Source organism: Rana temporaria, chromosome 4, assembly GCF_905171775.1.
Source record: "Rana temporaria chromosome 4, aRanTem1.1, whole genome shotgun sequence".
In the NCBI taxonomy this organism is placed as follows: Eukaryota; Metazoa; Chordata; class Amphibia; order Anura; family Ranidae; genus Rana; species Rana temporaria.
Window position 1 is genome coordinate 378,887,816 of NC_053492.1, and position 245,715 is coordinate 379,133,530.

A 245,715-nucleotide genomic window follows, 5' to 3' on the forward strand; every position below is an offset into this window, starting at 1 on the left:
AATATTGCTGGCGGCTATGGCAGCATGCAAAACACCTAACATGCTGGTTAAAAGGGCATAGATAAAGGGGGAGGGAGGTCAGTGGTGCAGCATCTAGGCTAGCCATTCAACTGCCGAACCGGGGGGAGCCGCACTGTAACGCATTCCACGGTGTTTTACACAAGTTCCGGCCTGTTAGTTTACTATGCAGGCAGAGGTGTCCCTAGGCAATTTTTGTATTTTGCTCCCCGAGAGGGAGAGCGTCCCCAGTCAGCTCTGCGGGGGATTCCTCCCCCTCCCTCTGCTCGCCGACACTGCATAATGCGAGCGCTCACACAACCAGATATTCTAGCCTGGACCGTGTTTAAGTGTGTGCACTGCAGACTGCAGTACACTGTAATCACTGAACTACATTATCTCCATCTCTTCTCTCCCCCCCCCATCTGTCTCCCTCCCCCTCTCCTGTTCTTTCAAAACATTCACAATTTACTTTCACTTTCAGTTAGGCAGATAATATACGGTGCAAATTTCTTTCCTGCATCCACAGATTGCAGGAAAGAAACTTGCATGATTCCCCCATCAACAGACAGTGGTGACAGGGGAATATCCCTCCTGCCCAGCAATTGTATTCTCCCGACAAACAGTGATTATCACTAGTGGCTATACAGCAACCACTAGTGATAATCATAAGAGAATCTGCTCATTAATGGTTCAAATCTCATGGCTGGTCTTAGCTCTTAGGCAGCCCATACATTGATTAGCACTGTGGAGTGTCGGCTTCCTGGCGTGATCGGGATTTCAAACACACCCGAGCCCATCTCTATTGGTTGTAGACAGTTGAGCTCCCTGCAGGTTGATTAGCAGCAGTGGACCCTTCTCTGACATGCTGATCGGGATGCAATCCAGGTGATGCTCTTAGTCAAATCCTAGTCATAAATATCAGTGATTTTATTGATCAAAGCCCACACTTTACAGGCATAGAGTCCACATGGCTGCTGATCATACGGTTGATTATATTTATGTGGTTGTACTCTTGATGCTAATAAATACTGTGTTTATTAGATCTGACTGGAAGCATCACCTGGGTCACATGCCGATCAGCATGTCAACAGAGTAGGTTATACAGCATTATTGCTGCTAGGTGACCAGCTGGGGGCTTGGCTCTCTATAACCAATAGTGCCAGCCTTCCCCTGCATGCACCCATAATGTCACCAGCACTAGGTCCTAATAGACTGCCGCCGCTGCCAAGGAGACAGATGCCAGACCAGTGCTGTAAATAGCAGGGACAGGACAGCTGGGGATACCCACTGTGGCAGAACACCAGGGCCCGGTGGCAAGACAACCTTTGCAACAATGATAGTTCTCCCACTGCTTTGGACCCTTATATTTTCTTGGTGTGCTGTTGACATATATCTCTTGTTTTCTGCCACCCTGGGGGGCCCCAGTATAGTAGGAAGGGAGCTCACTGCTGAACATGTGAAAGGGCCCATTGTGGGATCGTAGTAAAGGGCCCCATGATATATATATATATATATATATATATATATATATATATAATTGCATTTTATAGTTGGCCCCCCTACTTTTGTCCCTGTCCCCCCATGTGCCCCCCCTAAATATGAAAGCTGAAGACGCCACTGTATGCAGGCAGGCTGGGACTCGAAAGAGAGCAGGGTGATGTCAGAAGAGAGGGACTTCTGGGGCAGCTTCAGCTACTCATTAGCTGAGAAGGGCAGCAGGGGGTGGTGCAGTCGGTAGCCTAGAGGCTGAGGCCCCGCCCACTGCCTCGTCAGCTAATTGGCAAAGTGTCCTGTCCATCCCCTACAAATAAATGTTCGTCTCGCTGGCTTCCTGTCAGTGCCAGAGCTGCAGGAAGTAACAACTCTGATGAGGGGAGAAGCCTGCCTGCCTGCTGACAAGCTACTGAACTAAGAGCAGAAAGGCTCCCACAATGATCAATATGGTGAGGGGGAGAGAACACATTTTTTTCCCCAGGAAAAATGAGTAGCTGCTAGAAGTTCCTCCTGTGCAGTACATAGCCTGTGCCCCTCTTTAAAACAGAGCGCCACCCAAAAGGGGAAGCTCCACTGACACATTTGGCACCTTTTGGGGGGGGGGGGGGTTACTTAATTTTGACAGGTACCTGCTCCCACTTCGGCTGAGTTAGCTGCTGCAAAATGACAGGAATAGTACCACTGAATTGGCGTAAGGCCAATGTGGTGCTTATATTTAAAAAGGGATTAACGTGTTTTCCATATAACTATTAGTGTTGCTCACGAATATTCGCATTGCGAATATTCGACTCGAATATAGCATATTCGAGAAATCGCGCTATATTTCGAAATTCGCGGTGAATATTCGCAATTCCGAATATTCGATTTTTTACAATTTTTTTTTTAAAACAGATCACATCCTAGATATCTCCATCGACGTCTAAAAGCATTGCTGGTATCATTAGAGACCCTGGGCCGAGTAGCTGAAGCGCTCATTGAATTTTCCAGAAAGATCGCAATGCGATTATTCGGCAAACGCAATATCGCGCGATTACTTTCCTCGCCCCGATCTTCCGCATCAGAGCGATTTTTACAGTTTCATTTTTAAAACAGATCACATCCTAGTGATCTCCATAGACGTCTAAAAGCATTGCTGGTATGATTAGAGACCTTGGGCCGAGTAGCTGAAGCGATCATTTTATATTGCCGAATATTCGCAATGCAAATATTCGGCAATAGGAATATTGCGCGATTATTTGCTCCGCCCTTTTGCATCAGAGCCAATCAGAGTTCTCCTTCCACACTCGTCAGAGGTTAGCAACCAATAGGAACCTGCCTGCATGGACATTATATAAGCTCACTCCCAGCACCATTTCATTGCAGATTCAGAAGCTGGCTAGAGAGTGTGGAGGCTGTTTCTGTGTTCCTGTGTCTTTGTTCCTGATTGATTTATATCATCACCAGCATTGCTATTTAGTGATTCCAGTGGATCTTTTCCAGTATATCAACTGCTTTTTTCAAAGCAATAGACCCAAGAGCTTTTTTCAAAGCTACGTTTTGTGCTGTTTTGTTCATTTGTGTTACTGTTTGATCCTGCATCCTCGCTGTTCAGTGATATTTGCTAGAGATTTCAGTGCACATTTTGCTGAGCTTTATAAAAGAGCTTTTCTAAAAGCTAAGTTTTGTTCATCTTGTGTTACTGTTAGATCTTGCAGGTTCGCTGTTCAGTGATATTTGCTAGGCATTTCAGTTCACATTTTGTTTAGTTTTTCCTAAAGAGCTTTTCTAAAAGCTAAGTTTTGTGTTCAGTTTAGTTAAATTTTGTGTAGTAAGTGTACACACTGTTAGTGTACATTTATTTCATCTAGCTTAGCTTAGTGTGTGTTTAGTGTCTGTGTTTTGTGTTTAAAAAAAAAAAAAAAAAAAGTTAGTGTTTGTTTAGTGCTTTTTTTTTTTCTTTAATTTTGTAGTCCTTGTCTTTGGTGTACTACTTTTCTTATAATTTAGTAGCTGTCTGTGTACGTCTTTGTCTGCGTGCCTGTCTTGTAAAAAAAACACAAAAACACATTTTGTTCACATTTCCCCCCCCCCAATAAAGTTTACCCCCCCCCCCCACACACACATATCAGCAATAATGAGCGGCATCCGTGGCCGTGGCAGCAGGGGTAGGGGAGTTACTCCCAGTGCTGGATCGCTGCCAGCACGGGGTACCTCTCGTGCCCCTACTAGTGTTAGAGGATCGGGTGCAAGGGGAGTACGCCTGATCCGGGAGTTCTTCCCATCGGGCAGCCGCCCGATATTGCCATCTCAGGCTGAAGTAGTGGTGGACTACATGGGGCACAGCAGTGCCACTGAGTCGTCGGTCCCGACTCACAGTAGTACCACCATTACACCGGTGCCTGTAGTACCCCCCCAGCCCCCAAGAGTCCAGCATCTTACTGTTCGACAGCGACAGTGAGAGGGATATCTTGGGGGAGGCCATGCATCAGGCAGACCTTCAGCTCTGTCCTGATGGTCAGGACCTTTTTGAAGGGATGGATGAGGAGGATGGGATACCTGCTGGCAGTATCCCAGAGACATCCCTTCAAACTGGTGCTGCTGTTTTGGTGCAGGAAACAGCAGCACCTAGTCAGACCCAGGCGTGGGTGAGGGGACAGCGGAGCCAGGCTAGAGGCTCCATGTCAGTTGGTTCCCTCAGACCAACACATTTCAGCCCTTGGTCTGACATCTCTGGGGGCGAAGAGGGTGACCCATCATGGTTGCCATCTGACGCGTCGGCTCACTACGTCAGTGACGACGGGGAAGGTAGGCACCCTGGTGAAACGGTGCGCCAGGTCACCACCAGGGAGACCATCGTCAGGGTCTCCACTGGTGATGGCAGCAGGAGGTGTCAGGAGGAGGAGCAGCAGCAGCAGCAGGCAGCTCCACCTGTGCGCACCGAGTCCCAGCAGGTGCAAGTAAGCGTCACCCCATCTGACAGGAGGGCGGTGCTGAAGTCACCTGTCTGGAATTACTTTACCCTGGTGGCAGACAACCCTACCGTGGCCATCTGCCGGATTTGTAAAGTGAGGGTGAAGAGAGGGAAGTGTTTGGCTCGGGTGGGTACCACAGCCCTGAACCAGCACCTGAGGATAAACCACTGGGCGGTGTTTGACGAGATGAAGCGTGGTGGTGGTAGCAGCGCCACCACCACAAGTGAGCAGGGTACAGCAGCCCCTGCCACATCTTCATCTCTTTCCAGCAGGTCATGCCCCCCCCCCCGCTCCCTCTAGTAGAGGTACTGGTACCGGCAGCCAGACCTCTACTTCCACAGCACCCTCCACGTCTGTGTCCCGCACTGCCGTCCGGCGCCAGGCGTCGATTTCAGACGCCTTTGACCGCACCACTCCCTTCCCCCCTGGAGACCGACGTGTGCGTTCCCTCAATGGGCTCCTGGCAAGGGTTATTGCCCAACATCTGCTGCCCTTCAACATAGTTGACAGCAACCCCTTCAGGCAGATGTTGGAGCAGGCCCAACCCCAATGGCGTGTCCCCAGCCGCCATTTCTTTGCCAGGACTGGTGTCCCTGCCCTACACCAGCACATTGTGCAGAATGTAACCCTGTCGCTGGATCACGCTGTCAGCGACAGGGTTCATCTGACAATGGATGGCTGGACCAGCAGGCATGGGCAGGGGCGCTACATCAGCTTCACGGCCCATTGGGTTTCCCTCCGAGGCGTCGGTGAGGGATCGGCGGCAACCGATCTTGTGGTGCCGCCCCGGGGTGTCCAGGGGAGAACTGCTGGTCTCCCTCAAGCCACTGTCTCCGCAGCTGCTGAGCCTCCCAGCAAGCGCCCCCGTAGCTACTCAAGTGTGGGGCACGTGCGCTGTCAGGCCGTGCTCCAGCTTGTTAGTTTAGGGGACCGGAGACACACTGGAGAAGAAGTGCTGAAAGCACTTCAGGCTCAGGTCCAGAAGTGGCTGACACCCCGAAGGCTCCAGGCAGGTATGGTTGTCTGCGATAACGGCAGCAACCTACTCGCCGCCCTTAGTGCTGGCAGTCTGACCCACGTGCCCTGTCTGGCACATGTCCTCAACCTGGTGGTGCAGAAGTTCCTGCGCACTTATCCAGGGTTGAGTGACATTGTGGCAAAGGCGCGTAGGATTGCCAGCCACTTCAGGCGCTCCCCAACCGCTACCGCGTCCCTGTCCAAGTTGCAGCGGAAGTACAATCTGCCCCTTCACAGGCTGATTGTGGACAGTGTGACGCGGTGGAACTCCACCCTCCACATGCTGAAGAGGTTGTGGGAGCAGCAAAGGGCGGTGAGGGAGTACCTGATGGAACTAGGCACTGAGAGGGCTTCACCACAACTCCCTTTCATCGCCTGTGCGGAGTGGGGGCAGATAAACCAGGTCTGCCAAGTGTTGTCCTCCTTCGAGCAGGCGACCAAGATGGTCAGCAGTGAGCACATCGGCCTCAATAGCGTGCTGCCAATAGTGTTCATGCTGGAGAGGACACTAGATCGCCTGCTCGAAGCTGGGGAGAGTGCCTTGGTGGAGCAGGAGGAGTCAGCAATGCTCCACCGAGACCAGGGCCAGGACGAGGAGGAGGAGGAGGAGGATGATGATGAGGAGGAGGTGGTTGCTGGTGTCGTCCCGGAGTCAGGGCCTGGTCAGGAGGGAGAGCCGGTGTTGGGGGCACCGATAGTCCGGGGGTTGGGCATCTCTGAGTTTGACCAGCAGCGCCTCAGGGATGAAGAGTCGCACCTCATTCACCTGGCCAGCATTGAGGAGTCACAGCGGGCTGTGCTCTTCCCCATGGCTGCCCACATGCTGAGATGCCTCAGGAGGGACCCCCGGGTTAAGACCATCAAGGCGAGGGATGATTTCTGGATGGCCACCCTTTTGGATCCCAGGTGCAAGGGGAAACTGGAGCAGTTCATCCCAGCCAGCCGGAGGCAGCACCGGATGGAGGAACTGCAGGCAGGCATTGTCAGACGGTTGGAGCAGGCAACTCCCCGGCCTCCAGTTGTCCCCCCTCATCTCACCCAGCAGGTGGCTGCACCCAGCAGCAGCCGAGCAGGGGACCTAATGGAAGAGATGAGGATGTTCTTCCAAACCGAGCGACCCAGTACCAGCACCAGCAGCAGCAGCAGTCACCACCAGCGGCTGGCCCACATGGTGGCAGACTACATGGCGTCCGTCGGTGCTTCTGACAGTATGAGCACCGACGACCCCATGGAGTACTGGGTTGCCAGATTGGACACCTGCCGTGAGCTCGCTCAGTATGCGCTGGAGTTATTGTCTTGCCCCCCCTCCAGCGTACTATCTGAGCGGACATTCAGCGCGGCAGGTGGGGTGGTCACGGACAAGAGGACCCGTCTGTCCACAGACTCCGTGGACAGACTCGCATTCATAAAGATGAATGAGTCCTGGATCGGCGGTGACTTTCTGGCACCCGTCGTCGGTTCAGGGCGCTGAAGGGTCCCTTGTCATGCATTCCCTGATGAAGCCCCGGACCTGATGTATTTACAGTGCTGAATATAACTATTTTAACATCAGAGAAAATCAATGTTAATATTTGGTACAGTAGGCTTTCTTTGCAATTACAGCGGTCAAACCTTTCTTGTAGTTTTACACCAGCTTTGCACACACTGGAGGAGGGATTTTGGCCCACTCCTCCACACAGATCTTCTCTACATCAGTCATGTTTCTGGGCTCTCGCTGAGAAACACGGAGTTTGAGCTCCCTCCAAAGATTCTCTATTGGGTTTAGGTCTGGAGACTGGCTAGGCCACGCCAGAACCTTGATATGCTCCTTACAGAGCCAATCCTTGGTTATCCTGGCTGTGTGCTTTGGGTCATTGTCATGTTGGAAGACCCAGCCTCGACCCATCTTCAAAGCTCTAACTCAGGGAAGGAGGTTGTTGCCCAAAATCTCGCAATACATGGCCACGGTCATCCTCTCCTTAATACAGTGCAGTCACCCTGTCCCATGTGCAGAAAAACACCACCAAAGCATGATGCTACCACCCCCATGCTTCACATTAGGGATGGCGTTCTTGGCATGGTACTCATCATTATTCTTCCTCCGAACACGGTTAGTGAAATTATGATCAAAAAGTTATATTATGGTCTCATCTGACCACATGATTTTCTCCCATGACTCCTCTGGATCAGTCAAGACACCTATGTCAGCAGTTATTTCACACCCTATATACTCTTATTAATACTGCTGTTCATCATGGCACCTCCTGCCCAAGTGATATGACTCTGTATCAACTACTACTGCTAATACTACTACTGCTGCTTCTGCTGCTGCTGCCCAGTCAAGACACCTATGTCAGCAGTTATTTCACACTCTATATACTTCTATTCCTACTGCTGTTCATCATGGCACCTCCTGCCCATGTGATATGACTCTGTATCAACTACTACTGTTAATACTACTACTGCTGCTTCTGCTGCCCAGTCAAGACACCTATGTCAGCAGTTATTTCACACCCTATATACTCTTATTAATACTGCTGTTCATCATGGCACCTCCTGCCCAAGTGATATGACTCTGTGTCAACTACTACTGTTAATACTACTACTGCTGCTTCTGCTGCTGCTGCTGCCGCCCAGTCAATACACCTATGTCAGCAGTTATTTGACACTCTATATACTCCTATTCCTACTGCTGTTCATCATGGCACCTCCTGCCCAAGTGATATGACTCTGTGTCAACTACTACTGTTAATACTACTACTGCTGCTTCTGCTGCTGCTGCTGCCGCCCAGTCAATACACCTATGTCAGCAGTTATTTGACACTCTATATACTCCTATTCCTACTGCTGTTCATCATGGCACCTCCTGCCCATGTGATATGACTCTGTATCAACTACTACTGTTAATACTACTACTGCTGCTTCTGCTGCCCAGTCAAGACACCTATGTCAGCAGTTATTTCACACCCTATATACTCTTATTAATACTGCTGTTCATCATGGCACCTCCTGCCCAAGTGATATGACTCTGTGTCAACTACTACTGTTAATACTACTACTGCTGCTTCTGCTGCTGCTGCTGCCGCCCAGTCAATACACCTATGTCAGCAGTTATTTAACACTCTATATACTCCTATTCCTACTGCTGTTCATCATGGCACCTCCTGCCCATGTGATATGACTCTGTATCAACTACTACTGTTAATACTACTACTGCTGCTTCTGCTGCCCAGTCAAGACACCTATGTCAGCAGTTATTTCACACCCTATATACTCTTATTAATACTGCTGTTCATCATGGCACCTCCTGCCCAAGTGATATGACTCTGTGTCAACTACTACTGTTAATACTACTACTGCTGCTTCTGCTGCTGCTGCTGCCGCCCAGTCAATACACCTATGTCAGCAGTTATTTGACACTCTATATACTCCTATTCCTACTGCTGTTCATCATGGCACCTCCTGCCCATGTGATATGACTCTGTATCAACTACTACTGTTAATACTACTACTGCTGCTTCTGCTGCCCAGTCAAGACACCTATGTCAGCAGTTATTTCACACCCTATATACTCTTATTAATACTGCTGTTCATCATGGCACCTCCTGCCCAAGTGATATGACTCTGTGTCAACTACTACTGTTAATACTACTACTGCTGCTTCTGCTGCTGCTGCTGCCGCCCAGTCAATACACCTATGTCAGCAGTTATTTGACACTCTATATACTCCTATTCCTACTGCTGTTCATCATGGCACCTCCTGCCCATGTGATATGACTCTGTATCAACTACTACTGTTAATACTACTACTGCTGCTTCTGCTGCCCAGTCAAGACACCTATGTCAGCAGTTATTTCACACCCTATATACTCTTATTAATACTGCTGTTCATCATGGCACCTCCTGCCCAAGTGATATGACTCTGTGTCAACTACTACTGTTAATACTACTACTGCTGCTTCTGCTGCTGCTGCTGCCGCCCAGTCAATACACCTATGTCAGCAGTTATTTGACACTCTATATACTCCTATTCCTACTGCTGTTCATCATGGCACCTCCTGCCCATGTGATATGACTCTGTATCAACTACTACTGTTAATACTACTACTGCTGCTTCTGCTGCCCAGTCAAGACACCTATGTCAGCAGTTATTTCACACCCTATATACTCTTATTAATACTGCTGTTCATCATGGCACCTCCTGCCCAAGTGATATGACTCTGTGTCAACTACTACTGTTAATACTACTACTGCTGCTTCTGCTGCTGCTGCTGCCGCCCAGTCAATACACCTATGTCAGCAGTTATTTGACACTCTATATACTCCTATTCCTACTGCTGTTCATCATGGCACCTCCTGCCCATGTGATATGACTCTGTATCAACTACTACTGTTAATACTACTACTGCTGCTTCTGCTGCCCAGTCAAGACACCTATGTCAGCAGTTATTTCACACCCTATATACTCTTATTAAGACTGCTGTTCATCATGGCACCTCTTGCCCAAGTGATTTGACACTGTATTGTCAATGTCTACTACTACTATTACAGCTCAGTCAAGACACCTGTGTCCCAATTTTTTGGTACACTATTGACTACTATGACCACTACTGATGCTGTAAAGTATTCCCCAAGTGTTTTTATGCTATCTATTACTATTACCACTACTGCTTGTAAATCATGCCTGTGTGATACTTAGTGGGAATGCTTTAATAAGCATTCCCAGTATGGATACCCGTAAATGTATTAATCTTAATTAGTGTGAATGCTTTAATAAACATTTCCAGTATTGATATACGTAAATTTAGTAATCTTATTATTCCTTACGTTTTTTGGTTCAGCGTAACTTCGGCATACTTTCAGCTATTGAGACCATTCAACTGTAAAAATGTTCGTCTCGTTCAGCTAATGATGGGACTTCTTCAAGTTTTTTTCTACTTTTTACACTTTTATAAATTTTAAGCTTTTAGACCCTTTTTTTAACATTGAAGTCAATGAGAACATCCTTTTCCCCTTTGAATTCACATGCCCTGCCAAAAGTTTCAGCTACTTCATACTTTCACTTACAGACACTGAAAAAACTTTAAAGCGGTCACAAAATATTTAGCTATCCGGCTATGACTTTTCAGATCGTTATCGTTTACAATTTTTTGGTGAAAACGCAATTTAAGTTTTGCGAATTTTTCACAAAAATGCAATAGGTTATAATGTAATCCTATGGAGGGGATTTAGAGTCTGTCATGTGACCTTAACATTGGAGATCTTTGTAATTAAAAATATCTTTACAAAAAGGGGAAACAAATTGGTCTCACGCCCACAAGATCTACTTTTCATACACAATTTTTATATCAAAACGTAGCTATGCTTGTCTGGTTTATGGCAATGTGATCAATTCTGCGATACGTATTTTAGTTTTAGTTATTGGAGCAACAGCCAGAAATTATGTCTCATAGACTCTCATGTGAAATTATCTAAAAAATGTTGCTGCAGAACTCACAAAGACGCTCTTTTCTAAATCGCAGACATGGCCACATTTTTAAGTTTATCTACATAAATTTCATATCGATGCGTTTACAAGGGCCGTGTATTTCAAACGGTGTAGTCGTTGTATCAATTGCATGTACGTTTGAGGATTTATTAAGCTTTGTTTGGAGGCTTAAATCATGTATTAGATCTGTGAATTAAAAGCGTTTGTAATGTTATTTCTTTCCATAAATAACTTTCCTGACCTCAGTGCAATATTCCTCCTCACTGACCTGGGGGGGAGGGGAAACCTATTGAGGGGGGAGGGGCGACCAGGAAGTCAGCATACTCTATACTTTGCAGATAGAGAAAGAAGCTGTGTGTCCTAAAGATAGTGTAGTGGTTATGGTGAATGTCTTTGGCAAGGGGCTCACCAATTAAGCTATTCAGCATTCCCACTCGCATTTTCCTCAGGAAATGCATTGTCTAGTTATATTATATTTTAATACTCCTGCTGCTGCCTCCATGCTGAGTAAAGCTTCATGACCTCTCTGGCACAGCGGATCCACCAACAGCCTCCGCTACAAGCTACCAGACCGGATCTAAACAGCAAGTGTAACTATAACAATGAACCTTATGTTAAACCCTGTTTTGCGGCATTTATACTGCAACCATTGGGCTGTCTGCAAGAGCTCATCTGCATTCTCTCTCTTTCTTGCTCTCCCTCTCTCTCTCTTTGTATATATATATATATATTGTTGCTTTTGTTATGTTCATTTTTCAACAGTTTATTTTGTGTTCGTCGTGTCTGTGTCGTGTGCTTTAGTTTGTCCTAGGTTACTGTTAAATAAAATAATAGTATAAAATGTTTTTGCTTATTATGAAGTTAAATGTGTTGATGTTGATTTGTTTGATGTGAAGTTAGATGTGTTGAAAAACCTACAACTCTATCTCAAAAGAAATTAAACATTTCCAAAAAATAAGATTTTTTAATACAAAAATAAATTCAAATATAACTATCAATGCGTTTCTGAATGCGGTGCAGTTCTGCAATATGACCCGATAGCTGCTGCTCTAGCAGAGCATTTTGTTGGGTGAGGTAGCTCATCTTCCGCTGGTTTTGCAGGATCCTCTGGTGGGTCTTTTCGATGAGTCTGTTCTGCCTTCTCAGATCTCTTGATGCTTTTAGGATATAATAAAAAAACATTTGGATTTCAAATAACGTTACCAAATAAATAAAATTTTTTTTTTGCTTATTAATCAATCATTATCATGTGTATACACTTGTTATGTGTCTAACACATCCCGGGAGTGCAGAATTATTAGGCAAATGAGTATTTGGACCACATCATCCTCTTTATGCATGTTGTCTTACTCCAAGCTGTATAGGCTCGAAAGCCTACTACAGATTAGGCATATTAGGTAATGTACATCTCTGTAATGAGAAGGTGTGTGGTCTAATGACATCAACACTCTATATCAGGTGTGCATAATTATTAGTCAATTTCCTTTTCTTTGGCAAAATGGGCCAAAAGAAGGATTTGACAGACTCTGAAAAGTCCAAAATAGAGAGATATCTAGCAGAGGGATGCAGCACTCTTAAAATTGCAAAGCTTCTGAAGCGTGATCATCAAACAAAAGAAGCGTGTGGAAAAACAAAGGTGCAAAATAACTGCCCATGAACTGAGAAAAGTTAAGCGTGCAGCTGCCAAGATGCCACTTGCCACCAGATTGGCCATATTTCAGAGCTGCAACATCACTGGGGTGCCCAAAAGCACAAGGTGTGCAATACCCAGAGACATGGCCAAGGTAAGAAAGGCTGAAAGACGACGACCACTGAACAAGACACACAAGCTGCAACGTCAAGACTGTGCCAATAAATATCTCAAGAAAGATTTTTCTAAGGTTTTATGGACTGCTGAAATGAGAGTGAGTCTTGATGGGCCAGATGGAAGAGCCCGTGGCTGGATTGGTAAAGGGCAGGGAGCTCCAGTCCGACTCAGACGCCAGCAAGGTGGTGGTGGAGTACTGGTTTGGGCTGGTATCATCAAAGATGAGCTTGTGGGGCCTTTTCGGATTGAGGATGGAGTCAAGCTCAACTCCCAGTCCTACTGCCAGATTATGGAAGAGACCTTCTTCAAGCAGTGGTACAGGAAAAAGTCACCATCCTTCAAGAAAAACATGATTTTCATGCAGGACAATGCTCCATCACACGTGTCAAAGTACTCCACAGCGTGGCTGGCAAGAAAGGGTATTAAATAAAAAAAAGTAATGACATGGCCTCCTTGTTCACCTGATCTGAACCCCATTGAGAACCTGTGGTCCATCATCAAATGTGGGATTTACAAGGAGGGAAAACAGTACACCTCTCTGAACAGTGTCTGGGAGGCTGTGGTTGCTGCTGCACGCAATGTTGATGGTGAACAGATCAAAACACTGACAGAATCCATGGATGTCAGGCTTTTGAGTGTCCTTGCAAAGAAAGGTGGCTATATTGGTCACTGATTTGTTTTTGTTTTGTTTTTAAATGTCAGAAATGTGTATTTGTGAATGTTGAGATGTTATATTGGTTTCACTGTTAAAAATAAATCATTGAAATGGGTATCTATTTATTTTTTGGTTAAGTTGCCTAATAATTCTGCACAGTAATAGTAGTCACCTGCACACACAGATATCCCCCGAAAATAACTAACACTAAAAACAAACTAAAAACTACTTCCAAAAAAATTCAGCTTTGATATTAATGAGTTTTTGGGGTTCATTGAGAACATGGTTGTTGTTCAATAATAACATGAATCCTCAAAAATACAACTTGCCTAATAATTATGCACTACCTGTATACTTCTAGCATCAATACCATATTATGGTTCTACAATCTGACAGGTGCGCTTTATATGTTGTCCATTTTTATATCTACATTTTATTGTTGAAATGTTATTAATCATTGTGCACATATTTACCTTCCTGAACGAGGCTCACAGGACCGCTCTCTTCCTCCTGCTCTTCTGCTTGAGAAGTTGGAGTGGTGGGGGGGGGGAAGCTCCTCAGCTTGCTCCTCAACAGGAGCTGGGGTTGGGGAGTGGGAGGGCCCTGGCTGCTCCTCCTCATCCATCTCCTCCTCTGCCGCATCCTCCTCTGCCGCATCCTCCTCCTCCTCCTCATCGGCCTGGCGCCTTCTGCGCTTGGCGCGCACAGCTGGTATTGGAGCACCTATAATAACACAATGTTCATATATTATAAAAATGTTTTCTAATGACGTATGCAAATTCTGTGTACTCTGCTGTATTGTATATGAATACAAATTGATTTATATAGACAGTTAACCAATGGGACAATGTTATATTAAAGGGTCTTGTGGGCACTACAGAGGACTGAGCGTGAGCTGGGATGCCACCATGTTAAAATGAGCTGTTTTTGTCTTCTTTGTTTTGTTCAGACGATCTCATGTTAAAAAAAGGGCCTGATGGAGCACACGGAATTTAGTGGTAATCTATATATATAAAACTCAACGTGTGTGTGCATAAATGTATGTATGTATGTATGTATGTTCCAGCATCACGTACAAACGGCTAAAGATATTTATATGAAACTTGGCACACAGGTTACTTATATGTCAGCCACAAACATAGGATAGGTGGTTTAAACCTTACCCACCCCCATTTGCCATGGTCGGGGTTTTTCTTTAAAGTCCCATGCAAAGCAATGGGAAAAGTATGTTCCCACATAACTTCTGTGTTCCTGTCTGCTGTCCCATGTCTTTTTTCAACAGTACTATGAATACCTTGGCTGGTGGTGATATATGTTAGCACAACATGGCATCTTGGTTAACAACATCTGACCTTACATGAATTACATATGACCTTACATAACTGTCACCAAAGGAGCTGTGGTGGCTCCACGCGATTGCCACTGCGCTGACAAGTGATTCACCTCTGCAGCTAGGGGTTCGGATCCCGCTCTCGGCTACATGTGAATTGAATTTGGTGGTCTCAGCCCCGCCCCTGGTGGGTGTGCTATGCGAGGTTGGGTTGGGAGGACCCCCTCACACCCGCCATTGCCAACCGGGGCATGGAGAAAGGTGGCAGATTGCCTCTGGGGGAGGCCTCCCAACTCCTGCAGGCCGGCTCCTCTCTCTTTCGAGTTCACGCACAAAATACACTTTTGAAAAAAAAAACATAACTGTCAACAATAACTTACCTGGATGATATTTAGCCCGAAGACGTCTGACCTGATCCATTTGGCGCCTCTTCAGGTCAGACCACTTCTTCACAATCGCATTGTGGTCGTGTTGGCCGCCAAAGTCAGCGATTAGGGCGCTGACCACAGCCCTTTTCTCTGGCTGCCTCCGCAGCTCATCGTATCCTGTTTCCAGGAACTTCTGCAAGATGAAGAACAAAGTATATTGTAATACTTCTGTTGACAGCCTTATGGATATATGACGTAAATGTATGCTATTCAACAATTGGAAGCATTCTCGCCTTATTAATCAATGACAGGGGTAACATGACAGATTTTATATCCTGCCATTTCGGTCGCCACCTTTTTTGCATAAATATAGCAGCCATTATCATTTGCATAATTATGAATATATTATTAACAACACAGGATACACGTATAGGGGAGATATGCGTTGCTAACTCTTTTCCCTGTCAGGAGCCTAACGCCCCGGGGGGTCAGAGACGGGACCTTTTCGGAGGACCACTGACGTATGTACCCGTCGCAGTTTTTTGTGATGTCACTCTTTAGGTGTGTGCACATTTTTCACTGCATCCGGGTGGAGTTTTTGGGTTGTGTTTTGCACGCTACAGGCTTTTCAACAGAAAAAAACCAGCTGGAGGCAGAATGGTTGCAAAACACTACGGGTTTGTTACCTAACTCTGGGTTTCAAGACCAGTCCACCTCCAGCTGTTGCAAAACTACTACTCCCATCAGCCACGGTCTGTCAGTGCATGTTAAGAATTTTACTTTTGCTGCATCTAGGGTGCCACAGTTTAGAGACCCGTGCATAAAGGCCTGAAAAACGGGGGCCTGCAGAACTTACAATACTAGAAGTGCCAGCATTCCCAGGCATGCTGGAAGTTGTAGTTCTGCAACATCTAAAGGGCAATATGTATTCGAACGTCCTTGGGCCTTGAGGACACTGAAGTCAGGACGTTCGCATACGTCCTATGTCCAAAAAAATGTTAAATTCATTATGCTAAATAACAAGGAAAAGTGCCTAAATACACATTTGCCAACCAGGGTGTCTGCAGCTGTCCAGGCATGCTGGGACTTGTAGTTTTGTAAAAGCAGGAGACACATTTTTTGTGAAATACTAATATCTGATCATATATACTAACTTTTAAACTAGACTAAAATGCAGTTGAAGATAATGAAATAACAGTGGTCGAAATACTTACACAAATCAGCAAATTTTCCTCAGATACAGTGAAATTACTTCCAACCATCTTGCTCTGCGATTGCGTTGCGATCATAAAGTTGGAAACTGGCAAGGGTCCAGGAAATGGTCGCGTGTTGTTCGCGTGTTGATTGCGCTGCTTGGACCGAGATGGGTCCATATGGCTTCGGCTGTATGGACCACAGTAACTCTTTTCCCTGTCAGGAGCCTAACGCCCCGGGGGGTCAGAGACGGGACCTTTTCGGAGGACCACTGACGTATGCAACCGTCGCAGTTTTTTGTGATGTCACTCTTTAGGTGTGTGCAAATTTTTCGTTCCACCGGGAGGAGTTTTTGGGTTGTGTTTTGCACGCCACAGGCTTTTCAACAGGAAAAAAACAGCTGGAGGCAGAATGGTTGCAAAACACTACGGGTTTGTTACCTAACTCTGGGTTTCAAGACCAGTCCACCTCCAGCTGTTGCAAAACTACTACTCCCATCAGCCACGGTCTGTCAGTGCATGCTAAGAATTTTACTTTTGCTGCATCTAGGGTGCCACAGTTTAGAGACCCGTGCATAAAGGCCTGAAAAATGGGGGCCTGCAGAACTTACAATACTAGAAGTGCCAGCATTCCCAGGCATGCTGGAAGTTGTAGTTCTGCAACATCTAAAGGGCAATATGTATTCGAACGTCCTTGGGCCTTGAGGACACTGAAGTCAGGACGTTCGCATACGTCCTATACGTCCTATGTCCAAAAAAATGTTAAATTCATTATGCTAAATAACAAGGAAAAGTGCCTAAATACACATTTGCCAACCAGGGTGTCTGCAGCTGTCCAGGCATGCTGGGACTTGTAGTTTTGTAAAAGCAGGAGACACATTTTTTGTGAAATACTAATATCTGATCATATATACTAACTTTTAAACTAGACTAAAATGCAGTTGAAGATGATGAAATAACAGTGGTCAAAATACTTACACAAATCAGCATCTTTTCCTCAGACTTAGTGAAATTGCTTCCAACCATGTTGCTGTGTGATTGCGCTGCGATCATAAGTTGGAAACTGGCAAGGCTCCAGGAAATGGTCGCGTGCTGTTCGCGCAATTGCGCATGCGCGATCGAAAAATCGCAATCGCAATATGTTTTTTGGGTAAAATATCATAAATATTCGATTTCAGAGTGCTGCTACAGCAGTTTTCGAAATATCTGCAATCAATTTCGCATTCGCATTTTGTGAAATTGCGTTAAAATATCTCGAATATTCGATTTCAGAGTGAGCCAATCAGAGCGCTCCTCCAGCATATCTCGAAATTGCGCAATAAATATCGCATTCGCATGTTGCGATATTTCGATAAAATATCAGGAATATTCTGAGCCAATCAGAGCGCTCCTCCAGCATATCTCGAAATTGCGCAATAAATATCGCATTCGCATGTTGCGATATTTCGATAAAATATCACGAATATTCTGAGCCAATCAGAGCGCTCCTCCAGCATATCTCGAAATTGCGCAATAAATATCGCATTCGCATGTTGCGATATTTCGATAAAATATCACGAATATTCTGAGCCAATCAGAGCGCTCCTCCAGCATATCTCGAAATTGCGCAATAAATATCGCATTCGCATGTTGCGATATTTCGATAAAATATCACGAATATTCTGAGCCAATCAGAGCGCTCCTACCGCAGTTATTATAAAAAATCGCAATTATTGTCGCATTCGCAATAGCGAAAAATCGCAATCATTTAATTTCGATAAAATATCACGAATATTCGAATTTAGCGAATATATCTCGAATATTCGAATATATATTTGAGATATATCGCGAAATCGAATATGGCATATTCTGCTCAACACTAATAACTATAGACCTGTTAGTTTAACTTCTTGAGTCGGGAAGAAACTGGAGAGTTTAATCACTTCCATACAGGGCACTTAAACTCCTTCCCGCCCAGACCAATTTTCAGCTTTCAGTGCTCTCACGCTTTGATTGACAATTACTCAGTCATACTAAATTGTATCCAAACAAAATTTTTATAATTTTTTTCTCACAAATAGAGCTTTCTTTTGGTGGTATTTAATCACCGCTGGGTTTTTTATTTTTTGCGATATTAGCGTAAAAACGCAAAAAATGTTAAAAAAAAAAACACTTTTTTTTAGTTTCTATTGTAAAATTTTGCAAAAAAGGAAATTTTCTTCATAAATTTGGGCCAAAATTTATACTACTACATATCTTTGGTAAAAATAACCCAAATTAGTGGATATTATTTAGTCTGTGTGAAAGTTATAGAGTCTACAAGTTAGGGTGAAAATCACAAAAAAATTCATCACACCTGATGTACTGAAGGCCTATCTCATTTCTTGATTCAATAACAATCCAGGAAAGTACAAATACCCCCAAAATGACCCCTTTTTGGAAAGTAGACAGTCCAAGGTATTTAGTAAGATGCATGGTGAGTTTTTCGAATTTGTAATTTTTTCACACAATTCTTGGGAAAATTAAGATTTTTTTTTCTTTTTTTTTTTTACACAAACTTATTGAATTGATAGGTTATTTCTAGAACACAGCATATGCATATTTGCAATGACACCCAAAAATACATTCTGCTACTCCTCCTGAGTATGGCAATACCACATGTGTGAGACTTTTACACAGCTTGGCCACATACAGAGGCTTAACATCCAAGTAGCTCCTCCAGGCATTTTAGGAGCAAAATTACACATATAAAGTTTATGATGACCTATCTCAATTTTGAAGGCCCTGAGCACCAGGACAATGGAAACACCCACAAAATGACCCCATTTTGGAAAGCTAACACCCCAACGTATAATCGATGAGACATAATGAGTCTTTTGAACGGTTCATTTTTTTCCAGAAGTTTTCAGAATACATGGAAAAAAAAAGGGAAATGCATTTTTTTAACACAGAGTTGCCCATATATAAGATATTTCCAACACACCACATGTACATAACAAAAATGACACCCCAAAATACATTCTGCTACTCCTCCTGAGTATGGCGATACCACATATGTGAGACGTTTACACAGCCTGGCCACATACAGAGGCCCAACATCCAAATAGCACCTCCAGGCATTCTAGCAGGATAAAATTACACATATAATTTTCTGACTACCGATCACATTTTTGAAGGCCCTTCATATATCTAACACATAGCAGGTACATACCAAATAACAAAAGATTACCTGTGGTTTTAGTAGTGCAGTGGTCCACAGAGGAGAGCATCGGTCCAGGCAGCAGGCGGGGATGTGGTCAGTGACAGCAAAAGCAATCGTCCAGGAATAGATAGGCAAAGATACTGTCAGCACAGCCAAAGCACAGGTCCAGGCAGCAGGCAGAGATGTCCATGCAGAAATACTGTTCATAGTCAGTAGAGGCAGCAGGCAGAGAAATAGTTAACACAGCTAAAGTATTGGTCCAGGCAGCAGAAAGAAACATAGTCCATAAAGTTCTGGGTCATTACAGGCAGCGATATGGTCAGCACAGCCAAAGAATTGGTCCAGGCAGCAGGAAGGACCATCAAGCTTAGGGCCAGGGGGACAGGGGTAGAGGCTTCTCCCACCCAAATCTCTTTGAAGCCTCCAGGCAACCAGACCCTGTTCTGGGAAAACAGAAAACCAAAAACTGATTTTCTGTACTCAGAACACTATTCTGGAGCCCCTCACATATGTGAGACCCCTGTGTACTAAAGTAGAAGGGCAAAAGATCAGTCCAAGTGGCAGGCAAAAACATGGTCGATTAACAGGCTGAGGTCGGTACACGTGGAAGTCAGAAACGTTGTTAAAACGTCAGGCAAAGGCATCGTCGGTAAACAGGCTGAGGTTGGTGCACGCGAGAGTCAGAAAGGTGTTAAAACGGCAGGCAAAGACATTGTCAGTTACATGGAAGGTAGAAACATGGTAGCAGGCAGGCAGAGGTATTAGAAAGGGGGAAATGGCAGTCTGTTACTAATAAGGGGAACTAGTATCTGATGGATCTGTGATAGATTCTGAAGCAATCACCGATACACAGGCCAGGTTGGGAGGGACAATTGGGACAATGATAACTTGTATCTCTTCTAACTCCTCCACTTGAGTATACACGACATCTCTTTTGGCGTCTTCTTCCGGATTCTGCGGGGGGAATGTTATAGGGAAGATGTTGTTCATGAAGTCGACTGACGCTATCAGAGCGAATGCTTCCTGGGGCGGGTCCTTGTTGGTAAATCAGGGCAGTGACAATGTCTTCATAATATTTGAGGTAGGTGGTGGGTTGGTTTTTCGGGTGATTTTTGATAGCAGACAAATGAATTGAACAGGGTCATGTGAAGCAGATAAAATGCTACTTTCTTATACCAATAATTTGTCTTTCGGGTTGATAAATAGGGTTGTAGCATCTGATCGTTTAAATCCACCCCCCCCCCATGTACATACTGTATTGTACTCATGTTACACATTCAGGGTTTACTACGGGGCCACGTCTTCTCTGAACCTCCACCAAGTTGTCATTGTGGATTGTAGTCATCATGTGAACATCCTTCTTGTCCCGCCACTTCATGGCCAACACCTCCTCATTCCAATCCTCATGAATGCGGCTTCCCACTTTTATAGTCGTTTTAAAAGCAAATTCTGTGGGAACCCCTTCCTATTTTTTCGGAAAAGGTGACGGAAAAGGGGCAGGCTGCTGTAGTAATTATCTACATATAAGTGGTAGCCTTTTTTGAACAAGGGGTATGCAAGGTCCCAGACAATTTTACCACGGTTTCCTATATATGTGGGGCAATCAGGGGGCTGGAGCTGGGAATCTTTGCCTTCGTAAATACGAAATGTGTGCACATATCCAGTGGCTCGATCGCACAATTTATTCATTTTTACCCCGTACCTGGCTCTCTTACTTGGCATATACTGCTTGAAATGCAGCCGGCCAGTAAAGTGGATAAGGGATTCGTCTACACAAATATTTTGGTCGGGGATAAACACTTCAGAAATTCGTTTGGTAAAAGAATTTATTAGGGGGCGAAGCTTATATAATTTGTCATGGTTGGGGGTGATCTCGGGGAGGGCACTGCGAATTGTCGTTGAAATGTGGAAAGCGCATTATCATGTCGAACCGTGTCCTGGACATGACAGCAGAAAATATGGGCATGTGGTGGATGGGGCGGGTGGACCAGTAGAAATGCGTTTAGTTTTTCTTTGAAAGCCCCATATTAAAAGCAAGGCCCAAAAACATTTTGAATTCTTTTAGTGTGAGACGGCGCCAAGTAAACATACAGGCGTAGGACAAATTGGGGTTGGCAGCAATAAATTGCTCTGAATTGAGATTTGTTTGGTCCACCATGTACTGCAACACATCTTCAGGGAAAAACAAATAAAAATAGTCCAATTTGGAAAAATTTTACGTGTTGAGCTGCACACCTGGCTGTGCGGTGAAAGGGAGATTGTAGCGGATCCTGAGTTGGCAGGCAGCCATAAAGGGTTTGCCAGGGCATCAGGAAGGTAGGACTGGGCCCGGATTCTTTGGGCTGGACGAGTAAGTCCAGTACTGGTACTGGGCTCCTCTTCCTGGGGTCTAGCGCTGCTGGTGGAAGGCAGGTCTTCGGATCTAGGTCCTGATCTCCTTACTCTTTTAGAAGGGGCGGTTTCCTCCGCTGACTCGGTCTCCGATCCACTACCCTCCACTGACTGTTATTACGAACCAGAATCCGCTAATGAGAGCTCCCTGCTGCTCTCACCATCCGACATGGTGAGGATGGTATATGCCTCCTCAGGTGTGTAAATTTTTTGAGACATGATGGCGGTACTGGTGGTGCTACTCACAGCTCATGGCGGGCCTGTGTGAGGGTAATGACAGGTTACTGATGGCCTGTGTGACGGTACTTATAGTGGGACTATGCGGCAGTACTGATAGCGGTACCGATAGTGGTACCGATGGCGGCCTGTGTGACAGATGGGCTGTCAGATCCAAATGGTACTGATGGCGGTACCGTTGGTGGCCTGTGTGAGAGATGGGCTGTGACAGGTGGGCTGTCAGATCCAGATGGTACCAATGGCAGTACCGATAGCGGTACTGATGGCAGTACCGTTGGTGGTCTGTGTGACAGATGGACTGTGACAGATGGGCTGTCAGATCCAGATGGTACCGATGGCGACCTACGGCTGGGCACTTAAAGAGGACGTACAGGTACGTGCTTGTGCCCAGCCGTGCCATTCTGCCGACGTATATCTGCAGGAGGCGGTCCTTAAGTGGTTAAAGTGAACAACACCACATTCACTATATGGACCCCTTATGTATTTGTACATGTTGATCATATCCCCCCTTAATCACCTCTTCTCAAAAGAGAATAAATGGAGTTCCTCCAATCTTTCCTCCATGCCTCTTATCAGTTTGGTTGCCCTTCTCTGCACTTTCTCCAGTTCCCCCGATATTGTTTTTGAAAACAGGTGGTGCACCCAAATGGGTACATTCATATTATATTCACCTACTCTTAGAATGTTAAGCCTCCATTCAGACCCACCTAAAAAAAACTGACAGGCCAAACAAATTAGATTGCCCATTGGAAGGACCCTTAGGTAAGACTAATTAAAATTTGTAAGTCAAAAATATTGGTGAAATTACCAGGATTCAAAGCTTGCAGTTTGAAAAATTCCCACTAGATGTCACTGTGCATTCATATACAATAGAGTACCGGGGATTATTTGTATGTTTCATACTAAATTCAAATTGAAAGTATATGTTTACATTTCGTAACATGTCACTCCCATAATCAGGGTGTAATATATAACATGTTATGAACAGACCAGCCCCCGCTCCCCCACCCCCCGCTCGGACAGCTAGCAGGGATCTTCCCTTTCTCGCTTGCTGTCACTTTTTTATTTTTTTTTAAACATGACCAAGCGGAGCTCGACCTGCTAGGCCGCGTCACTCATTCACAGTCCTCTGTGAATGGAAAGTCCTGACAGCCTTTGCCGCTGAACTACCCCGGCTCTGGAATGTTGTAGTAGTTCACTGTCAGATTGTATCTGCTTCACCGTACGATGTACAGGCACACCGGGCTGTAAAAAAAATTATAAATACACATTTTTATACCTGCAAAAAAAATGTGCATTTGTTATTTTTCTTGATAAGGTGATCTTATTCTTCAACCCCAGAAGGATTTACCCCCTTAATGACAATGCCATTTTTTGCAATACAGCACTGTGTCACTGTAACTGACAATTGCACAGTCGTGAGACGTTGTACCCAAACAAAATGTATGTCCTTTTTCCCCACAAATAGAGCTTTCTTTTGGTGGTATCACCTCTGCGGTTTTTATTTTTTACACTATAAACGGAAAAAAAACACAATACTTTTTGCTATAATAAATATAAAACAAATTAAAAAACTTTTGTGAAATACTGTATATTCTGGAAGGGAATACATACCAATATCACATGTATGCACTGACTCAATAGTGTCTCTTCTGTCCAGGGGTGGACTGACAACTCATGGGGCCTCTGGCAATAGGAGATTATGGGGTCCCCAGGCAATAGGAGATTATGGGGCCACACAGTACACATATACAGTATACATACACACAGAATACACATACACACACACTGAAAAGGTACTGGAGAGGCGGGGCAGCTATAATCTTGGGATTTAAAAAAAAAAAAAATGATTTTTATATACCGTCTGTCCCTGGTTTTACTGAGGCTGGCAACCCTAATGGTACCCCCTTGTGGCATGGGGCCCTCGGGTAATGCCCGAATGGTCAGTCCGCCCCTGCTTCTGTCTGTGTACTAATACATTTCTCCTCTATCACTTTACAAGTACCCATATGCCCCACTGTTGCCTTACTGGCATTTGTACAACTACAAACGCCAACTCTTGTTTGGTGTGCAGAGTTTATAATCCCAGCATGACCCCCCCAGTTACATCTTGTTCCCGCTTCCGCAAGACACAGACCACCCCCTCTTCCCTACCAGACTATTGGTCACAGGCTTAATTTTTTTGAGTGACCGTCGCACCCAATGCACACATTTCACAACATTCCCCAAGAAATATTGATTTTATAACTAATAAACAGAATACACTTATTACAAACAGTATTTTTCAAAAAGAGTTTTGTTTTCTTCTTAGGCTGCACTCACACCTAATCGCGGTGTTTTGTCCCGCGAATTGCGGCAACAAATTGCGGCGCTTTGTACCGCAAATTTCGGTGACAAAACTCCGCGATTTTAACCCCTATTTAACCCCCAGGTCCACATCTCCTATGCCGAACGCCGAAGCCGCCTGAAAAAAAGGGTCCGGGACTTGTTTTGAGCTTCAGGCGTATGGCGTATGGCATTCGGCGTGGAGATGTGAACCATCTCCATAGAGGGCAATGTAAAATCACCCCTCCAGCGTATTAGGGGCTGCTGCGGCATCGCGCTTCAGGCGTAAATACGCCTAGGTGTGAATGGAGCCTTAGGGTTCATTCGTCAGTGGAATGATAAAATATAATCAGCAGCATAGTTCTACAAAAAGCAAAAGTTGCTTAACCACTTCAGCCCCAGAAGGATTTGCCCCCTTCCTGACCAGGCCATTTTTTGGCGATACGGCACTGCATTGACTAAACTGACAATTGCGTGGTCGTGCGACGTTGTACCCAAACAAGATTAGCGTCCTTTTTTCCCCACAAATAGAGCTTTCTTTTGGTGGTATTTGATCACCTCTGCTGTTTTTTTTTTTTTTTTTTAATAACACAAAAACACAAAAGGCAGAAGAGCGGCAACTCTGAAAAAAAACTGAATATTTTGTACTTTTGCTACAACAAATATCCCCAAAAAAAATATTCTTCATTAGTTTAGGCCGATATGTATTCTTCTACACATTTTTTGGTAAAAAATAAAATAAAAATTGTAATTAGTGTATATTGGTTCGTGCAAAAGTTATAGGCCCAGATCCACAAAGAACTTACGAAGGTGTATCTCTTGATACGCCGCGTAAGTTCTAAGATGCCCCGTCGTATCTTTGTTTTGTATCCACAAAACAAGATACGACTGAATGTGGGCTCGATCCGACTGATGTACATCTTAGTACGCCGTTGGATCTTAAGTGCATATTTACGCTGGCCGCTAGGTGGCGCTTCCGTAGATTTACGCGAGGAATATGCAAATTAGGTAGATACGCCGATCCTCAAACGTACGTCCGCCCGGCGCTTTTTTTTACGTTGTTTACGTAAGGTTTTTTTCGGCGTAACGTTACCCCTGGGTCTATGAGGCGTACGCAATGTTAAAGCGGGGGTTCACCCTTAGAGGGCACTTTTCCCCCTTAGATTCCTGCTCGTTATTACTAGGGGAATCGGCTATTTATTTTAAAATATGTGCAGTACTTACCCGTTTACGAGACGCATCCTCTCCGTCGCTTCCGGGTATGGGCTTCGGGAATGGGCGTTCCTTCTTGATTGACAGGTTTCCGAGAGGCTTCCGACGGTCGCATCCATCGCGTCACGATTTTCCGAAAGAAGCCGAACGTCGGTGCGCAGGCGCAGTATAGAGCCGCACCGACGTTCGGCTTCTTTCGGCTACGAGTGACGCGATGGATGCGACCGTCGGAAGCCTCTCGGAAGAATGTCAATCAAGAAGGAACGCCCGCTCCCGAAGACCCATACCCGGAAGCGACGGAAGAAGATGCAGCTCGAAAACGGGTAAGTACTGCTCATATTTTAATATAAATAGCCGATTCCCCTAGACCGAACGAGCAGGAAGCTAAGGGGAGATTTTTTTTTTTTTTTTAAATGGGTGAACTCCCGCTTTAAGTATGGACGTTGGGACAGCGGCGAATTTTCCGTCGTTTGCGTAAAACGTTCGCGAATAGGGCTTTGCGAAAATGTCGAAAGCATTGACTATTTGCGACGTGATTTCAAGCATGCGCACTGGGATACCCCCACGGACGGCGCATGCGCCGTTCCAAAAAAACAACATTTACGTGGGGTCAAGATGTATTAGCATAAAACACGCCCACATCTTAGCCATTTGAATTCCGCACCCTTACGCCGACACATTTACACTACGCCACCGTAACTTACGGCGCAAATTCTTTCTGGATACGGAAAATACGCTATGTAAGTTAAGTAACATTACGGCGGCGTAGTGTTGTCTGAGATACGCTACGCCTTCCTAAGGATAGGCAGATCTTTGTGGATCTGGGCAATAGAGTCTACAAAATAGGGGGTAGTTTTATGGCATTTTTATTATTATTTATTTTACTAGTTAAGGCATTGATCAGCAATTTTTATTGTCATTGCGGCGGACAGATCGAACACTTTTTTGGGACCAGTGACATTTATAGTGATCAGAGTTTAAAAAAAACAAAACACTGAATACTGTATAAATGTCATTGGCAGGGAAGGGGTTAACACTAGGGGGGGCAATCAAGGGGTTAACTGTGTTCCCTAGGTGTGTTCTCACTGTGGGGGGATGGGACTGACTAGGGGAGGAGACCGATCGGTGTTCATACTTGGGAGCACACAATCTGTCTCCTCTCCCGAGAGAGTGGTAATTTGTGTGTTTACACACAGATCTCTGTTCTCGCTTTATCACAAGCGATCCCAGGTGCCCGGCAGTCATTGCGCCCGCCTGGCACGTGCGTCGGCTCCGGGGACATGTCGCGCGCCTGCTAGAGTGTCTTAAAGAGCCGATGTACAGCTACAGCAGCTTGCGCAGAGGAGCCAATCTGCCGCAGTATAACTGCGACGGCTGGTCAAGAAGGGGTAAACCACTTCAGCTTCGGAAGATTTTATCCCCTTCACAACCAGGCCATTTTTTGCTACTCAGCACTGCGCTACTTTAAATGGTGATTGCACAGTCATGCAACACTGTCCCAAAGTATATTTAAATAAAATGTATTCTGCTATATGTCTTTGGTTTAAAAAAAATAAATCCCAATAAGTGTATATATATATATATATTGTGACGGTATTGGTATGATATCCCCGTCAACGTTCCCTTCTTCCCATAACGAAAATCACCCCAATATTCCACGAGGAGGAATATCCCTGGGGTCGCCCAGAAAGCCACACATGAGACAAGCTTACTGCTGGAACAACACAGTTTAATGGTTTTCTTCTCAGCTTTTTATACAGTCCAAGACATTGAAGCAACAATGAAATCTCCACCCCCCCTAATCACACACTAAGGCTAATTACTAAAACATTCCAGACAGGTCGGCACCGACCGACAATTATCATGTCTAATCAAACCACCTTCACACACTAAGTTTCCTAGGCAGACATTTCGTCCCTGCATGCAGCTTGACACCTATTAACACCTCTGAGTATCAAAAGGTTTTTAGACAGCGTTATCACACAATTAAAGGCCTTTCAAAAGCTAGCCTTATTTAACATATGAACAGTGTTCACAGAGAGAGATGAATCACACATAAAACACCTGTTACCTCTAACCCACAGCATTAAGTTAGCAGGGAGCATTAAACTGAGACATATAGGCAATTGCATCACAATGGCCCCCCTTTTTCTCCCTGCTCCGGCAAACCCGGTTGGACCTTCCCTGGTCCAGTAGGGTTGACGGGTTCAGAGCTTTTAGTCCGAGGTTAACTCCGTTTGGCGTAACTGACCTACCTTGGCAACTGCTCCCGACTCAGGTATGTCACCGGGTCGTCAGATCACACGCCGGTCAGTCCCCAAGTCTGTGTGTGATCTGCAGAGTCACCAGAAGTCAGTGTGAAGACAGCGAATGGGTCTGTGCGCCGCCGTCTAGGTGTCCCGCTATGGGAGGGGCAGGTTATGGCTCTGAAGTGACAATCACAGGAGATTCATAAAAAGAAAAAGTTATATTTGTTGAAATGCTGTAGCACTGGTGCTCAGAGTCCGGGGGGGGGATCAGTGCCCCATAGGGTCAGCCACCCTCTGCTCCCTCCGCAGGCGCCGGTTCTCCTCTTTGAGCTTCTCCAGCTCCATCTCCAGTTCATGGAGCCTGGGGGGGTCAGCCTGCTGTGACCTCAGGTGGTTGTTCTCCTCCTCCATGCGGCTTATGCACTCCTCCAGCTCCATGTACTCACGGATCAGCTCCTGCTTGCTCATGTCCTGCAGGCTCTCCACGTGGTCCTTCATCATCAGGAACTGGGTGGTGGTGTAAGGGGCCACCGGTGGGCCCTTGGCGAACATCTCGGCCCGCATCTGGGACGCCCGCTGCGACTCCCTCTCCTCCAGTCGCTTCTTCTCCTCCCAGGTCAGCTTGTTATACGGCTTCCAGGACCTCTTCTTCTTGAAGGGTGGCCGGCGGTGCCTCTTTCTGCCCAGCTCCCTCCAGGGCCCCTCCGGCTCAGGGCTGGCGCCCATGACCAGCTGACAATGGTGTTCCCTGTTGTCCGTAATAACAGATTGTACCATGAGGGCTTCGTAAGGGGTGCCCAATGGTTCTTCCCGACCCAGCTCCTGGGGATCCCAAGCCGAGTCTACACAATGGGCTGCTGCTGGTGGGCGGTACCCAGGTTGAGACCAATTTGACCTGGTGTTGTCATTCATGGGGCAATTCTGCTTGAAGTGACCCAGCTGTTTGCACCGGAAGCAGCGTTGTTCGTTGCCCTCCTGGCGTGGATAGTGAGGGCTAGATGTCACCGGTCTGTTAGGAGGTTGGTATCTAGCGGTTGGTGGGTGTGAGGGCACCGTTTGTGGTGGAGGTTGTTCCTGTGGTGTGACCTGGTTCGTCTTGCGAGTATCCGCATATTCATCCGCCAACTTAGCGGCCTCTGGTAGAGTCATGGGCCTGCGATCTCTCACCCAGTCTTTGACGTCTGTCTGGATGTGATTGTAAAATTGCTCCAGGAGCATTAGTTGCAAAATGTCCTCTGCGGTGGTGGCCTGGCTGCTGTTAGCCCAGTTAGAGGCCGACCGGGACAACTGGCATGCCCATTCCGCATAAGAGTCTTTCGTGGTTTTGTGTGAGTCCCTGAACTTCTGTCGGTGGGACTCTGGGGTTACTGCATAACGAGCCAGGAGCGCTTCTTTAACCCGGGCGTAGCTATGGATATCCTGATCTGGCACGGTCCGGAAAGCATCAGAAGCTTTGCCTGACAGTTTGCCTGACAATATTGCAACCCACTCTCTTCTAGCTATTCGGTGCAGGTTACATTGTCTCTCAAAATCTGCCAGGTAGTTATCAATTTCACAGTCCTTTTCATCAAAAGCTTTAAAAGCGCTAAACGGAATCTTCCTTGCGTCTGCTGTGCTGTACTCACTGTTCGGAGAATGTGCGGCTGCTTGTTGGACTGCTGCCAGTTTTAACTGTAGCTCTGCGTCTCTTATTTGTTTAGCCTCCTTCGCTAACAGGTCCATCACTTTCAGCACCATATCCGGCGTTGGGTTCGGCCCGAACCATGCTAGCTTCTCTCTCATTAGCTTGTTGGCTGGTGATTCCTCTTCCTGAATCACTGGTGTCTCCATCTCTTGTACTGCTGGCGTTGCTGCAATCCCGTCCTCCTGGTCCATCTCCATTAATTCTGCTATGATGACCCGCTTGGTTTTGTTGCTAGCAATCCTTCCACGAACTTCCAGTAGTTCTTCCATTGTCTGCTTGGAATCCGGATGTAAAGGGGAATAGAAGGGAAAATCCCACTGCTGCCAACCAATTGTGACGGTATTGGTATGATATCCCCGTCAACGTTCCCTTCTTCCCATAACGAAAATCACCCCAATATTCCACGAGGAGGAATATCCCTGGGGTCGCCCAGAAAGCCACACACGAGACAAGCTTACTGCTGGAACAACACAGTTTAATGGTTTTCTTCTCAGCTTTTTATACAGTCCAAGACATTGAAGCAACAATGAAATCTCCACCCCCCCTAATCACACACTAAGGCTAATTACTAAAACATTCCAGACAGGTCGGCACCGACCGACAATTATCATGTCTAATCAAACCACCTTCACACACTAAGTTTCCTAGGCAGACATTTCGTCCCTGCATGCAGCTTGACACCTATTAACACCTCTGAGTATCAAAAGGTTTTTAGACAGCGTTATCACACAATTAAAGGCCTTTCAAAAGCTAGCCTTATTTAACATATGAACAGTGTTCACAGAGAGAGATGAATCACACATGAAACACCTGTTACCTCTAACCCACAGCATTAAGTTAGCAGGGAGCATTAAACTGAGACATATAGGCAATTGCATCACATATATATATATATATATATATATATATATATATATACACTTATTGGGATTTATTCTTTAGTAACCTTATTATCCTTATTTGGCTTCATGCTGTCCGCTGCCAACATTTTTAGACATAGTAAGCACACCGGTCTTTCCTCGTCTCCCACCGTAGTCACAGTGAAGCCAAGCGCTACATACGCCTTGTCCTATTTCCTCACCTTAGCCTTCGGGAGACTTTCTGTTATCTCCTTCTCTCCTTCTCTCGCCGGCTGTCTTCTGATCCCTGTTAAAAAATTTTCCATGATGTCACTTGAGGGTCTGCTACACTTTGTGTCTACAAAGAGTCACACAGGCGGGTTTGGCCAATCAGGATAGAGCATTATGTCTATCCAATCGGGTCTGTTCTCCTCGAAAGGGTCACGTGGTCCTCCGCGTCGGGCTGCGCTGGGACAATCTCAAGTGATCGCGCCCGCTGCTCCCTCTCTCTGCAGTATGCAGTATTTGCCAAGGTCAAACGAGCCCCCCTTTACGGAGCCTCACGGCCCCCCAGGGGGGCACGCCCCACTATTTGAGAAGCACTGCATTAAACTGATAAGCAACTTATAATTAGTGTTGAGCAGAATATGCCATATTCGATTTCGCGATATATCTCGAATATATATTCGAATATTCGAGATATATTCGCTAAATTCGAATATTCGTGATATTTTATCGAAATTAATTGATTGCGATTTTTCGCTATTGCGAATGCGAAAATAATTGCGATTTTTTTAATAACTGCGGTAGGAGCGCTCTGATTGGCTTAGAATATTCGTGATATTTTATCGAAATATCGCAACATGCGAATGCGATATTTATTGCGGAATTTCGAGATATGCTGGAGGAGCGCTCTGATTGGCTCAGAATATTCGTGATATTTTATCGAAATATCGCAACATGCGAATGCGATATTTATTGCGGAATTTCGAGATATGCTGGAGGAGCGCTCTGATTGGCTCAGAATATTCGTGATATTTTATCGAAATATCGCAACATGCGAATGCGATATTTATTGCGGAATTTCGAGATATGCTGGAGGAGCGCTCTGATTGGCTCAGAATATTCGTGATATTTTATCGAAATATCGCAACATGCGAATGCGATATTTATTGCGCAATTTCGAGATATGCTGGAGGAGCGCTCTGATTGGCTCATAATATTCCTGATATTTTATCGAAATATCGCAACATGCGAATGCGAAATTGATTGCAGATATTTCGAAAACTGCTGTAGCAGCACTCTGAAATCGAATATGTATGATATTTTAACCAAAATACATATTGCGATTGCGATTTTTCGATCGCGCATGCGCAATTGCGCGAACAACACGCGACCATTTCCTGGAGCCTTGCCAGTTTCCAACTTATGATCGCAGCGCAATCACACAGCAACATGGTTGGAAGCAATTTCACTAAGTCTGAGGAAAAGTTGCTGATTTGTGTAAGTATTTTGACCACTGTTATTTCATCATCTTCAACTGCATTTTAGTCTAGTTTAAAAGTTAGTATATATGATCAGATATTAGTATTTCACAAAAAATGTGTCTCCTGCTTTTACAAAACTACAAGTCCCAGCCCAGCCCAGCATTTTAGTCTAGTTTAAAAGTTAGTATATATGATCAGATATTAGTATTTCACAAAAAATGTGTCTCCTGCTTTTACAAAACTACAAGTCCCAGCATGCCTGGACAGCTGCAGACACCCTGGTTGGCAAATGTGTATTTAGGCACTTTTCCTTGTTATTTAGCATAATGAATTTAAAACATTTTTGGACATAGGACGTATGCGAACGTCCTGACTTCAGTGTCCTCAAGGCCCAAGGACGTTCGAATACATATTGCCCTTTAGATGTTGCAGAACTACAACTTCCAGCATGCCTGGGAATGCTGGCACTTCTAGTATTGTAAGTTCTGCAGGCCCCCATTTTTCAGGCCTTTATGCACGGGTCTCTAAACTGTGGCACCCTAGATGCAGCAAAAGTAAAATTCTTAGCATGCACTGACAGACCGTGGCTGATGGGAGTAGTAGTTTTGCAACAGCTGGAGGTGGACTGGTCTTGAAACCCAGAGTTAGGTAACAAACCCGTAGTGTTTTGCAACCATTCTGCCTCCAGCTGTTTTTTTCCTGTTGAAAAGCCTGTGGCGTGCAAAACACAACCCAAAAACTCCACCCGGATGCAGTGAAAAATGTGCACACACCTAAAGAGTGACATCACAAAAAACTGCGACGGGTACATACGTCAGTGGCCCTCCGAAAAGGTCCCGTCTCTGACCCCCGGGGCGTTAGGCTCCTGACAGGGAAAAGAGTTAGCAACGCATATCTCCCCTATACGTGTATCCTGTGTTGTTAATAATATATTCATAATTATGCAAATGATAATGGCTGCTATATTTATGCAAAAAAGGTGGCGACCGAAATGGCAGGATATAAAATCTTTCATGTTACCCCTGTCATTGATTAATAAGGCGAGAATGCTTCCAATTGTTGAATAGCATACATTTACGTCATATATCCATAAGGCTGTCAACAGAAGTATTACAATATACTTTGTTCTTCATCTTGCAGAAGTTCCTGGAAACAGGATACGATAAGCTGCGGAGGCAGCCAGAGAAAAGGGCTGTGGTCAGCGCCCTAATCGCTGACTTTGGCGGCCAACACGACCACAATGCAATTGTCAAGAAGTGGTCTGACCTGAAGAGGCGCCAAATGGATCAGGTCAGACGTCTTCGGGCTAAATATCATCCAGGTAAGTTATTGTTGACAGTTATGTTTTTTTTTAAAAAAGTGTATTTTGTGCGTGAACTCGAAAGAGAGAGGAGCCGGCCTGCAGGAGTTGGGAGGCCTCCCCCAGAGGCAATCTGCCACCTTTCTCCATGCCCCGGTTGGCAATGGCGGGTGTGAGGGGGTCCTCCCAACCCAACCTCGCATAGCACACCCACCAGGGGCGGGGCTGAGACCACCAAACGCAATTCACAGGTAGCCGAGAGCGGGATCCGAACCCCTAGCTGCAGAGGTGAATCACTTGTCAGTGCAGTGGCAATCGCGTGGAGCCACCGCAGCTCCTTTGGTGACAGTTATGTAAGGTCATATGTAATTCATGTAAGGTCAGATGTTGTTAACCAAGATGCCATGTTGTGCTAACATATATCAGCACCAGCCAAGGTATTCATAGTACTGTTGAAAAAAGACATGGGACAGCAGACAGGAACACAGAAGTTATGTGGGAACATAATTTTCCCATTGCTTTGCATGGGACTTTAAAGAAAAACCCCGACCATGGCAAGTGGGGGTGGGTAAGGTTTAAACCACCTATCCTATGTTTGTGGCTGACATATAAGTAACCTATGTGCCAAGTTTCATATAAATATCTTTAGCCGTTTGTACGTGATGCTGGAACATACATACATACATACATACATACATACATACATTTATGCACACACACACGTTGAGTTTTATATATATAGATTACCACTAAATTCCTGTGTTAGGAGTGGGGTTGTTATAGTAATCCCGTGTGCTCCATCAGGCCCTTTTTTTAACATGAGATGGTCTGAACAAAACAAAGGAGACAAAAACAGCTCATTTTAACATGGTTGCATCCCAGCTCACGCTCAGTCCCCTGTAGTGCCCACAAGACCCTTTAATATAACATTGTCCCATTGGTTAACTGTCTATATAAATCAATTTGTATTCATATACAATACAGCAGAGTACACAGAATTTGCATACGTCATTAGAAAACATTTTTATAATATATGAACATTGTGTTATTATAGGAGCTCCAATGCCAGTTATCCGCGCCAAGCGCAGAAGGCGCCAGGCCGATGAGGAGGAGGAGGAGGATGCGGCAGAGGAGGATGCGGCAGAGGAGGAGATGGATGAAGAGGAGCAGCCAGGGCCCTCCCACTCCCCAACCCCAGCTCCTGCTGAGGAGCAAGCTGAGGAGCTTCCCCCCCCCACCACCCCAACTTCTCAAGCAGAAGAGCAGGAGGAAGAGAGCGGTCCTGTGAGCCTCGTTCAGGAAGGTAAATATGTGCACAATGATTAATAACATTTCAACAATAAAATGTAGATATAAAAATGGACAACATATAAAGCGCACCTGTCAGATTGTAGAACCATAATATGGTATTGATGCTAGAAGTATACAGGTAGTGCATAATTATTAGGCAAGTTGTATTTTTGAGGATTCATGTTATTATTGAACAACAACCATGTTCTCAATGAACCCCAAAAACTCATTAATATCAAAGCTGAATTTTTTTGGAAGTAGTTTTTAGTTTGTTTTTAGTGTTAGTTATTTTCGGGGGATATCTGTGTGTGCAGGTGACTACTATTACTGTGCAGAATTTTTAGGCAACTTAACCAAAAAATAAATATATACCCATTTCAATGATTTATTTTTAAAAGTGAAACCAATATAACATCTCAACATTCACAAATACACATTTCTGACATTTAAAAACAAAACAAAAACAAATCAGTGACCAATATAGCCACCTTTCTTTGCAAGGACACTCAAAAGCCTGACATCCATGGATTCTGTCAGTGTTTTGATCTGTTCACCATCAACATTGCGTGCAGCAGCAACCACAGCCTCCCAGACACTGTTCAGAGAGGTGTACTGTTTTCCCTCCTTGTAAATCCCACATTTGATGATGGACCACAGGTTCTCAATGGGGTTCAGATCAGGTGAACAAGGAGGCCATGTCATTACTTTTTTTTATTTAATACCCTTTCTTGCCAGCCACGCTGTGGAGTACTTTGACACGTGTGATGGAGCATTGTCCTGCATGAAAATCATGTTTTTCTTGAAGGATGGTGACTTTTTCCTGTACCACTGCTTGAAGAAGGTCTCTTCCATAATCTGGCAGTAGGACTGGGAGTTGAGCTTGACTCCATCCTCAATCCGAAAAGGCCCCACAAGCTCATCTTTAATGATACCAGCCCAAACCAGTACTCCACCACCACCTTGCTGGCGTCTGAGTCGGACTGGAGCTCCCTGCCCTTTACCAATCCAGCCACGGGCTCTTCCATCTGGCCCATCAAGACTCACTCTCATTTCAGCAGTCCATAAAACCTTAGAAAAATCTTTCTTGAGATATTTATTGGCACAGTCTTGACGTTGCAGCTTGTGTGTCTTGTTCAGTGGTCATCGTCTTTCAGCCTTTCTTACCTTGGCCATGTCTCTGGGTATTGCACACCTTGTGCTTTTGGGCACCCCAGTGATGTTGCAGCTCTGAAATATGGCCAATCTTGTGGCAAGTGGCATCTTGGCAGCTGCACGCTTAACTTTTCTCAGTTCATGGGCAGTTATTTTGCACCTTTGTTTTTCCACACGCTTCTTTTGTTTGATGATCACGCTTCAGAAGCTTTGCAACTTTAAGAGTGCTGCATCCCTCTGCTAGATATCTCTCTATTTTGGACTTTTCAGAGTCTGTCAAATCCTTCTTTTGGCCCATTTTGACAAAGAAAAGGAAATTGACTAATAATTATGCACACCTGATATAGAGTGTTGATGTCATTAGACCACACACCTTCTCATTACAGAGATGTACATTACCTAATATGCCTAATCTGTAGTAGGCTTTCGAGCCTATACAACTTGGAGTAAGACAACATGCATAAAGAGGATGATGTGGTCCAAATACTCATTTGCCTAATAATTCTGCACTCCCGGGATGTGTTAGACACATAACAAGTGTATACACATGATAATGATTGATTAATAAGCAAAAAAATTTTTTTATTTATTTGGTAACGTTATTTTAAATCCAAATTTTTTTTTTATTATATCCTAACAGTATCAAGAAAGATGATGAGGCAGAACGCGCTCATAAAGACAACCCACCAGAGGATCCAGGCAAATCAGCGCCAGATCCGCTACCTTATTCAACAAAATGTGCTGCTAGAGCAGCAGCAATCAAAAAATATAGCGAAGAGCGCCTTCAGAAGCTCAATCAGAGTTATATCTGAAATTATGTTTTTATTAATAAATATTATTTTTTGGAAATGTTTCATTTCTTTTTGAGATAGATTTGTAGGTTTTTCAACACATCTAACTTCACATCAAACAAATCAACATCAACACATTTAACTTCATAATAAGCAAAAACATTTTATACTATTATTTTATTTAACAGTAACCTAGGACAAACTAAAGCACACGACACAGACACGACGAACACAAAATAAACTGTTGAAAAATGAACATAACAAAAGCAACAATATATATATATATATACAAAGAGAGAGAGAGAGGGAGAGCAAGAAAGAGAGAGAATGCAGATGAGCTCTTGCAGACAGCCCAATGGTTGCAGTATAAATGCCGCAAAACAGGGTTTAACATAAGGTTCATTGTTATAGTTACACTTGCTGTTTAGATCCGGTCTGGTAGCTTGTAGCGGAGGCTGTTGGTGGATCCGCTGTGCCAGAGAGGTCATGAAGCTTTACTCAGCATGGAGGCAGCAGCAGGAGTATTAAAATATAATATAACTAGACAATGCATTTCCTGAGGAAAATGCGAGTGGGAATGCTGAATAGCTTAATTGGTGAGCCCCTTGCCAAAGACATTCACCATAACCACTACACTATCTTTAGGACACACAGCTTCTTTCTCTATCTGCAAAGTATAGAGTATGCTGACTTCCTGGTCGCCCCTCCCCCCTCAATAGGTTTCCCCTCCCCCCCAGGTCAGTGAGGAGGAATATTGCACTGAGGTCAGGAAAGTGATTTATGGAAAGAAATAACATTACAAACGCTTTTAATTCACAGATCTAATACATGATTTAAGCCTCCAAACAAAGCTTAATAAATCCTCAAACGTACATGCAATTGATACAACGACTACACCGTTTGAAATACACGGCCCTTGTAAACGCATCGATATGAAATTTATGTAGATAAACTTAAAAATGTGGCCATGTCTGCGATTTAGAAAAGAGCGTCTTTGTGAGTTCTGCAGCAACATTTTTTAGATAATTTAACATGAGAGTCTATGAGACATAATTTCTGGCTGTTGCTCCAATAACTAAAACTAAAATACGTATCGCAGAATTGATCACATTGCCATAAACCAGACAAGCATAGCTACGTTTTGATATAAAAATTGTGTATGAAAAGTAGATCTTGTGGGCGTGAGACCAATTTGTTTCCCCTTTTTGTAAAGATATTTTTAATTACAAAGATCTCCAATGTTAAGGTCACATGACAGACTCTAAATCCCCTCCATAGGATTACATTATAACCTATCGCATTTTTGTGAAAAATTCGCAAAACGTAAATTGCGTTTTCACCAAAAAATTGTAAACGATAACGATCTGAAAAGTCATAGCCGGATAGCTAAATATTTTGTGACCGCTTTACAGTTTTTTCAGTGTCTGTAAGTGAAAGTATGAAGTAGCTGAAACTTTTGGCAGGGCATGTGAATTCAAAGGGGAAAAGGATGTTCTCATTGACTTCAATGTTAAAAAAAGGGTCTAAAAGCTTAAAATTTATAAAAGTGTAAAAAGTAGGAAAAAACTTGAAGAAGTCCCATCATTTGCTGAAAGAGACGAACATTTTTACAGTTGAATGGTCTCAATAGCTGAAAGTATGCCGAAGTTACGCAGAACCAAAAAACGTAAGGAATAATAAGATTACCAAATTTACGGATATCAATACTGGAAATGTTTATTAAAGCATTCACATTAATTAAGATTAATACATTTACGGGTATCCATACTAGGAATGCTTATTAAAGCATTCCCACTAAGTATCACACAGGCACGATTTACAAGCAGTAGTGGTAATAGTAATACATAGCATAAAAACACTTGGGGAATACTTTACAGCATCAGTAGTGGTCATAGTAGTCAATAGTGTACCAAAAAATTGGGACACAGGTGTCTTGACTGAGCTGTAATAGTAGTAGTAGACATTGACAATACAGTGTCAAATCACTCGGGCAAGAGGTGCCATGATGAACAGCAGTCTTAATAAGAGTATATAGGGTGTGAAATAACTGCTGACATAGGTGTCTTGACTGGGCAGCAGAAGCAGCAGTAGTAGTATTAACAGTAGTAGTTGATACAGAGTCATATCACATGGGCAGGAGGTGCCATGATGAACAGCAGTAGGAATAGGAGTATATAGAGTGTCAAATAACTGCTGACATAGGTGTCTAGACTGGGCAGCAACAGCAGCAGAAGCAGCAGTAGTAGTATTAACAGTAGTAGTTGATACAGAGTCATATCACATGGGCAGGAGGTGCCATGATGTACAGCAGTCTTAATAAGAGTATATAGGGTGTGAAATAACTGCTGACATAGGTGTCTTGACTGGGCAGCAGAAGCAGCAGTAGTAGTATTAACAGTAGTAGTTGATACAGAGTCATATCACATGGGCAGGAGGTGCCATGATGAACAGCAGTAGGAATAGGAGTATATAGAGTGTCAAATAACTGCTGACATAGGTGTCTTGACTGGGCAGCAGCAGCAGAAGCAGCAGTAGTAGTATTAACAGTAGTAGTTGATACAGAGTCATATCACATGGGCAGGAGTTGCCATGATGTACAGCAGTAGGAATAAGAGTATATAGAGTGTGAAATAACTGCTGACATAGGTGTATTGACTGGGCGGCAGCAGCAGCAGAAGCAGCAGTAGTAGTATTAACAGTAGTAGTTGATACAGAGTCATATCACATGGGCAGGAGGTGCCATGATGAACAGCAGTAGGAATAAGAGTATATAGAGTGTTAAACAACTGCTGACATAGGTGTATTGACTGGGCGGCAGCAGCAGCAGAAGCAGCAGTAGTAGTATTAACAGTAGTACATGATACAGAGTCATATCACATGGACAGGAGGTGCCATGATGTACAGCAGTCTTAATAAGAGTATATAGGGTGTGAAATAACTGCTGACATAGGTGTCTTGACTGGGCAGCAGCAGCAGCAGAAGCAGCAGTAGTAGTATTAACAGTAGTACTTGATACAGAGTCATATCACATGGACAGGAGGTGCCATGATAAACAGCAGTAGGAATAAGAGTATATAGAGTGTGAAACAACTGCTGACATAGGTGTATTGACTGGGCGGCAGCAGCAGCAGAAGCAGCAGTAGTAGTATTAACAGTAGTAGTTGATACAGAGTCATATCACATGGGCAGGAGTTGCCATGATGTACAGCAGTCTTAATAAGAGTATATAGAGTGTGAAATAACTGCTGACATAGGTGTATTGACTGGGCGGCAGCAGCAGCAGAAGCAGCAGTAGTAGTATTAACAGTAGTAGTTGATACAGAGTCATATCACATGGGCAGGAGGTGCCATGATGAACAGCAGTAGGAATAAGAGTATATAGAGTGTTAAACAACTGCTGACATAGGTGTATTGACTGGGCGGCAGCAGCAGCAGAAGCAGCAGTAGTAGTATTAACAGTAGTAGTTGATACAGAGTCATATCACATGGGCAGGAGGTGCCATGATGAACAGCAGTAGGAATAAGAGTATATAGAGTGTTAAACAACTGCTGACATAGGTGTATTGACTGGGCGGCAGCAGCAGCAGAAGCAGCAGTAGTAGTATTAACAGTAGTAGTTGATACAGAGTCATATCACATGGGCAGGAGGTGCCATGATGTACAGCAGTCTTAATAAGAGTATATAGGGTGTGAAATAACTGCTGACATAGGTGTCTTGACTGGGCAGCAGCAGCAGCAGAAGCAGCAGTAGTAGTATTAACAGTAGTACTTGATACAGAGTCATATCACATGGGCAGGAGGTGCCATGATGAACAGCAGTAGGAATAGGAGTATATAGAGTGTCAAATAACTGCTGACATAGGTGTCTTGACTGGGCAGCAGCAGCAGAAGCAGCAGTAGTAGTATTAACAGTAGTAGTTGATACAGAGTCATATCACATGGGCAGGAGGTGCCATGATGAACAGCAGTAGGAATAAGAGTATATAGAGTGTTAAACAACTGCTGACATAGGTGTATTGACTGGGCGGCAGCAGCAGCAGAAGCAGCAGTAGTAGTATTAACAGTAGTAGTTGATACAGAGTCATATCACATGGGCAGGAGGTGCCATGATGTACAGCAGTCTTAATAAGAGTATATAGGGTGTGAAATAACTGCTGACATAGGTGTCTTGACTGGGCAGCAGAAGCAGCAGTAGTAGTATTAACAGTAGTAGTTGATACAGAGTCATATCACATGGGCAGGAGGTGCCATGATGAACAGCAGTAGGAATAGGAGTATATAGAGTGTCAAATAACTGCTGACATAGGTGTCTTGACTGGGCAGCAGCAGCAGAAGCAGCAGTAGTAGTATTAACAGTAGTAGTTGATACAGAGTCATATCACATGGGCAGGAGTTGCCATGATGTACAGCAGTCTTAATAAGAGTATATAGAGTGTGAAATAACTGCTGACATAGGTGTATTGACTGGGCGGCAGCAGCAGCAGAAGCAGCAGTAGTAGTATTAACAGTAGTAGTTGATACAGAGTCATATCACATGGGCAGGAGGTGCCATGATGAACAGCAGTAGGAATAAGAGTATATAGAGTGTTAAACAACTGCTGACATAGGTGTATTGACTGGGCGGCAGCAGCAGCAGAAGCAGCAGTAGTAGTATTAACAGTAGTAGTTGATACAGAGTCATATCACATGGGCAGGAGTTGCCATGATGTACAGCAGTCTTAATAAGAGTATATAGAGTGTGAAATAACTGCTGACATAGGTGTATTGACTGGGCGGCAGCAGCAGCAGAAGCAGCAGTAGTAGTATTAACAGTAGTAGTTGATACAGAGTCATATCACATGGGCAGGAGGTGCCATGATGAACAGCAGTAGGAATAAGAGTATATAGAGTGTTAAACAACTGCTGACATAGGTGTATTGACTGGGCGGCAGCAGCAGCAGAAGCAGCAGTAGTAGTATTAACAGTAGTACTTGATACAGAGTCATATCACATGGACAGGAGGTGCCATGATGTACAGCAGTCTTAATAAGAGTATATAGGGTGTGAAATAACTGCTGACATAGGTGTCTTGACTGGGCAGCAGCAGCAGCAGAAGCAGCAGTAGTAGTATTAACAGTAGTACTTGATACAGAGTCATATCACATGGACAGGAGGTGCCATGATAAACAGCAGTAGGAATAAGAGTATATAGAGTGTGAAACAACTGCTGACATAGGTGTATTGACTGGGCGGCAGCAGCAGCAGTAGTAGTATTAACAGTAGTAGTTGATACAGAGTCATATCACATGGGCAGGAGTTGCCATGATGTACAGCAGTCTTAATAAGAGTATATAGAGTGTGAAATAACTGCTGACATAGGTGTATTGACTGGGCGGCAGCAGCAGCAGAAGCAGCAGTAGTAGTATTAACAGTAGTAGTTGATACAGAGTCATATCACATGGGCAGGAGTTGCCATGATGTACAGCAGTCTTAATAAGAGTATATAGAGTGTGAAATAACTGCTGACATAGGTGTATTGACTGGGCGGCAGCAGCAGCAGAAGCAGCAGTAGTAGTATTAACAGTAGTAGTTGATACAGAGTCATATCACATGGGCAGGAGGTGCCATGATGAACAGCAGTAGGAATAAGAGTATATAGAGTGTTAAACAACTGCTGACATAGGTGTATTGACTGGGCGGCAGCAGCAGCAGAAGCAGCAGTAGTAGTATTAACAGTAGTAGTTGATACAGAGTCATATCACATGGGCAGGAGGTGCCATGATGAACAGCAGTAGGAATAGGAGTATATAGAGTGTCAAATAACTGCTGACATAGGTGTATTGACTGGGCGGCAGCAGCAGCAGCAGAAGCAGCAGTAGTAGTATTAACAGTAGTACTTGATACAGAGTCATATCACATGGGCAGGAGGTGCCATGATGAACAGCAGTAGGAATAGGAGTATATAGAGTGTCAAATAACTGCTGACATAGGTGTATTGACTGGGCGGCAGCAGCAGCAGCAGTAGTAGTATTAACAGTAGTAGTTGATACAGAGTCATATCACATGGGCAGGAGGTGCCATGATGAACAGCATTATTAATAAGAGTATATAGGGTGTGAAATAACTGCTGACATAATTGTCTTGACTGATCCAGAGGAGTCATGGGAGAAAATCATGTGGTCAGATGAGACTATAATATAACTTTTTGATCATAATTTCACTAACCGTGTTCGGAGGAAGAATAATGATGAGTACCATGCCAAGAACGCCATCCCTAATGTGAAGCATGGGGGTGGTAGCATCATGCTTTGGTGGTGTTTTTCTGCACATGGGACAGGGTGACTGCACTGTATTAAGGAGAAGATGACCGTGGCCATGTATTGCAAGATTTTGGGCAACAACCTCCTTCCCTGAGTTAGAGCTTTGAAGATGGGTCGAGGCTGGGTCTTCCAACATGACAATGACCCAAAGCACACAGCCAGGATAACCAAGGATTGGCTCTGTAAGGAGCATATCAAGGTTCTGGCGTGGCCTAGCCAGTCTCCAGACCTAAACCCAATAGAGAATCTTTGGAGGGAGCTCAAACTCCGTGTTTCTCAGCGAGAGCCCAGAAACATGACTGATGTAGAGAAGATCTGTGTGGAGGAGTGGGCCAAAATCCCTCCTCCAGTGTGTGCAAAGCTGGTGTAAAACTACAAGAAAGGTTTGACCGCTGTAATTGCAAAGAAAGCCTACTGTACCAAATATTAACATTGATTTTCTCTGATGTTAAAATAGTTATATTCAGCACTGTAAATACATCAGGTCCGGGGCTTCATCAGGGAATGCATGGCAAGGGACCCTTCAGCGCCCTGAACCGACGACGGGTGCCAGAAAGTCACCGCCGATCCAGGACTCATTCATCTTTATGAATGTGAGTCTGTCCACGGAGTCTGTGGACAGACGGGTCCTCTTGTCCGTGACCACCCCACCTGCCGCGCTGAATGTCCGCTCAGATAGTACGCTGGAGGGGGGGCAAGACAATAACTCCAGCTCATACTGAGCGAGCTCGCGGCAGGTGTCCAATCTGGCAACCCAGTACTCCATGGGGTCATCGGTGCTCATACTGTCAGAAGCACCGACGGACGCCATGTAGTCTGCCACCATGTGGGCCAGCCGCTGGTGGTGACTGCTGCTGCTGCTGGTGCTGGTACTGGGTCGCTCGGTTTGGAAGAACATCCTCATCTCTTCCATTAGGTCCCCTGCTCGGCTGCAGCTGGGTGCAGCCACCTGCTGGGTGAGATGAGGGGGGACAACTGGAGGCCGGGGAGTTGCCTGCTCCAACCGTCTGACAATGGCTGCCTGCAGTTCCTCCATCCGGTGCTGCCTCCGGCTGGCTGGGATGAACTGCTCCAGTTTCCCCTTGCACCTGGGATCCAAAAGGGTGGCCATCCAGAAATCATCCCTCGTCTTGATGGTCTTAACCCGGGGGTCCCTCCTGAGGCATCTCAGCATGTGGGCAGCCATGGGGAAGAGCACAGCCCGCTGTGACTCCTCAATGCTGGCCAGGTGAATGAGGTGCGACTCTTCATCCCTGAGGCGCTGCTGGTCAAACTCAGACATGCCCAACCCCCGGACTATCGGTGCCCCCAACACCGGCTCTCCCTCCTGACCAGGCCCTGACTCCGGGACGACACCAGCAACCACCTCCTCCTCCTCTTCATCATCATCCTCCTCCTCCTCCTCCTCCTCGTCCTGGCCCTGGTCTCGGTGGAGCATTGCTGACTCCTCCTGCTCCACCAAGGCACTCTCCCCAGCCTCGAGCAGGCGATCTAGTGTCCTCTCCAGCATGAACAGTATTGGCAGCACGCTATTGAGGCCGATTTGCTCACTGCTGACCATCTTGGTCGCCTGCTCGAAGGAGGACAACACTTGGCAGACCTGGTTTATCTGCCCCCACTGCGCACAGGCGATGAAAGGGAGTTGTGGTGAAGCCCTCTCAGTGCCTAGTTCCATCAGGTACTCCCTCACCGCCCTTTGCTGCTCCCACAACCTCTTCAGCATGTGGAGGGTGGAGTTCCACCGCGTCACACTGTCCACAATCAGCCTGTGAAGGGGCAGATTGTACTTCCGCTGCAATTTGGACAGGGACGCGGTAGCGGTTGGGGAGCGCCTGAAGTGGCTGGCAATCCTACGCGCCTTTGCCACAATGTCACTCAACCCTGGATAAGTGCGCAGGAACTTCTGCACCACCAGGTTGAGGACATGTGCCAGACAGGGCACGTGGGTCAGACTGCCAGCACTAAGGGCGGCGAGTAGGTTGCTGCCGTTATCGCAGACAACCATACCTGCCTGGAGCCTTCGGGGTGTCAGCCACTTCTGGACCTGAGCCTGAAGTGCTTTCAGCACTTCTTCTCCAGTGTGTCTCCGGTCCCCTAAACTAACAAGCTGGAGCACGGCCTGACAGCGCACGTGCCCCACACTTGAGTAGCTACGGGGGCGCTTGCTGGGAGGCTCAGCAGCTGCGGAGACAGTGGCTTGAGGGAGACCAGCAGTTCTCCCCTGGACACCCCGGGGCGGCACCACAAGATCGGTTGCCGCCGATCCCTCACCGACGCCTCGGAGGGAAACCCAATGGGCCGTGAAGCTGATGTAGCGCCCCTGCCCATGCCTGCTGGTCCAGCCATCCATTGTCAGATGAACCCTGTCGCTGACAGCGTGATCCAGCGACAGGGTTACATTCTGCACAATGTGCTGGTGTAGGGCAGGGACACCAGTCCTGGCAAAGAAATGGCGGCTGGGGACACGCCATTGGGGTTGGGCCTGCTCCAACATCTGCCTGAAGGGGTTGCTGTCAACTATGTTGAAGGGCAGCAGATGTTGGGCAATAACCCTTGCCAGGAGCCCATTGAGGGAACGCACACGTCGGTCTCCAGGGGGGAAGGGAGTGGTGCGGTCAAAGGCGTCTGAAATCGACGCCTAGCGCCGGACGGCAGTGCGGGACACAGACGTGGAGGGTGCTGTGGAAGTAGAGGTCTGGCTGCCGGTACCAGTACCTCTACTAGAGGGAGCGGGGGGGCATGACCTGCTGGAAAGAGATGAAGATGTGGCAGGGGCTGCTGTACCCTGCTCACTTGTGGTGGTGGCGCTGCTACCACCACCACGCTTCATCTCGTCATACACCGCCCAGTGGTTTATCCTCAGGTGCTGGTTCAGGGCTGTGGTACCCACCCGAGCCAAACACTTCCCTCTCTTCACCCTCACTTTACAAATCCGGCAGATGGCCACGGTAGGGTTGTCTGCCACCAGGGTAAAGTAATTCCAGACAGGTGACTTCAGCACCGCCCTCCTGTCAGATGGGGTGACGCTTACTTGCACCTGCTGGGATTCGGTGCGCACAGGTGGAGCTGCCTGCTGCTGCTGCTCCTCCTCCTGACACCTCCTGCTGCCATCACCAGTGGAGACCCTGACGATGGTCTCCCTGGTGGTGACCTGGCGCACCGTTTCACCAGGGTGCCTACCTTCCCCGTCGTCACTGACGTAGTGAGCCGACGCGTCAGATGGCAACCATGATGGGTCACCCTCTTCGCCCCCAGAGATGTCAGACCAAGGGCTGAAATGTGTTGGTCTGAGGGAACCACCTGACATGGAGCCTCTAGCCTGGCTCCGCTGTCCCCTCACCCACGCCTGGGTCTGACTAGGTGCTGCTGTTTCCTGCACCAAAACAGCAGCACCAGTTTGAAGGGATGTCTCTGGGATACTGCCAGCAGGTATCCCATCCTCCTCATCCATCCCTTCAAAAAGGTCCTGACCATCAGGACAGAGCTGGAGGTCTGCCTGATGCATGGCCTCCCCCAAGAGATCCCTCTCACTGTCGCTGTCGAACAGTAAGATGCTGGACTCTTGGGGGCTGGGGGGGGGGTAGTACAGGCACCGGTGTAATGGTGGTACTACTGTGAGTCGGGACCGACGACTCAGTGGCACTGCTGTGCCCCATGTAGTCCACCACTACTTGAGCCTGAGATGGCAATATCGGGCGGCTGCCCGATGGGAAGAACTCCCGGATCAGGCGTACTCCCCTTGCACCCGATCCTCTACCACTAGTAGGGGCACGAGAGGTACCCCGTGCTGGCAGCGATCCAGCACTGGGAGTAACTCCCCTACCCCTGCTGCCACGGCCACGGATGCCGCTCATTATTGCTGATATGTGTGTGGGGGGGGTAAACTTTATTGGGGGGGGAAAATGTGAACAAAATGTGTTTTTGTGTATTTTTTACAAGACAGGCACCCAGACAAAGACGTACACAGACAGCTACTAAACTATAAGAAAAGTAGTACACCAGACAAGGACTACAAAATTAAAGAAAAAAAAAAAAGCACTAAACAAACACTAACTTTTTTTTTTTTTTTTTTTTTTAAACACAAAACACAGACACTAAACACACACTAAGCTAAGCTAGATGAAATAAATGTACACTTACTACACAAAATTTAACTAAACTGAACACAAAACTTAGCTTTTATAAAAGCTCTTTAGGAAAAACTAAACAAAATGTGAACTGAGATGCCTATCAAATATCACTGAACAGCGAACCTGCAAGATCTAACAGTAACACAAGATGAACAAAACTTAGCTTTTAGAAAGCTCAGCAAAATGTGTTCTGAAATCTCTAGCAAATATCACTGAACAGCGAGGATTGCAGGATCAAACAGTAACACAAATGAAAAAAACAGCACAAAACAGCACAAAACGTAGCTTTGAAAAAAGCTCTTGGGTCTATTGCTTTGAAAAAAGCAGTTGATATACTGGAAAAGATCCACTGGAATCACTAAATAGCAATGCTGGTGATGATCTAAATCAATCAAGAACAAAGACACAGGAAACCAGGAACACAGAAACAGCCTCCACACTCTATAGCCAGCTTCTGAATCTGCAATGAAATGGTGCTGGGAGTGAGCTTATATAATGTCCATGCAGGCAGGTTCCTATTGGTTGCTAACCTCTGACGAGTGTGGAAGGAGAACTCTGATTGGCTCTGATGCAAAAGGGCGGAGCAAATAATCGCACAATATTCCTATTGCCGAATATTCGCATTGCGAATATTCGGCAATATAAAATGATCGCTTCAGCTACTCGGCCCAATGGCTCTAATCATACCAGCAATGCTTTCAGACGTCTATGGAGATCACTAGGATGTGATCTGTTTTAAAAATGAAACTGTAAAAATCGCTCTGATGCGGAAGATCGGGGCGAGGAAAGTAATCGCGCGATATTGCGTTTGCCGAATAATCGCATTGCGATCTTTCTGGAAAATTCAATGAACGCTTCAGCTACTCGGCCCAGGAACTCTAATGATACCAGCAATGCTTTTAGACGTCGATGGAGATATCTAGGATGTGATCTGGTTCAAAAAAAAAATTGTAAAAAATCGAATATTCGGAATTGCGAATATTCACCGCGAATTTCGAAATATAGCGCGATTTCTCGAATATGCTATATTCGAGTCGAATATTCGCAATGCGAATATTCGTGAGCAACACTACTTATAATGGCACTGCAATAGTGCAGTGCGCAATCTGACACTAAGTGGGAACTGACAGACATCACCAGTGACACTAATACATTGATCAGTGATGATGCTATATGCAGTCACTGTACTAATGACACTGGCTAAGAAGGGGTTACCATCTTAGGTAACCAAAGGGTTTAATGTGTGCCTAACAAGTGTTTTTGTGTGAAATGGGTGCCGATTTTTACTAAAGAACTCTGTTTCTTCTCCGTGCTTTGCAGGAAAAAGTTAAATTGTTACCCTTATACAGAGCCCTGTGATGCTTGTCACCGGTTTTTGCATTGAGATGCATTGATGGATGAAAATCGGACAAACGGAACACCTGTGTAAAAGGGGCCTAAGGATTAAAAAATAAAAATCAAGATTGAGAGAGTGAAGTTCCACTTTAATCACTTAACCCCCAGACCATTTGACTGGCCAAAGACTAGGCCACTTTTTGCGATTCGGCACTGCGTCGCCTTAACTGACGCGGTCATGCAACTGGTCTCCCAAACAAAATTGACGTCCTTTTTTCCCCACAAAAAGAACTTTCTTTTGGTGGTATTTGATCACCTTTGCGGTTTTTATTTTTTGCGCTATAAACAAAAATAGAGTGATAATTAAAAATATATATATATATTTTTTACTTTTTGCTATAATAAATATCCCCATAAAATATATGTAAAAACATTTTTTTCCTCAGGTTAAAATAAAAAAATCCCAATAAACGTTTATCGATTGGTTTGCACAAAAGTTATAGCGTCTACAAAAAAGGGGATAGTTTTATGGCATTTTTATTAATAATTTTTTATTAGTAATGGCGGCGATAAGTGATCGGACACTATTTTGGGACCATTGTAATTTTTACAGCGATCAGTGCTATAAAAATACACTGATTACTGTAAAAATTACACTGGCAGTGAAGGGGTTAACTTGTAGGGGGCGCTGAAGGGGTTAAGTGTGTCCTAGGGAGTGCTTCTAACTGTTAGAGGGCGTTGCTACGAGTGACACATCACTGATCACTGCTCCCGATGACAGGGAACAGACGATCAGTGACATGTCACTAGGAAGAACAGGAAGTTGTTGTGTTGTTGTGTTGTCACATCAGTAAGCTGTCATCAGCTGTTTCTTAGTTTCGTTTTCTTTGATCTTTTAAAATGCACTTGTTAGCGTTTTTACCAATAAATTAGCCTTGGTTTACTACACTATGGGAAGGTACCTTTTTTATTTCCCCATGCTGAGCACCACCGCTGCCAAATAGAAATCTGGAGCCTACAAACATTGGATTATACAGGACGCCCTGGACATCCACAGCTAGTTGCAGATTCAACAACACCCCTTGTGGATATCCATTTAATCAAGGCTTGATTACTACCTTGGGAAGGTAAGCGCATTGTGAGCCCACATTATTTGAAGATCCACATGAGAAGATTTTAAACATTTGTTTATCACTATTGGAGAAGTTTATATTTATTTTTGTCTTTATGGAACTTCCTACACTTTTATGCACGTATAAAGGCTGTATTGTTAGCCTATTATTCCAGGACTGATTTAGGCTTCATATTTATGTTTGCCTGCTGACTTTTGCAGCTATTTTTGTGCATACTTTTTTTTTTTTTTTTTTTTTCACTGGCCACTTGCTGGCTGAACGTTTTTATTCATTATTAATGTTTTTAATGTTTTTTAGCACTTTGTTTTCAATTTTAGTTTATTATCAATGTTCACTGATTAACACTTTGATTACTTAGTCATATTCATTGCGCTCGTCACTTTACCTTTCACTATTTTATTGTATTTCTATTTGATATTTATACATTATTAGATTGAGCAGCATCATCACTTTTAGTTCATTACTATTATTTTACTTCACATCTTAAGCTTTACTAGGTAGGCGCAAGAGCACCCTCACTTTATCATATACACTGACATCTCGCCGCTCTTCAGCTCCGTGACACGATCGCGGGACACCAGCGGACAGAGTCCGTGAATCCTGCGGTCAGAGTCACAGAGCTGGCGACAGGGTCACGAGTGCGCCGCCGGCAGCACGCGTGCCACCACACGGCAGAAAATTAAAGGGGACGTACCTGTACGCCCATTTGCCTGTCCCTGCCATTCTGACGACGTATGTGTGTACCGATCCTTAAGCGGTTAAGGAAAAGGGACATTCTTTTAAGGCCAGTGGGGTGTACATTTTGGACAGAGAGGGCAGCTGGTCTACAAGAAGTATACAAGTGGCCATCTATGTCAAATACTAAATAGGGTTTGTGGGCATTTATCACCTGTCGCGTACATACAGTATATTCCTGTTTTAACATCTTAACACTGGCTATATCAATGACCGTGTACAATACAATTAAATGCCTAGACTTTATGGCTCCATGAGGATTAGATTAAAGTGGGAGTTCACCCGAAATTTTTTTTAACATTAGATGGATGCTCATTTTGTCTAGGGGAATCGGGTAGTTTTTTTTAAAAACTAAGCAGTACTTACCGTTTTAGAGAGCGATCTTCTCGGCCGCTTCCGGGTATGATCTTCGGGACTGGGCGTTCCTTCTTGATTGACAGGCTTCCGACGGTCGCATCTATCGCGTCACGAGTAGCCGAAAGAAGCCGAACGTCGCTACGGCTCTATACGGCGCCTGCGCACCGACGTTCGGCTACTTGCGGAAAATCGTGACGCGATAGATGCGACCGTCGGAAGACTGTCAATCAAATAGGAACGCCCAGTCCCGCAGCCCATACCCGGAAGCGGCGGAGAAGATCGCTCTCTAAAACGGTAAGTATTGCTTCGTTTTTTAAAAAAACTACACGATTCCCCTCCACAAAATGAGCATCAATCTAATGTTAAAAATTAACATTTCCGGGTGAACCTCCACTTTAAGCAGTTAGAACACTATAATTTTACAAACTATCACACCTTCTGTCATGTTCTTGGAAAATCCACATCTGCCTTTACACATTTCATAGTGACCGAGTTACTAATGTAGCTAAAAATGCTGTGATGTGTTCTTGACACTAATCAGAACTGAAAAAGCCCCTTGGAAAAGTAACAAAATGCCTTTAACATTACAGAAAGTTCACTTTAAAAGCAGAGTTCCACTCAAAAGTGGAACTTCCGCTTAATCCACTCCTTGCCCCCTTACATGCCACATTTGGCATGTCATTTTTTTTTTTGGGGGGGGGGGGGGGAGTGGGGGCTTCAGTAGGAGTGGGACTTCCTGTCCCACTTCCTCCTTCCGCCCAGGGACCGCCTAGGCGATACATCATATCGCCTACAGCGGGCCCTCCCTGTAGGCGATCACCTGGGACACGCGACAGGTCCCAGGAGATCGCCTGACCAATCACAGTGCGCAGCGCCGCTTGGGCATGTGCAGTGAGTGCCCGGTCGTGAAGCCGAAATCCGTCACGGCCGGGTGCCCACACTAAGGATGAAGACGCCGGCCGGAGAGGGGGGGAGCGGAGCTCCGGGCAGCGTGGCGCTGGACCAGGTAAGGGTCTGTTTATTAAAAGCCAGCAGCTACACTTTTTGTAGCTGCTGACTTTTAATAAACATATAAAGCCTGGAACTCCCCTTTAATGTGGGTAACCTACACCAGCTATACCGTGGGCCGGAAAAATTAAAACCTTTGCCGCCTAAAAGAGTTTTATGCTTTACTCCCATAAAAAAAAAAAAAATTATAATTCAGAGATAGCAGGACACCCCTTTTAATGGTCAACACAGAAAGCCATGCACAGCTTATCTCACCAGAGATATATAAAGGACTGTTGGGTGGTTCTCTAGCATATACAGAATTTTTGTGTGGATTGGCAATTTAACACACTGTACAAATACTTGGTAACTTCTTATATTAAAATGTGTTTTTGCAAATGACCAATTACACTTCTGTTAGTATGTACTCTCCATTCAAAACAAAAGTACCTTAGAATTAAAGTGATTGTAAAAGTTTCCGTTTTTTTCTTTAACTACTTAAGCCCCGGACCATATTGCTGGTCAATGACCGGGCCACTTTTTGCGATTCGGCACTGCGTCGCTTTAACTGACAATTGCGCTGTCGTGCGACGTGGCTGTCAAAACAAAATTGGCGTCCTTTTTTTCCCACAAATAGAGCTTTCTTTTGGTGGTATTTGATCACCTCTGCGGTTTTTAGTTTTTGCGCTATAAACAAAAAAAAAAGCATCAATTTTGAAAAAAAATGAATATTTTTTACTTTTTGCTATAATAAATATCCCCCAAATTATATATATATATAGATAGTTTAGGCCGATACGTATTCTTCCACATATTTTTCGTAAAAAAAAAAAAAAAAAAATCGCAATAAGCGTTTATTGATTGGTTTGCGCAAAAGTTATAGCGTTTACAAAATAGGGGATAGTTTTATGGCATTTTTATTAATTTTTTTTTTACTAGTAATGGCGGCGATCAGCGATTTTTATCGGTACAAGACATTATGGCGGACACTTCTGACACTTGACACATTTTTGGAACCATTGGCATTTTTATAGTGATCAGTGCTATAAAAATGCATTGATTACTATAAAAATGCCACTGGCAGGGAAGGGGTTAACACCAGGGGGCGAGGAAAGGGTTAAGTATGTTCCCTGGGCGTGTTCTAACTGAAGGGGGGTGGACTGACTTGGGAAAAATGACTGATCGCTGTTCATACATTGTATGAACAGACAATCAGGCATTTCTCCCCCTGACAATTTCTCCCCCTGTAACGAGCAATCGCGGGGGCCCGGTGGAGATCACGCTATTGGCTAAACGGCGAGATGATGTAGATCTACGTGATCTTGCCCAGCAGAGCCGACCTTCCGCCGTATAACAGTTATACGGCGGCTGGTCGGCAAGCAGTTAAATAACAAACAAGTTATACTTGCCTCCACTGTTCAGTTAGTTTTGCAAAGATTGGCCTCAAACATCCTCTTCTGGGGTACCAAGGCAACTCCTCCCCGCATTGGATAACCCCCTCTGGGAAGCCCTCTCCTGAGGGGGTTACCTTGCGGGTGCACTCCTGTGTCATACACTCGGCGTCCATAGACGCTTGGGGGCCGGTACTTGCCAGGTGAAAAAACACAAACCTTTACAACCCCTTTTAAGCTGTCATTCACAGGTCTTAAAGCTGGACTCCAGGCAAACAGCTAAACACAATGAAAAACATATAAAAGGGAGCCGTTTACCTGCCAAAGGATTTATATTTCTGTTAATCTAATCTAAAACACAACCAGCTGGATAACAAAACTTATGGTGAAGGTATACAGTGGTGTCCTTTCTCCACCCCTGGTTTTTGGCTTGACACTGAAAGAAGAGCAGCAGACTAAAACCCCTTTCACCTGGACAGACCAATCTGATCCACCCATCAGTTTTTCAGGGAGACCTGATCAGACCATCCATTGCACTCTATGGAGTGGCGGATGTCAGATGTGTCTGTTGACACCCGCCAACATCCAATCCTGTTCGCTAAAAACAGACGGATAGGGGATCCATTCCCCATCCATCAGACGGATTGGATCAGATGACAGTCAGAGGGAAATGGACAGTCAAAGTCCATTTCCATCCAGATAGCAGGCTGTGTCTGCTCTGCAAAAGCGGACACAGACCTCTCATCCTCCTGCTCAGCAAGTGGATCTGCTACCAGAGTCTGCCTGTCTGAAAGGGGCCTACAGAGGTCATCCCTCTGCTCTGTTCACTTCTAACATCTGCATGTTTAACCACTCTACTACCAGCCGCACGATAGCTCTGTTGTTCTGAGAGGACGTCATATGACATCCTCGTCTTGCAGTCACTAGGGGGCGCGCGCACCCTGCCGCGATGGCCGCCGGGCACCCCGCGATTGCCCAATAACTGAGCAGGACCATGGATCTCTGTGTGTAAACACAGAGATCCACGTCCTGTCAGGGAGAGGAGACCGGTGGTGTGTCCCTTATACATAGGGACACAGATCGGTCACCTCCCCCAGTCACCCCCTCCCCCTACAGTTAGAATCACTAGTAGGGAACACATTTAACCCCTTCCTCGCCCCCTAGTGTTAACCCCTTCCCTGCCAGTCACATTTATATACAGTAATCGGTGCATATTTATAGTACTGATTGCTGTATAAATGAGAATGGTCCCAAAAATGTGTCAAAAGTGTCCGCCATAATGTCGCAGTCCCAATAAAAATCGCAGATCGCCGCCATTACTATTAAAAAATTATTTAAAAAAAATCATAATTATGTCCCCTATTTTGTAGGCGCTATAACTTTTGCGCAAACCAAAAATATGTAGAAGAATACGTATCGGCCTAAACTGAGAAAAAAAAATAGGGATATTTATTATAGCAAGAAGTAGAAAAAAAAAAAAAAGTGTCTTTTTGTCTATAGCACAAAAAATAAAAACCTCAGAGGTAATCGAATACCACCAAAAGAAATCCCTATTTGTGGGGGGAAAAAACACGTCAATTTTGTTTGGGAGCCACGTCGTATGACCGTGCAATTGTCAGTTAAAGCGACGCAATGCCGGAAGCTGAAATTTTGCCTGGGCAGGAAGGGGGTATGTGTGCCCAGTAAGCAAGTAGTTAATGTCAATATATTTGCATATTTGCATATTTGCATACAGGACACCTGACTGTCTCCCAGTCCTGCCCCTCCCACTCTGAGTGCTGTGGTGGTATTGTAAGAGGCTGAAGCAAAATAAAATGTTGGTCCGTACACTTAATTACAATTAAGACAAAGCTGTATTCATTTGTGTCTTTATCTGCTTGGCATCCATCTTTAATGTTTTGGGTGTCAAATATTTTTTCTTAATTGACCTGTATTATACAGGGGAGGGCTGGCAGCCCTAGGCCTGGGGGGCAAGTCCAGTCAAGCGGCCCATAGAGCGTGGAACAGTGATGGATCGAGGAAAACGGTCTAAGATTTTTCATTAACACAAGAGTCCGCACAGAGCCTCCCCTTACATCAGAGTCCGCACAGACCCCATATACATCAGAGTCCGCACAGACCCCATATACATCAGATCTGATGTAAGGGGTGTTCTGGGAAACTTGATTTAAGGGTGCATGCTGTGGACTATTGTGTAAAGAGGGTCTCTGCTCACCAAAGCCTGCCCCCCCTTCCCTTTAACAAAGTCCACAGAGCACCCCTTTTTAAACACTGGGAGGCAGGAGAGACTAGCGAGGGTAAGTTTACCAGGATGGAGGCTGAGGCAGGCTTTCTGATGCTTTTTTGGGTTCAAACTTCCTGTCCAGTGCCCACACATGCCCAGGGAGTGTGGGCAGGGCAGACTCAGAAGGAGGAGGAGGAGCAGATTAGCTCTATCTCTCCTTGTGTCTGTGCATAGAGAGAAGAGGATGTCAGCGCTGCTGTGCGCGGAGGCTGAGCTATGTGTGAGACAAGACATAGCTCAGCTCTGCAGCCATCTACCTCGGAGCTGACACAGGCACGGCTGCACTGTGGGAGGTGAGCAGCAGCCGTGACCTGTGTTAACAGAGCTCCAGCAGGCATATTCCTGCTCTGCAAAAACAGCATTTGGTAGTGGCGACCGGTGGCTGTGCATAGTGTCACCAGCCCTGGGGGAGATTTCCACCCTGCCCCCCATGCCAGCCCTCCCTTGCCTGTATAGCATGCTCCAAATGAATGCACTTTAGCAGATTACAGTGAAATGAGCATAAAAAAAATTAAAATAAAAAAAGATGTTTTATCTATAAAGTATTTATTTTCTTTTAAGTTAAACAGGCCCTGTACAGCAGACACCATTGTAGTATTGTAACCAAATTAAAATAAAACAAACAGTTACCAAACTATACCTTTCAATAAAAAAAAATAATGTTATTACATCAGCATTATTTCCATAACAATGAAAATGCAATTCTGACCCCCTTGCGCTGCCTACTCACAGCAGAGAGGGTCTTTTAGGAAAAACTGTTCCTCTTCTCTTTCTTCATTAGGCTGGGGATAAAATGCTTAAATATAATTTACAGCAAATGACTTTGGCACACCATGTCATGTAAACATACCTAAATATCAAAAGCAAATTTCTTCCTTTTGCAAGGTACTGTATGTCACAATGAGAATGCAGCATTAAAAAAGGACTGAAAAGTTAAAAGCATGGTAACTACATTTACAACAACTTTTTTTTTTTTTTTTGTAAACCATTAATATGCAAAACAACCTGCCAGTACAGAATACAGTAAAAAATAAAAGCAATTTCTGTAAAATTACTATTTTCTTTCAATCATGAAAAAGAGGCAATAGATCTCACAAGCAGCGTATGGAGCTTTTGTATTTTTACAGCTGCCAGCTGAGTGGCTTATGAAAACACACCCTATAAATAAAACTGCTAGATTCAGCAGAATGAAAATTGTATTCATTAAAAAAAATACTGTCCTACTACTCTAGAGTCAGGTTAGTGGTTAAGTGTAGCAAGATGGAGATTTGCTTTACACACCATTAGAACACCAATCACACTGAATAGAATATAAAAAGGTGGTGCACAATCCTGCAAGCATTGTTACAGTATCCGTGTAGTATATGAGGGGAAACTGCTTGTAAATGTAAACTGCAGCTAGGCTATGGACATTCATACATTTATATATACATATATATTAGTGTTTACATAGCTGGAAGGGGGAGCTGGATTACAGAAGGACCTCAGTGCTTCTGCTGTGAACTTTTTAAGATTAATTATTCCACATTGCCTGCAGCTAGAGAGGTCAGTGAGGCTTGTTTAAAAGTTACTATACTGATCGTTAAAAATAAACTTTCCATAAAATCTTTTTCAGCTGGTTGAACGAAGAAAAATTAAACAATTTCCCCCATTTACACATTAAAGTTGGAGGGGGGAGGCTTCCTGCTGAACCAGCTTAACTTCTATCCATCTATGGCTAGCTAAGGGAGTCGTGGGAAAATCTGAAGGTGAATCAACCACAGAGAACCATCAGCAGCTATTTATGTAGATTGCTGATGGTTCTCTGTGGTTGATTCACCTTCAGATTTTCCCGTGAAACATCTCTGTGCCCCACATCCCTCATCCCATACATTAGTTTTTATTGTCTATCAGGAGGATCCCATCCCTTGCTGACGAATCAGTCCATCAGCACCTGCGCTATTACACCCTGTCTGGATTCAGGTATTTTACCCTCTTTGTTTGCATAGCTAAGCGAGTCTTTTGCAGAGACGCTTCCACTTTGCCCTGCATGGACAAGGTGTCTTTCAATGTCCATGGCCTATCCACAGTTACACTCTAATGCCGCGTACACAAGATTGGAATTTCCATCAAGAAAACCGTGGAAGTTGACGGAAAGTTGGCTCAAACTTGTGTTGCATATACAGTCACACAAAATTCCGACCATCAAGAACGCGATGACGTACAACACCACGACGAGCTGAGAAAAATGAAGTTCAATGCTTCCGAGCATGCGCCTACTTGATTCCGAACATGTGTGTTTTTTTGTGCGTCGGAATTGCATAGACGATCGGAATTTCCGACAAGAACTTTTCTTGTCGTAAAAATTAAGAACCAGCTTTCAAATTTTTGCTGTCGGAAATTCAGACAGAAAAAGTCAGATGGAGCCTACACACGGTCGTAATTTCTGACCAAACGCTCACATCGAACTTTTCTTGTCGAAAATTCCGACCGCGTGTACGTGGCATAAGGATTGTACGCCATTTTCGGCAATAGAACTGTTAAAAATCGATGCGACTCCAACTTTGCAGTGCTGCACCGATTTGAAAAAAAAGGTACCTGTACTATTTTTTGCAATTTTTAGGTGCATGAAGTCGCACAGATGTCAGTCAAGTCACCCCTGAAGTCACACTTCAAGTGTAATCACACAATTTCAAAGTTGGATTCAGTGTGAATGGGGGGGGGGGGGGTGAATTGGATTCAGTGTGAATTCTACTCAATTGGAGCACAGGCAGCATTGAAAAACTGGCAAAGTAAGTTTTATCTGGAATACCACATTACCAACAAATACTATACATTGCAATGGGCAAAAATAACCTTACAATTTTTTTCTATAAAGGCAATTAATGGGGTGCACAAACTGGACAGATTTGTAAGCTTTTGAGAATATACATTTAACCACACATAACTTGTATGTGTGCTGCCTCTTCACGGTTTTCAGCAATTCGATAACAATGACTGAAATTTGATATAATTGAAGACAAGACAGACAAAAAAATATGTATTCCACAAAGACAAAGTTATTGTCTGACCAGTTTAGTGTGCAACAGTTGTGAAGGTACCCATATGCAAGTCACTTGGCAGTAAACAAAAGTTACTTTTAGGCATATGTGGCCGATTAACGGTGTGTTTATAGGAAGCCCCTGACATTCCTGCCAAATCACTGCCATTCAGCCTGGATGGAAAACCCAATTGTATAATTGCACAGCGCTGGCTATCGCGCTACATTTTGTTAAGGAATTCCCTGGCAGTTCAGAAGGTGCGTCGAACAAGGACAATATACTGACTTGACAACGTATGCCTACTGGCAAATTGACTGCCCAAAAACAAGCCCGTCATCTTGGTTGATCTGATCTTGGCTTAATTGGCCGATGCAATTATATAGAGAATTGACTGTGCCACTGATTTTTTTTTTAGAAATCTGCCAAACATTAAAACATAATTCTATAGCTTTTCCTGTTCTACCTCTTAGGTACTGTATTTGTAAAAACAAAGTAGAGAAACTGATGCATTTATGGTACATTTTTAACAGGTGATTGATACCTTCCCCCCTGGTTGGTTTAAACGGACCTGAATAAATTATACCACAAACATTGCTCAATAAACTCTATGATAAAAAAACAGAGCATGAATAACCAAAACAATCATGGTGGTGTACAAATGGATGTGGAACTTCTTTCAGTAGTCTGGTGTGATTAGGCTTCAGCTTCCACATATCCTGCAAACACACTCCAAAAGTACAGAACAGAACAGTACAGTGCCCAAATCTATTTTTATTTTCAAAAGACTTATAAATTTAAAGTACTAAAAAAGAGCTACTATTTCTGTGCAATAACTATAGGCTCCCTTATGGGTGCAAAATGTTGATTTTGACTTGTTAAAGCCGATCTGTAGCCTTCCCAAGTTGCATTTATATTTCTTATGCTCAATGATGTTGTGAAATTGATTTACCTGTGAATTTTAAAGGCTTTTTAAATTACATGCAGGTTACCCAATTGGCCACCATGTGTAAAAGCCACTGTAAGCTTATTTTCCTAAATCTCTCCCACATACCATTGTATGTATGTATTACCATGCCTGACAGCTTGGAAAGTGTCAACACTTCATCAGAAATTGAAGCCACTAAAAAGTAAATTTTTCACATGGCTATGATATCAGTAAAAATATTTCCAAGCCAGTTGCATTACATGACATTTCTTAGGATTGCTACAGTTTAAATTTAAAGTGGTTCTAAAGGTTGAAGGTTCCCCCACCCTAATTTGTACCCGAGTCCGTTCACAATCCAGGAATATGCACAAGAGCAATTGGTCTACCTGGTCTCTGCCTCATCATTGGCTGAGAGACAGCAGCAAGATCCACTGACTCCTGCTGCTGCCAATCAGAGTAATTGAGGTGGGAGTAGCCCCACTCTGCGTGTCTTATGGACACACAGAACGGGGCTTGGGAGCAAGCACGCACGAGTACCCCCATAGCAATCGGTGAAGGAGCCAGAAACTCCACCAGGGACCTCAGAAAAGGAGGATTGGGGCAGCTCTGTGCATAACCATTGCAACAGGGCAGGTAAATATAACATGTTTGTTATTTTTTAAAACCTTTAAGATCACGAACATTTTTTGCACATGCTTTCCTGCTGATGTAAAGTATGTGCATATAAATGGCGTTAGACATCTACGTAAACCAAGCTGTAATTTAAAGTTTCTGTAAACCCAAATATGCACATGCTTTAATGTAGGAGAGGTTTATGGTAACATTAAAATAATAGTCAATATATTGCCATTTATGAATGCTAGTAAATACTTTATTTTAGATCCTTTGTTGGTTGGTTTGTAAGTTCTTCAGCAACCAATAAGAAATGTGTGTGCGGAGCACAATTTAAGCTTGTGATGTGTCATGCACACGTCACTGCATTATGCGGTGTTACTTGCCCTGCTCCACACACGACCATAATTCGTGCCTTGGTGGTCATGAGACCGATTGTAAAAAAAAAAATATAAATACATTTAAAAAAATTCCAGAGTAACCAAGTGACAAATAACCCATTAAAGGAGTGCTCACTTTAAAATTCTTGGACAATTATTATATATATATTTTTTAAATACCCTCAGACTCCCCTGACACTCCTGTCTTGCAACACAGCTCAGTGAACGTGACCGACAGCAGAGTCCTTCCTAGTTACATCCCTGCCTACACGACCTTGAGCTTCAATAAAACCAAGCATTGCTTCCATGTTTATTTTTTTTTAAGCGTTTTTATTTTATTTTTATTGAACGTTTTGCCAAATGACCACATATGAACTCTGCAGGGTACACATGCAAATAAAAATTGGAATAAATTTATTTAAAAAAATAAGAAGAACGTGGATGCAAGGCTTGATTTTATTGAAATACATTGAGTGGCGTTTTATTGAAGTGCATGGTTACGATGGTCACTTGGGCAAAAAACGACACGTGAAAAGAGGTGCTTTGCTGTCAATCACGGTCATTGAGCCACCTCGCATGACGTGTAGGAGGGTCACGTGTATAGTTGGGGAGGGAAAAGGACATTCAAGGCTTCCTCACAATGAATTTTGGAGTATGTAGGGGCAATGCAGAAATCTGTATCTACTGCAATAATGTGGCCGCTCCGAGGAAGGGACTCTAATGTACTGGCAGATAATACAACCCAAACTAGATTTTTAATAGAAAGCAACAGCACACATAGGGGCTGGTTTACTACAACTGAAGAGTGCAAAATCTTGTGCAGCTCTGCATAAAAAACAATCAGCTTCCAGGTTTTATGCTGGTCATACACGGGTCGCATTTCGAAAGAACTTTCTTTTGAAAATCTTATCCAAGGATTTTCGTTCGTATTTCGCACCATTAGTGGGCTGAAGGAACAGACGATTTTCGTGCGGCCACCGAATTTTAATAATCCAACATGTTGAATATTTTTTTAAAAAACAAACGATTTTCTAATCAATGATGGGAGAATCGTGTGAGAACTTTAAATCGAAATGCGCGTGTGCAAGAAAAGAAAAATTCCTGGAAAGAAACGAAGATTCACGGAAAGAAAAGAAGAAGATTCCCAGACACCAACATTTTCTGTAGGAATATAAGGTGAAATTGAAGGTTTGGTCCGTCAAATTTCGCAATCAATGGTGGCACCATCGGACCACAAAACGCACAAAATTTTCTGATTTTCAAAAGAAAGTTCTTTCGACATTCGACCCGTGTATGGCCAGCATTATTATCTAATTTTAATTGAACAAGGTGAATTCAGAAGCAAATTGGCTACCATCCACAGCTGCACCAAATTAGGAGTGCTCCAGTTTTAATAAATATTCCCCCTTAGTGACGAATTATGGAGTCTATGATTAAGTTTTAATGTTTTGGGTTCACTGACACTTTAAGTTTACAAGTCTTTTAAAAGAGCACAGTTTTTGAACTTTCCATTTGAGATCGTTAAACCTCTTTAAATTTATAACACTATACAGGTGTACAGTTAAAAAGTGTTAACTTTCATTTTTAAAAAGATTGCTCCTTAACAAAGAGAAATTAACAAAGAAAATAATCATTTTAGCAATGCCAAGCAATAGGAAAGTGTTTTCTTGTGATTGGAATTTCGAAATTTGTTTAGGAGTTCACTGATTCAGAAAGTTGGTTTCAAAAGAAACAATATCACTGTATTCTGATCAATAATGAAAAAAAAAAAAAAAGAAGATGATAAAATCATTTTGACACAATCGAAATGCACACATATTCACTCAAAGCTCAAGTGAGAAAATACAAAACTTCTGGCAGCGACTGGACTGAGCAAATATGATCTTCTACTGTATCAGTAATTTCATGAGGACTAGCAAATTTAAAAACTCTTTATACAACACAAAAATGGTTCTACTGTCCTGATTTCTCAGGCGTCACCTCCAACCAAGGAAGTAATGCATTTATTCAGTCTTCTGAGAAGCTGCAAACATACTTTGCAATATGTTCAGATCAAGGAATCTGGACAACTTTTCCCAATAAAGAAAATGTTTTTAGATAGATAGATATATATATAAAAAAAACTATGTCCACAGAAATGCCAGATATGATTAACCACTTCTTTTCAAGCGTGTATCTATACCTCCCCTCTTGCAGTAACATAGTTTATTTTGTTGATTTTCCTCAAGGGCCCATGTACAGTGATACAATACTGTTAACCAATCACAACAAAGAGCAGAAGAAGGCCCTGGTCTTGCAGTTCTTCTCCCAGCCTACATCCCACATTCCAATGTCAAGATGGAATACTGAGGTATATAAATTCCGCAGAACGTTCACAAATACATCTGCAATGCGTTCGGAATCAATGTCCATGAAATGATGCTTATTTTCCCCAACTTTTCCTAGCTGTTGAGACTTCCTACTGTTGCAGGTTAAGCGAAAATTTCCACTGCTGCGATAAAGAAGGACTGCATGCTTCTACTGTTAGACCACCGTTTTTGGCATTTCGACTGTCTAGACAAAAGTTGCTTCCGACATGCCTCAGCTTGGCGTTGTTTTCGATTTGTTCCCATTTCTAAATTAAAAGGAAAGTGGGTAAAAAATAATAAATTAAAGGTTAGAGAAAACAAATGTAGATGACTGATCAACCTAATTGTGCTTTTAAAGAGTCATGGTAAAGGGACAATATCTGTGTAAAGTGCACCCCCAGACCCAATGATCACCTTTTTTAGTAATTCAATGCTAAGAAACATTTGTCCGCTGGAAACCTGTCCGATCCGCCGGAAAATTGTCCGGTCGGCCGTACACACGACCGAACATGTCCCCGGAAGCAGACATGTTCGGTCGTGTGTACGAGGCCTTATCGGTTTTTTTTTCACTTACCCGGTGAGGCAAGGGGCGAGCCCCAAGGGGCTCTTGCTTCTGGCTCCAAGCGCCCGGCGCAACCCGCTCCGAGGACACTGAAGATCATGTGGTCACGTGCTCCGCCATAGCATTTAATTGCAGAAGAAACATTGCATGTCTCTTTTGCAGTAAAAACTTGCCCGCTTGCTTTTTTTTTTTTTTTTTTTTTTTTTTACAGCAAAACGTTAGTTCCTCCTTAAGGTTAAATTACAGGCACCTTTTGAATGGAATGGGACATTGCAACATGATTTCTTAAGCTGGCCATACAACATGTCTGTACAATTAACTTTAAATGTACCAAAGCGATGTAATAAGACAAACCTAAACAATCAATTCAGATTTGTATCTAGTCAGATAGGACTACATGAGTTAAGAGAATCTCCTTTAGATGTACACATCGTGGGCACAGTGTTTAGATTTTTTTTCCCATGTATTTGGGCCAGGCAAGGTCTGGGAGCTGCAATCCCTTCTGGCACAGATGAGTACATAGCTAATCTCGCTTGCGGCAGCAGGGATCTCATCACATCTTGCCAGCTTTAGACTTACTGCCGTAAAGATTTCACTGTATAATGCTGGGTTAGATCATGTGATTATGGCAAAGGGTGATTCTATTACTAAGCAATGATTTTTAGAATGAGCAATATTATATTCCCATAACAGAAGCAGGGAAGGATCTGCCAACATACAGTATCTCACAAAAGTGAGTACACCTGTCAGATTTTTGTAAATATTTTATATCTTTTCATGTGACAACACTGAAGAAATTACACTTTCCTACAATGTAAAGTAGTGAGTGTACAGCTTGTATAACAATGTTAATTTGCTGTCCCCTCAAAATAACTTGACACATGCCATTAATGTCTAAACCGCTGGCAACAAAAGTGAGTACACCTGGCATTAGTTGAAGCCACAATGTCTAACTGGTAGAACTTGAATATGCGAACAGAAGATCATGTGGTAGCCTTACAAATCTGGGAACCAGTTTGATGTAAAAAAAACTAGAAAAGCTCACATATCTAATAGAATGCACTTCAACAGGAAAAAGTAGAACCAGATCCTTGAGCCTAAGTTTGCCTTAACCACCTAGACATAGTGGAACAAGAAGCCAGTGCACCTTAAAGTAGAGCTAAAGTCTGCAAGAGTCACCAATTCTCCAAAGGCTCAATGTTCACGAGGCCCATCGCCAACATCTTGACTGGCCAAAACGCAGGAGTTCATTTATCTCGGCACACGGGCACCATGCCTGAAAGACTGCAATCAGGCAGGTATTTTTTTTTTGCCGATGAGCCATTGCTTGTCAGTTTTGAAATGAAAAGCCTGTCTGCTCATATGTTTTTATTTTAGACTGTAATTTTACTTTAAGGGGGATGGATGTATACACTAGGAACATTTCATAATGATCGTTAAATATGAATCCCAATTAGAATTTTTTTTAATAAAAATCCCTTAAAGTATGGTATTAAAGACATATAAAGATGATATATTCTGCTGAACTGATTTTATGCGTATTTATTTCATGATATCTATATAAAAAGGGACAATGAAAGGTTAATGGCTAAAAAGGGGGTTAATCTTTTAAGTAGTTAAAGGGAAGTTATATCACTCAGCCCTCCACCAATGATGAAGGCGGTAAACCATCAAAATGCTTTGGATGTGATCAAGAGCTATGTATACCAATTGAAAAGCCAGTAACCATTGGTAACTGTGATGAGAGATGCCAGGCTCTCACGGTGCACTTGGGGACAGTGGCTGTGATATGCGAAATAATTTTAGTGGCTTGTGAGTATCGTTTTAATCTTTAACAAACCCTTGGTACAACATACCATGCACAAAGATTATTCTTGTTTTCAAGTCATCTAATTGACAATCTGAGGATTGGATCAGTGTGATTTGTTGAAACCCAAGAAGAGCTGTGCAAGAGGGGTGCTGAATGGCATTCCACAGCATGAGGTATGCAGCTCAGACAAGGAGAGCTCAGACAGTGAGACTTGGATGGTGGAAGAGCCAGAGAGCGTAGAAGCTGGACACAATCACTTGTGCAGTGTGGAGTAAATCTACTCAGACTATTTGGGTTAAAAGTGGGGCAGGAGTTCCTGAGCACACAAAACTCTAGAGATTTCTTAGTGTCTGTCTATCCAGTGCATACAGGAAGATCCGCTGGGTGTATTAGTCCCTCTTCCCCTGTGAATTAGAAGAGTTTTGTAGCATAGGTATGTTTTTTTTTTTCCACAATTTTTTTTTTATTATTGATGTAGAAAGGAGCATTACAAGTGTATGTGACAGTCACAATAGACAAGTATCAATACAGAAGTATAACTGGTTTCAGTGACATACATAAATTGCAACAAATAAATGAACAGAGAATACCCATCAAACGATGCTATCAAATGGGGGATTGGGGTATTCCAGGAGAGGGAAAGAAAAAGACGATGAAAAGGATGGGGGGAGGGGATGGGGAGGGGGAGTGGAGGTCACTCCTCCTTCATATGGTAGCATAGGTATGTTTTGCGCAAATAAATGGTGGAAGATAGTACTATGGATTATATTATCAACATAGGAGACATAGATCATGAGATTCTGTTTGGACCTGAAGTGTGTATGGACTTTGAAGAGTATATGGACCTGTGGAAATGATTCTAAAACATTTCTATTTACAGTGCAAACTAATTTGCAACATTTGCTCACAAAGCATATTGAAAAATTTTGCAACATTGTTCCAGGCAGCTGCCCGAGTGGGATGTTATTCTTTGGATTTGTTATCGCTGTATACATCAGTGTTTAAGACTATAGTATAGGAGCCAGCCCCTCAGCAACAACCTGAGGTGCAGACTACAATTCCAAAAAGCAGGGCCATCTACTGATAGTGTAGGCAAAATGGGGGAACTGCAGATGAGCTGGAATAATTGGGACACGTAATTATGCATCTTTGAGGTCCACAGAAACCAGAAAGTCTCCCTGGTGAGGGAAGGTGATGACCGATTTGGCAGATTCCATGCAGACTTTTGAGATGTGAATAAAGACATGCAAAAATTTTGAGTTCCAGAATGGCTGAATAGCCTCTTTAGGCTTGGAAACAAAACAGGTTGGAGTAAAACCCCTGGAACCATTCTGCCACAGGAACTAGGAAAAAAACACATTAAACTAAAATAACTGAGAGGTTTCAATAGTGATCTGCTAGTCTGGGCAGTGACACAGAAGTCTTGGAGGACATAAAACCGAGGAGGGATCAGGGAGCAAAACTCCATTTTATAGTTTTGGGAGACTACCTCCCACACTCAAATGTCAGAGAGGCAAGCTAACTAAGTGTCTGCATAGGTTAACAAGTGTCTTCTGCAATCTGAAAAATGGAGGTGTACCAACATGTACAGGAAAGCATGTCTGAGGATTTTACAGACTGAGTTTGTCAAGGTGGGTCACGATGTGGGGGTTGAGAAGGTGGAGAAAAAAAGTTTTTTTCAAGAATAAGGGGGAAAGGACTTTTGCATTCTGTTCATTGGACTTCTTATGCTTTGGAAGAATGTTGCTCCTGCCACTAGCAGCATCTTGGAAAATGTAAAAAACTGGTCTGAAGAAATGCTGTCCCTTGTAAGCCATGTAGATCAAATGCTTTTTATACAAGGGTTCCACAGTCCAGCACATTAGCCAAGGTACACTTGGCACATGAATGGATAGATGCGACAATTGAGTCAGGAGGTTTATAGCCAACCATCACAGCTGAAATATAATGCTGCAGCCATCTGCTACTTGTGAACTGTAAGCAAAGAGTCAAGCAGCAATTGGATCATTTTAAGGGATTCTGAGCAATCAGACATGGTTTGACAATTAAGGTCACAACCAAGGAATTAAATGAACAGCGACAACAGAGCTCTAGAATGGGCTTCCAATGGCTTCTAGGCGGGGTCCCTAAAGACAGGTGTGTCCTATTCCTAAATGGTAAGCCCCCCTTCAAGGCGGGACACTGCTGGACTCACAGTGAGGATGCATCACTTTAAAAAAAAAAACTGTACTAAAAACAGATAAAAGGCTAATAAATATTTAAAGGAGAGAAGAACAACTTGTCAGGGTGACTCCAATACCCATAGATAAATAATTGGAAAAGTGAGTGCAAAGGGAAAGCCTTTAAAGAGTCTTAAATGATCCAAGACTGGAGACAGCACTGATACAAGCCACTGGCTGTATCATCTAGTTTCAGAGTGGCGCAAACTACATCAACATGAGCTGAAACAGTCTGGCCCGGATTCACAGACAGCGGCGCACATTTATGCCGCCGTAGCGCATCTCAATGTATGCTACGCCGGCACAGAGAGGCAAGCATGGAATTCAGGAAGCCAGTGCTCCCAAAGCTGCGTTGGCGTGGTGTAGATTTCGAAGGCGCAGGTCGGCGTAGGTGGAAGTGGGCTTGCCCCATGCAAATGAGGCATGACCCCATGCAAATGATGGTTTGAGAGCCAGACAAGTACGTTGAACGAACTGCGCATGTGTCGTGGGCGCATCTCCGTGCGCATGCTCATAACCACGTCGGAACTACCCAAGATACGCCGGATCACTGCCTGCGCCATGAACGTAATCTGCGCCCATCCAGACACACGTCCAACGTAAACTACGTAAAAACCGCCAGCTTCTGTTCCCGGATGCAGACATTTACATGTCTGCTGCTGAGTTACACCTCCTTTATGGGGCTTAACTTTACGCCGGACGTACAACTTGCGTGCACCTCTCGTAGACTGCGTCGGGCGGGCGCAGGTCCGTGAATCGCCGTATTTTCCTCATTTGAATTTGAATGGCTAATCAATGGCAGCGCCACCATGCGGACAGCGTAAATGTGCGCCCACCCTACGCCGACGTAGGCAAGTTACGTCGGTGGGATTAAGCCTGTTTTTAGGGGTATCTTAGTTTGTGGGTACGGCGCACAGATACGACGACGCATATTTGCACTTACGCGGCGTATCTGGAGAAATGTTGGTGCAAGTGCTTTGTGAATCTGGGCCTCTACTGCTAGACTACAACTGCTCAAGGACAAGCCGATCAGTCAGGGACTGGAGCTACACAGAAATGGAGTCTCTGCAGCTGATGGCTTGCAAACCGCTGAGCCTGTGGGGATATCAGAATCTGCAGGGTTGGGCAAGGAAGCATGCATGTGGCCTCTGTTATCAGAGTCAAAAAGAACTGGTTAATCTGGGTCCTGGGTTCATAAAATCTTGCATGACCATGCCAACAACCTCAGCAAAGAGAAGATAGGGCCCAGCCACACCTGATGGAGTCAAACAGCATAGAATCTAAGATCAGAGAATAGCATGATTTCAGGCCGCTGATGTCGGCACTGTCCGAAGGCACAGTTTAAAATTTAGGCGGGATGCGACCGTGTGGCATTAAAAATAACATATAAGTCCAGGCTAAGGCCTCAGATACTCCAGAAGAATGCACAGCTGGCAGCAAGTGATGATTGGATGGCTGGAAGTGACCAATGTAAGTGGGCCACAAAAAAACAGACTGAAGTACAAATTTCCATGTGACTCTTTGCGAGCAAAAGCTACAGTGTGAAAATAGTGGAAAATGTGTGTGCTTCAATGCTCCCAGCAGATGTCAGTATTTAGTGCCACAACCTTAACCCCCTTTCACTGCAGACACAGTACACTCCAAAAGCCAGCAGCAAAAATAAATAAAAAATACAGGGCTTTTTTGTTTGCTAGTTTCCAATCCTGTAGGGAGCAATAAAACCCAAAAGGTAAAAAGTCTTCCTGTGTCCCTCAACAGACGAGAAAGAAAAGAAAAGTTGAAATTCGTTTTACACCCCTCACATTTTTGTAAATATTTTATTATATCTTTTCATGTGACAACATTGAAGAAATTACACTTTGCTACAATGTAGCAGTGTAAATTTGCTGTCCCCTCAAAATAACTCAACACACATTGATGTTTAACCCGCTGGCAACAAGTGAGGACACCCCTAAATGAAAATGTCCAAATTGGGCCCAATTAGCTATTTTTCCTCCCCAGTGTCATGTGTTACAAGATCAGACACACAAGGAAACACCTTCGCAGTGCGGGTCGGCTTACGGAACCCGAAAGGGACCAACATCTCTGCCACTTCCACAGACTCCTCCATCTTTAGAATATCTTGCACTGCGGTGATAGGATCACCTACCAGAGCCCTCTCGTGCGCTGACCCAGAGACATCCTCACTGTCCGACCGGTCTCGGTCCGCATCCTCAGACACATCAGAACCAATTTTCATGAGCCGCATCAGAGTTGTCCCCAGAGGATGGCGGGGGTGCTTTTTACCCCCCCCCCCCGTGTTCTCATGCACCGCTTTCACCTTGGCAACAAAGGCCTCCAGGATCGCCGACATAGCGTCCACCTATACAGCGGGTGCAGGGGGACCGGTTGCCAACTCAGGTGTTTTAGGGGGAGATGCGTCCGCTTCTGACGTCATGCTGACCCACGCGCCAGACACAAGGGGACTCCTAGCTCCTGCAGAGACGAGGGGCCCCCCAGAGGACCACCCTAGAACAGTCACCACACAGCTTCCGTCCGCCTCCCATCTGAGGCTCTTTCTCTACAGCCGCCTGTGTCAGTCTGAGTGCTAGAGGCCAAAAACCCTTGCAAAATGGGCACAGAGTGGTCGTACTGTAAACAGACCACAAGAAAATGGCCACCGAGCGGCAGATAGAGGCCAGAACAGTCACCGGGCACAGCCAAAATGGCCGCCGAGCGGCAGATAGAGGCCAAACGGGCGCCAGTCACAGCCAAAATGGCCGCTGAGCGGCAAATAGAGGCCAAAACAGATGCCGGGTGCTGCCAAAACGGCCACCGACCACATGGAGGGAGAAACACACAGGTATAAAAACACAACTCCGATAAGGGCAGCACATCTAGCACCCCAGGAAGCGGACCCACAGCGCAGTTCCCCACCCCAGATGGAGCCCCCCAGGTAGACCCCCGGCCCCCCGCAGCTAGCCTAGCTCTTAGAGCCCAGGGAGGAGGGAAGGAGGAGAGGGAGGAAAGGAAGGATGGAACCCCCTACCCAACCTCCCTGGGAATGCCCAGCTATGTCCTCCTGTCGGAGCAGGGGACTGCTACTTACCCGTCCTGCGTAGATTACGCTGGAAACATCCCAGACAGACAATCTTCTGCGTGGTGACGGAGGTGACTGTCAGCCCGGCCTGCTGTGACTCGGCCATATAGACCGGTCATATGCATGCCCCGGAGCATGTAGCTCACTGGCCACCCGTAGAGTGACGGGCATTTCGTGGACGACCCAGTGCGCAGCTAAAGTCGGCACACGCTTGATGGCCCAAACTGGGGAGACTACAAGGATCTGGGATCCAGCCTGTCACCCAGTCGGCAGTTGATAGAAGATCACAGGAAAAAAAGATAGAAAAGAAAAATCTCCAGGCCATGGGCCCGAAGGGAGCCATGTCCTTCTCCTATGCTAGGCAGAAAAAAACTGACCTGCGAGATGCAGGGAGAGGGGTTGTACCCGGGGGACTGCCTCCCTGGGCAGTACTGTTTAGTGTGTGATGTGATTAACACTTTCTAACAAGCTTTCTGCCTAGTCACTCCTCGAAGGCCAATACCCACTTTATCAAGATTGCTTCTGTGTCCATCCATGAACGAAAGAAAAAGATGTACTCACTTTTGTGAGATACTGTAAACTATTCATTACTCTATCCAATACTAAAAAAGTTTTTCCTTTCCTTTCAATATATTTTCAAATAAATCTTTTGCTACGTCTTAGAGTGTTTCAAAAGGACATTAATTATTATATCACGTGTGAACCATGGGTACAGTCCTTACTTGTCTACTGTCGTTTTCTCTGCAGCCTTGAAGTTTTATAAGAGATCCTGGTGCTCGGTCCACAACAGTAAGACAAAGATCCATGTGTTTAACCGACTTGTCTTTCGTAAGAGCCCATTCCTGAAGTAAAAAGAATACAGACAACCAGGAAAATTTGTTAAAAAAAAAAAAAATAGCAAAAAAAAACTTTTCTTACATTTCTTACAACTCACTTTTTAGGTCTTTAGCTCTGCAGCCAACATATAATTATTATTCTTGTCATATTTAATAGCAGTGAAACATATTAAAGTATCTTCTCCAAACACAAGCTTGCCAAATCCAAACTTGAAGGTCAAATTAAACCCTCATACAGTATATTTCCATCTGCCATCTTATCCTCTATTTACAGTAGATTTGCATTTCCCATGGTGCTGCATATGTGATCAGCTAGGACATCAGCCATTGAGGACTTGAAATATCAAGCTAACAATTAGAAGTCATCACCAATGGCAGGACTTGTCACACACTATTCCTATTACAAGGGATGTTTATATTCCTTGTAATAGGAATAAAAGAAGTGTAAAAAATAAAAATAATGAAGTAAAAAAAATGCCCCTGTCCCCAGTAGCTCGCGCTCAGAAGCGAATGTGAGGTACCACACATGTGAGGTACCGCCGCGTGCGTTAGAGCGAGAGCAATAATTCTAGCACTAGACCTCCTCTGTAAAAAAAATCAAGCGTTGCCTATGGAGATTTTTAAGTACCGAAGTTTGGCATCATTCCATGAGTGTGTGCAACTTTAAAGCGTCACAAGCTAGGTATCTATTTACTCGGCGTAACATCTTTCACATTATACAAAAAAATTGGGCTAACTTCACAGGCGTTTGAAAAATGATTGCGTAAATACCGTGCAAGATAAAAAGTTGCAATGACCGCCACTTTATTCCCTAGGGTGTGTGCTAAAAATATATATATAACATATACACATACATTATACATATACATACACATTATATATATATATATACACACATATACACACACACACACATAAAATGTTTGGGGGTTCTGAGTAATTTTCTAGCAAAAAAAATATGCTTTTTACATGAAGGAGAGAAGTGCCAGAATAGGCGCGGTATGGAGTTAAAAAAAAAAAACAGTAAAAAGTTAGCACAATTTTTTGGAATAATGTGAAAGATGAAGTTACGCCGAGTAAATAAGATACCCAACATGTCACGCTTCAAAATTGCACATGCTCGTGGAATGGCGCCAAAGGTCGGTACTTGAAAATCCCCATATGCAACGCTTAAATTTTTTTTACTGGTTACACGTTTTGAGTTACAGAGGAGGTCTAGAATTATTGCTCGCACTCCAACGTTCGTGGCGACACCTCACATGTGTGGTTTGAACACCGTTTTCATATGTATGCGTTAATTTCTGCGTGCGAGCACACTGGGACAGTGACACTTTACTTTTTTTTTTCTTATTGTTAATTTGACTTTTTTGTTTTTTAAGTTGACACTTTTTAAAAAGAAAACAATGTTTTTGATAACTTTTATTCCTATTACAAGAATTGTAAACATCCCTTGTAATAGGAATATGGCATGATTGGTCCTCTTTACAGTGAGATATGGGGTCAATAAGACCCCACATCTCATCTCTAGGCTGGGAAGCCTGTAATAAAAAAAAAAAAAAAAAACACATCTCAGCTTTCCAGGCGAGGCGGCGCCGATTGTTTGAATGCAGAGGCCTAGCATGACATCATAACATTGCACCCGACCTCTGACGATCATAGAGAATCTATGGTAAACATCCGGGGCCGGTGGATCCGTTCTCCGCCTCACCGATCGCATCGGTGAGTCGGTAGAAACGCCGGAGGGCGGCGGGAGGGACATCCCCTCTCACCACCCATAAGAACAATCAAGCGGCTGACCAGCCGCTATGATTGTTCTTATGGTGTAGGGAATCGCTGGCTGAAAAAGACAATACCTGAATGATGTCTGTAGTTGCAGGCATCATTCAGATATACCCGCTCAAAGTCAAGGACGTCATATGACAGCCAGCGGGCGAGAAGTGGTTAAAAAGTATGTCAAACCTTGGTGCACCCCAGTCTAAATGGGGTCTTTCCTATTTTCACATCAGAGTCCTTAGACCAAAAAATATGAAAACTCTGCATTGATTTGACAGTAAAACTACATTATAAAAATTTTCAAACAGAATAACTGTCAGCACATCTGCATGTAAACATAATTTAATCAGATGGTCTGTATTGTGGATCAGGCCACGGAACCACATAGGACCTTGACAGTTTAAAGCTGGGTTCCCAGGCATCAATGTACAGGGGATGGACAAATATATGGAAACACTACATGATTTCCAGGTGTAAAAATGTACGTTTCGCGTTGAAAGCAGATGTGATGCAACATTCTTTTGCTTCAGGGAAGCCTCACTTTCGTCATTCACTGTGTGAGCTGCTAGTAATACAGAGCCATGTCAGAGCTTACAGAGTTTCAAAGAGGGCAAATTGCTGGTGCCTGCTTAGCTGGTGCCTCTGTGACTGAAGCTGCCAATTTGCAGTGTCGCGAGGTACAGTATCAAAGGTTATGACAGCATATACAGTTTCCGGGAAAACGTCACCCGATAAGCATAAGCGCAGTCGACATGGTCAACTGACCGAAAGACAAAAGGACATTGCGCGGGATTGCGACCTGTTTTTTTTTATTTTTGCATGAAGAATGGTTTCTGATTCCATTATCCACAAACCTAGACTAATGCCGCGTACACACGGTCGTTTTTCGGCACGAAAAAAAATGACATTTTTAAAATCAGCATTTAAAATGATTGTGTGTGGGCTTCACAAAAAAAAAAAATTTGAACATGCTGCATTTTTTAATATTGTTTTTTAAAATGTCATTCAGGTTGTAAAAAATGATCGTGTGTGGGCTAAAACGACGTTTTAAACCCGCGCATGCCCAGAAGCGAGTTATGAGACGGGAGCGCTCGTTCTGGTAAAACTACCGTTCATAATGGAGTAAGCACATTCATCACGCTGTAACAGACAAAAAAGCGCAAATCGTCTTTTACTAACACGGAATCAGCTAAAAGCAGCCCAAAGGCGAATAGAACTTCCCCTTCAGAGTGCCGTCGTAAGTGCTGTACGTCAACGCGCTTTCTTCATCATATTTCAAAAATGATGGTGTGTGGGCAACATCGTTTTTAAAGCGGGGGTTCACCCCAAAAAAAATTCTAAGATTACATCCAGCATACTAACATACCATGCAATTGTTCCTATTGAAAGCTTAGCTGATTGACGTCTGGTGAAAATCTTCCCATGTCGCATACACCGCGCGTCACCAGTTTTCCGTAAATAGCCGACCTGCGAGTCGGCGCTATATGGCGCCTGCGCAGTCAGCTCTACACGTATGCCGTATAGCGCCGACTCGCAGGACGGCTATTTACGGAAAACTGGTGACGCGCGGTGTATGCGACATGGGAAGATTTTCACCAGACGTCAATCAGCTAAGCTTTCAATAGGAGCGCCCAGTCCCGCAGTAATCAGAACCCGGAAGCCCGGCGAAAATAACAATTACACGGTATGTACGGAGAAAAAAAAGGGATTTTTAATACAGCTTACCTGTAAAATCCTTTTCTTGGAGTACATCACGGGACACAGAGCGGCATATTCATTACTATGTGGTTTATATGGAGTACCTTCAGGTGATGGACACTGGCAATCTCAAACAGGAAGTGCCCCTCCCTATATAACCCCCTCCCATAGGAGGAGTACCTCAGTTTTGTAGCAAGCAGTATGCCTCCCAAAATGGTCCCCATAAGAGGGGTGGGAGCTCTGTGTCCCGTGATGTACTCCAAGAAAAGGATTTTACAGGTAAGCTGTATTAAAAATCCCTTTTTCTTTCTCGTACATCACGGGACACAGAGCGGCATATTCATTACTATGTGGGATGTCCCAAAGCAATGCTTACAATGAGGGGAGGGAGAACATCTTCCCAAGACAAAAGGATTTAATTTAGAGATATACTCAAATCATAATAAATCCAACTTAGTTGAGAAAAAATGATTTTAAATTTTACTCAAAAGGGAGCCCCCCGGAATCCGAGGGTCTCAAACTGCAGCCCGCAGCACTGCCTGCCCAAAGGCTGTATCAGTATTCCTTCTTACGTCCAACTGGTAGAATTTTGTAAACGTGTGGACAGAAGACCAGGTTGCCGCCTTGCAAACTTGAGCCATAGAGATCTGGTGGTGTGCTGCCCAGGAGGCGCCCATGGCCCTAGTAGAATGAGCCTTTAATGATAACGGAGGAGGCAACCCCTTCAAGCCGTAGGCCTGAGTGATTAACTGTTTAATCCACCTCGAGATGGTGGATTTTGCAGCTGCCTGCCCCCTCTTGGGCCCATCCGGTAAAATGAACAACACATCTGTTTTCCGGATCTTCTCTGTAGCTTTAAGATAGGCCTTCATGGCCCTGACAATATCCAAGGTATGCAGCAACCCTTCCTTTCTGGAAGTAGGTTTAGGAAAGAAGGATGGCAATACCAAATCCTGGTTTAGATGAAAACTGGATATAACCTTTGGTAGGAAGGAAGGATGAGGGCGGAGAACGACCTTGTCCTTATGAAAAATAAGATATGGTTCCTTACAGGATAAGGCTGCCAGTTCCGATACTCTTCTGGCGGAAACCATGGCGACCAAAAATACTAACTTCCTTGTCAGTAAAACCAAAGGAATTTCAGCCAACGGCTCAAAAGGTTGTTTCTGTAAACTTGACAGAACAAGATTTAAATCCCACGGACAAAGCGGGGATTTAACTGGAGGATTAATACGTAAGACCCCCTGCATGAAGGTCTTAACCAGCGAGTGGGTGGCCAGCGGCCGCTGAAACCATACTGACAAAGCTGAAATCTGTCCTTTGATTGTGCTTAATGCCAGTCCTCTATCCACTCCTAGCTGGAGAAAACTTAATACTCCATCGATGGTAAACTTACGAGAAAGCCATCGCTTGGACTCACACCAGCCTACATAGGCCTTCCAGACCCTGTAATAAATCACCCTAGAGACCGGTTTCCTGGCTCTGATTAGGGTAGAGATTACTTTCTGAGACAGACCTCTACCCCTGAGAATCAGGGATTCAGCTTCCAGGCCGTCAAATTTAGATGCCGTAAGGCAGGGTGGAGGATCGGACCTTGCGATAGCAGGTCTGGCCATAGAGGAAGAGTCCAAGGGTCTCCCACTACCATCTTTAGGATTAGTGAATACCATGCCCTTCTGGGCCATGCTGGAGCTACCAAAATGACTGGTATGTGCTCCACCCTGATCCTGCGCAGCAGGCGGGGTAGTAACTGGAGCGGGGGAAATGCATAAAGAAGTTTGAACTGATGCCAAGGGCAAACTAACGCATCGGTTCCGCAGGCCCTGGGATCCCTTGTGCGGGACATGAACCTGTCTAGCTTCTTGTTCAGTCTCGATGCCATGATATCCACGTCCGGCACTCCCCATTTCTGGCAGAGTGTCTGAAAGACCTGTGGATGCAGAGACCACTCCCCCGGCAACAGAGTCTGGCGACTTAAGAAGTCCGCCTGTAGGTTGTCCACTCCGGGAATGAATATAGCCGATATGCAGGGCACATGGGCTTCTGCCCACAAGAAAATCAAGCTCACTTCTCTCTGAGCGGCTTGACTCTTGGTTCCCCCTTGGTGATTTATGTATGCCACCGCCGTGGCATTGTCCGATTGTATTCTCACTGGGAACCCCTGCAGTTTGGACGTCCAAGCCCTGAGGGCTAGTCGAGCAGCTCTGAGCTCCAAGATATTGATGGGCAACTGCTTCTCTGCCGCTGCCCAAGTGCCCTGGCGAGTGCAACCATCCAAAATTGCTCCCCAGCCAATCAGGCTGGCGTCTGTGGTTACTATCTTCCAGGTCACAGGACTGAACGTCTTTCCCTTCAGGAGATTCTGAGGGTTTAACCACCAAGATAGACTTTGCCGGACTCTTGGTGAGAGTGGCAAAGGAATCTCTAAGGCCTGAGGCCTCTTGCTCCATGCTGACAGGATGGCTGCCTGCAGGATGCGAGTGTGGCTCTGAGCGTACGGTACCGCCTCGAATGTGGCCACCATCTTGCCTAGTAGCCGCATACATAGGCGAACAGTTGGCTTTCTCTTGCTTAGAACTATTTGTATTAGCTCTTTGATGGCCTTGACCTTTAATAGAGGTAGGAACACCTTCTGTTGTTCTGTATCCAATCTCATGCCGAGATATTCCAGCTGCCTTGTGGGCAGAAATGCTGATTTGTCTCGATTTAGGACCCAGCCGAACCTCTCGAGGTACTGAACCGTGAGGGCGACTGCTCGTTCCAGGCCAGGAGATGAGTGGTCTACGACCAAGAGGTCGTCCAGGTAAGCCAGGACCGTGACCCCTTGGGTCCTTAGATTGGCTAGGACCTTCGTGAATACCCGGGGGGCCGTAGCCAACCCGAAGGGGAGCGCCACAAATTGGAAATGACGCTGAGCCACCGAGAAGCGTAGAAATACTTGATGTGGCTGAAAAATTGGCACATGAAGGTAAGCATCCTTTATGTCTATGGACGCCATGAAGTCGTCCTTCTGGAGCACGGCGACAGCTGACCGAATAGTTTCCCTCCGGAATGAGCGGACCTTTAGGTACGCATTTACTCCCTTTAAGTCCAAAATTGGCCTGACATCGCCGTTGGGCTTTGGGATGATAAACAGGTTGGAGTAGAACCCCAATCCCTGTTCCTGGACTGGTACTTCTACTATCACCTTCTGGCACAGCAGATGATTCAATGCCGCCATCAACGCGGCTCCTTTCACCGGGTCGCCTGGTACTCTTGACTCCTGGTAATGAGGAGGAGGGAATTTTAAAAATTCTAGTTTGTAGCCCGTGGCCACGGAAGACCGTACCCAGCAGTCGGGAATGCTGGCCTCCCAAACTTCTGCAAAGAGACGTAGCCTTCCCCCCACCATCGTGGGTGGGGGCGCCCCTTCATAAGGCCGACTTGGGGGCTGGCTTCGCAGGCTTGCGGTACCACTGCTTCTTGCCCCCAGTGGCTTGGCCCTGTGGCTTATTGTTAAAGCCTGATCTTGCAGGAGGCCGTCGATACTGTCTGGTATTAGAGGGCCCCTGTCCCGGGGAGGGCTGGCGCTTAAACGCGGGCCCTCTGGCTTTCTTCTTGACTGGCAAGAGAGTGCTCTTGCCGCTTGATATAGTCTGAATATATCTATCCAGATCTTCTCCGAAGAGTCGTCCTCCATGGAAGGGAAACCCTACCAGGAGTTTTTTGCATGGGGGCTCAGCCTCCCAACTCTTCAACCATAAGAGCCTTCTCATATGGATTAGAAATAAGGATAAACGTGATGCCTGCTGGATGGAGTCCTTGATAGCATCCACCGTAAAGCGTATAGCCCTCGGTATATCCGAAAATTCCTCTGCCTGCTGGGCAGGGATAAGTTTAAGCATTTGCTTAGTCTTATCTGATAATGCTTGGGTAACTCCAATAGCAGCCACACCGGGGGGCGCCCACCTTTTGGAGAATTTCTCCTCCATAGGATATAAAACAGAGAATTTTTTAGGTGGTAAAAAGACTCTATCTGGCTTAATCCAATCCTGAAACATGACCTCCTCGAGTAGAGGATGGATCGGAAAAACTGCGTTGCTTTGAGGCATTCTTAATGAGCCTAAAGTTGAAACTGCCGATACTTGAGGTTCTGGTATGGGTAACTTAAATGCCTCATGGACCATGTCCGTTAAGGCCTGAACCCACAAACTTTCCCCTTGGGAGGCTGAACCAGACCCCTCAGTATCCAGATCCTCGATCTCTGAACCACCCTGGTCCAGAGCGTCAAGTCTATCCAATTCCCCTAGGGAAAGGATCTCTGTGTCTGAGGGTTCTTGCTCGGGTGACGGAGACCTAGTCCGCTTTCTACCCGATATAGCCTTAGCTATCCTTTTTGCCATTCTTTTCTCTAGTTCACCTAAAGAAACAGCAAGAACCCTCTCAGTGACAAAGCCGGGGTTGGACTGACCTGAATCAGCCCCAGCACCAGATCCCCCAGGTCCCATCAAGGCGTGCCCTGATATGTCCTGTGGGGAGAGCAGCGGCATAGCCGTGTCTGAGCCCTCGGATTTTGCGGGGGAATCCCCACCCTTTGTACCCTCTGACCCAGAAGCCATGGTACAATACCGAGGTACACCTGCTATCACCCAGCCACAGACGTGGCTAAGGGGATCTGTCGGTTTGGGAGCGATAGAGACTAACGCCCAAACTGAGAAGGGAGATCAGCAGTTCTTTCCCTTCTTCTCTTTTTTTTTTTTTTTGAAGAGGAAAAGAAACCACTCTGTCTCCCACTAAGTATTTCCAATAGCCATCTGCTGAAAAAAAGGAAAAGAAAACCTATCTGTAGGTTTGACAGTCCTTAGAAAAACTGCAATCCTTCCTTTCGCCACCGGGTGTCCTCGGCGTGCTCCGCTCTGTGTCCTCCTCTCCTCTAGCTCAGGATGACACTGAGCTCTTGGCAGCTAATGGAAGGGCCTCCCCTTCCTTTATTTGTGATTCGCCGCCCACAGGGACGCGCCCCCACCACGGAAACGGCGCGAAAATCGTTCATATCTCGGGCCCCGCGCGCGCGCGCCCGTCGGCGGGGGCCATCACACATGGAGGAGGACGGAGCAGCGCAGGCACCCAGGCAGGTAAGCCCTTTAGGTAGGTCCCAGACCTCCTTTTTAGCATGGGAAAAAGGCTCCCCTCTCACAGAGATCCCACACCTAGCGCCAGCAGCCCAGCTAAGCAACACTTACCAGGGAGGTCACATATTACTGGGGAAAAAGATTGAATCATCCTGTCTCTGTCATAGACATAGTGATTCCTTGCCAATGCAGAGCATACCCAGGCATGTCCCCCTGTGCACCCCCTGCAGGGAACCTGCTAAGAACCAAGTTCCGCAAGCTCCCCCAATACTTACCTGCTCCATGCCGCAGGACTTTTGCACAGCAAGAGGTCCAATCTTCCCCCATCTCCGTGGGTGCGTCTAGACCTTCAGGCCCTGGGTTCCTATGAAGGAGCCACTGTCCTGGGCCCATATAGCACCCTGGCAACAGAAACATTAGGCCCCAAAAGGTTTCTAAGTTCTGGGCCCAGGGTCCAGCTCTCTGAACAGAAAGCATTATGGGCTACACCCCAATGGTTTGGGGTCCGGTTGCTGACCACTTTAGCACTGAGGCCTTTGGACAGAACCGGTTAGCCCACCTTAATCCCAAGGATGTGGAGGTAAGCTAAACCATGACCAACACCTAAGACACTGGCGAAAAAACTGAGGTACTCCTCCTATGTGAGGGGGTTATATAGGGAGGGGCACTTCCTGTTTGAGATTGCCAGTGTCCATCACCTGAAGGTACTCCATATAACCCACATAGTAATGAATATGCCGCTCTGTGTCCCGTGATGTACGAGAAAGAAAAAAAAATACCAGCATACTTTACATGTCGCTAGTATGCTGGATGTAATCTTAGAAATTTTTTTTTGGGTGAACCTCCACTTTAATGATGAAGTTGGAAAAACTTCGTTTTTTGAACATGCTGAAAAATCTCATTTTTTTTCATGACGAAAAACGACCGTGTGTACGCGGCATTATACTTGGCAATCCCAGGAGAATTCTGTCAGTCTTGGGGGCCAAAAGCAGTCCAACACCATATTACAGTAACTCACAAAAGTGAGTACACCCCTTACATTTTTGTAAAATATTTTATTATATCTTTTTATGTGACAACACTGAAGAAATGAAGCGTTGTTATAAATGTGAAGTAGTGAGTGTGCAGCTTGTATAACAGTGCAAATTTGCTGCCTCTTCAAAATAACTCACACAGCCATTAATGTCTAAACCACTGGCAACAAAAGTGAGTACACCCTTGAGTGAAAATGTCCAAATTGGGCCCAATTAGCCCTTTTATCCGTCCTGGTGTCATGTGACTTGTTAGGGTTACAAGGTCTCAGGTGTGATTGAGGAGCAGGTGTGTTAAATTTGGTGTCATCGCTCTCACACTGGAAGTTCAACATGGTATCTCATGGCAAAGAACTCTGAGGATCTGGGAAAAAAAAAGAATTGTTGCTCTACATAAAGATGGCCTAGGCTATAAGAAGATTGGCAAGACCCTGAAACTGAGTTGCAGCACGGTGGCCAAGACCATAAGGCGGTTTAACAGGACAGGTTCCACTGAGAACAGGCCTCGCCATGGTCGATCAAAGAAACTGATTGCACTTGCTCAGCATTATTGCCAAAGGTTGTCTTTGGGAAACAAACGTATGAGTGCTGTCAGCATTGCTGCAGAGGTTGAAGGGGTGGGGGGTCAGCCTGCCAGTGCTCAGACCATACGCTGTACACTGCATAGAATTGATCTGCATGGCTGTCGTCCCAGAAGGAAGCCTCTTCTAAAGATGATGCACAAGAAAGCCCACAAACAGTTCTGAAGACAAGCAGACTAAGGACATTGATTACTTGAACCATGTCCTGTGGTCTGATGAGACCAATATATACTTATTTGGTTCAGATGGTGTCAAGCGTGTGTGGTGGCAATCAGGTGAGGAGTACAAATACAAGTGTGACTTGCCTACAGTCAAGCATTGTGGTGGGAGTGTCAGTCTGGGGCTGCATGAGTTCTGCCAGCACTGGGGAAAGGGAAAAAGGAATGCCAACATGTACTGTGACATACTGAAGCCAAACATGATCCCCTGCCTTCGGAGACTGGGCCGTAGTATTCCAACATAACGAACCCAAAAAACACCTCCAAGACAACCACTGCCTTACCAAAGAAGCTAAGGGTAAATGTGATGGACTGGCCAAGCATGTCTCAAGACCTAAACCAGCATGCTCCGGGTGGTGACGACATAATTACCCCGCCCCCTTATGTTGTCACCACCCGGAGCATGCTGGGACGGTGACATCAAAGGAGGCCTATATAAAATCGCCACGCACCACACACCCGGCATTACAGTGGGAGGGAGCATCGAGTCAACATCGAAGAGGAGAAGGCGGCGACGCAGAAGACCAGGCCCCCGCTGGTGAAAGAGCTAAAAGAAGACAGCGGTGGTGCCCCGCAGAAGAGAAGAAGAACCGGAAAGCGAGAGAAGAGACCCCCCCGAAGTCGGAAGAAGGGAGAAGCCCGGGCCCCCGCTGGTAAAAAAAAGAGCTGAATGAAGACAGCAGTGGTGCCCGGCAGAAGACCCCCGAAGTCAGAAGAAGACCCCCGGAGCTGCCTAATAAACTACTTTAAAAACCTGTGTAGTGTTTTTTTATTGACATTTTTCTTCCACCAGGTGAATGGGTAGGGGTACGATGTACCCCATACTCATTCACATAGGGTGGGGGGCCGGGATCTGGGGCCCCGTTATTAAAGGGGGTTCTCCCAGATTCCGCTAAGCCCCCCGCCCCGACAACCAACGGCTAGGGTTGTTGGGAAGAGGCCTGCTGAAAGTCGTGTTGCCCCAGTGTGAACAGTCTCTTAGGGGTGTACTTACTTGTGTTGCCAGAAGTTTAGATATTAATGGCTGCGTGTTGAGTTATTTTGAGGGGACAGCACATTTACACAGTTATACAAGCTTAACACTCACTACTTTACTACACTACTGTAGCAAAGTGTAATTTCTTCAGTGTTGTCACATGAAAAGATATAATAAAATATTTACAAAAATGAGAGGGGTGTACTCACTTTTGTGAGATAGTGTAGGTAATGATTTAGTTCTTTGACAATACTTGTTTCCATAATTTTTGTCCAACTTTTGTGTATACTTTGCATTACATTACACAGTAAATATTTTATAGGATGTTTTGCAGGGCTGTGCCTTCTATAAGAGAAGGCCTGAAATGTTAAAGGAATAAAGCATACAGAGATCTCTTAACACTTAGTTGGAGTGGATGACAGTAATCACAGAAAAGTGATCTGGACTATGCAAATGTGAACAAACTTTTATAGATACAAGCCTTTTTATCTTATGGATATAAATTACACTTTAGGTCTGCATGTACTAATGACTGTACACAAAGATTTACGACTGCAATTAGTTGACCCAAAGCATATGCAAGATTTCTGGACACTGATAAATCTTTTCCAGCCAATATTCCTCCCCAAAAAATAAAATACAAGAATGCCACATTATTATAAAGGCATACATACAGCAAGTTGGGACTTATTTTAATCCTGCACATGCTCATGTTAATGTACTTTTCTCTACCAGCTCAAGATTTAAAAAAAAAAAAAAAGCTGGAAAAATCTGCATGTAAATCCCTTTCACGCATTTGTCTGTATTTGTAATAAAGTTTGTTTTCTTTAATAAACCTCTACCAGTTGATGTAACCTGGTATTTAAGGTGGTAACAATGTAGCAGAGGAATGGACACGCACAAGGCCTCCATTTATGGGGATACCATACAGAAAAATAGAACCAAAGTCGAAATTCAAAACATCTGTAGTCAATGCAAAGCATTACTACAGCAGGTCTTGATTTGCAAAAATATGGATACCGCCAGTTGATTCCTGACCCACATTTTTTAGGGTGCCAAAGTTTTTGTTACTGTATCGATGCATGAAGACGTATGCCATCAGCTTTGTTCCTGCTAAATATCTGCCTCTACCTTGCCTGTCAACAAAAAGCCACTCCTGTCTTGGTCAATGTAAATGCTTATGAACAGCGAATGCCTAAAACAAATCACATATACAGCCCACTTGCTTCTGCTCCAACTGCATAACAGAACTTCTGTAAGAGGGAAATCTTCGTAATTGTGCCCACTCACTCCAATTATCTATTCTAGCAGCAAGCTAAGAGAAAGGCCAATTTTATGTGCAAAAAAAAAAAATACCTACAACAGTTGTAACATTTAAATATTTGTTTTTTTTTACTTTAACTGCGTGTGACCGACACAATACAGGAGCCAACAGATGTAAATGTGAAAAAAAAAAAAAAAAGAAGCAGGCACTGCATATACAAAGTGATGCCCCTTTTTGTAACAACTTATTGAAAGGCACTCCGGTTATTAAAAGCTTAGCAAAAGGCACTCCATTTGACATACCGATTAATAATTTTTGCTGGGGTTTTGGACATTTCATATGAATCAGAAGTAAATGGAACAGCTTAAAAATAATGCCATCAGTCCTTTCTATAACGGTCCAATACGTACTTGGTTACCCCCTGCATTATGACATTCATAGACACCCACAACTCCATCTGCAAAATGGCCCAATGTGTCAAGACAGTTGGTTCCTTGTTGTAAGGCTCCGAATGCAATGTCCTGATGGTCAGGAACTCTAGAAATAAATTGAAACAAATCAATGAAAATATAATAATTAATCTGTGCACATTACATACTGTAGCTTCAAATACTTTAATAATCAGTATTCCCTGTAACAGTTTGTCTGTTATTTCATTTTGAACAAAGCCAGAAAACGCCATGCTGTTATTAACATGCAGCGCTGGCACACTCATGAAACGCACACCATTTTAATTAAAGGATAAGTGTTCCCTTGTGATAAAAATAAAAATTAAATGTTGTGTCTCTTTGCACACCTGTCTGATTGAATGCCTTTAATTAGCAAGAGCCATAAAATTATAGAGTTTTTACAACTGGTAAGAGGCTGCAGAAGGCAAGCATCCTTTTCCCACACAGACGCCAGTGTTTTGGAAGGCTCAATATGGGCTTCATTTTATTGATCAAGTCTCATTAAAACTTTATAAAAACAAGAACAGATGCAATAGTGATCATAGTACAACCTGGGTACAAGTTTCTCAAATTCCAACGTGTTTTGAGATGCTCTTCTTCAGGGAACTGAGAAGTACATACAAATCCAGTGGATCACACATATCATGTAACTGTTACAGAAACATCACACTGGAAGGATGTGAAATCAGACGTGCTTATTCATGGGGATGTCTGTTCATCTATCCACACTAGGTCAAGGTAGCTGCTCCCATAGTCATTTAGAAATGTATAGAAATGTTATTTTGCATCCAGAATAAAATTCACTTTCAGAAGAAATGACACAAATCTTACCTGAGCTCTGGATATACATTCTCCAAGTACCACTTGAAAGGTTTGCAGCCCAGTTTTTTCTTCAGCTCTGTGCGGCTCTGAATACTAAAATTTAATACAGTTAAACTTTAAATTTGTTAAAGCCCAAAATACAGACAAAACATATTTCATTTTGAATAGAATGAGGAAGGGTTACAGCCTCTCAAGTGTTTATTGCTGCTGTAACCCAACTGGGAAAATCCCCCTCACTTCATATTAGTATAGAAAGCGATGGAACTTTTTTCAAAAGGAGACCGAAATAGCTATATTTTTAGTTGAGTGAGGAAGGATAATGCCGCGTACACACGATCGAAAATTCAACAAGAAATACGTGGATTTCCCCCAAAAATTCAGATCGTCAAGAACACGGTGACGTACAACATGTATGATGAGCCAAGAAAAATTAAGTTCAATAGGCAGTGCGGTTCTTCTGCTCGCTTCAGTGCATGCGTGTTTTTTTGTGCGTCAGAATTGCATACAGACGATCGGAATATCCGACAAGAACTTTTCCGTCTGAAAATTTGAGAACCAGCTCTCAAATTATTTCAGAAAAAGTCAGATGGGTCCTACACACGGTCGGAATTTCTGACCAAAAGCTGACAAACTTTTCTTGTCGGAAATTCCGATCGTGTGTACGCGGCATTACTTATGACAAGGTTTATTTTTTGATATGTGAAAAATGTACTACCCATGATTATGTCACGTGCCGAGTGACGCAACGCGTGGGGGAGGAGCCTAGTGACACGATCAACGGACATCTATCCGTATGAAGAGGAGATCGCTGTACTGAGTGGCATGAGAGGCTATGCTTAAAGGCTGTATCTGAAGAGGGGATTCGTGAGTGCATCTGCATTGTTGTTGTCCATGTTTAATCTGTGACCCACAGTATTGCACCATATCTCTTTCCTCTTTCTTTTTGAGTTGTGTCGCCCTGAAGCATTAAGGCGTTTGCCTATGTTGTGCCATCCTGAAGCATTTAAGCGCCAGTCCATACTATATTGATTGTGCTGTTTTGAAGCTCAATAACACGTCAGCCTGTGGTAGCAAGTGGTTGTGGAACCTTCCGGTTATTACAGAACTACTACTGAGAACTGGTTATACGCTATACATGTAGGGGATCCTGAGGCTGTCTGCACACATTGATTTTCTTTGCTTCACATTACATTTTTATTGCATTGGTTATTTCATTGATACCTCTCTGAGTGTGTATATTTGGTATCAATTTTGCACACACTGTATTATGTACACTTATAATAGCAAAAGTTGATTTCAGCGCATCACTATTATCTTTTTTTTCTCATCACTTTAAGGTTTATTTTTTGCCTTCTGTGCCTTCTTGTCTTCGTGACAAGTGTCACAAAAACAAAAAGGTGACACAAAATCTCCTCAATGAAGTCAAAGACAGCACCTAAAATCTACTGAATTTAAAGTCTCCTCTACTATCCCAAACCGTAGCTCATGTGGAATACATTTGTCAAACATGTATAAATAAACTATGGAGGGAATTTCTCAAAACTGGAACAGACAGAATCTGATCAGCTGTGCAACGACAACCAATCGGCTTCTATCTTTAGCTTGTTCAGTTACTTTGAAAATGAAAGAAATAAACCGATTGGTTGCCAAAAACAGCTGCTTAGTGAATTCCTCTACATGTGTATTGTTACTTGAATTTAGGAGCCCCTGGATTATTCCAAGTCCGCAGTATACCAGCAAGAAAGACATGCACCTACATTTATAAGGTAATGACTGGGTTTGCAAAAACATTTAGGGCACGCCACATTTACATTTTTTTTATGGTTACTAAGGAATATATGTAAATAAAAGTTTTTGTGCCTGGAGTTCAGCTCTAACACCTATAAGCAAAAGAGTGTCGAATAGCAAATCTGTTTTTACAGGTACCTCTGCAGTTCTTGGCTGTACTCACAAAATGTATGACACAGATCACCATCTGCTGTAGCAGTGTAATTACTGGGAGAGAGAAGATTAAGGCCCAGATTCTCGTAGAATAGTGTAAAACTGGGCGGGTGTAACGTATCTGATTTACGTTACGCCGCTGCAAGTTTTACAGGCAAGTGCTTTATTCTCAAAGAACTTGCCTGTAAAGTTGCGGCGGCGTAGCGTATATCACCCGGCGCAAGCCCGCCTAATTCAAATTAGCCAGGTAGGGGGCGTGGAGCATTTAAATTAAGCGCGTTCCCGCGCCGAACGTACTGCGCATGCGCTGTCCGAAGAATATCACAGGGTGCATTGCTCCAAATGACGTCGCAAGGACGTCATTGATTTCGACGTGAACGTAAATGGCGTCCAGCCCAATTCACGGACGACTTACGCAAACAACGTAAATTTTCAAATTTCGACGCGGGAACAACGGCCATAGTTAACATTGGCTGCGCCTCATATACCAGGGGCAACTTTACACCGGGACAAGCCTAACGTAAACGTCGTAACTTCACTGTGTCGGCCGTGCGTACGTTCGGGAATTCGCGTAATTCTAGCTAATTTGCATGCTCGACGGGGAAAACTACGGAGGCGACACCTAGCGGCCAAAAAAAAAAATGCATTTAAGATCCGACGGCGCAAGAGCCTTACGCCTGTCGGATCTAATGCTTATCTATGCGTAACTGATTCTAAGAATCAGTCGCATAGATACGACGGCCCAGATTAGGACTTACGACGGCATACATGGCGTTGCGCCGTCGTAAGCCCTTTAAGAATCTGGGCCCAAGAAAATGCCTGGGATGTTCCTTAAGCCCACACCACTCTTCCAGTCTTTTCGCGGCCGCCCAGCTGGGCTGTTCCTGGAGCCCGCGGCTGCCACTCAGCCTCTTCACAGCCGCCCAATTCGTTCTCGACATGGGTGGGGGGCAGAGACTAGAGGTCAGCTGACTGGTGAGGAATGTGAAGTGGGAGGGGCTGGAGGAGACCCCACCTCCTGATTTTGGCATAGGTGTTACTGCTGCGAGACACCACAAAGCTGGAGACAAAGAGAGTAACACTACCTGTGATTAGAGTTGCCATTAAAAGTCCCAACTACAGTTCTCAGATCAGCAGATGACCTTGATCAAGAGCACCTAAGTTGGCCGATCAGAACTCTCCCCAGCATTGCCACTCATCCCAACTACTGTTGGGGGTCCCCACAACTTGGGAAATGTTATCAAGGGGTCACGGCACTAGAAGGTGGAGAACCACTGGCCTAGACATTCTCACTTGAATCAAACTCAAGAAATGCTTTTTAATTCCGAAAGGTACAGCACTTTATAATAAAAAAAAAGGTTTACTTATACTGTACATTGTGACATGTCAAGAATTTAGTCATACAGACGTGTACGGTTACCGACAGGTCCATATTGATCAAATAAGTTGAGCCAAAGCGAATACTTACTTTCCAAAAGGTACATTTCTAGCAGAGGGCACAGCTGCATAGTAAAAATTCTTGTATTCATCCATCCAAACCTCTGCTGCCCTGCGTGTATTCCTGAAATTGGAAAATGCATATATTACAATATGTAGTTGAAGGAAGAGATGTTTAACGTCAAAGTAACCCAGTCACTACAGGATCGAACCTGAAAAAAAAATTGCCTGTAAAAGACAAGGCTTACTATGAGTTGAATCGCTGCTATGATGCTGCTCCTCATCCACTGCAAGTATTTAGCCCTTCGGATGAGTAGAATATTTGCTTTCCCTGCTGCATTCCGTGGTTAATCAATCAAAGCAGGTCATATGCACTTTAGTGATCTATTAGTTGGCAGGAGGAACCACAATGTGCAGAGGGGGAGCAAGTACTATACACAACAGGAAGTGTGGAATACATGGAGCAGTGGTGGAGTAGCATCACCACATTGTTTCAAAATGATAGATCACAAAAAGGCAAGTAGAGAAACTCTTCTCCTACAAATAATTATTTTAGTCTTCACCCTGTAGAAACAGAGCCACTTGAAGGTTACAGCCATAACTAAATAAGCTTACATCAATATGAGTGAGAAAAAAAAAAAACTATTGTACTATTAAAACACATACACTTGTGAAGACAGTCTAAACCTTTAGCCCAGGTTCACACTGGGCTGTGGGAATGAAGCCGTTTTCACTCCTGCATGTCAGTCCCTATTTCGGACACAATTTCAGAGACATCTGTGCAATAAACCAACATTCCAAGTGTCAAACAGTTCAAATGGTAACCATTTACCATTTGAACTGTTTGTAACACTTGGGATGTTCGTCTATTAAATAAGAATTTTGATGGATCTTGGAGTGCGGCCATTTCTTCAGTGTTGATCGTATGCGGAGGCGAGCCGAGGCAGGCACCTGTGATATCATTAGGCTTCCTGTCTCACCTGGAACAGAGAGTTCTTTTGTTTGGATATTCTGCGCGCTCCTAGCACAGTTGTCGGCAGAAATCAGAAAGCTCTCATTGCTCCTGCTTTGCTCCCGATGCTCATGCAACTCTGCAAGGGGCGGATGTATTCAAGATGGGAGCGTGTGAGGGGCGGATGGCAACAGAAGGGGGTGTACTTTGTAATGATGGACAGTGCTGTTGTGATGGGGGCGGAATTTGTCATAAAACTCAAACACACCTATACAAATATATCTCTGCTATTCTTCCTGCATGAGTTAAGGGCAACACATGTAGGAAGAATATCAGATATATATTTGTTTAGGATATGTGTTTGAGTTTCGTGACAAATTCTACCCCATCTTAACAGTACTGCCCATCATTACAAAATATGTCCCCTTCTGTTGACATCCGCCCCTCACATGCTCCCATCATGAACCAGTCTGCCCCTTGCAGACTTGCATGAGCATCGAGAACGTATTCCAATGTTCGGCGGTTTTCGGCAGCTCTGTACTATGCGCAGTACAGGACGGGCATTATTCGACAAGGGGCATTTCTCGTCAGAACACCAGCATCTAGAAGCTCCTAAAGGTTTGGGAGGCAGTGGTGGGAAGGGGTTAAACTGCAGCTGCTTAATGTGCAGGCCATAGACATTTTTGGCTTCAGAGCCCTGTGACAGGGGAGGTGTGATGTGCATTTTATTGCATCATACAGCTCACTTTTTTTTGTTTGTTTAAACTTTATGTGAAGTGTACAAAGTGACACTTCATTCATGTCACGACACATGCAGGGCCATCCAGAGAAGTACAAGGTTATGCAAACATGTTGCATAATGTCGCACAGCTCTGGAATGCATAGAAGAACCACGTTCTGGTGTGAACATGACACACAGAAAGCTACGGCATTCTTTGTGTCATTGCAGTTACTTGCATTTATCCAATGAGGACAAACACAGGCAACGTGCACAGTGTAAATGGGCCCTTAGTATGGACAGTGGGCAGCAGAAAGTCAGTTACTGGTTGGTTCACTTGGTAAGAAACTTTGCGGATTCAGAAATGATTTGCCTGAAAAATGTCATGCAGTAAGGCATGATGCCAAAGATACTAAAAAATAGAATAGGGCTCAACATACACTTTAGGCAAACAGTTCACAGCTGCTCAAAATTCCAACTCATACAACAGTGGAGTTCAGAAGAGTACATCTTAACAAATCTTGAAGACGTTGGCTTTAGCAGCAGAAGACCATGCTGAATTTACAGCTGTCAGCCAACAAAAGGAACATGGAGTCTGTAGTAGCCATAGGATTACTAAAACTGGATAAATAGAAAAACATTGCATGGTCTGACAAATCTCATTTCTGCTGTGACATATTGATGGAAAAAAGTACACAGGATCTCACTCGGGTTGGAGCAGGAGGTTCACAGCATGAATGTGACAAATCTGCTGGAGTGATGCAATCTTGTCAGCATGTAACAAAATCCTAAAAAGTGTTTTTCGCCAAATCACAGAATACATGGCATAATAATTAAAGTGTTCGTAAAAGGATTTTTTAATTACCAAACATATTGTATTTACCAGCTCTTTGCAGTGGTTTTTCACAGAGCATCCTGGATCCTGCTCTTCTCGGGTCCCCTGCTGGCACTATGGGCCCCTCCCCCTTGCCGAGTGCCCCCATAGCAAGCTGTTTGAGATTGGGGCACCCTTACGTGCTCGCTCCTGAGCCAGGTCTGTGTCAATAAGACACACCGAGCATAGCTTAGCCGCGCCCCCTGCTCGCTGGCTGTGACTTACAGCAGCAGGAGCCAATGGCTCTGTGACGGGAGTCACTTTGGGCAGGGGGCTTGAGAGGTCAGGAAACTCCTTGTCCAGCTCCCCCGGGCACTCTTATGTGTAAGTCACCCTGTGCCTATTAGGGGCACTGGGTGACTGAGAACCCCAGCCTGGTCTGTCCTAACCAGTTTCCCAGGACAACCACACCGGACTCAGCATTTCATTTTACCCATGTTATCATGGGTTCTATAGGTGTGGTCTGTGTTGAAAGAGTGAAGGAGCTCTTTCACTTGGGACATTATTAACAATCTCCCTCAAGAAATATATGAAGATACATAACTCCACCTTTCAGACTGCTAGAATATTGTAGGAGTGTCTCATAGACCACTGCTCGATAGTTTGAGGTGGGGTGGGGGTTGCTATGTGTTTATTGTCAAGTGGCTGTATCCCATTGTTCTATTGTTTTCGGTCTGCCTTGGGAGCAAAATGATTATAAAAACCACTGTCAGCTATAAGCTGCTGGGGGGGGGGGGGTATTTCTCCTGCAGCCCTTCCTAAAGGCTGTTTGTTTGTCATGTTATTGAATGCAGTTTACCCCGCCCTGTGTCATTATGCAAGGAAGGAGACATTGTCCCCCGAGTGCATATATCTTTGTGCCTGTGTTTGAATAGACAGTCTTATGTCTTCCACCAGCCTACACTAATGTCTTGACAAGTGACTGGGTTTAGGTAAGTATTAGTGGGGGCTGAGGTGAGGAGCTGCACACTGAACGTTTTTAATCTTCATGCATAGAACCACTTTAAAGTACACGTTCACCTTTAGTGATGGACGAATCGGCATGGGGGGGGGGGGGGGCAGCATCATGGGCTCCCTGGACAGGCAAGTGTCCTTATTAAAAAGTCAGCAGCTATAGTGTTTCTAGCTGCTGACTTTGGGATTCACCAATCCTAAGAGCCGGTTCTCACCACATTTTCTGCATTCTGGATGCATTTTTGCAAATGCACTTTTTAATTAGTTCCAGTGCTTTTTTTATTTATCTCAATAGAGGACACGTGTTTTCCGGTGCGTTTTACCACGTTCTAGATGTTTTTCCATACAGAAAAAATGCAATGTTCTATTTTTATTGAATGAACTAGAACACAATGCATTGGTGTGAATCCAAGTTAAACACTGTCTATGCATTTCTGATGCAGAATAAAAAGCCACTGGACTGCATCTGGTGTGAACCAGCCCTAAGGTCAGGTTTCTTGGTTGAATACTTGCCTTCTTCCGTGTTCCAGTTACCTTCAATGTATGGGCCTACCCAGCGCCACACAGCCCTAAAAACGTCCCCTCCAGTCATCTTCAAAGTGCTAAAAAACTAAAAAAAATAAAAAAACTCCCTCACAGAAATGAAAAAAGCAACGGCGCTTATGTACACTTTGAAAATGGAGCAATGGGGAACCTTCCTTTAGAAAGGCTGAGCAGCCTTGGGCAAGGCCAAACAGTGATGAACAGGGAAGAAAGTATGTATTTGACACACAGGCTGCACTCAGGACTGGTGGGTATTTAGGTATAATACAAGTTTACCAAGCGTTCAATGCAGGCATATGTATGTGTAAAACATACATATATGCGTACGTTTCTGGATGCACATGCATAGACAGGTAGCAGTCCTTTTACACATTAAAGGGAAGAGCTTTAGAACTGGTAGAATATAATATGTAGACCAGTGGTAGTGAATTAAAATTCAAGGAGGTCCGGTCACTAAAAAAAAAATTGAGGTCTGAATCACAAGTCTGTGGCATGAAAGATTGTACGCATCTTCTTTCCTTTTTTTGTCGCAAGCCGTGCTCTCTGGCGCTTTTCTTACAGTTTCCTTCACATAATCTGGCAATACTCTGTAAATGTCCCCAATAGTGCCCGGAGCCCCGCTTTAAAATATTTAAAGTAATTTGGCTTTGCTACCTAGTAAGCGATTTATTTTAAACACATATGCAGGACATTTCAGAATTTCCAGGTCCGTTACTTTTAAGGTAGCAAAACCAGAATTAAACATTGACAATTCAATGTTTCGCTTCCTACAAGTTCCTTATAAGCAATAAATACAAAGAATGTGACAAAATGCTCCTTACCTGGCAAACACAGTTCCACTTCCTCCTGGAAATGTATACGGATGCTGTTTGCGAAATACATGTCCCACTCTGCTGCAAGGAATTATTTCCAGACTTCCACCACACTGCCATACCCGGAACGAAATCTCTAATTGATGGTCAAAGAGAAACACAGATTTGGAAAAACTCAATCAATGAGAACTAAAGTGCTGGTATTAGAAGAAACATGTCAACTGCCCTCTGCTGGGTTTACTATAGGAATATATTCTTGGCCAAAAAGCTTTAAATGTATCTATATCATTTAAAAGTATTACAGTAAATACTTATCCACCATATATACACTATGTTACCAAAAGTATAGTGCAGCAGATTTTGACACAAACCTCTGCAATCACAATTCCACTGTGGCAAGATATTTTAATACAGTTCTGTGCAAAAAAAATAAACAATGCAATGAGCCATGATTGACACATTTTCTCGATCATGATAATCAAACAGAACCATCAAGTCCAATATACAATTACATGTCTACGGGGATGCAAAACTCGCTTGAAGTCGGTCAGAAGGTGGAATCATCCCAAACTGATGCCATCAACATTCTCCAAAGCCTGTCAACACAGGACCTTACTCATTGGTTGTTTACAGTGTTCAGTACATACGTCCTGGCACATAACATACATACCTAAATTTTCACCTCCCCAAACATCCATCATCATATCATACTTTCCCAGCTCTTCAAAGTATAACTTGTCCATTACAAACAGCCCACCAGCGATCATTGGTGTTCTGGAAAGAAAAAAAGATAATGTACGATAAGAATTCACAGGACAGAAAATGGTTTAATCAGAATAAATCAAATTGTCTACATGTTTTCACTCATAACCAAGTAGGCTTAGGTGCTGGGAGATATTTAGTACTTATTAAACATCAAAGTGTGAAATTAAAAAGCCAAATACCAAATAAAAAATAAACACACATTTCTGTGATTGCAAACCTTGGCACCCCAGATGTTTCGGAACTACATTTCCCATGATGTTCATGCACTCTGCAGTGCAGTTCATCATCATAAAAAAAATTAGTTCCAAAACATCTGGGGTGCCAAGGTTTGCCATCACCAATTTAGGAAATTGCAAATATTCTTTACATACAGAGTGCATATGCAACACTTTGCAAGTTTCCCCAGGTTGAGTATATGTATATTTTTCAAAAACAAATTTAGAGATGACACACAAAAAAATGCTTACTTAATAGGGGCTACTGGATTTCCTTGTCTTGTTCGCCTTTGTTCTGGTGTCATATAGTCCCACTTGAAAACCAGGTTCCAATCAAATCCTAGCAAAAAACAAACATTAAAGTAATTATTTATTAAAGTTCTTTCAACAAATGCTAAATTCTTTGTAGAGGCGGTTTCTCCACGGGTACAGAAAGTAAGCACATTCACCCTAGGACATGAAGTAAGGACCACATCAATTTTTTTTCCTTGAGTTCATTACCACTTTTAGGAAAAGTATGGCCAAAGTTTTTTTTGGTCCTACTTCTAACGTGGGTTACAGGAATACACTTAAGATCTGCACTCCTGTGTTCCAGATTCAGCAGACAGTGGGCTGCTCTGGAAGGATCCCAACCATATATTGTCGGGGTCCACCCAGATACTTGACAGGCAGCCACTGGCTGAGAGCACTGATTAGTAGCCGATCGCCAGACCTTTTTTGGTCATGTCCCATCAACAAGCGTCAGCCGAACGGCCGGCTTCTGTCGGACCTGCTGCAGTACACATGGGCCGAATGTTGGCCGGTTTCTATTGAGCCGGCCAATGCCACCCGACTTTCGACCCATTTACGCTAGGCTTTAGAGTCGGCAGGGGACAACTGCGGCATCGAACATATTCTGTAGGGCCAAAACAACTAATCGATTAATCGATTATGAAATTAATCGATTACCATTTTCATAATCGATTAATCGGCCAGTAACATAATGGGGTTAAAAAAGTTAAAAAAAATTAGCCCTTTATAGCACAAAGAGCAAATCTCTACTGTAAATATTACTTTCACTGTCCCACAGTAAAAAATTAACCCCTTACAGTAGCGATTATTTGCTATTTTTGTACCAATTTTAGTTTTTTTTAACCCCATTATGTTACTAAACATCTCAGGCCTGGGTCACACCTCTGTGCTTTTTGAAGAAACACACTACGTTCATTTACATGGTTTCACATCCATGATTTTTTTCAGCTGCTGTGTATTTGGAAAGGGCAAGGACTTTTTTTTTTTTTTAACGCAAAACGGTGCCATTTTGTTTTTTTGGTTCAATATACTTCAATGGAGAAGCCGCAGAAAAACATTTTTGTGGCAATTTGTGTTTTCTAATCTGCCCAACAACAAATTTTGCCAAAAAAAAAAAAAAAATGCAAATCGCAGCAAAAACATTTTTTTTAAGGTTATAAACCGAATATACGATTAATCGAAACAATAATCGGCCAACTAATCGATTATGAAAATAATCATTGGTTGCAGCCACAATATTCTGCATCCACATAGATGAGTTTGTTTGTTCTTTTGCAATCCCGCACTTCTCTTTTACATTTTCAAGCAAATGTAAAAACATATTTAAAACACAAAAATGATCATGGATATACAATGGCAGCACAGCTCAAAGCAACATGATGATTCAATTAGGATTAAGAATAAAGACCTTTATCTGCTATTAATATATGTATAGAATTAAACCTGTTCAGAAATAACTATGTAGGTTGACATTTCTGGCCTACATCTGAAAATGTTAATTGCCCAGCTGCCTCTGGAGTCTCTGACCCAGAACAAGCAAGAAGTAATTTCTTGTAAGATGCATATGCTTGTTCTGAGTCTGACTTGGAAAGAACTGATATTATTTAATTACCACGATAGCCATGTAGCAGAAGTCAGCAATGACAGCCTCCTACGATACAGGCTTCCATCATCCCTGCGTATGCATTAAGAATCTGGAGGCCATTGCAACTCTGGAACCAGTTATAAAACATGTCTAGCAAATTCTGAAATAACCAATTATACATCTTAACCTAAAGTGTTTGTAAAGTGGGAAAGTATGCGAGTCTTGGCGAGATGGTCCAATTGCTGTTATATCCTTAAACTCCATTCATGACTGCTTTCTACATTCACAAAGGTTTTTTAGTGACCTCACCAACTCCCTTACTTGGTAACAGGAGAGGGTACTGTGTCTCAGCAGGCATGAAAAGTAGCAGTGTTACTTCACGTCTGTTGCCAGCTTACAATTTATTTATTTATATTGGAGATTTGATCTTGTGTGCCACCGTAAAGAGTAACGGATATAACCAAGAAGGGTAGTACAGGTAATACAATACATACAATGTTCTAAAGACTGCTAAACACAGTTTAGCAAAACACATGAATATTAAGGAGATGGGGGGGAAGAAAACAAAAAGGAAAAGCTAACCTAAATCCAAAAAAAAGCAAACATTATGGGCCAGATTCATAAAAGAGATATGACGGCGTATCTCCTGATACGACTGTCGTATCTATGCGCCCGATTCATAGAATCAGGTTACGCATAGATCTCCCTAAGATCCGACAGGTGTAATTGACTTACACCGTCGGATCTTAGGCTGCAATTCTAGGCCGGCCGCTAGGTGGCGATTCCATTGCGGTCGGCGTAGAATATGCAAATGACTAGTTACGCCGATTCACGAACGTACGCTTTGCCCGTCGCTGTAAATTTACGTAGTTTCCGTAGAGATACGCGGCGTAAAGATAAACATGCCCCCTAGGTGGTCTAGCCAATGTTAAGTATGGCCGTCGTTCCCGCGGCGAAATTTGAAATTTCACGTCGTTTGCGCAAGTCGTCCGTGAATGGCGCTGGACGCCATTTACATTAACATCGAAACTAATGACGTCCTTGCGACGTCATTTAGCGCAATGCACGTCGGGAAATTTTAGGGACGGAGCATGCGCAGTATGTTCGGTCCCCGCCCCATTTGAATTAGGCGGGCTTGCGCCGGGCGGATTTACGCTACGCCGCCGCAACTTTACAGGCAAGTGCTTTGTGAATAAAGCACTTGCCCGTAAAACTTGCGGCGGTGTAACGTAAATGTAATACGGTACGCCGCCGCAGAGTAAGCCGATTCTACCTGAATCTGGCCCTATATGTTATTGATTACCAGTCCGTAGATGTGGCTAAATTAGTTTACCATTTTCAGGCTTTTTTTTCTCTTTGAGATCCTGCCAAGAACACACTTCATGTCCTAGGGCAGGGATATGCAATTAGCGGACCTCCAGATGTTGCCAAACTACAAGTCCCATGAGGCATAGCGAGACTGACAGCATCAAGTATGACACCCAGAGGCAGAGGCATGATGGGACTTGTAGTTTGGCAACAGCTGGAGGTCCACTAATTGCTTATCACTGTCCTAGGGTGACAACACTCTTTCAAGATCTGTATCTATGAAGGAGCAGCATTGTCACCCTAGGTTGCTTTTCTGAATGGCCTATAAACATTAAATTACAGAAGATAACTGGGGGAAAGCTCAAAACATTGGAACGGGTGTATAGAGCTACCACCTCCTGTGAATCATCCTCAGCTTCCCAGCCTCAAAAGTCTCTGCAAACCTCCAAACTTCAAAATGAGCAAAAAGTAGCCTCTCCTTTGCCCATCATTGCAGCCTGATCAGTGCCCATCTGCAGCCTTGTCATTGCCCATTATTGCAGCTTGATCAGTGCCCATCTGCAGCCTCGCCTTTGCCCATCAATGCAGCCTCACCAGTGCTGGATTACACAGAGGTGGGATCTCCTGTGTACTCGGCGCTCTCAGTCATACACATTCCTGCCTCCTGACCTGGCTCCTATGATAGACAGAACACCGGTCCAATGCCGGGACATGTGACATCTATGCTAGGAGCTGGTCCAGAAGGAAGGACTGTGTGACTGCGAACGCAGAGTACACAGGAGAGCCCGGCTCTGTAATTCAGTGGTGCTCACCCCCTCCTTCCACTCGAGTCAGCCAGGTATCGGCGTATAACATGCACACATAATTTGCCCCCAATTTTCAGGGGGAAAAAAAGTGCGTGTTCTACACCAATAAATATGGTAATTCCTAGCTTTAAATCACTATAGGCAGAATTTTCAGCATGATCCAACAGCGGCTTGAAACATATAACTACTGTGTCTCAGGCCTTTACAGCTATCTCAATTTTGCAAGATCCTTTTCAGCTTTTAAGTCAGCTATTATCCCTTTTGTTACCTCCTGTTGGCTAGGTACTGCCTCACTCAATTCAAAATAATACATAGAATTTAAAACATACCAGCCAGGCTGGCTAGAATTCATCATTCTGATTCAGTGGAATGCTGGCGTTGTAGGTCCTCTCCAGCTGATTTTGAACATATTTTCTGGCACTGGCCATTAATTCAGGACTTCTGGCAAGGGGTAGTCCAGCCCCTAAAAAACCTTACTGCTCTTCAAATATCAAAAACCATCTCAGTGTATCTCCTTGGGTTGGTGGAAAGGCTGGCACCACTTAGGGCGCAAAGAACCCCACTTACTGTGATCCCATTTTATGCTCGTAAAGCGATTTTACTACATTGGAAGACAGCAGAGGTCCCCATACTAACTTTTTGGAAAGCCCTGATTAATAAGGTGTTGTCTCTACATAAAGCTACCTACTTGCACAGAGGCTGACCTAAAAAAAATGCAAAAGTATGGCATAGTTAGGCCTCTGCTACACTAAGCCCCCTTTCACACGGGTGGACCGTTCAGGTCCACATGTCAGTTTTTTAGGCAGACCTGAACGGACGCTCCATGCAGGTCTATGGAGCCACGGATGTCAGCAGTGACATGCCAGCTGACATCCGACCCGCTCCGACCTGCTAAAGTGTGATGGATGGAAACCCTATTTTCCATCCGTCTGGCGGGTCAGAGCAGATGAAGACCGACTCCATGGTCCATCTTCATCCGATCCCCCATAGGGGAGAGTGGCGCTCTGACAGGTCGGTCCCTGCACAGTGTGCAGAGACAGACCTGTCATCTGCCTGCTCAGCAGGGATCGACAGAGCAATCCCCGCTGAGCAAAGCGGAGGCCGTACACGGACACGTCCATGTGAAAGGGCCCTTACTCTGTTTCTTTCAATAGATTTTTATTGAGAAAAAAAAAAAAAAAAAAAGCATACAATAGTCCAAACTGAGGGGGGAAACTCCCTGGCTGTACATAGAAACAAATACACATAAACAGCGTCTTGGGTGACTTGTAAATACTGTAACAAAACAAGTATGGCTGTGTGCAGAATTTTAAGCGAATAGTCTGCCACGATGATACCCCTGGTTAGGGGCAATATCAAGGCAGAAAGAAGGGTGGTAGAGCAGGAGGAGAAGGGATATGGGGAAGATAAGAAAGGGGAGAAAAAAAGAGGGAGGGAGGGAAGCAATGTTAGGTGGGTGATAGACAAATACTGAATAAACTTACAAGCAGTACCGATCTGCATTTTTGATACTGAAGTGTTGCTGCAGGCTCTGTTTGGTCCAAAATCTGAGGGGATATACATCTCAGATGTGATTTTTTTTTTTACCCAAGAGGGAATGATTCTAGTCATACTAGCGAAATGCTTCAGGGATCTGATAACCAGGGGTACCAGAGCTACACCTACTCTTACACAAGGCTGCCTTATCCTGACACTTGGTTCAGGTACATAACACTCCCCGTTGTGGCCTAGGCTTATGTTTCCATTGCTGTTACTCTACATGAGGTCTTCTCCTGCCCGTAAATGGTGTATAATATTTGCCTGTTTGATAGTACTGTGAGGTTTGATATTGCCTTTTAATTGTCCTTTGCTTTTACATTTCAGGGTGGTTCTCTTTTTGTATGCATCCTGTGGGAGGGGATGCACTAGGAATGCATTAGATTTTCGTCCACTTAATGTGCACAAATCAAAAATCGGTTGCGACGTTTCTTGAGCAAAAAACAAAAAGGAAAAATTTGGAAAACTTCTGCCAAAACGGACAACAAATTGAAACTTCTATCACCCGACTGTTGGTGCTGCACATATGTGAAAAATATTATATATTTATATATTTTTTTTTTTACCTGAGCCCCATTGCAATCCAGCACTGTGCATTGGAGCCTGGGCCCTCCCGGGTCTTTTTCTCCTCACTGGCTGAAACAAAGCCATTGGCTCCCGCTGCTGTCAATCACCGCCAGTAAGGAGGGAGCAGGAGGCACAACTGAGCCATGCTCTGTGTGTGTCCCATAGACAAACAGAGGTGGCTCAAGAGGGAACACACACGAGTGCCACAGAGCATAAAAGCTTACTTTGGGGGCACTCTGCAAGGGGGAGGGGGAGGGGCAAGAAGTGCCAATGGGGGACCCGAGGAGGATGGTGACCGCTCTGTGAAAAACCACTGTACAGAGCAGGTAAATAAAACTTTTTATATATATAAAACAAATTAGAACATTTAGAATTACGTTAACTGAGTCAGTTGCATAAATTTCAAATCGCCACTTCATATGGCCAAGCAGCTTAAAACACCTTCAGCTCCCACAGCTATTAGCTTTGCTTGTCATGTATATTAAAAGGAGTTGTAAATGAAAAAAAAAAAAATTCACCTTAATGCAATCTATGCATTAAGGTGAAAAAACATCTGGTGTTGCTGCCCCCCCCCTCCCCCGAGCCCCCGTTTTACTTACCTCACCCGTCGAAAGTCCTGCGCGGTCCCGATATCCTCTTCAGCGCTCAGCCTGGCCGCTGATTGGCTAGAGCGGATGGATTGAGAGCAGCACAGCCATTGGCTGGTGCTCCTGTCAATCACCTCCAGTGACGCGGCACGCCGAGGGGCGGGGCCAAGTGATACAGTGAGCAGCTACGGCTGCTCGCTGTATCAGGGGAGCGCGCCCGCAATTACTGACAACCATGCAAGCTCTCGCATGACTGTGGTGAGTAATTGCGGTGAGGACAGAGACAGCCGTCGAGGGACCCCAGAAGACGTGGATCGGGGCCACTCTGTGCAAAACGAACTGCACAGTGGAGGTAAGTATAACATGTTTGTTATTTTAAAGGAAAAAAAATGTTCCCTTTACAACCGCTTTAAGTCCAATTTGACACTCTGTTAGAAGCTAGCTTACTCCCTGGAGGAAATCCTACTGTGACTCAATGGATGGGGCTTTCAGACCGTTATGTGCTTTTAGAAAATATATGGTTGAGGGGGTCTTTTACAAACTCTAAAACTGTAAGAAAAAAAAAAAAAACAATGGAAAAATTGCAAAAATGGTCCGGCCACCTGAATTTAAAAAAGTGGAATGCAGGGACTGGCACTGAAAGGGTTAAACCTCTAAAGGCTCAAATGTATCACAAAGAAACATTCTACGTGATGGAGGCGTTTTGATTTTCCTTTTTCTTATCTTTAACCATAATACCCTTTCAGAAATTACAATTTAATAATTGATTGACAATAGGGATTAATTTACTCAAGGATGTAAAAATTCAATACAAGCCTCATTTTCATAGCGAGGCTTGGATGTGTGCCAGGCCTTGTTTTCATAACAAGGCTTTGATATGTACATTCATACATCTATTGGTCCCATTGCCAAGCCTCGTTTTCATAACGAGGCTTGGATATGTACATCTTTGGTCATGCTATGTGTAGGCAGAAATGATTTCATTCCGATACATCCATAGCGAGGCCTGGTTGTGTCTGACACTTCCTGGTATGACAGGAATGGTTTTTGCATCAGTTTATTAGGACTGAAAGGTAGTTTGACGTGTTTTTCCCTTATTTTCTTTGTGTTTGGGAATGTGATAGGTTTATTATATGCCACACTATTCCATATATAGGTGAAACATTTGCCATTATTATCACTTCCGGGTTTCTAAACCGGAAGTGAGGTCACATCCTGTCCGGCCTCTTGGCCTTTCCAATTTGGCGGTCGTCATCTTTCTTATAAATAGCGATGCAGTGGTGGGGGTGCACACCCCAGATGACGACATTTCTAGTCGAAACGTGTCGGGCGGACCCATCCACATCGTTTTTGGTACCATAACATCTGACAAGCCTATGATGAACGTTTAACATGTGAGTTTTATCCTACTTTTAATAAACAACACTGTTCATACGGTATCACACTATGCGAGTTCTTTTCAATTTTTCTTGCATGGCATGTGGTTACCGAGCCTCTATGAAGTTATCATTAACACTGTGATTTGGGATCATCAAGTCGATAAGTTGTTTGTATCCAGGACCAGCTGTTTAGAGCAGAGTGATTGATACAAGCCTTTGGTGACTTTGGCGGTGTATACCTTCCCTAGTCATTTATATTTGGTAAGCCCGCTTTTCTACCATTGGTGGTGGCACTTCTGTCAAGCTGTTGTTCCATCTTCAAGATCAATTTATGGTGAAGCCATCTTTATCCACATTTATTTGGACTCTAGTCACTTCATGCACTTTCCTGTAGTGAAGTCACCCTTATTTCCATTCGTTTGGATTCCAGTCACTTTATGCACTTTCTCAATTTATTGTTATTATTTGCAAGCCTTTACTATATGTTGCCACACTTATATGTTTAGTAAGGTCACGTGGTGACACTTTAAGATTTAGTCATGTATTAATATATCTAGATTTGGTTTGTTATCTTAAGATGTGGGTTCTTTCCATATCTTCACACAGGTATTAGCGCTACATTGTTCCAATTTACCTTATTTACTCAAGGATGTAAAAATTAAATATAAGAAAGAAAAAAAATATAAAATTGCACCCAACCTGAAACACAAGTAAATGAACCTCTTTGCAGAGGTACAAACTGTTACCACTGGTTAGACCGTAATAATCTTCTGATTGTCTTAACTTTACATTAGCTTAATGCAGTCTACTGCATTACATCATTTTGGTCTGCTGAGGCTATGCATAAGCAGATTGCTGCATAGCTCAATTTCATGAACAGATTAGACAGAAAGTCAGCTTAGAGCAGCAAAATGCTTTTTTCCCCTCCGCAACAACCACCCTACTTAAATTACCTTTAAATTAAGATAATTAAACAGGCATTTGTAAAGGTTATTAATAGAGCTATGAAATATAAGTCTATGCATGTTATGATGGCCATACATTATACAAACATTTTATTATAAAATTATTTTCATTTAGATTTACCAAAACCATATAATAGGAGGTCATACCTAAACACTTAATATGCAATCAGCAGGCCCTTGCACTACATAGTTGAAGGGAAATCTAAAGGAAATGAAAAAAGAAAACTGTATAATGTATGGCCAGTTTTAGGCTCTGGGTTACTTGGTGGTGGGTGCATACAACTAAGGGCATCATATTTAAGGAATTCAGGCTCTCTGCAACCGACTCCCTGGCTGGCCATACACAGGTAGCATTTCATTAGAAAAAAGTTGGATTTTGGAACATTCAATTTTCAACTTTCTCTCAGTGCTCAATTCTCAGTTGTAATAATAAAGCGAATGCAAGGTGAGGAACTTTTCATGCTTGGCTTCATCATAACTGCAAATGCAAATATTTATTAAACCAAATTTGAAATCTCCAGTATTTAATAGGCTACATACCTCCTTTTAAATCTGCCGATGCCCCAACATACTGGAAGTTGTCCATATTAATCACATCAATTATTGGGGATACAACTCTAGTCTTGTCCTAAAAGATGTTAAAAAATAAATAAATAATTAGTACAGACTAAAAATGTTGCATTTAGAAACATTGTATAAATAAACAAATAAAAAATACCATTAAGGCCCCATTCAAACGAGCAGACCGATCAGGTCCAAATCAGACCATCCAATGCCATCTATGGAGCATATTTTAGCTTTGTTGTGCCCTTGTTGAGGTTGGTTTTGCGCATTAGTTCCCCCCCCCTGTTTTTTTTATCTATGGAGCATGACACCCGCTGAAATCCGATCGGCTAAAAATAGATGGATGGGGAATACATTCTCCATCTGTCTGGCGGATTGGATGGCACAAAGTTGAGCCATGATTTTACGGTCTTCCCAACCACGGGTGTACACATGCCATGGCATGAGACTGTTCTGCATCCACCCAGCAAATGCACACAATTGAGGTACCGTAGAGCAGCTTTTAGGGCAGGGTTTCTCAACCAGGGTTCCGTGGAACTCTAGAGTTCCTCCAATGGTTGCTAGGGGTTCCTTGATTAAGGAGTAATTTTTGCCTCTCAGATAAGTTTCCACTGACACTAATGATCTTTTTAGCAATCTTTAAGGGGGAAATTCTTCCCAATGACCACAAATATAAGGAGCTTTCCTCCCACGGACCATCGCACTTATGTATCATAGATCTAATCATTTTTAAACAGGGTTTCCCTGAGACCAGAAAGTTGTTTCAAGGGTTCCTCTATGCTGAAAAGGTTGAGAAAGTCTGCTTTAGGGGGGTTAAAACGGGCAATGAGGAGGTGATATATCAACTCCTCACCTCCTGTTAAACACCTCTGAAAAGTGCTCCAACGAGTTTAAATTTCAAAAGGAAATCGTGAGATTAACAGAGTGAAATAGATTTGCAAGGGGCCACATCTATTTAATTCTAGGAAAAGACTTTGCCAATTAATCCACCAATAAATTTAACAATATATTCTAGCCTAAACTAGTATTTAAGCAGGCCACAAAAAGATTTTTTTCTGCAACATCAGCAAAATAAGAAAAAAGTCACAAGACTGAGGCGCAATGTATAGAAAATATCCAGCCCACACAAGTACTTCTTTATCAATAAAGCGGTGTTCGCAGCTATGGATGTATCACAGTCAATGTTGTAAAAAAAGCAGAACTCTATGGACACAAAGCGTTCTCCAGTCTCCCATGTCCAATATAAAACTATCATTTATTACATGTTGTTATGGTAGTATTTGTAGAAAAACGTTGACACATTTAAAAGACTAAATAAGCAAGATCTAAGGATAGGATAAAATAAGCAAGATTTTATAAGCAAGAAAACAATATAAATGTTTTCTTTCATTCAAGTGTTTCCCTCCGTTTTTACCTGGTGATCTGGCCAGTAACACACCTCTTGTATTAGAGTGCCCCCACTGTGGGCAAAGGAGCAACAGAGACGCCTATGGACAGCAGCATCATCAATCTGTGTGTGGGGGGGGGGGGGGTAGTATAGATGGACTAGCAGATTTAGATATACTAAACAAATGGAAGCCAAAGTCCAGCTAACACTTTTTAAAGCAGCCATGGAAAACAGTTTAGTTCCTTTAACTGCTATATCTGCAGGGCAGCTTGTTCTGCTGAAAAACAACAGAGTTACTGGCAGGATCTCACCAGGTGAAAATAAAACAGCTAAAAAAAAAAAAAAACATATACAGCAATCACATCTAAGATTTGGTAAGCTGCAGTATAATGAAATTGTTTGCTTTTGGGTTTAAAACTGCCTTAACCACTTAACGACCGACGCAAATATACTGAGTGAATAATTTGTATAGCGCTACAAATGCGAACTGAATCGCCTTAAGGCGCTTGGTATCAATTTTCTTCCTTAGCCTTCAGAAGAGGTGGGTCTCACCCACCATATACTGCAGCAGGGCTGCTCTTTTGCGCCAATCAGTGTACCATTTCGGCGCTTTGTGTAATAGATACAGCGGGCGTGCGCACGCAGTTCTAATGCGCGTGTCCACCGGCCACCCGTGAACGCTCCACAGAGAGGCAAAACGGGGGAGAGAGAGAAAGAGAGAGAGAGAGAAAAAGAGAAAGAGAAAAAGAGAAAGAGAAAAAGAGAGAGAAATAGAGACTGTTCCTAGTGATCAGGAACAGCGATCTCTCTGTACTCCCAGTCAGTCCACTCCCCCCCAGGTAGTAAGGAATGTCGCAGCCCCGATAAAAATGACAGTTCACCGTTATTACTAGTAAAAAAAATAAAAATGCCATAAATTTGTCCCCCATTTTGTAGACGCTACAACTTTTGCACAAACCAATCAATATATGCTTATTGCGATTTTGTTTTACCAAAAATATGTAGAAGAATACATATTTGCCTAAACTGATGAAGAAATGTGTTTTTACTTTATTGGATATTATAGCAAAAAGTAAAAAAATATAGTTTTTATTTAAAAAAAATTGTCAGTTTTTTTTTTTATTGTGCAAAAAAAATACATCAAATACCACCAAAAGAAAGCTCTATTTGTGGGGGGAAAAGTTATATACATTTTGTAAGTCACACGACCGCACAATTGTCATTTAAAGCGACGCCATATCGCAAAAGATGGCCTGGTCATTAAGGGGGTAAATCCTTCAAGGGCTGAAGTTGTTAAGTCAAAATACAAAAAAAATAAAAATACATCTCTGGTCAAAAAGAATTTTTAGCAAAATAGACATTAGCCAGATTTTATGGAGGGAAAGGCATTTAAAGATTATGCACAATGCATACGTCCTGCATTACGAGACATAGCAAAATGTAGGAAAACACACCAAGGTAATTGGAAACAAGCTGTAGCCTATAAAAGGTGCATTGGGACTATTCTGACAGGTTGAATTGTTAGACTGGGAAAAAAAGAATCGTAAAACAGCTGTGAAGATCCCTTATGTACTTCACATTAGGTGTACTGATACTTTTATCTTTTAAGTGTGATGGCTTTTTTCCTGATGGGAAATCAAATCCAATAAACAGCTTCACCTCCCAGAGAACAAATTGAGATTAAAGTGAATTCTATTATCTGATGGATGACCTCTGTAACAGATATATAATGAGCAAGTGCAGATTCTTAAAATATATAGTATCTAAACCCAAGAATTTTTTATTTTATTCTTTTAATATACTGCAGCTTACCAGCCCTTAATCATGTTGGCTTCATCCTCAGATTTCCGATTTTGAAGTTTCAACACTGCTTCTTATGAGACCATGTGTAGATGCCCAATCGCCCCTCCCTCCCCTGCCCTTGTTTTTCCACTACCTGCACCGCCCCCCCCCCACAATCTTCTACTTGGTTTTCAGCTATTCTTCATTTTCCACCTGGCTTCTCTTAAATCTGGTGTTCTGGAATCAGGGGTAGACTGACCATTTGGGCACTCGGGCCCCATGCCACTAGGGGGCCCCATCAGGGTTGCCAGCCTCAAGAAAACCAGGGACAGTATGTAAAAATCTGTTTTTTTACATCTGTCCCTGAAATGTCTCTTACCGACATCCTTTTGGTCTAAAAATGCCAAGATTATAGCTGCCCCGCCTCTCCAGTACCTTTTCAGTGTGTGTATGTGTATTCTGTGTGTATGTGTATTCTGTGTGTATGTATACTGTGTATGCATACAGTATTTGTGTGTGTATACTGTGGGGCCCCCATAATCTCCTATTGCCCAGAGGCCCCATTATCTCCTATTGCCCGGGGGCCCCATAATCGCCTATTGCCCAGGGGCCCCATGAGTTGTCAGTTCCGCCCCTGTCTGGAATACACAGTTATGTTTCTCTTACTAAATGTTGACCGCTATATGTTCATGTAATTTTCATTGTGATCTCTAACATAATACTAGAGGGCTATGAAGATAATATTTTATGTACAGATTACAAGTCAATCTTGACATGTCTGGCCTTATATCACTGTGATCTTTATGTATACATATGCCTCTGCTGGAAGTAGACATGTACTCTCACGTTTATACTCTCTACAGTTTAAAAATGAATAAAACTGATTCATAATAAAACATATCCAAAAAAAAAATGTCATAAAAAGGTAGGCCAAAATGTATACTGCTTTGGTAAAAAAAAAAAAAAAAAAAAAAAAAATCCCAATAAGTGTGTATTAATTGGTTTGCATGATAAGGAGTGTATACAAAACAATGGTATATATACACATACACACTGGAATGTCTTTTTTTATTACTAGTAATGGCAGCAATCAGCGACTTATAGTAGGACTGACAGCGCGGCAGGCAATCTGACACGGACACTGAGGGAAACTGAATAACTGCCACTGACCTCATCAGGGACACAAATACAGTGATCAGTGCTAAAAATAAACACTATCGCTGTACTAATAACACTAGTTGGGAAGGGGTTAACATTTAGGGGCAAAGGTTTACCTGTGTTGTGCAATGTTTTCTATAAGCAATGTGCCGGTTTTTACTCCCTGATTTGCAGAGAGAAGAAAATTGTCACAACGCCGCTGAGAGAAGAGAGCTCTATGTTGTTTACCTACACAGAGCTTGCTTCTGTCATTTGCTCAGCCATAAATTATTGTCCGGGACCCGCTGATTGGTTTGGGTTGCAGAGAATGGCAGAAAACCTGGGGGAGACGGGAACGCGCCCCCTACCCGTAAGAAGTGGATCACGTACACATACGTGATCTGATGCTGGGGACCGCTTGGCCACAGAATATCTGTAAAAAACATAAGTTGCGCTTGTCATATACTCTATAAAAAGTGACATCAAAGTAATAAAGAAAACTTGATTGGTGGAAAAGCAAAATACATTGCGTCCATACAAAGATTGAGAAAAGGCACTGATGGGAAGAAACAAGTCCAATGAAGAGACAGGATCCAGGGTTCATCCACCTGCACCAAGGAAGAAAGGAGGGGGGAGGAGGAGATGTGATAGGCCCCCGATTGAAGATCAATCCCACTCTAAGCGAGTGCCCTTACCAGAAACGGTGGACCCCCTGAATAGCAAGGTCTTAAGCGCAAGCAGATTCAGCCCTCTGAGGGGACAGATGGATCTCCTAGGTCACCGAAATCTGTGTTGTTCAGGTCTCCGTAATACTCAGAAGTAAAGAAGCTGGAACTCCAACCTGGGGGTGTCACTCTGACCGAAAGGCCAATTGTCGGGTTGACTTGAGGCGTCACATGACCTGACCCATTCCTTGCTTCTGCGCCTTCCTCCGGGAGTTGAAGTTGGATGGGGCTAGTGTGTATCACAAGCCTTTGTAAATGGCTTGCTGGGAGGAGAAGTGCAGTGTGTAGGGTGGTGGGCACAGGTGCCCAACTTCGACTCCCTGAAGAAGGCGCAGAAGGAATGGGTTAGGTCATGCGATGCCTCAAGTCAACCTGACAGTTGGCCTTTCGGTCAGAGAGTGAAACCCCCAGGTTGGAGTTTCAGCTTCTTTACTGCTGCGTATCACAACATTTTCGAAAAACAAACATTCGGGCCATGAGCGCAAACGATAGTGCCATCATGTAATGACCGATAAATCGTTCAGTGGATATAAATGGGGATGATGTGGGCGTGTTTTATTTAAATGAATGGTGACCCCGCGTATTTTCCTTTTTTTACGAACGGCGCATGCGCCGTTCGTGAAAGAATCCCAGTGCGCATGCTCAAAATTACGCCGCAAATTGTCATTGCTTTAGACGTGAACGTAACTTACGTACAGCCCTATTCGCGAACGACTTACGCAAACGACGTAAAATTTTCAAAACTCGACGTGGGAACGTCGTCCATACTTAACATAGGATACCCCTCATATAGCAGGGGTAACTTTACGCCGGAAAAAGCCGAGCGTAAAAAAATTCGCCGGGCGGACGTACGTTTCTGAATCGGCGCATCTAATTAGCATATTCATCGCGTAAATATACGGAAGCACCACCTAGCGGCCAGCGTAAATATGCAGCCTAAGATACGACGGTGTAAGACACTTACGCCGGTCGGATCTTAGGGAAATTTATGCGCAACAACTGATTCTATGAATCAGTCGCATAGATACGACAACACAACTCAGAGGTATGCCGTCGTATCTCCTTTCTGAATCCGGGCCTATAACTACAGACAATGAAGAAGTCCAATCATGTATGAAATAAGGAAAAGTCCATAGAGTGGTGTGTCTTGATAGAAAACACCCATGCAAAATCCAAATTGCTACAATATCGTGGGTTCCATGCGTAGCCCAAAGTGAATCCGCCACGATTGATAAAGTGATCTGCTTACCAGATACTTAGGTCCTAATGGACCAGACACCGCATATAGAGCAATCCAGCAGGATGATGTACACTGTGTCCCCAGGTTGGAAAAACAGAAAGGCTCCAAGCACAAACACTCTCATAGCAATGCGGTCATGTAAAAAAGAAGAAGCTTCACATGGCATAAAATCTGGGTGTTTTATTGTAGAATAAAAAAGGTAACAAACTCACATTTCTGAAGAACAAACAAGCCCTGAGCCTGTAGCGCCGGCCGGACGCTAAACAGGCAAACCCGTCCGTATGGAGAACAAGCGTATGAGGGTCATGACGTCAGCACGCCGCTCGCTCCAACCAACGCGTTTCGTGATAGGTCACTTTGTCTCGGGGCACAGGCGGCGTACTGCGTCATCCCCTCATATAGAAAATCAAACAAATCAATCAAACCAAGCCTCTTTACGGATGGGGAGCGCATGCACACTGCCAAACGAGGCAACCAAGCCTCTTGTGCACACTAGTACATGGAAAACATCCTATCCTCGCTCCTTTGGAGCTGGGACCACCCCATGGACAGGAGAACCAGTTGGCACAGAGCGCCAGCGCCCAGCCTCCGGAAATGGACAAACAGGTATCGCGTCTCCAATGTAAAATGCACATGAATGCGTTCTGGGACACCAACAAAAATAAAATAAAAATTGAGACAGTTAACAAGTTAAAAAACCTCTTAAAAATGAAAACTCTGGTTAATCACCATACTGCCACGATAGACCACAGCACATATCAGACCATCCCAAAGGAGCCCATAGTAGCCCGCGTGATCCCAATAGCATGGGCCAACACGGGCCTCACTGAATAGGCACTGCACAATAGTGGAAATGTGTTCCCAGATGCTCTACATAGTTGGAACAGCTGCAGGGCATGGAAACCCGGGATGTATCAAATCCATACCAAATGTGTTGTGATGCTGAACAAACCGCGCGTCACCCAATGATTAATTCAAGAGAGGGGTAATACATGGGTCCTCAGCACATTCACACTACCCTATTCGTCGTTAGACTCAAGGGGCATGTGTATGTAATTGCAAACATAAAAGTATCTATTGATAATAAAGGAGCATCTAGTCATAAAATTTATAAAAAACATAATGGGTGAGAAAAAGAAAGAAAAAAAAATCTCCGCCATCATAGTCCTAAGAGTTATTTATAAAGGCGTTTACATCAGTATCCACATTGAGACTGTGGGGAAGGTAAGTCCTTAACCGATACACCCAAGACATCTCCTGTTTGGATATCTCCCTTACTAGAGAGCTGCCCCTCCAGTGTGGTTTGTACTTGTCTATGCCTATGAACAACGTCCCGGAGGGATTCCTCCCATGGACGAGGTCATAGTGTCTGGAAACTGAGTAATTGGGGAAGCCCTTCCTAATATTGGCTATGTGTTCATTTAACCTGATCCTCAGTTCCCTTTTGGTCCTCCCCACATATTGGAGTCCGCAAGGACATTGGATCAGATACACAACTCCCTTGGAAGAGCACGTAGTGAAGGGTTCAACTTCAAATGCCTTGCCAGTACTGGTGGAGGAAAAATTAACTATCTTACGATCCTGGCATCTGTTCAAGGAGAACACCTGGCATCTTTTGCACCTATGGTAGCCAGAGAGACCCTGCAGAAAAGTTCTATTTTCCCTAGGAGGGTCCTGGACACTTGGAGCGATGCAACTTGCTAATGAGGATGCCCCTCTGAACACAATTGATGGCCTGTCCGGTAGGATTGGTGCCATTAGATGGTCACTCTGTAGAATATACCAATGCTTATTTATCAAACGTTTTATGCTTTGATGTTGAGCTGAAAACGTTGTGATAAATGGAAGTGAGAAGGTACCTCGTCCCCCCTTTCTTTGGTCCTTGAGTAGGGAACCCCTGTCTACATCACGAGTGGATTGCACCAGACCGCGTAAAAAGGTCAGGTCATAACCCTTTTCCACAAATCTGTCAGACAGAACAGCTGCCTGGCTATCAAAAGCCTCAACCTCTGTACAGTTCCGTCTGATCCGGGCAAACTGTCCTTGTGGAACAGCCTTTAGCCAGGGGGCATAATGGCAACGGTCGAGAGGAATAAAAGAGTTACTGTCTGTTTGCTTAAAAAATGTGGTGGTGACAAACCTATTATTCTCGGCTTTGATGTTAAGGTCCAAAGAATTGACCATCTCTTGGCTAGCTTCAAACGTAAATTTAATACCCCTGGCATTGTCATTAAGAGATGCCATGTACTCATGTAAATCATCCTCACTGCCATCCCAGAGGAGGACGTCGTCGATGTACCTCACCCAGAGGGCCACTTCAGGCCTCTGGCAAGCATCGACGACGTCCTCCTCCCACTTGGCCATAAAGAGATTCGCCAGGCTGGGGGCATATTTGGCCCCCATGGCAACCCCCCTGTCCCAACGAAAAAAACTGTGGTCAAACCAAAAATAATTATTACTAGCTGCATATTGCAGGAAAATCATAATAAAGTCAATCTGCAGAGGGGCCAGTCCAGACTCCCTTGTCAGATACAACTTAAACGCTTCAAGACCCAGGTCATGGGGAATAATGGTATATGAAGAAGTCACATCCGCCGTGACTAGCCACATACCATTCTTGGGTGACATATTGTCCAGTAAGTTGAGGACTTGTTTGGTATCTCTAACGAAAGAGGGAATATTTTGAACTAGGGGTTGTAGGAAGAAGTCAATATACTTGCCCACCCGGGAAGTTATTGAGTCAATCCCACTCACGATGGGACGTCCCGGGGGGCAAGTAAGACTTTTGGACTTTGGGGAGAGAATATATGACAGGAGTGCGGGGGGAAACCGGCACCAGATAGCGCCTCTCCTCATCGTTGAGGATCCCCATCTGGAAACCGTGGTCCACAATGACCTCCAGTTCCCGTTTGTATTTAGATACAATCTCTAGCTAGGGGGGGTATAGGTGTCGGAGTCATCTACAATATGATTGCATTTCCTTCAAATAGTAGCATCTGTCTAGGACCACAATTCCTCACCCCTTGTCCGCTGGTCTTATAATGAGGGATTTGTTAGAACAAAGTGATTCCAATACGGCTTCAAGATCTCTATGCATTCTGGCCTTTTTAACTTTGACATTTTCTAGGTCTTTAAGTACTACATCCCGAAAGACTCCAATACTGGCTGGAAATCACCCCGGCGGGTTGAAAAGCGAGGCATTGGCCAAATTAGTGTGCTTATACTCAGGAAGGGGAGTGAGCCCCTCTTTGATGGGATCGCTTGATGCTCAACTTCCTCGTGAATTTATGGACATCCATAAAAGGTCTGAAATTTGCTCAGATTCCTCGGGGAGCAAACTTCAGACCCTAATCAAGTAGTCTCTTTTCTGAATCTCATAGTACCTGTTGGCTCAAATTAAAGATGCCCGTACCTAGACTCTCTTTTTGGATGTTTGGGCCCGCCTCCCCCCTCTGGTCCCTCTCTTGGTTCTAAAGGCCTTGTGGGGCCTCGCTGACTCATGGGAAAACCCCAATTTTGGTTAGGCCAAGAGGGAGGGGGACCTTGTGGGTAATCAGACCTGGAATAGCCATACCCACCCTCTGGTTGTCCAAATCCAGGTGGCGGGACTGACCTATCCCAACTGTTATATGTTCCCTCTCTTGGACCAAATCCATATGGGCCCACCGAGTCAGTTGAGTTTACTAGTATTTCTTGGAAAGCACAAAAAAACTTGTTCAGGACAAGAGTTTGCCGGCATTTAAAACTCTAAATGCACCTAAGGGCGTCTAGGCACGTTTAGCATATCAGCATTTATTAATTTCAAGGCGAAGAATAAATTACAATTCTGACCAATGAAATTAAACAAAATCTGCTAAACTGGTTTTTAAAAAAAAAAAAAATGCAGCTTAGGCGAGTTTTTAATGCTTATTTTCTCCTGTCAGGAGATGGTGTTTACAATAAAACCAGTGTGCATGAAGCCGATATGAAGGCACCACATAAGGACTGGTCGCCCATTTTGTGTGTGTGTGTGTGTGTGTGTGTGTGTGTGTGTGTGTGTGTGTGTGTGTGTGTGTGTGTGTGTGTGTGTGTGTGTGTGTGTGTGTGTGTGTGTGTATATATATATATATATATATATATATATATATATATATATATATATATATATATATATATATATATATATATATATATATATATATATATATATATATATATATATATATATATATATATATATATATATATATATATATATATATATATATATATATATATATATTTATTTATTTTTTTTCTTGGGTGTAGATACATTTTGAAACAAAAAGAAAAGCTGGGTCGTTGAAAGAGCCTCCTAGAAGTATATGACAGAAGAAAATAGGGGAAAATGGCCTGTTTAGGTAGGTTCTCCAGTGCAGCCAAAGTAGTATGCAGCACCCCAAAAATATGCCCTGGTTAATATATTTGCTTAATATATTTGCTGGCATTAGTATAAATAAATTAGTACTTTGTCTCAATACTGTCTGATAAATACAATCACTGACCACTAACTAGAACTAGCACAGAACACTGTTCCTTAAAATGTTACTAAACCCAGGATCCTGCATTCACTAGATCTGGTCTCCAACAGTACACAGAACATGGAAATTAAATGTTAGTAAATATAAACTGCCCCTGATCCTCTGTCTGGACAGTACCGATTGGCCCTGTGTTGATCACATGCACCCTCCTAAGAAAAAAACAAAGACAAAAAAAAAACCTCTCTAGCAATACACACCAAACTGAGCATGTGCAGCCTGACTCCATAGACTCTGTGATATAAGAAAATTATCAGGGGACAGTGGTAGAAGGGGAGGATCAGAGAAGACAGGATCACACAGTCTTTTTACACATGTGAAAGATTAACCCCTTATGTTCCACCTTTAGTATTAACAAACATGCTTTACTGCATATACAGACTGAATTTACTGTTGTGGGTTTAGTAACACTTTATTATTAATAGAAAAAAAATCTTGTATCATTGCATTCAAATAATCATAACTTTAAAGCTGCCAAGGGAAATTGGCGAGAAAAAAACAAGTTATTCTTAATAAAGCAAAATACATTTTTTTCCAAAAATCTGGCTCTATCGGCATTAAATTAGGAATCAATATTTCCATCCCTATAAAATGCAACTGATCCAGGAACTGAAAGGCAATGACACAGACGGTGCATAAAATATTGCGAGTGGTTCATACAAACTGTGGAAATTATTGATGTTCTACTGTGATGAAGACTCAGTTCATCTCAATGGAAGTGTCGGCGGTCACAAAACAAGCTACTAGTTTAGTATCACCCAAACTGGATGGCATAGGCCATTTTGAAACTGATCCACAAATGATGCTGTGGACAGGGATATTTGCTAACAGATTAATTGGGCCATCATTTTGTTCAGTAATGTAACAGGAGAAAATTTTCTCTGTAGACTGCAATCTTTTCCTATCTCTCAAAAAGATAAATCTTTGTTGCAGAAACATAAATCGTAGATTTGCAAGACCGTGACCCTTCACATTTTGCTATTGCTTTCCTAATGGGTAGATAGGAAAGCAAGGTCCAGTCAAATGGCCTCCTAAGTCTCAAGACCTAACACAACTCAACCTTTTTCTTGGGGTTGTCTAAAGTCAATATTAAAAATTGTCTTGGAACATTCATTGCACTAAAATGAGGAAAGCATCTCTGCAACATAAGTTCTTCTACATTAATAAATGTTCAACTTTTTTGAATTTGTTATATACACAGTTGTCACAAAGTACCAGAACTTGAGTGTCCCTTAGCGCTCCCACCTACACATGGCAAGGGGCATCATGAATTGTGTCTGTTATGGAGAAAACAAACTTTGATTTCTCAGATATTAAAATTGTGGTAAAGGCCGAAGTTCTGTTTTACCTTACCGCAGTTTATGCAGTAAGGTAAAAAACCTTCTGCATGCATCTCCCCCGCAGTCCTCCCTTAAATACCATTGGCTCCCGCTGCTGTCAATCACAGCCATTGACAAAGGAATGGGGACAGGGCCGTGCCCTAGTCCCACTCTATGTGTGATACGGACACACAGAGTGGGGCTTGGGAACAAGCACACGTTAGTGCCGCCCAGCAAGCAGCTTGCTATGAGTGCATTTGGCATTGGGGAAGGATCCAAGTGCATTGGAAGGGGGACAGAAGAGGAAGATCAGAGCTACTCTGTGCAAAAGCACTGCACAGAGCAGGGAAGTATGACATGCTTGTGAAAAAAAACAAAAAACCGACGACTTTACAATCACTTTAACCACTTAAGGACCCCTTCACGCCGAAATACGTCGGCAGAATGGCACGGCTGGGCACATCCACGTACGTGTCCCTTTAAGCCCAGCCGTGGGGTGGCGCGCTCCCGCGACCCGGTCCGAAGCTCCGTGACCACGGCCACGATCGCCGCTGGAGTCCCGCGATCGCTCCCTGGAGCTGAAGAACGGGGAGAGCTGTATGTAAACACAGCTTCCCTGTTCTTCACAGTGGCGCTGTCATTGATCGTGTGTTCCCTAATATAGGGACACACAATCGATGACGTCACACCTACAGCCACACACCCCTACAGTTAGAAACACAGATGAGGTCATACATAACCCATTCAGCGCCCCCTGTGGTTAACTCCCAAACGGCAACTGTCATTTTCACAGTAAACAACGCATTTTAAATGCATTTTTTTGCTGTGAAAATGACAATGGTCCCAAAAATTGCATTGTTTATTGTGAAAATGACAGTTGCAGTTTGGGAGTTAACCACAGGGGGCGCTGTAGGAGTTAGGGTTCACCTAGTGTGTGTTTACAACTGTAGGGAGGTGTGGCTGTAGAACTGACGTCATCGATCGAGTCTCCCTATAAAAAGGGATCACTCGATCGATGCAGCCGCCACAGTGAAGCACGGGGAAGCCGTGTTTACATACGGCTCTCCCCGTTCTTCAGCTCCGGGGAGCGATCGCGAGGGGGCGGCTAGAAACGAATAGCCGTGCCCTCGTCCCGGATCGCTCCCCGCGGGTTACAGACCGCCGCATGTACCGGGGGGGTCCCGATCGGACCCCCGACCCGCGGAAAGGCGGGGACGTACATGTACGCCCATATGCCTGTACGTGCCATTCTGTGGACGTATATGTACATGCGGCGGTCGGCAACCGGTTAATTGTTACAACAGCAATTAAAAAAAAAAAAAAATTGGGACACATTGTAAAACCTACATAAAAACAGAATAAAATCATTTGCAAATCTCATAAACTCATATTTCATTCACAAGAGAAAATATAAAAACATATCAACTCTTTAACCACTTCCCGACCTCCTCATGTACATTTACGTTGGCAGAATGGCACGGACAGGCACATCAACGTACCTGTACGTGCCTGCCTAGACGTGGGTGGGGGGTCCGATCGGGACCCCCCCCCCGTACATGCGGCGGTCGGGTCCGCTCGGGGAGCGATCCGGGACGACGGCGCGGCTATTTGTTTATAGCCGCTCCGTCGCGATCGCTCCCCGGAGCTGAAGAACGGGGAGAGCCGTGTGTAAACACGGCTTCCACGTGCTTCACTGTGGCGGCGCATCGATCGAGTGATCCCTTTTATAGGGAAGACTCGCTCGATGGTGTCAGTCCTACAGCCACACCCCCCTACACTAGTAAACACATACACAGTGATCCCTAAATGTTACAGCGCCCCCTGTGTTTAACTCCCAAACTGCAACTGTCATTTTCACAATAAAGAATGCAATTTAAATGCATTTTTTGCTGTGAAAATGACAATGGTCCCAAAAATTTGTCAAAATTGTCTGAAGTGTCCGCCATAATGTCGCAGTCACGAAAAAAATCGCTGATCGCCGCCATTACTAGTAAAAAAAATAAAAAAAATAAAAATGCAAAAAAAAAACTATCCCCTATTTTGTAAACGCTAGAAATTTTGCGCAAACCAACCGATAAACAATTATTGCGATTTTTTTTAACCAAAAATAGGTAGAAGAATACGTATCGGCCTAAACTGAGGAAAATTTTTAAAATTGTCGCTCTATTTTTGTTTATAGCACAAAAAATAAAAAACGCAGAGGTGATCAAATACCACCAAAAGAAAGCTCTATTTGTGGGGAAAAAAGGACGCCAATTTTGTTTGGGAGCCACGTCGCACGACCGCGCAATTGTCTGTTAAAGCGACGCAGTCCCGAACTGTAAAAACCCCTTGGGTCTTTAGCCAGCATATTGGTCCGGGGCTTAAGTGGTTAAAGTGAGAAAACTGACCATTTTAGGGAAAAAAAATTATTGTAATTTTGAAATTGATGGCAGCAACATGTCTCTAAAAAGTTGGGACAGGACAACAAAAAACTGGCAACGTAAAACCCCATTTCCCAAAATGTTGGTACAGGGCCATGTTTGCCAGTGCATACCTTTTATTTTAACAACACTCTGGGAACTGAGGAGACCAGTCACTAGAGTTTTGGGAAAACAATGTTGTCCCATTCTTGCCTGAGCATATGCTGCTCTGCAACCTGGATATATATTTCAACATTGATGGTGCCTTTCCAGATGTGCAGGCTGCCCATTTCATACGCACTAATGCGCCCCCATACCATCATAGATGCAGGCTATTGAACTGAGTGCTGATAACAAGCTGGAAGGTCCCTCCACTCTTTAGTTCAGATGATGTGTCGCCCATGGTTGCCAAAAAGAAAATTTCTATCCATCTGTCTGACCACAGACGAGTTTTCCATTTTGCAACAGACCATTTTAAATGAGCTTTGGCCCAGAGAAGGCGGCTGGCTTTCTGAATCATGTTCAGATATGGCGGCTTCTTTGCTTCTTTAACTTAGATTATTGGATGGCATGGCAAACTGTTCACAGACAGTGATTTTTGCCAGTATTTCTGAGCCTATGCAGTGATGGCCATCACAGAATATGCTTGTTTTTAATGCAGTGCTGTCTGAGGCCAGAAGATCCCAGGCATCCAATATTGAGTTTTAGCCTTGTACCTTGCATACAGAGATTTCTGATTTTCTTGCTTCCGACACACTGACTCCCCAAGATGCTCCCTTTATACCCAATCATGTCACTGATATGTTGCCAAATAATCAAAATGTTCTTCTAGCTCTTTGTCAGTACACTTACTTAGCCAGATTTTTGTTGCCCTGTCTTAACTTTTTTGAGACGTTGCTGCCTATAAATTTTAAAATTACTTTTTTTATGGTTTATGGTTAATATCTTTTTTTTGTTATGTTTTCCATTGTGAATAAAACAAAGGTTTACGAGGATTGCAAATCATTCTGTTTTCATATAGATTTTAGAAAGCGTCCCAACTTTTTTGGAATTGTTGGAACAATTAAAGGATAAAGTTCACCTTTACAAAAAAAATAAATGCACATTGTTTGCAGGTAAAAAAAAAATTATGCACTTTTTTGGCTAGGAACCTGTAGGATCAGTAGATTGTGGGTATAATGCCACGGTCCTGCAGACTGTCTGTACCTTCGATATGTGTAGGCAATTACGCTCTGACAGGAAGACTCAATTAACTACTATATAGTGCTATAGTACCAGGGCACTATATATATATAGAGCATATATATATAGAGCACTACTATATAGTGCCCTGGTAGTTCATTGAGAACTACAAGCGGACAGGCACAAAAGTTGTAGTTTTCCGATTCACAGAACACTGAATGAATGATGCGGCCGGGCAGGCGGAGCGCCACACGGCCAAGTTTTTTTTGGGGTTTGTGACAGCCAGTAAGGGAAAAAGATCCCCCCTCGCTGTCAAAACAGGGGATCAGGAGCGCAGGGGCCTGTGCATGTGTAACATGTTACACCCTGAATATGGGTGTAATATCTTACAAATGGTGAACTTATCATTTAAAAGAGGCAACATAGGCAGTGTTATGACACAAAGATGTAACAGCCAATATATTATTGTTTTAGCTTTTATGCATGAATTTTACCAAACCTAGGATAGTATCTGTGGTGCATTGACTCATCTGAAGGCCTAGCTATGAATATCCCGTGTCAACAAGCTTTTATTTGCTTCAAGCGGGTTGTGCATTCCTATACAAGTTTATGTAAATGCGAAATCCACTTCAAACAGGTCAAATGCAAGTCAGAAGGAAAACAACTGCAGGTCAAATGCATCTGTCAAGGAATTCTAAATCATCACAGAATTGTCTCAAACTAATGTCAAAGCATGTCGACAGAAGCCCCAAGTCACATTATATTAATCTACATTTTATAGACTCATAACAAATCTGAAAGCACCAAAGTGACCATTAACACTATCACTACACAGGTCATAAACAGATGCCAAGTAGTAGTTATCAGTTATCAAAGGCAATCTGAAAAATAAGCCTGGATTGGTAATGCTATTAATAAAATCATGTAACAGGATCATCTACGCAAATCTTCTAATCTTCTCTAGTACAGCTGGCTGCCAGGCACAATTAACATTAAATGAATACTATGAGCATGGCTGAAAGAAACTAGTTTATGATGTACACACATAAGATGTATAATATATATATTTTTTAAAAGACAGTCATTTTCAAGCTCCGATTACCGTATTTATCGGCGTATACCGCGCACTTTTTTGCCCTGAAAATCGGGGCAAAATCGTGGGTGCGCGGTATACGCCGATACCCGCTTTCCTGCGTCGAGTTTTGAATACTGCGCCGACATATACCGAGCGCAGTACACTCGGGTATAGTCGGGCAGTCTCGGCACCTTCCGCACTCACGTCCTGGACGTACAGGACGTCAGCGCGAGAGTTGCCGAGCATTGCCGACAATACACGAGTGTACTGCGCTCTGTATATGTCGGCGCAGTATTCAAGCTCGGCGTGGGAAAACGAGCGGGGAGGACGCCGCAGAAGGACGCCGGACCCGACGAAGGACACCTGAAGCCGCAGAAGGACGCCGGACCCGACGAAGAGGACACCCAAAGCCGCAGAAGGACGCCGGACCCGACGAAGAGGACACCCGAAGCCGCAGACGAACGCCGGACCCGACGAGGCCGCCGATGGACGCCGTGCAAGACACCAAAACTGTAAGTACAAAAAAAACTTTTTTTCCACAGGATTGGGGGCAACTTTAGGGGTGCGCGGTATACGCGGGAGCGCGTTATACCGCGATAAATACGGTACTTGTGTTCCCCATGCAGGGCCATGTTTTACCAGCACAGGGGTGCACAGGTGTTGCATGCATCCCTGTTCCAGCAGTCCCATGGATATCAATTGGGACACACAGCTGCTGTGTCCCAATGTAAAGTCCATACAATGTTATGTCCGTCCGTGTGGCCACGAACACAATAGGGGTGAGCTTGGGGACACTTACCCACACCAATGTCACATTGGGACATAATGGCTGTGTCCGTGCAGCCTCATGTCCCAATAGACCTCTATGCAGGGACGTGCGGTGAGATCAGTGGCTGGTGAGGCACTGGCTAGTGTCAGATACACACAGGTTACGACATTAGAGCGAGAGCAATAATTGTAGTACTAGACTTCCTCCAACTCTAGACACATAACCTGTAAAAAAAAATTAAAATAAGTGTCGCCTATGGAATTTTTTTGGCGCCATTCCACAAGTGTGCGAAACTTTAAAACGTGACAGGTTCGGTATCTATTTACTCAGCGTAACATCATCTTTCATACAAAAAATAAATAAAAAATAGGGCTAACTTTAGTTTTTTTTTTTTCATTAAGTTTCTTTCCAAAAAAATAAGAAAAATGGGTTTGAAAAATTGCTGCGCAAAAAAGCTGTGGAGTTGGTTCAGGGATGTGGGCGGATCTCAAACATTGTCGCAATCTATAGGAGAGCAGAGTGAACTGTACTGCCCTGACCCACACAAGCTTTGCCTGTACTTCCCTTGAAGGCCAGCAATGGTAGTCTCCTTACATCTCTCATGACATTCAATGTGCTATATACAATGGCTTTATTGTTATCTTTTGTTTGGAGATGCTGACATTTTTAATGTTTGCGATGGAATGCAACTAAAGAGATGCTATTGGATTTAGGAAAACGGAAATGCTGGTGCTGAAGGCTGCAGTAGAAACCACCAACCTCCAACAGCAAGTTAATGTTATATGCAGTGGCACAACCATATCAAACCTGGAAGCCTTTAAGCCTCATGCATACTGGACATAAAAAAAAAAAAAAAAAAACAACACCAGTAGCTTTGCAGTGAGTTTTTCAACGTTTTTGGAATAGCGTTTTTTGCGTATTTCTGCGCATTTATCAGTGTTTGACGTTAGAGCGTTTTTACAGCTGGGAAAAAAAAAAAATCCTCTCAGAACAGACTAGTTTTGTTTTGTTTTTATAAAGTCAAAAAATGTCCCAGACAAAAACTGCTGATAACATCCTATGTGTGCATGGACGCAGAGGATAACATGATAGGGAGTTTATTGACTGTAGGAAAAAACGTCTGAAGCCAAAAACAGCTGCTGCAAAAACGTCCAGTGTGCAAAGTTAAAACTGTCAGACATTTTATAACGGTTAAGTAAAACTGAATTTAAAAAAAGTCAAAATTTGCAATGTTATAGAAAACATGCAGAAATGTCAACTGTGCCTTAGCAGTACCCTGAAAATTAGCAGTCTGTTATGCAAGTGTGGCTTCAGCCTCATAGCTCAATATCTGCAGTGAGATCTAAAGCACTGATGCTTCTGACTGCTAGGAAATTTGGAATGAAATCTGGTAATGCCATTGCTGTGCTGCTTACTGTTCTCCTTGCTGGAGGCTCTGACATGAGAAAGCCAAGCCCTTCCTCTAGCAAAAAGGACTGCCTATTCAGACACAGACACAAGGCATGGTGAGTCAATGATAAGGAGGAAGTTCAGCTACATGAAGACCACAAGCAATGCTGATGGCTAATCCTTTTCAGTCTGCATGTATGTAGCAAGAACCCCCTCTTCTATGTGTCTCAGGATTCTGTACTAATGACTTTTCCTTCTGAACTTAATGCAAAGCCCTGCCAACCTGCCTGCATCCTGTCCAATAAAAGCTCCTATAAAAAGGTCACTTATCAAAATCTCAGCTGTATGGAAGAGCTTGGCACAGAATTTAGGGATATACAAGAATTAAACCTTAGAGACCCACAGAAGAGGTCTCTCTCTCTCTCTCTCTCTCTCTCTCTCTCTCTCTCTCTCGAGGTCTCTCTCTCTCTCTCTCGAGGTCTCTCTCTCTCTCTCTCGAGGTCTCTCTCTCTCTCTCTCGAGGTCTCTCTCTCTCTCGAGGTCTCTCTCTCTCTCGAGGTCTCTCTCTCTCTCTCTCTCGAGGTCTCTCTCTCTCTCTCTCTCGAGGTCTCTCTCTCTCTCTCTCTCGAGGTCTCTCTCTCTCTCTCTCTCTCTCTCTCTCTCGAGGTCTCTCTCTCTCTCTCTCTCTCTCTCTCTCTCTCTCTCTCTCTCGAGGTCTCTCTCTCTCTCTCTCTCTCGAGGTCTCTCTCTCTCTCTCTCTCTCTCTCTCTCTCTCGAGGTCTCTCTCTCTCTCTCTCTCTCTCTCGGTCTCTCTCTCTCGAGGTCTCTCTCTCTCTCTCGAGGTCTCTCTCTCTCTCGAGGTCTCTCTCTCTCTCGAGGTCTCTCTCTCTCTCGAGGTCTCTCTCTCTCTCGAGGTCTCTCTCTCTCTCGAGGTCTCTCTCTCTCTCTCTCTCGAGGTCTCTCTCTCTCTCTCTCTCGAGGTCTCTCTCTCTCTCTCTCTCTCTCGAGGTGTCTCTCTCTCTCTCTCTCTCGAGGTGTCTCTCTCTCTCTCTCTCTCTCTCTCTCTCTCTCTCTCTCTCTCTCTCTCTCTCTCTCTCTCTCTCTCTCTCTCGAGGTCTCTCTCTCTCTCTCTCTCTCTCTCGGTCTCTCTCTCTCGAGGTCTCTCTCTCTCTCTCGAGGTCTCTCTCTCTCTCGAGGTCTCTCTCTCTCTCGAGGTCTCTCTCTCTCTCGAGGTCTCTCTCTCTCTCGAGGTCTCTCTCTCTCGAGGTCTCTCTCTCTCGAGGTCGAGGTCTCCCGGTCGAGGTCTCTCGGTCGAGGTCGAGGTCTCTCGGTCGATGTCTCTCTCTCTCTCGAGGTCTCTCTCTCTCTCGAGGTCGAGGTCTCTCTCTCTCTCTCTCTCTCTCGAGGTCGCTCTCTCTCTCTCGAGGTCGAGGTCTCTCTCTCTCTCTCTCTCTCTCGAGGTCGCTCTCTCTCTCTCGAGGTCGAGGTCTCTCTCTCTCTCTCGAGGTCGAGGTCTCTCTCTCTCTCTCGAGGTCGAGGTCTCTCTCTCTCTCTCTCGAGGTCGAGGTCTCTCTCTCTCTCTCTCGAGGTCGAGGTCTCTCTCTCTCTCTCTCGAGGTCGAGGTCTCTCTCTCTCTCGAGGTCGAGGTCTCTCTCTCTCTCTCTCGAGGTCGAGGTCTCTCTCTCTCGAGGTCGAGGTCTCTCTCTCTCGAGGTCGAGGTCGAGGTCTCTCTCTCTCGAGGTCGAGGTCTCTCTCTCTCTCTCTCGAGGTCGAGGTCTCTCTCTCTCTCTCTCTCTCGAGGTCGAGGTCTCTCTCTCTCTCTCTCGAGGTCTCTCTCTCTCTCTCGAGGTCTCTCTCTCTCTCTCGAGGTCTCTCTCTCTCTCTCTCTCTCTCGAGGTCTCTCTCTCTCTCTCTCTCTCTCGAGGTCGAGGTCTCTCTCTCTCGAGGTCGAGGTCTCTCTCTCTCGAGGTCGAGGTCTCTCTCTCTCGAGGTCGAGGTCTCTCTCTCTCGAGGTCGAGGTCTCTCTCTCTCGAGGTCGAGGTCTCTCTCTCTCGAGGTCGAGGTCTCTCTCTCTCGAGGTCGAGGTCTCTCTCTCTCGAGGTCGAGGTCTCTCTCGAGGTCGAGGTCTCTCTCGAGGTCGAGGTCTCTCTCTCTCTCTCGAGGTCGAGGTCTCTCTCTCTCTCTCTCGAGGTCGAGGTCTCTCTCTCTCTCTCGAGGTCGAGGTCTCTCTCTCTCTCTCGAGGTCGAGGTCTCTCTCTCGAGGTCGAGGTCTCTCTCTCTCTCTCGAGGTCGAGGTCTCTCTCTCTCTCGAGGTCGAGGTCTCTCTCTCTCTCGAGGTCTCTCTCTCTCTCTCTCGAGGTCTCTCTCTCTCTCGAGGTCTCTCTCTCTCTCGAGGTCTCTCTCTCTCTCTCGAGGTCTCTCTCTCTCTCTCGAGGTCGAGGTCTCTCTCTCGAGGTCGCTCTCTCTCTCTCGAGGTCGAGGTCTCTCTCTCTCTCGAGGTCGCTCTCTCTCTCGAGGTCGAGGTCTCTCTCTCTCTCTCTCGAGGTCGAGGTCTCTCTCTCTCTCTCGAGGTCGAGGTCTCTCTCTCTCTCTCTCGAGGTCGAGGTCTCTCTCTCTCTCTCTCTCTCTCGAGGTCGCTCTCTCTCTCTCGAGGTCGAGGTCTCTCTCTCTCTCTCGAGGTCGAGGTCTCTCTCTCTCTCTCTCGAGGTCGAGGTCTCTCTCTCTCTCTCTCGAGGTCGAGGTCTCTCTCTCTCTCTCTCGAGGTCGAGGTCTCTCTCTCTCTCGAGGTCGAGGTCTCTCTCTCTCTCTCTCGAGGTCGAGGTCTCTCTCTCTCTCGAGGTCGAGGTCTCTCTCTCTCTCTCTCGAGGTCGAGGTCTCTCTCTCTCGAGGTCGAGGTCTCTCTCTCTCGAGGTCGAGGTCGAGGTCTCTCTCTCTCGAGGTCGAGGTCTCTCTCTCTCTCTCTCGAGGTCGAGGTCTCTCTCTCTCTCTCTCTCGAGGTCGAGGTCTCTCTCTCTCTCTCGAGGTCTCTCTCTCTCTCTCGAGGTCTCTCTCTCTCGAGGTCTCTCTCTCTCTCTCTCTCTCGAGGTCTCTCTCTCTCTCTCTCTCTCTCTCGAGGTCGAGGTCTCTCTCTCTCGAGGTCGAGGTCTCTCTCTCTCGAGGTCGAGGTCTCTCTCTCTCGAGGTCGAGGTCTCTCTCTCTCGAGGTCGAGGTCTCTCTCTCTCGAGGTCGAGGTCTCTCTCTCTCGAGGTCGAGGTCTCTCTCTCTCGAGGTCGAGGTCTCTCTCTCTCGAGGTCGAGGTCTCTCTCTCTCGAGGTCGAGGTCTCTCTCGAGGTCGAGGTCTCTCTCTCTCTCTCTCGAGGTCGAGGTCTCTCTCTCTCTCTCTCGAGGTCGAGGTCTCTCTCTCTCTCTCGAGGTCGAGGTCTCTCTCTCTCTCTCGAGGTCGAGGTCTCTCTCTCGAGGTCGAGGTCTCTCTCTCTCTCTCGAGGTCGAGGTCTCTCTCTCTCTCGAGGTCGAGGTCTCTCTCTCTCTCGAGGTCTCTCTCTCTCTCTCTCGAGGTCTCTCTCTCTCTCGAGGTCTCTCTCTCTCTCTCGAGGTCTCTCTCTCTCTCGAGGTCGAGGTCTCTCTCTCGAGGTCTCTCTCTCTCTCGAGGTCGAGGTCTCTCTCTCTCTCGAGGTCGCTCTCTCTCTCGAGGTCGAGGTCTCTCTCTCTCTCTCTCGAGGTCGAGGTCTCTCTCTCTCTCTCGAGGTCGAGGTCTCTCTCTCTCTCTCTCGAGGTCGAGGTCTCTCTCTCTCTCGAGGTCGAGGTCTCTCTCTCTCTCGAGGTCGAGGTCTCTCTCTCTCTCGAGGTCTCTCTCTCTCTCTCGAGGTCTCTCTCTCTCTCTCGCGGTCTCTCTCTCTCTCTCGAGGTCTCTCTCTCTCTCTCGAGGTCTCTCTCTCTCTCGAGGTCGAGGTCTCTCTCTCTCTCTCGAGGTCGAGGTCTCTCTCTCTCTCGAGGTCTCTCTCTCTCTCGAGGTCGAGGTCTCTCTCTCTCTCTCGAGGTCGCTCTCTCTCTCGAGGTCGCTCTCTCTCTCGAGGTCGAGGTCTCTCTCTCTCTCTCGAGGTCGCTCTCTCTCTCGAGGTCGAGGTCTCTCTCTCTCTCGAGGTCGAGGTCTCTCTCTCTCGAGGTCGAGGTCTCTCTCTCTCTCTCTCTCTCGAGGTCGAGGTCTCTCTCTCTCTCTCTCTCGAGGTCTCTCTCTCTCTCTCGAGGTCTCTCTCTCTCTCTCGCGCTCTCTCTCTCTCTCTCTCGAGGTCGAGGTCTCTCTCTCTCTCTCTCGAGGTCGAGGTCTCTCTCTCTCTCTCTCGAGGTCGAGGTCTCTCTCTCTCGAGGTCGAGGTCTCTCTCTCTCGCGGTCGAGGTCTCTCTCTCTCGCGGTCGAGGTCTCTCTCTCTCGAGGTCGAGGTCTCTCTCTCTCTCTCTCGAGGTCGAGGTCTCTCTCTCTCTCTCTCGAGGTCGAGGTCTCTCTCTCTCGAGGTCGAGGTCTCTCTCTCGAGGTCGAGGTCTCTCTCTCGAGGTCGAGGTCTCTCTCTCTCGAGGTCTCTCTCTCTCGAGGTCTCTCTCTCTCGAGGTCGAGGTCTCTCGAGGTCGAGGTCTCTCTCTCGAGGTCGAGGTCTCTCTCTCGAGGTCGAGGTCTCTCTCTCGAGGTCGAGGTCTCTCTCTCTCGAGGTCTCTCTCTCTCGAGGTCTCTCTCTCTCGAGGTCTCTCTCTCTCGAGGTCTCTCTCTCTCGAGGTCTCTCTCTCTCGAGGTCTCTCTCTCTCGAGGTCTCTCTCTCTCTCTCTCTCTCTCTCGAGGTCTCTCTCTCTCTCGAGGTCTCTCTCTCTCGAGGTCTCTCTCTCTCGAGGTCTCTCTCTCTCTCGAGGTCGAGGTCTCTCTCTCTCTCTCTCGAGGTCGAGGTCTCTCTCTCTCTCTCTCGAGGTCGAGGTCTCTCTCTCTCGAGGTCGAGGTCTCTCTCTCTCGAGGTCGAGGTCTCTCTCTCTCGAGGTCGAGGTCTCTCTCTCTCAAGGTCGAGGTCTCTCTCTCTCTCTCTCGAGGTCGAGGTCTCTCTCTCTCTCTCTCGAGGTCGAGGTCTCTCTCTCTCGAGGTCGAGGTCTCTCTCTCGAGGTCGAGGTCTCTCTCTCGAGGTCGAGGTCTCTCTCTCTCGAGGTCTCTCTCTCTCGAGGTCTCTCTCTCTCGAGGTCGAGGTCTCTCGAGGTCGAGGTCTCTCTCTCGAGGTCGAGGTCTCTCTCTCGAGGTCGAGGTCTCTCTCTCGAGGTCGAGGTCTCTCTCTCGAGGTCGAGGTCTCTCTCTCTCGAGGTCTCTCTCTCTCGAGGTCTCTCTCTCTCGAGGTCTCTCTCTCTCGAGGTCTCTCTCTCTCTCTCTCTCTCTCTCGAGGTCTCTCTCTCTCTCGAGGTCTCTCTCTCTCGAGGTCTCTCTCTCTCGAGGTCTCTCTCTCTCGAGGTCTCTCTCTCTCTCTCTCGAGGTCTCTCTCTCTCTCTCTCGAGGTCTCTCTCTCTCTCTCTCGAGGTCTCTCTCTCTCTCTCTCGAGGTCTCTCTCTCTCTCTCTCGAGGTCTCTCTCTCTCGAGGTCTCTCTCTCGAGGTCTCTCTCTCTCTCTCGAGGTCGAGGTCTCTCTCTCGAGGTCGAGGTCTCTCTCTCGAGGTCGAGGTCTCTCTCTCGAGGTCGAGGTCTCTCTCTCGAGGTCGAGGTCTCTCTCTCGAGGTCGAGGTCTCTCTCTCGAGGTCGAGGTCTCTCTCTCTCTCTCTCTCGAGGTCGAGGTCTCTCTCTCTCGAGGTCGAGGTCTCTCTCTACAAAATAAGGGATATGATTCGTGTCATGTTTTTTTTTTACTAGTAATAACGGTGATCTGAGATTTTTTGTGGTACCACAACATTGCAGGGGACAGATTGGACCCTTTTGACACTTTTTTGGGACCATTGACATTTATACAGCGACCAGTGCTATAAAAATGCACCGATTACTGTATAAAATGTCACTGGTGGGGAAGGGGTTAACTTTAGGGGGTGATCAAGGAGTAAAATGTGTTCTCTAGGAAGTGTTTCTAGCTGTGGGGGGGATAAGACTGACTGGGGGAGGAGACACATCACTGTAATTACTACGAATAGCAGATCTGTCTCTTCTCCTGTAATAACGAGGATTTGTGCGTTTACATACACAAATCCCCGTTCTGGTTTTCGTGATCGCGGGTGGCCGGTGGCGATCCTGCTATGGTGTTAAAGGAGCCGCCGTACGGGTACAACGATTTGCGGGACGGAGCCCCATCGCCGCCGTATATCTATAGGAGCTGGTTGGCAAGTGGTTAAAGTGATACCAAACACACACACACACTCTCTGTATAAAAAGACATTGTCCCTTCTATTCCTGTATGTGGATGATGGCACTATTTATTTTAAATTAAAAAAAAGAACACATCCAAGTACCTTTTTCCTAATCTGTATACAGAGGTCACATGACCCAGATCTTTCCCAGATTGTCTGCAGGGAAATATAAGCAGGAGGAGCTTCTAGTCCTCTGCTACTGGTCACATGTTCAAAAGAAATAATAATAATAATAAAAAAAAGCATTTGGAATACAGAGTAAAATATATCATTTGAAATTAAATCTTTATTATTTTGTGTAAATAACATTGTGTGGGCAGATTTCTGCCAGTTATGTTCCTCCAGCCTGTGTCTTATAAGAGGGAGTATATGCCCAAATGTGGATGGTAATGTAGAGCTACCTGTGAGCCAAAAAGCAATGGCTGTATACACCTATTGAGGTGTGACCATAAATTGTGACACAAAGGATGTAATGGCAAAAATTGCACCACAACAAAATGTGAAATTCAAATAAAGTGAACAATATAAACAAAAATGTAATGTAGTGTCCATAAACAATAAAACGATGAAGATGTCATGAGATGGTGAGGAACTTCCCAACAGAAATTTTCAAATATGAGGTGGAATACATATTCGCTTAACGCAACCGTTGGACCCAAATGTCGTACGACAGTGGATCGATCGAGCTTGGAATGTCCCACAGAGACGTCACCGGAAGTCCAGAAGGAAATGGAGTCTACCTCCCAGGCAGTCAGATGTCGTCAACCCAGGAAAGGGCAGGAAGACCAGATGTTCATCGGCCACCGACTACTCCAATACTGAAGATCCTAGTAAACCTTGGGTATGGCAATCATAAAAGATCCTCCAAGCATCCAAACACAATCTGGTTCAGGTGAGAACCCTGGCATGGGTACTGGAAGCCAACTGGAGAGAGCTAAAAAAAAAAAAACTTATCTTCCACAAATTCATGTAAAGAGAAGAAAAAAAATGGGGGCTCCAATGGTAGAGGTTTTAATGAAAAAAAAATAATATAAAAAAAAGGACATCACAATTCATAAGTATTAAAAGCAATATGGGGAGCAAAATGCATGGCCTGATGCGTTTCGATCCAATAGGATGTCTACAGGGGCATTCCATGCATTTTGATCCCCATATTGCTTTTAATACTTATGAATTGTGATGACCTTTTTTTTTATATTGTATTATGTATATTGTTTTTTTCATTAAAACCTCTTTATGACCTACACCATTGGAGCCCCCATTTTTTTCTTCTCTTTACATGAATTTGTGGAAGATAAGTTTTTTTTTGAGCCCTCTCCAGTTGGCTTCCGGTACCCATGCCAGGGTTCTCACTTACCTGAACCAGATCGTGTTTGGATGCTTGGAGGATCTTTTATGATTGCCATACCCAAGGTTTACTAGGATCTTCAGTATTGGAGTAGTCGGTGGCCGATGAACATCTGGTCTTCCTGCCCTTTCCTGGGTTGACGACATCTGACTGCCTAGGAGGTAGACTCCATTTCCTTCTGGACTTCCGGTGACGTCTCTGTGGGACATTCCAAGCTCGATCGATCCACTGTCGTACGACATTTGGGTCCAACGGTTGCGGTAAGCGCATATGTATTCCACCTTATATTTCTGTTGGGAAGTTCCTCACCATCTCATGACATCTTCATCGTGTTATTGTGTATGGACACTACATTACATTTTTGTTTATATTGTTCACTTTATTGATTTGAATTTCACATTTTGTTGTGGTGCAATTTTTGCCATTACATCCTTTGTGTCACAATATATGGTCACACCCCATTAGGTGTATACAGCCATTGCTTTTTGGCTCACACGTAGCGCTACATTACCATCCACATTTGTCTGAGTTTTGTCACATTCCTGTGTAGCTGCTTCACTCCCGTTCAGGGTTCATTCTTTGTTATTTTTGTTTTTGGGTAGCGCACATATTTTTTCCCTTTACAATATGCCCACATGGGCTGCTCAGATGTGATAGGGAGGAAATGCTCAGCATAGAAACCCACTAAAACTGAGCATATGCAGAGTTGCCTCCATAGTTGAAAAATCTCTAGCTGAATTGCTGACATGATCAGAAGGTGAAGATAGAGAGCAGCAGGATCAACTAGGTTATTTGCATAGAAAACAAATCTCATAGTGACTGAGTGAGTATGAGCAGCATTTATAGTTTTTGATGTGGGCTTAGTGACACTTTAAAATCACTGACAGGTTTACTTCAACCTCTCCATACAAACAGTCTTTAGTAACTAGGCATGCCCTATCCTGAGGTATATATATATATATTAGTCCAGTTACCAGCCTCTACCTGTCAGACTGGGCTGTCACTGGATGCTTTTGCTCTGTAAAAACAATATAGCTGAGATTTCCTTACTGATGAAATTATTAGTTTAAACATCATTTTAGACGATTTACAAACCCATTGTTATGTACCAATTTGTTGATTTTGTTTTAAAAAATATATATATATTATATATAATATATATTTATTACTAGTATATGAAATTACTGGCCTCAGGAGATACACAGAAATTAAACAAATCCTTCTACACAAGTTGTACCTGCTTATCTGCAGCCATCTCTCCTTTACATCTCTTAAAAATGTACAGTTTACATATTATTTTTGAGTTCTTTCAGGCAGAGGATTGGGATCTGGTGTCACACACTGCAGAGAAGACAGCCAAGTGTAATCTGAGACCTGAGTGCGGGGAATGGACACACCACCTCTATGCAGCACACAGGGAAACATACACAGCTGAGGCTGTAAATCACAGGCTGTGCGATGAAGCTTCCCTCCCTATCCCCAAGATTCTGTGATGTAGGAATTACCTGTCAGAAGTGACTCATGCAAGTAACAGTGGGAAGATGCAGCAGACACATGCAATGATTTGGATTGAGACAGCTACACACCATTCTTTGTTCATTTTTCCTTACAAAGGTTTACAGCCACTCTATCCCCTGGACAACCCCCCACTGTAAATCAACATCCTCCTGTACCAGGAGGCCACTAATTAATGCTGTCTGGTACAATTTTAGGAGATCGTCTTTGCTCACACCAACTTCCAGCTGTAAAACACATAAGACTGCATTTTTTCAATTTCTTGGTTTATTAAAAAAAAAAAAAAAGCCAAAGGTAATAAAAAAAATTAGTTCAAGGTAATAAAAAGTTCAAGGTAATCAAAAAAATAAATAAAAAAAAACATTACCAATTGAAGGTCCTATATAGAGCTGCACGATTCTAGCCAAAATGAGAATCAGTTCCGTGCGCATTTTTTCTGCACTAAAAATGCATGCACAGTGTTTTCCATGTATTCCAATGGCTCTAGTTCACACCATGCAGTCAGTTTCCGGTAGGTTTCCAGTGCAGAAACTGACCGGAAACTGACTGCATGGTGTGAACTAGAGCCATTGGAATACATGGAAAACACTGTGCATGCATTTTGTGCAGAAAAAAAGTGCACGGAACTGAACGTAACTGCGTCTGGTGTGAACTGGCACCAAGTGGTTAAACTTTCCTAATTTACATACAGAAGTCTATTCCTTTGATGTAAAAGACAAATTGTTACAATGTTTAGACTTAACGTTCCATTGATAAAGAATGTTCTCATACTTGGCAGACCGCCCAGATTTATTCTTCCTTTCTTTTGACGGCTGTGGCTTCAGCAGAGCAGAGAGAATTCTCTGCATACAAAAGATCGGGAAATACTTTGTCAAGATCGCAACGGGGGAAAAAAAAAAATCGTGATGATGATTCTCGACAATTAATCGTGCAGCTCTAGTCCTATATGTGCTTAGAAAATTGTATGAAATTCATTTAGTTATGGAAAGCAGTTAAAAAGCCTTTGTTGAGTAAACCTGTGAATCCCAAAATAACGAAATCCGAACTGGTAAGAACATTTTCTATTACCCTGAGACTTGAAAGGGTTAACAAGATGTGGGTGGTGATCAGTTTTACCAAATACTATTTTTAAGTTACCTCGTCAACTCTTTCGAGGAGGGGTTCCAACCAATGCTCATTACACTCACAGTGGCTATCAAGGAAGGTGAGAACCTTGGACTGAGCTGCGTCTGCTCCTTTAACACGAGAACGCATAAGACCTGTTATAAAAGACAGCAAGACTATTACCCTGCTCACACGAAAAAAAAAACATAAAAAAATAAAAACCGTGAAAAAATAAAAATGTCAGACTTTTAATACCAAGTGTTAGCACAAAACATAAAATGTACCCAAATTATGAGATCCCCACAAGACAGTCTGTATGGCTGGAGCGAACAATGAACCTCAATACCTGTAGCTACCAGCAGTATGCAGCAGGCAGATATTTAAGATTACGAAAGTGGATTATCCAATATACTGTGCATGTCCTTGTCCTTACATCTAGCATATACAAACAACAGTGGTAGTAGCCAAGGACTTTTAGAAGAACATATGGATACAAGGAAAACCTAGCGTGTATAAAAACAAACATACGGTACATTTTATTATAGCATTCAATAAATGCATAAACACAAACCCAACAATAAAGAAATATAGGGTTCAAGTATTTGTTTAGATCCAATGAACTCCACATGTAGACTTGATGCATTTTGATAGAGTCTCTTCTTTAGCAATACATGTGAAGGATCTTTAAAAAGAAAAAACATGTATATTAACCGCTTCAGCCAGGAAGGTTTTTACCCCCTTCCAGACCAGAGCACTTTTTACAATTTGGCACTGCGTTGCTTTAATTGACAATTGCGCGGCCGTGCGATGTTGTACCCAAACAAAATTGGCGTCCTTTTTTCCCCCACAAATAGAGCTTTCTTTTGGTGGTATTTTATCACCTCTGCGGTTTTTATTTGCACTGTATTGTGCTATAAACAAAAATAGGATTTTATGCTCATCGTAAAATCTCTTACTCCAAGTTCATGGACATAGTGGGATAGCCTATCTTTAGGAGTGATTAGTCAGAAAGTGTTAACAACTTCAAAGCTGAACCGCCCCGCCCAGGGTCCGGTCCCACTAACTATATCCTCTCCGCCTGCACCAAGCAGTTCAGTTCGTAGCAAGCAGTACAAACTTTAAAAAAAAAGAGAGGGGAGGGTGCTGTGTCCATCCATGAACTCAAAGAGATTCCACGGTGAGCATAAAATCCTATTTTCTCTTTCGTTCATGGATGGACACAGCCTTAATCTTGACAAAAGCAGTGTCAAAATGAGGGGTGGGAAGCCTAAAATTAAATTTCACCCCAAAACAAAAACAGAGCTCCTCAACTGAGGAGTTGTAACTCTAAACAGCTGTTTACAAAACTTTGTGGCCGAAGAAGCATCCGAAGATGCACTCACATCAACTTGTAAAGTTTAGTGAAAGTGGCTGGACATTGTATTAAAACAATATACCGTATTTATCGGCGTATACCGCGCACTATTTTGCCCTGAAAATCAGGGCAAAATCGTGGGTGCGCGATATACGCCGATACCCGCTTTGAGTTTGAATACTGCGCCCGCATATAGCGAGCGCAGTACACTCGTGAATCTTCGGCCAGTCTCGGCGCCTCTCGTACTGACGTCCTGACGTCCTGAGCGTACAGGACGTCAGTGCAAGAGGCGCCCGAGCCTGCCCGAAGATTCACGAGTGTACTGCGCTCGCTATATGCGGGCGCAGTATTCAAAGTCGTGGCGGGAAACGAGCGAGAGGACGCCGTTGAAGATGGACACCGGACCCGCCGAAGATGGACACCGGACCCGCCGAAGATGGACACCGGACCCGCCGAAGATGGACACCCGACCCGCCGAAGATGGACACCCGACCCGCCGAAGACGGACACCCGACCCGCCGAAGAGGACACCCGAAGCCGCAGAAGGACGCCGGACCCGACGAGGCCGCAGATGGACGCCGCGCAAGACATCAAAACTGTAAGTACAAAAAAACTAAAAATCTTTTTTTCCCACAGGATTGGGGGCCAAATTGGGGGTGCGCGGTATACGCCAGAGCGCGTTATACCGCGATAAATACGGTATTCACTGGAATCCTACAGATGTGTGTCCTCTCTTTCCCATAGGGGAGGTGGGTAGGGGGTCCACATGAGGCAAGTTATATGCCAAAAGGTGTTGGAAAGCCCCAATGGTCATCCAAAATCTTCAAGCAATAAATATATATATTATATATATATATATATACATACATATACACATACACACACATATATATATACATACATACATCTCATCATACTATACTGGAACAATACCCCATCATTGGTGTCAGTGGGGGGAATAGTGTCACATTGCCGGTGTGAGTAAAAGGATTAGTGCCCCAGGGGCCAGATAAGGGCAAGCAAAGGGCCGCATCTAGCCCCCGGGCCTCAGTCTTGAGACCACTGGTATACATGAAACATGATAATTACCCAATTAGATGGACACAATTACAAGATAAAGGCACACCGTTACCCATGTTTCAGAGCAGAGAACTACGTTCTTTACCGTTTGTATTGAGTTCCGTATAGGATGATATATATTTATTGTTTGTAGTTTTGGATGACCATTTAGGGCTTGCAAACGCTTTTTGCATATACCTTACCCAATTAGAACTTCCTACCCTCCCCCTCCCCATGGGAAAGAGACTGCACACAGGATGCCAGGGAATCTATGGTTTTAATACAATGAGAATTATGGGATTCATCATGCTGGTATGAACAAATCTTTAAGATATGCTTGTATAATTACTTGAGTGCTTCCAATTAGGATGTGTTTATAATAAACCTGTTAAAGCTTTTAAAAATCGTTCACATGTACAGTACTCCTGATAAAGATCTATCGAAACGTGTTGAGTCTGTGGAGTAAATTGGATCCAAACAAACAAATACTTGAACCCTATTATTTGGTTTGTGTTTTGGCTTTTATTGAATATTATAATAAAACCTTGTAAAAGTTCCTCTAAAGGTCCCTGGCTACTATCACTGTTTGTATAAGATATCTAGGATTAGGCTACATTGTAGGTTTCTTTTCCACAGGCTCACACACATGCATGGTTAGGCAATATGAGTGTTTCGGTTTATGTAAAAATAAAAGAAAAACAACTGAGTGTTACATATTCAAATCCTGGGGACCATCTCTGGCTATGCTTGTAAGTGTTCTAAACTGCTGCAACATCTACATTCCAGTTCTATCAGATGGTACATTGATGGTACTTACCCTTAAATTTGCACTGTTTGGTAAAAGTGTGATCTAAAGTGGTGAAAATAATTTTGATCCCCTGCAGATTTTGTAAGTTTGCCCACTTACAAAGAAAAGAAGGGTCCATAACTTTTATCATAGGTGTATTTTAAATGACAGAATATCAACCAAAAATCAAGAAAAAAAAAAAAACACATAAAACACACGCTATAAATCAAGTTGCAGTTCAGCGAGTAAACTAAGCATTTGATCCCAAAGCAAAACATGACTTGGTACTTGGTGGAGAAACCCTTGTTGGCAAGCACAAAGGTTAAGATGCTTCTTGTAGTTGGTTAACAGTTGTTTGTACACATCCCACAAGGGATTTTGGTCCACTCTTCTCTACAGATCTTCTCGAAATCCTTAAAGTTTCTTGGCGGTCTCTTCGAAACGCAAAGTTTCAGCTCCCTCCATACATTTTCGATAGGATTAGGGTCTGCAGACTGGCTAGGCCACTCAATGGCCTTAATGTACTTCTTCTTGAGCTACTCCTTTAATGCCTTTGCGGTATGTTTTGGGTCACAGTCATGCTGGAAGACCCATCCGTGACCCATCTTCAATGTTCTGGCTGAGGGAAGAAGGTTTTCATCCAAGATTTTACAATACATGGCCCCATCAATTGGCTCCTCAATGTGGCAAAGTCAGCCTGTACTTTTAGCAGAGAAATAGACCCAAAGCATAATGATTCCACCTCCGTGCTCAATTGTAGGGATTGTGTTCTTAATGGTTATAGTCAGCATTTTTTTCCCTCCAAACACGGCGAGTCGAGTTGATGCCAAAGAGCTAAATTTTGGTCTCATCTGACCACAGAACTTTCTCACGATTCCTCTCTGAATCACTTAGATCAGGCATTTCCAAACTACAGCCCTCCAACGGTTGCTGAACTACATGTCCCATGAGGCATTGTAAAACTCTGACATTCACAGACATGACTAGGCATGATGGGAATTGTAGTTCCTGATCAACTGGTGGGCCATAGTTTGGGGATCCCCGATTTACATGTTCATTGGCATGACTGTACATGTGCCTTCTTGAGGAGGGGGATTCGCTGTGTTTGGAAGAAGAAAAATGCTGACTATGACCCCAAGAACACCATCCTTACAGTTAAGCACAGAGGTGGAAACAATATGCTTTGGGGCGGTTTCTCTGCTGAAGGTAGAAACCGACTTTGCCGCATTAAGGGGCCAATGGATGGGGCCATGTATTGTAAAATCTTGGATGAAAACCTTCTTCCCTCAGCCAGAACACCGAAGATGGGTCATTCAGCATGACAATTACCCAAACTATAACGCCAAGGCAACAAAGGAGTGGCTCAAGAAGAAGCACAGTAAGGTCATGGAGTGGCCTTAGCCAGTATCCAGACCTTAATCCTATAGAAAATGTATAGAGGGAGCTGAAACTTCGAGTTGCCAAGCAACAGCCAGGAAACCCTAAGAATTTAGAGGAGATCTGTAAAAAAAAAAGGTGGACCAAAATCCTTCCCGAGATGTGTGCAAACCTGGTCACCAACTACAAGAAACGTCTTACCTCTGTGCTTGCCAACAAGATTTTCTCCACCAAGTACAAAGTCATGTTTTATTTGGGGATCGAATACTTATTTTACTCACTGAACTACCACTCAATTTTTAACATTTGTATCATGTGGTTTTTCTGAATTTTTGGTTGATATTCTGTCTCCATCATTGAAAACACACCTATTATAAACATAATAGACCCTTCAACTTCTTTGTAAGTGGGCAAACTTACAAAATCTGCAGGGGATCAAATTATTTTCCCGGCCTTATAAACATGCAAAGGGGACAAAGGAGGAAGGTCTGTGTTGCCAATTTCCCAGTTGAAAAGCCGACAAGGCTGGGAAGGGGATGGGGAAACAGTATTGTAGATACCACTGCTCTCTGTATGACATCAGCCACCAGGTACTCTCATAGCAACAAACTGCTCTAAGGGAAATTAGATTTTAAATAGTACACCAAGACCATAATAAAATAGATAATTGTGGAAAATAAAGAGAGTGCATTTTGGGAATTGGAATATAATTGTTCCGCTGCACACTGGCTCTTGGGAATCAGAATTGCTTCCAGAATATTTAATTACTGGGAGCTTTTCCAGTGTCTCGTTAGTACAAGTCTGGCTTCTGTGAAAGCATGAAGAATACAAATTCTAAAGATCTTCTGAATAGTCCAACCTTGAGTTAAATAGGTCAATGCTGGAATACATGTATTAATATCGGCTCTCACATTAGGAATTTAAATACTGCGACCCGTAAATTTTTTAGGGTGCAGCTTAAAACGATATTAAAGGCAATTTATTTATTTTTTTCAAACAGCAAACATGCTATACTTACCTGCTCCGTGCAGTGGTTTTGAAAAGGAATTTCCTTGTTGTAAAATGATTACTATTAGGCTCCATGTACACGGGAAGTTTTTACAACTGCTCCTAAATGATTAAACTTGACATATAGTAACCCATGTTTAAAACGTCCGTTTTGCCGCGTTTAGCCGTGTTTGCATTTAGAAGCGTTTCTAAAAATAAAAAAAGTAATTTTTTTGAATGCCTAAAAACCAAAAAACGCCTATAAAAGAAAACGCGGCTAAACGGCAGTACCACGTTTAGCGTCGGAAACGTGGAACTCTATGGCGTCTGAACTTATTTTTTTGCTTTCAAAGAAACGCTGTTAAAGTGGTTGTAAACCCACTTTTTGGACTTCTACCTATAGGTAAGCCTAGAATAAAGCTTACCTATAGGTAGTGAAAATAGCTCCTAAACGTGCGCCGTTTAGGAGATATTTCACTTGTGATCCACCGCTAATCTTCACTGCGCATGCGCGGGGAAGAAACTAAACAGCGTTTCTTACCCAGCCTGTCTTGTGAATCGCGGCTAACATGTGCACGCGCGGGAGTGAAGTCACGCAGCTCGGGCGAATCACAGAGCCAGAGTCAGCAACCCAGAAGGAAGAGGAGGAAGATGGACGCTTCCTGCAATGGGGACAACGCTGGATTATTTTCCAGGCAAGTGGCACATAATGGGCTAGTATGCGATGCAAACTAGCCCATTATGCTTTTCATTTGCAGGCTGTACAGCGGACTAAAGAGGAAGTAAAAACCATCAGGGTTTACTTCCTCTTTAAAAGCAACTGCCTAAAAACGACTGTAAACGAGACTGTGTACATGGTCACATAAAATAACATTGAATGTGTTCAGAGGCAGTTGAAAAAAAAGTCCAACTGCTTCTGAACGTCTGTTTAACCGCAGCAGTGTACATGGGGCCTTACTGACAAAAAAAAAGCAGCTTTAAAAACGCGCTCAAAGCCACATTTTTTAAACACGCTCAGATGTGTTGAGGCATTTCAAGCATTTGGGTGTCAATTCATTTCGTTGGTCAGAATATAAAAATTTCCTAGCCGTTAAAATATAAAATAAACGTTCCTAGATTTTAGATGCATCAGGCGTTTTTTCTGACTAAACGCTCCTTACAGGCCCCATTCTCTTAACACCTGTAAACACCTATTCGTGCATGGACACACAGGCTAACACGTACAGGGGCATTATGGGGGCAAAAAAAAAAAATGGTCAAATGCGCATTTGACAGCTGCAGTGCACGTGTGGCCATAGCAGTTGATAAGAGATACATAGTTCTGTTACTTTTTAGCAGACTTAAAGCGGAGCTCCACCCTAAAGTGGAACTCCCGCTGATCGGAAACCCTCTCCCCTCCGATGTCACATCCGACACCTTTCAGGGGGGAGGGGGGTGCAGATATCCGTCTAAAGACAGGTATTTGCACCCACTTCCGGCCACACAGTCTCTAGCAGACTGCGGGCATGACGTCACCTCCCTTCATCCCCTCCGTTGTGTTCTGGGAACACTCGGCTCCCAGTACACAGCGGGAGCGAATCGGCAGGCGTAGCGCGACTCGCGCATGCGCCGTAGGGAACCTGGCAGTCAAGCCGGAGCACTTCACTTCCTGGTTCCCTCACCGAGGATGGTGGGGAGGCAGCAGAGTGACGAGCGGACGCTCGTCCTCTGCTGCAGAGGGCGCTGGACTCCAGGACAGGTAAGTGTCCTAATATTTAAAGTCAGCAGCTGCTTTAATTATGCAATTACCAAAAAATAAAAAAATAAAATACTTCACAAGCTGAACAATTTTAAACCATTATAAATAAAATAGGAAGCGCCAAATATTCTGATGGTCTGCACCCATCCCTCACGACGCATAGAAGGGTCAGCTATACTGCAGTTATTGCCAGTGGGGAGGCAAGCGGTAAAATGTCAGAGAGATCGTTGGGTAAACCTGGCACTGCGTGAGAACATAGGAGCCCTAGACCAAGTTGTCCTAGTTTAAAGTGTATCTCTGCAGCTTCACACACACACACTGCATACATGCTTACCTTGGCTGTTCCAGGTTACAGCAAGTAACTGTTCTCCGATACTTGCTGTAACCACATTTCCAAAGTTTACATGAAGTCTTATCACCTTGGAAGCTATATTGGCACTTTACATATGAGTCATTACTCATAAAAAGCCATTGCCATGCCCAAAACACTTGAAAAAGGAGAAAGTATGTGAGAAGTTTCCAGGTGACATTTGTTGATAAAGGCTTCAATGACAGAATAAATAAACTCAATTGTTGCAATTAAAAACTTTAAACCACTTACTCCATCATGGAGTTTGAAAACATTGAACGAAAAGCAATGGCATTACCTAAGCCTCAGCAACCAGACACCAGCATCTATTAGTCTTGTGTTCTTAGGCTAATGTAATGTGGTTACTTTAAATTAAAAAGAGGAAGTAAATTTCCATACCTGACTTTACCTAAAGGTAAGCCTATAATGAGGCTTACCTATAGCAAGTGTAAATATCTCCTAAACGTGCGCAGTTTAAGAGGTATTTACATTACATGCAGCCAGTGACATCACTGGCGCATACGCTCTGAAGGAATAGCCACTCATGCTGTTCCATCAGAGCCCTGTGCCATGAGCGGTGGCTCACGCTCATATGCGCGGGAGTGACATCGCGGCTCCGGCCAGTCACAGAGCCGGAGCCCGTGAACCCGGAAGCAAGACAGGTGAAAATGGAAGCAGCAACCCTGACAGCACGGCACTGGAACAGCTTTGTTTTAAGGCAAGTTTCACATAATGTGCTAGTAAGCGATGCAGACTAGCAGATTATGACTGATGAACGGATTTTCCCAGGTGGGGTTATTAGGCAGCTAGTGTAGAAGAATATAATACCATGTAGTAAAAAATTATATTTATTCACATGATAAAAAAAATCGGGCAAGAATGAAATAGCAAAAGTGGATAGAATATGAGCTATGACAAGTACACAGTCAGCGTTTACATAGATATGCAATACAGTACACAAATAGTGTTTATACAGCCAAAAATATGTATTGTAGCATAAACAATCTAACGAACGTTTCGACCTACAAGGTCTTCTTCAGAGAATTGTGTAACTAAAAGGGAACACATATTGATTAGACATCTCGTAGTCATTCAAATAATAGGAGGTACACTTTTAGAATTTGCGTCTACTTTTACAAAAAAACGAAGTTACTTACCGGTAACGTTCTTTCCCGTAGTCTTTCAGGACAGCCACCTGAGAGACCTTGGCTCCTCCCCTCTGTAGGAAACACCGCGCCAGCCTTCTATAAATTTCCTCCTCCCCTGCTGGCTCCTCAGTTCTTTAAAGAGCACCTCCAGTTTCTGGGGAGACACAAGAATATATGATACAAATAGTTAACTATATCACATTTCCTGCAAGGAAATTCTTTACTTACTTTTGGGTGGGTTACCCGGCTGTCCTGAAAGACTACGGGAAAGAACGTTACCGGTAAGTAACTTCGTTTTTCCCCTAATCGTCTTTCAGGACAGCCACCTGAGAGGATAACCGAGCACTTACCCCTAGGGCGGGACCACAGCTTGTAAGACCTTACGACCAAAGGTCTGATCTTTCGCTGATAAGAGATCCACCCTGTAGTGTCTCACAAAGGTGTCGAAGCTGGACCATGTTGCCGCTTTACAAATTTGTTCCGGCGTTGCTCCAGCTCTTTCTGCCTGTGAGGCTGCCATTGATCTTGTGGAGTGCGCTCTGATGCCCTCTGGGATCTGTATGCCTCCTAACTTATAAGCCTGTTCAATGACTTCTTTTAGCCATCTGGCTATGGTGCGTCTAGTGGCATTGTGCCCTTTCCTAGCACCAGTGTGTAAAATAAATAAGGAATCTGTCTTCCTGAGTGTTTTTGTTACTTCTAAATAATGTAAAACGCATCTTCTGACGTCTAAATTATGATATTTAACCTCTTGTTCCTTAGTAGGATTCTGACAAAATGAGGGTAACACAATTTCCTGTTCTCTGTGGAATCTCGAGACTACTTTCGGTAGAAAGCCCGGATCCATCCTGAAAATAATGCGGTCTGAAAAAACCTGAAAAAAGGGGGGTCTGATAGATAACGCCTCTATCTCACTGACCCTTTTAGCTGTCGTAATTGCTACCAAAAAGATTGTTTTTAACGTCAATGTCTTTAGGCTACAATTTTTTAATGGTTCAAAGGGGTCTCCTGTCAATGTTTGTAATACTAGTGACAGGTCCCATTTTGGAAAAATTGTACATCGTATGGGTGTTTGTCTGCTCAGAGATTTGAAGAATCTGACTATCCATGGGTCAGTAGCCAGACGTTTTTCTTGAAAAACTGATAGAGCTGAGACTTGGCTTTTCAGGGTACTGATGCTTAGTCCTTTCTCTACACCCTTTTGTAGAAACTCTAAGACTGCTACTGAGCTCTGAGTGTTGAAAGTATTTTCTGTGCACCAGTTATTAAAGCACTTCCATACTCTTTGATATATGTTACGTGTCTCCACTTTTCTGCTTTTTAGCAGTGTTGCTATTAAGTGGTTTGAGAAACCTTTAGCTTTCAGTAGCTGCTCCTCAGACACCAGGCGGCCAAGTCCCACCTTTTGACCTGGGGGCAGTATACTGGTCCCTGGGAGAGCAGATCTTCCTGTACTGGAAGCAGCCAGGGGGGTTCTATAGCCAATTCTTTTAGCATAGAGAACCATGGTCTCCTGGGCCAATGGGGTGCTATGAGGATTAGGGTTGTCTTCTCTATGCGCAATTTCCTTATTACTGCTGGTATCAGTACTGGAGGAGGAAAGGCATAGCACATCTTGAATGCCCAGCTCTGTGTCAACGCATCCACCCCTAGGGCCCTGTCCTCTCTTTTTAGAGAATAGAATCGCTTGACTTTTCTGTTTCCTTTCGAGGCAAATAAGTCTATTTGAGGTGTTCCCCATTTCTGTGTGATCTGGTTGAACACCTCTTGATTTAGCGCCCAGTCGCCCTCCTTCACTTGCCTCCTGCTGAGGAAGTCTGCCACTCTGTTTAGGTCCCCTTTTAGGTGGACTGCTGATATCGAGAGTGTGTTCTTCTCTGCCCATGTCAGGATTTCTTGTGCAAGTGCCCACAGGGTTCCACTCCTTGTTCCTCCCTGTTTGTTTATGTAGGCTATTACTGAGGCATTTTCGGATCTGATTTGTAGGTGATGAGCCTTTAGATCTTTTTGGAAGGATTGAAGTGCTGACCCTACTGCCTTTAATTCCTTCCAATTGGATGATCTCATCCGTTCCTCTTTTTTCCATGTCCCTTGTGTTATTTGGGAGCCTAGATGCGCTCCCCAACCTGTGCCACTTGCATCTGTGGTCAGGATTTTGGAAATGGGCAGTGTCCAAAGTCGACCTTGGTTTACATTTCCCTTTGTCCTCCACCACCACAGGGTTCTCTTTACTTTGGTTGGTAAAAGAACCTTGACGTCCAAGGACTCTTGCTTGTGGTCCCATGTTTTTAGTAAAAACATCTGTAGTGGACGGAAATGTAAGGATGCCCATTGTACTGCTGGGATTGCAGATGTTAATAGCACCAGGGTTGACATTAGTTTTCTGATGGTACATGTTGAGTTTGTTTGTAGTATACCTATCTCCTTTTGTATTTTTGCTATTTTTTCTTCGGGCAGGAATACTTTTTGTTGGACTGTGTCCAGTACATATCCCAGATAGATTAATTGTTGTGTTGGTTGTAGATTGGATTTTTCCAAATTCACTAACCAACCTAGGTTTTTCAGAAATATTTGTGTGATCTCGAGATTTCTCCGTAATTTTTCTGGAGTTTCTGCGAATAGTAGTAAATCGTCTAAGTATGCAATAATCGATATGCCTTGGACTCGTAAGGGTGCCAAGGCTTCTGCCAGAATCTTTGTGAATATTCTGGGTGAAGAAGAAAGGCCGAAGGGCAGGGCTCGGAACTGTAGGTGTCTGATTTTGTTTTTGGTTTCTATTGCCAATCTGAGAAATTTTTGGCAGTTTTGGTGTATTGGGATGTGTAAATAAGCATCCTTTAAATCTAGGGAAGCCAGAAAACAATTTGGTGGTAGTAGGGCTTTGACGGAATAAATTGAGTCCATTCTGAACCGTTTGTATGTTATTGACACATTCAGGGGTTTGAGGTTTAAGATCGGTCTGACCTTCCCGGTGGGTTTCACTACTCCGAACATATGGGAGTAGAACCCTGTTCCCCTTTCCTCTTTTGGCACCTCTATCACTACTTCCTGCTTTTTGAGATCCTCTATGGCCCTCATTAAGCCGTCGGCTTTCTTTTTGTTTTTTGGAAGCTTGGTTACGTAAAATCTGCTTGGGGGTGGTTTTGAGAACTCTAGGTAGTATCCGTCCTTTATCGTTCTCAAAATGTAGTGATTGGGAGTTGTTTTTTCCCATTGTGGTAGGAAGGCCCCCAGTCTTCCTCCTACCTTGATCACTTCGTCATTTTTTGTCATAGGTTGGTTCAGGAGGACGAAAAAACGCTCCTCCTCTACCTTTCCCTTTTGGGACCCAAGGCCTTTTTTGGTTGTCTACCTTGGGAGTAGTGTAACGAGGACCTCTGGGGGTCCAGGTTGCATTTTTCTGTCTCTTTTTGTTTTGTTGAGGCAGATTCCAGGGTGCTTTGCGTTTCAGCGGAAATGCCTTTTTCTTATCCGCTGTCCGATCTAGCACCTTTTCCAACCCTGGGCCGAAAAGCAATTCCCCTGTGAATGGGATGCCACATAGTTTGGTTTTAGACGCGCAGTCCCCCTGCCATGTCTTTAACCATAAGGCCCGTCTTGTGGAGTTGGCTAGTGCAGATGATCTGGCTGCCATGCGCACTAGTTCTGCTGAGGCATCTGCAATATAGGCTATACCTCGCAGTAATGTGGGAAAAGAGGATAGTATATGCTCTTGCGCAGTTCCTTCCTCGATATGGGTCTGTAATTGATTTAGCCAGAACTCCATATTTCTCGCCACGACTGTGACTGCCATTGCTGGCTTTAAACTTCCCAGCGTGGAGTCCCATGACTTTTTAAGTAATGAGTCCATGCTCTTATCCATAGATTCGGATAGGATGCCCATGTCTTCGAATGCCAAATCTGTGTGCCTTGAAACTTGTGAAAAGGCGGCATCTAGTTTGGGTACTTTGTTCCATATTGATGCTGGATCCTCTGAAAATGGAAAGCGTCTTTTAAGGGTATTAGAAAAGAATGGCTTTCTTTCAGGGTCCTGCCACTCTTTTTTAATTGCTTCGATTAATACATCGTGCACCGGAAAATACTTATTTTCCTGTTCCCCTAATCCCTCATACATTTGATCATGTAAGGATAGGGTCTTTTTCTCCGTTGATATACCTAATGTGGTATAAATGGCTCCCAGGAGATGATCTACATCCTCCAGTGAGAGCTTGTACCGGGAAGGCTTTCTAGAATCTCCTTCCTGAGCCTCCTCGTCTGACTCCTGGGAACCAGACACTGCGTTATCAGGTTCCTCGTCCGCCTCCTCTGTAGGAGTGTTTGACGGGCCTGCACGGTTGGAAGGTATTTGAACTGCTGTTGTGATTGAAGGAGAAGCTGACTGAAGCTGCTGGAATCCCTCAAAGAAGGTTTTAAAGGAATCAAAGGTATTGGCTAGTTCTTTAACTGATGATGCTAGTTCCGTGTGCTCACTATTATGTTCCTGTACTAATTGATTGATACAGTCACTACAAATTGCCTTTTTCCACGAATCTCTAAGTGTCGCTTTACATTGTGGACACTTCCTTTTTGAGCTGTGGGTGTTTTTACTTTTGTCTGTTTTCTGGAATGACATAAGAAACACAAACCTCCCCAGTTAAATTATCAACAACCTGTACCTGCTTTGCAGATGCGCAGTGCCTACATGTGGGCTTACCTCACTAGGGGCCCCATGCATTACCCTCTGACACTGAGGGAATTGGCTACCCCCCCCCTTTCTTTTTTGGGACCCAGGAGGGGGAGGAGGGGTGGTGGGTTCAGGTTTGGGGAGATCCACCCTAGGTTCCCCTTACCTTTTCATGGCTGGAGCTGGTCTCTGCTGGAGCAGGCCCTCTTCCGTCCGCTTCCGACATTCCTTGTGTCACCAGGGTGCGTTGTGCTGTCTCTACAGCGTGCGCAGCTCCTCCAGCCTTTGCCTGGCTCCATTTCTTGGTACACGGCCGGAACCGGAAGTCGTGACCCCGGAAGTGCACGCCCCCGGTCGCCGTGATGACGTCACCCGTCCTCGGCGACGCGCGTTCTCGATACCCGGCGTGGCTGCGCATTGAGATCCCCATCTCGCGCTGTCCTGCTATGGAACGCCGGCTGCACACTTCCCTCACCGCACTCGGTGAAGAAATGGAGCCCCCTCGATCAGCGCCTGCACTCAGGGATACGAGGGTGGCCAACTTCTAACAGGTTAGTAACCTGTTTGTCCCTGGAAGCCCCTGCTCCTTTCTGGACAATTTTACCTGAGCCTCCCTGGCTCTCCTGGCAGGTTCCTGCTGGTGTCTCCCCTCTGGAGGAAACACAAATAACTGAGGAGCCAGCAGGGGAGGAGGAAATTTATAGAAGGCTGGCGCGGTGTTTCCTACAGAGGGGAGGAGCCAAGGTCTCTCAGGTGGCTGTCCTGAAAGACGATTAGGGGAAAACCTATGGAATAGGAAAACAATATATGAAAAAGAGACAGTATGTTCTATATTTATATACAAAACAATAATAATGAAATAAAATGATTTTTTTTTTGTCTTTTTACCTTGGTAAGGTGTCTCAGTGTTAATACTGTGAGCCTGTAGAGCAGCACCGCATCGCCCACTCAAAGATGATCCACAACCTAGGCAATAAATCGGATCTAAATAAATAAATAAATCTTATTGCCTGGGTTGTGGATCATCTTTGAGTGTGCGATGCGGTGCTGCTCTATAGGCTCACAGTATTAACACTGAGACACCTTACCAAGGTAAAAAGACAAAAAAAATTCATTTTATTTCATTATTATTGTTTTGTATATAAATATAGAACATACTGTCTCTTTTTCATATATTGTTTTCCTATTTCATAGGTTTTTTGTAAAAGTAGACGCAAATTCTAAAAGTGTACCTCCTATTATTTGAATGACTATGAGATGTCTAATCAATATGTGTTCCCTTTTAGTTACACAATTCTCTGAAGAAGACCTTGTAGGTCGAAACGTTAGTTAGATTGTTTATGCTACAATACATATTTTTGGCTGTATAAACACTATTTGTGTACTGTATTGCATATCTATGTAAACGCTGACTGTGTACTTGTCATAGCTCATATTCTATCCACTTTTGCTATTTCATTCTTGCCTGATTTTTTTTTATCATGTGAATAAATATAATTTTTTACTACATGGTATTATATTCTTCTACACTAGCTGCCTAATAACCCCACCTGGGAAAATCCGTTCATCATTCATATCGGGGTGAGCAGCCATTTTTCACTCCACGTTAGTGTCCATGTCCCTTCTATAGCAGATTATGACTTTACCTTGCGCGGGGGGGGGGGGGGGGGGGGGCAGCGGTATACAACCACTTTAAATTAAATGAAACCTGTTTCCCACTTTTCTTTAAGATTTTCGCTCATATTTCATATAAATATTTACCAATCAGGAATGTCGGAGTTAAATATATATAAAAATGCAAATTTAAAGTAGAAATCACATCAAAATAAAAACAAACATGTAAAAAGTAAACATTATATTTTAGGTATACCTGAAACTCAGCCTCTGTAGGTGTTTGATACTACAAACGCCAAGATCTTTTTGTCTTATTTTTCAACTCTTTAGGCTACTTTCACACTGAGGCACTTTACAGGCGCCATAACACTAAAAATAGTGCCTGCATAGCACCTTGAAAGAGCCTCTCCTCTCACTCCAATGTGAAAGCCCAAGGGCTTTCACATTGGAGCGGTGCGCTGGCAGGACGATAAAAAGTCCTGCAAGCTGCACCTATACACCGCTCCTAAAGCGCCCCTGCCCACTGAAATCAATGAGCAGCACCACCGAACCGCTGCAGCGGCTCTTTGCGGGCGATTTTAACCCTTTTTTAGACACTAACTGGGGGTTAAAAGTGTCCTGTAGCGGCCAAAAAAACGGTAAAGCGCCGCTAAAAATAGCAGCGCTTTACCACCGACGCCCCCAACGCCTCGGTGTGAAAGTAGCCCAATACCTCGTACACACGATCAGTTTTCCCAACGGGAAAACTATGAGGAGAGTTTTTTGCCAGGAATCCCGGCCGTGTGTGTGCTCCTCGCAGTTTTTCCGACGGGAAAACTGCCCAAAAACCTCCGGGCAAAAAAAAAAAAAAAAAGAAGGAGAACCGGTTCTCTTTTTCCCCACCAGGAAAACCGGCAGACTTTTGTTCTGTAGTTTTCCTATGGGAAAAACTGCGATGGAGCATACACACAGCCGGGATTTCCGTCCAAAGCTCCATCGCAGTTTTCCTGTCGGGAAAACCAGCTGTGTGTAGGGGAAAGACTGAACCGAGCAGGTCCCCGGCTTTCCCCCTCTGGATTTTCGACGGTAACGGGGCATTAGAGTTTTAGGTGCTCCAGATCTTCCTGCTGCATTCTCCACAACAGTGGAAGACTCTCTCAATGACTATAGCAGGTGTTCTGACCCAGGAACTCAAGGAAAGACCTCGATCAAAGATGTCACCAGCATTCTTGGTCATTTGTACATGTGCAGCTGCAGGGCGGGGAATTTCCTGGCCGCTGCTGACTGGGTGGCAGTGGGCAGAAGTCACAACTTTTTTCCTGGTTCGGTCTTAACCCAAGTTCAGACCAAACTGTGCTCATCCTTACAAGCAAAAAAAATAAAAATTATTTGGTGGGTAAACTCTTCAGCATTTTCCAATAACTGAAACACCAGTTCTGCGAGGACTGATAAGTACAATTCCTTACCATCATCTATCATGGTCAGCGTGCTCTTTGGTTCTTGTATAACTGTAAGCTTCAGCACCACCAACAATGAATACTGCAAACCCTTTCACCGTAGTCAAGGAGAAGTGCTCTTTCACACGGAGTGGATCCGTATTGATCCGCTCCGTTAGCCCGTTTGGCTCAGCGGGGATTCTTCCGTTAATCCCCTCTGAGCTGTCGGCGGACAGGGCGGTCCCCGCACACAGTGCAGAGACCGCCCTGTCTCTCCTCCGCTCTCCCCTATGGGGAATCGGATGAATACGGACCGTGTGTCCGTATTCATCCGATCCGTTCCGCCGGACGGAAGAAAAATAGGGTTTTCTTCCGTCCACAAAAGCGGATCTTTGCGGACGGGATGGTTGCGGACGTTAGCGGATGCATCATCCGCTAACGTCTGCAATCCCATAGGGATACATTACAAGTCCGTAAACAGACTTGTAATAAACGGACCGTTTGTCCGTGCGTGTGAAAGGGCCTTTAGTCTGGGTTCACACTTGTGCGCTGCAGACAACGCATGTGATTCGCACAGGAATCGCACGCATTCCTGTGCACATCACATGTGATGTATGTGCGGTGTGGTTTGAGCCATACATTTTGTATCACTCAATCGCATTGCTTCCGCACCAAAATGGTGCAGGGCCTTTTATTTTCTGCACCTGCCACTGCATTTTGCGAGTGGTTTCAGGGTGTCTTTAATCTAACATTGACACCCGCAGCAGATCGCATGGACGCCGTGCGTTTGCAATGTGGTGCGGGAAACCCACCGGACTCGCTACGTTTCCCACATCGCATCAGCGTGAACCAGGGCTGAATCACACAAAGTAGACAAAAAGGATTCATAGATGCATGGCCTCCCTGTAACAGTGGCATCTTGCCTGAAAATTAGAGTACAAGAAGCTGTCCAAAACAAGCTTTAATTCTCAATACTAACAGAAAGCATACAGCAGAAAAGTACAGTAAAACCTTGGTTTGTGAGCATAATTCGTTCCAGAAACATGCTTGTTATCCAAAGCACTTGTATAGCAAAGCATTTTTTTTTACAGGGTATAAGGGCCCTTTCACACATACGGACAAACGGTCCGTTTACGGACTTGTAATGTATCCCTATGGGATTGCAGACGTTAGCGGATGATGCATCCGCTAACGTCCGGAACCATCCGCGTCCGCAAAGTTCCGCTTTTGCGGACGGAAGAAAACCCTATTTTTCTTCCGTCCGGCGGGAACGGATCGGATGAATACGGACACACGGTCTGTATTCATCCGATTCCCCATAGGGGAGAGCAGAGGAGAGACAGGGCAGTCTCTGCACTGTGTGCGGGGACCGCCCTGTCCGCCAAAAGCTCAGTGGGGATTAACGGAGGAATCCCCGCTGAGCCAAACGGGCTAACGGAGCAGATCAATACGGATCCGCTCCGTGTGAAAGAGCCCTTAAAGAGAAGAGAGGCACCTCTAAGTGTAGCAATAAGTTGCTAACTGTTGTACCTTCATTAAATGTAGCAATATTGCTACACCAAGAGGCTCCTTGCCTCTCTTTTATACTCAACTGGGACATGATGCTACTCTTATATCAAGGCATTGCTTGTATATCAAGGCAAAATGTATTAAAACATTTTGCTTGTCTTGGAAAACGCTCTCAAACCAAGTTACTATCAAACCAAGGTTTTACTGTAGTTTGTCTGAGCTTTTTTCCCAAGTCCTGTACCAGCAGAGAGATTTAGTTAAAATTAATACAAACCCAAATCACTAAATTCTCAAACTTTAACACAATAAAGTAAATTTCACAAGTTGATGCTTTTAAATGTGATGCTTTCATTTAAAGAATTGTGCCAAGGCACTTGCTGGTAAAAGGCGACAACAATCTATTCCTATGTCCTTATAGTTCCAATGTGTTTTCACCCCATCATATACATAGCAGTGTTGATATGCAACAGATAAACGGTAAAAACAGTAATAAAACAAAAAATTATTAATGATATATGGTCCTTTAGCAAACTAGGATTTTTACATCTACTTTATTTTTTATGTTAAAGTGCAACAGAGCAAGAGGAAATTATACTTTAATCAATGGTTAGGTCCACTTTATTTACAGCTTAATATAACTGGCATACCTTCTCTGCGGTCATTCCTAAGGATCCGGACTTTCTCTATCCTCCCAAGTAGAGCGCCATCTTCAGCTTAAAAACAAAAATAGTAAAATGTTAAAAACTTTTAAAAAGGCCACTGACTACAAGAAATTATGCACTAATACATACCAAATAGGCAGCCATTTAGCCTATTGGAGATGTACTAAATGGCCAAACGGTTGTTGGTGCACCCACCATATGGCCAAAAGTATGTGGACACCTCTCTAAGTTATTGTGTTCAGGCATTCCTAGTAAAGAGTACAGTTGAAGCTACAGCATACAAAAAAACAAACAAAAAAAATGTGCTTCTGGTCCTGTGAAACAGTATTGGGAAGGCCTTTTTACGTTCCAGCTTGACAGTGTTATTGCCTTAGACTAAACAATTTTCTTTCCTACAAAGGTTGCAGGAAAGAAAAATTGCTTGATTTCCCCATCAACACAGTCAGTGATGATGGGAGGAATCCCTCCCCCAGATAGAGCCACTGGGCCAGATTCTCAAAAGAATTACGCCTGTGTATCTACAGATACACCGGCGTAATTCGAAAATCCCGCCGGCGTATCATTGTTTTGTATTCTCAAAACAAGATACGCCAGAATTAGGCTAGGATCCGACTGGTGTAAGTCACTTACACCGTCGGATCCTAAATGCAATACTACGCTGGCCGCTAGGTGGCTTTTACGTCAATTTCAGCGTTGCATATGCAAATGAGCCGAATACGCCGATTCCCGAACGTTTTTGCACGGCTTCGCCGTAGTTTACGTAGTTTCCGTAAGCGTAACGTTACCCCTGCTATATGAGGGGTAACCTTACGTCGGTCCGCCGTATGCCATGTTAAGTATGGCCGTCAGGACAGCCTCGGGTTTTTCCGTAACTCGTCGCGAATAGGGCTGTGCGTTAATTACGTTCACGTCGCAACCAATGTATTTGCGGCGTACAACGGAGCATGCGCAGTGGCCTACGTTTAAGGCCAGCGCATGCGCAGTTCGTTCGGCACGGGGGCGCGCTTAATTTAAATACAACCTGCCCTATTTGATTTACGAGGGGATAAGCCGGGCCATTTAGACTGCGCCGCCTCAAATTACGGAGCAAGTGCTTCGAGAATACGGCACTTGCTCCAGTAAGTTGTGGCGGCGTAGTGTTAATGGCATACGCTACGCCCCGCTCGTAGATACGCTGATCTACGAGAATCTGGCCCACTGTGTTCTCCTGGCAGGGGGGTACGGGGGAAGCCCCCCCCCTGCTGGGAGAATATATACCCACTAGCAATAATCGATAACAGCCGCTAGCAATAATCACATGTAAAATCTGACAGGCAGGTTGCACCCAAGTTGATCAACTTGAGTACATTCAGCCTACCCATACATGGTTCGAACCATCTCTTTTTCTGGCTTTAGTTTGAAGTCTTTGGTTTGGGATGAAATCATACTGCCTGTGTAGAGACTGACCCCTAAATGACTTTGGAAATAAATTTTAATGCCAATTGCAAGCTAAGCCTTCTCATCTTACATCAGTAGTACAGTTTCGCAAAAACAATCAAAAAGCTTGTAGAAAGTCTTTCACAACATGATTTTGGAAGTCAATGTCTAATAAGCTCATAAAAAGGTATGGTGGTCATGTATCCATAAACTTGTGGCCATATAGTAGTCATAAAATCAGGGCAATGCAGTAATGTTCTCAAACACCCAGCTGACTTCCTGTCTAGTAAACATAGTGGTTGTAAAGGCTTAAAGATTTTAAAGATCAAAAATATAAAGGAGGTTATTTTTAAAGGGTTGGTTCACTTTTTCAGAAAACATTAAAAAGGTGAACACCCTACAACCTCTCCCACCTCTCCCCTGGTTTCCACTGTACTTGCCTCCTTGGATAATGAGCCATCAGTGACTATGCAGCCCATGTAGCATTCCGGGGATTAGAAATCCCCTACTCTTCTTCCCCCTCTCTGTAGAGCATCCAGGATGGATCAGAGTCATTCTGGTCAGTGCCAGTACATGATTGCTTTGACCAGTTGGAATTGCTTTGATCTGTCCTAGAAGCCCTACAAAAAAAAGGGGAAGAAGAGCGGGGATTTCAAATCCCAGGCCCACAATATGTGGGCATTAACCACTCATCACCCACATACAGCAGGAGACTGGGGGAGAAGGGGTGTAGGGCATTTGTTCATCTATTATTTCTGAAAAGGTGAACATACACTTTAAAGATCCATCAGCTCTGTCTTTAAAATGTCGAGAGACTATAGACATGAATTTGAGAACATAAAAAGCAAATGATGGGAAAAAAGAAAAAGGCGTTAACTCACCACTGTCACTGTAATCATCAACTAGTATAATTTCCTTTATAAGGTGAGGAGGACTTTTTTTTAATACACTGAAATAAAAAATAAAAAATAAATGTATTATTTTACAGGGATAATAAATCATAATAAAAAAAAGATGCCATTACCATGCAAGCCCTTCCTATGGTTACTGTAAAAGAGAAATACAGAAAGTAACTATAGAAAATGTTTAAAAGTTTATGTGGTTATATCAAAAATATTACTTAGATAGGCAAATAAAGTATACTAGAGAGCGTTTTAGTTCTGACTAGATTGGGTTGTGGCTAAAGAAAAACAAATTGTAAAGCTCACCGCAGGCTACAATCTGATTGTAAAATCTCAATAGGCTTGTAGTTTAAGGGCCTGCCTGATGAGATACTTCAGGTAGGTCCTCATATTACATAGTTTTGGTATGACTAAAGTTTATTGTTCAGAAATTGTATGCTCAGATCACAATGTGGTTAATTACCTTAAAGCGGATGTGCCACTAAAAAAAAATATATTAAAAGCCAGCAGTTACAAATACTGCAGCTGCTGACTTTTAATATTAGGACACTTACCTGTCCTGGAGTCCAGCGCCGTCCGCAGCAGATGACGAGCGATCGCTCGTCACCCTGCTGCTCCCCCCTCCATCCACGGTGAGGGAACCAGGAAGTGAAGCGCTCCGGCTTCACTGCCCGGTTCCCTACGGCGCATGCGCGAGTCGCGCTGCGCCCGCCGATTGGCTCCCGCTGTGTGCTGGGAGCCGAGTGTTCCCAGCATACAACGGGGGACGGACGGGAAGTAAGGAAAAAACCCGTCTTTTGCCCGTATCGTGTGGCCGGAAGTGGGTGCAGATACCTGTCTGTAGACAGGTATCTGCACCCCCTCCCCCCTGAAAGGTGTCAAATGTGACACCGGAGGGGGGGAGGGTGCCGATCAGCGCGACTTCACTTTAGAGTGGAGATCTGCTTTAAGACATGCAAGCTCAACCATGGCTCTCCAGCTGTTGCGAAACTACAAGTCCCATGAAACATTGCAAGGCTGACAGTTACATGCATGAATTCCAAAGGCAGAGGCATGATGGGATTTGTAGTTAGGCAACAGCTGGAGGGCCAAAGGTTGAGTACCCATGCCCTAAGCCACAGGTGTCAAACACAAGGCCCGCAGGCTCAATCCGGCCCTCCAGGTCATTTCATGTGGAAACAGGTTGTGGGTATACTGCGCTGCTTGAAAGAAAGTGAAACCAGCTGCCAACACAGCTAATGTAGACAAATCAGCAGGACAAAAATAGTGGAAAATAGTGTAGCGCTATGGTCAATGATATCTGTGAAATTCAAAACCACTAATTGCTCCTGTAAAGAGTATATAATAGCAATAAATTCACATGTAAATTCCTGCATGGAATCTACTATTACAACGAAAAATAAATAAATAAAAGTCCAATATGTGTATTATAGTCCATATAGACGAATCACCACGTGAATAAAATTGAGGAGAAATCTTGCTGATGTTCCAAATATGTATATTCAAATATAAGTGATCACCACCACCGATGAAGATAAATGGAGGCTTACCAGAGCCGGTGGACTTGAGCTGACATACGTCACTGCAAGTCAGATTAGGCTTATAGTACTAGTGTTAGTACACAGGATCTGGTGATACGGACATCCAGGGCCCTGGTTCAGCTGTTAGTTCAGATATACCGGTATAATAAGGAAGCCTTTGATCCATATAGCTCCACATGAGCCGGGTAATTCTGCAGCACAGACTCCTGACCGCTCAAACTTCATGTGGCCCTCACACCCCTCGTCTTCACTCATACCTGGTCTCAGCAGCAGAAAGGACAGGACTCCTCCACTAGATCCTACACTTCTCTGTCCAGCCCTCCTGGCAGCAGCACAAGGCAAGGGGGTGCACTGATGTAAGAGATAGTGGTGGGGGTATGCTCGACTTCTGATGGCAGGGGGCTCTTGACATCTGGTGCAAGGTGGGTAGGGTGCTTATATAACCGGCCCTTTGAGGGCAACCATAATGCTGATGTGGCCCAAAAACAAATGGAGTTTGACACCCCTGCCCTAAGCCCTTAGACCCAAGACACCTAGAAGTTAAATTAGGCTTTAAAGTAAACTTGTCAAAAAAAAAAAAGTGGGATACCATTGTTAATTTCTTTCTGAAAATACTAGTTGGCCAATTGTGGTATTGACTGGTTTAAATTCTTTGGGCTAGATTCAGATAGCCCGGCCTAATTTTCTGTGGGCGTAACGTATCTCAGATATACGTTACGCCGCCGTAACTTAGGGCGCAAGTTCCGTATTCATAAAGAACTTGCGCCCTAAGTTACGGCGGCGTAGCGTATGTGGTCCGACGTAAGCCCGCCTAATTCAAATGTGGATGACGTGGGCGTGTTTTATTCAAATTTAGTGTGACCCCATGTATTTGAAGTTTTTTTACGAACGGCGCATGCGCCGTTCGTGAAAGAATCCCAGTGCGCATGCTCGAAATTACACCGCAAATCGTCAATGCTTTAGACGTGAATGTAACTTACGTACAGCCCTATTCGCGAACGACTTGCGCAAATGACGTAAAATTTGACGCGGGAACGGCGTCCATACTCAACATAGGATACGCCCCATATAGCAGGGGTAACTTTTATGCCGGAAAAAGCCTAACGTAAACGACGTAAAAAAATGCGCCGGGCAGACGTACGTTTCTGAATCGGCGTATCTACCTAACTAGCATATTCCTCGCGTAAATCGACGGAAGCGCCACCTAGCGGCCAGCGTAAATATGCAACTATGATACGACGGCATAAGAGACTTACGCCAGTCGGATCTTAGCCTAATTTCGGTGTATCTTGCTTTCTGAATACAGAAAGAAGATACGCCGGCGCAGCTTTGAATTTACGCGGCGTATCAATAGATACGCCAACGTAAATTCTTTCTGAATCTAGCCCTTTGTGGTCGGGCCTTGAACAAGTCTGCGCAGATCAATAAAAGTTCACAAAAAGAATCAAGTCTTCATCTGCATACTTGTTCTAGGTCACCGTTTTCAATAATAGGAGATCATTCACACTGTTTGCATAGAGCTGCACTAATATGCAGCATAAATTCTCCCAAGAAGAAGAGGTGATAGAATCCTTCAGCGAGGACACCTATTCCAGGGACGACTGTCTAAGAGGGAAATTACCTTCACTTTCTGAGATTTCCTCTAACTTCCTGTTGTGTCTCTGTGACAGGTGTGACAAGTGAAGGAAGCTTTCTCTGATGGTACACAGACCACAAAATAAACTGATAGGGAAATTTAAACTAACTACTCTATCCAAAAGAAAAAAGTTTTGGCTATACATTTTATATAAAAATGGAGCAGTCATTCAGGTATATAACAAATATAAACTTTGCCACATTCAATAATAATTGCAGCAGAACTGTCCACTACACTGTGAATAAAAGGGCTAGACTCTGGGGGACTCCAAGTTTCCTTTTTCACGCGGAGGTGCTTTTCAGGCATTTTTAGTGCCTAAAAAGCGCCTCTTATGCTTCCCCAGTGTAAAAGCCAGAGTGCTTTCACACTGGGGCGGTGCGCTTGCAGGATGGGGGAAAAAAAAAGTCCTACAAGCAGCATCTTTGAGAGCGGTGTATACACCGATTCCACACTGCCCCTGCCCATTGAAATGAATGGGCACCGCCTCCAAAGCGACTGAAAAGCGATATGGAAGCACTGCATCGCGGGCATTTTTAACCCCTTCTTTGGGGTTAAAAGCATTCTGCTACCGCCCAAAAAGCAGCACCAAAGCACGGCTATAACAGCGGTAAAGCACTGCCAAAACTAGCAGCAATTTACCGCTAATGCCAGCACCGCCATGGTGTGAAAGTAGCCTTAGGGACTCTGGGGTGCGCTTGCAGGATGGGAAAAGTCCTGCAAGCAGCATCTTTGAGGAGGCGTATACAACACTCCTGCCCATTGAAATTAATGGGCACCGCTTCCGAAGCACCTGAAAAGCGATTCCGAAGCACCACATCATGGGCACGCATCACGGGTTCCATGTGCTGGAGATCCCAGGCATGTGTTCCAACTGTATCCCATTCTCCTTGTTGCATGATCAGTTTATAGGTTGCATAAAAATATAGTAGACCCTTGGGGAGTACTTGCCGAGGCACTCCAGAAATGGTTTTCCTGTAGAATCGTCATAATACATTGGTGAAAACAAAATCTTTATACTATATCAGGTTCTTTAACACCTTCAACTTCGTAGTTCTTGGGTAACTTTATCGGGAATGGTGCATAGACACGAGTATCCATGCCAGCAGTAAGATGGCTCCTCCAGTACATAAAGCGCCCTAGACAGTTTTTACATCAATAAGATGTGTACTGACCCCTTACCAACAGGTCTGCAGCATTCCTACCTATCTGTATGCTGGAGAATGCAAAAGAAGCAATGGGGACACTCAAACTTCTAGGAGAACCCTCACAAATCCAAAAGAAAACAGAACCATAACTATGGCAGAAAATCATCACCACCACAAGACATAAAGTAAATAACAGTATGACCAATTTCATCATGCTACACTTAATACTATTTAATTTGGGGGACACTGATCATTAAACCCGAGCCATTGTGCAAGGCTTTTCTTTGGGTATTCCATTACCGCCATCTTTTTTCTTATTTGCACTGATTACAACAGTGTGGTTAATTGAACTGTTCTGCTTACTTAAGCAAACACTTTGTATGGGTATAATCATTATAAATGTAAAACATACAGTATGCTGCATCCAATGTATGAACAGCACTAACTAAAGGCCAAGGATTACTGACATTGATGTCCTCCATAAAGAATTTGTTTCCTTGTATTACACATTTCTAATACTGCACCTTGGGGTGTTTAATGAGCAAGCAAACGGACAACCCCTAGCACACTGTGGTGGTGCAGCTTGCTAGCACATAGTCTACGTACTCACCTGACAACAGTGCGGAGTAAGGCAGACCTGGCCTCATTGTGAAATGTTATGACGACACTTGTGGCTGGCAAATCTGTTTTCCAGTGCTTTTTTCGGCATCTATAAAATATTAACAATATAGTATTCTGTATTAGTAAGTAACAAAAATCAATAAAAATAGGAAGGAATGCAGCTTGGATCTACACTTTAGAATAACTTTCAGAGATTCATAGCTGTTGCGTTAGTGACAGTTGCAGATGGAAGCCTAGATGCATCAAGTTTTTAGGCATTCAATTTTTTCACACTGGAGTGAGAGGAAAGGCCCTTTACAGGCGCCATTTTTTACAGGCTGTAAAGCGACTCAGTGTAAAAGTAGCCTAAAGAGGTTGTATACCCCACTTGCACATTTTTACCTACAGGTAAGCCTATAATAAGGGTTACCTGTAGGTAAAATTATCTCCTAAACCTACACCGTTTAGGAGAACCAGGGGATCTGCCTCTCCTCACTGTGATCACGGATCGCTGGTGAACATCAAGTCTGCGGGACCAGCAGACACGCTCCTGGGGCGTGCAACTGACTTGTCCGCAGTTTAATGCATGGACCGACTTACGGGTACGCCGGTTTGCGCAGGAGAGCCGACCTGCTGCCATATACATACAGTGGTCGGCAAGTGGTTATTGTTGTACGCCTCTTGGCAGCCTTCCCGAACAATTTTCTTTTCGTCTTATCAATTTTGGAGGGTTTGCCCAGGAGAGCCGACCTGCCGCTATATTTTATAATTCTAGATCGATCAATAGATAGATAGATAGATAGGATTTTTTTTTGTAAAGGACTAGCATCAACATGTAGAGCTTGAAGGACACCACCACTCGTTGGTTCTTCTTTTTTGCCCATTTTTATTAAAATAAAGTTCAATAAACAAACAAACAAACAAAGATAGGTTTCCCTCGCAAGGGTTTCAGCATTCCTTTTCATCAACAAAACGACAATCAGCCTAGTTGGCTCTCGCTTGCAGCACTGCTGCTCTGGCCTTACACTCCAGGCCTTTGTCTGTCTCATACAGACTATTTCACCGACCACCTTGGTGCACACAGCCAACAGCCTCTTGCTGCACTGGCTCCACCGTGGAGCCCTCCTGACTCCTGGTACTCAAACTTCCTGTCTGCTGGGAAGGAGCACAGAACTATGGTCAGGTTACTACTAAAAGCCCAGCACACAAAATCTAATTCAAAATCAGGACCCAAGACTGGGAATTTCATCCCACCAGGATCTCTCAGAAATCCCCGGGCTCCAGATCCCAAAGTGGACCTTTTTAAGAAAGGAGGACACTGAAAAGCCAGTTTACTCTTCATGTTACAAGCTCCCTGAAGCCCCTCAACCCGTCTGGTTGAGAATTCTGTCTCACATCCACCTTCTAGACCCTGGCAGCACTCACACACTTTATGTAAATAAGGTGGATCCCTGTTCTTTCAGGAGACATCTCCGAGATCTGCTGTTCCTAGTGATCAGGAATAGCAATCTGTTGTTCCAGGCAGCCCAGCCCCCATACAGATGGAACATACCCAGGAAAAACAGTTAACCCCTTGATCACCCCGTTAACCCCTTCCCTGACAGTGTCATTTAAACATTGATCAGTGCATTTCTATAGCACGGATCACTGTATTGGTGTCGCTGGTCCCCAAAAAGTGTCACTTGGTGTCAGATTTGTCCGCCACAATGTCGCAGTCCCACTACAAATCGCAGATCGAAAAAAGAGGAAAGAGAAAAGGAAAAGAAGGAAGAAGGAAAAGAAAGAAGGAAAAGAAAGAAAGAAGGAAAAGAAAAGAAAGAAGGAAAAGAAAAGAAAGAAGGAAAAGAAAAGAAAAGAAAAGAAAGAAAGAAAGAAAGAAAGAAAGAAAGAAAGAAAGAAAGAAAGAAAGAAAGAAAGAAAGAAAGAAAGAAGGAAGAAGAAGGAAAAAAAAGAAGGAAGAAGAAGGAAAAGAAAGAAGGAAGAAGAAGGAAAAGAAAGAAGGAAGAAGAAGGAAGAAGAAGGAAAAGAAAGAAGGAAAAGAAAGAAGGAAGAAGAAGGAAGAAGAAGGAAAAGAAAGAAGGAAGAAGAAGGAAAAAAAAGAAGGAAGAAGAAGGAAAAAAAAGAAGGAAGAAGAAGGAAAAAAAAGAAGGAAGAAGAAGGAAAAAAAAGAAGGAAGAAGAAGGAAAAAAAAGAAGGAAGAAGAAGGAAAAGAAAGAAGGAAGAAGAATGAAAATAAAGAAGGAAAGAAGGAAAAGAAAGAAGGAAGGAAGAAGAAGGAAAAGAAAGAAGGAAGAAGAAGGAAAAGAAAGAAGGAAGAAGAAGGAAAAGAAAGAAGGAAGAAGAAGGAAAAGAAAGAAGGAAGAAGAAGGAAAAGAAAGAAGGAAGAAGAAGGAAAAGAAAGAAGGAAGAAGAAGGAAAAGAAAGAAGGAAGAAGAAGGAAAAGAAAGAAGGAAAGAAGGAAAAGAAAGAAGGAAGAAGAAGGAAAAGAAAGAAGGAAAGAAGGAAAAGAAAGAAGGAAGGAAGGAAGAAGAAGGAAAAGAAAGAAGGAAGAAGAAGGAAAAGAAAGAAGGAAGAAGAAGGAAAAGAAAGAAGAAGGAAGAAGGAAAATAAGGAAGAAGGAAGAAGAAGGAAAAGAAAGAAGAAGGAAGAAGGAAAATAAGGAAGAAGGAAAGAAAGAAAGAGAAGAAAGAGAAGAAAGAAGTCCATAAATCTATCCCCTATTTTGTAGACGCTATGGCCCAGATTCACAAAGCACTTACGCCGACGTATAACAAGTTACGCCGACGTAAGTGCAAATGTGCGCCGTCGTATCTGTGCGCCAAACCCACAAACAGATATGCGCCTAAAACCAGGCTACACCCCGCAGACGTAGCTTGCTTACGCCGGCTTAGGGTGGGCGCACATTTAGGCTGGGTGCATGGTGCCGCTCCCATTGATTAGCCATTCAAATGAGGGAAATGAGGGAAATACAGCGATTCACGAACCTGCGTGCGCCCGACGCAGGCTGCGCGTAAGTTGTACGTCCGGCGTAAAGTTATTCCCCATAAAGGAGGTGCAACCCAGCAGCAGACATGCAAAGGTCTGCACCAGGGAACACAAGCCGGCGTATTTTACGTTGGACGTGTGTCTGGCTGGGCGTAGGTTACGTTGACGCCGAACGCAGTGATCTGGCGTAGTTTAGGCAGTTGTTCCGACGTGGTTGTGAGCAGGCGCAGGGGGATGCGTCCACGTCACGGCACATGCGCAGCTTGTGATACGTATCTGTCTGGCGCTCGGCCCATCATTTGCATGGGGTCACGCCTCATTTGCATGGGTCACGCCCACTTCCACGTACGCCTTCGAATCCCACGACATGCTGGCGCAGCGTTGGGAGCACTGGCTTGCTGAATGCATTGCTTGCCTCTCTGCGCTGCGTTGGCGTAGCGTACATTGGTTACTCTACGGTGGCATAATGTGCGCCTTGCTTTCTGTGAATCTGGGCCTATAACTTTTGCGCAAACCAATCAGTATATGCTTATTGCCAAAAATATGTAGCAGAATACATTATTGGCCTAAACGAATGATAAGATAAAAAAACTAATTTTATTTTTGGATATAGCAGAAACTAAAAAATATATTTTTTTTTTCCAAAATTGGTATTTTTTGTTTACAGCTCCAAAAAAACGCAAATAGAAAGCTCCATTTGTGGGGGGCAAAAAAAGGACATCAATTTTATTTGGGTACAGCGTCACAGGCTGGCGCAATTGTCAGTTAAAGTGACGCAGCGCCAAATCGCAAAAAATTACCTGGTCATTAAGGGGGTAAAACATTCCAGGGCTGAAGTAGTTAAAGGAGCTGCAGGAATGTCTGGCAAGTACTGGCTGTGTGGTACATATGAGAACAATCTCCTGTATTCTTCATATGTTTGAGCTATGGGGGTAGAGCGGCAAGACGGAAGCCTTTTCTTACAAAGAAAAACATCCAAACCCGGCTAAACTTTGCAAAACACATCTGAAGTCTCCCAAAAGCATGTGGGAAAATGTATTATGGCCTGATGAAACCAATGTTGAACTTTTTGGCAAGAATTTCAAAAGATATGTTTGGTGCAAAAACAACACTGCACATCACTAAAAGAACACCATACCCACCGTGAAGCATTGTGGTGGCAGCATCATGCTTTGGGGCCGTTTTTCTTCAGCTGGAACAGGGGCCATAGTCAGGTAGAAAGAATTATGAACAATTCCAAATACCAGTCAATATTGTCACAAAACCTTCAGGCTTTTGCTAGAAAGCTAAACCTGAAGAGGAACGTCATCTTTCAGCATGACAACGACATAAAGCACACATTCAAATCAACAATAGAATGGCTTCACCAGAAGATGATTAAAGTTTTGGAATGACCCAGCCAGAGCCCAGACCTGAATCCGATTGAAAATCTGTGGGGTGATCTGAAGAGGGCTGTGCACAGAAGATGCCCTCGCAATCTGACAGATTTAAAAGTGTTTTTGCAAAGAAGAGTAGGCAAATATTGCAAAGTCAAGATGTGCCATGATGAAAGACTGAGTGCTGTAATAAAATTAAAAGGTTGTCCAAATCTTCTTTCAACGTACTGCATTCCAAATGCAGATGGATAATTTGATTTGCTTAAATCTTTTATATCCTTCTGCAAATGCCACCAATATATACTGCACGCATCTATAAGACACGGTTTCCAAATTTCCGATTATATGACAAGCAACTCAACGTATTAGGGACACTAAAATATTTGTATAGCAACAGTGCATGAAGTATATTTACCAGGTAAACATGGAATCACAAGGTTTGTCAACCATTCACTGTAACCAATGTAGTTTGAGGACATGCCTAAAAGATCCAATTAGTGTAAAATCTGGTAAGCAATTGCAGTTAGTGGTAGATATTAACCGCTTCAATACAAGGCATTTTCACCCCCTTCCTGCCCAGACCAATTTTTAGTTTTCAGCGCTGTCGCACTGTGAATGACAATTGCGCGGTCAGCAACACAGTACCCAAATTAAATCTTTATGTTTTTTTCCCCCCACAAATAGAGCTTTCGTTTGGTGGTATTTGATCACCTCTGCGGTTATTTTTTGCACTATAAAACAAAAAGAAGTGACAATTTTGAAAAAAAAATATTTTTTACTTTTTGATTTAATAACCATTACAATTAAAAAAAAAAAAAAAAAAAAATCGCAATAAGCATTTTTTGATTGGTTTGCGCAAATGTTATAGCATCTACAAAATAAGGGATAGATTTTTGGCATTTTTCTTTTTTTTTTTTACTTGAAATGGCGGTGATTACATTTATACAGCAATTAGTGCTATAAAACTGCACTGATTACTGTGTAAATGTGACTGGCAGGGAAGGGGTTAACACTAGGGGGCGATCAAGGGGTTAATATGTTCCCTAGTGAGTGATTCTAACTGTAGGGGGAGGGGACTCACAAGGGGAAGAGACCGATGTGTGTTCCTCTGTCCTGGGAACTTAACATCGGTCTCCTCTCCCACGATCCATGGTCCTGCCGTGATTGCAGGCAATCGCGGGTGCCCGGCAGCTATCACAGCCGCCGGGCAGGCGCACCGGGTCCAGGAGGCGCGCACGCTCCCTAGCTGCCCGGGAAGCCCAGAACGTCATATGACATCCACCCGGAGGGAGGGGGGGGGTTCCCGCCGACATCATTTTACAATGACTCGGTAGGGAAGAGGTTAAGGAGGTTGTACAATCAACATGTATATGGTCAGCTATAACCAGCGTGATAAAAGGACATCCTCAATTTAATGCTATGTGAGTGCTGTAAATATTATTTAAAGTGATACTAAAGTCTACTTTTTTTATAAAAAAAAGTTATATACTTTCCTGTTCTGTGCAACCATACACAAAGCACCCTCACCTGGCAGTTCACTGCCGGGGCTATTGGCCTATCCCTACTCTGGGTGCTTCCTTTGCAAGTCGGGGGATAAGGAGGCACCTGTGCATGTGCGCTCCTGAGCTGGACTGTGTGCATCCATAGACACACACAGTGCCAGTAAACCACAACTCTGCTGCCTCCTCAAAAAATTGACTGACTGCAACAGGAGCCTATAGAATCACTTTCCTCGGTTTCTCCTGTGACAGCAGGAAGTGAGGGGGGGGGGGGATGGTGCTGGAGCGATGACACGAGCCAGGTTAAAAGAGAAGTTCAGGAGTTAAAAAGAAGAAGGTTGGCTAAGGCTCCAAGCCAGATGCCGATCCCTGCTTCTGGGCGCATACCGACCATATGGTCTATGGCTCTGTAACGTCAGCCGACAGCAGCTGTGTTAGTTTTGGAAGCAAGTTTCGAGTTAGTTTTAGTCATATTTTAGTGGACTAAAATCTCAAGTACATTATAATTGAATAAATAATTTTAGTCGACTAAAAGCTAATGTGTTTAAATTGTAATGCATTATTTAAGAATTTCTCTAGAATTTCCAAACCCATTATATACTCCTGGAGTAAAAAAAATTGAATATGTTATTATTTATGGTAATAAGGTTTGAACAGATACAGATTTAACTGCTCTGGATGGTCTAAGGAGGCCTGTAAAGCTGCAGAGTGCTCTAGACAGTGGTCTGAGGAGGCCTGTAATGCACAGTGCCCTGGATGCCACTGCCAGTGGTCTGAATAGGCCTTTAAGTAGGGGAAGTAAGGCAAAGTTAGGGAGAAGAGAACAGACAAAACATTCTAGGTTTGATAGAAAAGAGTGAGCGATGGAATGACACATATACTATCTATTAATTGGGTTATAAAGATACAAAAAAAAGGGGCACATTCTGGAGTTTAGTTTGCAGCTCAAAAGCACAATGAAAGAATCTCTAAATAAAAAAAAGCCTTTGCCTACAGTGGAAAATGGACAGGCCGATTGTCAAGTTTTCATGGTCTGTGCCCATCTTTTTGTAATGGTGACCACTGTCTCAGTGAGAGAAATCCAAAATCTAATGCCGCGTACACACGACCGTTTTTCATGACGAGAAAATGCAATTTTTTTAATTGGTCGTGAAAAACGGTCGTGTGTAGGCTCCAGAGCATTTTTTCTAAAAAACGGTTGTGTGTACGCTTTAACGATGGGGGAAAAAATGAGCATGCTCAGAAGCAAGTTATGAGATGGGGAAATTAGCATAAGCAGCCCAAAGGGTGGGACCATTTGAATGGAACTTCACCTTTATAGTGCCGTTGCATGTGTTATACGTCACGGCGCTTTGCTCGAGCACTTTTTTTTTTTATGATCGTGTGTATGCAAGGCAGGCTTGAGAGGAATCACGTCGAGAAACAGTTTTTTTCAATGACATTAATAACGGTTGTGTGTATGCGGCACAAGGGGGAATTATTCAATGGGGACACCTGCCCCAGGGGCAAATGTGACATTTTGTGAGGTTTCCTTCAACTTCTTGTTGTGCCTCTGGGACAGTAAGTGAAAGCAGAAGTCCACCTGATTTTTTATTTAATTTTTTAAAAGTCAGCAGCTACAAATACTGCAGCTGCTGACTTTTCAAAAATGGACACTTACCTGTCCAGCGCGCCCGCGGTGTTGGCAGCCAAGGCCAAGCAATCATTCATCTCTCGGTTGCCCCCACAGCCATCCTCGGTGAGGGAATCAGAAAGTGAAGCGTGTGGTTTTGCTGCCCGGTTCCCTGCTGCGTATGTGCGAGCCGCGCGCCCACACTGGCCCCCTCTGGGGGGGTATCCGATAAGGGGAGGTTCACTTTTTGTGTGGACCTCCGATTGAAGAACATTTTCCCCCCAATGGTACACAGATGGCAAAAATAACCTTTGAAAACAAATAAAATATTTCAACAATACATACAATTTAATCTATAAATAAATGGAACAGTCACTCAGGCACATCACAAATATGGACTTTGCTGCACTGTGCAACTCGACATTTTTTGCAATTCAGCTTTGCAAGATTACAAGTCAACATCTAAACCAGGGTTTGACAAATTTGCTTGGAATCTAGGAGCCAGCTAAAAAATGTAGGAGCCAGAAAACGCACCCCGTCCCGACGAGCTTGCGCGCAGAAGCGAACACATACGTGAGCAGCGCCCGCATATGTAAACGGTGTTCAAACCACACATGTGAGGTATCGCCGCGATTGGTAGAGCGAGAGCAATAATTCTAGCCCTAGACCTCCTCTAACTCAAAACATGCAACCTGTAGAATTTTTTAAACGTCGCCTATGAAGATTTTAAAGGGTAAAAGTTTGTCGGCATTCCACGAGCGGACGCAATTTTGAAGCGTGACATGTTGGGTATGAATTTACTTGGCGTAACCGTATCTTTCACAATATAAAAAAAATTAAAAAAATCGGGATAACTTTACTGTTGTCTTATTTTTTTATTTAAAAAAAAGTGTCATATTTTTTCCCAAAAAAGTGCGCTTGTAAGACCGCTGCGCAAATACAGCGTGACAGAAAGTATTGCAACGATCGCCATTTTATTCTCTAGGGTGTTAGGATAAAAAATATATATAATGTTTGGGGGTTCTAATTAGAGGGAAGAAGATGGCAGTGAAAAATAGTGAAAAATGACAGAATTGCTGTTTAACTTGTAATGCTTAACTTGTAATACCAACGGCCACCACCAGATGGCGCCAGCTCACACATCTGGTGGTAATAACTTGTAATACCAATGGCTCACCACCAGATGGCGCCAGTCACCAGGATGCTATTTCTAGTCGCCATGGCGACCGGGATTTGTCGAGCCCTGATCTAAAGGATAGGTTCACCTTGGGGAAAATGCTCCCACTGCTGCAGCCGCGCCCCAATCCCATGACCTCTAGTGAGAGAAAGCTGGAGATCTTCTCCCCAAACTCATTGTCGCCAATGACCTAAAAGCCAGTTCACACCAGATGCAGTTCCATGCGCTTTTTTTCTGCACAAAATGCATGCACAGTGTTTTCCATGTATTCCAATGGCTCTAGTTCACACCATGCAGTCAGTTTCTGGTGAGTTTCTGCTTTGGAAACCAACTGCATGGTGTGAACTAGAGCCATTGGAATCCATGGAAAAAATAGGGCATGCATTTTTAGTGCAGAAAAAAAAAAGCGCACGGAACTGCATCTGGTGTGAGCTGGCCCTAAAGCACATAGGTGTCAAATGCCATTTTAAAGGGAACAAAATAAGAAACTGACTAGCTGCTGTGGACAACTCTACCTCTGTTCTAAATTTCTCCAGTTGTAATGAATCAATCCCTGATCCCTGGGGATTAGGGATAAAAGGATGTGGTTAATTTAATGACTTAAGCAAGGGATAAGGTAGACACAGCTTGTCAAATAAATTCATTAAAACGCCACGCAGATCTAATAGTAATGAGTAATTTCTGGCATATCAGAATACTCATCTCCCTATGAAAGTTTACATTAGAGTGCGATATCTGTAGTGTAATAACTCAGATTGTTCAGTTGCTATGACAATGCCCTTTCTATGGCAATACTCTGTTTCAGGTTCTGCTCTTTGTGCCATCTGCTGCAGCTTCAGTTGCTGAATGAAGGAAATGTGCTTGTCTGACAGCTGCCTTTGTCTGTGTTGTTGTGGGTTCAGAGCTGCTTCACAGAATAAAAATCAGAGGATTGTGCTGAAATAAGAAACTAGACAAGTCAGGGCCACACGCAGAAGAGCTCTGTACTAAAAAGGTCAGAAATCCTAGTAAGATCTATTAGATGGAATATTTAACAACCTAATGGTTTACATCTGTCAAGGACTTCAGTAGTGAGCTGTTCACTCCTACAATGACAGCTACGAGGTCCTACATTTGCTATTAAAAGCCTCAGATTTTTTTTATATTAAAACAATAAACAAGTTATACTTGCCTGCCCTGTGCAGTGGTTTTCCACAGAGCAGCACGGATCCTCCCCGGTCCCCGCCGACACTTCTGGCCCCTCCCTCTTGCCCACACAGCAAGTAGCTTGCAATTGGGGCACTCAGGCAGGCTCTCTCCCGAGCCAATGCTTGGTGTGTCTATTCACACACAGAGCCGCGGCTCAGCTCTGCCCCTGTCTCTCCTCATTGGCTCACTGGCTGTGATTGACAGCAGTGGGAACCAATGGCTGCCGCTGTCTCAGCCAATGAGGTAGAGTCCCTGGAAAGCCAAGCGTTCTTCTGCACAGCCCTGGAGGAAGATTGGGCTCAGGAAAGTATTGGAGGGGCTGCTGCACAGAGAAGGTTTTTTACCTTTATGCAGAGGATGCATGAAGGTAGAAAACCTTGAGGCTAGGATGACACGATTGCGAATTGGATGTGGGTTTCCCTGCATGTCAAGAGATTGTGACCGGTGCAAATTGCACAGTAGTTCTGTGCATCTTTTGGTCCGTTTCAGGTCTGAATTAAGTCACAAATTTCGGACAGAAATCAGACCTGAAAACGGTGAATGGGGACGCACTGGACCCCTGCTGCGAGCTGCTCCATGCCTCAGTGTGAACCCAGCCCGAGGCTTTAGAACCACTTTACATTTAAAGTCCAATTCTAGACAAATAAAAGATTATCACTTGCAGTGGGGCTGTGCCCGCAAAGCAAGGTTTAGTAGCCAAATAGCTTATTTTTTCTAGGGGAGAGGAGAAACCCTTTTACTTACCAGATTCTCTGTTCCCTGGGCAGGTGGCACTCCCCAATGATCCGGCGGTGGACTGTCCCTTTACCTCTAGTCTCCATATCCAGTACAGGGCTCTGGACCCTGCTCTGGTCTTGAGGACTTTAGACCAGCAGAACCTAGGATGCAGACACTGCGAGGAGGAGTGTATAAGTACATCTCTTATAATTTATCCCCTAGACATAAGCAGGCAATTAACCTGGAAGTGTGGGCACAGCACCACTGCAAAAAGCAATTATTAATTTATAAGACTGATTTACTAAAACTGGAGAGTGTGCAATCTGGTGCAGCCATGCATGGTAACCAATCAACGTCTAACTTCAGTTTGTTCAATTAAAGCGGGGTTCCACCCGCGATTTAATTTTTTTATTTTTTAAAGTCAGCAGCTACAAACACTGTAGCTGCTGACTTTTAATTAGGACACTTACCTGTCCTAGGAGCCCGCGATGTGGCCCCCCCTAAGGCCTTGTACGTTTCAGGTGCTGGCGCCGCCATGCTCAATAAGGGAAATGGGCAGTGGAGCCTTGCGGCTTCACTGCCTGTTTCCTACTGAGCATGTGCAAGTCTCGCGGCGCTGTATGAATGGGCGGCTGCTCTCTGGGATACACACAGTTCCCCAGAAGGCAGCGCACACCATTCCCCAGAAGACAACGCGAGGATGAAGACCAGCCGCGGACTAGGAAGAGGCAGATTAGGAAGATCCACATAGCAACCGCAATTTCTGGTTGATAAACATTCGGGGGGAGGCATTCTCCAGGGGCCCCCGTTTCAGAACGCCCCCCGAAAGAGCAGAAAAGTCGGAAGAAGACCCCCGGAGCTGACTAATAAATTACTTTAAAAACCTGTGTAGTGTTTTTTTTTTTTACATTTTCTTTTCCTCCAGGTGAATGGGTAGGGGTACGATGCTCCCGGATTCCGATAAGCTCCACGCTCACAGAACCCGACAACCAACGGCCAGGGTTGTCAGGAAGAGGCCCTGTCCTCATCAACATGGGGACAGGGTGCTTTGGGGTGGGGGGCCCGCAAGGCTCCGCCCTGCCCCAGAGAATTCCCCCCCCCATATTGAGGGCATGTGGCCTGGTACGGTTAAGGGGGGGGCACTCGCTCGTCCCAACCACCTTTCCTGACCGGCCTGCATGCTCGGATAAGGGTCTGGTATGAATTTTGGGGGGGGGCCCCACGCCGCTTTTTTTGGCGTATGGGGGTTCCCCTTAACATCCATAGAAGACCCAAGGGCCTGGTATGCTCTTGGAGGGGGAACCAATGCCGGCTTTTTATTTGAAATTTGGCGTGGAGTTCCCCCTCAAGATTCATACCATACACAGTGCTTGGTATTGGTAGGGATCCAAGTCGGATCCCCGTTCAATATCGTGCCGCGGCAAAACGCAACAGCAGCTAATCGCACTGTACAAATGCAGCTGACCGCTGTGCCTGGAGTCTTGAATTCCAGCAGAAAATAAACATGCTTTTAATTGCGGCAGAACAGCCGTCCGTGTGAAAAGGGCCTTATGTCACCTGTTCAGCATTTTGTTATTGTTTCTTTTCATGTATTCTAAAAAAAAACTTTTACAAAAAAAAAAAAAAAGGGAATACCATGCTGCAGCTATGAGCCTAGTATTTGGTTTAAAGTGGATGTAAAGATGTAAACCCTCAAAATGAAATGAACAGCCTCAGATGATACACAGATATGAAACAAATCTCCCTACATAAGTTTTACATGTATATCCGCTGTCTTCTGCTTTATATACTGTTTAGAAAGAGCACGTCCTGTTAGAATTTTCTCTTCCCGGTTTACCTGTAGGTACGGATTTCTAAAAGGAAAAAAAGAAATGGTGGCACGCCACAGGCTCAGTCAAATTCTTGAAAATCGTTTATTGATCACCAAGCCAGACATGAACACAAGACAGGTTGACGCGTTTCATACGAGTCACTCATGCTTACTCAAGATTGAGGTGGAGGAACTTGATTGACCTGCACAGAGTCCTGACCTCAACCCGATAGAACACCTTTGGGATGAATTAGAGTGGAGCCTGCGAGCCAGGCCTTCTTGTCCACATATGTGCCTGACCTCACAAATGTGCTTCTAAAAGAATGGTCTACATTCCCATAGACACACTCCTAAACCTTATGGACGGCCTTCCCAGAAGAGTTGAAGCTCTTATAGCTGCAAAGGCTGGGTCAACTCAATATTGAACCCTACGGACCAAGACTGAGATGCCATTAAAGTTCATGTGCATGTAAAGGCAGGTGTCCCAATACTTTTGGTATTATAGAGTATCTGTTCTCCCACAATACACAGAACATGGAAATGCAATTATTTTAGTAAATATAAACTGCTAAATACCTTTTAGTATCAGCAATATATAGCATTCCATCAGTGTCCAACTAAGCACTAGTTAAAGCTTGTAAGGGGTTTTCATTCTCCTCTGACTGTCCTATGAGGCTGCATGACCCCTGGCCCTCTGTCTGGACCTGTGCTGATCATATGCACCACCCCCAAAATAAATAAAACTCTAGTATTACACACCAAACTGAGCATGTACCCCCAAGGTTCTGTATTACCAGCAGATGAATTAGGGACCCTTTGGTGCCACCGTGAGTATAACAAGCATATTTACTGCATTTACAGACTAATTTTACTGTTGTGGGTTTATTAAAACTTTGAAACATAAAAATACTTTTAATGATGTATTAAATCAGTTTAAGTACCTGAATTTGACTTCATGCTAGTCTACTGTACAGTCTGTACCACAAATGTAAAAACAATATTCTAACGGATACTGGTTCGCACTACAAAAAATTGATCCAAGCCATCTACTGCAAATGGCAACAGAACAATGTCAGTTAGCTGAGTGCAACACATTGTCCAGTATGTAGACACATTAAAAACGCAAAAAAGTTCATGCAGAGTTCAAATGCTATAACTTACAGCTCTTGAGAAGCACTCAGTGAAATAAAAGAGATCCAAACTAAAATGTAAATGCCACACTATGCCAACCGCCCAATGGCACATTTACTGCTACAGTGCGATCGTGTTGCACAGGATCACACATGTATATGTGTGTGTATATATATATATATATATATATATATATATATATATATATATATATATATATATATATATATATATATATATATATATATATATATATATATATATATATATATACACACACACACACACACACACACACACACACACACCTGCACTTCCGGGTATCGAGCACAAGGTGGCGCCGTCAGCGGCTTGCTCCTGCTGCGATTTTACACAGTAGGAGCTAATCGTCAGGTCCCGCAGACCCGATTTTTCGACGACACCTGCTGGTCATTCAGTACACAGGCAGAACTATGTAGACAAGACAGATTACCGTTCTATGTGTGAATATATATATATATATTATATATATAAAAATAAATTATATATATATATATATACACACATACATATACACACACATACATATATATATATATATATATATAAATAAATAAAAACAAGGCAGATTGCCGTTCTGTCACTACACTATAACTCCAGCTAGGCGCACATTTAACCTTTTGATCGCCCCTGATGTTGTTAACCCCTTCCCTGCCAGTGTCATTAGTACAGCAACAGTGCATATTTTTATCACTGGTCCCCAAAAGTAGTGTCAGTTAGGTGTCAGAGTTGTCTGCCTCAATATCGCAGTCCCGTTACAAATCACTAATCGCGGCCATTACTAGTAAAAAAATAATTTATATATATATATATATATATATATATATATATATATATATATATATATATATATATATATATATATATATATATATATATATATATATATATATATATATATATATATATATATATACACACACATACATATACATATACATATACATACACACACACACACTTTTTCTGAGCAGAAGTTCTTCCTCTCTCTCTCCCTCCGACTGCAGGACAATTCACAAAGCACAGCGTAGCTCGCTAATGCGCAGCTGGCTGTGAAGAAAAAACAAAAAGCAGCATGGTTGGCTGCCCACAGTTAAGATGACAGCATCGGGGACCTGAAAGCTAGTGAAGAACTGGTCCAGGTGATGACAACGCTGGATCTCTGGACAGGGAAGTGTCTTTTTATTAAAAGTCAGCAACTACAGGACTTGTAGCTGCTGACTTATTTTTTATTTATTGAACCTCTTTTTTTAAATCCTTCTACAGTAGCTTTAAAAAGGAGGTACTGTTTCAGGGGTAACCGCCAACAGCAGGGATCGAGATCAGGTCTGTGGGTGTGCGCCAGTGCTGGAGTGCACACTACCCTCCTACCTCTTCCTCTCACAAACCTCCTTCTCCTCCGCTACACAATCGCAGCATTCTGTTGCTTGGAGATCTCATTTAGGGAAAGCTTATCTCCTTCATCAGCCACTAGACAGTTTAAGTGGCTAAATATAGATCCAACTCTAGAACTTAACTGGCAGCAATTAATCATATAATTAATTAGAGCTGCAATCAGAAACCTGTCTACTAACTGGCAGCTTCAATGGCTTGTTTTAGGATTTCTCTTAACTTTAATCTATTTTCATTAAAAACGGAAATACTCCACTATGCCGTACACTCGGTTTTGTTTTTGGTCCTTTTCTTGCACAGTCTGTACAGCTGATCTCGGAGAGGGAGAAGAAGCAAAAGCAGCAAACCAAGCGTGCTGCAGAGCAAGAACATACCGATAGAAGGAAGGAGAAGAGTGGCAATCAGCTTAACATATCAGTTTACTGCTTTCTCCTGTTCAATCACATAATAAGAGGGAGGAGGAGACCTGTTTGTGAAAGTAAAACTGTAGAAGACAAAGACCTGGTCCTCTCCTCAGTAGACAGTGCTGGGGACAGAGCTGTGCAAATCTCAGGACTTGGTGTAAAATAAAAAAATACTTATGGCAGGCAAAACGGCTCCCATGCATGCATGTCATCTGTGTATTTAGGCGTTTGCCTGGAGTTCAGCTTAAAATTATATTAAAATCTTGTCCTATTCTTGGGTCCCTCGCCGGCACTCCTGGCCCATCCCTCCTGCCCAGTGCCTCCACAGCTAACAGCTCGCTATGGGCGCACCCGGGCCATTCAGCCATGAAGCCGTGGCTTGGCCCCGCCCCCCTCTCTCCTTCTCTCCTCTTTGGCTCAGTGAGTTTGATTAACCGCTGCAGTGCGTTAGCAAATCAGGAGGGAGAGTCCTGGACAGCCAAGGCTCTCGTGCAACATTGCTGGATCGAGATGGAGCACAGTAAGTATTAGAGGGGCTGAGGGGTGAGCTGCACACTGAAGGTTTTTTATCTTATTGCATAGAATGCATTAACCACTTGCCGGCCGCCGCCTGTACATATATGTCAGCAGAATGGCACGGCTGCGCAAAGCAACGTACCCGTTGCCTGCGAGTCCCGCGGACTCGATGCTGGCTGGGTGCCTGCGATCGTGTCACGGAGCTGCAGAATGGGGAGATGCCTATGTAAACAAGGCATTTCCCTGCTGTGCCTAGTGATAGGACACTGATCTACTGCTCACTTGTAGCCCAGCCCCCACACAGTTAGAATCACTCCCTAGGACACACTTAACCCCATCATCGCCCCCTAGTGTTTAATCCCTACCCTGCCAGTGTCATTTACACAGTAATCCGTGCATTTTTATAGCACTGATTTCTGTATAAATTACAATGGTCGCAAAATAGTATCAAAAGTGTCCGATGTGTCCAATGTTGCAGTCCTAATAAAAAATATATATATATATATAATAAAAATGCCATAAATCTATCCCCTATTTTGTATACGCTATAACTTTCGCGCAAACCAATCAATATACACTTATTGGATTTTTTTACCAAGAATACATATTAGCCTAAACTGAGGAAAAAAAAATATATATACACGGTATATATTTTTTTCAAAAAGACTAAATGAGATATTTATTATAGCAAAAAGTAAAAGATTTTTTTTCCCCAGAATTGTCGCTCTTTTTTGTTTATAGCGCAAAAAAAAAAAAAAAAACGCAGAGGTGATCAAATACCACCAAAAGAAAGCTCTATTTGTGGGGGGGGGGGGGGAAAGGACGTCAATTTTGTTTGGGTGCAATGTCGCACTACCGCGCAATTGTCAGTTAAAAGCGACGCAGTGCCAAATCTCAAAAAGTGCTCCGGTCAGGAAGGGGGTAAATTCTTCCGAGGCTGAAGTGGTTAAGATAAAAAAAAGATAAAAAAAAAACGAAAAAAAAAAAAACTTCTGCATTTAGAACCACTTTAAAAGCAACTGGTGTTAAAGTGTTCTAAAAGGTAACAGGTTTTCTACCTAAATGCTTTCTCTGCATTAAGGTTAAAAAAGAAAAAAAAAAAAAAAAAAAAATTTTAATAGTGGCTTTCACGCCAGCCAGCACATTTCACCCGACCACCCCCATCCCCCCTGCCCCGCCCCCATCATGATCTCGCTCCAGTGTCGTGCACATCTGCAGCGGCTCTTCTCTCAGCTTGGACAGGCTTGGCTGAGTGCAGTGGAAGCCATTGCTGAGGCTGAAAGCGGGGGGCAGAGCCGAGCCAGGTTGTGCCGAGCCAGGAGCGCCAGCAGAGGACCCGAGAAGAGGAGGATTGGGGCTGCTCTGTGGAAAACCATTACACAAAGCAGGTAAGCATGACATGCTTGCTTTTTTTTTTTAACCTTTACAAATCACTTTACTGAATTAACCCATTTATCATGTTTATCTAAGCTACCTAGGCTCATGTTTCTCTGTTCAGCTGCCATGTCAGCTATATCTCACTGCTGCCCCTTTATTTAGCGATCTCATGCATAAGTCACTTGCACTACCACACTCCCCCCCCCCCCCCCCCCACCCTCCGGGGAGTTCCAATTTTGCCTGCAGAGGCTTATGCCTGGTACACAGAGCTGTTCTGACATGGGGACGCCTACCCCGCCAAAACACTCCGGTGGAAGAAAGATCTGTGTGCTTCCTATCGTCAGGCCACTGTGGTCTGGTCACGTGACCGGCTCCTTGTGTCAATAAGCAGCAGTTTCAGGGGAGAGGAGAGAGCGCCGACAATGGATGGCTATGGGCGACATCACCACTCAGGTATTCTAGCACTCTCTTTTCTACCTTGTAGCTGGCTGACACATATGAGATCACATGGATAGACTGAAGCGGCCTGAAAATAGGCAAGTAAACAGATCTTTCTTCCACAGGGTAGGTAGTTTGTAAAGGTGTTAGAAGAGGCGGGGGGGGGGGGAGTGAGAGCAGTATTAAGACTAGTTAGCTGTAGGCCAGAACTTTTTACAGGTTTGTCACAACAGTCTATATACATACTGGTCATGTCGTGTATCAGGAACATTTCTGTCCATGCGCAATTTGTCACTTTCCACTTGATTAAACTTGTTCCGTGCATAAGCATCCTGACCAGGTCGCACTACAGTGACTCCAACATAAGCATCTTGATCGAAGTCCTGCCACCGTACCTTTCCTAAGTTGGGGAAATAAAAAAAGGTTAATGGTCTGGTGTAATAAAACAAGTTTAAAAAACAACAGTATTGGCAGTGCAAACAAAAATCCAAAGCCAACTTTTTACTTAAGTATAGCGGTGGATTAACTGAGAAAGCATAAACCATGCATGGTAAAGCCCATTTAAACCTTCAGTTGAAATCAGCTAAAACGCATTAGAGTTGCATTAAAAAAATAAAAGTAGAAAAGCCTGTCCAATGCCAGAATGCTGCAGAATGAGACCATAACTCTCTTATGGTAAGGTTCAACAGGCCCCCACTGAGTCAGAGTCAAAGCCCCTAGTCAGCAGGGAGCATGAGCTTTGCCAATCGCAAAGTTATACCCCTAAGGCCCCAATAAAGGCATGTGTCAGACCTCTGCAGGGAGACCGCTGCTTCACTATAGAGAGCAAGGGTCCCACTCTGCAGCTGCTGGCAGGGACAAGCTTAGCTTAGGCTGCAACGGCTTTTTTTTTTTTAATTGTTTTTATTAAGTTTCTGAACAATACATCAACATGACAGAAGACAGTACATACACACACAGCTCATATGCATTTAACATGAATCAATATATACGTCATCATACGTTGTTACATAGTGCTTCCTCTACAAACATAGACCGATGTGAACATGGACAGGGGGGGCTAAGATGCCCCCCCCCCCCCCAGCAGCGTGCTCCCTCAGCGCTCCGGCCAACCAAAAAGAAAATAAAAAATAAAAAGGAAACAAATTATTCTCTATGCCCTCGCGGCCAACATGTCATCTATTGCAAGTGTTTAGCCAGCAGTTTCATCTTCTGCTAGCCAGGCTCGCCATATTTTGTCGTATTTCTGCGGGCACCCCCGGTTTGCATATGTATCTCTATACAAGGGAAGGCTGGCATTCACCAGGCCCCTCCACTGCATCAGGGAGGGTGAAGTAGGCTTCTTCCAATGCATGGCAATGTTTTTGCGTGCATAGAAAAGTAGTAGACTCACTAACGTGCGTTTGGCAGAGGATTGGACTACGTTCTCGACAACACCCAGGACACACACCTCCATTGCCAGTGGCAGCTGGACTGCCGCAATTTTGTTAACCATTTCCAGTACCTCTTCCCAATATTGTTTTATCACAGGGCACCTCCAAAAAATATGGGAGAAGTCGCCCGGGGAGGCACTACACCTCCAACACTCGGGGGAGTGTGCCGGGTTCATTTTGTGGAGTCTATGTGGGGTAAAGTATGCTCTGTGGACTATTTTGAACTGCACTAACCTGTCTCGAATGGAGACCAAGGTGCGGAAGGGAAGATCCCACACATCATCCCAGTCATCAGCATCTAACGTAGGAATGTCGCGCTGCCATCGGGACCGAAGCCCCTCCAGAGGAGGAAGAGACACAAAAATCAGGTAGGAGTATAGATGTGAAGTAGGTTTCGTGTCACAACAAAACCGAAGTGTTCTCTCCAACTCCGACTGGGCCACGATACAGGACGACAGCGGGAACTGCGCCGAAAAGACATGTGCCACCTGGTGGTATCTAAAGAGGTAGTGTCGGGGCAGGTTAAACGTGGACTCAAGCTCGTCAAAGGATAGTAGTTTATTTTGCGAGACTATATGTGAAATCAATTTAACGCCGCACTTCGACCATGCCACCGGATCCGGGAGCCTGTAGAAGTGCGCTAGGGTTGGGTTTCCCCAAATAGGGGCATTAGGGGAGATCTCGGTGGGCTTGCACTTCTCTATGGCCAGTCCCGTCCTCCATGCCCGCATAGTGGTAAGCATGGAAGGAGTCAAGGTGTACGGTGCGCGGGGGCCACGGAACAGCAAAAGCTGGAGTGCCTCCAGCGAACCGACCACCGAGGCCTCTAGGGCTGTGGCGGTGTTGGTCCCATCCGGCCGCAACCACCAGGCTGCAGTCACCAATTGTGTTGCTAGGAAGTACTTGTGACAGTCGGGGAACGCCATTCCCCCTTGTGTTCGCGGCCTCATCAGAGTCGCGAGTTTGTACCTGGGCGGGGAAGGGCCCCATACAAAGGAAGAGAAGATCTGGTTTAGTTTGTTGAAAAATGACTTGGGTATCCACTGTGGGGAATGGCGGAAGAGGTAGATCAGCTTGGGTACTATCTTCATTTTAATGAGGTTTACCCTCCCCCACACAGACAGCGGGAGATTACTCCATGCCTTGAGCCTGGACTGAGTGTCTAGCAGAACCGGGGTCAGATTTAATAGGATGAAATCAGAAGCTAATGCAGAGACCTGTACACCCAGGTATTTAGGCTGCAACGGCTTTAGATAAATGAGCTGTAACACGAAGACCTTAAGGCTCAGTTCACACTAGTGCGATACGGGAACCCTGCGAATCCATTGCAGGTTCCCGCATTGCACCCGACTCGCAGGGCAGTTCACACGGCCATATGCGAACTGCTGGGGAGTGTCATACAATGTTAACACCCCCCCCCCATTTCAGCTAGCATATTGCACTTCGAACTGTCAGTTCGGACATGAATCGGATCGCAGAGGTGTGAACACCCATGTGACCCGATTCTGGTGCGGACCAAAAAAAAAGGGCCCTGTGCGAGTTTAGTCCGAATGAGATGTGATTTCAGCCAAACCATCTGTATGGCTGAAATCACATCGCACGGACATTGCATGTGATTTGCAGTGCGAATCACATGCGATTTTGCACCACGCAGCAGTGTGAACCGGCCCTAAAACGCCTTTTGTTTTGGATGCACCTGGAATGCATTTAACAAATTATGGGCCTATGTTAATAGGTGTTGAACTTGTGTTGATGGCATCACTTTGAGATGCTTCTGGGTTTATTTAACATTTAATTGCTGACAGGTGCATTTGACCTGTAAGTAGGTTTTGGGTTTCCATAGACATGTAAGGGCAAAGAGGACATTGAACAAGTTGAAAAAAGGAGAATTGTGTCACAGGGGTGCAGAAGGGTCATGGATCTTACTGCCTTTCCATACACACTATTAGATTTCTGCAGATTTTTGTCTTCAGATTTACCAAAACCATGTAGTACAAGGGCCTTGAGGTTTGACCTCATATTATATGGTTTTGGTAAATCTGAAGACAAAAATCTGCAGAAAACTTAATAGTGTGTATTAGATACCACCACCAAATGACAGCTCCCAATCATACAAGAACAAATTTATTGAAAGTTAACATGAAGATAATGTTTTACCATATATAAAACACTGCATTTATACATTGTTACAATACCAGTGTTACTGTATATGGATGGAAAATTCCATAACCTTGAGTATGTAGCTTAGCAAGAGCCTGCGTCAACGGGCTGTTCATTTCAAGTGAATTTTCAACTCAATACAAGCCTGAATGAACTCAATAGCATCTCAAACGGATGTCAAAACTGATATCAAATCGACACCAACCCTAAAATGTATATTTATTTATTACATGTACTTCTATAACACTGTTCATTTATGCAATGCTTTACCCATATATTGTATAGTCACATTAGTCCATGCCCTCAAGGAGCTTACAGGCCAAGATCCCCAACTCACATTCATACATACACATACTAGGGCCAATTAACCCACCAGCATGTCTTTGGAGTGTAGGAGGAAACCTGGCGGAAACCCACTCAGGCACAGGGAGAACATGAAAACTCTTATTAATAAACAAAATGTATAGCCTGCAAGTTAGAGTAGGTATCAATGGGCCAGGTAACTTTTTCACAGGAAGTGAAACATTAAGCAGATTAAAACATCAAGTCTGAATAGCGAGAAAGAAAGCGAAAGGGCGAGCGAGAAAGAAAGCGAAAGGGCGAGCGAGAAAGAGAAAGGGCGGGCGAGAAAGAGAAAGAGAAAGTGTGAGCGAGAAAGAGAAAGGGCGAGCGAGAAAGAGAAAGAGAAAGGGCGAGCGAGAAAGAGAAAGAGAAAGGGCGAGCGAGAAAGAGAAAGGGCGAGCGAGAAAGAGAAAGAGAAAGGGCGAGCGAGAAAGAGAAAGGGCGAGCGAGAAAGAGAAAGAGAAAGGGCGAGCGAGAAAGAGAAAGAGAAAGGGCGAGCGAGAAAGAGAAAGGGCGAGCGAGAAAGAGAAAGTGCGGGCGAGAAAGAGAAAGAGAAAGGACGAGCGAGAAAGAGAAAGAGAAAGGGCGAGCGAGAAAGAGAAAGAGAAAGGGCGAGCGAGAAAGAGAAAGAGAAAGGGCGAGCGAGAAAGAGAAAGGGCGAGCGAGAAAGAGAAAGGGCGAGCGAGAAAGAGAAAGGGCGAGCGAGAAAGAGAAAGGGCGAGCGAGAAAGAGAAAGGGCGAGCGAGAAAGAGAAAGGGCGAGCGAGAAAGAGAAAGTGCGGGCGAGAAAGAGAAAGAGAAAGGGCGAGCGAGAAAGAGAAAGAGAAAGGGCGAGCGAGAAAGCGAAAGGGCGAGCGAGAAAGCGAAAGGGCGGGCGAGAAAGAGAAAGGGCGGGCGAGAAAGAGAAAGGGCGGGCGAGAAAGAGAAAGGGCGAGCGAGAAAGAGAAAGGGCGAGCGAGAAAGAGAAAGGGCGAGCGAGAAAGAGAAAGAGAAAGGGCGAGCGAGAAAGAGAAAGAGAAAGGGCGAGCGAGAAAGAGAAAGAGAAAGGGCGAGCGAGAAAGAGAAAGAGAAAGGGCGAGCGAGAAAGAGAAAGAGAAAGGGCGAGCGAGAAAGAGAAAGAGAAAGGGCGAGCGAGAAAGAGAAAGGGCGAGCGAGAAAGAGAAAGGGCGAGCGAGAAAGAGCGAGCGAGAAAGAGAAAGGGCGAGCGAGAAAGAGAAAGGGCGAGCGAGAAAGAGAAAGGGCGAGCGAGAAAGAGAAAGGGCGAGCGAGAAAGAGAAAGGGCGAGCGAGAAAGAGAAAGGGCGAGCGAGAAAGAGAAAGGGCGAGCGAGAAAGAGAAAGGGCGAGCGAGAAAGAGAAAGGGCGAGCGAGAAAGAGAAAGGGCGAGCGAGAAAGAGAAAGGGAGAGCGAGAAAGAGAAAGGGAGAGCGAGAAAGAGAAAGGGCGAGCGAGAAAGAGAAAGGGAGAGCGAGAAAGAGAAAGGGAGAGCGAGAAAGAGAAAGGGAGAGCGGGAAAGAGAAAGGGCGAGCGAGAAAGAGAAAAGGCGAGCGAGAAAGAGAAAAGGCGAGCGAGAAAGAGAAAAGGCGAGCGAGAAAGAGAAAAGGCGAGCGAGAAAGAGAAAAGGCGAGCGTGCAAAAGAAAGAAAGAAAAAAAAAAAAAAAAAAAGACCTAAGACCAGCGTCCCAGATCTGGACTATTATAATTAAGTATAGCTCTCTGTGGGGACAGTGATGGATGGGTATATTGTATCCATGGGGTCCAAATCCAGCTAAATTTGTTTTGCGTGTTCCTCAAAGAAAACAAATTCAGGCCTTGGCGATAGCAGCAAAATAGACTAACAAAATGTAAGTCACCAATTAAAATTGGGTTCTAGCAGCTTTTAAAACAATATCTTGACGGCCAAAAACCCCCATTGAAAACCCTAAAGAATATCAAAAGGTCCTTCTACTTGTATAGTTCCTTAGTAGGTTGCCAGTAGCAAAAACCAGCCCTATACCTATATTTGATCTCATATAGTGGTCAATCTCAAGTTTTCTCAATCGTGTAACACAAAGTCAGGGATTAGAGTTTTAAAACTGACAGTTCAATTTAAAGCCATCAGTCTGCCTGGTATCCAAAATAAAGATCCAGTATGCTTCTCATCAGAAGAGATCTAAAAACAATTCACATATTATGTGCCATTTTAAATTATTTTTTCTATTACTCGAATAGCCCAAATATCACACATCAGAGGCATCAGCATCATACATATATATTTTCTTTGTTTTGTTTATGTTATTAACGATCCCTCAGCCTATCACCATCCCTCTTTGTACCTCCACAATAATGAACCTGGCAGAGGAAGCAATTTAAAAGATATATTTCACACCTTAGAACTGCAATTTCAAAACAGTATTATTGGCTTATTTTTGTACTAAACTAATGAGTAAAATTTTATAAAATCGCATTTAATGAAGGAGAAGGGAAAACCCCACATTGCAATATATATATATATATATATATATATATATATATATATATATATATATATATATATATATATATATATATATATATATATATATTCATTCTTCTTCTTGGGCTATATATATATATATATATATATATATATATATATATATATATATATATATTCATTCTTCTTCTTGGGCTATATATATATATATATATATATATATATATATATATATATATGCACTTAGCCCAAGAAGAAGAATATGGCAATTACAAGAAAGAATGCCGGATAGAACACGTGGATCCATTTTTTTAATCTTCTAGATTCTAGATAGTGCTAGCTATTTCAGGAGCTTGAAATGGGATGAGTGAATGAAAGCATCAAATCAGCCCCGTCCACTGCAAAAACTCACATGGATCAGTTCACTTATCTCTAATCCGGATACAATTTGTCATTCTTTCCACTATGCAGAGGGGATATTCATCAAAGCAATTAGAAAAAAAAAAAAAACACTAAGAACTGCAAAATGTCCATACAACAGTAATTAAATAGTTGAGCACGTGGGCAGGTAATTTTAAAGTGGAGTTCTGCCTGCAAAAATAAAAAATTACAAGTACTGTAGCTGCCAACTTTCAACCGACTCATCCTTCAGCTCGAGGTTGAGGTCCCGGAATCTTAAGTAAGGGAATTGTGAAGTGAAGACTTGTGGCTTCACAGCCCGTTTCCCTACTGCGCATGTGCAAGGCACGCTGCGCATTCTGACTGGTCCCTGCTGTCTTCTGGGACCTGTGCGTCTCCAAGAAGACAGTGAGGGAATGGAGGAGGGGGATGGACATGGTGTAGATCGCTGTGGGAATCTTTTGTCAGAAGTGGGATCAAATACCTGGATTAGACAGGTATCTGCTCCCTCCCCCCCCCCCCAAATGTCACACCGGAGGGGGAGGGGGGTTAGGGGGGACGACTGGATGAGCGGAAGTTCCATTTATGGGTGGATCTCCACTTTAAGGTATTTTGAACAAGTGATAAAGTAGTATGAAAAGTCCAAAAAAAGAGAAACTTCAGTCACACCCTAAAAAAAAAAATGGTAAAAAATACATGCAGCAGCATGTAAAAATCCGATGATATAATTCATCTATTTAATTTTTCCAAATCTGCCATTTTTCTATGTAAAAAAGCAGGCTGTAACTGCACTTGCACTAAATGTCGCTGCAGCCATTTTAACTGAGGGCAGTTGAAGCCAGTGCCCTCAGCTTTCCTCTGGACTTCATGCTGCTGCTCTGCCCTCCGCAATAGGAGTCTGCACATGTGCAGTACAAAGAAAGTCCATGCATGCATACACATGTCTTAGTCTGTGCTCTGCCCTTCTCTGTCCATCTCTACCTGTCCCCCCCACCCTGCTCCAGCTCTCTGCCTCTCACAATAGTCATCCCGAGTCTCTGGAAGCTCTGAGAGCCACCGGTGTACCAACTGCCTCTTCACCAGCAAGATCGTCTTCCCCACAAGTGGAGTTACCAATTGTCTTTTATGGAATAAAATGTTTCAATAATGCTGCACTTGGATGGAGCTGCTCTCCTGTCTTTGACTTTTCTCAAAGTAACCTTAATATTAGTTTGGCTCCTATTCGTAGTCCTGAGAACGCCTGGCCACTTTTTTGATTATGCGCCTGCATAGGCAATGAATCTTATTGGTGCACAGATAAAAAAAATCTTTTTTATAAATATAACATTTTGAAGAGACATTTTGTAGGTTTTAAAGTGGAACGTCACTCTCTCAATCAACATTGACTATTTTGAATCATTAGGCTGCTAGCATTAGTAAATAGATAGGATGGTATATTAATATTAACCTGTTTTGAGCAGCTTTTTTTTTTTTTTTTACATTTCTTTAGTTGCTTCTTGGTTTCCATGCATAGGCAAATAATGTCATACATCCCAAGAGTCTTCAGGAGGAGAGGAGGGGTTCGCTCAACTAAGCACACCCTCCTTCCTGCCTAAGCCAAGGGCAGATGGATTCCAGGAAGTAAATGCTACATGAATCATCTGCCATTACTCAAGATGGCCACAGGCAGAAATGCCAGGGAAGGGGGGCTTTTCAAAGTGATTTCTCAGAAAAATTAAGCATGGAGACATGGATGGATGGGGGAGTTTGCTTTTAATATTAAAAATAAATGAAGAGTGCTTTTAGTTTGTGATGCTCATATATACAGTGCCACATATGTTTACTGTTCCGTTTATTTATAGAACGGGTTCCCTGAACAGATAGTGCACTTCCACAACCGACACTCTAGGTAGAGGGAGACCCTTTTTTGGGTATGTTATATACTTACCCTTTAGTCTATCCCCCGCGGTACTATTCCCTTCTTCCATCTTTCATTATTATTTATTGTTGCAATCTTGTTTGCCCACTAGAGTTTTTGGAGAGATCTCTGGCCCTTTTCTACTATATTTGGAACTCCTGTTTTGATCTTCGACATATATGCATATGATCCGGATTAATCTAAGGTAATACTGGATAGCTGCTACTCATTTTGGTGCTATGAGAGAATTTCTATGCATGTTTATTTTACATTCATATTTATTTTAATTTTAAAACCATTAAAACTTTTTCTGTCCGTCAATATGTTAAATATAATATGTTTCATTTCAGATAATGAAATGTATTTTTCTGCTATTACTCTCTTCTGCTCGTCCTGAGGAAGCCCATCGGCGAAACGGGTAGACGATGCACAGAGGATATTTTCCATATCATATATCCTATATGGTTTTTCTTGATCGGTTTTGTAAATTTTCTATTTTTTGTAATAAAATTTATATTTTTGATATTCCCGTCTTGCCTCTAAAGTCAATTACCGTTTTTTGAGTAACTGTTCCTTTTTGTCTCATACAATGTAGTTCCACTTTAAAAAACACAATTTCTGCCAATAGGTACAGTACATATCTGCAATACATGCACATTAAGAGTCGGTTCACACTGGGGCAACACGACTTTCAGCACGACTTTGGGAGGCAACTTGTAGACGACTTGAGTATGAATCATCAGGCAACTTACAAGGCAACTTCAAGTCGCCTCCAGGACAGGAGGCTTTCCAGTGGCCAATCTAACAACAATCAGCTCTGCGGGAGAGGTTTGCCTGAGAAATGTATGTTCTCTTCCTGTAAAGTTTCTTCAGTTAAGACACTGATCCGACTTCTGAGGCGACTGCCATTGAAATCAATGGGTACATTCACTTCCATTGATTTTCTCAACTACACGACTTGGGACGACTTAGGGCAACTTAAAGTCAGATCCCAGGTCGTCCCTGTGTGAACCGGCTTTTACGCCCATTTTCTCTTTTTAAAAGCCTCTAGAATTACAAAACAATACCGGTTGCTGTGCCAGAAATGCACTCTGTACTTAGCTGCACCTTCTGACCTCTTGTTGTGAATAATAAATATTTATTGGACTTATGCTTGAGTTGTGGCATTTTCGTTCTTTTATATTGGACTCTATAGACTATTCTGGGGTTCTCCATTCCATTCCAGAACACTCAAGCTATGGAGTGGACACATGTCCCCATGCACAATCTGGGTCCAGCTCCCCATCAATACATTTTTTTTTTTTTTTGTGGAAAACTGCTGGTGATTGCAGCATGGGAATTGCTAGATAGAAAGCAGAGCAGGGAGTACAGTGTCCAATCAAAAGCACTTGGGTGACTTTTTTATGGCACACACAGTACAACCCAGACTAACAATTGCTAAAATGTTTCACAAAAAAAGACATTCTAACAGGTTGTTAGTTTGGACAAGTAAAGGCAATTAAACACTTCAATGAAAACTGGAAAAACAGAAAAATTACACTTTTCTTTTTATAGATATAGCTGAATAAATGACATCAACACCAATTGAGATTTTTACCCGGTGGAAGGGTCTCCAAGTTTTGCGTTTTTTCTTCTTCATTTATGCTGTGTGGATCTCTTTTTTTCAGCAAACCAATATCATTCCAATCGTCCTGAAATAAAACAAAAAGGTTCATTATTCAATGCAACAATAATTAGTGCCAACCACAAAATTCATCTCTAAAACTACATTTATAAATGTTGTTTACAGAGCAATGAATCCTAAAGTGATACTAAACGCACACGGTTCAATTTACATTGTCCCTTCTATTTCTGTATGTGGATAATGGCACTGTATTTATTTTAATAAGAAAAACCCATATAAAATACATTTTTCCTAATGGATATACACATATAGTCACATGACACAGATCTTTCCCAGCCTGTCTGCAGGGAAACACAAGCAGGAGGAGCTTCTAGTCCTCTGCTGCTGGTCACATGTTTACAAAAATAAAAAAACAGCCTTTGGCATACAGAGTAAAAATAAATAATATCAATAAACCGTTTTAAATTGGCATACAAATAGATATTTGAAATTAGATCTTTATTATTGTGTGGCAATGTCATGGTGTGGGCAGATTTCTGCCAGCAACAAGCAGGCAGAAATCTAAAGGAAAAACATTTTTTTGCTGAAATGACTGTTTACAGGGTATAGAGACATAGTTAACTGATTCCTTTTAAAAAATATTAAAAATAGATAAAAACCAATCATATAATGAACCTGCAGTTTAGTTTCGTTTTTGCTGTTTCCTGGTTCCCTGATGTACAGAGCCAAAGAGCCAATAGAGGGCAGTGATGCTTTGTAAAACGAAACTTGATTGGTGCTGACACACAGTAATCACACCTCCTTGATTAGTCACCACAGTGAGAAATCTCCCAGTACTGTAGTGATCAGGAAACAGACAACCAGGAAGTGTCCAGAACAGAGAGGAATTACAGCAACATCAAAGCAAAAACGAACAATGAGGACATGAAACCAGGACTGCAGTAAGGTAAAGGAAGCCATTTAGCTAAAAAAAAAACTCTGAAAAAAATAGGGGGGGGGGGGTGGAGATGGGAACCATGGGGTAAGGGAGAAGGAGGAGGGGGTGGAGGTGGGTAGGAGATGGGGGATGGGCAGGGAAGAACTGGAGTGAGACTGGGGGAATTCTGTTCTGTATAGGGATAAAAAAAAAAAATAGAGGAGGAGGATTTGTGATAGAATGAGAGAAGGGGGATATAGATGGGGTGGAGGGGACTGGAGAGGGATGGTCAGTGATGGGCATACTGTTGGCTGGTGAGGAATAGCCACAGCATAATAAAAGCAAATAGGCTTTCTGTCAGGGAGGGGGAGAGGGGGAGATTCCAATAACTAGTAAAGATTCAGTGTTGGGGGATTCCAGCCAGTTATGGTGTTTGTGTATGGAGGGGCACACACCTGTGAAGGTGAAGTGTCTGCAGAGAAGAAGACTGGGAGGGGGAGGGGAGTGAGGGACTATTGTTTGTAAAGTGTCAGGAAAAGAATGTCTGGAAGGCTGGAGAAGAGGCTGCGAGCAGCGAGGGTTAACATGTGGGAGAAAAGCCGTGTGACAGGCAGAGATGGATGGGTGACCTGTGTGAGGATGAAAGGAAAGCAGGAAGAGATAGTGGCTGAGGTGGGAAGGAAGATGCCAGGGAGGGAGAGAGACAGACATTAGGAATCTGAACACAAGATACATTACAGAACTGACCTGTACGGAAAGAGCCGACCAATATGAAGGGAACTTGTTACCAGAGAACTGCTGGGAGCAGTGTGAGGAAACTTGTAGCCCCCCTCCCCCCCCCCCCCCCCCCCCCCAAGGACCCCTGGGCAGTTCTCAGAGGTGCCTGTGTATTAAGACAGCCTTAGGAAGGGGCCCGTAAATGACATTTCCCCCGCTCTCAGTGTCCTAACAGTAACACATCTCTCTATGTTCCACCAGAGAAAGACAGGCAGCGCTGCTTTCAGATGCATCCAGCAGCTGAAAACCGACAGGAGGGAGAGAAATTGTCTTTCAGCTGCTAGATGGATCTTTCTGTATTTGTTATACCGCACCGATTTGTCTCCCTGTCCGGGCCCCTGTGCGTGTGCGGGCCCCGCGGGCGTACAGAAGCTCCGGTGGTCCCCCCCTATCAGCGGCCTTGCTTACAGGACTTACCTGCCGATAAATAAAGGCATTCTAAACCTTCTTACCTGCACAAGATTTACATTGATCATGTAGTTTCATGAAGGAAAGTCTACTGAACCACCTCTCTGCCAAGCAGGTGCGTGGGTCTGTTACCCGTCCCCCGACTGGCTGAAAGGGACAGGCACAATGATTGCCCGCCTATCAGGAGGAGTGAGGAGATGCACGGAGGACACAGGAGCCGCTGTCTGACCCGCTGCAAGATCCCACTGCTCGCTGCCATCACCTGCATGCCTGACCCGCCACTGAGACAGGGTAAGTGCCGGGCAGATGGTGAGCGGGGGGGTCACAGTGGCAGCGTTTGATGTTTTTTTTTATTGAAAAAATTTCAGTTTGCTTGCGCCCCCCCAAAAACTTTGAGCACCAGTCACCACTGGGCAGGATCAATAGCTGGCTCAGCCTCTCAGTGCACTGCTGAGGGGGTGAGCCAGCCGCTCATGCCTCCTCCACAGCCCGGTGCTCCAGTGATCGCTGGAGGAGCAGAGTAGGAAAAAAGAGTGGACCTGAGAACTGAGCGATCAGCAATACCAGGGTCAGCGGCAGCCATCTAGATGCGTATGAATGTTCATTTTTTTTCCTTTTCCCCACACTTGTCATTTAAGAATGGTGCCATCACCTGGGATTTTTCCAAGTAAAGAAGGTGCCAAGCATCTGCAATATTTGTACAGCTCATTATGACTGCCAGTGCAGACTGATGAAACATTTTGCAGAGCTGCCATTTCTACCTCTGTTAGAGCCAAAACAATCACGCTAATGCAGCCGACAGAATTCCTTCTTTCCATAAAAAGAAAGTAAAATGTATACATAGATTTAATTAAAATGTAATTAAAGCTAGACAAATAATATCTTGTTTGGCAGATTTCCCCAGAATTGTCTTTTAAATTAAAAGGTATCGCAAATTCATCATTCAAGGTAAGACAGATAGATAAAACACATACATACCAAAAATAAAACTGCCTTTACCTGTCAAAAAGTTAATAATCAAAAGATTTAAAAATCGATAGGTAAATTAGAATGCTCTTTTAACCCCTTCAGCCACAGAAGGTTTTACCCCCTTAATGACCAGGCCATTTTTTGCAAAAACGGCACTGCGCCCCTTTAACCGATTGTATACAACATTGCATGGCCGCGCAAACAAAACGTATGTTCTTTTTCCCCCCACAAATAGAGCTTTCTTTTGCTGGCATTTGATCATCTCTTTTTATTTTTTTGTGCTATAAATAAATAAATAAAAAAACTGTCAATTTTGAAAAAGAAAAACAAGTTTTACCTTTTTGCTAAAATAAATATCGCAAAAAAGATGATAGATAGATAGATAGATAGAGATAGATAGATAGATAGATAGATAGATAGATAGAGAGATAGAGAGATAGAGAGATAGAGAGATAGAGAGATAGAGAGATAGATAGATAGGATATAGAGAGAGAGATAGATAGATAGATAGATAGATAGAGGATATAGAGAGAGAGATAGATAGATAGATAGAGAGGATATAGAGAGAGAGAGATAGAGAGGATAGAGAAGATAGAGAGGATAGAGAAGATAGAGAAGATAGAGAGGATAGAGAGGATAGAGAGGATATAGAGAGAGAGAGAGAGATAGAGAGGATATAGAGAGAGAGAGATAGAGAGGATATAGAGAGAGAGAGAGAGAGAGAGAGAGAGAGAGAGAGAGAGAGAGAGAGAGAGAGATAGATAGATAGATAGATAGATAGATAGATAGATAGATAGATAGATAGATAGATAGATAGAGGATATAGAGAGAGAGATAGATAGATAGATAGATAGATAGATAGATAGATAGAGAGGATAGAGAGGATATAGAGAGAGAGAGATAGAGAGGATAGAGAAGATAGAGAGGATAGAGAGGATAGAGAGGATAGAGAGGATAGAGAGGATAGAGAGGATAGAGATAGAGAGGATATAGAGAGAGAGAGATAGAGAGGATATAGAGAGAGAGAGAGAGATAGAGAGGATATAGAGAGAGAGATAGAGAGAGAGATAGAGAGGATATAGAGAGAGAGAGAGAGATAGAGAGGATATAGAGAGAGATAGAGAGGATATAGAGAGAGAGAGAGATAGAGAGGATATAGAGAGAGAGATAGAGAGGATAGAGAGGATAGAGATATATATATATAAAATCAGTTTTTGTAGCAAAGCAATATGTCTAAATCCCAAAAGAAGGGTAGGGACCTCGGTGTCCCATGATGTACTCCAAGAAAATTATTTTACAGGTAAGCTGTAATAAAAAGTATATATATATATATATATATATATATATATATATATATATATATATATATATATATATATATATATATATATATATATACTGTTCTTAGCTTCACTGTCTTATTTCAGCAAATGTGTGAAATTGTTGAAATTCAAGGTTTTGGCATCTGTGTCATGCTTGTGTTTAAGTCCATTCAGCAATACACTTACTATAAATTCAGTTGTAAAGATGTTATAAAAGGCACTATCAGACCCTGTAAAAATAACCATGATACAATGAAAAAAAACAGACAAGCATACAAAATACCAGCCACATGCACAAGCATGGGCATTTTAGCTTTTTCAGCAGCTACTTTTGGCTTTGGTGTTAGTTATAGGAACTAGTAAAAACACTTTTTGCAGTATTTAAACCTGGTCCTAAATGCTTCCCTCAGCTGTTTAAACACACAGGGGGGTTACAAACATACTAGAAATTGCTGCCGTGCCTGGTGAGGGTTTTTTTACATAAAAAGCTAGATTTATCCTAGAATATAATTGGCAAAGCTCTTTAAATACACTGATACCACGTCAGTGTTTTTTTTTTATAATAGTAAGGCCTCAGGGTGCTTTTTACATAGTAAACTCCAAAATCCAAGCTTTGATGTTATAGGCTTCATGTTCACCGGACATTTTAAAACCTCTCCTGAACTATTTAACTTGACAGATAGTAACCGACGTTTAAAAACGTCCGTTGTGCCGCGTTTACATGCCGCGTTTTGCATTTAGAAGCGTTTTTTACATTAAAGATAGTCGAAAATGTTTCTTCATTAACCACTTAAGGACCTTAGGTGTTTTTCAGATTTGGTGTTTGCAAGACAAACTGTTTTTTCTGCTAGAAAATTGCTTAAAACCCCCAAACATTATATATATTGTTTTCTAACACCCTAGAGAATAAAATGGCGGTCATTCCAATACTTTTTGTCACACCGTATTTGCGCAGCGGTCTTACAAGCGCACTTTTTTTTTAAAAAATTCACTTTTTTTAATTAAAAAATAAGACAATAAATTTGGCCCAATTTTTTTATATATTGTGAAAGATAATGTTACACCGAGTAAAATGATACCCAACATGTCACGCTTAAAAATTGCGCCCGCTCGTGGCATGGCGTCAAACTTTTACCCTTAAAAATCTTGATAGGCGACGTTTAAAAAATTCTACAGGTTACATTTTTTGAGTTACAGAGGAGGTCTAGGGCTAGAATTATTGCTCTCGCTCTAACGATCGCGGCGATACCTCACATGTGTGGTTTGAACACAGTTTTCATATGCAGGCGCTACTTGCGTATGCGTTCGCTTCTGCGCACGAGCTCGTCGGGACGGGGCGCTTTAAAAAAAAATGTTTTTGTTTTCTTATTTATTTTTATTTATTTTATTACTTTTTACACTGAAAAAATTTTTTTTATCACTTTTATTCCTATTACAAGGAATGTAAACATCCCTTGTAATAGAAAAAAGCATGACAGGTCCTCTTAAATATGAGATCTGGGGTCAAAAAGACCTCGGATCTCATATTTAGACTAAAATGCAAGAAAAAAAAATTTAAACTGTAATTTTTTCAAATGACAAAAAAAAAAAAAAAAATGTTTCTTTAAGACGCTGGGCGGGACTGACGTTTTGACGTCACTTCCGCCCAGCAGAGCTACGGGGACGGGTGAAGGACATTTTTCCCTCACTCGCACCCCCAGTCAGCTGCCGAACAGACCCGATCGCCTCCGCCGCTACCGACGGCAACGGTAAGCGATGGAGGGCGCGGGAGAGCGGTGGGAGGGCCCCTCTCCCGCCACCGATAACGGCGATCTCGCCGCGAATACCGCCGTTATCGTGTACAGGACCCTTAGCACTAAAGATGGATACCTCGGTTGTGGCAGCAGCTGCTGCCGTTACCGAGATATCCATCTTTAAAATTAGGACGTATATATACAGTGCAGGGTCTGGAAGTGGTTAAAAACGCCTATAAAACGAAACTCGGCTAAACGCGAGTTACCACGTTTACAGGCATTTGGCATTTCAAATGCCTCCAAGCCCTGGTCCACACTGGTGCGTTTTTGGACATGTCAAATTGGTGGCACTGGCACCGTCCTAATCTGTGAAACGCCACATCTGCGGTGCTGCACAGATGTAAAAAAAAGTTACTTTCTGTACTACTTATTGCAATTTCGGCCCGGGATTTACATCGGCATGTTTAGAAACCGGCACAGATGTGTCTATAATAGCGGCCGAAAGCAAGACCAACAACTCGCACGGCTTCATTCCCACATCCCAGTGTGAACCTGGGCTAAACATCCATCCTGAAAACATTTTTTTGCTTTCCAAAAAAATGCTTCTTAACTCAACTGCCTAGAAACGACCATAAACTACCATGTGTACATGTACTGACAAGATAACAGAGAAGAGTTCAGGGGCAGCTGAAAACAAAACGCCCAACTGCTTCTAAACGTTCATTTACAAGCAGCAGTGTACATGAAGACGGAGGGATATTTCCCCTTCGACATTACATGGTGGGACAAAAGCCAAAAGAATCCATTTTCATAAATTATTAGCGCAGCACCAAGGTAAGAATGAGTCACATCTTAGTAAGCAGGAATTGGTACACTGGAGCTTTTTCGCAGAAGTGTGCTGAATGACACTCACACAAACCTAATTGTCATTCAGTGCCTAATGCGTTCTGCAGGACTCGGATATTAACAGGAAGGTGTATCTTATTAAATGGTCTAATTTTACTTTGTAATGTTGCTTTGTTCAGGGGTCTGCATCAGTGGAGCCGAATCCAACTCCTATTCATCTCTGCAGCAACAGATCATTTCTATACTAGCGATCTTCTTCTGGCCGTTTAAAAAAAAAAAGCAATAGATCACAATAGCATTATTCTAATGCTGCTAGAAAGGAGGCAAATAGGTCAAACATGGTTGCTTGCTTTCAGCTCACTTGAAATCCTAAAAATGCCAAGGAATTAAAATTCAATAAACAGAAGTTTACAAAAAATGCCAAGGAAGGCATGGTACTGCCAAAGTAAACAATGAGTAATAGGAACAGAGTTGTAAGTCTTGGCTCTGGACCCCAGCTGACCACAAACACAAGTGGTTGTACAAACTGCTAGGACCTGTCCCAGTTATCTTAAAAGGAAGGATAGGAAAGTGCAATGCCTGCATGGTTTTTAAAACGGGCAACTGGGGCAGGAGGTGGCTAAACTGTTCCGTTGATCCTATCCTTTGAAGCGTGACCAGGGATCCTTTGTGTTCTAGATCAAACAGAAGCCTTATCATACAGTTCTACAATTACCTGACTCTAGTTGCCACTTCTCTAAAGAGTTTACCTTAGCGGTTCACAATCATTTCCCATTAATGCCATCGTTGGTCAGACTTTGACCTTTGCCGTTTGTTAAAGCACAACTCTGGGCAAATAAAAAAAAAAAATTGTCCCTTACAGTGAGGCTGTGCCTACCTACACTAACTGCTTGTGATGTTCTAGAGCAAGGGTAGGTAACTTTGGAGAGGTGTGATCTACTTGAACAACATGGAAGAGATCAGGTCACCAGCGTGCAGCACACTTTATAAAAAAAAAAAAAAAAAAGAAAAGAAGGGAGATGACCTAGAATGACCCCATTGTAAAGAAAGGTTTGAAAAGTTTGAGGTCAGAAGCAAGTAATGCGGAATTCAGAGGTCAGTAGTAAGCATCTGAGCCGTTTTGCATGGTGGAAAGCAGAATGTGCTCACCCCCTCCCTAGGACTACAGCCCTGCGTGAAGATGCTCTTATCCCTCACAGGCATGGAGGCTAAGCCTAATGGGAACTGTAGTTCCCATTAGGCCGTGATGTAGCAAGAATGAATGCGCACCGCAAACCAGGAAGTCAGTGAGAATAATGATTCAGGAGTGACGGAGGTGAATAAAAAAGCTCGATTTCAACAGGTATCAAACTAGTTATAATGCAAAACATTACTTTTTACTTTATCAGCTACTGTCAGACTTTAATTTAAGAGGAAAATATTTTTGTCTTTACAACCCCTTTAATGGAACAAGCTGAATTTAGAAGCTGATTGGACATCATACACAGCAGCATCAGATTTTTGCACTCTCTGGTTTTAGTAAAGCGTCCTCAACGGTTCAGGTTTGTTTTTGTTGTGAATATTGTAGTAAGCTGGTACTTAAATCATGAATGACAAGTTGTTTCACCGTGTATGGTAGCTACAGTATAGGTAAACCTCCACAGCTTCCGTTGCTTTTTGTATTTAATTGGGCATTTAATTTTGGTAATTATATTGCACCAGATTTAGAGCAAGGATGCTGAAAACTGTTGTAACTGTACTTACCTGGGTACTGTATAATTACATTTCTAAGATGTCAGCAATTACACTGTAAGGATGAACTCCGGTGTGTTCGCACACTCCATGTGCAGAGCCCGCCAGGAAGTCGGCACCGCGCTGCGCTAATCACAGGCAGGGAGAAATTTCCCGATCTCTGCAGCCGAGCATCGGGATAATGTCTCCCTGCCTGTGATTAGCGCAGCGCGGTGCCGACTTCCTGGCGGGCTCTGCACATGGAGTGTGCGAACACGCCGGAGCTCATCCTTACTGTAGAGAACAGAGATTTTTCTGGAATGCATATGAATGGCAGACTTATACCTGTCTGTCAATGGCACCCTATATATTACAATTTGGGATATAAATATACACACTTTATTGTTTATATTGTTTGGGCAACTGAAAATGGAAGGAAGGAAGGAATGGAACGTATACAGCATATTCACAAGGCAACATACTCTTCAGGAGCTTTCTGCGTATGTGTTAATTCTTCTCGCCCATTAATCTTCTTAGGAAAATGAACGTGGCTTAGTATTTAGAGGGTGTCTGCATATGTTTCCTGCATCATTGAAAATTTGGTAACCTTGCATTTTGTCTGTCTCCTTGTGACCTATAACTTTTTTTTTTTTTTTGTTATAGCCAATATATTGTTCCTTCATTATAAATGGGAACACTCTTTGTTTCAAGCTGCGTGTAAATGTATGAAAACCAGACTTTTGGACTGCTTTGTTCTTGTATCTAAAAGGAAGGGAAATAAAATTCATGTTTCGTGGCTAGATCCTTTTTGCGCTTTTGGGTGTCCATCTCAGAAAGCCGCTAGGTGTTCTGTGCATCCGCAGGCAGTCCCATTCACGTCTATTAAGATCCAATGGCTGCAATAACAACGGAGGGTCCCAATGTGACAGTCGCATGTATCCCCAAATGCACACTCTCTGTGTTCCGGGTACCACACCTGCATAGCCATCAAATTGGGACCAATGGCTGTGTCCGTGCAGCCGCTGCATCTTAATAGACATGAATGGGACTGCCTGGGTGTAAGGCCAAAAAAATAAAAAATACTTATGGTCGGGTTTTCTCAAGAGAGCTTCACCTGGCAGTGGCATCAGAGACATCGTGGGGGTGGGGCTAGTACTGGGGGTGTGTGCGCACGAGCAATCGCAAGGCAGCAGCGCTGAACCAATGTTCTCACCTGACAGGCAGGAGACTGCCTGTCCATTTCCCACACAATCCCAGTGGAGAGGAGGGAGAAGGGAGGAGGGAGCATATTATATACTTTACTATCTATTTACTAATGCTAGCAGCATAAGGATTAAAAATAGTTAATGTTGACAGAGAGTGACGTTCCACTTTAACCGGATGCAAGGGTTGTCGTGTGAGTGAGAGAACGTGCGTGTAGTGTCTCCTCTCCCCCCACCCCCCACCTCAACTTCCCCAGTCAAGATCAGCCACATCCCCGGGGGTGGAGGTTTGTGCTCTGAAGCCGCAGCGAATGCCAACTTGCTAGTCAGCGGGAAGCGCTGTGCTGTCTGGCGTACCTGGAGCGGCTGGTGGCAGCGCGTGAAGAGCATAGTGCGACTTGGGCATTGGGAAAATAGACTTCGTAGGAACAATGCAAGAGTGATTGGCCTTCCAGAGCGGTGTGAGGGCCCCAGCCACATAGTATTCATGGAGGGGTGGTTTACGAAAATTTTTGGCCCCAATATTTTTTCACCATTTTTCTCAATTGAGAGGGCCCATAGGGTTTCCTTCAAAGCACCTCAACAAGGGGGGTACCCTAGGCCGATGCTCCTAAAGCTCCTCAACTATAATGACAAGGGGACACTGCTTCAAAAAGCTTGAGAGATAGGGGATATTCAGTATAATGGGGTTAGAGTTTCAATATATTCCCCCGATTTCTCTCCAGACCTCCAAAAACGCAGAGCTGAATTTATACCAATCAAGCGTTCCCTGCAGAAACACAAAGTTGCATATGCTCTCCTGTACACGGCTCGCTTACAAGTAACAGCTCTGGGCAGGACTTTTTTCTTTAATGCTCCGGTTGAAGTGGCCCAATGGATGGAAGACAATAAAAAAGAACTATAGACTCTTAAGGGGAGGAGGTATCAAAGAAAATCTCTTTTTTTATTCCCCCCCCCCCCCCATTTAGGGGGCTATCCAGTTCCCTGCCTTTTTTTTTTCTTTTTTTTTTTATGGGTAAAGGAACGGTAAAGGAAGGGAGGTTGTTATATAAGCTCCAATGACATTTTAGTAACATGTTAGTGATATTCTAATTTCTTAGTGTTCTAATAATGTTTATTAATGACACTTGATTAGCCCGTCCTAGGGCCTTAACACTAGGTGGTTCATCATATGGGAGACTCACTTGATCTTTTTTTTTTTCTTATACACAGGGGTGCAGCTTATTTCTTAGAGGCAAGCATTGATCTCTATCCAGGGGGGAGAGAGAGTGGGAGACACTACGTTTGTGTGAGGTAGATGAATGATGGTGTGATAGATGGGGAACACAACCGGAAGTACATGTTAATATTGTCACTGTCACTAGGTTGGGTTGAGTGGAGGGTATGGCAAAGAAGGAGAGGGGAGGTCACAGGTGAAGCCCCAAGGGGGTGCCCAGTAGGGCAGGGGAGGGGAGGGCAGGGTAGGGTAAGGGTATGGATTAAAGAGTACACACCATTATTGTTAGTGTTCTGGTTGCCACAGGTGGAGTGGATGGAAGGTGGAGAGGGGGGAGGGAAGATACTGACTCAAGGGACTACCTAGAATGGAGACAGGCACAGAGTTTCATTGTTGGTTTAGTTATTTGTATGTCTTAATTTATTTCTACATCTCTATATGCAGGATAAGACGTTGACCATTACCTCATGGAATGTGCGAGGTCTAGGGGACCAGATTAAAAGAGCTTCGGTTATGTCACTATTGGAGGGAGGGAGGGACGCCTGGGCTCCTCTGTCTTCAGGAGACACATTTGACCAGGGATACAGTTGCCCAGTTAAACAGCTGGAAGTTCCAATCCCAGTACCATTCGGTACACTTCTTATATTCAAGAGGGGTGAGAATAATGGTGGGGAGAGGAATGGTGTTCTCCTGCAGCGAGTCCTCTATAGACTATCAGGGTCGGTACATTTTTCTGTTCTGCTCAATCGAGGACAGAGCATATGTTCTGGCCAACATCTATATTCCCCCACCATTTAACTTTATGTCCTACATAAGCTGTTGGAGTTCACGTTGGATAAAACAGGAATCCCAGTAATAGCGGTTGGAGACTATAATGAAGTAATATACTTGCCACCTGCTTAAACAAATGCATTAATCATCTCATACATCCCGACCAGTCGGGCTTTATACCAAGTAGGTCAACAAGTATTAATATCAGAAGGGTTTTCCCAAATTTGCAGATTGCAACAGATAACGAGGGCCCTAGGGCTGTGCTGTCTCTTGATGCTGCAAAGGCATTTGATAGACTAGAATGGACATACTTGTAGAAAGTGTTAGAGAGCTTCGGCTTTGGTCCCTCTTTTGTTAGATGGGTTAAACTATTATACAGCGAACCACGAGCAAAAATTAAAATAAAAACAATGAGCTTTCAGAAATATTCCAGTTGGAGAGAGGGACGAGACAGGGCTGCCCCCTTTCCCCCCTTGTTTGTCCTTGCTATGGAGCCACTGGCCATTATGACCAGATCGAGGACTGACATACAGGGGTTTAGAAAACAGCTGGAGGACGACAGGATAGCACTGTTTGCGGATGATGTCCTGTTTTTTTTTTTAGGAGATGTAGAAGCCTCACTAGATACAGCGATGCAAATGGTCGGGGAATTTGGACAGTTCTCAGGTCTGGTTATTAATTGGGAAAATGGGCTTTGTTACCACTAGACCCACTTGGCGTCCAGATATTGCCAGGAGTCTCCCAATTGAAAGTCGTCACAAAAATGTAAAAAATACTTGGGGATCTGGGTATAAACCAATATTTAAAATAAAAATATAGTCCGTTTATTACTTAAATTAAAACAAAAAAGTGACATTTGGAAACGTCTCCCTTTGTCTGCAGCAGGACGCTGTAATTTAATACAAATGATATGGCAACCTCAGATACTATACCCGCTTCATAATTCCCTGATCTGGATAGGACAAACGTGGTTCAAGAGAATAGAGTCTCTATTCAGAGAATTTATTTGGAGGGGTGGACAATCTAGGATCAGTTTGCAGACCATGCAACTTCCCATAAAAGAGGGGGGCATGGCGGTTCCACACCCGAGATTATCTTTTTTGGCATTTCAGTTGCAACAACTAGCGAGTTGTGGAACCCCAATGCCCGATAACGCCAATAAATCGACTGATATTAATGGGGACCCCACATAAGATACTTGTAGAAGCCTTAGAGGCAGACTCTTTTCCCCAGAAATGCTCAACTATAAAACTAATTAGTAAAACAAGGCAGACAACGAAGGCATTGATGGGGTATGCTGGGGTAACAGAATTTCCCCCCTATGGAACAATAAAAACTTAGGGGAAGTAATTGGCATAGAGAAATCCTGGGAATGGGAGAGACAGGGTATAAACCGTTTAATTAATTTGTTTGAGGGTAGCATCATGAAAACGTTCTTAGATCTAAAGACAGAAATATAATATATCAAATAAGACGTTTTATAAATACCTTCAGATTCGTCATGCCATCTAAGCACAATTTACATCACAAACAGTCGTTTGGACCCAGATACCCGCCTTCCTTAACCACTTAAGCCCCGGACCATATTGCTGCCCAAAGACCCAAGGTGTTTTTACAGTTTGGGACTGCGTCGCTTTAACAGACAATTGCGCGGTCGTGCGACGTGGCTCCCAAACAAAATTGGCGTCCTTTTTTTCCCACAAATAGAGCTTTCTTTTGGCGGTATTTGATCACCTCGGCGGTTTTTATTTTTTGCGCTATAAACAAAAATAGAGCGACAATTTTGAAAAAAATGCAATATTTTTTACTTTTTGCTATAATAAATATCCCCCAAAAACATATATAAAAAAAAAATTTCCTCAGTTTAGGCCGATACGTATTCGTCTACCTATTTTTGGTAAAAAAAAAAAAATCGCAATAAGCGTTTATCGATTGGTTTGCGCAAAATTTATAGCGTTTACAAAATAGGGGATAGTTTTATTGCATTTTTATTATTATTTTTTTTTTTACTACTAATGGCAACGATCAGCGATTTTTTTCGTGACTGCGACATTATGGCGGACACTTCGGACAATTTTTACACATTTTTGGGATTTTTGTCATTTTCACAGCAAAAAATGCATTCTTTATTGTGAAAATGACAGTTGCAGTTTGGGAGTTAACCACAGGTGGCGCTGTAGGATTTGGTGTACACTGTGTGTGTGTTTACAACAGTAGGGGGGTGTGGCTGTAGGAATGACGTCATTGATCGTGTCTTCCCTATAAAGGGGATGACGCGATCGATGCGCCGACACAGTGAAGCACGGGGAAGCCGTGCTTACACACGGCTCTCCCCGTTCTTCAGCTCCGGGGAGCGATCGCGACGGAGCGGCTATAAACAAATAGCTGCGCCGTCGTCCCGGATCGCTCCCCGAGGGGACCCGACCGCCGCAAGTCGCGGGGGGGGGTCCCGATCTGCCCCCCGACCCACGTCTAGGCAGGGACGTACAGGTACGCCAATGTGCCTGTACGTGCCATTCTGCCGACGTATATGTACATGCGGCGGTCGGGAAGGGGTTAAAACAATTATGGCAAGAACATCTAAAGGCCTAATTTCAGAGATGTACACCACTCTGGGGGCCAGAGCAATAAGTAGAGTAGGTCCCTCTAAAAGCAGAGAAGGGTGGGAAAGGGATGTGGGAACAGTAACTGTCGAACAGTGGGACAAGATCCTAGAGCAAGGAGCATTGGTTTCAATTGCTCCTGCGCAGAAATTGTCACACCTGTTCTTACTAAACAGGAGTATATCACACCCCTAAAAAAATGTTTAAACTTGGGTGGAGACAAAACGACAAATGCTCTAGGTGCAAGGCGACAGGGGATTTTATACATATGGTCTGGAAGTGCCCGAAGCGATTTAGATATTGGGTGGAAACAATAGATAGGGTTAAAGTCTTTAGGTCCTCTCTTGAACCAGTGGCCACAACCTGCCTCTTATGGAGTATGGAGTCCCTTCAGGTAATTTGGAAGCTATATTAAGATGCCTATTCCAGGCATGTAAGATAATTGCCCAGAAATGGCAGGCACATACCACTCCATCGGTAGAAAACTGGGTAGCGACCATCAACTCAACAATCTGTAGCGATTACTAGACAGATTGGGGCTTACTAGACAGGGTAATTATGGGAAGTTTGTGAGTGTGGGGACCTTGGCTGGGGGCAGTGGGGTGCCCTCTGTAGGGGGCTAGCGGTGCCCCCTGTCCTGAGCCTCCAAGGTTCTACTTCCCTCTCTTTCATTGCTCCTCCCCGATCTTTTCGCCCCGTCTCCTGACCTTTTCTTCTATAATTTCCAGGCTATGGAATCTCTCCGTTTTCCACAATTTTAGCTTACACTGATCCCCCCTGTGGGATCTATTTTCTTTTTATCCTCTTTTAGGTAACCACAACGAACACATATTCACAAACGATTGGGCAGGGTGGGGAGGAGGAGATAGATCTAAGGGGAAAACGTAGTAAGAAAGTACTTTTTAATGTTTTAAACAACTCTTATATTGTTTTTCTTCTGTTATCCTGTTACTTGTTTTGATAACTGCTGGGTAAAGAAATTTAAATAAAAAAGTAACTAAAAAAAAAAAAAAAAAAAAAAAAGAAGATTTTAAGCAAGCGCATTTTCCATCTATTTCTCAAGGAAGCTCTTCAATTTCTCCATCAAACCTGTCCGGTTCTCCTCTATTTCATCTTTTGTGGTCTTGTCCCACTAAATTCTTTATCTTGAACAGTTCTTATATGTGTCCTACCCTGCCCTCTGCTGAATGTCTTCTCTTGTTTGTCAGTGTTATCTCTTGCTACTGTACCTGTTGTCCATCCGAATCTTTTGCCTTGGCTCCATGTATTTTGCTTTCCAAGCGCTCTAGTTTTGCCAGATTCTCTTTTAATAATTTGCTTTTGTAATTACCCTGCAAAAACCAAAGAGCGAGTGTAAAGACCATTTACAAATGACAATGGGAGAAGCTTCCATCTGCCCCACCATCAGTATACGCCTTATGTACCAGAGCAATGTTCTTTTAATTTTTCCTACTGGTGATTTTGCAATAATCTTGCCATTACTTATGACACTAGAGAATATCTTTTTTGGTACAAACAAGATATTCTTTTAGAGATGGCTTATTTTTTTTTTATTACTTTCAATACATTTTACTATGAATAAAAAGTATAAAAAAAAAAAAAAAAAAAAAAGAAGACGAGGCGCGGCGGGGGAACACAGCTATTCAAATGAAAGCTGTATTGTTCCCCCGCACTTATCAACTAGACGCGGTGGGGGGGCGTATGGAAAAGACGTCAGACGTAGTGACGTCATTCGCGCGCACCCTATACACCCGGCGCATGCACACTACATTAGATTGTTTATGCGCCGCCGGGTGTATACGGCGCGCGCGAATGACATCACTACGTCTGACGTCTTTTCCATACGCCCATTATATGGGCGATTTAAACCCATTACCCTGTAATAGTCCTGTGTATAACACAGGCTATTACCCCGGGGTATACTACGTGCGTCAGATATTTATGTAAGTAAGACTATTTCTTCTCTTTGGCGACTGGACGTTTTATGGAGTGAGGTGTCACTAGTCCTGTTTTTCATTGTATTTATTCCAATTGTAGGTTTCTGCTGCTTCACAGACTTTATTGTCTGCCCCTTTGACTGCTAATATAAACAGCAGTTTGATGAGAGCGTGATATATCTGGCCAAGCCTTTCTACAATTGTGTTGGTTACTATATACCTTTCTCGGTCTCCCCCGGGAATCAAGATCTTTGCTTGGATCTTTCCGGTATTTAATATCAATATCCCTTCATCTATCTTAATGGCCTTACTACTATTCTGAGCCATATAATTACCGTCTTTTGTGCTGGTCTGCTCTAGGTTGATTCATAGATTTTTTTTCCCTTGATGTATACATGCGGTGCCCCCTATGGTTGACATCTCGGGTTCACCGAATTATTTTGGGGTATGTTTCTACACATTTAAATGATTCACTTTTCCTTTTCTTTTACTTTGGTGTCCTCTTTTTTTGTGACCGACTTTCTCTTTTTTTTACTAGTATATTGTTGTATGTTTGTCAGATCTGGGAGACTCTTCGATTACATCTGGACCTCTTGATATATCTATATACCCTTTTTGGAATTCTTTGAGGTATTGTGGATGGCTGTACTCATTATGATGTTGCAAGAGATGTTATCATGCATATTTTTAAAACCATTAAAAATTTCTGTTGTTACTGTTATGTTAATATAATATGTTTCATTTCAGAAAATGTAATATATCCTCACATTGTTAAATTTCTTCTGCTCTTCCTGAGGAAGCCCAACGGCGAAACGCGTAGGTGATTCACAGAGGATACTATCCAAAATCCGACCATCAATTACCGTTTTTTCGAGTAACTGTTTTTTGGCAGAAATCCACCCACACCATACCATTTCTAAATAATAATAAATATTTAATTTCAAATATATATTCGTATGCCAATTTAAAATGGATATTATTCTTTTTTTTTTTTGTCCCGAACATGTGACCAGCAGAGGACTAGAAGCTGCATATGCTTATGTTTCCCTGCAGACAGGCTAAGAAAGATCTGGATCATGTGACAGCTGTATATCGATAAGAAAAAAGGTACTTTTATGTTTTTCTTACTTAAAATAATTAGTGCCATCCTCCACATACAGAAATAGAAGGGACAATGTAAATGAAACCGTGTGTGTTTAGTATCACTTTAACCAGTTCCAGACTACCCTATAAACAGATTTACTGCTACAGGGTGGCCCTTCTGTGCAGGATCACATCTATATGCGCGATTCTGCACTTCCGTCTGCAAAGGCCGCACCGATCTGTAGGTGCCAGGCACTGGATGTCCGCCGGCACCTGCCAATCGTCGGTAAAACACTCAAAAGATCTAAAAAAGGCAGGTCTCCGTTCTGACGGGGGGGATGGGATGGTATGGATTGTGTATCCCTGCAAAGCAGGGAATAAAATCCATCTCTTTCCTTCATCTGCAGCAACACATGCATGTCACAAAAATGATGGCTAGGAACACAGTTAAACCTAGATTTTTTAACCCCTTCCCAGCCAGTGTCTTAGTACAATGACCGTGCATATTTTTAGCACTGATCACTGACTGTGTCACCGTTTCTCTCAAAGTGTCAAAAGTGTCGGTGTTTAATGGTCCGCAGCAATATCGCAGTCCCACAATAAGGTGCTGGTCGCCGCCATTACTAGCGTAGAAAAAAAAAATCCAAAAATATACCATAGTTTGTAGACGCTGTAACATTTGCATAAACCAATCAATACATGCTTAAAGTGGAGGTTCACCCTAAAAACATGTATATAACATTACATTCTGCATACTTCCAACATTTACAGTATGCGTTTGTTTGTTTTTTTTGCTGTACATAGATGGCGGAGGAGCCCGGCAAAAGGCAGAAAGCACTGCGCGGAGAAGGCACATGAGAGCGGCAGAAGAGCCTGGAGAGTCAGGAGAAGACCCCCGAAGTCGGAAGAGCCCCCGGAGCTGCCTAATAAATTTCTTTAAAAACCTGTGTAGTGCGTTTTATTTTCTTGACACGTTTCCTCCAGGTGAATGGGTAGGGGGGTACCGTGTAATTATGAAAGGGGGCTCCCAAATTCCGATAAGCCCCCCGCCCGCAGACCCCGACAACCAACAGCCAGGTTTGTCGGGAAGAGGCCCTTGTCCTCATCAACATGGGGACAGGGTGCTTTGGGGTGGGAGGGGCTGCAGGGCACTCCACTGCTCCAAAGCACCCACCCCATGTTGAGGGCATGCGGCCTGGTGCGGTTCAGGAGGGGGGGGGCACTTGCTCGTCCCCATCCTCTTTCCTGAGCGGCCAGGCTGCGTGCTCGGATAAGGGTCTGGTATGGTATGGATTTTTAGGGGACCCCATGCCATTTTTTTGGCGTAGGGGTTCCCCTTTAAAACCATACCAGACCCAAGGGCCTGGTATGCTTCTGGAGGGGGGAGTCCATGCCGTTTTTTTATTTAAAATTTGGCGTGGAGTTCCCCCTTAAGATCAGCAGAGCACAAGTCACATGATAAAGTCGGAGCATGCAAGACGGTGTTCCGACTTCAATGATATTCAATGGGCTGAAGTAGGATCAAAGTTGGACCACAGTAGTACAGGGAGCATTTTCAAAGTCGGTCCGACATGTGTCGGACCAGTTAAGACGGCTCCCATAGGGAAACATTGATTTTTCACACGTCATGCAATATGACCTCCCAATGTCAGAGCGTTTGTCGGACCAGTGTGAACCCGGCCTTTTCCTACCTGTTGCAGTCAATCACTGAAATTATTCAAGTCAGTAGGTCAGCACGATTGGCAAGCAACTGGCATTTTCAGAAGGCGGTCATCAATGACAAAACCCATATAATCCAAAGAAAATTTTATTTTAACCTAGGCACTGAGCAGGTTATTTTTGCTTTATAAAGAGCCATGGTGCTCTATCCCTGTCTCCCAACTGTGCTCCTGCATTGCAATGTAACAAGAGCCAAGTGTTTCCGTTTCAAACGCACAATGCGAGCATCTGCCACTGTTGTCACCCATCAGAAAATCCATTCTGAGAAATGCCATGCAAAAGTCGCTGAAGTGCATGTATATTAACAGGAAGCATCTTGAAAAGAGATTACAAGAGATCAACGGCAATGAGATGCAACAGTGAAAGCAAGTACATTATGGCAAAAGTTTATGATACTCAGCACTATGGCAAACTAAATGTCATTTGGTTCCGGAACGTCTTTTGAGCAACAGGCGTCCCGCAATTCTGTTTGCACGATTTTACCATGATTTGTTGGGCGACAATTGTGCCAAAATCATGCCACAATTGGGGTGCCTTTGAACTTGTCCCGCGGAGAATTGGGATTGCAGACAGAATCGTAGCGATTTTGGAACGCCATGGTGTGAACAGAGCCTTAGGGATTACATGGGCTTTAATTGTATTAAATGTACTAGTGCTTGGCATTACTTTCTTTAGGTCACTGAACACATTTTAAATTCTGTTTGCTAAAATGATGCATCGCTTCTGGCCTGTTTTATACAGCCTGCCATTCCACGTGTACTTAAAGTATTTGCTTAGAAGGAGTGATCTAGTTAAAGCACATAGTATGGCATGATTTATACAAGGCATCCAAAGTATATTATAACCAACGTTTGTCTAAACTCACAGATCAACCTTGACCTAGACTTCACTCAAAACCCACCGCCCGATATTTATGGATAGCTGCTTAAAGTAAGGCGTGACAGAAGGAGAAATGATCAGAAACCAAACACTTCAGCACATCTAAAAGGCCCTCAACTTACTAAGAACTTCAGAGTTGATTTACTAAAACTGTACAGTGCAAAATCTGATGCAGCCGTGCATGGTAGCCAATCAGTTTCTAACTTCAGCTTGTTCAATTAAAGTGATACTAAAGCTTCAAAAATATATATTTTTTTTTAAACAAACAAACATGTCATACTTACCTCCACTGTGCAGCTCGTTTTGCACATTGCCCCCGATCCTCGTCTTCTGGGGTCCCTCGGCGGCTGTCTCGGCTCCTCCCCGCTTCCGATAACTCCTTCTGGGAAGCGCTCTCCCAAGGGGGTTACCTTGCAGGGCCCGCTACCAAGTCCTGTATTCATCGTCCATAGCCGCTGACTACAGGACTCGGCCCCGCCGCCCGACCCTCGTGTCTATGGTGTTGATTGACAGCAGCAGGAGCCAATGACTGCGCTGCTATCTATCCAATGAAGGGGCGAGATCAAGCGCGTTCTTGACATGGGACTTTCGAGGGCTCAGGTAAGTAAACCAGGGGGCTGGTAATCATTAGAAGTTTTTTCACCTAATGCATAGGATGCATTAAAATCAAACATGAACTTTTACAACCCCTTTAAAAGGTGTTACTAAACCCACAACAGTAAAATCAGCAAGTGTATGCAGTAAAGCATGCTTGTTATATTCACTGTGAACCCCAAGGGATTAATCCTCTACATTGTATAAAAAGGCTGTTTGATCCTGTCTTCTCTCATCCTCTCCTTCTTCCAGAGTCCTCAAACCTTCTCCAGATAGTACAGAGGCTAGGGGACAAGCTGCATATGCTCAGTTTGGTTGTTTTACGCTAGAGGATTTTCTTTTTTTTTTTTCTTTTTGGAAAGTGCATGCGATCAGCACAGGGCCAAGCAGCACTGTCCAGACAGGGGTCCTGCATACTCATAGGACAATCATCAGATTGATCTTGAGGGGGAACTCCACTAGATTTAGGCCCCTGTCCGATTCAGGCGGATCCGACAGGGCCACCCATTGACTTGTATGGGCAGGCGGATGTCAGCAGAGATGTGTCCGCTGTTACCCGCCTGCCATCTGATAAGATCCGCTGAAAACAGATGTATGGCGATACGTTCGCCAACCGTCCAGCGGATCAGATGTAAAAAAAAAAGATGTTGTCCGTTTTCATCCGATCCTCCAATAGAGAATAGCGGGGCTCCGACAGGTCCGTCACTGCACAGTGAGCAGAGACTGACCTGTCATCCACCTGTTCAGTGGGGATCAACAGAGCGATCTGCTGAGCGAACGAATCCGCCCCGTGTGAAGGAGGCCTTAACCAGACACGAATAAAAGTCATAAAAATTGCTGAAACAGCTGATTAACAAAAGTATTTAGCAGTTTATATTTAACAGTACAGTTTATGTACTGTTGGAGACCGGGTAACACTTCCAGTCTCAGGGTATCTACACTCCACTGAAGGAGCAACGGAGCCACCCTTACACAGCAGCAATGTTAATCTGGGGAGAGGGTAGTGTTAGATGAAAGTAGATTTATATGGACTGGGCTAAAAAAAAAAAAAAAAAAACATTTAAGCTGACCTCCAGCGTACACTTTTTTAAAGCAAAAAAAAAAACATTTAAAATGTTTTTCCCCTTTTGGGTTAAAGATTTTCCAAAAGTTAACAGCTAACTATTGTAAGCATCCCTGTCGGTGAGAAGTGGTTTGCCTCAACCCTCTAACTTTTGCTGGACAGCTTGGTCTCTAAGGGCTTCAAGTACACGGGACGTTTTTTACAACCTCTCCTGAACGATTTAACTCGACAGATAGTAACCCACGTTTAAAACGTCCGTTTTGCCGCGTTTACATGCCATGTTTTACGGAGTTTGCCTTTAGAAGAAATTTTTTTATTTATTTTCCTTTAAAAAGGGGGGAAAACGAAAAATGCCTATAAAACGAAACGCTGCAGGTTACCGTGTTTAGCCACGTTTGGCGCCTGAATGCATTTTTTTTGCCTTCAAATAAAGGCCTATAAAACGACAGTAAACAAACTTGGAGTACATGTACACATAAGATAACATTGAATGTGTTCAGGGGCAGTTTATATATATATATATATATAAGTGTCCAACTGCCTCTGAACGTCCATTTAGCAGCAGTGTACATGGAGCCTTAAAGGAAATTAAAAAATAAAACACACACTTAGACCCCTTTCACACTGAAGCGTTTTTAGAGCATTTTAGCGTTCAAAATAGCGCTATTAAAACGCTCATAAAACGCTCTCCATGCATCTCAATGGACCCTTTCACACTGAGTCCTGCAAGCAGCATCTTTGGAGAAGCCTTTGGGTGCTGAAAAAAAACGCTCCAAAAATGCCCCTCTCCTTTGAAATTAATTGAAAGCGCTGTAAAAACGCCCAAAAACATTAGGGTCTTAGCGGTGCTTTACCAGCACATTGGGATTGCAGATGAGGCTTCGCTCGAATAACGCCCCAGTGTGAAAGGGGCCTTAAAAAGTGTTACTAAACCCAGGACCCTGTATTCACTCTATCTGGTCTCCCACAGAACATGGACATGCAATTGTTTTAGTACATATAAACTGCTAAATAACTTTTCTCATCAGCAATATATAAGCAGTCTTGTGACCTCAATCAGTGTCTGCTTAAAAGAAGTTTTCATTCTCCTCTGACTGTCCTTTGATGCTGCAAATCCCCTGACCCTCTGGATAGTGCCGATTGGCCCTGTGCTGATCACATGCACCCTCCCAAGAAAAAAAACCTTTAGCAATACACACCAAAATGAGCATGTGCAAAAAAAAACAAGGCACCGTTACCTCAGAACATGGATTGGAGACTGTGGAAGAAGGAGAGGATCAGAAAAGATAGTCTCAAAACAGCCTTTTTACACAACGCACAGGATTAACACCTTAGGTTCCACAGTGAGTATGCCAAGCATGTTTTACTGCATATAAACTTCCTCCCGTGCTTGTCTCCATAACCATCCTCTGGAACTCCCTGCCCCAGTATGTCCGGTCAGCCCCTACCCTGTCCACCTGTAGGTGATCCTTGAAAATCCACTTATTCCGAGAAGCGTACCCCATCTCCACCTAAGAACTGTACCCGAATCACATCAATCGGATCATCTCCCCCAGCTATTACTTTTTGTACCACCTCCCCCTCCCTTTAGATTGTAAGCTCAAACGAGCAAGCCCCTCCTTTTCATTCTCATATGACGTCCTTGAATTTGTGCGGGGATATCTGAATGATGTCTGCACCTGATATCTGAATGATACCTGTCATGCCATATCACTATTAAAAGGGAGGTTTACATTCCTTGTAATAGGAATAAAAGTAGGGCTGTTACTGATTAACATTTTTGTGTTCGATTAATCGCTATTCTTTTTATTCGATTAATCGACCAATTTCAATTATAACGCACATACAGATCCAACTACTTTTAGCTGATCTCCTTGCAGGCTGATTCCCAGTGCAGTTACCAACCACTGGAAAAATGGATAGCAGGATACAAAAAACACACAAAGGCAGCGCTCGATGGGAATAGCATTTAAACTTTTATAGTCTTCAAGTAGGTAACAAAATAAATATTGCACTGGACATGAAATCGATGTAGTTACATAAATTGTAAAAATGGTGCAAGTAATACCAAACGGTAGCAAAAGCAGTCATAAAAACATGTAGCTAAGTATTACACTGGTATAAAAGTGTGTAGAACGATACCACTGCTGAATCCAGATAAGGAGGGGTTAACATCAGTCCATTGGCATGTAGATGTCCCGTGAAGGGAACTATCACAACTCCCAGTGGATGTAGAATCCCAGGTTGATAGAGGGAAGTGATAGAGGGAAGTGTAACAGCCCTTGCGTGTGGCAGATAGGAAGGTCCCACCGGCATGCAGATATGAAGGCACAACAAAGGAGCCCTTCAGATGGGCACGGCAAGCCCCGCCGCTGTCTGTGACATCACCGGATCTCCGACAGAACTCCCTGAAAGTCCGGAAGCTGACGGAGAGGCGAGTACCAATCAATAGAATTTTGATCGATCAAAAAAAATTAAGAATAATCAAGGAATTAATAGTTAAAATTTCCACAGCCCTAAATAAAAGTGATCCAAAAAATTATTTTTTGGGGGAAAAAAGTGTCAAACTAAAATAAATAATGTAAAATGAACAATAATTTGTATTTATTTTTTTAAAGTGCCCCTGTCCCTGTGTGCTCACATGCAGAATAGAACGCATACGCAAGTCACTCCCACATATGAAAACGGTGTTCAAACCACACAAGTGAGGTATTTCTGCGAACGTCAGAGCGAGAGCAATAACTTTGGCCCTAGACCTCTTTTAACTCAAAACATGTAACCAGTAAAAAAAAAAAAAAAAAAAAAATTAAAGTGTCGCGTATGGGGATTTTTAAGTAGTGAAGTTAGGCGCCATTCCACGAGCGTGTGCAGTTTTGAAGGGAGACATGTTAGGTATCTATTTACTTGGCGTAACTTCATCTTTCATATTATGCAAAAAAATTGGGCCAACTTTACCGTTTTTTTTTTTTTTTAAAGCACAAAACTGTTTCCCCCCCCCCCCCAAAAAACACGTTTGAAAAATTGCTGCGCAAATACCGTACAAGATAAATAGTTGCAACAACTGCCATTGTATTCTCTAGGGTCTTTGCTAAAAAAAAAAATATAATATAAAAATATAATGTTTTGGGGTTCTATGTAATTTTCTAGCAAATAAATGATGATTTTTACATGTAGGAGAGAAATGTCAGATTTGGTCTGGGTGCTCCAGAACGCCTGATGGTGCTCCCTCCATGTTGGGCCTCTGTATGTGGCCACACTGTGTAAAAGTCTCGCATGTGGTATCACCATACTCGAAGGAATAGCAGAATGTGTTTTGGGGTGTAATTTGTGGTATGCATATGCTGTGTGTGAGAAATAACCTTCTAATACAGTGGTTCTCAACCTTTCTAGTACCGTGACCCCTTGATAAAATTTCCCAAGTTGTGGGGACCCCTAACAGTAGAATTTTTGTAGCGTGGGTTTTCAGGACCTAAGGCCAGACAAGTAATTTGCGCCCCTAGCCCATGGACATTTAGGGATCCCCAAGTCCCTTACACTCGTACAGTATTAAAACCTCTTCTGGTACATTTTAGGATGTACCATTCTCTCCATGTTCTCCTTTCTTTCACTTTTATCTCTCTATCTTAATTTCTTGTCCCCCCCACCCCTCTATCTAGTCATCTTTCCTGTTCTTTCTCTTATTCTTTATCTCCCTTTTTTCTTTGTCCCTCCCCCTTTCATGTATTCTCTATTTTTATTCCTTCTCTTACTATTGGAGGGGGGGGGGGGGGGGGGAGTGCTGGTGGGGAGATATCAGCCAGCTTAGATTCTCTTGATCAAGATCATCTGCTGATCTGAGAACTGTAGTGGGGACTTTAAAAAGGCAACTCTAATCACAGGTAGTGTTACTACATGTGTCTCCAGCTCTGTGGTGTCTCGCAGTAGTGACACCTATACCGAAATCAGGAGATAGGGTCTCCTCCAGCCCCTCCCACTTCACATTCATCACCAGTCAGCTGACCTCTAGTCTCTACCCCACAGCCATGCCGTGAACTGAATGGGCGGGCACGGGTTCCAGGAGCAGCCCAGCTGGGTGGCCACAGGCTCCAGGGACAGCCCTGCTGGATGGCTGCGAAAAGGCTGAGAGTGCTGCAGGCTTCAGGAACAGCCCAGGATTTGGTGACCCCTGGCAAATTGTCATTTGACCCCCGAGGGGGTCCCGACCCCCAGGTTGAGAATCACTGTGCCAATATGAAAATTTTGTGAAAAAAATAAAGAAGAAAAAAAAAAATCTTGATTTTGCAAAGAATTGTGGGAAAAAATGACAACTTTCAAAAACTCACCATGCCTCTTTCTAAATACATTGGAATATCTTCTTTTCGAAAAAGGGGTCATTTGGGGGGTATTTGCACTTTTCTGGCATGTTAGGGTCTCAAAAAAATGAGATAGGCCGTCAGTACTTCAGGTGTGATAAATTTTCAGATATTGGCATCATAGCTTGTGGACTCTAACTTTCACAAAAGACAAATAATATACACCAATTTGTACTTAATTTTTACCAAAGATATGTAGCAGTATAAATTGTGGCCAAAATTTAAGAAGAAAAATTAAAAATTTGCTAAATTTTATAACAGAAGCAAAAGGAAATATTTTTTTTTTTTTTACAGAACTTTCAGTCTTTTTTCTTTTATAGCGCAAAAAAAAAAACAATGGTGATTAAATACCACCAAAAGAAAGCTCTATTTGTGCAAAAAAAAGGGCAAAAAAATCATATGGGTACAATGTTGTATGACTGAGTAATTGTCATTCAAAATGTGAGAGCACCGAAAGCTGAAAATTGGTCTGGTTAGGAAAGGAGTTTAAGTGCCCAGTGGTCAAGTGGTTAATGCAGCAAAGGCAGCAGATAAAGGACCCATCACATTTATTTCTCTGACATCGGAAGATGTCCAGCAGTGCCATCAGCACAGAACTGGCAGAAACCAGTGGGACACAGGTACATCCATCTACTGTCCGAAGAAGTCTGGCCAGAAGTAGTCTTCAAGGAAGAATTGCAACCAAAAAGCCATACCTCCTAAGCGACTCAACTATGCATGAAAACATAGGAACTGGGTGCGGTAAAATAGCAGCAGATGACCTGGACCGAGGTGTAAAAATGATAAATATTTGGTTGTAGCAAGAGGCAGTTTGCTGAAGGGTTGGAGAACACTACAATGAGTGTCTGCAGGCAACAGTGAAACGTGGTGGATGTTCCCTGCAAGTTTGGGGCTGGATTTCTGCTTATGGAGTTGGCGATTGTCAGGATCAGTGGTCCTCAATGCTGAGAAATACAGGCAGATGCTTATCCATCATGCCATATCATCAGAGAAGCATGTGATTGGCCCCAAATGTATTCTGCATCAGGACAATGACCCCCAACCAATGTCATTAAGAACAATTTTCAGTGTAAAGAACAAGGAATCTTGGAAGTGATGGTTTGGCTCCCACAGAGCCCTGATCTCAATATCAAGTCTATCTGGGATTACATGAAGAGACAGAAGGATCTGAGGCAACCTACATTCCCAGAAAGTCTATGGTTAGTTCTCCAAGATGTTTGGAACAACCAACCTGAAGAGCTCCTTCAAAAACTCAACAAGTGTACCTAGAAGAATTGACGCTGAAAGGGGAGGTAATGCCAAATATCGATTTGATATGGATTTCTCTTTTCATTCACTTCTCTTTAATCATTTTGTTAATTTATAAAAATAAACTGTTAACACTTTTATTTCTGAAAGCTTTCTTAATTTACAGAATTGTTTTCCACACCTGCCTAAAACTATTGTACAGCACTGTACTTCCCCGTCTATTTACCAATACTAGTAATATAAAGATTAAAAATAGTGTTGATCGATAGAGTGAAGTTCCACTTTAAGCATTTACATCAACATTTATTCCCCCCCCCCATTTTGGGATTAAGGTTTTACATAAAATTAATAAAAGATGATCACTGTAAGAACCCCTGACCGGGTTAAAATCGTTTGTTTCAATCATTTAACTGACACTTTTGCTGCACATTATGGTCCGTTACAGGAAGTTGGAAAAAAACACACACACACACACACACACACACACACACACGCCATATCACCAGGTGAAAATAAAGATTACGCAGCCCCTCTAACCCTTTTGGGAGATTATATATATATATATATATATATCATATATTTTTATTTATAAAACTACTAAAGGCAAGGGTTCCCCATTTTGTATAGAGTAACCCCATCAGGTTTACGCGATCAGCGCAGTCTGAGCACCGCCGCCAACATATACCGAGCGCAGTACACTCGGGTACACTCGGCTAAGCTTGGACACGCTCGTTTCCGCTCGGGGTCACGCCTTGTCCCGCCTCCTAGCCTTTATGCGAGAGGAGCCGAGCGTGGCCAAGCCTAGCAGAGTGTACCCGAGTGTACTGCGCTCGGTATATGTCAGCGACAGCGCAGGAGAAGTGGGGAGGACACCGCCAAGGCCGCAGACGGATGCCGGACCGAACAAGACCGCCGATGGACGCCGGACAAGACACAGACGAGGGGCATTCAAACGAAGTATTTATTTTTTTCCTTAAAATTCCCTTCTAGGTTTGGGGTGCGCACTATACGGCGGTGCACGCTTTACCCCGATAAATACGGTATATATATTATTAGGGTTGTCCCGATACCACTTTTTTAGGACTGAGTACAAATACCGATACTTTTTTTTATGTACTCGCCGATACCGAATACCGATACTTTTTTTTAAATGTGTCCCCAAATGCAGCCATGTCCCCCCACATATGCAGCCATGTTCCCAAACATATTGCAGCCATGTCCCCCATATACGCAGCCATGTCCCCAAACATATTGCAGTCATGTCCCCAAACATATTGCAGCCATGTCCCCAAACATATTGCAGCCATGTCCCCCATATACGCAGCCATGTCCCCAAACATATTGCAGCCATGTCCCCAAACATATTGCAGCCATGTCCCCTGTACCTAAATGATGCCGCCGCCGCGTTAATCACCGTGCGGGGAACATTACAGTCAGCTTTCGTTTGAATAAGCTGTTTTCCCTGCCTCGCTGTGTATAGAGACACTCCCCCTTGCTCGCGATTGGACAGATACCCTTGCTCGGGATTGGACGGATCTGTCCAATCGCGAGCAAGGGGGAGTGTCTATGCGCGGCGGGGAAAACAGCTATTTAAACGAAAGCTGACTCTAATGTTCCCCGCGCGGTGATTAACGCGGCGGCGGCGGCTTTGCGATATGAGGGGGGCAAGTATTCTATTTAGGCATCGGGGGTATTTGCGGGAGTACAAGTACTCCCGCAAATACTCAGTATCGGTCCCGATACCGATACTGGTATCGGGACAACCCTATATATTATTATACATAGAAATATGTCCCCCCCCCCCCTCTTTTTAAGGCCTCATGCACACTGGACGTTAAAACAACATTATAAAAACTACAGTAGCTTCGCAGTGAGTTTTTTTTTAACATTTTGAGCGTTTTTAAGCATTTTTTTTTTTCAATGGATTAAAACTTTGGCGAGCCGTGTTTTTGAGCGTTTATCAGCGATTTTAGTGTTTGACGTTAGAGCGTTTTTACAGCTGAAAAACTCCTCAGAACCCACTTGTTTGGGGGTTTTTTTCCCAGCCAAAAACAGTTGATAACAGCCTATGTGTGCATGGACACATAGGATAACATGCTGAGGAGTTTATTGACTGTAGAAAAAAAAAAACGTTTGAAGCCAAAAATAGCAACTGTAAAAACATCCAAAAACGACCAGTGTGGCCTAAAGATCAACACACACTGATGAGATTCTTTTTTTTATTCATCTAGAAAATAATAGCTTTAACTCTCCTATTCTGCTTCCCTTGCCCTTCTTTTCAGGAAAAAAAAAGCAAGTGTTTTTTTTACTAATGAATACCAATATAAAAGAAAACCTACATTCTGCCAATTATGAATGATATGGTAGGCACCTCGTCTCTTAGCAACATAACTGTTAAATGATTGGCACAGTTAACATATGTCTATGCATTCTGTCACAAAGTAGCCTTTCTTGGAATGTTTATTACATCCTTCTTTCCACCAGCCTCAGATGCTTCGAGGATTGTTCATCTGGTTAATTTGCTTTGCCTATGCTGACTGTGAATTTATTCAGCGATTACACGCGTCCCCTGTACCCAAAGGGACTCACATTAAGACATTTGACTATCTTCTTGCAATTACCAAAGTCTTGCAGAGTCAGGAAATCCAACCCTTTTTTTCAATGTTCTAACATAAGATAGGTATATCTGTAGACCCCTCCTTTTCTCCACAGTATCCTTTACATTTCATAGGAATCAGGAGATGTTCCTTTCTCTTTCCTCTATAATGAATGATGCACACAGAAGTTACACAAGACATATGTCAGAAAACACTTTCTAAAACTACGGGGTTTATTTAACCACTTAAGACCCAGACCTTTAGGCAGCTAAAGGACGTGGCCAGTTTTTGCGATTCGGCACAGCGTTGCTTTAACTGACAATTGCGCGGTCGTGCGATGTGGCTCCCAAACAAAATTGGTGTCCTTTTTCCCCCACAAATAGAGCTTTCTTTTGGTGGTATTTGATCACCTCTGCGGTTTTTATTTTTTGCGCTATAAACAAAAATAGAGCGTCAATTTTGAAAAAAATTCAATATTTTTTACTTTTTGCTATAATAAATATCCCCCAAAAATATATATAAAAAAAAAAAATGTCCTCAGGTTTAGGCCAATACGTATTCTTCTACATTTTTTTTTTTTTTTTTTTTTTTTTTTTTTAACCAAAAATAACGCAATAAGCGTTTATCGATTGGTTTGCGCACAATTTATAGCGTTTACAAAATAGGGGATAGATTTATTGCTTTTTTTTTTTTTACTACTAATGGCGGCGATCAGTGATTTTTTTCGTAACTGCGACATTATGGCAGACACTTCGGACAATTTTGACACATTTTTGGGACCCTTGTCATTTTCACAGCAAAAAATGCACTGTTTACTGTGAAAGGGACAATTGCAGTTTGGGAGTTAACCACAAGGGGGCGCTGAAGGGGTTAAGTGTGACCTCAATTGTGTTTCTAACTGTAGGGGGGTGTGGCTGTAGGTGTGACGTCATTGATTGTGTTTCCCTATAAAAAGGGAACACACGATTAATGACAGCGCCACAGTCAAGTTTACACACAGCTCTCCCCGTTCTTCACCCCCGGGGACCGATCGCGGGACTCCAGCGGCGATCAGGTCCGCGGGTCCCGTGGTCACGGAGCTTCGGACCGGGTCGTGGGCGCGCGCCCACGGCTGGGCACTTAAAGAGGACGTACCTGTACGTGCTTGTGCCCAGCCGTGCCATTCTGCCGACGTATATGTGCAGGAGGCGGTCCTTAAGTGGTTAACAAAGCTGGAGATTGCAAACTTATGCCGCGTACACACGATCGGAAATTCCGACAAGAAAACTGTGGGTTTTTTTCAGATGGAATTTTGGCTCAAACTTGTCGTGCATACACATGGTCAGAAATTCCGAACGTCATGAACGCGGTGACGTACAAAACTATGACGAGTCGAAAAAAATTAAGTGCAATGATTCCGAGCATGCATCAAATTGATTCCGAGCATGCGTAGGATTTTTGTGCGTCGGAATTGCATACAGACGATTGGAATTTCTGACGAGAACATTTGCTATCGGAAAAATTGAGAACCAGCTCTCAAATTTTTCATTCCGACAGCAAATGTCCGATGGAGCATACACACGGTCGGAATTTCTGACAAAAAGCTCACATCGAACCTTTGTTGTCGGAATTTCCAATCGTGTGTATGCGGCATTAGGCTCACTTCTACATAGAAACCAATCAGCTTCCAGGTTTTATTGCCAAAGGTTCAATTGAACTAACTGAGGTTAGAAGGTTATTGGCTACCATGCACAGCTGCACCAGATTCAGGTGAAGACACTTCCAGGGTCCTGGACAGCGAAGTGTCCTAATATTAAAAGTCTGCAGCTACGGTATTTGTAGCTGCTGACTTTCCATTTTTTTCTGAAGAAGCCTGGAACTCCTCTTTAACGCAGGGTAGGCTCCGCAAAGCACATCTGCCAGCTCAACAGGGGATCTCCCCACTTAGCAGGCAGGTGGCAGGTCCGCTATGCAGATCGGACACGGTTTCGCTGTCATCTATGGGTCGGTTGGCTGGAATTGGACCATCTATCCATTTCCATCCGATTGTCATACGATTCGATCAACAGATGGGGAATGCCTCATTCCATCTGTTTTTGGCAGACAGGATCGGATGTCGACAGGTGATAGCGGACAAATGTCCAGTGACATCTTCCACTCCATATAGAGAACAATGGATGGTCCGATCAGGTCCGCCTGAAAAAGTGACCTGATCAGATCGCCCCTATAAAACCAGCCTTGCACACCAGTCGTTTGGCCGACTTCTGTTGATGGGGCATGACTGAAGAACGTTTGCCGATCGACCCTCGATCAGCACTCTCAGTCAACGGCTGAAAGCGCTGATCGGAGTGGGGGCTGTCCTCCTGGCAGAACACAATAGCACAGCAGGGGAGATCAGTGGTTAGTACAGCGGCTCCTCCAGAGCTATCATTTTTTTTAGTCTGGCCCCCACAGACCACTCAACATCTCTCCCAAAAGCTTGATCCATACATTTGGCAGCTCCTCTGGCTCCCATTTGTACTCCTGGATAGAGACCTCCTCAGTCTGCCGGGGTGCAGCCCAGAACCCCCGTCAAGGCTCAGCACACACCTGTACAATCAGTGTGCCGATTGTTCACAAAACCCAAGCCCAGGACTGGAGCTTTCATCCCTCCCAAATCTTTACAAAATCTCCGGGGGGCTCCAGGTCCCAAACCGGGTTATACCAACTGAGGAGGAACAAAAACGTAATATATACTTTCCTCTGGATTAAGCAAACCCTCTGGAGCCCCTTGACCTGCCTAGATGAGAATCCTAGGTCATAACCTTTTTATCCCGTGGCAGGGCATAGCTCTGTCACAATATAAAATCTTTGTCCCAAAGGGAAATGGAAAAAACAGACAAAAAACAGTTTGCTGTAACAGCTTAAAAAGAGTTAACTGGAGTTCCGTTTCAATTTGTTTAGTGCATTTAAATCTGCTAGTGCATCTAGCACTCCCCTCCCCCCAGACTGAAAAATGCTGCTGTCCAAATGTACCTCCATGCTCCTTCATCCAGAGTGGGGGCACTCTAATACAGGAGGAAAATTACTGGCCAGATCAATAGGTGAAAACAGGGAAAAAGTCAAATAAATGAAAACTGATGCAGTCACAGTATCTAATGGTTGGAAAGTCGCAGCATATTACATTTTTGGCTTTGGGTTTAATACTGGATTTAAGAAGTTGATGTTTATGAATTATTTTTTGAGAATAGAGGATAATATTTAGTGTTTCTTTGAGCAAGCTATGAGTTAAATGGAGAACACAGTTATGCCTATAGTTCTACATTTTGGATAGAGTAAAAGATAGATAGATAGATAGATAGATAGATAGATAGATAGATAGATAGATAGATAGATAGATAGATAGATAGATAGATAGATAGATAGATAGATAGATAGATAGAGTAAGAGAAGGTTATAAAACCTGTGAGGTTTTCAAAACAAAGGGGGGGGGGGTGAATCTCCTGAACAGTGACACAGTCAATAAAAACCTGATCGTGGTTCAAATCTAAAAAAATAAAATAAAATAAAAAGGGGGGGGGGGTTCTGCTTTCAAGGCTAGGAAAAGGTAATACTCTTTCAAGGAAAGAGGACATAGAAAGGTTTTAAATTATTGGGTTAAGTCAGTCAGTCACTATCTAGACACACACATGCTCATAAGTTTACATACCCTGGAAGAATTTATGATTTCTTGGCCATTTTTTCAGAGAATATGGGATATTTGGGTAGTTTCTGTTGCCATTATGATTTAAAAAGAGTAAACAGATGATTGATAATAAATGGCTTTAGCCAAACACTAACCACGAGTAAGAAAAAAAAAAGTTTGTGTGTCATCATTCATAGTCTCTGACAAATGGCCAAGAAATCATAAAAATAAACTGGGGTATGTAAACTTAAAGTGGAGTTCCACCCTAAAAATGAACTATTAATAGCTTGCCTTTAATGTAAAAAAAAAAAAAAGTTTTACTCGCTTCGATCAGGCTGTTACTAAGCAGATTTCGTAATCTGCCTAGTTCCTGGTTCTAGGTGGTTCAACTTCCTGTCCTAAGACCCCATTGCCTCCTGGGAAATGATGACACTTATTTCCCAGGAGTCTCTGGGCAATACTGTGCCTAAAAATCACCCAGCATGCACCTCTCCCTGAAAACCAGGAAGAAAAAGGAACTGGGCTTCACATGCCCACACATATGATGGATACGGCCACAACATGAGCTGGAGGATATAAAGGCAAGTGTTTGCAATGATTTCTGGAACGATTGGGGAGCTATTCATATGTTTTAGGGACTATTTAGTGTGATTCATTTTAGCTTGCAATAAAAAAAAAAAAAAATGTATGCCCGGAACCCCGCTTTAAGAGCACAACTGTACAATATGCCAGGCTGACACCCTTTCAAGTTTTTAGCACTTCATCAAGATGTCAACTAGGCATATCCCTCCTCAGACCCAGATTAACCACTTCCCGCCCGGTCAATAACCGATTGACGTCCGGGAAGTGGTTCTGAAATCCTGACTGGATGTCTATTGACCTCCGGCGGAGGCTCTTTGGACACGGCTGATCATGTGGTAATCATGGCTGATCACGATGTAAACAGGAAGAGCCGTTGATGGCTCTTCCTCACTCACGTCTGACGTGATCGGCGGCTCACCTGACAGGGGGGGGTTCGCGCTGATTGTTTATCAGCGCAGCCCCCCCTCGGATCGCCACACTGGACCACCAGAGAAGCCCACACTGGACCACCAGGGAAGGGCAAAAAAAATAACTGGCAACATGGATCCATCAGTGCCACCCCACAGTGCCCATCAGTGCCCCCCATAAGTGCCGCCCATGAGTGCCCATCTGTGCCGCCCATGAGTGCCCATCAGTGCCCATCAGTGCCGCCCATGAGTGCCCATCAGTGCCACCTCATCGATGTCCATCAGTACTACCTCATCGGTGCCCATCAGTGCCGCCATATCAGTGCCCGCAATTGAAAGAGAAAACTTACTTATTTACCAAAAAATTTACAGAAAAAAAAAAAGTAATTTTTTTCGAAATTTTCAGTCTTTAAAAAAAAAAAAAAAATGCAGAGGTGATCAAATACCACCAAAAGAAAGCTCTATTTGTGGGGGGAAAAGAATGCCAATTTTGTTTGGGTACAGTGTAGCATGACTGCGCAATTGCCATTCAAAGTGTGACAGCGCTGAAAGCTGAAAATTGGCTTGGGCGGGAAGGTGCGTAAGTGCCTGGTATGGAAGTGGTTAAAAAAATCAGAAGACCTTTCATTTGTCTATCTTAGTTTTATTTCTTTTGAGTGGCAAGGGGTTGAACTATTGACAAAATGTACCCTTTACTTCCCTATTGTTGAGACACGGTGGGCGATTTAGTAAAGGCAAAAGGGGCTGTTCACTTTGCAAATACATTTTCCCTTAGGCCTTGTACACACGACCGGATCTATCCGCTGGGATTGATCCGCGGATCAGTTCCAGCGGACAAATCCGGTCGTCTGTACGGCCTATCGGATATTTATCCGGCCGGTCCATTTCAAGCGGATAGAAATTTCTTAGCATGCTAAGAAATCTATGCGCTTGAATCGGGACCAGCGGATTGATCCGGTCGTCTGTACAGACTCACCGGATCAATTCGTCCGCTCGCCTCCCTCGCATGCGTCGTAATGATTCGACGCATGCGTGGAAGTACTTACCTTCCAGCGTCGCGCACGTCGCAGCGTCATCGTCGCGGCAACGCCGCGACACGTCACCGCGGAGGAATTCCGCACCGGATTTGATCCGATGGTGTGTACACGCCATCGGATCCAAATCCGGAGGAGGAATCTCCGCTGGAAACGGTCCAGCGGACCGTTTCCAGCGGAGATCCGGTCGTGTGTACGAGGCCTTAGATTAGCAAATGTGGTGAAAATTCACTTGGCAAAAAAAAATAAAAAAATCACATACAAAAACCAAATAGTACTACAATCAACTCCAAAATGTCATGGGGACAAAGAAGCGACGGCAAATTTCCCCTGTGTCAGACAGCAACACAAACAATAGTCAGAATATCTGCAAGTTTATTACGGACTTCTGGTCTTGTCTTGGTGACAACACATTTCCTCATTCCTTCTTCTGTATCAGATGGAAAGTTTGAAGAGGCCTATCTAATAGGAGAACAGACAGCAATAACAGATATGTTAATTCTCCCCTACTCTATCCTAAACATGGGAGGGAATAAAAAAAACAACACACAAAACACACACACGTTTTTGGCTGCAGTTTCATGTAAAGTTATATCTCTCAAATGTGATGTGTCGACATGGAACAAATGGGAATTATTGCAGATTAATTACAGGTAATGATCCTTCCACATAATCTCCATGACAGCACACAGATTTTCCTACTTTTGCCATTTGCATCTGTGTTAATATCCCTTCAATCCACGTCAGTCACTGAGGAATGGAAAGGGAGCCAAAAAATAAAACAATCATTTTCTGGTCCACCAATTTCTCAAGTGTGCCGTCGTGGAAATATTGTTGCCGGTTTCACCATTTTCTGCCTTTCGTTTTTCTTAATCTGCCAGCATTTCAACAATAATTTTACAAAAGTAACGTGAAAGATGCAAGCATTTCTCAGTAACCATGGAGATAGAAAATTGTATGTATTCTTATATCGGAATAGGTTTTTGAGTTTTCAAATCTACTAATCTCTAGTTAGACCAACTATATTAGAATATGACCTGGGCATGGCTGGAATAAATTATTCATGCAAACATTCACAATGACTTCCCCAAAGATGGCATGTTTACCCTGCATCAATCAACATTCTATTGTACCCACAGAATCCTATTGTACCCAACTAGGTCACATTGATCTCCATTAATACGGCAACTCCTGTGACTAATAACAAATGTCAAATATCGAAGCCTCTCCTGATCATCAAGGTTCTGGCATTAGGCATCTTAAAGTTGAACTCCAGGAATGATCTTTAGTGCAGATTTACATTGGTCAAGCTTGGTGAAATGTCATTTTGCATGTTTCATACCCAACGGACCTTGTATTAACCACTTGCTTACTGGGCACTTAAACCCCCCTCCTGCCCAAACCAATTTTCAGCGATGTCGCACTTTGAATGACAATTGCGCGGTCATACAACACTGTACCCAAATTAAATTTATAATTTTTTTCCCCCACAAATAGAGCTTTCTTTTGTTGGTATTTGATCACCTCTGCAGTTTTTATTTTTTGTTAAAAAAAATATCTATAAAAATACAGATTATTTTTTTTATATATTTTTTTATATTTTGTTTTAAAATTTTGCAAACGGGTAATTTTTCTCCTTCATTGATCTACGCCGATGAGGCGGCACCGATAAGGCGGGAATGGTGGGCACCGATAAGGCGGCAGTAACGGGCACTGATGGGCAGCACTGCTAGGTGGCACTGAGGAGGCATTAATAGGTGGCACTGAGGAATCATTAATAGGTGGCACTAGCAGGGGGTACTGGCAGGGGTTACAGGCGGCACACAAGGCAGATGTGCCTCCTTCCTCTTGGGACCGATGTCCCTTTCACTTAAGCCGGTGATCGGCTTTTGTTTACATCACGTGATCAGCTATCATTGGCTGACAGCTGATCACGTGGTAAGGGGCAGGGGCTGGGACCAGCCCCTTACTTGGATCCATGATCACCCAAGTCTCAGTGACTTGGGTATCCACAGCGAGTGATCTGCAGGGGAGCGAAGGAAAGGACGTCTATTGCTGTCCTCCCGGCATTTGGGGTCCGTGCTGTAGCCGTCATTTGGCTATGGCGCAGGCACCAAGTGGTTGAAGAATTCCAACTCCCCCCCCCCCCCAAAAAAAAACAGATGCCTAGAAGGCCACGGCCTCAATTACCGGCCGTCGCCGGCCCGCGGCGGGGGAGGTGGGGGCGCACGGAGGCACAGGATCCTGTGTCTCAGTGCGCCCCCACCTCCATCGCCAAGCGATTGCGGCAGGCCCGCGACGGCCAGTAATTTAGGCCGCGGCTTTGCAGCCTTGTGGAGGCCCAAGCTGTCTTCTGTGACCTGGCGCCATTTGGTGGTGGCCGTTGGCATTACAAGTAAAACAGCAGTTCTAATGTGTGTTTTTTTTACTGTTTTCACTGCCATCTCCTTCTCTATAATTAGAACCCCCAAACATTATGTATATTTTTTTATTCTAACACCCTAGAGAATAAAATGGTGATCGTTGCAATACTTTCTGTCACACCGTATTTGCGCAGCAGTCTTACAAGCGCACTTTTTTGGGGAAAAAATACACTTTTTTTAATTAAAAAAGAAAACAGTAAAGTTATCCCAATTTTTTTTATATTGTGAAAGATATGGTTACGCCGAGTAAATTGATACCCAACATGTCACGCTTCAAAATTGCGTCCGCTCGTGGAATGCAGACAAACTTTTACCCTTTAAAATCTCCATAGGCGATGTTTAAAAAATTCTACAAGTTGCATGTTTTGAGTTAAAGAGGAGGTCTAGAGCTAGAATTATTTCTCTCGTTCTAACAATCGCGGCGATACCTCAAGTGTGGTTTGAATACCGTTTACATATGCGGGCGCTACGCACGTATGTGTTCGCTTCTGCGCGCAAGCTTGGTGGGACGGGCGCGTTTTCTGGCTCCTAGATTCCAAGCAAATTTGTCAAACCCTGGGTAAAGGGATCCCACATCCATCTGTTTTTAGTAAACAGGATCAGATTAGATGATCCATGACCGCTGACATCCGCCGCTCCATAGAGGGCAATGGGTGATCCGATCAGGTTTGCCAAAAAATAAAAACCTGATGGGTGGACCCGATCGGTTTACCTAAAAGAGCAAAATGGATATTCCATAACAGAGACTACATTATTATAATTTAAAATTGAATATCGTCTGCAAAGACTCCAATCACGACTGGTTCCTTCTGAACAGCTCTTTCATTCTGAATACTGTGGGCCACAGAATAATGCAAACAGCTGCAAAGTCTACCCACCGAGCTAGTAGAAGACAAAGGGAGACAACAAGCTTCGAGAGCCAAGAAAACTTGACATTTAAGTACACCAATATGAAGAATGTGCATTTGTTCTCAACAACACACTAGCAAGAGAGGACTGTAAAGGTCAAGACTCATAGAAAGACTAAAGCGAGAAGACACCATGCATCCACAAATACAAACAGCCTGTGAAAGCTTTATACCTGACTGACCAGATAACGAACCGTTCGAGGCTAGCTACTGTCCGTAGCTAGCCTTGAACAGAGAGTTATCTGAGCAGTCAGGTATAAAGCTTTCACAGGCTGTTTGTATTTGTGGATGCATGGTGTCTTCTCGCTTTAGTCTTTCCGCTAATCGTACAAAATGCCTCATAAAAAACAGGTCACTTACAGGAGGTGTTATTTGAGGCACAGTATGCCCGTCCCATGCTTGGCTCGTTGTGGTTGATTTTCTAAAAGAATAGTGAGTTTTCACCTAACTATGAATGAGCTGAAGCGAAATTAAAATATACTTTGCAAAGAATACAAATCATGTGAAAAAAAAGTTTAGAAGCAGCATTTTTGCTCACAAATTTGATTGAAGTCAGTACAACGTCACCTCATTAACTAAGAGGAGTGAAAATTCACTGGGTCAAAGAATTTTCACTCAGGCCTCGTACACACGACCGAACATGTCTGCTGAAACTGGTCCGCGGACCAGTTTCCGCGGACATGTCCGACCGTGTGTACGGCCTAGTGGACCGGATTCCTGGCCTAGTGGACAGGTCTCCAGGGGACAAAAGTTTCTTAGCATGCCAAGAAACTTGTCCGGTGGAAACCTGTCCGTCGGACATGTTCAATGGTTAGTACAACTCATCGGACATGTCCGCTGGCCCGAAATCCCGCGCATGCGTCAAAGTGATTCGACGCATGCGTAGAAGCATTGAACTTCCTGGTTCGCACACGTCGCCGCGTCATCGTCGCCATGTCACCGCGTTTTCTGCCCGCGGGGAATTTGGTCTGATGGTGTGTACACACATCAGACCAAAACCTCCCAGCAGACATGTCCGATGAAAACGGTCCGCGGACCGTTTTCATCGGACATGTCTGCTCGTCTGTACAAGGCCTTACAGTGCCTTGAAAATAAGTATTCGTACCCCTTGAAATTAGTGGAAGGAAAATGATAAATGGTTTTCAACACTTTATGTGAAAAGTGTGGTGTGCATTTGTAGTCACCCCCCTGAGTCAGTTTGTAGAACCACCTTTCACTGCAATTACAACTGCAAGTTGTTTTGGGGATGTCTCTACCAGCTTTGCACATCTATAGAGTGACATTTTTGCCCATTCTTCTTTGCAAAATAGCTCAAGTTCTGTCAGATTGGATGGAGAGTGTCTATGAACAGCAATATCAAGTCTTGCCACAGATTCTCAATTGAATTTAGGTCTTGACTTTGACTGGGCCATTCTAAAACATGAATATACTTTGATAAACCATTCCATTGTAGCTCTCGCTGTATGTTTAGGGTCGTTGTCCGGCTGGATTGTAAACCTCTGTCCCAGTCTCGAGTCTTTTGCAGACTGTAACAGGTTTTCTTCTAAGATTGTCCTGTATTTGGCTCCATCCATCTTCCCATCAACTCTGAACAGCTTCCCTGTCTCTGCTTAAGATAAGGATCCCCACAACATGATGCTGCCACCACCATGTTTCAAGGTGGGGATGGTGTGTTCAGTGTAGTGTTAGTTTTCCGCCACACACAGCGTTTTGCTTTTATGCCAAAAAGTTCAAGTGATTGTAAAGTCAGAAGGTTTATCTTAATGCATTATGCATCAAGATAAAAAAACTGTGTGCTGCAGCAGCCACCCCAGCATCCCCTAATATATACCTGAGCCCCATCTCTCTCCAGCGATGTCCACAAGTTCCTTGGCTGTCCGGGACACTCCTCCTGATTCGTTGAGAGCAGCAGCGCCATTGGCTAACTGATTTTGACAGCAGCGGGAGCCAATTAGGAGAGAGAGAGAGAGAGAGAGAGAGAGAGAGAGAGAGAGAGAGAGAGAGAGAGAGAGAGAGAGAGAGAGAGGGAGAGAGGGAGAGAGGGAGAGAGGGAGAGAGGGAGAGAGGGAGAGAGGGAGAGAGGGAGAGAGGGAGAGAGGGAGAGAGGGAGAGAGGGAGAGAGGGAGAGAGGGAGAGAGGGAGAGAGGGAGAGAGGGAGAGAGGGAGAGAGGGAGAGAGGGAGAGAGGGAGAGAGGGAGAGAGGGAGAGAGGGAGAGAGGGAGAGAGGGAGAGAGAGAGGGAGGGAGGGAGAGAGAGCGGGAGAGAGAGAGAGAGGGGGGTGAGAGAGAGAGAGAAAGAGAGGGAGAGAGAGAGAGAGAGCAGGCCGAACCGGGGGGGGGGGGGTCCATGTCTGAATAGACACAGGGAGCTGTGACTCAGCTTGGGTGCCCCCATAGCAAGCTGCCTGCTGTGGGGGCACTCAACAGGAGGGAGAGGCCAGGAGAGCCGAAAAGGGACCCGAGAGAAGAGGAGAATCTGGGCTGCCCTGTGCAAAACCACTGCAAAGAGCAGATAAGTATAATATGTTTTTTTTTCCTCTCTAAAAATAACAAACAAGAGACTTAACAATCACTTTCAACTTTGGTCTCATCTGATCAGAGAACCTTATCCAACATTTGCCGTGTCCCCCACATGGCTTCTCACAATCTGCAAACAAGACTTCTTATGATTTTCTTTCAATGACTTTCTTCTTGCCACTCTTACATAAAGGCCAGATTTGTGGCGTGCACAACTAATAATTGTCAGATTCTCCAATCTGTTAAATTACACACAAGTGGACTTTATTTACTAATTAGGTGACTTATGAAGGCAATTGGTTCCACCAGATTTTAGTTTGTGGTATCAGAGTAAAGGGGGCCGAATACAAAGGCCACACTTTTCACATATTTATTTGCAAAAAATGTAAAAAAAAAAAACATTCATCATTTTCCTTCCACTTCACAATTATGTGCCACTTTGTGTTGGTCTAGCTAGCACATAAAAAAATATTTAAGTTTTTTGGTTGCAACATGACACGGGGTATGAACACTTTTTCAAGGCAATGTAGCTCAGTGAATGAGTTAAAGCTGTGCTGAAGTTAAGCACTTAAGCCACGGACCATATTGCTGGTCGAAGACCAGAGCACTTTTTGCGATTCGGCACTGCGCCGCTTTAAGTGACAATTGCGCGGTCGTGTGACGAGGCTCCAAAACAAAATTGGCGTCCTTTTTTTCCCACAAATGGAGCTTTCTTTTGGTGGTATTTGATCACCTCTGCGGTTTTTAGTTTTTGCGCTATAAACAAAAATAGAGCGACAATTTTGAAAAAAAAATGAATATTTTTAACTTTTTACCATAAAAAATATCCAAAAAAAAATTTTCCTCAGTTTAGGTCGATACGTATTCTTCTACATTTTTTTACGAAAAATATCGCAATAAGCGTTTATTGATTGGTTTGCGCAAAAGTTATAGCTTCTACAAAATAGGGGGTAGTTTTATGGCATTTTTTTCCGGTACTGCAACATTATAGCGGACACTTGACACATTTTTGGGACCATTGGCATTTTTATAGCGATCAGTACTATAAAAATGCATTGATTACTATAAAAATGCCACTGGCAGGGAAGGGGTTAACAGTAGGGGGCGGGGAAGGGGTTAAGTATGTTACCTGGGTGTGTTCTAACTGTAGGGGGGGTGGACTCACTAGGGGAAATGACTGATCGCTGTTCATACATTGTATGAACAGACAGTCAGGCATTTCTCCCCTGACAGGACCGGGAGCTGTGCGTTTACACACACAGCTCCCTGGTTCTCGCTCTGCAACGAGCGATCGCGGGTGATAGCACGCGCGTCGGGATCAGGGAAGAGCGGGGGGGCGCGCCCCTAGTGGCCCCTTCGCAAGGCGACGTAGAGCTACGGGCTCTCGCGCAGTGGAGCCGACCTACCGCCGTAGAACTGCGGCAGCTGGTCGGTAAGTAGTTAAAGAATAAGTTCACCTTTAAAAAAAATATAAAAAAAAAGTAAGAAGTTCATTTTTTTTTTTTTATAAAGAAAAAAAAAAAAATCACATTTTTGCAGGTAAAAAAAATAAGTGTACAATCATATGGGCAGGCAGGTACTTAATGACACAAGGCATCAATGAACTACCTAAAGTGCTCACCATGGAGCGTTACAAGCCATCATCTGCAATGATTGACGGTAGTTGTATTAATTCCATTTACAGACCTTTGTGAATGAATGAGGTGGTCGGAGCCCTGGACGGACACATTTATTTACTTTTTTTTTTTTTTTTTTATTGCGACAGACAATGCTGGGAGAAGATCCTCGACCTGCTGTCACAATAGGGACACGGAGGGCTGCTCAATTAGTAACACATTACATCCTTAATATGGGTGTAAAATGTTTCTAATGGTGAACTTAACCAGCCAATCATGTGTGAGCAATTTTTTTTATCAGGGCCTCCCTCCTACTATTCACTTTTCCCACTCCCTGGCCACACAGTACCCAAAATATTTTTCCTCTGTAGTGTTGGTCAGCACTGTACCCCTAATGTTGTACTGTAGTAAGAAAAAGCCTATTGTGTGGCCTCCTATAAACAAATAATCTAAATCTCAAATATGCAGTGCTCCATCAAACTTATAATTTCCCCAAAAGTTAAAATTTGACCTAGGAAGAAAACTTGATTATTAATTAAGTGGTTAAAAAAAAGGGTTTGCAGTAGGGCCGAAACAACTAATCGATTAATCGACAACTAATCGATTATGAAATTAATCGATTACAATTTTCATAATCGATTAATCGGCCAGTAACATAATAGAGTTAAAATAAAATAAAACTAAAATTAGCCCTTTATAGTACAAACAAGCAAATCGCTACTGTAAATATTACTTTCACTGTCCCACAGTAAAAAAAATGAATTATTTGCTCTTTTTGTACTTAGGTTTGTTTTTTTAACCCCATTATGTTACTAAACATCTCAGGCCTGGGGTCACACCTCTGTTTTTTGGTGCATTTTCCTATGGGACACGTTCACATCCATGATTTTTTTTCAGCTGCTGTGTATTTGCAAAGGGCAAGGACTTTTTAACGCAAAACGGTGCTATTTTTTTTTTTTTTTGGTTCAATATACTACAAAGCTGCAGAAAAGCATGTAATGTGTTTTTGCGGCAATTCGTGTTTTGTAATCTGCCCAACAACAAATTGGCCCCAATTTTTTTTAGAAAATGCAATTTTTTTTTTTTTTTAAGGCTATTATCCGATTAATCGAAACAATAATCGGCCAACTAATCGATTATGAAAATAATCGTTAGTTGCAGCCCTAGTTTGCAGTCTTTGTAATGCCATCCAAACGCCAATAACATGTGAATGCCAATAACAAAGCACAAAACAGAATTCCCCTTGATCTTTAAACCTACTACAATTGAAGTGTTTCACTACGTGTTATGAAAGTTGCAAATATGTTTGTGTGAATATCTTTGTCACCAACCAACAGAAAACCTCCTTTGTTTGGTTCTATTGACTCTTTCCATTAGCACTTATTGTACTTCCAATATCAAGAAGCTCTTTATACAAGAACAGAGAAAAGAAAATGAGAATAAAAACAGAACTGGTGCCCACAATGTCTAATGCGATTCTTTGATTTTCCAAGAGAATAAGCCTGGATTCACACTTTAGCGGATTTATGTGGTTTGGGAAAATTTTTACATGTTTTTCAGGCTTGAACATTTTTGAATTAGCCAATGAAAAGATAGTTACTAGGGGCCAGATTCTCAAAAGGCTTAAGACGGCGCAACGCCATCGTAAGTCCTAATCTGGCCCGGCGTATCTATGCGACTGATTCTTAGAATCAGTTACGCATAGATATCCATTAGATCTGACAGGCGTAAGGCTCTTACGCTGTCAGATCTTAAATGCAATCTTTTTTCCCGCCGTCTATGCAAATTAGCTATTTACGCGAGATTCCCGAACGCAGTGAATTTATGACGTTTCCGTAGCATTCGCGACGCGTAAAGTTGCCCCTGCTATATGAGGGGCAACCAATGTTAAGTATGGCCGTCGTTCCCGCTTTGAAATTTAAAAATGTACGTCGTTTGCGTAAGTCGTCCGTGAATGGCGCTGGACGCCATTTACGTTAACGTCGAAACCAATGACGTCCTTGCGACGTCATTTAGCGCTATGCACGTCGGAAAATTTTAGGGACGGCGCATGCGCAGTACGATCAGCGCGGGAACGCGCCTAATTTAAATGATCCACGCCCCCTACCTGGTTCATTTGAATATATATATATATATATATATATATATATATATATATATATATATATATATATATATATATATATATATATATATATATATATATATATATATATATATATATATATATATATATATACACAGTGATGAAAATAAGTATTTAAACACCCTGCTATTTTGCAAGTTCTCCCACTTGGAAATCATGGAGGGGTCTGAAATTGTTATCGTAGGTGCATGTCCACTGTGAGAGACATAATCAAATAAAAAAATCCAGAAATCACAATGTATGATTTTTTTAAACTATTTATTTGTATGATACAGCTGCAAATAAGTATTTGAACACCTGAGAAAATCAATGTTAATATTTGGTACAGTAGCCTTTGTTTGCAATTACAGAGGTCAAACGTTTCTTGTAGTTTTTCACCAGGTTTGCACACACTGGAGGAGGGATTTTGGCCCACTTCTCCACACAGATCTTCTCTACATCAGTCAGGTTTCTGGGCTGTCGCTGAGAAACACGGAGTTTGAGCTCCCTCCAAAGATTCTCTATTGGGTTTAGGTCTGGAGACTGGCTAGGCCACGCCAGAACCTTGATATGCTTCTTACAGAGCCACTCCTTGGTTATCCTGGCTGTGTGCTTCGGGTCATTGTCATGTTGGAAGACCCAGCCTCGACCCATCTTTAAAGCTCTAACTGAGGGAAGGAGGTTGTTGCCCAAAATCTCGCAATACATGGCCCCGGTCATCCTCTCCTTAATACAGTGCAGTCGCCCTGTCCCATGTGCAGAAAAACACCCCCAAAGCATGATGCTACCACCCCCATGCTTCACAGTAGGGATGGTGTTCTTGGGATGGTACTCATCATTCTTCTTCCTCCAAACACGGTTAGTGGAATTATGACCAAAAAGTTCTATTTTGGTCTCATCTGACCACATGACTTTCTCCCATGACTCCTCTGGATCATCCAAATGGTCATTGGCAAACTTAAGACGGGCCTTGACATGTGCTGGTTTAAGCAGGGGAACCTTCCGTGCCATGCATGATTTCAAACCATGACGTCTTAGTGTATTACCAACAGTAACCTTGGAAACGGTGGTCCCAGCTCTTTTCAGGTCATTGACCAGCTCCTCCCGTGTAGTCCTGGGCTGATTTCTCACCTTTCTTAGGATCATTGAGACCCCACGAGGTGAGATTTTGCATGGAGCCCCAGTCCGAGGGAGATTGACAGTCATGTTTAGCTTCTTCCATTTTCTAATGATTGCTCCAACAGTGGACCTTTTTTCACCAAGCTGCTTGGCAATTTCCCCGTAGCCCTTTCCAGCCTTGTGGAGGTGTACCATTTTGTCTCTAGTGTCTTTGGACAGCTCTTTGGTCTTGGCCATGTTAGTAGTTGGATTCTTACTGATTGTATGGGGTGGACAGGTGTCTTTATGCAGCTAATGACCTCAAACAGGTGCATCTAATTTAGGATAATAAATGGAGTGGAGGTGGACATTTTAAAGGCAGACTAACAGGTCTTTGAGGGTCAGAATTCTAGCTGATAGACAGGTGTTCAAATACTTATTTGCAGCTGTATCATACAAATAAATAGTTAAAAAATCATAAATTGTGATTTCTGGATTTTTTTTTTTTTGATTATGTCTCTCACAGTGGACATGCACCTACGATGACAATTTCAGACCCCTCCATGATTTCCAAGTGGGAGAACTTGCAAAATAGCAGGGTGTTCAAATACTTATTTTCCTCACTGTATATATATATATATATATATATATATATATATATATATATATATATATATATATATATATATATATATATATATATATATATATATATACACACACACACACACACACACACACACACATGTATACATACACACACACTTTTTTAGGTGCTTTGAAGTCTATTGGGACCAAGAGCTTACAAATATGTCCCAAAACAAGCTTGTACTTTTTCTAAACACTGAGTGATGGCCCATTGCCTAGAAGGGAATGAGCACAATAGAATAATATCGATATCTGGTTTGAACATTTCTTCTGGAAATGTGCAGTGTGAATCTGGGCTAAAGATTATATCCGATTGGCCATTATGGGAAACAACTTTGCTTCTTTTCTCCTTTTCTTACTTTAGTTCTGTATAACAAAAGCTTTTCCCAACCTTCCACAGTCTAGCGCTCTAGTGAGCACTGGAAGGGCAGAGCAGAGAGCCGGTGACTGACAGACACCGCTCTCTGCTCACAGCTGACCAAGAACTGAGTGATCAGCAATTTGATCACTCGCTTCTCAGGCTTAGAGCTAGCAATGGACAGTTGCAGCATCGCACTGATGCTGCAGCATGGAGAGGAACACGTTTGTTTTTTTAAATCTCACCCTTCTCCTTTAACCACTTGAGACCCACGCTGTAGACAAAAGACGTCCACAGCGTGGGTCTCAAGTGCCGGGTGGACGTCTTGCTATTTTCATTCCCCGGGCGCGCAGCGGGGAAAAACTGTGCCCGGCGTGTCACGTGCTGCCGATGCGCGTGCCTGGCGGCCGCGAGGTCCACAGGGTACCCGCGATCGGCAGTGACAGAGCAGGGACGTGGATCTCTGTGTGTAAACACAGAACTTCACATCCTGTCAGGGAGAGAGGAGACCGACGCTGTGTTCCTTGTACATAGGGACACAGATCGGTCACCTCCCCCAGTCAGTCCCCTCCCCCCACAGTAAGAATCACTCCCAGAAAACACATTTAACCCCTTCCTCGCCCCTAGTGTTAACCCCTTCCCTGCCAGTCACATTTATACAGTAACAGTGCATATTTATAGCACTGTTCGCTGTATAAATGTGAATGGTCCCATAATAGTGTCAAAAGTGTCCGATATGTCTGCCGCAATATCGCAGGCCTGACAAAAATCGCAGATCGCCGCCATTACTAGTAAAAAAAAAAAAAAATTATAAATCTATCCCCTATTTTGTAGGTGCTATAACTTTTGCGCAAACCAACCAATCAATTTTTTTTTACCAACAAATATGTCGAAGAATACGTAATCGGCCTAAACTGAGAAAAAAATAAAAAATGTATTTATTTTTTAAATTGGGATATTATTATAACAAAAGTAAAAAAATATTGTGTTTTTTTTGTTTATAGCGCAAAAAATAAAAGCCGCAGAGTTCATCAAATACCACCAAAAGAAAGCTCAATTTGTGGGGAAAAAAATTATAAAAAATATAATTTGGGTACAGTGTTGTATGGCCGCGCAATTGTCATTCAAAATGCGTCAGCGCTGAAAGCTGAAAATTGGACTGGGCAGGAAGGGGGTTTTAGTGCCCAGTTAGGAAGTGGTTAAAGAATGTGCACACACACACACACACACGTACACTACCATACTAAAAGTATTATTACATTATAGTCGCTTTGCCTCACAAGATCATGTGACATCACTTCTGGTTTCAATGGAAAACGGAAGTAGGTGGTGAGGAGGTCCGTTTTTAACCTCTGATTTGCATTGGAACAATTATTATTTACGCAAGTGTCATTTTGGTAATAAAAGATTGACAGAGGAACTGCAGTCTGCTCACATAATTTGTAATTAAAATAAATCTTTACCATTCTGAATCTTCTATATATACTGCACTTGCCAAATATGCTGTAGAAAATCTCCCTCCGCTAAGTCTGGCTGCAACCATTTTAACTGTGGGGGAGGGAGAGGCATGATGTCATAAGCCTAGGCTAATGATCAGACAAGAAACAGGAAGTGGGCTGTATAAAGGTATTTACTGGCAGAAGAAAAAAAATGTTTTACTATTCAAAAGTAATAAAAAAAAAAAAAAAAAAACCCCAACAAGGGCAAAGATTTAAATAGATGGAAAAAAAAAAAATGAGGAAGGTCCACTTTAAGGGCCAGTTAACACTGCTGTGTGGTGCGAGATCGCATGTGATTTGCACCCCACTACAAATCACATTTGACAGCGAAGTCCGTGCAATGCCAATGCAATCATACAGATAGTATGGCTGAATTGAAATCGCATTCGGACCATTCGGATTTTGGAGCAACTACATCAGCGTTACATAATGATTTACGATCCGCCGGCGCAAGTTTGAGAGGCTAGTGCAGTATTCAGAAAGCACTTACCCCGAAACTTGCGGCGGCGTATCATAAATCCCCCGGCGGAATTCAAATACCGCGGCTAGGGGAAGTGTAGTATTTAAAGCAGGCGCGTCCCCGCGCCGATTTAACTGCGCATGCGCCGTCCGCAAATTTTCCCGGCGTGCATTGCTCCCAATGACGTCGCTAGGACGTCATTGGTTTCGGCGTGAGCGTGAGCGTAACTTGCATCCAGCGCTTTTTTGAATCGACTTACGCAAACGACGTAAAAATTCAAAACTCGGCGCAGGAACGACGGCCATACTTAACATAGGATACGCCTCACATAGCAGGGGTAACTATACGCCGGAAAAAGCCGAACGCAAGCAACGTAAAAAAAAAGCGACGGGCGGGCGTTCGTTTCTGAACCGGCGGAAATCGGCATTTGCATATTCGTCGGTTAAAAAACCGAAGCGCGGTCGGCGGGGAATTGCAGCCCAAGATCCGACGGTGTAAGTCACTTACACTTACATTCTTATGAATCAGTCGCATAGATCCGACCGTCGGATCTCAGAGATACGACGGCGTATCGGGAGATACGACGGCGTATCGGGAGATACGACGGCGTATCGGGAGATACGACGGCGTATCTCTATCTGAATCTCCCCCACAGCTTTTAGGTTTGTGGTATTATCAACTGATTGCACTGGGATTGTGAATTAATTTACATATCTCAAGAAGGTTCATTTTGTTAGCACTGAGATTGTAGACTCACCTTTTATATAAAAGTTGTAATTTTGAGTTAAGCAGTTTTATTCACTTTATCGGTTTGTATTATTTAAGTTCCTTTTGAATATTGAATTTGTTGATGATGATGCTACAAGGGTAGCGCTACACATCTTTATAGGCATTCATATTATTACTTCATAAATGGCATCAGGTATGTCTGACACATCCTTAGTCATAGCATCTGCTACACTCCGCTGAGCATTATTATCTAAGCTGGTCATCCAATATTATCTACAATATTAGCCTGTGTCAGTCTAAACTTACATCTGAAAGAGGACAGCAGCAGATGCCAGTTAGTATCTTACTGGCAGCTTTGCCCTCTACAGCCCAGTCCGTCAGCCTCCTCAAGTGCCTATGCAAATAGCAACTTTCCTAAATTCACTTTGTACAGCCGTGGTCAAAAGTTTTGAGAATGACACAAATATTAATGTTCACAAAGTCTGCTGCTTCTGTGGTTTTAGATCTTTTTGTCAGATGCCCTGGCATGCTGCCAATCAACTTCTGGGCCACATCCTGATTGATGGCAGCCCGTTCTTGCACAATCAATTCCTGGAGTTTTAAAGAATTGGTAGGTTGGGGGGGGGGGGGGGTGGTTGTTCATCCACCTCTTGAGGACGGACCACAATTCTCAATGGGATTAAGTTCTGCAGAGTTTCCTGGCCACAGACCCAAATTTTTGATGTTTTGTTCTCCAAGCCACTTAGTTATTAATTTTGCCTTATGGCACGGTGCTCCATCCTGCTGGAAAAGGCATTGTTCATCACCAAACTGTTCTTGGATGGTTGGGAGAAGTTGCTCTCAGAGGATGTTTTTGTACCGTTCTATATTCATGGTGTTCTTGGGCAAATTTGTGCGTGAGCCCACTCCCTTGGCTGAGAAGCAACCCCACACATAAATGATCTCAGGACGTTTTACTGTTGGCATGACACAGGACTGTTGGTATCACTCACCTTTTCTTCTCCGGACAAGGTTTTTTCCGAATGCCCCAAATAGTTGGAAAGGGGATCCATCAGAGGACATACTTTACTCCAGTCCTCAGCAGCCCAATCCCTGTACCTTTTGCAGAATATCAGTCTGTCCCGGATGTTTTTCCTGGAGAGAAGTGGCTCCTTCGCTGCCCTTCTTGACACCAGGCCATCCTCCAAAAGTCTTCTCCTCACTGAGTGTAGATGCACTCACACCTGCCTGCTGCCATTCCTGAGCAAGCTCTTTACTACTGGTGCCCCGATCTCACAGCTGAATCAACTGTAGGAGACGGTCCTGGCGCTTGTTGGACTTTCTTGTGCGCTCTGAAGTCTTCTTCATAAATGCAGTGGAAATGATTTTATGGGATTAAGTTAATTTTCATGACAAAGAGAAACTTTGCAATTAATCTCATCACTCTTCATAACATTCTGGAGTAAATACAAATTGCCATCGTAAAAACTGAGGCAGAAGATTTTGTGAAAATTAATATTTGTGTCATTCTCAAAACTTTTGGCCATGGCTGTACATATCCACAAGAAGATAAATGGCAGCGAGAGATCATTCAGTCTTGGATCACTGCATTATGATATTAAATTAGAGGGTTATCATATTCTCTTCCTAGAGGAGGTGCTCTGGGTGGCACTAGAAGGTGGGAACAATAGAGTGGGAAAGAAACAAGCTAACAACTTATGAAGAAGATGAGAGTTTGCCACAGGTTTGATTCCCCACCCCTTCACAACACTACATCCCATCGCAGTGTATTAGCGCAAGTGCACTAACATGCATTTCATTAGGCATCCACATGTTTAGATTTGGCTGCCAGCACAAGGCAACAGAAAAACAAACCCCCCTACGGCATTTTTTTTTTGTGTTACTACACCACCACAAAGCATGGAATGTAGACAATGGTGTGCTGCAGGCCAATATATTTGTGTTTTGGGATGCCATTCTGAATGACTCAATATAAACCCATGACACGTTCCTGAGAAGAGCCTGGGGTAAAGGGTGCTGGAGCAACATTCAGCAGGTTTACTGGTATTAGAAAAAAACAAAACAGAGGTCGCCAGCAGGCCATGGATCCTTTGCATATCTTTTAAGCATTTATTAGAGCGTTCCCATCACTAATAGTGTCAGTGCAACGTTTCAAGGCTGCGCTGGAACCTGTCATCATGCCTAGCAAAGGGGTCCTGCCCATCCTCGAAAAGTTGCACTGGCACGGTTTCTGCTAATAAAAAGTATCCATGGTGTGCTGGGGACATCTGTTCTTGGCAAGTCTAAAATGATTCACATTACAATGCATCCCACTGCATATCGCATGTTAACATGTGTTTGAGTAACACATCAAAGTGTTATTACGACGCAGAGATGTTACATTGGCTGGAAGGTAAATCTTCCTAGAAATAAACATGGAGGCTGTTGCTGACTGCCTTCTGAAAATACTAGTTGACTGGCTGCTATACTGACCCCCTGACATCAGTCCTTTCTGAGTCACTGACCAGCAACAAGAATGCAGTCAGAAACTGCAGGAGGAAGGTTTTAAAGCCAAAAGGGTCAAATGACAGCCAAGAGACTAACAATTGCAGAAAAGAGCCAAGGAACAGAGCCCCCGACCCTGGCGTCAGCTCAAACAACAGAGCCCCCGACCCTGGCGTCAGCGCAAACAACAGAGCCCCCGACCCTGGCGTCAGCGCAAACAACAGAGCCCCCGACCCTGGCGTCAGCGCAAACAACAGAGCCCCCGACCCTGGCGTCAGCGCAAACAACAGAGCCCCGACGATGGCTTCAGCATTGTTTTAGTCAACGAAATTATTTCAGTTGACTAAAATACGACTAAAACAAGGAATTGTGAGGGCTAAAATACAACAAACTAAAACTGCATTTTAGTCAAAAGACCAAGACTAAAACTAAATTAAAATCTGACGTCAAAATGAATACTGGTCTGTAGTGCATGTTCATACCTCAATAACATAAATGATTACATATTTGATTTTTCACTCCAGTAATATATAATGAGTTTGGAAATTGTAGAAAAATGCTTAAATACCGCATTACAATTTAACTACAACCATTAGATTTTAGATGGCTAAAATGATTTTAGTCGACTAAAATGTCCTGGAGATTTATGCCTCGTACATACGACCGTTTTTCGCAGCACGAAAAAAAACATGTTTTTCCCGACGGGATTCCTCTCAAGCCTGCCTTGCATACACACGTTCAGGCCAAATAGCGCCCGTCCAAAGCGTGGTGACGTACGACAGGACTACAAAGGGGAAGTTTCACCATTCAAACAGCGCCACCCTTTGGGCTGCTTTTGCTGATCCTCGTGTTAGTAAATGTTTGGTGAGAGACAATTTGCGCTTTTCATGCGCTGCATTAAATTATGCAATAATTTGCAGCGTGACGAATGTGCCATCTCCATTACGAACGCTAGTTTTACCCGTCTCGTACTTGATTCTGACTATGCGCGGGTTTCTCCCCCCCCCTCCCTCGGAAAAGCATACACACGACCGTGTTTCCAGACAGGAAAAAGTCCGCATTTTTTTTCCCCCCCGGCTGTTTTCACATCGGGAAAACTGTGATACACGGCTGTTTTTCCCAGCCAAAAGCTCTCATGTCAGTTTTTCTGGCGGGAAAACCAGTAGTGTGTAAACACGACTAAAACTATTGCAGAAGACTAAAATGGGACCAAAACTAAAAATGCCATTTTAGTCCCAAGACTAAAACCAAATCGAAGTTTACTCCAAAAATTAACACTGGTCAGTGGCGAGAACAGTGCCCAGTCATTGGCGTCAGCGGCAAGAACAATACCGATGTCGATGGTGTCAGCGACAAGAACACTAGTTGACTGGCTGCTATACTGACCCCCTGACATCAGTCCTTTCTGAGTCACTGACCAGCAACAAGAATGCAGTCAGAAACTGCAGGAAGGTATTGAAACCAAAAAAGGTCCAATGACAGCCAAGAGACCAACAATTGCAGAAAGGAGCCAAGGAACAGCGGACGTCTCTGGCATCAGCGGGAAGAATTGTGCCCTGAACTGTGCCCCCCCCCCCCCCCCCGACGCTGGCGTCAGTCAGAGAAATAGGGCCCTATCATTAGTATAAGGGAGGTAAAGGGCCCCAAAGTTTCAGATAAAGGCAAGTAAAGGGAGACAATTCGGGGAGCACTGTTGTAACTCTGCACTAAAAAATAAAATAAATAAATAAAATGAAAAAATAAATAGGAAAAGTTTTGCCTTTACACTCCAATGACAAATCAGAGAATCCGTCTCCTTATAGAGGATTCACACTTCAATATATGTAATCCGGAAATATTGAAAGCGAAGAAACAATTCATGAACACATCAATCCCAGACCCCAGGGTGAGCTCCCCACACAGGGAGTCCTGGGGCCAGGTACCTACACCTCGCAGGGAGTCCGGGCCCAGGTACCTACACCTCACAGGGAGTCCGGGGCCCAGGTACCTACACCTCACAGGGAGTCCGGGGCCCAGGTACCTACACCTCACAGGGAGTCCGGGGCCCAGGTACCTACACCTCACAGGGAGTCCGGGGCCCAGGTACCTACACCTCACAGGGAGTCCAGGGGCCAGGTACCTACACCTTACAGGTAGTCCGGGGGCCAGGTACCTACACCTCACAGGTAGTCCGGGGGCCAGGTACCTACACCTCACAGGGAGTCCGGGGCCAGCTAAGTACACCTCACAGGGAGTCCGGGGGCCAGCTAAGTACACCTCACAGGGTGCCCGGGGCCAGCTAAGTACACCTCACAGGGTGTCCGGGGCCAGCTAAGTACACCTCACAGGGTGTCCGGGGGCCAGCTAAGTACACCTCACAGGGTGTCCGGGGCCAGCTAAGTACACCTCACAGGGTGTCCGGGGGCCAGCTAAGTACACCTCACAGGGTGTCCGGGGGCCAGCTAAGTACACCTCACAGGGTGCCCGGGGCCAGCTAAGTACACCTCACAGGGAGTCCGGGGCCAGCTAAGTACACCTCACAGGGTGTCCGGGGGCCAGCTAAGTACACCTCACAGGGTGTCCGGGGGCCAGCTAAGTACACCTCACAGGGTGTCCGGGGGCCAGCTAAGTACACCTCACAGGGTGCCCGGGGCCAGCTAAGTACACCTCACAGGGAGTCCGGGGCCAGCTAAGTACACCTCACAGGGTGTCCGGGGGCCAGCTAAGTACACCTCACAGGGTGTCCGGGGCCAGCTAAGTACACCTCACAGGGAGTCCGGGGGCCAGCTAAGTACACCTCACAGGGTGCCCGGGGCCAGCTAAGTACACCTCACAGGGTGCCCGGGGCCAGCTAAGTACACCTCACAGGGTGTCCGGGGCCAGCTAAGTACACCTCACAGGGAGCCGTGGCCAGGTAAGTACACCTCACAGGGAGCCGTGGCCAGGTACCTACACCTCACAGGGAGTCCGGGGGTCAGGTACCTACACCTCACAAGAAGTCCGGGGGCCAAGTAATTACACATCACAGGGAGTCCGGGGGCCAGGTACCTACACCTCACAAGAAGTCCGGGGGCCAAGTAATTACACATCACAGGGTGTCCGGGGCCAGGTAAGTACACCTCACAGGGTGTCCGGGGCCAGGTAAGTACACCTCACAGGGAGTCCGGGGCCAGGTAAGTACACCTCACAGGGAGTCCGGGGCCAGGTAAGTACACCTCACAGGGAGTCCGGGGCCAGGTAAGTACACCTCACAGGGAGTCCGGGGCCAGGTAAGTACACCTCACAGGGAGTCCGGGGCCAGGTAAGTACACCTCACAGGGAGTGTAGGCCAAGGTCAGACAAGACACTAGACATTGCTGCCTTCCTCCATTGTAGACAGCCACTGACAGGACGACCATTGTGCAATCCTCACACGTCAGACGTGGCTGTAGGAAGTGTCCCCCCTCCCTTCCCCCTCCCCTTTCCGGCACACACAGGGTTACACACAGTACAGGACCCCACCATTCCCCCTCATTACCTTTCTGCTGCTCACAGAGCTCCCCGAATACATGTAATAGGCGATTCCCAGGAGCCACAGGAAGGCGAAACACAATAAGATCCGAGATTTCCTCCTCATTGCTCTTCTATAGCACCGGGCAGGGAATAGTGACAGAAGAGAGAGAGCCCTGCGCTGCCTGACGAGAGTCCTCCCCCCTCCCCCTCCTCCTCCTCCTCCGCCTCCTCCTTGGAACGTCAATCAATCCCACCCTCTACCTCTGGCTCTCCTTTTGGCATTCACTCGTTGGACTGCAACAAGGCCAGCGAGCAGGAAACAGCGAGCATCATCAGGTCAGAGGGCAAAGGTTAAGCTCTGCCTGGTCAGCCAATAGGAGATCACGAAGGGGGTTGCCGGTAGAGAAGGGTGGGATTCCCGTCGTTGCCATGGTTACTGTACGCCGTTTTCTGCTTAGCTTCCGCTGAGGTCCGCCGTCTTGTGGCTGCAGGACAGGGAAGCCAGGCGGCAGAGTTCCCCTGAGTTCCCTTACTATTCTCCTACTACATCTACGTGTATTGTGTCAGTAAAGAAAGGCGCCCAGTTGTGTACCATATAATAACACATAGATTATCTGGGGGTATGATCAGAGTGGGGGGGATCTGGGGGTGTGATCAGAGTGGGGGGATCTGGGGGTGTGATCAGAGTGGGGGGATCTGGGGGTGTGATCAGAGTGGGGGGATCTGGGGGTGTGATCAGAGTGGGGGGATCTGGGGGTGTGATCAGAGTGGGGGGATCTGGGGGTGTGATCAGAGTGGGGGGGATCTGGGGGTATGATCAGAGTGGGGGGATCTGGGGGTGTGATCAGAGTGGGGGGATCTGGGGGTGTGATCAGAGTGGGGGGATCTGGGGGTGTGATCAGAGTGGAGGGATCTGGGGGTGTGATCAGAGTTGTGGGATCTGGGGGTGTGATCAGAGTGGGGGGATCTGGGGGTGTGATCAGAGTGGAGGGATCTGGGGGTGTGATCAGAGTGGGGGGATCTGGGGGTGTGATCAGGGTGGGGGGATCTGGGGGTGTGATCAGAGTGGGGGGATCTGGGGGTATGATCAGAGTGGGGGGATCTGGGGGTGTGATCAGAGTGGGGGGATCTGGGGGTGTGATCAGAGTGGAGGGATCTGGGGGTGTGATCAGAGTGGAGGGATCTGGAGGTGTGATCAGAGTAGAGGGATCTGGGGGTGTGATCAGAGTGGAGGGATCTGGGGGTGTGATCAGAGTTGTGGGATCTGGGGGTGTGATCAGAGTGGGGGGATCTGGGGGTGTGATCAGAGTGGAGGGATCTGGGGGTGTGATCAGAGTGGGGGGATCTGGGGGTGTGATCAGGGTGGGGGGATCTGGGGGTGTGATCAGAGTGGAAGGATCTGGGGATGTGATCAGGGTGGAAGGATCTGGGGATGTGATCAGGGTGGGGGGATCTGGGGGTGTGGTCAGAGTGGGGGATCTGGAGATGTGATCAGAGTGGGGGATCTGGGGGTGTGATCAGAGTGGGGGGGATGATCAGAGTGGAGGGATCTGGGGTGTGATCAGAGTGGAGGGATCTGGAGATGTGATCAGAGTGTGGGGATCTGGGGTGTGATCGGAGTGGAGGGATCTGGGGTGTGATCGGAGTGGAGGGATCTGGAGATGTGATCAGAGTGGGGGGATCTGGGGTGTGATCAGAGTGGAGGGATCTGGGGGTGTGATCAGAGTGGGGGGATCTGAGGGGGTGTGATGAGAGTGTGGGGATCTGGGGTGTGATCTGAGTGGGGGGATCTGGGGTGCGATCAGAGTGGAGGGATCTGGGGGTGTGAACAGAGTGGGGGGGATCTGAGGTGTGATCAGAGTGGAGGGATCTTGGGGTGTAATCAGAGTGGAGGTATCTGGGGTGTGATCAGAGTGGGGGGATCTGAGGTGTGATCAAAGTGGAGGGATCTGGGGGGTGTGATCAGAGTGGAGGGATCTGGGGGGTGTGATCAGAGTGGAGGGATCTGGGGGTGTGAACAGAGTGGGGGGATCTGGGGGTGTGATCAGAGTGGAGGGATCTGGGGGTGTGATCTGAGTGGAGGGATCAGAGTGGAGGGATCTGAGGGGGTGTGATCAGAGTGTGGGGATCTGGGGTGTGATCTGAGTGGGGGGATCTGAGTGGAGGGATCTGGAGGTGTGATCAGAGTGGGGGGATCAGAGTGGAGGGATCTGGAGGTGTGATCAGAGTAGAGGGATCTGGGGGTGTGATCAGAGTGGAGGGATCTGGGGGTGTGACTGTCCTTTGCACCCCACTCCCATTTTGATATTTTCTCAACCCTTCTGGACGTGAACAGGTTTGTTTGTAATATTCTATTTAGGAAACATTTCCCTGTTGATTTAGAGTCGGATGCAGCACCTCAGGTGTTGATTTTAAACAACATTGATTCCTCTGACACTTTTGATTTTCAGGATCTGATTTCCAGATCCACTCCTGAGAGACTTCAGTCTGATTCCTCTGGTGGTATGTATGGTATAGATAAGAATGATATCAAGAAGGGCAACAAATATTTTTATCCTATTAACACAGAGTTCAGCGGTAGAAATGTTTCAACAGTTAGTAGAAAGGGATCTTGTGCATCTAAAAATAGGGTTGTCTCTAATGCCTCCACCCCTGTCACCGACAATTTAAAGGAGTTGTAAAGGAAAACATTTTTTTTTGCTGAATGACATAATAGTTAACTGAGGAAGCCCTTGCCCGTTTGAATCCTCAAAAAGATATAGTGATACGGGAAGCTGAGGTTGGAGCGGTGGTGATCCTCTCCTCTGAGCACTTTAAGGCAGAAGCAATACAGCAATTGAGTAACATCTACACATATCGCGTCCTAAAAACAGACCCCACTAAAAACATTTTTTAAAAGCAATTGTCCCTATTCCTAGATACTGGGAAGGAAATGGGGTTTTTGCCATCCAAATTAGCAGACTCCCTTTTGGTGGATTGTCCTGTTATTCTGTTTTTTCACCATTTACCTAAGGTGCACAAAGGTGACACTCCAGTT

At 44.1% G+C, this 245,715-nt stretch overlaps 1 protein-coding gene across 2 annotated transcripts; it reads right to left on the bottom strand.

Annotated features, from left to right (window-relative positions):
- Positions 1–59,865: 59,865 nt before the first annotated feature.
- On the bottom strand, positions 59,866–243,011 carry GALNT2 (polypeptide N-acetylgalactosaminyltransferase 2). Of its 2 annotated transcripts, none has more exons than XM_040351011.1 (16): positions 242,704–243,011; positions 186,706–186,799; positions 176,673–176,826; positions 158,776–158,874; positions 153,823–153,890; positions 151,511–151,576; positions 132,897–133,018; positions 103,561–103,648; positions 94,249–94,336; positions 93,687–93,790; positions 93,026–93,152; positions 88,195–88,287; positions 84,795–84,878; positions 83,925–84,051; positions 70,749–70,868; positions 59,866–62,622 (listed from the first exon to the last, which is right to left on the bottom strand). In XM_040351011.1, exons 1-16 carry the CDS (start codon positions 242,800–242,802, stop codon positions 62,467–62,469), a joined length of 1,689 nt encoding a protein of 562 aa, XP_040206945.1. In that variant the 5' UTR covers positions 242,803–243,011; the 3' UTR covers positions 59,866–62,466. The 2 variants fall into 2 exon arrangements, with proteins under 2 accessions (XP_040206945.1, XP_040206943.1); XM_040351009.1 differs by lacking the exon at positions 242,704–243,011 and adding an exon at positions 202,435–202,584.
- Positions 243,012–245,715: the final 2,704 nt, after the last annotated feature.

What these genes read in the sequence shown, in the direction of transcription:
- GALNT2 (XM_040351009.1), bottom strand. Translation starts at nt 202,569, where the DNA reads ATGGTCTTTACACTCGCTCTTTGGTTTTTGCAGGGTAATTACAAAAGC. An exon ending in TGATGATTACAGTGACAGTG is followed by an intron (nt 151,577 to 153,822) that starts GTGAGTTAACGC and finishes TTTGTTTTTAAG; the next exon opens with CTGAAGATGGCGCTCTACTT. An exon ending in AATGTATATCCAGAGCTCAG is followed by an intron (nt 84,052 to 84,794) that starts GTAAGATTTGTG and finishes ATTTATTTCTAG; the next exon opens with AGTTCCTGACCATCAGGACA.